General features: G+C 40.4%; 12 protein-coding genes and 2 non-coding genes across 31 annotated transcripts; 9 read left to right on the top strand and 5 right to left on the bottom strand.

Moving 5' to 3' along the window:
- Window positions 1-23577: 23577 nt before the first annotated feature.
- On the top strand, window positions 23578-26250 carry hs3st1 (heparan sulfate (glucosamine) 3-O-sulfotransferase 1). 2 transcript variants are annotated; one of them, XM_071458095.1, is made up of 2 exons: window positions 23578-23826; window positions 24522-26250. In XM_071458095.1, the coding sequence occupies exon 2, from the start codon at window positions 24660-24662 to the stop codon at window positions 25575-25577; it is 918 nt and encodes a 305-aa protein (XP_071314196.1). In that variant the 5' UTR covers window positions 23578-23826; window positions 24522-24659; the 3' UTR covers window positions 25578-26250. The 2 variants fall into 2 exon arrangements, with proteins under 2 accessions (XP_071314196.1, XP_071314197.1); XM_071458096.1 differs by having other exon boundaries at window positions 23820-23959.
- A 20175-nt stretch (window positions 26251-46425) lies between these two features.
- On the bottom strand, window positions 46426-46497 carry trnaw-cca (transfer RNA tryptophan (anticodon CCA)). Its single transcript has one exon. It is a non-coding gene; the product is annotated as a tRNA-Trp (tRNA).
- A 291-nt stretch (window positions 46498-46788) lies between these two features.
- On the bottom strand, window positions 46789-46860 carry trnaw-cca (transfer RNA tryptophan (anticodon CCA)). The gene has a single exon. It is a non-coding gene; the product is annotated as a tRNA-Trp (tRNA).
- A 9425-nt stretch (window positions 46861-56285) lies between these two features.
- Window positions 56286-68554, top strand: LOC139605542 (cytokine-dependent hematopoietic cell linker). 3 transcript variants are annotated; one of them, XM_071457102.1, is made up of 17 exons: window positions 56286-56614; window positions 60181-60221; window positions 62640-62793; window positions 63922-63974; window positions 64802-64856; window positions 65941-65991; window positions 66083-66117; window positions 66218-66228; window positions 66308-66391; window positions 66690-66714; window positions 66938-66962; window positions 67043-67124; window positions 67214-67230; window positions 67307-67401; window positions 67503-67580; window positions 67873-68028; window positions 68116-68554. In XM_071457102.1, exons 2-17 carry the CDS (start codon window positions 60219-60221, stop codon window positions 68266-68268), a joined length of 1077 nt encoding a protein of 358 aa, XP_071313203.1. In that variant the 5' UTR covers window positions 56286-56614; window positions 60181-60218; the 3' UTR covers window positions 68269-68554. The 3 variants fall into 3 exon arrangements, with proteins under 3 accessions (XP_071313203.1, XP_071313202.1, XP_071313204.1); XM_071457101.1 differs by lacking the exon at window positions 66218-66228 and having other exon boundaries at window positions 56290-56614; window positions 66083-66128; XM_071457103.1 differs by lacking the exons at window positions 56286-56614; window positions 60181-60221; window positions 63922-63974; window positions 66218-66228 and having other exon boundaries at window positions 62642-62793; window positions 66083-66128.
- A 1455-nt stretch (window positions 68555-70009) lies between these two features.
- On the bottom strand, window positions 70010-76069 carry LOC139605540 (uncharacterized). The gene is made up of 2 exons (XM_071457096.1): window positions 75684-76069; window positions 70010-75329 (listed from the first exon to the last, which is right to left on the bottom strand). The coding sequence occupies exon 2, from the start codon at window positions 75208-75210 to the stop codon at window positions 72721-72723; it is 2490 nt and encodes an 829-aa protein (XP_071313197.1). The 5' UTR covers window positions 75211-75329; window positions 75684-76069; the 3' UTR covers window positions 70010-72720.
- A 170-nt stretch (window positions 76070-76239) lies between these two features.
- On the top strand, window positions 76240-85820 carry gsr (glutathione reductase). Of its 3 annotated transcripts, XM_071457099.1 has the most exons (13): window positions 76240-76605; window positions 77077-77248; window positions 78344-78370; window positions 78487-78575; window positions 80980-81049; window positions 81247-81394; window positions 81528-81582; window positions 81670-81769; window positions 81862-82116; window positions 82911-83022; window positions 84019-84150; window positions 84374-84507; window positions 85201-85820. In XM_071457099.1, exons 1-13 carry the CDS (start codon window positions 76544-76546, stop codon window positions 85348-85350), a joined length of 1506 nt encoding a protein of 501 aa, XP_071313200.1. In that variant the 5' UTR covers window positions 76240-76543; the 3' UTR covers window positions 85351-85820. The 3 variants fall into 3 exon arrangements, with proteins under 3 accessions (XP_071313200.1, XP_071313198.1, XP_071313201.1); XM_071457097.1 differs by lacking the exon at window positions 76240-76605 and having other exon boundaries at window positions 76912-77248; XM_071457100.1 differs by lacking the exon at window positions 76240-76605 and having other exon boundaries at window positions 77113-77240.
- Window positions 85821-86554: 734 nt separating this feature from the next.
- Window positions 86555-97345, top strand: slc30a9 (solute carrier family 30 member 9). Its single transcript, XM_071457765.1, has 18 exons — window positions 86555-86679; window positions 87076-87225; window positions 87677-87868; window positions 88717-88764; window positions 88929-89028; window positions 89280-89372; window positions 89509-89591; window positions 90361-90419; window positions 90975-91042; window positions 92137-92295; window positions 92744-92879; window positions 92957-92996; window positions 93093-93164; window positions 93573-93680; window positions 93946-94111; window positions 94835-94964; window positions 95610-95723; window positions 95899-97345. Exons 2-18 carry the CDS (start codon window positions 87117-87119, stop codon window positions 95941-95943), a joined length of 1722 nt encoding a protein of 573 aa, XP_071313866.1. The 5' UTR covers window positions 86555-86679; window positions 87076-87116; the 3' UTR covers window positions 95944-97345.
- A 1601-nt stretch (window positions 97346-98946) lies between these two features.
- On the bottom strand, window positions 98947-107678 carry grxcr1a (glutaredoxin and cysteine rich domain containing 1 a). The gene is made up of 4 exons (XM_071458328.1): window positions 104134-107678; window positions 102428-102667; window positions 102257-102322; window positions 98947-100069 (listed from the first exon to the last, which is right to left on the bottom strand). The coding sequence occupies exons 1-4, from the start codon at window positions 104536-104538 to the stop codon at window positions 99890-99892; spliced, it is 891 nt and encodes a 296-aa protein (XP_071314429.1). The 5' UTR covers window positions 104539-107678; the 3' UTR covers window positions 98947-99889.
- Window positions 107679-113497: 5819 nt separating this feature from the next.
- Window positions 113498-216850, top strand: atp8a1 (ATPase phospholipid transporting 8A1). 10 transcript variants are annotated; one of them, XM_071458319.1, is made up of 37 exons: window positions 113498-113868; window positions 129952-130066; window positions 138151-138250; window positions 139953-140051; window positions 143328-143373; window positions 143595-143635; window positions 146362-146435; window positions 148059-148128; window positions 148251-148378; window positions 149130-149241; window positions 149669-149834; window positions 152849-152976; window positions 154114-154191; window positions 154318-154406; window positions 158764-158808; window positions 162016-162088; window positions 167047-167152; window positions 168875-168957; window positions 170412-170461; window positions 170844-170913; window positions 171770-171854; window positions 172963-173102; window positions 174712-174850; window positions 177822-177886; window positions 181862-182034; window positions 184755-184938; window positions 186531-186641; window positions 192311-192385; window positions 193773-193895; window positions 198288-198366; window positions 199612-199673; window positions 199956-200012; window positions 200388-200495; window positions 209455-209543; window positions 209930-210022; window positions 211931-212022; window positions 214268-216850. In XM_071458319.1, exons 1-37 carry the CDS (start codon window positions 113820-113822, stop codon window positions 214363-214365), a joined length of 3495 nt encoding a protein of 1164 aa, XP_071314420.1. In that variant the 5' UTR covers window positions 113498-113819; the 3' UTR covers window positions 214366-216850. The 10 variants fall into 10 exon arrangements, with proteins under 10 accessions (XP_071314420.1, XP_071314418.1, XP_071314421.1 ...); XM_071458317.1 differs by having other exon boundaries at window positions 149669-149840; XM_071458320.1 differs by lacking the exon at window positions 146362-146435 and adding an exon at window positions 145416-145489.
- A 2118-nt stretch (window positions 216851-218968) lies between these two features.
- On the bottom strand, window positions 218969-222481 carry shisa3 (shisa family member 3). Its single transcript, XM_071458329.1, has 2 exons — window positions 221799-222481; window positions 218969-220186 (listed from the first exon to the last, which is right to left on the bottom strand). The coding sequence occupies exons 1-2, from the start codon at window positions 222067-222069 to the stop codon at window positions 219591-219593; spliced, it is 867 nt and encodes a 288-aa protein (XP_071314430.1). The 5' UTR covers window positions 222070-222481; the 3' UTR covers window positions 218969-219590.
- Window positions 222482-223386: 905 nt separating this feature from the next.
- Window positions 223387-233659, top strand: LOC139605720 (BEN domain-containing protein 4). Its single transcript, XM_071457445.1, has 6 exons — window positions 223387-224441; window positions 227571-228143; window positions 229272-229363; window positions 229534-229560; window positions 229764-230004; window positions 231548-233659. The coding sequence occupies exons 1-6, from the start codon at window positions 223937-223939 to the stop codon at window positions 231778-231780; spliced, it is 1671 nt and encodes a 556-aa protein (XP_071313546.1). The 5' UTR covers window positions 223387-223936; the 3' UTR covers window positions 231781-233659.
- Window positions 233660-234199: 540 nt separating this feature from the next.
- On the top strand, window positions 234200-249476 carry rab11fip5b (RAB11 family interacting protein 5b (class I)). 4 transcript variants are annotated; one of them, XM_071457441.1, is made up of 7 exons: window positions 234202-234687; window positions 236949-237893; window positions 240447-240976; window positions 241456-242065; window positions 242760-245252; window positions 246510-246645; window positions 247951-249476. In XM_071457441.1, the coding sequence occupies exons 2-7, from the start codon at window positions 237514-237516 to the stop codon at window positions 248209-248211; spliced, it is 4410 nt and encodes a 1469-aa protein (XP_071313542.1). In that variant the 5' UTR covers window positions 234202-234687; window positions 236949-237513; the 3' UTR covers window positions 248212-249476. The 4 variants fall into 4 exon arrangements, with proteins under 4 accessions (XP_071313545.1, XP_071313542.1, XP_071313544.1 ...); XM_071457444.1 differs by lacking the exon at window positions 242760-245252 and having other exon boundaries at window positions 234200-234687; XM_071457443.1 differs by lacking the exon at window positions 236949-237893 and having other exon boundaries at window positions 234203-234628.
- A 797-nt stretch (window positions 249477-250273) lies between these two features.
- sfxn5b (sideroflexin 5b) lies at window positions 250274-260423 on the top strand. Its single transcript, XM_071457446.1, has 14 exons — window positions 250274-250579; window positions 254112-254180; window positions 254700-254777; window positions 255005-255031; window positions 255140-255194; window positions 255288-255313; window positions 255451-255504; window positions 255756-255812; window positions 256019-256084; window positions 256640-256730; window positions 257107-257222; window positions 257460-257545; window positions 258078-258195; window positions 258432-260423. Exons 1-14 carry the CDS (start codon window positions 250523-250525, stop codon window positions 258507-258509), a joined length of 978 nt encoding a protein of 325 aa, XP_071313547.1. The 5' UTR covers window positions 250274-250522; the 3' UTR covers window positions 258510-260423.
- A 1112-nt stretch (window positions 260424-261535) lies between these two features.
- On the top strand, window positions 261536-271149 carry smyd5 (SMYD family member 5). The gene is made up of 13 exons (XM_071457713.1): window positions 261536-261695; window positions 262702-262810; window positions 264226-264365; window positions 265432-265553; window positions 265934-266003; window positions 266739-266843; window positions 267015-267077; window positions 268050-268120; window positions 268236-268342; window positions 268511-268567; window positions 268703-268797; window positions 269226-269296; window positions 269746-271149. The coding sequence occupies exons 1-13, from the start codon at window positions 261603-261605 to the stop codon at window positions 269894-269896; spliced, it is 1254 nt and encodes a 417-aa protein (XP_071313814.1). The 5' UTR covers window positions 261536-261602; the 3' UTR covers window positions 269897-271149.
- Window positions 271150-288358: the final 17209 nt, after the last annotated feature.

Below are 288358 nucleotides of genomic sequence, written 5' to 3'. Positions count from 1 at the left end.
AATGAAAAAGACACAGATTTGCACTATTTCCTTCCAGTGGTTTCCTGCTTTCAGCCCCGTCCTGGCACTGATCATATTTAGGATATGATGTTTACAAAGGGAACAAAAACAAACGATTCTAACATTATTCAAGCCTCTGATCCTCTGTGTGGTCTCTCCAACTCCTAAACCTCCCATACAGCCACTGTGTTACCTCAGCAGCTGAGAATGAATGGATCCTGGCTGCCTGCACACTGCTGTGTTGACTGCTCTGCAAGACTTGGCTTCCACAGTACATCTGATCAATAGGAATGGACGACAGGAGCAATACTACAGTTTATCCTCAGCATTATTGTTGCCAGATTCACTTTCATTGCTAATCATTACATTGTTTGTCGTCCTACAACCATCTGCAATTGGAAAAACCAGTTTACATGTACAAGTATTTGTTCTTACTCGATGAAGCAAATACCTAAACTAACTAACTTACGTCTAATTGTAAATGACAAGAAAATAATCTGCAATTTTTTTAGATAATCTAGCACTCAAATTATTAATTTTGAAAGGAAAAATGCTAAACTTTCCCTGGTTTCATCTTCAAATTGTGAGAATCTGCTGCTTTTATTTGTCATTTTTGGGTTTTGACTGTTAGGTGGACTGAACAAGCAGTTTGCAGACATTTGTATGATTTTCTGACATTTTCTAGACCAAATGATTGATAATTAATAATAATGAATTAAGAAAATTATCTGCAGACTGATAGTTACAGACCTACTTATTTTATCCATTATCATTTAACTGGTACTGCATCATGTGACTGAGAATTATATATACTGTGATATAGAATTGCAGCCTAATCATCATCCCCTACCCAAAACCAAACAAATAAACCACTAACCAAACAGTGTTCACGTACTAAAGCTTTGTTTTCCATTTATACATGCTTATTCCAAACATATACAACATGAAAATACTTCAGCTTTGGAAATACTGAGAGCCTGACCTTACCCCCTCTTCTTCCAATCTTTGTGCTGAGCATGGCTATATATCCTCCCTGGTAAAAGTAATATGACCTTGTGCACATACATGACAACTTGTGTTTGCAACCAGCTATTTGTTCAGAGCTATCACATCTTGTCAGTAAAAACAATTTTCTTACAGAGCTCACTTCCACTTGAGATTATGCAGCACCCCACTATACATTTTCTTTGGAAATAGTTGTTGTCAGTTGCTGAGTTGTCAGCACTGGTCACACGATGCTACTCAGCCAATCATTGAGATAATAAGCGAAATAAGCAGGGAAAACCGTAGTGTACAGTGCCTTGAAAAAGTATTCATACCCCTTGAACTTTTTCACATTTTGCCACCTTACAACCACAAACTTAAATAATTTTTATTGAGATTTTATTTGATAAACCAACACAAAGTAGCACATAATTGTAAATTGGAACAGAAATGCTACATGGTTTTCAAAATTTTAAGCAAATAAAAATCTGAAAAATGTGGTGTGCATATGTATTCAGCCCCCCTGCGTCAATACTTTGTAGAGCCACCTTTCGCTGCAATTACAGCTGCGAGCCTTTTGGGGTATGTCTCTACCAGCTTTGCACATCTAGACACTGAAATCTTTGCCCATTCTTCTTTGCAAAATCGCTCAAGCTCAACCAGATTGGCTGGAGAGCGTCTGTGAACAGCCATTTTCAAGTCTTGCCACAGATGCTCAATGGGATTTAGGTCTGGACTTTGACTGGGCCATTCTAACACATGAATATTCTTTGATTTTAACCATTCCATTGTAGCTCTGGCTTTATGTTTAGGGTCATTGTCTTGCTGGAAGATGAATCTCCTTCCTAGTCTCAAGTCTTTTGCAGCCTCCAACAGGTTTTCTTCCAGGATTGCCCTGTATTTAGCTCCATCCATCTTCCCATCAACTCTGACCAGCTTCCCTGTCCCTGCTGAAGAAAAGCACCCCCACAGCATGATGTTGCCACCACCATGTTTCACAGTGGGGATGGTGTGTTCAGGGTGATGAGCAGTGTTAGTTTTCCGCCAAACATAGCGCTTTGCATTTAGGCCAAAAAGTTCAACTTTGGTCTCATCTGACCAAAGCACCTTCTTCCACATGTTTGTGGTGTCCCCTACATAGCTTGTGGCAAACTGCAAACGGGACTTCTTATGCCTTTCTTTCAATAATGGCTTTCTTCTTGCCACTCTTCCATGAAGGCCAGATTTGTGAAGTGCACGACTTATAGTTGTCCTGTGGACAGATTCTCCCACCTGAGCTGTGGATTTCTGCAGCTCCTCCAAAGTGACCATGGGCCTCTTGGCTGCTTCTCTGACCACTGCTCTCCTCGCTCGCTCTGTCAGTTTAGGTGGACGACCATGTCTTGGTAGGTTTGCAGTTGTGCCATACTTTTTCCATTTTTGGATGATGGATTGAACGGTGCTCCTTGAGATGTTCAAAGCTTGGGATATTTTTTTATAACCTAACCCCGCTTTAAACTTCTCCACAACTGACCTGTCTGGTGAGTTCCTTGGTCTTCATGATGCTGTTGTTCACTAGTGTTCTCTAACAAACCACTGAGGCCTTCACAGAACAGGTGTATTTACACTGAGAGTAAATTACACACAGGTGGACTCTATTTACTAATTAGGTGACTTCTGAAGGCAATTGATTGCACTGGATTGTATTTACATTGTATTTGTATTCATCAGAGTACAGGGGGGCTGAATACATATGCACACCACACTTTTCAGATTTATATTTGCTTAAAATTTTGAAAACCATATATCATTTTCATTCCAATTCAGTGTCTAGATGTGCAAAGCTGGTAGAGACATACCCCAAAAGGCTCGCAGCTGTAATTGCAGCGAAAGGTGGCTCTACAAAGTATTGACGCAGGGGGGCTGAATACATATGCACACCACATTTTTCAGATTTTTATTTGCTTAAAATTTTGAAAACCATGTAGCATTTCTGTTCCAATTTACAATTATGTGCTACTTTGTGTTGGTTTATCACATAAAATCTCAACAAAATACATTAAAGTTTATGACTGTAAGGTCACAAAATGTGAAAAAATTCAAGGGGTATGAATACTTTTTCAAGGCACTGTATAAAAGGGAAAGACAGAAAAAGCTGTTCAATTGTTATGTTGAGATTGTTCATTATAAAAATGATTGTTGAGTTGAGTTCACAAAAAAAGAAAAAACAGAACTCAAGCTACACTTTGTATTTGATTTTTGTAAAATTAAGCCCTACGTCTTAAGGAGCACATCTTTCTAAAATTCTCTGTTATGATTACAGTCCTTTTAATTAGAAGGTATTATTCATAATCCCTCCAATTTGCTCCCCCACATCCCCCTGGACCTCTTACTAGACCTGTATGAATTTTAACTGAATACCTCTGACCTAAGGTATCTCTATCAATTCATCACAGTCTTTTCAGCACAAGGTAAATTAAACCTCAAGGATTTTGAAAGAAGTATGGCGTGGAGACGTAAGCAAGCCGTTTCGAATTAACCTTGAGAGAATTCAATAAAGCAAACACGGCCATAAAACTGCAATAACCTGTGAAAAGTTTGCTCTGCGTGCGTTTTTCCCCTCGCCTGTACATCAACCTTTCACAGTAACCTTTTCATCACTTTCGTGCAAATATTTTCTTTTCGACTAAATCCTTGCGATAAACTGCTGGTGCCATGTTCTGAAGTGTAGCTGTTGGCAGTGGAGAGAGTTTGTTCTCTCTGCATCAGACTGAGGATAATTTAAGGAAACAACTGTTTCCTGGCATGTTCTGACCCCAACTGGGCAGAGGGGTCCACTGATTTATTGCCAGCGCCGAGTTGACACTAGGAACGTGGGCTGTCTGGCTCACCCCCCAAACCCCCAATAGGACTCAGTGTTTGTCGAAATGAAGCCCCTGTTGCTCTAGTCATCTTTACCTATGGTGCGATGAAAAAGCAAACAAGAGTCACTGATATCCTGAATATTTATCTAATATTGAGTATTAGATAAATAAGGTATTTTGTTTTCCAAGTTAAACTACATTTCAAATTCATGTCTTTCTAAGAATTCAGTATCTTCAGTGTGTGTTTTTGACTCTTGTACTGATTTGGTCAAAACTGTAATTACCATAAAAAAGATATTTACATTTTATCTGTTTCTGCAGTGACAGGGAACCCTTCATCAGTTTTCTCCAGGGGGTGAATTTTTGGCTCTGCAGTAGTGTAATTTCATTGGTGCTATATCTGTGTGGGCGGCTGTTTCTAAACTTTGACTTGTTCCATCAGTGATTTGAGCACTCCCTATGCTTCTTCTCATCATGATTGGAACCACAGGGTAACGTGTGGAGTTCTGCGGTTACAGGACCACCGGCGGATTTGACTTTTAACAGTCGGGTCACAATCACATCTGGACTCATCAAAAACATGACAAACCCCCTCTTTTCTATAGAGACCTGAGGCCCTGACGTCACGTCTGGGCCTAGTCTCTTCTTCACTAGCTTCTGTAACTCATTTAGCATTTAGCATCTTTCATCTATCATCTGGAAAATACAAATTTTGCTCCTAAAGTTTACTCTCCATGACAGTGCTCACGATTGGACATGAAACCTTGTGATTTTAATTCAATTCAATTTTATTTGTATAGCGCCAAATCATAATATACATTATCTCAAGGCACTTTACAGGGTAAGGTCAAGACCTTACTTTGTTACAGAGAAAAACCCAACAGTTCCCACAAAGAGCAAGCGCTTGGCGACAAGGTTTAACAACATCTGCCACTGTGGGTACTTGCCACTGTAACTTTGTTTCATCCAGAGATATAATATTCACAAAGTTTCTTCTAAATTAAAGCTACCAACGTTTTTGTCTCTGGTGATACTAACACCTCGTCTTCCCCATGGATTTGCCACTTTTGTCAATCCACATATGTCTTGGCTTACTGGAAAGTCATTGGAGGCCACTAAGGATAGAAATATATTAAATAAATATATATATGAAATGAACCGCACCACATACTGTTCAGTAAGGTTCTTTTCAAAGGCTGGATTTTTACTAATTACTGCTGTTACAAGTGTGAGTGGGATTTTGAATGAGGTTTTCTTACTTCTGTCACACACCTATGAAATAGTGGTTTCACTTCAGCCCTTTATAATGTTTGACGAACATGCCTCAGCATGTGTCGAAATAATATAAACATGAAGTGACATCTGGTGGGAGTCCCCACTAGCATGGGGGCTAGCCTCAGCTTTCTGAATAGAATAACTTAACAGTACGATGAACTGAAATTGTACAAGCAAATAAAGCACTAAATGGTATATGCAATGTATGAAATCTATACATAAGACTGCAAAGTATTTTTTGCTTGTTTTCTTTATGTAAAGTGGCCCTGAGTTACATAAAAGGTGCTTAAAACCAAATTCATTATTATAATTATTATTATTATTAAAAAGGAACATAAGGCCTAATCGCTGACAGCTGATAGCCAGTACAGTATGACAACACATTTCGAGCCAATATCAGCCCTCAAATATCACTGAAGATGATGCCCAGTGAGAGGCAAAAAAATAGCTGTTTTAAGTATGCATGCAAAAGTATAGGCATGAAATAAGAACTAGTTGGTGAAATGATGCCTGGGGCACTTTTCGTCGCTGCAATCCTGATAAGGATGTTATTCTCATGAAGTAAACACTCAAACGAAGCAGCTATTTCATTTACATTCGTCCTGTTGAGCGAGTCAGGCGTGAGCCCTGAGGTAGAAGAATGATATCACCAAGCCAGCATTCCTTAATTGAAACCATCGGATCTCCAGGCTATCCCATTACACCAGCTAGGTTAGAGCTGCCAGGTCAGAGTATAAGAAAGCTCCCATGCGTAATTTATGGCACTCTTACCTCAGATAATCCATACATATAAGCTGTGAGGTTATGAAGCTGCAGACCCCCTACCCATCTGCAGCCAATTTGGCCCTTGCACAATCCACCTTAAATCACACAAAGCTCCCAGACCTTGCTGACTGGACTATAGAGGAGGCAGAGGAGTCCGTTTTCATTTGAATTCCCTTCACAGACCCCTCCTGGAAGATTTAAGGGGGAAAAAAAAGAAACCATGGGCATTAACTACCTGAACTAGTGATCCTCCTTAAAAGCCCACACCCTCTGTTTTTTCCTCCCAAGCAGTAAATTGCAAAGGAATGTGGCCCCAGCACCAGATCAATAAAGCTTCTTTGCAATTTAACAAGAACAGATGTTCGCAATCCTACTAGGTATGCCCTGCTACATTTTAAGTAAGCTCACCATGAATGTTTACATGTGTGTGTATGTGCAGGTTTCTAGAATATAAAAACCGGGGGGCTTCTTCTGTACCCAAACCGTTATCTCATGCATCAAACATGCGGTCCCCCTCTATCTGTGAGATTATAGGAGCTTAATCACTGTGAAGATTAAGCTTATCAGAAATCACATTTCTTCACACTGTTTCAATTATAAGGACGAGCTCAGTGTTGAGGACAGGGACTGTGAGTAGGGTGGCACTGAAGACAGAAACAGATGATTGGTCTGAGTGAGCAGAGATGCCTGCTAGCTGTTTTCCAGCTGTGTTAACATCTTTATCTGGAAAACCATCTTTAAAGGAGAAACAGCTCAGTTTGAGGACAGGGGAACTTTCATCTAATATCTCTGTGTTGACTGTGTTGCGCTGCTGATCAAGGTCATTTTTACTTTAAGAAACATATTTTTGCAGTGTTATCCATGGTTACTCTTCATATGCAGTCGTTTCTAAAATACTTCTGCTACAAATCACCCTAAATACTAGCTATGTTTGTTTGCAAACCTATTTGCAGTTAGCAAATAGTCATATTTCTTCTCTGCTGCATTTTGCTCACTGGTGCCTGCAGTGTTACCATGATAATTTTTATATATGCACAAAACTTTGATCGAACACTAACTGTTCAGTTTCCGCACAAAAATGATTTTGTTAGATATAATGACAGGTTATAGTTTAGGTTAGGTTTGCTTTGTTTCTTTGACATATTTTAAGGTATAAATATACTGATAAAAAGATACAATAAAAGGCAGACTTTTAAAGTGCAACTACACATAAATATTTTATTTTGCAATGTACACATTATTACATACGGGTGAGTTTTCCAACAAAATTCATACATTACATAAAAATATAATTTCTGGTCAAATTCAGCTTGTCTGCTTGGATTTCAACATTCATTGAGCAGAATCTTCTGGACCAGATAACCATGAAAAGAGAAGTAAAACTCTGTATGTTGACCACCTCACCTGTGGTAGGACCAAGTATAAAAAGCAGAAGAGTGGCTGACCGACTCACATGTAAAGGCTGGTAATGTTAGCATTAGCAGGCAAGACAAGCACCAAAAAAACTCCCAAAAAACAAAACAAACTATATGAACAATTCCTCTGCAGTGGCAGTAAACAAAACACACAAACTTACCTATAACTGGTGTATTCAGAGCTTAACAAGATATTTAGGGCTGACAAACAAAGACAACAAACAACAAAGTAATATTAAATGCAATAAAGCAGGCTATGGCTATGTACTGACACTCCCGCAGAGACACACTCACAGCAGAGTGGGACCATTTCAAAGGGTCATAACTATGTCAAAGCTCCACCAGACTCCCAGTCTTTCCAGTCAAGAAACAAATTGTGAGTGCAGCTTCTCATGGCTGTTTAGCTCTGATTACCAGCTTTCCAGTTCCAGTCCAGTCACATCCATCCAACCCCAACGTCCGTCCTATGAGAAGCCATGGCTATACAACAACATCATGCTGCTTCTCCCTTTTGCTCCTGATAAACAAGAGTCGGACATTTGCTCAGATGCTAGAATGCTTTGTCAGGTGAATGTAAACACAGGTTGTTTTAGGCATTTTAAAGAATGACATTCTGTGATTGTTCTTGTGAAGACAGACTGCCATGATTTGACTGTGTTCCAGTGGTTTTCATTGTTTTACGGTTTTCTAACAAACTACATATGTTTCCGTAGTCGTGACTGTGCCACAGCAAGCTCATGAATGTTAGCTAAATACATTCATATGGTTACAATTAGTCTGCAGATGCTTGTTGCAGATGTTTATTTGTCTGCAGTTGTTCAAACTCATTCTATGCCGTGAGTGCACAGGTTGTTTTTTAACTTTAATCATCATAGTTTCATAATCACAATTTTCAATGTCTGGCATCAAATGAGTAATGAATTCAGTAACCACATACAACAATGTTCAAGCCTGAATGACAGCTTTGTTGCACCTTATCTTCCATAGAGGGAATTTCGTCATTAAGTGGTCTGCTTTGTTAAAGTTTATTTCAACCTCCTTATGTAAAAATTCCCAAGCTGAAACTGTGTATAAAACCTCCTGTGATGTTGACAACTGACACTCCAAATCTAAAATCACAGGGAGCTTATGTAAAACATGAGGGCAGTTCTGAGAGATCTGAGGTGGTTCCAAGAGGTAGACCAGTAATTCAATTAGAGCCAATGAAAACACACTGCATCCCTCGCAGGGGCTGTTGGATTCCCTTCAGCCATTCTTCTACACTTTATTAGATCCAGTTGCTGTAAATTAGATTTTGAAATTCTTTCTCAGTGGGTTTAAACCGTCAACACTGGGAATGTTGAAACTTTCTATAAAGGGTCAGCAGGCATCCTTCCACCAATGACCTCACTGAGGACAGGGTTCTGGTACAACTAGATCAAAATTGGCATGCAAGTACTGTAGAGCATATTTTAAACTTGGTGTGTAAACATTATCAAGTGAGGTGAGACAGAGGAATGGGCTCACTAAGCCTTGTCTGACAGCATTATCATGGTCATTGGTAACAGCGGAGGGCACTATGTAAACAGCTTTCTCCCAGATGGCGATAAATCCAGAGCCATTACAGGCAGGAGTGAGGTGTCAGTTTGCATTGGAACAGCAGGTTTCTATAGAGAAGAACACACACACACACACACACACACACACACACACACACACACACACACACACACACGCGCGCGTCATTATAGAAACACACAAACACTTTCTCGAACACCATATACGCAAATACACACACACACACACACACACACACACACACACATTGTGTGACAGAACAAACAAAGTACAGATATCTGCTTCTGTTGCTAGGATACCAGTTCCTCTGGCTCCTAAGTAAATCAGTGTGACTGGTGGCACAGACGGCTGTGAAAAATTAACACAAGCTGTGGTAACAAAGTAAAAGTAACTTTTAATGTAATGAAAAAGGAAAGCACATTCAGCCTGGTTCCAGTTTAAAGGATCAGTTCAGAGTTTTTCAAGTCTGTCTTAAAACAGTCAGGTGCCCCGTGAACATTTTAAACAGGTTTTGTGTTCTTTAATCAGTCCTCTTGTTCATACTGGCATTAACCGATCCCTTCCTAACGTGTTTTCAGGGTAAGAGATTGAGGACAAAATCCACAGTCCTGCTTTCATGTCAACTCTGGGCTGCAACTAAACTCAATTAGTCTGCCAATTATTTTCTCAATTCATTGTCCTGTCTGTAAAATGTCAGAAAATAGTGAAATGTGTGTATATGCAGCCCAAGGTCACGTCTTTAGACCATAAATCCATATAGACTCAGTTTACTAACATGTACGACCAAGAAAAGTATCAAATCCTCACATTTGGAAGCTGGAAACTGAGAATCTGTTGCATTCTTCACTTTTTTGGCCTGAAAAATGACAAACATTTAACTGACTATTAAATTTCTTGTCAATTATTCTTCTGTCAATCGACTAATGGTTGTGGCTATTGGAAGTGCATGGCCAGTAATGAACAGAAAAACTGATTATTGCAAGCAAAACCTGTTTCCACATCCATGTAGGCACATGTCTACTGTGTCAGACAGATTTGAAGAACTGTGAACCTATCTGTTAATGGAGTGACGGCGGCTGTCTGTGAGAAGACAAAAATGTATACTGTGCTGATACGCTGTGAACGAATGCACATTTTCTGTGACCCTTGTCCCTTCTCTCTACACCTCCATCATCGGACTGCTATTGAGCAATTATGGCCATTGATTTTCTCTCTTCTCAGCAAACCTCTGTATGACAGCTGGCCTTTGTAAGTGGCCTCACTGGACTTCTAACAGATGCCCTCTGTGGCCACACTATTTGCTCAAAGATTTGGCCAATTTAACACACTATTCTTGCCCCGTCGCCTCAAGGTGTATAGTAAGGCTCTTTGAGGCTCTCTGCTTGTCCTGTGTGAGATTTATGTCCTGTGTGAGTTTTAATGCATCATCCATATTTTATTCAATATTCCTCTATCTTTTCCTTCTTTTCTCTCAGAGCCACTTTTTTATTGCATGTTGGGCTGACTAATTTTGAAGATACTGGTGGTGCTGATATTATCACTTACCTAAAAAATGTCAACCCACCTACATCCCATCACATCAAATGACAACACATGTCAAGATATAAATTATTCAGAGGAGCATCACCTTCAGCCATTAACAGACTCCTTCAATCAAAATGCCACGCTGACAGATATGTTTGACAATCCGAGGCTAAAATTCATCTTTGTGGAATCTGCAGCACTGCTATTCTGCACCGAAACAGCTTTTTGTTGCATGCAAAGTATTTCTTTTGAAACTGACAGCAAGCTCCCAGGGAAGTGGAGTCTTCTCTCATCACTTCTGCCACTTCACGGTTTGCTGGAGGGTTCTCTTGGCATGTTACAAACTCTGTCCAACATCTTGGCATGCAGATGCATTACTTTTTAGAAGTTGCACAACTTTACACTGAACCTCCCACCGTGGCAGTTCCTACTAAGTGAGCTAGAGTGAGAAAATAAACAACAAGAAAATACCTTGCAATTAACAGACTGGGACGCAAGCCTTTAGTACAAAGCAACAAGAAACAGCTTGATGCCATTTACATAAAGTGGAGGAGTTACAACATAGCAAGCCCAAAATACTGCCTCTCATTGTGCGAATGCTTGAGTTGTCCTCCTGATCAGTACAGGGCAGCACTATGTTAATCTATTTCTTTGTAAGCATTACCTGTCATCACACTACCTGTTGACTGTAACAGCTAAGGCATGACATTGATATTTTATTATCATGAATTAGGTTTTTAAAAAAATTAAAGATAGGATGGAAATGACATATTAAAAATTAGAAAATTTAAACCCGACAATTCACCTAATATGCAGCGGCAGGCAAACAAATGTCAGCAATCCAGCAGCTCACTATTGAGTCACATAAATTTTTTTTCATTGACAAAGAAATTCAGAGGAAGGCAAGCTTTTCCTGAGAAATGTTATGTAGCTTTGATAAGCATCAGATGACCATCAGCACATGAATATAAACATAAGGTCTGCAGCGAGTGTGTCAAAATGCAATTTCAATCAACTCAATCTTCAGGTTAATTAGAATATAAAATAAAAATATAAAATTTTTAATATTTCCAATATCAATATTATGATATGGTATGTGAGCGTGTTACAGTGAGTGTTGCCAGATTAGGGAGTTTTAAGGCCAATTTTTCTTTAAATGAGCAGGTAAAAAGCTATTTTTAGTGGGCTGTTATATTTTGCACTACTTTTTGTATCATTAGTGGGTTTCCACCTTGGAAAGGTTAGACTGTTTTCCAGAGATTTTCAGACAGGAGGCGCAGAGGGAGAGACAAGAGGCAAATGTGCTGTGTTAGGTGAGAGGGAGGAAAGGTGTTCTAAAAACGATGAGAGGTTAGTTATTGGGGTTTGGTCTGTTCATCAGCATGATCTGCAGTCAAATAAGGAAAATAAGGTATAATACTTAAAAAGCCTTAGTGCCTGACTGTCATAACTTGCGTCAAAAAAAAATCAGTCACAACTAAGTTAAGTCTGAACGTATAGACATGGCAGAAGTATTTTTAGATTCATGTGACTTAAACTTTCTGAGGATATGAATATCTCTGATGTCCATCACAAACAAACATCTATAAATCCACGCATGTAATCCAGTCATACAAAAGTTATAAATTCCTCACAACTGCAGAACTTGGCTAAGAATCGTCACATTTTTAAGTTTTCTTCAATATCAGTAACTATACAACTAACTACTATAAGTAACAAATTGATACTTGTCAGTACATCCAATTGTACACCGCAAACAGGAAATGTTAATGGCTAATTCGGCATACTTAATTTTCCACAGTGTAAACAAATGTAGGCTTAATTCCTGTAGTAACATTTTCTTGAGAGCTGAGTTTGCAAAGAGCCAAAATTTACTTAAAACAATGCAACAACCAAGAGAAAATAGGCAACTAAAGCAATTCAGATTTCACCACTAAGCAAATCAAAATGTAAACAGCAAGAAAGCATCATATGCACCTATAAGAAAACAACAAAAATATGCTCGACCACGACAAGAAACGAAATAAAACCAAAGCAATGAGCAGCTGACATTAGCAGCTAGCAGCCACCAACCGGAAGCAGATTAGCGCCATAACAATTAACAGCTATTTAACAGCAACACAAGTATCAAAGTCTTCTTACCTTTGTGAAGTGAAGCTGTGGTCACCTGTTGGGTATCCTGTCGGTGTGGTTCCTACAACAGGCTAATTCCCTCCGTGGAGTCGTCGAGAAATGACATATTGGCAGGTAAGGTATGCAGATGCTAATTAGCTAATTAGCTAATTAACACACCGCCGTAATGATGGCGGCCATGGATTATAATTTTTATATACAGTCTATGATTATAAAACATCCGTGGTGTTAACTCGGTCAAACCTGAGGCCTGTAGTAGTATGAAGCAGGATTTGAGGTAACTTTAGGTTTAACCTTGAGTTTTCAGGGTCATTTCCGGTGTAGGTCACCATGGTAACTAAAGCTGAACTTCTAACCAACCCCGGAACAGGTTAATTAACGGCCCAACTTCTGACCAATCAGATCCCTGGAAAAAACAGCGTCATCGTTCCTACAGGATCCTGACAGGAACAAAAGAGTTTACAATAAAGTGAGCAATAAAAAAATAACAACAGGTATCTTTATTGATGATTTTGCTGTCTGAGGCTTTCCATGTGTCCGCTCCACTTTTAAAACACAGCTTCTAACAAATAGAGGGAGAGTTTATCACGCTAAATAACAACATAATCACTATTATAGCTTCATTTTAATTAAACAAAGATTCTTAAATCGTGACAGGAGTCCTGACAGTGTTGATGGTTTTACTCTCTCTTCCATTACTGCAGCGCAGAGTAACATGAAGAGACTTTACAGCAACAACTGGAAACAAAAACTAAACCTTTTGATGTATTTATTAAAATTATCCACACACTGTTAAATATTTACCATGACAACATTTCAGATTGACCTCATTAGATATTAACTACTTTTCTTCTCTTCTCTCCTCTTTGTTTTGACAGCCTCACATTACTTTAACTTTATCTGCGTCACAGATTCATGATAGTTTGTTCATCATCAGACTAAAGAGCAGATATGTATGTATGTGAAAACATACTTGGCAATAAAACTGATTCTGATTCTGATTCTGATTCTGATATACTCACTCAGTAAGAAATTTAATTATTCCTGTTCTTATTATACATCCTTATATCATTACACAGCCTTTGACTGACTTTAATAATTGGGAATCATTTTTTTCCTGTTCTAGTTAGTTTTCACCTTGGCTGTCGCTATAACCAAATTTAACTACAGGTATCAGCATGTCTGGTTCTAAGGATGTTGCTTACTTGTTTGTCAATAACCAGGTTCGTAGCACAGGTTATGCAGGACAGCCAGTATTAGGCTCAGTGAAAGCGTATAAAGAAGAGATATTCTGGATATGTTGAACTTGCTTTGTAGTACACAGGGAAAGAGTAAGGATGGGTTAAAACACAATTATATAAATAATAAATAAAACAAAGGTTTCATAAATCTGAAAGTGCATGGGTCTCAGACAGTATTAAGGCTTGAACTAGGATATGTTCAAAATTTTCATTTAAGTTTCCCTTAACTTTCCCCTTAACAGTTGAATTGAAGAATAGAAATCAGAAGCTGATTTCAGCAACGTACCTAAAATAATAAGACTCAAGATTTATTTATTTATTTAGGCAGAGGACTTTATTTTTGTCCCTTACCCAGATACAGTTCACAGAGACATCCCCTGTCACTTTCATGATAGATAAATATAGTAAGTGATAACAAATTTTATGTTCACGCTAAAAGTCTTTTTCGGCAGAGACGTTCGGAGATGACGCAGCAGGTTAAACACAGGTGTAAATAATAACATTGATTAATTCCATTCAGCTGCTGTGGTTTTCGTGTGCTGGTATTGTTCAGGCTGGCTCACTTCCATGCTATCATGCCCTACTGGGACACTTAAATGCTGTAGAAGGGAGCCACTGGTCAGGCTATTATCTGTGCTTTTCCTACTATCAAAATTCAAAAAGTCTGCTGTGAAAAACACCTCTTGTTATTTCATGTGTTCTTGGATGACCTTCATGTTTTTCCTCAGAGGTAAAGATGATTTGTTTGTTTGTGGAGGCTGATGGAGATCAGTGTGTTGTGTTGTGTTAAATTGAGAGAAAGTGTAAGATATCAGTAGCTGAGATGGTTGGTAGAGGGAAAACCCACAAAGGTAATTATTTTTTAAGAAGCCCCACACCACCATGAAACTGGAAGTCTATATCTTTGCAGCAGATGAGTCCTCCCTGTGTAATATCTGCGAAGCTAGGATGCTGTAATAGTATACAGTGATAACAGCAAGATAACATCTTGGTTGTGTTGCAGTGTGCAGTATATTTTATTTTATTAAAGCTTGTTAAATATCTAGTGGATTGTAATTATTTTTGCAAAGTTTTTGTGAGTCAGTGGATCTCCAGTGACTTCAGTCCACCTGATGACACCTGAGCCAGATCCACTCACTCCTCCTTTCCCGAGGTCGAGAATGAACCCTTGGGCTTGTTTATACTGTTTTATGACAGAATAAAACAAACTGTGTTTTTATCTCAGACTGGTGTTTGTTTGAGTTTTATAAAATATTTCCCTACAAGAAGTTGCAGTTCAGCAAATAGGGAAAAAAGAGACTGTGGACAGGTGCGTTAATGTTGATTATTAAAACTTCCTGCAGCCTGCTCAGTCTCAGTCTCAGCAGGAGCTGAACCGCGTGCCATGTTCCACCCCACTGAACAGAAGCTATTACAGCTACAGTATTACACACAGGGACTTTTCTCTCAAAATCAAATAAATCAAGTATAAATTAAACAAATATCAGTCAGTGTTCATTGTATTCTCCACGGTGCCATATTCAATTTTAAAGGGAGCCAGGTTGCAGTGTTAATCCTTATATCATGTTGTTTGTATAGACAGAGACTGTGTTGCGACCTGTGGTTCTCAATTATGTAAATAATAAAGCTTAAAAAGGAGAAATAATGAGCTAAAAAAATTCCATAATCATATGGTGTTGACATTTTTACACAGAGACAAGGTTTTATAGCCAACTATCTTTTACCTGAACATTCTACTTTTGTATCTGCTCTGGTCTCAACCAGGCAGGTCAGTTCATGTTTTCAGGTATTTACACTGAAACAGAAACATCTGTAACCACATTTTCAGATCTGTATCTATCCTTAACACTTCCATAAGAGTAACTGTGGTCCTTTTAAGTGCGCTATCATTTGTTTTCCATTTTGTTAGAGCCACTGTCAGTTTTCCAAAATGTAGATGATTCAGTTTTATAGTTATATAACACTTCATATATTGTCTTTACAAAAAAACCACAAGGTGCTGTTTCAAACTATTCCAGTGTTTTGGTGCAGCAGGTACAAAACTAAGCTTCATCCTGACACCTTTAATTGTGACAGCACATTTTTGCAGGTCAGAGATTTCTGTTTTTAATGAACACATAACAGGCTCAATAAAGATAATTGGATATGCAATAGAAACTTCTTTCGCTGCTTGCAGGATCACCAAATGCCCAGATGTGAGACCTGCTCCCTAATTTCCTTTTTTTGTGATTGGGGAGAGTTTTAATAAGCACTCAAGTGGAGTTTCCAAAACATTTTTTTACACCAAATAGTCACTAATCCCTCTTTTCATATGTTTGAAAACTTACTTCTAAATAGAAAAAGCTGTCTGATTCAAACCTCATAGTAAACCTTGGCCTGTCTTTGAGAGGAGGGTGGGAAAGCATATGCATCAGCGAAAAATGAGAGAAGATGAAAAACACTTTTTTTTTTTTCTTCAAAAAAGCCACAAACACAAGCACAACTCACATTCACACACATAAACACATCCAAGCATCCAGTTCCCTCTCTGAGCGGGAGATAAAGGTAACGGCTGGTTGCAGTGTAGTAAAATATTTCAACTGCAGCTGTGTCTGAAGTTTTTCCACTAATCTCCTGAGTTGAGGTTCTTTGAGCGGGAAACTAAATATCTGTGTCTGAGGCCTGTCACACAGCGCCGCATCACAGGATGATCAAAACCCCCTTCGGCAAGCTTTTGCATTGTCTGAGAGAAGGGCCTCTTTTGAGAAACGAGGGATGAGGAGAAAAGGGGTTGGCTGGTGGCGGCTGTGGAGGAAGAGGAGTAAAGAGAGTTGGAAGCGAGGTTAATCCCACACTGTCATTATCCTCACTTCTTAGCCACAGTCTGCGAGCTTCCCCCGTAATGAAGGCCATTTCCAAGGATTTGCACCTGGTACGCCAAATTCTGCAGTAATTACCGATACAGACAGATTCCTCTTACCTTTAGCCTTTACTCTGCACTATAAATAATAATCCCTCATCTGTCTGCACAACTGTAAACCTGCACAAACTGCAGCATATGCAGCACCTCAGCTTCTGACAGATAATCATACTGTAACTGGGCTTTGTGCATAAATGTCAACAAACAAAGAAGCTTATTTGTTTCAACACATTTCATGATCAATTTATTTAATTAGCAATGATTTGCCAGCAGAGATAAAACAATAATGCAGATACTGTATTATCCAGTGAATAAACCTGAGTGAAGACATTAAGGTGAACCTGCTCGACTAAGATCTTTGCATTCAAGCTTTTATGTCATCACCTACTTCATTTAAAAACAAGCACAATGACATTAAGAAAAGCTGTGCTTATACAAAATGCTTGTAAGAAAACAAACAAAATTTAGTTTTAAACTGCAGTAAGGCCACCATACCACAATCACTACCACAATCACTATAATAATAATAATAATAATAATAATAATAATAATAATAATAATGACAATAATGTCAGAATTAAAAGTTTTATTTTGATTTTGTTGAGCTGTGTATCAAAATTATTCCAAACATTTCCAGCAATTTCCAAACCTAGAGAAATCAGTCATTGTAATCAAGGTAACCGTCCGTTTCATTTGGTCGCCTGTCAGTGGCGTCATATCCCCTTTGCACATGCATCAGTGCTGTGGTTGTCTGCAGTGGTCAAAGTTGACTTTTTATCTAGTTTTAAGCCACATTTTTAGAATGGTTGTTCTAGAACTTTTTAACCAGATGGATGGAAAGGATAATTGTCATTGGACGTCTGGATCTTAAGATTTATTCACCGGTTCTGATTGTTTTTGAGAGGAGATGACCTCTGTGGATAATTCAGCTCCTGGTAAAAACCTCCTGAATGATTGACACTGAGAGAAACCAGGAATGACAGCAACAGTGGTGAAGACAATGACCACAACCAGTGTCATTGTTTTGATAGAGAGACATATCGTGCATTTAACCTTTTGACAAAACAAAATCATGATGAAATATTAATGTGAAGAACAACAACAGCAACACCAAATAAATAAATAAGACAAAACATAACCAGTTGAGGCAGATGGCCGCTGACCCTAGAGAAGATCTAGACCTGCTCTATCTGGAAAGTGCCTTGAGATAACTTCTGTTGTAATTTGGCACTATAGAAATAAAATTTACTTGACTTGATATAAATAAAATAAACCAGAAGTTAATGGAGATGAGATTTTGTTGTAGCTCCTCAACCCTGTCAGCCTGTTCAGGAGCTCCCAGGTGGTGCCTCTTCCCCACTTCTCTTTCAGGGCTGGTTTGATCATGTTTCTTCCTCTAACCCTCTAACATAAGCCTAATTGTAACCCTAACCCTTAAACCAAGTCTTTACCCTCAAACAGCCTTTTGAAGATGTGTTAGATAGTGAGCACTGGCCCCAAAATGTCCTCACTTTTCCAAAATGTCCTCACTCTGTAAGGAAAATACTTTCTTTGGTCCTCACTATGTGGTATTTAGAAGTACACACACACACACACAGCATGTCACCACAACACCCGACATCAAATTGTTTCCTGGTTAGACTCTTATTCGTTGTGCTGTCCTGTTTTCACTGTTTTGTCTTCCCAGCGTTGTCCTGTCAATATTTTGTCCTCTGCCTTGCAAATAAATAAAATAAAAAAAAACAAAACAGTAAAGAAAATATAGCAACATCTCTGTTTTCTGGAAAAAGCAAGAAAGAAACAGGCAGAGTCAACTGCATGTTAGCAACCCTGCGGTTGCCTGCATGTGTCTGTATGGGAACCAGTATGAGTCATTATGAAACACTCCTGTTTGCCATGCAGCATCACTGTTACTTTCCCATGACTTAACGTCACGAACATGCTTGGGCAAGACGTCCAAACCTCCTTCCTCTCTTCCTACTCTTGTTTCATCTAACAAAACCTGGGGTTTTACGTATCTTACGCATGATGCACAGGCTGATGCATAATGACAACAGTAAGAGAAATTCACCAGATGTCACACAGAACAATGAGAAAAAGTGCTAACTTTGTGTTGTTACTGTTGTCAGTTAGGATATTATCTGATTAAAACGGACATGAATTTGTCAGATAAATATCACAGAAAGTGCTTTTGTTCTTCAGTTTGCATGCAACTGGTTTGGCAGCCTTATGAAAACTGATAATGTGATCTTAATGACTTCATCCTGCTAACCCCTTCAACTAGTTCAGCTGTAAATCTTATTCCTATCAACTCATCCCAGGCAGCCAGATACTTGAACTGTTTTTCATTCAGAAATAGTTCTGGCTCTTTCTGTGCAGTCTCTGGAAAGCTGCATCAATCACAATCATGTCCCGAGGCAACTGTTCCTCATGAGAATTGTTTACAGAATATGCAACTAGGAAATGACATTTAACATTTACTGTTACATACATACTGAGCATATCTACAAAATATTATTGCCAACTAATTTGCAGATAATCATATTGGATATAATTCTAAAACGTTAATAGTGAACGTTAATGTCCTAAACATTACCAGTGAATGTAAACTGCTATTGTAAGTTGGTAGTACAGTATAAAACCCTAATCAAAGAACTCAGGGTTTCCTCTTTAGGGAAGCGGGGTTGTCCTTAAGCTAGAAAACATTACCTAAAATCTGCACTGCTGAAGTGTCCTTGAGCAAGACAGTGAGTCCTGCACAGCTACAGGGTGCTCTAATAAGGAAAGAAAGTGAACTTCTTGCATTTCAAGACTACATATTTCACAATATGTGAACAGTTACTTGAGAGTTGAATCATTCCAGTCAGTCATCAGGTCTCCAAACTCCTGCACCTCATTTACAGCTTCATATGCAGAACATCTGGTGTGGTTTCTTTTCCCATCCTGAATCAGAAGTGAAGACATATTAATGATTCCCGAACATGTCCAACAAACACTGCAGTCGTTCAGTCAGATGTAGGAAGGGTACGTGTTGATGTCTCTGTGAATCATCTGCAACAGCCTCCAGTGACGGTTTCCCGAAGCTCGTTCTTTGCCAGGTTAATTCACAGGTCAAGTCACATTACCAACTGGTGTATATATAGCTCCAGTGTTGACAATCAATTCAAGCAATAATTAACTTGACAAGACAATCCCACTTTCACAGGTGCTTTAGGTCTTATCATATGGTCTCATCAGCCTATGGACGCTTGTCATGGAGAAGCATCTGCAGACATGCAAGTTTGGTATTTGTTAGAATTTAATTCATCATAGTTTTAGGACTTGTCGTCCATGTTTGCTCCTAAGCTTGAAAGGTATAATCCTTTTGATACTATTACATGCCATAAGGACAAATCATGTAAACTTAATATTATCAGAAGTCATAAATATGTTTTGAAAGTGGAAATAATGCTAAAACCTGAATTCAGCTTTAATTAATCTATCAATCAAAGAGAAAATAGGACTGCAGTCTTGCAGATGTTCTCTTGTCACAAACTGTTTTGACAGAGTGTAGTTTTTAACTTCTTTTGCTGCTTTTCTAGAACATGGACACATCCACTGTGCATAACTGTGAGATGAGCCAAACTTAGCAGCTGCACCTGGAGGCTGAAATTGACTTCAACATGCCCGCTGCTCCTGTAAAATGGTTGGTAAAACTAATGAGAAGACCAATCTTAAGCATGTTTTGATCACAATAAAAAGCAAGTGAAATAAAGATGGCTGCGGTTATGTATCTCAGAAAGAGGGAATTGTTTAATTTCTGTATTTCTGTATACGATGTAGCGTTCATCCCTCTCCATGTGGACCACGCACTCTCAGGCAGCGACGTGTGATCAGCTTCACATTCGAGTTAATATTATTTTCATTCTTGTATTACCTCCGTAAATGTTTGCAGCAATGATCCACACAGTGAACCCACTTGAACAAAGTACTGTTTCATTAAATAGCTGAAGCTATAGAACAAGCTCAATGACCCTCAGTGTGCCATGGTGGGTGGTGTGGCAGGTGATGATTCACAGCGCATATAATTAAACTGTGGAATTAGGTGATAGAAAATAATAGGCTGTTGTTCCTCCTTGGGTGTTTAAAATGACAAAGAACCATAATGTATTTAATACATTTCCACTTCACAAATAAAAAAAAAAAAAAAAAAACACAACAAGAAATTCTCATTTTTTATTCAAAATGGGGAATATTCCTTTGGAGAATAAAAGCCAGACAACATTACCATTTGCCCGAGGGTTTAGCTTTGTGTATGGAAGCTAATAATAATAAGAAGAAAATGGTATAGTGGGCAATGTAGATGAAAAACAGTAATATCAAGTGTAAAACAGTCACACCAGTTACAGATCCTGCAGGAATGACAAACCTCTACCTGTGTCCATGAGAAAGATAGTCAGTTTTTTGCATGGCATGGCTTTGGTTTCACTTTTTGTAGGAGTGCACATAAGGTTAATAGACAACAGAGCTGTTTTGTTAGAGTATTCTCTGCAAAACATGTGACGGTAATGGCATTGTTTTCACAAGACAGATTGGTATCGGAGCAGTGACACACACAGAGCATGCATTTCATATGTTTACCCATAACAGTCTGTGTACCCATTTGGAGTCTGTTAAGCCTGCCAGAGCCAGATAAAAAGGCTGTTACACAGTTGGCACAAGTGCTAAAGAGAATGTTTTCAAGCTTGCTGATCCTGAAGCGACACTGTAAGATCTGTCTGACTTACATCAGAAGTGAAAGAGATTAATTTAATTTGTCTGTAACTTTCTTTAAACCTATTAGGGAGAAATATTTGATAGGAAAGATGAAACATGCAGCAGATGTGACATCACCAAAGCAGAGAGAAGTTACTGTTGTTTTTATTCAAACTAAGTACATTTAGTGCAGTCCTGTATAATTTTGAGGTACTCCCACTTTAGTCCTTTCATTTTAAGATAACTTCTACTTCTACTTCACCACATTTCAGAGGGAAATATTGTACTTTTTTCCACTACTCTACTTTTATATAACAGCTGGAGTTACTAGTTACTTTGAAGATTAAGATTTTATATGCAAAACATAAGACCGGTTCATAAAAATAATGTATTGTTATAAATGAAATGAAGACTCAAAAGAATATATAGTTGAAACTTTTTTTCACCTCAACCAGCTAAAACTTTACAGGAACATTAAAATGCTCCTTATTTAATAAGTAATATCAATAAATCAGTGATATAACAACATTAAAGGTGCCATTCTGTTGCCTTCTTTATTCACATTTGGCTGCTAATACCTCTGTACCAGTGTCTTACTGCTACTATTACTGAGGTAAAGGGACTCAGTACTTCTTCCCCTGCTGTTGTTATTTCATCCTGTTCCTCTGTTATGAGCTGAGGATGAAAGAAGTCACTGAGGTTGCACTGAGTGTATTTATGGTCTCTGAATACGTAACCATTGTCACGTTAATGTGGTCGAACGCTTCTGAGCATCCTCAAAGCTGGATTATACAGTATTGTACAAGCCAGCTCCACGACTTCGCTGAATTCACACTTCTCCAGGAGAGATGAGGGCAGAACCTGAGGATTACTAAACTGCATCTAAAAATCAATGTGGAGGGGAAAGTCTTTGCCTTATCAGCACTTATACTTTGTGAGCTAAATAAATAAAGCACATGCGTTTGCATTCTCTCAAGAGGAACGGATGTATTTAAGAAGTGGAGTTGACCTTTTTTCTGTGGCATCAAACCTCCTGCTCGTAGCCCCCAAGAATAGGTAGAGCATAGCTTTAATGTCCGTAATGGCCTTCACTTAAATAACCTACACAGCAGAATTTTTTGCAAACAAGGGTAAAATCAGATACATCCATATTCAATTGCAAAGCCCTCAAGCCTTCCATGCATTAGGTATAATATCAGCATGGGAAATAGGCCGTTCTCTGCTCTACCAATGACAGCTGACAAAGGCTTGATCAAAAACAAGCTGAAATCAAGAGTATTTACTTGAACGCATCATATGTAGACTTCGTTGCATTTTGTCACCATCTTATTTGCATGAAAACGAACCTGTGCTGCCTGTCGGAGCAGAAGCCTCGCTGTCTTCTCATCCCTGCAGTGACACAACCTGGGAAGACATCAGTGATGTGCCACTTACTCATCAATGCAAACTCTCTCACACTGAACATGCAAAGGTGACTCAGAGGAAATTGCGAAATACTACAGAGCTTCTATTCCAGATCCGTAAATCTTAACTTGGGATTGGAGAAATATTTTGCATGCACTGTTGCTGAACTGTTGGGGGAATAATATATAAAGAAAAACCACGCAGCTCAACAGGTGGTGAGATTGTGCAGCTTGGACTTGGCGACAACCCGCAGATGCACTCGCACAGTGGACAAAGGAGGAGAAGAATGCCAGGGATGAATAACTGGTCTGTCTCTTTCACAGATTTCCCCTGAAAGCAAAGAGTGCAGAGAGAACTCCTGGAGGCTCGGATGAATAGCCTTTTTAAATCCAAATCCTGAGAAGGCCCACGCTGTCTATGGGCAACAAATTTCTGTATAGAGCAGCTCAGACTGCTCGGTCTGAATATTTTGGGCTTTTTCGGTAAACACCCTTTAAACAGCCACAAAAGCTTCCTCTGCTAATTTAGAGCAATTTTCTATCACATAATTCCATCACGGTGTTGTCATTATTCTCCACTTTCTTCTTCCTCTTTGGTGTTATTTGTGCAGATTGCTATGCGTCGTCCCACACTTGGATCACCTGCCTCAACTCCTGCCGTCACACCGCACACACCGGCGGCCTTATCTCTGACAAATACCACAACACCAGCAACAGCGTGACTCACGGGGGGGGGGGGGGGGGGGGGGGGGGAGTGGTCCTGCAAGCGTGATGTAGGCGTGGGCTTCCACACAACAGCTGACAGTCAAAAGCCGGGAGGACGGGCTGGGCTGGGAGACACAGCTCGCAGGACGCGCTCCGGTGAAGTTGCGCACCGGTCGGAGGCGAGTTTTCCTGTGCGTCCGGGCAAAGACAGAGCCGAGCCGAGCCGAGCCGAGCCGGTTCAGGGCTGGATCGTACGCCTGCTGGTTTGGAAGTATCGGTGCTCTGAGCAGAGAGTCCGAAGCTGCGCGAAATGAAATCTTTGTCGAGTGGACGGTTGTAGTTAAAAAGGTAAGAGGTTCACGGCGCTTCGTGGATCCCTTCGTTGATGCGAACGCAAGGTAGCGAAGTGGGCATGTTGAGACTGCTGCATATTCAAGATAAATACTGTAAATGAACATGGCATTAAGAGAAAACCCTGCAGGTACCCTTTCATTTTTAGCTGTTGTCCAGCCCTTTACCCCACCTGTCTCACGATTTCCTGGTGCCACATCCCGAGCTTAGAGTCGGCGTTTCCTCTTTAACGTGTATTTACTGAGGCAAATGTTTACAGCGCTGCAAAGGCTTTATCTTTGTGGACCATAAACCAGATTCAAACCCAACAAACTCAGTTTCTCTCCATCTTATTGATAACAAAACAAACCCATATTTATGGCGTGAATGCATAATGTATAATTTGTGTTGTTAAAGTGGAAGAAATGACACTGAGATATTTTTGTTTTAAAGATATGATTAAATTATACCGATGAAACCTTTTTCCTGTTTAAAATGTGGTTTGTTTTCTCAGTTGCTGGGTCTGGATAAAAGTTTAAAGTGTGATCACCTCAGTATCCATAAATGATATGTAAATGCTGCTTCCTCAAACCTGTGGCCTTTAAGACATAAAACTGCGGTGCTGTTTAATGTCAGAAGGATTGTGTGTATTTTCCAGAGGCGTTTTGTTTCTTCAGGAATCCTCTAATCGCTGCTGTTTTCTTCCCTTGCAGTTACTGCTGCTGACAGAGAAGAGGCATTTCTTTTGCTTTTCAACCGGACCGTCGTCCTCAGGCAGTTGCTCTTTCAATGTGGGATACAGTTTTGGTGCTTTCGCCAGGCTGAAATCCCCCAGGGTCAGGACCTCCCTCATGGCAGCCTTGCTTCTTGGGCTGCTGCTTTTTGCAATGCAGTCTCCCCCCATCCCCTCAAGACCGATGGCTGATGAGGGGCCACCTACGCCTCCCACCTCATCGCCCACTGACAATGGGACCACCACCCACCCAAACGGGACCCTCCAGCAGCTTCCTCAGATTATCATTATTGGCGTGAGGAAGGGGGGGACGCGGGCGCTGATTGAGATGCTCAGTCTGCACAGCGCCGTGGCAGCAGCTCAGAACGAGGTGCACTTCTTTGACTGGGAGAGTCACTTTCAGAAGGGCTTGCCTTGGTATCTCAGCCAGATGCCCTACGCCTACCCGGACCAGCTGACGGTAGAGAAGACACCTGCCTACTTTACCTCTGGCAAAGTCCCCAAACGCATCCATCAGATGAACCCTGACATTAAGCTGCTACTCATCCTCAGAGACCCCACGGAGCGCGTGCTCTCGGACTACACCCAGGTCTTTTACAACCGCCTCCAGAAGCACAAGCGCTACCAGCCCATCGAGTCCATACTGGTGAAGGATGGTGAGATCAATCTGGGATACAAGGCTCTCAATCGCAGCCTGTATTATATGCACATGCAGAACTGGCTGCAGTACTTCCCACTGGAGAGCATTCATGTTGTGGACGGGGACGAGTTGATCAGGGACCCCTTCCCTGAGATGAAAAAGGTAGAACGATTCCTCAAGCTGGAACCCCAGATAAATGCTTCAAATTTTTACTTCAATAAAACTAAAGGATTCTACTGTTTGAGAGACCACGGGAGAGAGAGGTGTTTACACGACTCAAAAGGCAGGGCTCACCCTCATGTGGCGCCTGCCATCCTGCAAAAACTCTACCAGTTCTTTCACGAACCCAACAAGAAGTTCTTTGATCTGGTGGGTCGAACGTTCAACTGGAAGTGAACCTTTGAGTCTCAGTAGTTTGGTGAGGAGTTGCTTGAGGATAACCTCCGCGAGCTGCCCTGTTTTCCTTACTAACAGCGTAGATGAAGAGACAAAGCTAATGTAAATTTAAACTAAATCTATTTTTGTACTAGTGCATTTGTTACAGGGGTATGATCGAGCCAAATATCAGGGCAGACTGCAGTTCATGACATGCTCTGTTATTGCATGTCGTGTTTTTTCTTATGCATTTAACTGTGTTTTGTACTGTTAGAAACACTCGCTACTGCTCAGCTCGTCTGATCAAAGCAGGCGACTTAATATGGCATTGACATGACATTCAGACTTTAGACTGTGCCAGTTAATATGTTACATAAAGATAAATGCCAGGCAGTTTAACATTGTCATACCCTCTTGTTTCATTTCACAGAATATGACATTAATAACATCTAACTGCGTTTAGAGCTCTGAAGGACCTTTACCTGCTGCTATGATTTTCTCAGTCACTTTCAGGCACGTGTCATACTGAATTTGTATTTGTCCTTTTTGATTCTCAAAAGGTTTCTTTATGTAAGAGGCAGTTATATCAATGCTCTGTGCACATCATATATTTGCCGATCACGACGGTGTACTGTAAATAGATTTTTTGGAAAGTGAAGAATTAATACCATAATAAAGATGTATTTTATTTTTAGCATGTCTGATGTTGGGTTTTTTTTTAAATCTTGGTTTATCTATTTTTATTCATCCATTATGCATTTGTCTGCAATCTTAGATCCTAACACGTGAAGAGGATGAGTCAAGTCATGACTTCCACTCAGTTAATAAGCATGTATATGTGTCTGTGTATAGGCTGCATCTACCAGTGTGAACCCATTTACACATGTGGGGAAGGGGTATGAACATTTAGTACGTGCTGCCTGCCATATTCACATGACTCAAAGGTGCAATGTTACGTAGGATTTTACTTTGCTGAATTTCCTGTGTGGTCACCCTCATCATGCACAATCGCGTGAAGACAATAGCGGGTAGTGGTGATGTGTCTACCTAAAAAAAAAACACAGTTGTACTGTTGAGGAAGCTGTTGTCTGTTCATCAGATCAACTATGAACAGCTGCATTAATTATTAGGTTGTTTTTTTTTGTTTTTAACATTTAGAGAAAATTCTTCTATCATCAAATTAGGATTAGTGTAAGAGAATTGAGAGTGGGCAGATAAGTAAACTCAGCTTTGAGCACAATCCAAACCAAGAGAAATCAAAGTTGTTAAGTTGTTTATGCCCAAGGGTGTGATGTTCTTATTGAGTTTTTTTAGAGAGGCAAGGGATTATTTATTCAAAGCTTATTGCTACTTTGAAAACATCAGCAGCACCGTCTCAAAGACATTAAGCTCCAAAAACCTACAGTAGCGGCTTCATATTTGAATGTGGCCTAGATTTACTCAGGGGCTTAGTGGGACTCTGCAAACAGGATGTCAACCTCATTGCCCCTTAAATACAGACCAAAGCAATATTTTTTACTTTCCATCTCCATGATTCTTTTCGCCCTCGGAGAGCAGGAGTAGTATTCTCTCATCTACCTGCAGTGCATGTTTTTTTGATGCTGAGAGTTGAGTAAGACCATCAACAGCTATCAGCAGAACAGGCTTGGCTGCAGGCGTAGGGGAAAGCAGGAGACAGAGTAAACAGAAAAGAGTATGTGGAGGTGAGGTGCAAGGTGGAGGCTGATCTCCACTGTAAGATTATCAGACAGCTGTTTGCGTCATTTGGCATGTGCAGCACTAACACTGAACTGGCGTGTTCTGCTTTTAGCGTTGCTTTGAAGGTGTCAGGTCTCCAGATGGTCCTAGAGCAGCGGAATCTGGTGGAACTCACAGGAATGTGGTTTTCTTTACCGAAACCAAGAATACAACAGCAGCAGCAGCAATGTCAATGTCATCTCTCTCTGGGTCGAAAGAGGACTGATGCAATTTCCAGATAAATCTGTTTTTCCCCTCAACACCACGGACAGCAAAAACACAGAAGTGGGGAAAAAACAACACACCTGGAAATGTTGTAAAGCTTTATCTCTGGTGGTGGGAAGTTTAAGTACATTTAATCATGCACAGTTATTACAGTAAACACAGTTCTGAGGTGCTTGCTCTTTACTTGACTTTCTATTTTGTGCTACTTTATAATTCATCATATCATATTACCAACTTATAAAATGGATTACATGAGCATGTTTTTGGCTTGTGACCCCTGATAAAAAAAGCACATCTAGTTGGTGCCACTTGTAGAGTAGAAGTAGTAAAGTAGATGCTCAGTCAGCTCACCCCTGGTATTAAAACTTGTGATCTCTTTTCCCCGCTGTATACGCAAACACGTTCATCACTTCCCTTTCCCAATGCTGAAAATGAAAATAATACAGTACAATACCGACGGGGTCTATTCCAGGCAAACCAAATCACCCAAAATATTTGACACATGCTTCTCAAAACTGTCAGACAGTGTGGACAAAGCCAGTGTACTTTTGCTGACGCGGAGGACATCAGTTGAGGAGGCGGTCCTTCAGTGTGGCCCAGGACACGTTCACATTCACACTCCTGAAAAGAACGTGGCCACATGCGGCTCAGACCTCAATGCACCCTCAATGTGTCTTGGGTGCATTCACACTTGTGATAAGTTCACTCGACACACATGTTACTGCCTGGTATGAAGAGGGCCAGTGAGCTGTTAGCAGTCCAACCAAAGAGACATTTCCCTTTTAAACTTCTCATATGGTTTAAATCAAATAAGGATCAAAGAAGTAAAATTATCGTTTGGCTAAATACTGTTTGCACCCCAATGCACATACAGGCACAGACACAACCAGCTGAGTATGAATAAAAGTTCTTTAATGACAAACTGTATGAATTTGGAGATGGATTGAGTCCAGGGGGGAAATGATGAGGGGCGAAGGGTGCTGGTGTTTACAGGAGAAGCGAGGAGTAGGATGGCTGGCCCGGAGCAGGTGAGTGGCGTTTTAGGTTAATGGCGGCACAGCAGGCAGTCTCAGCAGGAGCAGGTAGCAGCACTGGAGCAGGTGAGAACTGAGGCACAGAGAAATGCAGGTAAGGTTTTGTCCAAGAGAGCCTGAAGCAATCAAACACAGAGTAGCTTTAGAGAGTTTAGTAGCCTGGAGCGTCACCACGAGGAACAATCAAAGAGGGAGTGAAGAGCCGGGGTTCTTGTGCTGCGTTGATTGCCTGATGAGAATCAGGTGAGCCAGGTAACCAGCGCTGTGCCACGCCCCTGCTGAGAAGCACCCACTCACACACAGACGAGGGGGAGGAGACACGAGGAAAGACAGACAGGGAAACAGACGGGGGAACAAACCCTAGACTGGGAACCACTGGACTAAACTACCAAAGTGTATATAAAGTAGAGAAAACCAGACATTTTTAATTTGTGAGAAGTAGTTTTGATTTTTAAAAGGATTTTGCTGATAATATGTCTGCACTTGAATGCAGGACATTTACTTGTAATGGAGTATTTACATTAATTACATTAACGTATTGGTACTTTCATTGACTCACGGACCTGAACACTGCCAGCTAGGCTCTAACTTTTTCTGTCTGCTGCAGAAGTAAAAGGTTGTGCACAGTCGTGTTTTTTTTAGCTTTTTTGTTTATTATGTTAAAGCTCCCTGCTGCAGCTGCAAACAACTCAAATGAACGTGAACCAAACAGTAAAGCTGCAGGCCATAAAACCAAAACAACGATCTGGAAAATATTATAAAGCTCCACAGAGCTATCACATTATACATACTCATATGATACATTATTAATATAAAAACAACAATGACAGCAGTTTTAAGAACCGGGGGGGAAAGATGTAGTTGGAAATAATCTAAAGCTTTAGCTGAAGTTGGTGCTGAATCCTCTCTGTTGAAATTACTTTGAGCAAGGACACATCTTCACTCTGCTTCCACTGTTATCTGCCTGTATTTTTCTGCATGTCTCTCCCTCTCTCTGCTCTGCTTACACACTACTCAACATCAGAGTAGCATCTATTAAGAGTTCATGAACGCCCCATTAGTCTAGTCAGCTGTGCAGCCCGCGAAAGTTTTACAGTCACAGATTTCCCTTAACATCACCTAATTAATCTCAGCCACATAATTAATTTGCCTCCTCACCCCACATGCAGTAAGAGCGGTAAACCGGGGCTGCAACAAGGATTAATGGCCTTGCCCTCCTCCTGGCGCCTCCCCCACCACCACCACCACCACCTCCGCTGTAACACTATTTGCTGTCGAATTTTCTGGACTAACTTGGAGCCAGACTGCCACCCACCCCCATCCCTTTCCCTGCTGCCAGCCCACACTAGTTGTTCCTAAAGGGGCCTATTTCCTCCAAATCACAATCAGCTATTCTTGGGTGTTTGAAAGGATGATGTGATCCGATGGAGCACAGCCCCTTCTGCAGTCACCAGGGCTGCTGCTCGCTTTAATTGGAATAGATTGTTTGTCCACTCAATGTGTGAAACCTGGCAGAAATAACGCATGCACCTACTCTTCCTCTCTTTCTTTTCATCCACTTGTTAGCCAAAGCCCAGTCTGTACCGCTCATATTTAACCTTTACATTTGAGGCACAGTGCTTCATCTGAATTATAATTATATTTATAAATGCTTTATTAATGGTACATAAATCATTTACTAATGAGTAATTATATGTCATTAATGAGAACAGCTTTTGGGTTGCCAGATTGTTGGATATGATTTATAAACTATTAATAAATTCATTAACTACATCTTATAAACCCCTTATATATGACGCCCTGTCGGTCAGTGACAATACAATACTTTATATACTACAATCATTACCTCTCTCATGAAGGTATTTCTAAAATCCTCAAGGATTCTGCTGGACTGGATTCTTGTCACTCAATTTGTAAGCAAACAAAAATTCTAATCTTTTATTAATACATTATTATATTGATGTTTCTTTCCCATGTTTTTTATTTTGATACAAAATACATTTTGCTTGTGTTTTATGGAAAAATATGACCATGTAATTTCAAGGCTACCTGGATACAGTCACAACTTGGCTCATGGTTTAAAAATCTATTTTTTCATGCAGAAGACAGTTTTTTTTTGGTTTTTTTTTGGGGGGGTTTTTTTGTTGTTGTTTTTTTTAACTCAGATGGTAAAAAGAGTCCTTGAGGATTTTGGAAATATCCTCAGAACAACAGTAAATGTTGTTAAATGACCTTCAGGGTTTTTCAAAGTGTGCTGGGTATTTATTTTTATGAAAAGCTTAGTTCAGGGACTCAAATGTTATGTTAATATGTGAGGTAGCACAAAGAGCCGATATTGGTAAGCAGGGTCAAAATGTACATTTATTTTACAAATTAGTTTGGATGCTTTCTTGGAGTTCATAATCTAAAAATGCCTTTGTCCTCATGTGTCTTACAGGTAAACATGTGACTGCTTCTTGCTGTATCTTGCTTGGTTTATTACAGGACTGCTCCCTGTGTACTGACTGCCAATCCAGGTGTCATCCACAGCTATAAAAGATGAATCACTGAAAATAATAGATCAAACTGTTGCACTGCATTTGGAGGAAGCTTTTATTCAGTGTTGACATGTACTCCAACCTGAGATAATACTGCTCCTTTATGATGCAGGTAACCTTGAAACCGCAACATCGCAGGCACATGAAAAGCTTCTCAGAAACCTGTAGAAATCTACATTTTATCAGCAGCCTTGACGAGCATCTTTGATTAAACCACGACACCGACAACAGTGAATCGAAGAATGTGTCATTTAATCAGAGTAATGGCATGCTGGGTTCTGTCAATTTAATTCCGCTTTAAATGAAAAAGTGACCATGTTTGAATTGAATGCAGCTTTGAGCAGCTTTGGTCATAGCTGCTGTTGCCCTTGGGAGGTGTATCCATGACATGATCTAAAGGCTTTAGACTCTGAATAAAGGTCTTTCAGATAAAGAACAGTCGTTCATTCATTAGCCTTTCAACCGTAATGACATTAAAGTGTAACCCAGGGTGGCACCATTTGACTCGTGGACTTATGCAAAAGGTACCTGTACCTTTATCTTAACACCTTATTAAAGCAAAGTGTTTGGATAATTGAAGGATTTCAGCCTCCCATTACACAAATTCAGCTTATAATAGAGGCAGATTCACCGCCTGAGATTCTTGCTTATTTCTGAAGCGATGGGTCCTTGATTTCATGCAGAGGTGGACAGAGGTTCAACGCAGTTAGCTCGGTTAGCTGATGAAGCTGTCATTAGCTCCATGAGTTGGTTGAAAAATGTTTCCATCAGGCTTGTTTCATAACGAAAACGCTGACATGGAAGGAAAACAAAGAACCCTGCCTCGCCATCCATCACTTGCACTCACTTTATCTGTGACATTTCGGTTCTCAGACATTCTTCAGGAAAGGTTTGCTGAAAAGAGAAGATCTGTCTTCAAAGGAAGTAAAAGAAAACAAACTGCAACGGCTAGTGTTGAGTATTATATAGACAGCTGACTGCTTAACATGAGGACTAAACAGTGTATTTGGCAAACGTAACACTGTCTTGAGTAATGTCAGCCGGTGTTGCTGGACCATTAATGTCCCCAAATACGATAAAGAGCTGGAGGGAGCTGCTAGCGTTTGATAGCATCCTGGACCAATTCTACACAGTGGATGTGCTCATCGTGAACTGGACCTTTTTTGTTACCTACTCTGAGCCTCACAAGCTAATGTTGTTTGTTTGGTATGTTTTGCTGCTCCATGCCCTTGGAAGTAACAGTTATGTTGGCCAGACATGCCAATGATTAGATTGATTAGATAGAGTTTAGATTAGATAAACATTCCTTGCATTTGTGGAGCTGGAAAGGTTAAGAAAAAGAAAAGGACACCACCCCCCGAACTCTGTTTTTTCTCTGTTGTTTTATGCTTCAGTGCTGTTTTTGAAGAGTTTTGTAATGTTTCACATTTTCCTCTCAGGGTTTTTTCACCAGTTTAATCCAAGATCTGCGTGTCCTCTAGTAGATGCAGGTTTTAAATTACTTGACAGAAATATCTGGAGTCCTTGTTCTGTGCTTTTGCTCCTCAGAAATTCTGATTTGCTTAATTTGCCTCTTGAGCATTTCCATTGAAAAGCGAAAACTCTTACTCTTATAAAAAAAATCCTGGTCCTTCAGCTGTCAGGAAATGTGAAGTATTTGGAGACGTTTCCCATTTCCCTCTGTATGAACAGAAAGTGATTTTGGCAGTAGATGACGACATTATAGTGAATAAATTGAATCACCTAAATTAAATACCGCAGCGTATGACTCAAAGTTATGACTCTTTCTCAAGCGATCGCACAAACCATCAATTCCCCTGCATGCTTATGAGCATTTTCATTTTGCAGCTTGACATTGCTACAAATAACATTTAAAATATTAGATCAGAAAAAAAGTGGTTTTACCTCTGAGCGAGCTGCTTCCTCAATCCTGTTTCTGAGCCAATGGAATATAAATAGACATGTTATTAGTAAAAAGACTGAAGGAGGGAGGGCTCATGCTGTACTGTATGATATATGCGTACATGTTCCCATCATTCCTTCGTCTTGGCCGGGGTCTACATGTGCTGCTGCTGTGCGAGCCAGTCGGTGCTGTGCTCTGTTATCAGTCATTTCCTGGCATGGTCTCCTCTGGTAGAAGAATAAGCCTCCATGGCCAATGATAACTCCTACTGCTAACAGATACCTCTTCATGGGTGTAGCATGGCTGGACCCACAGATAGCCCTCACTTCCTCTGTGTGTGTGTGTGTGTGTGTGTGCATGCAAGCACATGTGTGTGCAACTTGCACAGATGTTTTTCTATGTACTGCAGAGGAAATCTGCAAGTGTCCATGTGTGTGTAGGATATTGTACGTGTGTGTCCATCCATAGGGAGCAGTGAACTATATGGATTTTGACACTGAGCATGGATTTCACACTATGGACTCCAGACCCAGACACCCTTGAATAACTCGAAATGGGTTCTGTTACTGGGAATAGTTTTTTTTTTTTTTTTCAAAATAGTCTCATTTGCTCATGACGTCACCGCTGAGGTTAATTGGATGCTTCTGACACTGGAGTTATATTGCAGTGTTACTTTTCTTCTACAAAAACATTGTCTCTCTTGCCCAAAAGACGTAACAGCACTGTGATTTCTCAAGACATGCAACATGTTCTTTGTGTACATACTGCATATGGTTCCAATAAAAGCTAAGTGACATGCAAGATCACTCAAGTATCACATTATAACAACAGATTTTTTTTCTGGGTGTCCTGATTACAATGAGTAAAGCTGCTACATACTGAAACCATGTGTTGGCTTGTCCCCTGGTAGTGGTGTCATGCTGCTGAAAACACTCCTGTTCCAGGTCAGTGGAAAACAAAGCACATATTAATGATGTTCTAATTAAAACAAGGGTCCTTCTTAAGGGGTGATTACAATCAGAACAACTGTGTGAGATTACTGTAAACATTTGTAGTTGCAAAGACTAAAAGAGATGGAAAACAACTACAAAGTGACACAAAACAACTATAAAAAAGACACTAAAAGACCATAAAATCATGCACCTTTAAAGAGACATAATGAGACCACAAAATGATGCAAAATGACCACAAAGTCGCACTTGATGCTACAATGACAGAAAACCACAGACACAAAAGAGATGAGAAATGACCACAAAGAGGCAGCAAAACAAAAAACCGCAAACAACACTGACACAACTGTCAGTTGTTTATTTGACATTTATTCATCACACTAAATTAATACTGTAACAATTAATAATAAGTCCTGTTTATTACTGTTTATTAAACCACAGCTTCAAATGTGCCTCTCCCCACATTATTACTATTTCCCAAATATGCCCCAGAAGTACAGTGGATTGCATTAAATAAAAGTTGCTTTGCACACTAAGGTCACTTTGACCTGACATTTGGCATACTTTAAATATTTCTCCGTAAACCCCCCCCCCCCCCCCAACTCTCCAGGAAGACTTCTAGGAACTACAATCATCCAAGACAAACAACACTTTCTCCAATACTTTTTGCAGTTGTTGTTTGTTTTTTTTTTCTGAAGCATTTCATTAACGTAACTCATATCCCCAAATGTCAACCCAAGAAAATAAAAAACAGGTGGTTAATGTGCTCGCTGTGTAAAGACAAAATTACATTCAATCATCATGCCCAGGGAGGGAAATTTCCCTCTGCCTTGTGCCAAGTTCTACAAATAAAGAGAGGAAAATCAATTGGCTGTTTCATGATAGACCAAATCCCTTCACCCGCGAGTCTTGAAATCCAATGACCTGCACGACTGATATATTGCTTCTCATCTGGAGAATGGTGATGCCATCTTTTCACTAATTGAAACTTGACCATTTAGTCTTGTTTCTGTCTGTGTTGCACATTGTAAGTTTTTGTTGTCTTTTATTTGTGAATTGCAAAGAAGTCATAACCATGAATTAATCTCTATTATTTTCTCCTGTCATGAAGACATGTTGAATTGTTCAAATACTGACGATCTTCATTTATATTCAGGTTGATCCTGTTTAAAACATGAAACACATTCAAGGCAAAACTAAAGACATTTTTTTTGTTTTTTTTACAAACAAATGTTCTGGCACGGCAAAGCCTTTAAGTCATGCTGGCAGTGGTGCACTATGAATGACAAACGTGAAATATAACAACTACTGGACAGATGGCCTAGAGAATTTCTACACATTTTTTGTCCAGAGTGTAACTTTCTCAACAACTATTGAACAGATTGCCATGAAATTTGGTGCAGACCATTCAGTCTTTGTGAACTTTGGTGAACGACTTATAAAACTAATGAGATTTCCATTTTCTTTGTGCTTAGCGAGTTAATATGCGCAAATAAGATAGTAACATATGATTAAACTATACAAATAAAATACAACCACTGATATATACATTATAACTACTTTATATGAAAATGACCAGAAAAAAGGTATTTTTTCCTTTTATCTACCCAAGATTTCATTTCTTTGCTCATCCAACACCTGTTGTGTCTGCTGTACGTCTGGATCGTTGACCTGGCACTATTGTCCTTATGGAATTCAGAATTGTGGATAAACCAGAGGGATTTAATCAGATATTTTCAACCACTGACCTTGGTCACAGAACATAAAGGCAGCACGTCAACTGCATGAATACAAAATGTCTCTCAGAGCGAGAGAAGCATATGCAGCATTTGTGCGGGAGCTTCCCTTCTGTTTCTTACATTCCCTCTGAAGTCGAAGGAGGAACATAGAGCAGCAGTTGAAACCTTGGCTCGTCGTCCTTCAATCTCGCAGATCAAACGCACTTACCAACAATCCTCACAGAACACTTTCTCACACATCTGTCAACGTTTTCAGGTGCTTCGCCGCTTCTCCGTTCCCCAACAAAAAAACAAGTTTGAGCATTAAATGTCCCCCAGAGAGAAAGTGAAAGGAGAAAAGAGGGAGAGAGGACATTGATCTGGTTGTGTAACACAGAGCAGTTTGCCATAGGTCAATGAAATTCCATCAGCTTTCTCCCCTTTGGTCAATATCCATCTGAAGAGTCTCTACAGACATTGTCTTCCCTTAGCCTTCAGCCACTTGTATTCATCTTCAGCCGGCTGATTTCAGTGCAACAGGAAAGGTTAAGGAACGAAAACACACTTGATGAGCATGGCATGCTCCAGAGAAATAAAACAGCAGACACTATTTCTTTTTCTTTTTTCTGGTGTACTCCTCTGGTTTAGTGTAGAACCCCCTAATCTAATATCTGTCAGGGAGATTTCATTAGACATTTAAGATTTATTTCTGAAATAGCATCCAAATCAGTCTAATTACTGAGAGAATAAGTACAGCCTTTTCCCCTAGTTGAGCTGTAAACTGCAGACAGAGGATGATATAAATCCTGACGCCACATCTTCACTACTTTGCATTTTTTTATTGTTGCTCCCTCTAGTGGTTTTTTGAGTCCCCTTGAAATTGATTATTATGCAAGAGAACGCTCCTTATGAGTGTTTTATTACATGTCATGTTATTGGAGTATTATAATTGACCCACATGCTTGCAGTGTTTACACTTACGTATCTCTGCAGCATTGTACTTAAGTACAATACTGGAGTACATGTAGTTTGCAGTCAGTCTGTGAAACTGTGAGAAAAGTATCAACATGCAATAGTTTTCAATACAGCATGGTCTTTCTAACAATTGGATGATTAATATTATTAACTAAAGAGACGTAGCTGAGTTTATTTCCCGTCAGCAGGATCCAGTTCAACTCCCCAGCTTCCATTTTGAAGGCGGTTCTCATAGTTCAGCTCAGAGTCAATGAGACTGTTTTGCATATTACCTTGGCAACTGCCTTTTTTATCATTAGGCCACTGTTCAGAATTTCCTTAATAGTAGTTTCATTCAAACCAAACATTTCGTATGGAAATGTGACTCCTCCCTGCTTTGACAAAATGAGGCTCTCAGCAGAAAGGATTTTGTTTCTAACTCAAAAACAAGACCCACATTAACATATCAAGGAGCTGGAAGAAGAAAGATATTCTAAACATCTTCCCAGTGGACATCTGACAATAGATGTCTGGTTTTATTGGAGTTGTATGTCATTTCAATTGTAATATTGTATATTGTTTTGATGTTGTCCAGGTGTGAAATAAAAAAAGTCAGCTTTTTGTATTTGAATGGCACAAACTGTAACTGTTTGTCCTCACAATTTCCACATATAAAGAAAAACACGAACAGAACCTCATCTTGCAAAAAGCAGATTAGAGCGCTCTGCCATGTGAAGATGTTTACACGTCCATCTCTGAAGGTTGAATTAAACCTGTAACACACGTAAACAGATGTTCACATGACTCGCCTCAGTGTCGTACTTACATTAATGCTATCAAAGGAGGTCAGCGTGGCTTTTTTGTGTCTTGTGGCGTTTTTTTGGGAGCAGACGACAAGAAGTGGAGCTCTGGTGCTGCTGGTGTGTGATAGCAGTGTGTGGGGCCTCTTGGGGGGGTGCATTAGCCGCTGTCTGGTGTCTGAGAGGGTGACGGGAAGTGGGAGAGAGGCTTAATGTCTGTCTCCTTCTATTTCCCTCTTAATTTCACACACTGTTGAGTCAGCCTATTGACTGACTGCTTATGGTGATGCTGGCGGTCCACCAACACTGCAGAGGAGGCAGTGCATATAACTCTTCCTCGCTGCTCCATTTCACCATGTAGGACCTCCACTTATTTAATAAGCTGATGCAAGGCCCATTCTCACCCAGCCATGCGTATGTGCAACCGGCCTCCTACATGGGAGTGTGTGTGCGCATACGATGCACTTATCAGGTTGTAGCTGTGGGCATCCCTGCAAGACTCTATGCACGCTACATCTTTGTGTGAGAGACAAGAAGAGAAGTGAAGTAAGAGTCATTCTACATGCACTCTGAAGGCTCTTAGCACCTTTGTGTCCCATGTGTGCTCAGCCTTCAAATCAATACCCCTTTACTCTTTTTTCCTGAAGTTCCCCAAATTTTCAGATTTCACACAAAGTCGCCAATGGAGAGAAACATTTTTTTCCACCTGAACACAGAAGCTAGAAGAAACATTATTTCTACCCTCCAAAAGTCTCATAATCTAGAGATAATAAGCTTCAACGTAGCCGAGAATTAAGCCAGGTAGGTATATAATATATAATATTATATATATATATATTATATTATATTATTCAACCTCACTCTAATAATTGTGACCCTTCTAAATATGGGTCATGATAACTTTGCAAAGGGTGACTACATTTTCAAATCCCCAAACTGGGACCAACAAGTACACTGCATGTTCATGCCCGTGCACATGTATGCGCGTATGCATGCAACATACCTGTTTTGATCAGGATGGGGGACAATTATTTCACCACCTGGCACACCTACAAAGAACACCTTTCAACACCACGGACATCATGAATGCAGCATGAATTTTCATTGCCAGGTTCCTAATGAAAGAAGGTGTAAGGCTTCATGGACACCGTGGACGCTTAGTTCTTTCATTCATACTCAACTTGGAGGATTGTCGTCAATGAATTCTGTGCATACCCACCATAAATCAAATCACAATGGTGACATCCATGCAAGAGGAAGAAGAGCTGCTTTGTCTGCTGTACTTCTTCTTTTATAAATGAAATTTAGAGGTGAAGTGTCCATGTTTGATACCCAGCTCATGTGTAGTTGGTAGCCAGTGGAGCACAATTGGTAGCCTTGCATGGACATAACAACTTGGTGGATACGCAGACACACCAGAGCACCAGAGCCTTGTGTATACACACTGACCCAAGCGGTCCCTCATGGACCCTTGCGTACTCACGGATGCAGAAATTATAACTCGGGACACTCATCTTGAAACTGGGACAATCCTGGACAAACTGGGACATATGGTCACAGTAACTTCACACCACCTTCATTGTAAAGGGTTTGAGGGAAGTTTTCTTGTTTTTTTTGTTTCCGAATTGCCTTGAATTTCCTTAACAGACAATATCGTAGGCAAATTTTAACCAGTATACGCAAATAAACAGACAACAATTTTCATTGGCCAACCACAAACATTCCTGTGCAGTTAGTTACAATATCTAATCCAGTGAGTAATTTCTGTGTTTACTTTTTGTTGGACTTGTAGAAAAGGGTCTGAATGAAAGACTGAATGACCGAATGGTTCATGTAAAATTGAAAGCTTTGGTGGGCTTGAACTGCTTCTGCAGATTTTGTTTGGCCAAAGTTGCATTTCCTGGAAGAAAAAGTCAAAATTATTAGAATAATAAAAAATATAATATTAACACCAGGGTTGAAAAATACCACACTTTCCCTTCAAGTGAACATAGTTTCTCTGGATGTCAACAAAACCGGAACTAAATGCAATTCAGGTCACCCCAAACCAATAATGTTTCAAAAATTGTTTTCCACGAATCCTGTGAATCTTTCCTCCTTCAATCTGCAAGCCAATCTTTTCTCAAATCACAGCAAAGTTGCTTGAACAATTCTTGGGAGGAAGATTCAATAAAACACCACAGACAGTAAATCAAGTCTGTCTGTAGCGGAACAGCAAAGTATACTGAAATTGGCCTTCGTTTCTAGGTCACAGGAATGAATAAGGTAAATCACCAACTTGTAATCTGGTTGCTGTCACTTCGCTCCACGACTAAAGGCCCTTATCAGCCGCGACAGTGCCGGAACCATTTTGTTCGCAGGGTGTAAATAACGTTACATTGGTCATGAAGCAAGATAAGGTGTTTCATGAAATGTGAGCTGCCTTAATAGATTTTGACAGGTGGCTGATATTCCATGGGGCTGATTTGGTTCGAGGGGGAAATGAGGTACAGGAATATGTGCAGAAGCTGAGAGATATCAGTGCAAAATAGGGCTGTGCATCTTTCCCTGATGAGGCTGACGGCAGCGTCGATATCGTTGTGGATGTGTGCACAGCAGGGAGAGGCAAGAAGTGACTATTTATTTATATATAGGGTTTCATTACCTTTTTCATATACTAATATGTATAATTTACCAAGGTTATTATCAGCAAAGAAATGGAGAAAGAAGAGTGGAGAGAGTAGGTTTCACATGTTTGGAGGTACAGATCTCAATGGCAGCACATTCCTCGTTTGTCCACTCCCCTCTCTTCATAATAAACCCCTGGTGTTACAGGCCCTGTGGGGGAAGCTTCTAGCAATAGGCTTCTTTAACAGGAGAGAGAGCCACGTCTGCCCCCGTGATTTGTTATTCAGTGAACCGCATCTCTGGAGAAATGGATTTACTGGCATGCCCTCTGCAGAGGAATGAAGGTCGGCCCCTACCTTGGAGATGTCATTTGCAGCGCGATGCAATTGTTAATATGCAGCTTTGAGGGAAGCGTGCAGAAAAACATTCATACCCATTTGGAATTCTGGTGATGGAGAGAGATGAAAAGAGAAGGGTGGAGGGATTAGGAGGGCAGAGGCAGAGCCAGTCTTGTGGTTTCTTTCTCTCTGAGCGGTGCTCCACAGTCTCTAAGACTTGCTGCTCCAACCTTCTGCTGTTATGGAGAGAAATATTACAACTGTGGCTGCTGTCAGTCTGCACACATTGCTGTTTGCTCGTATAGCTTGGCGGAAAATTTCACCTTTGACCCTGAGAATGTGTGAGGCCTCACAGTGAGTGAAGGCGAGACATGTTTGGTTTTACACCTGGCAGTTCTCCACCTTTATTTGCATGTAAAGCACATACAGCCAGCTGTGTGCTGCTGTCACTGAGGCGTTACAGGAATGGTTTGGCGTTTTAGGAAACGCTTATTTGCTTTCTTACAGAGAGTTTGATAAGAAAATCGATACACACACCAAAGCACAGCTGCCGTTAGATTAGCATAAGAACTTGAAATAAGGGAAAACACAACCTGGCTCTGTCCAAAGTTGTAGAAGATCAGATCAGTCAGAAGCGATTCACAATGACACAATCCTCCCCAACATGACACGTTGTTAGCTTTGTTAGCTAGGGAGACCCCTTCATGTTATCAAGTCTGCAGTTATAAATATTGGTTAGATTTTTAATAAAAGTTAATGGGTTTCTCAATTTAAGCCATGAAGGAAAGTTAGTCAGTCACCTACAAATCATTAATAACAGTTTCTACAGTAACCCATCCAGTCTGCAGTTGTAAATATGGATCAGCTGTTTATAAATGGATGATGGTCCAGATGTCCTGCAGCTATTTCCCAGATGAAAATGGCTAGAAAGGCAAGCAAAGTAAAGGATCTTCCACAACCTGGCAACCCAAAAGTTTTCCTTATTAACGTTTTATAATTGACCTTTAAAGCATTATTAATAGTAATTACAGCTTATTAACCCTTAAAAATTGTTCCTTTTGTGGAAGTGGCAACAAAACAAGATCATTTAGTTAGTATATATAAGCACTGAAAGCCACACATTTGAAGACGAACAACAAAACAAAGCAAACTAATGTAACAGAGCTATTGTAGCATATCCCCCCTGTTTCTAGTCTTTATGCTAAGCTAACCTGGTCAGTTGCTTGCTGTAGCTTCATGTTTAGGCATTTGCTTTCTCATCCAACTACCTGCAAGAAAGCAAATAAGCATTTTCTAAAATGCTGAACTGTTCCTTTAACTAAAGTTCATTCCCATATATACAAGCAGAAATAAGAATAAAAACACACTGATGTCTCAGTTTGATGTAATAATTTCATCGCCTTGCTCAGAGCTGTTTCAAATATGTAGGACAGGGTTTTGCATGGAAAACTTCACTATGCAGACGGCTTCAAAAACCCCTCTTCTTCAGCTTGTCATGTGCAGATGAAGCCACTGTAGCACTGAAAATATTTTTTATATGATTGCTGCACTGTTGGTGCACTTTTCCTTCAGTCCCAAGAGAAGCAGTTAGGAAACTCATGAAGCATTAAAACAGGAGGGATGTACTGTAAGATGTAGGAACGTAAATGTTTCTCAAATTGTATGAATAAATTGCTATTTTCAGACATGTCAAAAAAAAGAGACATCAGTTCAATATTAGCATTTTTATGCACTATAAAGAAATACACAAAATACCCAGTTGTGGTTTTGTTATTAGATATAACATAGTTTACCAACTCCTCACCCTCAGTTTTCATCCATAAATTTCCCCTCCTCTTTCTGTCCTCTTTTCACTGAAGTATTTCCCTCCGGGAAGAGGCGGCTTAAAGCTATATCTTGATCGATTGTATTGTTTGCTACCCTCAAGGCAAAACCTATCCTCAGAGAACGAAAGTTGTGCTCTATCTGTGCTGTATGTGTCCAAAAACAGCTTTGAGACATATATTAATCAGGCTGGATAGCTGGTAAACTTTTGAGTCTCTACATGTCCTGCTACAGGCCACAGTGGCTTTGCTGGTCTAATATGTTTGCTATAACATAATTTGGAGTATGAATTTATTTTATTTTAAAGATGTTACATTTCGGGAATAACACTTTGTGAAATATCTTTATTAACTTTTTTGCTGAGAGTTAGATGACTCTACATACCACTCTGTATGGTAAATATGAAGCCACAGCCAGCAGATGGTTAGCTTAGCTTATAAATAAAATCCTCATTCCGACTAAGTGTAACCACAATTTGTCATTTTTACACTTTTTAAATAAATAATAAAAAAAAAAAACGAGAAACCATGTGTTAATTAGTGAGCTTTAGTGGCTGATTTTTCTATTACTTTAGTTTGGACAGTTTGCAATCCAGCTGCTGGTTATACCTTCAAATTTACCACACAGGAAAGACTGGTATTGGTTTTCTCGTTTAACTAAAATAAGTATATGAAAGCTGATGTATTCCTTTAAAAAATACAGATTTGTTTAATATTCTTTTTTATTTTCTCTTTTTCAAGGAGCTTTATCAAGATAAAACTGTAGCATTTCTTTTCTTTGCTCCACCACAGACTTCTTCTCAAAAGTGTCAACACAGTTGGAAGCTTTTTTTTTTTTTTTATAGATTCTGCTCCATGTTGACATGATTGGATCACGTCACTTCTGCAGATTTGTCAGCTGCACATTAATGCTGCCAATCTCCCGTTCTACCACATCCCATAGGTGTTCTGTTTGATTTATATCTGGTGACTGGGGAGGCCTCTGAAGTTCATTGAACTCATTCTCATACTCATGAAATTACTTTTGCTTTGTGACATGGTGCATTATCATGCTGGAAGTTGCCTTTAGAAAATGGTCAATTGTGGCCTGCAGCAGTACTCATAGAGACTGGGGCATTCAAACCACGACTGATTGGTATTAAGGGGCCAAAAATGTGCCAAGAAAACATTCCTCACACCATTACACCACCACCAGCAGCCTGGACTATACACACAAGACAGGTGGGGTCCATCGATTCACGCTGTTGGTGCCAAATTCTGATCCAACTATCTCTACGTGCCTCAGCAGAAATCCAGATTCAGACCAGGCTACATTTTTCCTCATCTGTCCAGTTGTGGTGAGCCTGTATCTGCATCATGTCATGCACTGCACTCTTGCCACATGATTGGCTGATTGGATAATTGCATGAATAAGCTGGAGTACAGGTGTTCTTGATAAAGTGCTTGATGAGTCTATAAGTGACTGAAGTCATTTAGTCTGCCCAGGAAAGGCGCATTTACTCATGTAGCCAAAATCTGCCATGGCTAACGTTAATACTGTCCTATAATATTCATCTCATCTCAGACAGACTTCTCTTTGATTCTCTGCACGTTTTGTCTCCAGGTTGACCTATTTGTAGAAACAGAAAATCCTGCACAGACTCTGTTCATAGTAAAATGCTCACAGAAACTCTTTGAATTAAGAGTTGTGGTCAGTGACCTGGTAATAAAATTAGACAGGTCGGGTCAGTCAGTTTTTCCATGCTCAGTTCAGAGTGGTTAAATTGTACCACGAGGGGCTTCGCTGAACAAAATAACTATAACACTGAGACCTTTCCAATTTAGAAGCACTAGACCTGAAATATAGTACCAACTTCAAAGTTGACAAATTCTCTCTGTGTCTTTGCAGCCAGCCGTTATTCTGTGTGTGTGTGTGTGTGTGTATGTGTGTGTGTGTGTGTGTGTGTGTGTGTGTGTGTGTGTGTGTGTGTATCTACTGGTTGGTGCAGCAACTGGTTCAAGTTCTGCTTGTTTCTGCTACCTGGAGTGTCAAAACCAATCCTGCGGCGTGCCCCCAACTCTCCAGTCAGATAGAAGCAGTGGGTTATGGGACAGCGAAGCACAAGCAGCCGAGGTTTTACTGCAACATGAAGTTAGACTTTTTTAAACCTTCATCTGGTCACGGCAGAAGAGTTCAAAGCTGGTCTCTATAGGTGAAGTCTCACAGCCGCTTTGTTTCGAAGACACTTTACACCAAGTTTGTGAAAATGTTTTATTGCTTCATACTGAATCAGCTTGGACCATCACTGTTTCCTATCACACTGAAACTACAATAAACACACAAAGTATTTATTTAACAACAGACATGTCTCATTGGATTCTGCAAGTATATGCACAACTGTCTGCAAATTTTACAGTTCTTTAAAGAGAGATCATCCATCTTACCGTTTTATTTCCTTATCTTGACAATAATATCTTCTTTATGTGAGTCCACCTTAAAATCTTGAAGTGTTGCTGAATATATTTACTGAGTAAACCAGGGGAATGAATGATGGGGGATTACTGGTGCCACCAAGTGGTGACTGCAAACAAAAGAAAACAACTCCATGAGGAGAGTCAGTGACTTTGACACATCTCCCTGTGCCATTACACTAATGTCCCTGTAACACACACTGTAAGTTAAACATACAGCGGATCCACAGGTTAAGTAGAAAATAACCTGGAGGGTCACATTCAAAGAGTCAAATATAATGATAAAGATACTGACTGTTAATTCATTCAGTTTTCAAGGCGGAGTTTGTGAGATATTATGAACAGCACCATGAAGAGGGATCTTCAGAGAGCATGGGTTCATATTTCCTCTGAGGCTTCCTCTGTAAACTATGACAACCCACAATCAATCTTACTGTATTGTGAAATGCACGAAGACAGATAAACAAGCAGGATGAGTACACAGCATTAACCTCCACCGTGTTTCATAAGAAAACCACAGCTCAGATAATTTAGTACAGCTCCTGCAGCTGCTTGTATTTCACTTGTGTATTTGAGCTAAATAAAGCTGAAGCTGAACTGAAAAGGAAGTTGCTCTCACTTTCTCAGAAACACAAATTCTGGACATGAATCATTTTCAACATCTTAGGTGGAGCTGGTTTTTGTTAATTGCTTACTTAATTCTTTATTCCACAGATATGGTGAGGTTCCTTATTTTTTTTAAATCAACAAATCCCACTGAAAGACCAAAACCGACAGCAAATTGATCTTGACTGTGTATCTGAAGCCTGACATAACACATTCTTCTCCATCACAGAACTGTTGCTCAAACTCATAATTGCTGCCCTGCTGCTGGAGATAGTCACTGGACCAACAAATGAGTTGATCCGCAGCTAAAAATAGTTCCCAACAACTGCACTATTTCTTCTTGCTTGAGCAACACTTGCTGAAAACCACAGTGCCCAGCTGTTTGAGGAAATCATTTAACATTTTTTTAATTAAAGCATGAATTTGTGACTCATTTTTAAGCAGGAACAAATGGCAATTATCGTTCACCTGTGCATGACGGCTCCCTGGCTGAACTGCTGCTGCTGCTGCTGTTCGCAGGCATGTGTGTCCACACCTCCAGTGTTGCTGCTGTGCCTTAGACAATGGCCATCAAAAATAATAATCATCCATCACTGATGAAGAGTTGTAACCAGAAAGCACATGATTTATGTTTACCCTCATTCAGAGAGAGAGAGAGAGAGAGAGAGAGAGAGAGAGTGTAGATATTTAATAGTTAATAGTCAGTGTTTTATTGTGAACTTACAATTGAATTGTCCATTCAAGAAAAGTTACAAAATGTTTGTGTAGCTGTCAATTATAGATCTTAGACAGGCTGTTGGAATCGGAAGGTCAGACTTTTAAAAAAATGTAGGGATTTAGATAAACAAATATTTATGAGAGAGAAGAGAAGATTAGTGGTTTTGGTCTTTTCATGATTTTTGAAAAACATTGATTAATGTTAGTATATTTTTAAAGCAAAGCAGAGAAGTCCATCATGTGTACCAGAGCCTTCTTCATCACGTGACCTTGATGTGATATGAACATGCAGCCATCTTATGTGGCGCATCTTCAGGGCTTTCCAAAGATCCACTGCAACATGACATGGTAGTGGGGGATTAAATTAACATCAGGCTAGTAGGAGAGCTAGAGTTTTACAACCTTTATTTGTAGAGAAGTCCATCATGTGTACTAGAGCCTTCTTCATCAATTCAGACAACAGAGGAGCTGACCCTGACGTGATTTGAACACGCAACCTTCTGATCTGGAGTCAGACGCGCTACCGTTGCGCCACAGAGTCTGCTGCACGTAGCACACTGCTCAACATATGATCAGCTGATGGACCAAGCACCAGTAGGAGTTACACAGAGGTTTCCTACACACTGAAAGGCAATGTAAGTGATCTTGATGTGATATGAACATGCAGCCCTCTGATGGGGAGTCAGACAAGCTACTGTGGCATATTCAGGGCTCTCCAAAAACGATGACAAACCAAACACTGCTGGTGGGGTAAGGGGGATTAAATTGATAATATTAGTCCTAATTATCAGACTTTGATGAACTTCCTTGTAAACTCAGACAACAGAACAGCTGACCCTGATGTGATTTGAACACACAACCTTCTGATCTGGAGTCAGACGCACTACCATTGCGCCACAGAGTCTGTGATAAGCACTTCACTGCTCAACAGATCAGCTGACATTAAATGAAGGAGTCCTACACATTGAAAAGCAATGTAATTGACTTTGATGTGATATGACCTTCAGGGCTTTCCAATGGTCCACTACATCAATGACAAATGAAACACTAGTGGAGTCGTAGAGTTAGACTGACCATCTGTAAAGGAGACACAAAGGTCTTTTTTCAAGGGCCATCATTCAGGAAAACAAGTACAAAAGCATCAGCTGACATCATTTAGGTTTTATATAAATCTCTCGCTCTCTCTTGAAACAATATTTAATCGCAGTGAAACTTTTACCTGGTTAAATAGAAGACAAAATAAATAAATGTATGTATTAGACAAATTAAGCTTCATTCAGAATTGTACAATACAGAAGGCAATTGCAATTTCATCCATATTCTTTATTTATGTTTTACACTTTATTCACCAAATATTATCCTTGTATTTCCCCTTAATGTTGAAGAAGAATCCCTCAGTTGCTCTTAGTGAGGTTCCCCCTTTTTAACTTTTTAAATGGTTTGTGTTGTAAAGCCCTTTAATATAAATTTGTAATTTTGGACCATATATGTAAAATTGACTTAATTTGGCCTGACTCAGTTTGTACATATGGGACATCTAAGGTTAATGTGATGGGACATCATCGAAAAGTAATGGATAGTATAAGGTTTGAAAAAAGCCTCAACGTGACCAAGAAATAACCCGTATGCAAAGGCTTTACCATATTTTACTGTTTATATCCTCAGATGCTCACCATTATTATAATACAAGCAATTATTATCGGTGCATCCTCAATGTATTATTGTAGAACATTAGCATGGGCGACATATTTCCTGTCAGCAGCAGTGCTAATTGCCTCTGTGGACTTCACAGTCTAGTGAGGATCTCATGATGGTTTTCACACTCTGGCCAGGATCAAATCATCACAGTCATCGCACAGCCAATTAACTCCCATTCTCTGCCCCGACGTGTCCTTTAAACCACTTGAACCCTTATGAGCGGGGGCGCAGTGCGTTGAGGTCCGTGGATTATATGAATGGAGTGGCTGTCGGACTCAGGCACCGATGGCAATGAGGATGAAATAGGCTCCTCCTGCTCAAAGTTAATGGGGATGGATTGTGTCCGAGGTGATGTAGAGCCACATTTACTGGAGGCCGCAGACAGGGCGAGGACCTGAACTGTGAACCGGCTGATCTGCAGCAGCACAGGGAGATGGATGCCTGCCCTCCCAACAGGCTGTTACACGTGACCAGACCAGAGGTGGCCGGAAAAGTAAGGACCGGGATTCAATGGTCGAGAGGTTGCATTAATTAGACTTGACCATGCTGCTGCTCATCCATTATTCCTGGTCCCACTGTTACTCATTTGTGTATGTGTGTGTGTGAGTGTGAGTGTGTGTGTGAGTGTGTGTACCTGCCTTCATACAATATTTGAGTAGCTCTTTTTAAAAGTCAGTCCATGGAGTTCTGGCCTTTTTTCTAACTAATGTAATTTGGGCAGAGGGTAAAAGTAACATGACTGCTCTACTTTCTGCAAAGTTTTCTGAAGCGTTAACTCATCTTGTACCTCAGTCTGACTCAGTAACAACGTTTTAATACAATTGTATTGTCAACTGTGTTGTTGTTGAATGCTCAACCTCCTAAGTTACTTCCCCTGACACCCGGAAACCAACCAAATGATTATCTGATTTATTGATTGGAGGATTGACAGAACAAGTTTAAGAGTGTGAGTGTGTTTGTTACTTTCTCAGTCGTCTCCGACAGTAAACTCAACATGTTTGTGTTTTTGACAGCTGCTCAGCTAAAACAAAAAAATAGAATATATTAACTTCAACTTCAGGGAATATCGATGGGCCTTTCTCATCTCATTTTCTGACATTTTATACAATGAACAAGCAAACAAGCAATCGATTCATAATAAAGGAAGTAACTGGCAGAAGTATTAATAATGAAAATAGCTGTTGGTCGTTAGCCTTACTGTCCTCCTGTGATGGATTAATATGACCTTTCCTGATATTTTATGTTTGATAATCACTTGACACAAAGAAAAACGCTGAAGCAATCTGATAAAACACAACTTATTAACAAAGGTGCAACAAATACAAACTAAATATATAATAAACAATATGAACTAAAACAATTACGGTTGTTTTAAATAAAAAACATCCAGTTGTCAGATGTTTGGTGTTGCCTTTTGAGTAAGCCAGTGTGTTCTGGTTAACGATTAATCAATGGTACAGTTGAATAAATTCTTAAGTATGACAAACCCATGGTCAAATCAAAATAAAGACATTTTTTTAATTTCCTTACTAGCCTAAAAAACTGAAGGATCAAGGCTGTAGGAAAAAAGTAAATTTTTCATGTTCTCATTTAATCAGGTTATGGGTGCAGTTTATTATTAGGATAAATGTGTATTTATATACTTTATGGACAGTAACTTATATTTTTCAGCCTGAAGGTCTAAAAGCAGCCTCCTCCACACTGCAAGGAATAATGCTCTGATGGGACATACTAACAACTTTATTTAATTTCTGTTCTGCCTAAAAGAAGTCAAATCTAAATATATTGGATTTCGGACAACTTGAATTAATCTATATAACACCTACGATGTCCTTATTTTTTTAGATGGTAGAATATAAGTCTATCTAAACTGCTAAAATATTGAGGACGTGAACTCAGTGCCCGACAGCCCTGGAAAGTATTAGGTTATCTAATATTCTCACATGTAATTGTGGATAACTTTTAGAATACATTAAGAACAGACTAATCTGTTGCTGTTAATTATAGAGAACAGAAAGGAATGGCAGCTGTCACCTTGCCATCACTGATGCAGCTATAAATGTAATCCAGATTTGAAAGAAAAATAGAGGAAGTGACAGAAATAAAACTGAACAAAGCAAAGTGAGAACCAGACAAACACCTCATTTAATGGCTCCTAAACACGAGTCAGAGTACTGCAGATCCTTTGTAATTTTGAAAAACATTGTGTTTACTTGTTTTAGTTGAACAGAAAACGCATGCTGATGGTATCAGTGTTTCTCACCACAGGCAGATGGAGCCCTGATGAGAACTGTGTGGCTGTTTGCCAGGTGCACCACATCAATAGGAAATGAACACATGAGCTACGATTCCTGGAAAAACAGCATTTTTTTTTGTAGAACAGATGTATGTTTAATACAAAATGTTCAGGAAATTATATCAAGATGTTCTGTTTTTGTGTCTTGATTTTATTTTTTATTTTTACAGATGGTAAATCTGAATAACAAAATCCAAAACTATATCCGCAACAAATGGTGTTGATTCTTAAACATAATATACAAATACATGTACACTATAATATCTTTGCAACATAACTTACAACCAACTATATGATTCATAAAGTATTATGGTAATACTTTATTTTTTGGGTCAGTAAATTACAATAGATTTTCGAATTTCCTGCAAAGAACAATATAATTTCCTATCAATCGTGGGTGTAACGAAGGTTTAAAGGAAGCCATTTCTTTCATTAAAATTCATCTGTAAGTCAATAATAAGCTCAATACAGCTAATAAAACAAAACAGAATAAAAATTGAATAAATAAAAATTGAAAAATAAACCATTTGATCAAATACACTTACTCCAGCATGTTGGATTTTGAAATTTAAGCAAAAAAAGACTGTGTTGATGTCCACCATGCTGGGAGTGTAGCCCCTTTTTTTATACACGGTTAATCATTGAGTAGACCGAGGTCATGCCTTTGAGGTTTTTAGAAAACTTGGGAAAGTTTATATTCTACAGAGACTTACATGTAGCGGGTTGGTTGTAGTAATTTTAAGAATCAGTATGTTGAAATTCAAGTCCATGTCTAAACGATAAAAGTAAAAGAATACAGTGTTTCTCCACCAGAACTTCATCGAGAAGGCCCAAGGTCAAAACAGTCACTTTGGTCCAGACTGAAATATCTCAACAACTTTTGGATGGATTGTCATGAAATGTTGTGCAGACATTCGTGATTCCCAGACGATCTTGAGGATCCCCTGAGTTTTAGAATTCACATCTCAAACAGGATGAATTACAGTCCCTTTGGTGATCTGCTGACTTTTTTTTATCCTGCACCACCATGAGGACACAACGTTTTGTCCAGTACTATGGTTTATGACCAGCTGCCTGCAAAACTAATAAAATTCCCATCAGCCTTAGCTGTACTTTGTGTTTCATGCTAATTCGCAAATGTTAGCATGCTAACCTTAAGATAGCGAGAACGATAAACCTCCTGAACAGCATGTTAGCAATGTCATGGTGAGTATGTAAGCATGTTGACATTAGCATTTAGCTACAGAACAACCTACCAGAGGCTCTAGCATGGCTGTAGACTCCTCTAAAAGTGGATGGCAGCCATTCAAATCATACGTGTTATGCTGCAAGCAAAATACAGGTGTGCTACTCATATCCTGAATCACATCTGCAGCATGTGAGTCTTATTGGATGCACAGTGGGTGTTTATGAAAACATAAACAAGGCAGTAAACACCTCCACATTAGCATTACTAACTTACATTACCACCTTGCATGGGCCCCAAGAAGACGCTGCGATGCTGATGATTTGAATGTGCCTTCTGTGTGGGGTGAAGCACAGCTCCTAGCCCGCTAACAATCAGCAGGCTAGCTCCCAGCTCATTAGCCCTAGCTCCTCTCACTCAGACACACATCTTCCGGAGACGCCACACCACAGTGGGGGGAATGACTGGGATAAATAAGGAATAATCAAGGAATCGTTCTGGCTGTGTGTTGACCTGAATACGGGGCTCCTTGCCGTCATGGAGGCTCTGCCGACACACTGCTACCATTATAATGAATGAAGTAGTGCATGGAGAGGACAGATTGAGACCTGCAGTAAAATCACACTAATGCTGGGGGAGGAGAAGGACGCTCTTTTGTGGTCGGTTTCATACGGAGGCTTGTTTCAGTACAACTTTTACATGACGTGATGCCTGCCCACGTTCTATATTTGGCACAACATCATTTGCAAGACAAACAGTATGAATTTTAATTTTTACCTATTAATAACAGTCAGTGAGTGGGAAGTTGTGGACGATTGCAGAGGAAGGGTTTTCAAAAATAACACATCGTCCTCCAAAGGTTCACACTCGCGGCTGAGTTTGCGTCTATGCAGCTAACATGAAAGACAACTGGTTCAGACAAACCAACCAGATCAGAAAAACAATGACGATGTAGGTGGGGAGAGAAAAACAGCCCGGCAGCATGCAAACACAGACCAGGCTACGCAAAAGAATACTTTGAACTCTTCAGGGTGTAACGAGAATGATTAAAAACAATAAGTCAAATGGCAAATGTTTCCTCTGCTAATAAAAAAAATATGTTTTCTCCTTCTTTCCACCTCTCCCTGTCACAAACTGCGTTTCAAACTGACGAACCATGGCTCTTCACAAAGTTCACAAAGCTATGACACGTTGCTGCAGTATCAGATCAGGTATCTTCCTCTATGAGGATAATATTTCATGTACAGGACATTCGTTTTCTAGTCAACTTCACCGGTGAGCCACTCCCCGTCTCTGTCCATCCATCATCTCCTGACCTTCAGCTCTGTGCCCTGACGGCTGCCTGGGGCACGGGGAGAGTGACTAATGTCGTCTCAACCGCCACCTCCCTGCACCAAAGGCCCCTTATATCCGTCCAGTATTATCCGAGCCTGGCGTCTACAGATTGCTATCACTGCTCCCAGCTTTAATTATTCACGCTGCTGAATCACACTCTCATTGTAGAGATAGGCAGACTGGCCACACTACCTGCCCTCTCGCTCTCTCAGATCTTATCTCTCTGGCTGTATGACACTATCTCACCCTCCTTTTATATACTGTAGATAAACTACTAGTGAACTACCGGGCTCGCCTTTACCTAAGAACACAATGAGTAAAACATGCAGTCTATAACTAAGCCAAGACAAAAGGGACTGTGGTGTAGTCAGGCCTCATCCAAGCTAAAAGCAAACAACCTGATATTATGATATTATATTATTAGCTGGTTATAGTCTGACAAAGGAATGAGAAAAGTCGAGTATGCGTCAGCCGCAGTGCTTCTCATGTGGTCAAACAGTCTGACACAGTTCACTTCCAACTTCTCTCTAAAACTCTCTTTTTTCATTCTTGTCACCGTTACTCAGGTCACTTTCCACATTTACTAAGGAACGCAACACCGTAAATACCTCTGATGAAAAATTGTTCGAAAAGTGTTGTACAGTCAGCCCAATATCTGAACAATTATCAAGTTCCTGTCAAGGTTTTTGCTACTTACATACCCCACCTGAAAATTGCCTGCAGTTTCCTGGACTGATAACGCTCTTCTTCACCAAGAAGGAAACAAAATGTCTCTTACCTTCAGTTGGAGTTTAATTCTGAGTATTATCCATTACACATTGTCAACTGTAAATCAAAAACATCATTTTAACAATTTTTTTTCTCATGCAGAAGAGCTCACTTTGCCTGGAAAGCATGTTAGCATGCAGATGTTAAGCTAAATGTCAATGCTAACAGGCTGATGTTTAGCAGATGTACTGTCGACCATGTTCACCATCTTAGTTTAATGTGTTAGCGTGCTAAGAGTTGCTAATTGGCCCTCAACACAAAGTGTGGCAGGGGTTGATGTGAATGTCATTAGTTTTGCAGGTATTTGGTCAAATGTGGTGAATCAAAGTACTGGACAGATACAGTTTGGCACTACATTAAATATATGCTGATGACCAAATCACTGCAAATCTTCCTCTGGGGGGGGGGGGGGGCATGAATGTCTGAACAAAATTTTGTGTCAGTCAACTCAATGTAGAACATATTTGTGAAAGTGAGGAAGGAAATGTCAGGCTTCTTTTACCGTAACTTTGTGGTTATTCTGTAGACAAAGGGGCTTTTTGATTCTATGACTGCAGCTGTTCATTAATACTTGATGTGGTTTGTGATTTCAATGACATGTAACCTTCCCGTGACGCTGACTTAAACTTTGGTGAAATCACCCACAAGTGCATGAAGAAGTTAGGTAATAAAAAAAAAATGTTTGTCACGCACACTCTCACATGTACACATCTCACCCATATTCACCCCCCCCAGGCTGGGACTCTGGATCTTATTTCTTAGTGACAGGTCCAGGACAGAGTAGGGGAGGATGGCTCAATTTTTTGGCTGCTGAGAGGAGGACAAGGGAGGGAGACGGGGGTGAGGACACAGGATGAGCTGCCAGATTGACAGGGTGATGGGGCTGTCGCTAGGGGCCAAGGTGTAGAGATATTCAGGGAGTTGGCGTTTGTGGCTCAAAAGATAAGCATCAGTGAGAATATGAGAGGCCAGATAGTAATCTTTCACAGGAAGTCAGGCTATACCATTGCAGAAGAAACCACAGGAGAGAGGCTGACCTTGTGGGCCTGTGCTCAGCTGCACAGCTTTTTGGAGAGGGTCTGGCTACCAATCGACTGCAGACAGGAAGCTACTCCGTCATAGTACTTCCCTATTTAAAAACAAAGGCAAGTCAACTCAAAGGTTTCTGTGCTCACCACCGACAAATTGTCTCTCACTTTATTATGCTCATCAGTTTTGCATCACAGCACTGGCAGCATGAACAATCAAAACTCGGAATCAATATATCATGCGAGAACTGCAACATTTAGCCCCAACACTGTTGTAGATGAGTGTCTGACTTTCAAGATGTGACCAACCAGAATGCAAAGCACGCTTTTGCTTTGCATTATTTGCGTAAATTTAACCGCTGGACTGTTGGTGTTTAAGCAAGCAACCAAGCAATCAATGCACTAACTGTAGCAAGTAACTGTGTGTGTTTGTTTGTGAGTGTGTTTGTGTACCAGCTCCGACCAATCTAAAAACTAATTTTCTTCCAGTTGCTCTCCTTTTACCTCTCCTCTCTGTACATTTATGAAGTAGATTCATTCAGCTTCAAAATAACCCGTTTTTTTCCCTATGCATCTTCACCTCAGTTTATGCCACCCAGAATGAACTCATATCTAATGACAACCACTGATTGTACATACTATCACTCCATGTCTAAAATTCAGTTTGCCAAAACATGGATATTATGTTATTTCATGTTCAACATGTCAAGAAACAGGAGCAGTCAGCTAATCATACAGGTTGAAAACTGGTTAGGCAAACTTATTTTGAGAGAAACAAAAGGAAATGTTCTGCTGCTCAAACACCCATCACAGTTTAGACCAACTTCCTGGTTCAGCAATGACCTACAGTACTTGCCATAATTGTGCACACTCAAGGTTTTTTTTGCAATGAGGGATTATTGCAGGTCCAATAAAGTGGAAGCTAATGTGGCTAATCTGTCAACTTTTTACAAAATGTATGAATGCATGATTGTCTGTGCATTGCACGACTGGACCTGTTTTTAGCAACGGCTGTGTCCTCCGTGATCTCAGTGATAACTGTGCTGATTGCAATGCTTTAAAAAAATGACCACAAAAAACTGTGGGGAGCAGAGGTGACAGTTTTTTTCTAAATTAGAGAAGGCGGCTTATACAATATCCTGGACTGGCTGCAAGGTTTTATATAAGAATGAGTAATGCTCACCTCTTCATCTCTAAGTACTGTCAGTGCGTCTTCTTCCTGCGCCAATAAAGCCCGTCTTCACGGCCGACTCTGCAAATATTCTCAGCATGATTCAGCAGATTTTCAGCCTCATTTGAGCTGTTATAGAAGTACTAATAAATTTAGCACAATGCCTCTCATTGTCTGAATTTTGGTTTATGTGAGTCTAAGCCAGCATAGCATATAACCATCATTCTGTTATTAACAAACCATGTTGTAACTTGGACATTTATTCACCTGAGGGCTGAAAATGCAAATTAAGATTTTTTTTGAGCAACTTAATTGGTAGTAGACTGTTTCAAGTGTCTATGCTATGAAATGAAAATATTACATAAAGGTGAAACATCACTTTGAAAGGTTAAGCTTGACTAAAAGTAGAATTTGGTTTCACTTTCTTGTTTGATATATAGATGAAGCCAGATGATGATGTAATTGAAAGAGAAAATGTCACCTTGCTTCCTTTTGCACCTGCCAGAGCAGATGTTGAAAGGTTACTATGTTCTGTGCTCAAATTCAGAGAAATAGCCTACCTGTAGCATCGGCAGATTCATTTCACCTTTGATTTCCTGGACAAACCATCTAGATCTGGTTTTCGGACTCAAAATAGATTTAGTTTTTGATTTGTACATTTTTGCACAGCCGTTGCATGAAAATAGACAGACGCCACATGACAGAAGCTAACACAGGAAACAATGAGGGTAAGGCTCTTGATCACAACCCTCAAGGACTTTTCATATGTCAAGAGTTTGATGTAGAAATTAGCTCTACAGAAATATCTACACAACAATAGGCCAGTGCCACAAACAATGCGTTGAGATATTTTGCTCACTGTCACTGACAGCTACAGAAGTACCTGGGAAATCACAGACACACAAGAGGAAGCCTTGCATAGACTAACCCGATACTTTCTAGAGCAAGAGAGAGGACCTCAGGTTATAGGCCAGTTATTCACCACACAGGAAGTCATTTTGGGTAACTGCAGTGGGCTGCTTGACGCCAACAGTCAGACTTAAAGCAGACCAGGAGTGCTTTTGAATGTGAACAAGAGTCAAAGAAAAACTGTAGTTTATTTCTGCAACCAACAGGCAGAATATTTCTGGACACCCACTGATGCAGACGTGCTTGTTGTACAAGTCTTCTGAAAAGGTAGGTAACTTTTAACTATTGTATTTGTGACTGTTCAAAAGCTGCGGCAGACCAGAGAAGCAAAGAAGCTGGTCTGTGGTAAAAAAAAAACCCAAAAAAAAAAACACTAAAATGTATAAAAAGCTTGGAAATACAAAGACGAGACAGGCTTTGAAGCACAGTGTTTTCTGCTAGCGATGAAAATCACACTTTGATACAAAATCAAGAACAAGTCTCCAGTTGCTCGACTTTAAATTTAATCTAACATATAAATATATGGAATTTGAGTGTGTGTTTCAAGGGGCACTTTTAGTCAAAAAAGTATAAATCAGCCAAATAATAGTTTAAACATCTTTGCAACAAAAACCTGAAAAGTAAAATACTGCATACTTTATAACAAAAGGAACTTGATAACGGGTCAAAGACAAGCACTTATTGTACTTCCTGTTCACACCATTTGATACAGATTTCAGAACTAAGAATGAAAAGAAAGCACATGAATAAAAGATCTGATACTGGATTTAAAAAGCAGGGTATAAATATATGTTTGCTGCCACAGAACAATCTAGCAGAGGACTAATTCAATACAAAAATATCTGCCTCGACACCAACAGGAATATTACTGACAATAATAAATGATGTTTTATGAAACTAATATCTAGAGCACTTCCTAATTTGAGCCCTGTTGATGTCGTTTTTCTCCTCAGACTGAGCTCACTCTCACTCTGCAGTTGATACTTTCTCGATGCCCGTAGCAAAGTCAGGTCACAAATCCTTAAGCAGTCTAGTGGTTTGAGTTGCCACAAATCCTCTGCACCCAATTTCCATGGGGCAGAAGTTTATTTTCCAGACTAACTGCTCAACCTCAGACGCTAGCTCCATGTATCTAATCTCCTTCCTTTTTATACGTCTCATCCAACACAACTTCCCATGGCCCAGTAAGCTCTGCAAAGTAGACAGACAGCTCCGCTGAGGGTTGGACCACATATCCAATCCAATACTGAGTTTGAGTCTCCATTTTGGGAGTGTCAGTTGGTAGCCTGTAATGTCTGCTGGCATTTTCACAGTCACTGGGCCTTTCTAAAATGTCCTAACTTCTATTTTGAGCAGGTTTCCTTCCTGCTTCCTGTATTGTTTTCCTTCACAGCCAAAGGGATTCAAAGATAAAAACATGTCAATCAAAAAGTGAATGATTGGCCCTGATGCTGTGTTTCTCTTCGTTTAGTGCCTCTTTTCCCGGGAACGTGATTCTTCTAAACTGATACCAGGTCTTAAAAAGCTCATGTTGCACAAATATTAAAGTTAACTTCTGTCAGTCGTCTCTTGTTCAGTTGATTCCTTAACAGATATGATGTCTGTTTCTTATGTTTGGAGCCTTTAACAAAGCAGGAGTTTGTGCGTTCCCAAATCTGACATAAATCTAAACAATGTCACACCTTACTCTGTGATTAATACCAATACTTTATCTGCATTGTCTAAAACTAAGATAACACAAATTATATAACACTTCTAATGAATATCAAGTGTTATATATTTAAAATTAATGTAACATTTGATACTGTTGCTCTGTATCATCTCACTAATACTTATTCGTTTATGCTAGTGGCATATTACTTCCTGGTCTACTCTGAATCGATTCATGGTCTGATGTAAAACTCCTTCAGCATTCTGATGTAGCTGTAACTGAATTTGCAACCCTGTCTCCTAGAAGCTGTGTTTATATATATTACTAACTTGTTTTCCCAATTACATTGCTGAGAAACATAATTGCTGGTTGGATTATGGTAAGAGGAAATGTTTTTTTCGCGTGAATGTAGCGTTACATTTATAGCAGCGCAGGACTCACCAGGGGGTGGTTAGAGTGGACGGCAGGCGAACAAAGCACACAGCTGTCACACCAGAGACCAGGCTTTGCATCCTGACTCCTGTCTGTGGTTATGTTTCAGCAACAAAAGCATTTCGGTTAAGGTTAAGGAAAGATCAGGGTTTTTGTTAAATGTAAATACATTTTTTCTTAAGTCACAGTGAACTTTTACATATTAGTGCTGTGAGTGCCTAAACATAACCAGAAGAAAGTGAATAATGCTGTATTAACTATAAATGGATATTGTACTGCAATATTAAATAGTTTGGCAGAAAAAAATACATTGTCAGTGAACAGCTTACTGATATCTTCAGTATCAACATATTTTGTACTATCTGAACACGTAAATTAACAACATATCCTCATTATATTAACAGAGCACGTAATTGCAGTTATGTTTCCTTCAAAATGTGTTTGCCATTGCAAATTAGTTGCATATAAATGTCATTTATAAAACAAGGTTGGAATATAATGTGTAATATCTCACATAATTTGCTGACACATCTTATTTTCAACTACACTATGCTGATGACACGCGACTGTACATCTCAGCAAAACAAAATTAATTATACTAATTGGCTGTTATTAATACATATTTGTATTCTGTGTAAAGCACAATATATAACAGCCACTGTGACTACAAGTGGTAATAATGGGACAGTGGTAGATGTTAAATAGAGTAAAGACAGTCTGTAGCTGCAGGATCATTGAGTGAAATGACTTGAACAAGGATGTGTTTTATTGCTCATGAAATTTAGATTTTTTTATAGGTCTGTAAATTCCAATTTATTTTCCAAAAAATCTCAGAAGATGTCTCCTGGAAAGAAACATATAATTTAGTATTAATTACAGGTAACGTAGAGAGTGATCAGTTGGTACACTTTCAGTTATTTCTAAATGCAAAACCCAACCATGAGACTTCTATACAAAGGATAGTGGGCGAGCTACACAAGCAAACTGTGAATTGTGTTTTCAGACAAATATATAATGCACTATAAATGAAGAATAAAGTTTCCAATAATGAATGAATTAGTGATAAGTATTCTTTGGGGTTTAAATGCAGCAGTTCATGGAAATTCATCTAAAAATAGATAATATACTCAACAACTACATGAAATGTGTCTCTACATTTCCAGGAAACTTTCAAGAAATGATAAGGAAACTGTATCCACAGTTCAAGAGAAAAAGCTTCATCTGAAGTTAAATTATTTACGCAAGGTAGACATAATGGTAGCAGTAGTGTTATCCTCACTCCTGATTTTACCGAGAAGCAATACTTAATATAAAGTTATAAATTTAATCACATCAGAATGACGGACTAATCCTGGAGGCTCAGAGGGATGTTGGAGATCAAGCAAAGATTAACCAAATATCTGATTATTTAAATAATGTTTAAGATGTTTAAGCAACATCTGTTGCTCTGTCTGCAGCAGCAGGATCTTTTCACCACCCAGGTGCTTATGTCACATAAAAAACAATAAATCTGTCAATATTTTAAAAATTTGTTTGACAGTAAATTCAGATATAGTTTCCTTCCACTGAACGTTAAAAATGTAAAAACAAACAGCTCAGCTGTGTCTTGTTGTGAACACAGACCTCACCCTTCTGCTTGTGTAACTGTTGGGGAAGAAAAGTCCAAGGACAAGCTGTGTTGGAAGGCCACAGTCTTTAGCGTAACACCAAACTAATGATGTTTTTCATTTTTGTTTCACCCCCTCGTTAGCTGCAGAGAGAGGGAACAGCCATGAGTCTGCTGTGATAATGGTGAGTTATGGCGGCCGTATCCACAGCGTTTCCCTGCTGGTTCCACATGAACGTTCCCGGGGGAAACTTTGGGAGTTTGCAGCCCGCTGATAATTACCTTTTTAGCACAGAAATAAGTAAAGAGGGAGTTTCTGCTCTGTCATTGTTAGTGCACAGCAAGAAGAACGCAGTGCGGACCAGGATTCTTCTCTGCATTTTTACTATAATTTACAACTGTTGTTTTGGATGCATTAATATTCCTTTTGAAGTTTAACTGTGAAATTACATTTTGATGTGCTTCATTCAATTTATCTTGTTCTTATGAATTTATGCAATTATCATCTCTCAAATTCACTCGCACTCATAAGATTAATATATTAATGCCATATGAGGGAGAGTTATAGTCACTGTTAGTTCATTTTATTTCTATGAGCTGCCACTACATCTGTTAGAGGTGAATTATCTCATTGTGGTTATGAATATCATGTGTATAGTTTACTTAGGAGCACTATCCACTCTGATAATGAAATATTTGACAGTTATGAACCAACTTTAATGTGCACAAAACTGTCTTTCTGAGAAAATAAGAGTTATGTTCATGATACTTCATGATTTTATGATATACGTTTGAAAATCATCACAGTGCTTGTCATATATGCTGTAATGACACTTGGTGTTAAGTGTTTTCTCTGGTATTATTTTTCCAGCTTTGGAGGCCACATAAAGCCCTTGTGCTGTGTCCTTGTAATCCTCAAGGACCAAAGTCACATGTACATTAGAAATAAACATTTAAAGTGATAAATGCAATAATGCTAGTAAGGTTCAATACCACTGTTAACTATATCTGCATGTAGGATGCATATGAAAACCTTGTCTTTTGTTTGAGCCGAGGAATCTAAAGAATGAGGGTGTGCGTGTTTCATCTGCAGTCTCCAAATTTAGAGTTGACATACGCATTTACAGGCACTTACAAGAATTTGATGCAGTGTGGTTATAAGGCCGAGTAATATTGTTGTCTGAATTGTTAACTGACACACTAATGTATCCATTGATGCACTTAAAATATGCACTTGCTGGCGAGTTATGACAGCCTTCTGATGGAACTAAAGAGGACTATAAATGAACTCAAATAAAGGCCTATTCAAAAGCTCCAGCATGTTCCGAGAAATTCTACAGATATTCAGTTTTATAGAATGAAAAAGACACAAAAAAAATCACATGTAACTGCAAAACTGAATGTTAAACATTTCTTTGAATTGTCAGAGACTGTTCACTCTTTCTCAGCCAATTAGAGTTGATTAAATTTCATGAAGTATGACTCTCAAACTGAAAGTGTTAACATTGCTCTGCTTTATAAAGTACGTTGACATAATCTTGTCCAGCCGTCTTTTGCAGAAATGTCTTCTTTTTCACCACATTTCTCTCTGAATAATTTAACAGTGCTTCTCTTACATAAACTGGATAAATATGGAAACTCGTCCACATACACAAGCAAGCATGTGGTTTATTGTACGAGTTATTGTCTTTTAAAATAAGCTCTCTGGGTGCATCATTACATGTGGACAACATTCAAACCGGGCATTGAAAAAAGGAAAATTTCCTGCCTGTGGCGAAATGTTCAGGTTGTCGCATACATGCCCGATGGAGATTGTGCACCTGTTGGAAAAAAACATTAATTTCTACCTAGCTTTTAAATTAAATGAGAGCGGCTGGTTGAATTGGCCATGATTGATGCACCCACTGTTAACACAGTCACCCTAAACCAACCCATTTTTTCAGACTCACTCACAGATGCATAAAAATACCAAACAAAGTCACATTAATTCACAGAAACAAAAACACTTTAACACTATGTCACAGACTTGCACATTTTTCTATAGCTCACTATAAATGTGTGCATCTGCGTGACTGTGAAGAGTGACGCTTTAAAAAGGAAATACCTAAGAGAGAGACAAGCAGCGGGTTATGTTGCAACACCTCATTGTAGCTTCCTGTGCTTATCAGAGATGTTTAAGCGTAGGGGATCTAACGCGAGCTGTCTACTCAGAATACATCAATGTTTATTGGGAGCAAGACTAAAAAATGATTCCATGCTTCACTGATTTCCTTGTTTTAAGGCAGATTAGTAATTTTCTTCCAATAAGTCAATGAATGCAGAATGAGATTATTATCAAAAGCAGCCTATTTTTCCTAAATCTTAGTGCTTTGCTATTATTAACAAAGAGCTCGGTGTTAAAACAGATGGAGATTTCTTTTGACATATTGTGGGATTGCATATTGCACTGTGTAATTGTGATGTAAAAGCTGGCAAAGGGTCTGAGTCTCATAAATCCAAGCACAAATAAGCAGTTTTTACAAAGTGACAGGTTTATAAAGGTTGTCCATTGTTGCCATTCTTTGTATTTACAGTATGAAGAAGCTGCAGTTTTCTCTCCACAGGATCGCGACAGAGCAGACAGACACAGAAATAAAAGATGTGGTAACTACAACAACGTTGCGGAGTCTGAGTACGATGTGGTGGATGACCAGGAGGAAATGTTCAATGTGCGCATACTTCCTGCGAGGCCCATAAATGAAGAAAGAGAGTATGCAGGTAGAGAAGAAAACAATGACCTGTTTTTCATAAACTCATCCAGTCTTTCACTCTTATCTCACAAGTTTTCATGAGTTCAATTTAATTTAAGTTTAGTTTCAATTTAGTTTCTCTGAGAATTGGTCTGATTTTATTGTTACTTTACCATAGATTACACTGACTTTTAAAAGAGCATTAAGAAAACATTTTTTTTTTTTTATATTTACCCTTCAATTAAAAACATGCAACTAAACATATTTATTGCATATGAGTGGAGGTTCAGTTTATTTTAGATTTGAGCAGTGTCTTTACCAGTGTTCAATGTTTTTATACACACATACTGTAGTACTATTGTACATAATGTAAGTAAGCTGAGTAAACAACAGTAAACCTTGGTTTCTCTGTGGACTGAGAAGTAATTCTCTCCATTTGTAGGAGTGAATCTGCCCTTTGATGTGTGTCACTCCCCCTGTCGAGCTCTCACTGTTTCTGTCTGCCTTCAATGTATAAAAATAGACCACATGAAAATTGTTTGTGAATAGACTACAATAACCCATAAGATTTAAATATGCCACAAACTTCAAGTTAAAGAAGTGTTTACACTCTGGGTGACACAAGCGAGTGTGTTTCACTTCTCTACTCAGAAAAGCTCTGGAGAGCATAATTAAAATGAAGCTGAATGAGGTGGTGAGGTGCAGACTGTGCTGAGAAAGAAAGCAGTGTGGATCTGAGGGAGAGAGCTCATGCTGAGTGAACTGATCTGCCAGTGGGTCTCTAGAGCCATCTGTTGGCTGAGTTAGACTGCGGGAGATTACAATTATCCAGGAGCCGAAGGGGGAGAGAGGGAGGCATGTAGCGTGAATAGACTCCCTTTGCTCTCCTGCATGGATGTGGCCCACAGCCAGGGGCCTCACAGCTGCACGTCTACAACTTTATACTGAATGTGGCTTTTAAATTTGTTCACACTTGGAGTGTTGTTGCTGTAATCAATACAGTCTGCTGCTGCAGTGCACCGCTGGGGCTGCCAACGACCGAGATGCACAGAAAGATACAAACTCTAAGGGTGTTGAGCTGTCAACTAACACTTAAACTACTATCATTACTGCTACTAACGGAAGCTTGGCAATCACAGTTTCTTTCTCTCTCAAGACAGGGATCTTCCAAGGTCACTATCAGCTCAGAGCCTTTCATCACTCGCCACTGTAAGATTTCTGTTTTGTTTTCTTTAAATCAATGTACCAGCGTTTCCCCTACTTTTGCCACCCTCCTAATGGTACCCCCACCCCCCCGAGAAACCAAAGGAAAAAAATGTAATTCAAAAGTTATTGTTATTTACCTAACCACGTGCTCTTGTTTCATTTCAGCCTAGCGTGAGAGACTGTGTTTTGCTGTCCTTTATGGTGGCGTGTCTCTCCTCTCCTCTGCTCTCTGTTTCACAGTGTGTTTCTCAGCCCCTCCCACACACATGAAGTGGAGCCGAGCAGAGCAGAGACAGGCTGACCACTTGTTAAATTAAATGTGATAAGAGTTTTACAACAAGCGTCATAAATCCATCTAAAGCCAAAGATGGACGGACGTCAACCACAAATGTCCGAAAGTCAGGCCAAAATAGCAGCATTTTTAAAAAATGCATCCAATCTGGCAACAGCCCACCTGCCCCCCAAAAGCAGTCAGCCCAGGGAGGGGAAACACTGTGTGCCATTACAAACCAACCACTACCATTATAAATGTCTGCTTATACTTTATATGCTGTGCCACTTTACTTTCAACAAAATCAGTAACTTCTTTTAAATCATAACCTCTTTTAAATTGCTTTTTTCTCTTTTATACTAATACTGATTATGTATTTTTTCACTGTAAGTCTTTTATATAAGCTTATTCAAGTATTTAGAGTATTTATATGTGCATGCAAATAGATTTGTGTCTAAAATTATATGTAACATAAGATTTTTAAGTGCTTTGTAATCTCTGGTTTGTTAAGTGATATATAAAGAAACTTTATTATTATTATTTATTTATTTTTTATCAGGGTAACTCCAACGTCTTGCCTAGATGTCCACCCAGAGAAATCCCACATATAATAGGTAAAGTTACAAACTTTTCCATTATTTTTGTGGCAAAGAAATGCTGTGGAAGTAAATGTGAAAGATCTGCTCAAATTTACTAAGTAACTTAAAAAAAAAAAAAAAGAAAGAACACATTCCTCCTTGTGAATTTGAAGAGTTAAATACATGATCGATACGGCACACAGCTGCTTAATTCAATACACTCAGGGGTTTTGCTGTTACAGGCATGCTTAGCTACAGTGGCTGATATTAGCTAACATTAGCAAACCTCAGATAGAGATTACTGTGTAACAGAGATTATTGTGTCGTTTCACTGCCGTCTCTTCTCAGGCTGCTGCTCAGCAAAAGTTACATAGGCTCCCTATAAACCTGCATAATTCAAGGTTTAACTCTGTGAAATGTGGAATAATTATACAGTTCTTTATACAGAGCTTTTAAACCTCCTTTAGCTCATTGTATTGGTTCTACAGCACATTTACTGCATGGTTCAGTCTTTTTAACCTTGGGAGCTGAAGGCTGTTTTCAGCAGAAAAGCTCCTCTGTCTGTTAAGTTAGCAACTAGCTAATGAACATAGTCAAGCCCTTCTCAATAGCAGCTAAAGACCAAGATATTAATCTCACTTGCTGCTGGAGATGAAAACGAGAGCTATAGGGCAAGTGAATAATGAACCACTACAGTATGTGTGTCCTGATGTGAAAGTTGTTTGCTAGCACCAGCCAGAAAGCTTCATAAGCCGTGGTAAAAATGACCACATAACAAGTTAAAACATTAATATAAATGAGTGTCTATACTGAAAATCACCAATTGTACTAAGAGTCTGACCTCGATAGAAGCATATAATACTTCAACTGATGGTTTCAGGTCAGTTTTAAAAATCTCTGAACTAATTTCTGTTTCTATTTCTCTGTGAAAGCAATAAATAGATAAATAAATACATACTGTGTTCAGCCAAGTAACCTGTAATTAAAGCCTTGCAGTTCACTATATAGCATTTTCCTCTGAGACTGAGTACTAGGTCCTTAAAATGGTACTTCAGTATCATACTTCAGTAAATGTCCACAATACATAGTTACTAGTCTGCGTTCTGTTTTTAAATCACAGGGCCTGCTGTGAATAGAGATCTGAAGCCTGGCAGAAGAAAGACCAGATTAGGTAACACTAATGAACAGAATCAACTGAAAACACCTGATCTGTCTGGGCCTCTGTGTGTAGCATCCCAGATATTAACATGTTGCTTTTACAGGTCAGAGGTCCACACCTTTGCATCCAGGAGACCAGGTAAAACACCTGTGCCATATACAACATGGAGTACTGTTATCTGGTTTTGTGGGTATAAATTGTGTTGATTGGTGATCACTTCTCTCTCTTTTTTCCCCAGTGCTTGCGCAGGTAATTCACTCGGCTACTATTGACCTTATTTATCGGAGGGTTGTGAAAGGACTTACGGCTGAAGTCTGTGTTCTTCCAGGCCCTCCCCACCTCCTCCACCGTCTGCCCAGGAGTTGGTGAATCACATGCTTGGACTGACTCTAGACAAGCCCTGCAGGACAGAGTGAGTGCTTGTTTCATTCCCCCATTCAGGCTCATTTGCGGCAGGAGATGTAGCAGGTAGACAGACCATCACTTCTACCATTGAGCATCTACACTTTTTATTTTTTGCTGTCACTTACCACAACCATGTGGCCCTTTCCCCTGCATGAATGACAGACAGTGAGGGTCCTCTTAGTTCACATTTTGTAGAGTGTAGCAGCAACACCATCTGCTGGTAAGACAAATAATCACAGGAAAACCTTGAGTTGAGATAAAGCATGTTCTGATTTTATGATTGTATCTATATTTTTTAATTTCAGTGGACAACAGAAGGCAACTAGAAAAGTAAGTAGTCAAACATGCAGCATTGTTTGGATCATTTATCATATCATACGCTGTCTATTTCATTGATATTTTTTTACTCCTGAGAGGTCATATCTTGTAATAGTGTCTTCCAGTAGCTCTGAAATGATGTCGCGCTAATTTGATTTTTTTTTATTCTACACTTGTGCCTTAACTCTCTCAGCATATTGTTTTATTGTTATCATCTTTTCAATACTTTTAACAGGCTGAACTCAGTTCACGTGGCAGAGGTAAGAGCTACACAACTGTGAGTGTAACATTTTGATGAAACACATAGCCACAGATGTAATAAGACAGGCTGTGATTTTAGGTCTACAGAGAGCAGAGAGTGTTTCAGCCCCTCATACCAACCACAGACATTCTCTGGACCTAGAAACTCAAATAGAAATCAGGTGAGGCTTCGACTTGTCAGGCTTTTCGGGACAGCTTTGTTATGTTAGGCCACGTTTGATTTACATGTGCTCTTTCTTCCCTTGTTTAGGTCGCATCAAAATCTAGGTAAGTAATGTTACAGCTCATCAGTGTCGTTATACGGCGATTGATTAAATAAGTCAACATTAACATCTGCTTAAAGAAAGGGTGCCATCAAAGCGTCATCACCATGAGTGGCCTCAAACTAAAGAAGACTTTGACCAACATGACTTTGTTCCAAAGGAAAAGCCTACACAGGTAAACCTCCTCCTACTTAATAAAAAATATTCTGTCAAATAATAGAGAATGTAAGTTTGATTTTTGCTGTGAAATCATTGATCACTGAACTCTCCTGGCAGACCTACTGTGAAGAGGACTGGTATGTTGGGGCGTGTAATCGAGCAGATGCTGAGCACGCCTTACACCTGGTGAACAAGGTCTGTGTGAAATGCATTAAAAATGAATCTCAATGTCTAAAGCTTAAAGAACTAGTTTGATATTTTGAGAAGTGCACTTATTCACTTTCTTTTCATTTTCATCTGCATCTGAAATCTGCCACCTGTAAAACCAACATGCATCCTGTTTGTTAAACCCGTACAAAAACCAAACAGCAGGTTGTGGCTTTATTAAGGTTTATGTGAAGAAGAGTTTCTTAGTGAGGCGCAGAGAAAATGAATAAGTGAAACGAAGCCATTAAATGAGCCTTCTTTTTGTGAATCCTGACATCAGGATGGAGCTTTTTTGGTACGTGACTGCTCCAACAACACCAACAGTGAACCCTTGGTACTGGCGGTTTATCACGAGAAAAAGGTTTACAATGTAAAAATTCGGTTCATGGAGGGCACCAGAAAGTACGCCCTGGGAACAGGACAACGATCAAAGGACGTGAGTGGATGACTTCATAAAGCTAATTCAACAAGCTTTCTCTCCAGCAAGGATATTACTGCAGCTAACATTTTTATTTCTCCTCAGATGTTTGACTCTGTGGCAGACATCATCAAGTTTCACACCATATTCCCAATAATATTCATCAGTGGGAGAAATATACCAGGAAGCAAATACCCAGAAAACTGTGTGTTGACATATGCAGTAACGAGGAGGGATGTTGACCAGCTCCTACAGTAACAAATGCACTATTCCAGCAACGACAAGTTCTCATGAGCATGTTAGGAAAAAGCTGACTGAGTGTGAAAGCGTTTGCTTATGTCAATAAAAATGCATTTCATCTTGGCCTGCAACTAACTTTTATTTTTTTTATTGTCAATTAATCTATTGGTTATTTTTAGATCAAAGGTACTATGTGTATTAATTATTATTTTACGTATTAATTTACATGTATTAATCGCTTTTTATTGCCAATGTGTAAACGAATTGTTATGTAATTTTAAAAAATGAGAGCTTCTGTCTACTACTGTATGTGGACTGATTCTGTTGACTGCTCAGTTTGCTCAAGTCAGGTATGGGTTTTTTTTGGTGGGGAAATAAAACCCCTCTGTGCCTCCAGCTCTCATGATAGCTCCCCTCCCCAGGGGAGAGGCTATTTCCCCCTCTAACACCACTCTTTTTACACAGTCTGAATGTTGGTGATTGAGTTAACTTACCTGTTGTGTGAGGTATCTGGGAGGAAAATAGGCCACAGGCCACATTTCTGTCTCACCTGTCTCATTTATGTCGGAGTCTTAAACTGACCTGTAGCCATTAGATGTCGATCAGAGCTCTGGTGTTTGTCTGCTGCCTTGGTTAAGGTGCTCAGACTGCCAAAACCAGAAGTTTTCCATTAGCTTCCATATTAGCCAAACATGGCGGTGCAACTGTCAGTAAAGTGCCTCACAAAGCATGAAGAAGACCTATGCTCACTGGCTGAATCTTGATTTGTTAATTTTGTTGTCACCCTATATTTATGCTGAGTAAACTTTCTATGAGCAGAGCCTGCAATCCCCATGCTTAATGTCATACTGTTAACTTTGGGTAAATCCCTCAGACAGCAGAATTGCAGACTTATGGATAATGTGCATAAAGGGCTCAAAATGTCTGCTAGAGAGTTATGAGAGTTATGAGAGTTAAGCCTTATGCACTTGATGGTTTCACAGTGGGACAGAGTCTGTGTCCCTGAGACCCCCGTGGTACGTTGCAGGGGGTCCGTGGGTTCTTAATTTTGACTGATTAATGTAGCAATAATTTACATTCAAAAACATTTTTTTAAAGGACCATTATGCATGGTGAGTACTTTTTTGTTTTGGTACTTTAAGTACAGTGTATTTGAAGCTTGTAACAGAGTACTGCTACAGTGTGGTATTACGATGATTTCCACCGCTGCTTGTGATTAAGTTCTGACAATCACCTGCCAGATTTTTCCCTGACCAAGACAAAATCTATGTAAAAATTTATTTTTTTTCTGTTAATTCTAACAATATGTTGATTAACGGGGGTGATTGTCTTTCCAATCTTCTTACAAAGTTAATAGGCCCTTTTTCCCCTGAAGACATTTGAACATGTCACAGAAAGGAAAACACGGGTGTAAATAATATGATTAATTAACGATGGCTGCATTCCTGTCAGTTGTTTTGGTTTCAGGGGCCTGGATTTGTACATGCTGGCCCACTCTCACAGTTTAGTGGGACACTTGTACAACAGATCCATAGTTAATATTATTATCAACCTGTGCCTTTCCTTTAATTATAATTCAGTGTTGTGAAAAAGGCCCATTGTACCCAGGTGCAGACTTGCTCCGGTGTCTCATTTTTTTCCAGTACACCTTGAGCTTCTTTCGGTGTGATAAGAAACCTGTTGACCTACCATAAGAAACAAATTATGACCATGAACACTTTATGTGATGTAGTTATGTTGAACAAAATAGATAAAGCCATACAAATCGTGATCATATTTACTTTGTTTTAAATGAAAAAGGAGGTGTTACACAATAGTTTTTATAAAAGCATGGGAACACAATTATGATAAACACTGCGACTGTAGCAAAACCAAAAAACATTTAAACTGCAACATGAATAATTCTCACACAAATGAGGAGTGAATCAAAGGCAAAGTAAAGTAAGTAAATAAAAAAAAAAGAAAGAAAGAACCAAACACCTTTAAAATGATCATATATAACAAGGACTGCGCAGCAGCTTCAAACACTGCAATGTAAGAAAAGAAAAGCACAACATAATTGTTGTTGCAGAAGAGGCAGTGAAATGTTAACCATTTCTTACTGATAAGGAACACCAGTCATCACGTTTTGTATTCATAGTTATATACACAATAAAATCTGAAGGTGACCAAAAAGTATATACACAATAAAAACTGTAGGCAACCAAGACCTATTAATTTAATCATAGGTCTAGCACCTCATACATCATTATTACATTATAAACAAGAACACACAGGTGTCATAATGCTGCCATTAAGAAGAGAAACAGATCTGCAAAGTATCAAGACAGAAGGTCGTTTATGTCCTTTTGATGGTTTTTGAAAAATATACAACAGTTTTTAACAGGTTTTTTGAACACAGTCACTTATCTATCTCTAAAAACCTTTTTTGGGTTTTGTTTATGGGTCCTCGTTTTTTTCTGAATGATGGCAACAATGCGAACTGTACGACACAAAGACAGACAATGATGACACAAAGATCTAAGAGGATTTCATGGAATTAACACTTGTTGCTAGGACTGTAGCTCAAATAATCACAAACATCTGTGATTACTCATTCAGATCCATGAAAACACACATTTAATGTGGTAAAAGTAATAAAAAGTATACAGTATTTATCAAGTTAACATGAAATTGAACAATATAAAAATTCACAATGTTTCTTTAAGACTACTTTTGTCCTTTACGCCCTCTGGCAGAGTTTTAAACAGATAACTAGCCATTAATAAGCTCACCTTTCTCATTCATCTGTATTAGGGACTAATGGTGCATTCAGGCACTCCGGGTCTCATGGTAATGTCAAAAACATTCAAGTTTAACAATGACTAACAAAATACTTATGGAAAAGTGAGGCCCATTCCATAATACCCAAGTTTACAGTGCAACTTTGATATTTCACTTCTTACGACATAGGGTGGACAATTGGCAAACTTCCATTTCTCATATTCGATGTCATAACAAATGCTGGTGTTTATATCTAGCTTCCATTATTTACACCTCCATTCGTACATCCATTGATTAGCTGTGCTATTTATCCTTTTTTTTGGAGGGGGGGCTAATCCCTGCTGACACTGAGCAAAAGGTGGTACACTCTGGACCAGTGACCAGTCTAACACAGGGCTGACTTATAGGGACAAACAATTAACCTGACCTGCGTGTCTTTAGACTATGGAAGGAAGCCAAGAGTACCTGGAGGAAACCCATGCAGGCACAGGGCGAACGTCCAAACTCCACATACAAGTGTGAAGTATTTACAACTTGGAGTGCCTTTTTAAATGGTCCAGTTAATTTGATGGACTTAGCAGTGACTGATGACCATCTGAAAAATACGAGATGGTCGTGTAATACTTCCCAAATATAAGAGGTTGCAAAGAGTGCCTGAACGCATCGCCAAACAAGTGACCAACTCGTCATCATCTATACAAGGATACCAAGTGGTGTATGTAAAACACTGACTGTGAACTCCAAGAAAGCCACATTTCTCAGGCCAAATTTGGAGAAACCTTTGAAATTGAACATGTCCAAGTTGTTGACCAGTGACAAGGTTATCAGCGTCGAAATGTTTACTGTTAAGATGCAACTCTCGCATTGGTGCATAAGTGCCTACACAACTAGCTATCAACACAACATACGAAGAAACTGGGGCACTGACTGAGAGGCAAAACATTTTACAGGCTTGTAAGTTCTCTATGCCTGTTTGTCATCTTATGCTGATATACGATGACTGTAAAGGGGCTTTTTGTTTTTCTTGCCTTGGACTATTCTGTTAATATGAAAGCTCTTGACCAGAGCAGTGATTAATACTTGAATAAGTATTAACTCAACTGTATATTTTTGTGTGTTGCATTACATAAATATCACCACAAATATTTTTTAACATTACTTAATGCCACCCACTGATTTTTGCATCATCAAAATTTGCTAAATCGATGGCTTTGTTTAAATTAAAAATTGCACTGGTCACTCCACTCGGATGTGCTGCACATATTGGAGCTACTTGAGGTTGCATCTTAAAAAGGGGCCAGATAAACCATGACATTACTGATGCAAACAACAAATAAATAAAAAATATATAATTTTAAATAAACAGCATGCATTAATGCTTTAACTCTGTCAGATCTACTGGTTTCTCAAATGTCTTTAACAGTTTTAACATCTGTGTATTACTGACTGCAATCCACTACAGTAGATGGTCCATATTCAATGCCCAAACGCAGTCAAAATGGCACTGCACTTCAATTATCCATAATCCATGCCTGTATAGACAAACATATAACATAATGTTCAGTGATAAATCTTATGCTCACAAAAGAAAATAACCGCCTCAATATTATGTCAGTTTTTTTTTTTTAAATCAGCATCTTCCTATTGTAATACTAGTCATTTCCATGTAAATGTACACTTTCTTCCATTGATCAATGTCCAAGAAACTCATGGAAAGACTCTAACAGTGCATCCCATCACTTCATATTTCTGTCCCATCACTTTGCTCAGTCTCATTTTTAAGATTTGGCACTTTGGAACCACGTCAGAGGCTCCTGTGTCAGCAACAGTGTCTGCTCTCGCTCCCTGTACGGGGGCTCGGGGCTTTGGGTGATTGAGTACCACTACAGGCTGGTTGGGGCCTGGTCGTTTCACCAGCTGGTCCAACTTCAGCGGCATCGGGTAAATGACTGCACAATCAGTTACACTGCCCATAGGTATGTGTGTCTTGCATTTGCATTTCAGCCCTTTCTTGCTTTTTTTCCACACACCTACTTGTACCCTTTTCAGAGAGACAGTGAGGAACTTTGAGGAGATTTCATGCTCACTTTTTGCCATTTGCTGTGGAGGACCTACGGATGCATCTACGTGCGCAGCAACTTTAGAAACAGATTCCTGATCATTTAAAGATTTAGAAGCAGGGGCGTGACTGCATTCATTATTATCTTTTGGCTTAGTGCTATTTTTTTCCATCTTGACATGGATATGTTTGTCAGTCAGTGCAGGAAGTTGCTGAATCCCCTTGTCATGCTCCTCTTCTTTTACAGAGTCAGTGGTCTGCTCTGTCAATAAAGGGTCGCAGATGAAGGACCCCTCTTTTGTGGCCACCGGAGCACATGTTGGTGTCTCCCTCACCTCCTCTGTGTTGTTTGTAATCTTGATGTGATCTTGAGGTGTACTGCCAGATTCGTTACCTTTATCCATCACTATGCCACGGAGAGCCATTACAAGTGGCTGAATGGAGCCTTGGGTCTCCTCTGGTTGTTGACTTAATGAAAACACAGAGGAAATTACAGGAAACCCCTCAGGTTCTGGCACGTCCACTTCTCCTACTCTCTCACTGGTTCTAACGTTTTGGGTCCAAGCTGAGATCTTTGAATTTGTGTGATTATGATTAGAAAGCACAGGGGCTTTGACGGGTGAGGGCTCATTTAGAGTTCTGTGTGGTGGAAAAGACTGATTTGCGACATTATCCTTACATGCTAAAATCGCTGACGGTCTCGCTCGAGCAGCTGAAGCTAAGGGAACACTCAAGGAGAGAGAAGCTGATTTCAGACTTTGCTGGTTCGAGCCCACTGCCTCTTTCACTATTTTTGCAGCAGTGTTGGTCCTGAGGTGGATCTCCCCGGGTTCCAGCTTCACAGCCATCAACACGTCTCGAGGAATGTTTTTCGTGTCACTTGCTCTCCGGGCTAGGATACTCTGGGAATGCTCTGGAATTAAATTCTTCCTCTCCTCCACTGCTCTCTGAGAAACACCTGTTCCCATGTTGTCTGGATGCAGGGTGCTTGACAACCTGTTGGCAACCCTGGTGGTGATAACAGTGGGAGGAGCTGCATTAAGATTTACAGCTTCTCTTGGTGCAACTCTGATCCCACTTTTTCCGTCTCTTACTGGATTGAGGATGCTTTTGGGAAGCTTGTTTGGAATGACTGTGTTGCACTCCAAGTTGATTATTTCTTGTGATGGTCTTTTGAATCCACTCTTTTCTTTGCTTACTTGATTCGAGAGGTTTTTGGAAATACTGACTGGGACAGCAACAGCAGGGCGCTCCACATTCGCTGTCTTTGTTTCACACTGTTTCCTGTTTACTGTGCACGTCCCCATACTCAAAGACTTCACTGTGTTTGGATGGTTTAATGCAGATGATAATGGCTTTCCCAGTGCAGTGTTTTGAGAGACTGTGGTCCTTGTGTCTTTTATCACAGACTCGTTTTCTTGTTGAGTGACGAACCTTAGTTTTAGCTCCTTTGTCCCATTAACAGTTTTCACCTCGACAAGTTCCACCAAGCAGCCAGCAGGGATCGTTACTTCCTCTGGAAGAGAAACTGTCAGAGCCCTGTTGTGCTGAATGAGTCCATTCAAAGGGGACAGAAGCTCTGTATTTCCATTAGTGCCATTTGATACATTTGAGTCCAGTGTTTTCCCCCTCTGTTCATCTTTACCCAGTCTGACTACAGGTGCACTTGGAGTGGGTATTGTCACCCTCACAGCTGGTCGAACCGATGATGGATCAGCAGTGGGCACGCTCGGTAAGGCACTGGAGACAGGCACATGAGAAACTTTAGTCATGCCAGGTTTAGCAGTTCCTTGACTGATGTTTTTATTATGAAGACGCTCGATGTGCTTCACAAGGCACAGCCTCCTCATATAGCCCTGTCCACAGTGAGGACATTTGAATGGGTATTTTGCAGTGTGTTGCTTCAGGTGTGCATTTAACTCTGCCTCACTGAATGAGACATTGTTGCAATAAAAACAATAAAACCTTGTTCCCATATGCTCGATCATATGCTTCTTAAACACTGCAGCATCTGTAGAAGCAAATCCACATTTCTCACAATACATCACATTTGAAGTGCTTAATACACGGTCCAAAGGAAAGTTCTGATGTCCACCATTCAGAGATGATGGCATGCTTTGATAACCAACAGGTTTCATGTTGAGCTGTGAGGTCTACTGGTCATTTGGCAGCAGGGTCCCACAAATTCAGAGGCTGCAGTTACACGGTTAAACAAACATCCATCTTCACCTGAACTGACAAAGCAGTCATCTGGCCCCTGCGAAAAGCAAATGAGAAAAAGAGTCAAAGCCTGTGAATGAACCTTACAGGGCACAGTGCTGACATGAAGACAAGGCCCATAAAGCCCCTCCCCCCTCACACACGGTTCATGCAGCATTTTCTGCGTCTGCAGCAGTTTCTTCTCCATCTAACGGACTGCAAGCGTACCGAGATAAACAAAGCGGTTCACTAGACTGTGTGTGGTCCTATCTGTGTTTTCCTGCTGCTGTCCTCCTTTGAACACAAGCAAAAGGCCCTACCTGACCACAACTGGGGGGGGGGGGTTTGCAAAGACGACGCCCCGCATTTCAACTGTTTATGTTTGCAACAGAGTCAAATTCCACCCACGTACCTGTTCGGAGTGTCGTTTAATAGTGTTTTTTGATCCGTTATATGTCTTTCAAGTAAGAAAATGGTTTGAAATCCCTTCTTTGTACGTGATTCTGACGCTTGTCAACACGGCCAACCGAGCCGATTTCACGTTAGCCTGGAATTAGCCGTTTGTAGCTAGCGAAAACAGTTCCGGAAGAAAGCTGCTGCTGCCTTCAAAATAAGAGTATGAGACAAAAATAACACTACTCCAATAGGTTTTTCTCTCTAAATTTGCCGATAATATGAGCTCAATTATGTTTGTAATTATTAAAGTTTCTTCTGATGCTGTTGTATGTTACAAACCAATGTTGTGATGCACGTTGTTAAGGGAGTGAAGTATACATTTGGAAAGTTGTGACCGGAAGTTCAAGTTTTTATTTTGATTTTGACGAACAACGCGGAGCGTAAGCGCCTATTCTCGAACAAACACAACGCAAAACTCTTGTATTATATTGGATTGTTTACGACAGATTCTAAATCCGCTATAAAAATCACGTAAAGCTATGATTGGGCATCGACGTTATCCCCCGCCTTCAAAAACATGACAACTTCCGTCATCACGGTGTTAATTTCAAACTCCTCGGTGCAGTTTTTGTCATTAAATCACCAAAGGCGATATTTCCACTCATTTTCGAGACAGACAGGACAACAGGGCATCGCACCAGGTGGCACAAATGTGTCTGTATTACTTTAAGTTCACCCAGTGACACAGGAAGTGGTTCAAAGCTTTTGTGTTTGTGACAAAGTGAAGCTGCAGGCAGGGAGAGAGGGACCAGAGAGAGATAAACACCGGCACGTCGTGGATGCGTCTGATTAAAATGCGCTCATACAAATAAAACCATGCTGTTTATGAGAGTCTGCAGACTGCGTCCACCTGTGTCCGTGTCCCTGCTGTTACCAAGGTGAGTGTGTTCACGTCAGATACGAGGCTAGACAGAAAGAATAATAATTATGATAATAATTACCATTGCTATTTATGCATGTTTTTTTATTTATTTATCTAGAAGCCTCTGTGCTCACGTTTTTTTTTTTTTTTTTAATTTGGTTTGATATTTTATCAAATTCCTGTCGCAGATTTTGCTGTTATTGTAGCCCCCCCCCTCCCCACACACACACACACACACACCCCCACACCCACAGTCGCTCATGTGAGGATCATCATGACTATTGTGAAAACTGTTTCTGGGATTTACACACCATTGTTGCAGTTCATAATGACACAGCAGTGGCTTTCACTTGGCCCTCCCATTCCCCATTCGTCCGACACATACGCCTGCGAGCTTCCTGGTTATGGCAATTTTAACCCAACTAACCCGGGCGCAACCTCGGTGCTGGTTTATCATCAGAAAGCAACTTTCCTGGTGTTTTCGCAGACGCGGAATCATACGCCGCAGCATGGCCTCGGACCCGACCACAGCGGAGACGACCCGCTTCGACTTTCTGGTGATCGGCGGCGGATCTGGAGGTTTGGCCGGAGCTCGGAGGGCGTCGGAGCTCGGAGCGGCCACCGCGGTGATCGAGAGTCACAAACTCGGAGGTACCTGCGTGAGTAAAAATAAAAAAAACAAAACACTGCTGTCGCTTTACTGACGCCTCTGCACCTTTCACACCCACGTTAGTTGCCAGGTTCACTGCGAAGCCTCCGGACTCCTTTTGTGGAAGTTTTTTTTTTTTTTTTTTTTTTTGTTTTTTTTGTACAGCAAGTTTGAAGCGCCCCAGCTGATAAGCAACCCCCTCCTCCCCAAGCCCTGACCTACTGAAGCCAACGTCTGTAAAACAACTGAGACTGTAAATAAAAATAGACAAACCAGAAAAGGTTGCTTTAGAATGGAATATATTAAAGGAGATTTGTCATAGCTTTAATTTTTTTACTATTGGATGCGTCTTTCCTCCCCCCCATCTACTACATTCACCTTTCAGTCGATCTAACAAGTGGGGAGTTGATGAGAGGAGATACTGCTGCAGATTTGTGTTAAACAACATGCTTATTGCACAAAGCTGAGGCAGATTATCAGCATAATTTCCCTATTTTGGCAGGATTTAAGGAAACAAGATGACTTAACATGATTTTGTGGGCACAGATCACATAAAAATGGATTCAGCAATGATTAAATCCAATGTCTGCACCTTTTTATTTGCAGAATAGGTTGTCTGCCCTTTTGGCTGAGAGTGTTAGTATCATGATAACATGGTCATATTGTGTTATTCAACATGTTATGTTTACTTTCAGTTAATAATTCTTAGTAATAAGAAGCTAGCAAAAGGAGTTACTGTATTGAAGGTTTTGTTTCCGAATGTGAAAACTTTCATCAGACATAAACACAATGGAACACAGTTCATTATTGAAATCAACTAGATTATTTCATATCCAATTGTGCATACATGTACAATATTGTGATTATAGATTGATTTGCAAGGCAGACCCAGCTCCAGTCTATATTTTCTGATAAGATGAAATTCTAAGTGAGGGTTGTGCTTGACCTTTTAGCTTTTCATTTAACGCTGCAACACATATTTATGAAGTAATGTGCTGTGCAAAAAAAGTTCAGACCTCTCCTTCCTTTACAACTTAACATGTGCTTGGACACTGTTTGATTGAAATGACTCTGAACTAATTTGCTCTGTTTCAATGTTTTTCAGGTCAATGTTGGCTGTGTCCCCAAGAAGGTAAAGTCTTTCTGTCCTCGTTTTAAACAACAGAGTTTAACTCTAATAATAATTTGTTAATATATGCATCAAAATGAACTAGATGTCAAATCCAGCACATTTACCTCTCCTCACAGGTTATGTGGAATGCAGCAGTTCATGCTGAGTATCTCCATGATCACAATGATTACGGCTTTGACGTTGGAAATGTTCGTTTCAGTTGGGAGTAAGTTACAGTATCTGTTGGTGTTTTTTTGTTTTTTTTTTTTTTTGCAACCACAATGAGCTCTTTTGAAAACTGTTGGTTGGTAGTTCCTGAAAGAAAGCGGTATCCATTTCACAGCACAGCCTCTCAGTCTGTCGTGTCCTTTGTTGCTTCATTTTAGCCTAGTTCTCTTCCTCCTGAACAACATAGTTTAGTCAAGATGATTGCTTAAGATAAGCCTCTGGAAGGAGTGGCTGCCTGCACTGCACTGAGAAACACTGGTCAGGGATTGAAAAAACAAACGTACGACAAGGCTGGGCAGTCATTTAAGGTGTGCCTGTATGAATTGGACAAGATTAAGTGTTTATAATACAAAAAAATTCAAATATACAGGACGCGGAAACAGTGTCACTGAAATTTCACAGCAAAACTGTAACAAATACCACCTGTTTCAATTTTCCACTGTTAGTAATGCTGTTACTTCACGTTGTCATTTCTGATACTGTAGTTTGTGTTATGGTGTTGGATTGTATCATGTAGTCAGGTGATCCTGCTATTTTGTCCATCTGCTGTGTATTGTAGCAGGAACTACAATGTGAATGGGATTTTGTAGTTTCTATAAAGTGAAAAATACAATTCTATTAAAAATAAACTAATGAGATACTATTAAAATGTTGTTCTGTTCAAACAAAAACTCAACAGTGATATACCGTCTCATCCAGCTCTAATATACGAAAGGAAATGTGCTGTTATTGAAATATTAAACATCAACATGAAGAAAAGCTCTCGCTGTCTATACTAAGAAGTCTGTTGATTCAGTTATCAGACGTCTTCACAGCAGAAGTATCATGACACAGGTGTTTATGATGGTGCTGGATGTTGCCGAAAATGCTTTGGCTGCCTGTATAATAACAGATGGCTGCAGACTTGTGAACGGACGGTTGCAAGTATTAAACAGGCAGGAAATTCTGGTTGCGAAAGCTCAAAGCGTAAAACTCTCCAGGCCCTTCTTAACATACAGACAGGTGACAAATTAAAGGAAAAACCTGAAGAAATAAGTGGAGAAACAAATGCAGATGCTTCTACACCTGAGCACTGCATGGTATAGTTAAGCAATTAACATCCCATCATGCTCTGTGGCATGTATAAATATGCTGAGCAGGCCCAGTTGATTCTGATGAAAAGAGGAAAAGCTCTAAGTGACATTGGAGGAGGGTTCATCGTTGGGGCACAGAAAGACTGTTTAACTGGCTGGTGTGTCAGTAGGAACAGTGACTACAGTGACGTCTGCATTTAGGTCTATGTGAAAGACATCAGAAAACAGGGTCGGACATTGTGGTCCACAGAGCACATTTTGCACATTTGATGAGCGTGATGCTCGTGCATTAGTGTGATATGTAAGCAAAAACAGAAGAGCAGCTCTTCCTCAGGTGAGAACGTCGGATCAGAACGTGATCAGACTGTTTCAGCCAGAACAGTCTGTCAACAATTACACAGAGAGGGACATTATTGTAGGGTTGCAGCGTATTAACCCCTCATTACAAAGATGAACGCACATTTGAGAGTTCAGTGGTGCAAAAACAATCAGCGCTGGTCTGCAGAGATGTGGAAAAGGTGATACAGTCAGATGAGTCATCCTTCATCATATTCTCCTTAAGTGGGCGAGAATATGGTACAGTGAGGGGATCGGGTTATTCTGTGGGGGACGTTTTGCTGCCATGGTTTGTGTCCACTTGTCCCCTTCGAGGGAAGGGTCACTGCAAATCAATACAAAGTTGTTCTGAGTGATCACCTTTATCCTGTGATGGAACATTTCATGATGGGAGTGGTCTCTTCCCGATGACGGTGTCCCCATCCATAGAGCACAACGGGTCACTGAATGCTTTGATGAATATGAAATTGATGTGAATCATCACAGTCATTAGATCTCAACTCTGTTGGGAGATTTTAGAGCAACATATTCGACTACGCCCTCCAAACACTAAATGAGGGAATATGTTTTGGAGGAATGGTGTTCATCCCTCCAGTAGAGTTCAGTGACTTGCTGAGGAGCGTTCTGGCAGCACATGGGGGCCCGTCACCTTACTAAGACTGTTTAAGTTGTGTTTTCCTTTAATTAGTTACCTATCTGTATGTGAACTGTGCCCAGGCTGAATCTGGCCAGTGAATTATGCACCACTATGATCAGATGTCGACTTTTTTGCTGAAAAAAACAAAAGTACTGCTGGGATGAATCTGTGTTTTAGAGCATTTATTTAAGTGTATGGTCTAATTTTACATTTCTGATTGATTTATTTTCTCTTCACGTCTTTCCACCTTTAGAAATGTTTTCAAGTGCATGCAACTTTTGGACGCAGTCGAGCGTCAAGCCTCGAGTAAATACAGGTGGAAAAAAAATTTATCACTTCTGTGTTTCTGTTTGCAGAACTCTTAAGGTCAAAAGGGATGCTTATGTTAGTCACCTAAATCGCATTTATCGCAACAATCTTGACAAGGTAATTTCAAATTCATATTATCTTTATTATTTCAGTGTTTGCTTTTTTCCCTGAACATATTTTCTCATACTTCAGGTAAACCTCATGTCTGTAAAATGGTTTATCTGCATCCTTATTGCACAGAGAAATATTTGACTTTGCTTGGTGTATTTTTGAACGGAGACTGAAGGAAAATGACGACATCTGCTCCTTAACAGGCTAAAATCCAAACTATTCAAGGTCACGCCAGGTTCACAAATGATCCTGAGCCGACTGTGGAGGTCGGTGGAAAAAAGTACACAGCGCCTCACATCCTCATTGCCACTGGAGGGCAGCCTTCTGTTTTGAGTGATTCTGAAGTTCCAGGTAAGACAAACTGTACTTAGGTCACATTTAGAAACGGTAATCATCTTTGTGGTTAGCACTAACCTTTTCAAATGAGACTGCTTTTATGAAATCACAAAACTATATGAAATTCTGTGTGTCTGAATCATTACAGGGGCAAGTCTGGGCATTACCAGTGATGGCTTTTTTGAACTTGAAACTCTGCCAAAGTAAGCTGATCATATAATCCATGTAGTGTTTACTGGATACCATCAGGGACATTTTTGTCTGTAGTTAAAGTTCTGTTTTCCCAACAGGCGCAGTGTGATTGTGGGTGCAGGTTATATTGCAGTGGAAATGGCAGGCATCCTTTCCACCCTGGGGTCCAAAACATCCCTTGTTATTCGACAGACAGGAGTAAGAAACATTTACATACCAAACACTGAACTGAATGATTTTCAGTAGTGTGAAGCCATGCACTTGAGCTTGTATTCTCTCTCTCTCTGTAGGTTTTGAGAAACTTTGACAGCTTCATAAGCACAAACTGCACCAAAGAACTGCAAAACTCTGGTGTAGATTTGTGGAAGAACTCTCAGGTGAAGTCTGTGTGTAAAACGGAGAAGGGTCTGGAGGTGACGCTCGTCACCAAAGACCCAGAGAAGAAGAACGATGAGGAGAAGATCAGCACCATCCAGGAGGTGGACTGCCTTCTCTGGGCCATCGGCAGGCAGCCAAACACCTCTGGACTGAACATCGGCGAGATGGTAACAATCTGCTTATGAAACTGTTTACTTTAAACTGGATGATGACAACATGGACCAGCAAAGCTCAGTGGAAGAGCAGACAGACGTTCCTACACAGACAAAATGATTTCAACAACACATGTATAATGAATAATATGAATAATATATAATAATATGAATAATATAATTAAAGACGGATAACTTCAGCTCATCACCTCTTACTGTCTGCAGAGGGAATTAATTAGTTCTGGCTCTTTACAGTTTTCCCTGTGTCTCCCTCATCCTGGCTGCTTAATTGTCCTCAAAGATTATAATGACACTGCAGATCATTTTGAAACAGGTCTTTATTTCTGTCTTTTAATCTTTTACACAAGTCAGTGTAAAGGTTTCATCATTGAACACCTTTTATATAAAAAGAGTTCAAAATAAACCAGGCATGGGATCATGTTAGATCAATGCTTAGTGATAATCTGGAGACAAGATTAGGCTACAGTCACATAACAGTGTTTGTTATGTTATAGCTCAGGGTCAACAGGCAAATTAATAATGGATTAAAGGGGTGGTTAAGTCTGGGTCGGGTCAAACTCCTCTCTACTCTATTTATAGTACTTCAGCAAGTAGAGATTGTCAACTGAAAGGAAGTGAAATTAATAGACCTTTCTCTTCTTCTTATTCTGACTTCTCTTTTTATGGTCTAACCTGTATTATGAAGGAGTGTAAGATAAAGGAGTGTGAGGAGAAGTTGACCAACACCTCTTTGTCATCTGTGTGGTATTCAGGCCCAGTTTGAGAACAGCTTTTCTTTCTGTTTGCAGGGTGTGGATACAGATGAAAGAGGCCATATCATTGTGGATGAGTTTCAGAACACCAGTCGACCAGGGATCTACGCTGTTGGAGATGTTTGTGGCAAAGCACTTCTCACACCAGGTTGGGAGTCGCAGTAATAACCCAAATCATTTTACAAATGTAAAAACTGCAGTGATGTTGAGAGTATGGTCACTATGGCTGTTAAAGCTGATTCTTAAATTTGTTAAGACTGAAATCTTGACAAGTATCTTCTGTCTTTGTTGAATATCTCTACATTTGGCCATTTTAAGGCCATTTTTATTTTTTTTACTGGAGGGGTGAAAAAACATTGTTATGTTTGTGTTTGTAGGAAGCTGCATCAGCTAAATTTTAGGTTAATTTATTTGAACAGGTAGGGACACTTAACTCTTTATTTAGTGTGTATTAGAGGCAAAACCTGCATGAAGTAACATTTACACATTTAAACACCGTTGGCTCCAAATAACTGAGCTGAAATTGACAGAAATACAGGTCTGTGTCCTCTCCCAATCAAATTCTGGTATGGTTTTAGTGAACATAAGGTGCGGCAATTACAAGAAACACACTTTGTCAGATTGCTGTTGTCACCAGAACTCTGTCCCCTAAACAAGCTGTTCTGCTCACGGGCTCTGGGTTTTTGTATTTAGGTGATTTGAACCTGAACAGACCAAATACACTAAAACCAACAAAGACAACTTTTCAAGTGTGGATCAGATCCATCAAAATAAACAGATCACTTGTGCAATCCACCAAGATTAAATCTTTATAGGTTTAAAAAAAATGTAGTTATCACAATAAAAATATTAATAAAAATAAGTAATTTTTCTATGCAAGTCTGGTGCAGGTGCAGCTCCCATGTAGTGACAACCATCTATTTTACATAATGTCTGTAGTTACAATTTACAACAGCCAGATAAGATGGTATGAGAGCAGACATCCATCACTGTCTTATAGCTTAGATATAATCTTTCACATTATAATACTACAACAATAACATTACTTTGAGTTTGAGATTAATGTCTTCTCCTTTTCAGGGAATGAAAATGAAATGTTTACCTAGGGAGTTGGACTCTGATGTTTTGTTGTATGTTGTGGCAGTTGCCATTGCTGCAGGCAGAAAGCTGGCACACAGACTGTTTGAAGGGAAGAAGGACTCCAAACTGGACTACTCCAGTATTCCCACAGTGGTGTTCAGCCACCCACCCATCGGCACAGTGGGCCTCACAGAAGGTGAGTACACCAAAGATGTCTTTCATTCAGTAGCAACTTAACTTCTCCAAATTTTGACATTTTCCAATATCTGTGTAAAGCCCTGTGATGTTGGCAATTCACATTTACGCTGCGCTACATTCACACTCTGGGTGAAAGTTTTAATGGAAATACTGTTTTACTCCTATATTTACTCAGGAAGACTAAAATTCATACTCGTATTTTGATCATTTTCATGTCACAGAGGAGGCCATTAAATCTAGAGGAAAGGAGAATGTGAAGATTTACAAGACTTCTTTCACTCCAATGTATCACGCCATCACGAGCAGGAAGACTCAGTGCATCATGAAGCTGGTGTGTGTGGGCAAGGAGGAGAAGGTAGGAGTCGTCCGACCTCCAGATGTCAGCTTTACACATTAGAAACAATACATTTTTTTTCTCAGAAATGTCTCAAATTTCCTACAACTAGCAGTTTAAAATTATATTGACTGAAATAATTATGTACCTATCAAAACTACTGCATTGTGTTACTGTTGTTGATTCTTAAGGCACTCATCAGTTAGATTTGATAATTCAGATCTGAAAAGCCTCTTGTATATGTGGTGCTTAAATTTTCTCTGGACCACATCAAATGAATATATAAATAAAACCAGATGTTACTAGGTTTGATTTGACTTTTTCCTATTCCTAAACAGCTTGAAGTAGACCAGATAAGTCTGACACTATTGTTTTCTCCACCTTCAAATGCGATATAAGTCACAGCTGAAGTCAACATGTTCAGACTCCATCCCTGCAAGCCATTGAAAGTCTTTCTGGGAAATGTAGGCTAAAGTACCTTGCTGAACTACAAGTAGATGAGGCAGATTTATGAAAAGTGTTTAAATCAAAGATTAACTTTAATTCAAACACAGAAAACAGCACTGAGAGCACTTAGAGTCTCTTCTAGTCTGTTAGTACCTAAACTAAATGGAACTAAGCCTTTATGAATTTGACAGTTTCCTTGTTTTTTGAGTCTTGTATACACTGGCAACTGCAGTGACTTTCAGATACTGAGCTGTGTCTTTTCTCCAGGTGGTGGGCCTGCACATGCAGGGCCTGGGCTGTGATGAGATGCTGCAGGGCTTTTCTGTGGCCATCAAAATGGGCGCTACCAAAGCAGACTTTGACAAGACTGTTGCCATTCACCCCACCTCATCTGAGGAGTTTGTCACGATGCGTTAATCCAACCACTAACGCGCCACCTTGCTTCCCTGAACAACCAGCAGCCCAGACAAGCATACCAGGACAGAGTCACCACTCCATACCACTCTTGCATCATTGCTCTCTAAAACTACCTACAAACTTCCATTTTCTCAGATATAAGTGGCCTTATTTGTGCGCAGTGTTTCATTTTCTAATTTTTACCTAAAAAGGACCAAGACAAAGTTATGACCTTCTTAAACTGTACTGGATTCCATTTTAATGATTGTGAAATGGAAGTGATGGTTCTGCAGGTATTGTTGTCAAGTGATTGCATGGGAAGTCAAAAGACCTCTCTCCTAGTGTATGTGTTTGATTTGTCAGTCATTTGTCAGATTAATTTTACAAACACTGCTGCTTCTTAAGGCACCTATTTACTACCAATGCAAGGTCAAAACATATCTACCGTACTGTTTTAAAGATTCAATAAACCTGCAGGTGTTTTTTCTTAAGTGTTGTGATTCTTTTCTTTTCATTCTGTGACTCAGCCCTTTGTTGTTTAAATGTAGTGGTATGTTGTTACGCCTCTCCACTAGTGCCTTTCCCTGTCTTTATAATTGACACGGGTTGGGCAATGAACAAAGTACTGTACTTCTCATGTTTTGGCAACTATGATGTAGTTAACAAACAACGCTATTAAAGGCTAAATTATATATAGTCACTAAATATACTAAATAAAGTAAAACAAATAGGATGAAAAATAAATAATAAAGACTGAAGATAGACCCATAGCTATAATATACTCTGAATATAAAGTATGTGATAACAAGATATTATCCAGATGTACTAATGTGACGTATCTATTTGCATATGAGACTGATGAATAAATGTTTTTATTGTTTTTTTTCTGCTAAATAATACTTGTACTGCAATACAGTTCAGAAGGTGACACTACTATTTACTCAATTTGACAGCCATAGATAGCCTATATAAAGATAGACCCTATATTTATATATCTTTAAATGCACGCTGTAAAGATATTTCATATATCTTTAGATACAAGAGATACCTTTATATACGGTCATACAGTCTGTAATACATACAACATATATATTTTTATATAGGCCCATATATCTATATCATCAGTCTATGGTGACCTTTCCACAGCGGTTTACATAATATCGCGATAGTAGCGGACAACGCTGAAACCAATTATGTTCTCACGAGAATAACGTCAACGTCGACGTCAGCTAGGCGTCACAGGTCACGTGTGTGTGTTTGTAGCAGTTACATTATGTCCGTTGACATCAGCTTGGTCATAGATTCTTAAAATGGACACAGATTATGCAGAACAAACATCACCATAGAAAGGTATTAGCTTTTTCTGAATAATTTTATCATCTTAATCTACCCACGAGTCTGTTGCAGTCATTTTTTGAGTGAATTAAAATGCTAAGTAGCACTTGTTACTTGCGGCGGCTAACGATGTTAGCCTACGGGGCTAGTTAGCTGTAGCAGCGTCAGCGTTAGCCGGCAGAGGCATTAGTTGACCAGCCGGGTGATGATCAATGACAGCCATTTCAGTTCGAGGCAGGTGTCGGCTGTGGTCAACATTTGAGTTTGTTTGTAGCCATGTTAGATTTTCTGCTTGTTGACACTGTCAGTTGTGGTGAAGCGATGCCCCGGCGTTAATCTGTCTGAACTGGGTTAAAGTGACGAGCGGACTGCTAACACCTCAGCTGACCGACTGTCTGTGACTCTGCATAGCGAGTTCCTGCTCTCCAGTGCCGAGCTCCGCTACAGCGAGGATGTTCCCCAGCCTGGCCCACAGACCATGGCATGTCTTCTGCAGGGTCTCCTTGCAGCACAGGGCGTTCCTGTGTCAGCGGACCCCGAGGTTCCCCCAGCTGTGCTACGGTGAGGAGGCTCATATCCAGGGGCTGCTAGATGTTAGCTATGGTTACATCTCTTCCACATGATGATGCTTTCTGCTCTGCTTAAGCGATTAGTTGATTCATAGATGAGTCGATCAATAGAAAAGAAGTATTATATTTTTATACTGTTTAGATGATCGATGAACCGCTTAGGCCATTTATTCTGGTTTTCTCTGTTTTATATTATTGTAAACTGAATATCTGTGTGTTTGGGCTGTTGGTCAAACAAATCAAGCAAGTAGATTTCACATTGGGCCTTTTTTCACTGTTTTATAGATTAAGCGATTCATCAAAAGATTAACTGATCATGGATTTAATAGTTAGTTGAAGCTCTGTTTTGCTTTCTCTTGAACCCCAGTGTTGGTTCACTGTACAGTGGAGCTGATGAAAATTTAAAAAAAAGGCTTAAAATCATCACACATTGTGTTGTGCAGGTTGGCAGAGTGGAGGCATACATACCCTGTGGTTCAGCCTTCCAGACTGCCGAGTTGCTACTTTAGGACTGGGCAAGGTGCAGTACTACTCTACCTCTGGCAACAGTAAAGATGATCCTCCAAAATCACCATCAGGTGATGCTCCACCAGGAGAAAAGGCCGGTGCTGCAAAAGCCACCTCATCGTCATTAGGTGACAAACTAATTTTCGATGTCTGTCTGTTCTTAGCATTTTGTGTGGCGTTGTATTTACTAATTGCTCTTGTAAAATTGTTGTCTTTTCACATTCTCTGTCATCACAAACCCCAGAAAACAATTCTGGGAAGTTGTGTTTAGAAATATATAACAATTGATCACAGTTTGGCTTTAGTGTACCCCTGATCAAATTAGACAGAGTATTTTATTAATCGCAAAGTGAAATCACAAAACAATGAAGTAGGTAACATACAACGCTATTAAAGGCTAAATTACATATAGTAACTAAATGGACTAAATAAAGTAAAAATACATATAAATAAATAGTATAAAAATAAAATAAACAATAAAGACTAAAGATCGACCCATAGATATATTATGTCCTGAATATACAATGTAGTAATATATTATACTGTAATATACTGTACATTAGTGAAAGTCTAGTGGATATAGAACTGAACATACCTTAAAGATCAGATTAATCTGACATATAACAGATGTGACATATGATGTGATAAATAGAAGTCCCAACAGTGAGGACAGCAGCTGGCAGGAAGACTTCCTGTAGCTTTCTTTGTCAGAGCGGAGCTGTTTGAGCAGCAGGTCATGGAGGGGCTGCGAGATGCTCTCTGTGATGTTCAACAGTTTGTGGGCATCCTCCTCTCCGCGGCCAACTCCAATGGCTCTGAAGAAGCCCCCAGCACAGAGCCAGCGATCCTGATCATTTTGTTCAGTTTGTTGGTGTCGCTGGCTCTGATGCTTCTGCCCCAGCAGACTGCAGCATAGAATACTGCACTTACAATATTCTTAGCTTGTTTGTTGATTCGCTTATTTCTGTCTGTTTAGGTTTCACACCTCAGGGTCTGACTAAGGCTGAAACAATTCAAGTGAAAGGTAACAACACTTGCAGATTTAAGATAATACTCACAGCCTTTACCTTGTATTTTTAGTATATTCATCAGAATGTGGGTGTGATTTGGTGGCTTGCAGAAGATCAAGGACTATGGAGAGCAGATAAAAATCCTGTATTATTCATTTCCCTCTGTTGTCCTATGCAGTTCGGGCAGTCCTGAAAAAAAGGGAATATGGAGCCAAGTACACTCAGAACAACTTTATCACTGCAGTCAGAGCCATGAATGAGTTCTGCCTCAAACCAAGGTAACCCCTGTTACCCAAAGTAACTGAGCTACCTGTTATTTAATGTATACAGGAACACTGAACTGTCTGCCAGTGCCTAGCTGAATGAATGGTATTAAATGCTTCTCTGTCAGACCACAACCACAGCACAAATTCCTCTGAGTTAATCAGTAAACATGCTGTTGTGATTAACTGATGTGAGGCTGCCTAACATGGTTTAACACAGGTCTTCCTACATCTTTTTCTTACACCCTCGCCTCATGTGTTCACAGTGATCTGGAGCAACTTCGGAAGATCAGAAGACGCAGCCCCCACGACGACACAGAGGCTTTCACTGTGTTCTTGCGGTCAGATGTCGAGGCCAAGTTAGTTCTACACCCTTCAGCTCTGCAACTTCAGCACACAATATGTCTCCCAACACATTATTGCTCAAAACTCCAGGTTTCATTGCTGCATTCGCTAACTTTTGTCGTTTCATTTGTTTCTATCTGTGACTGATAGAGCACTAGACGTGTGGGGAAGCCATGAAGCTCTAGCCCGAGAGAGGAAACTTAGGAAGGAGGTGGAGAGAGAGTACCAAGAGAGTAGGTTTTTATTTTCCCTGGCTGCATGTGGATCTTTGTCAACATTCATTAATGCCAAAGATTTTATCTCAAAGCAAAAGTTCAGAGTCAGATGAGGAGCTAGTTACCTTTGCAGGAAGCCACGCCAGCTGTTTCTCCCTGTTTCCAGTCTGTTATCCTAAGCTAAGCTAAACAGATGCTGGAGAACTGAGCGCGCCATCAGTCGTCTGCTCTGACTCTCTGCCAGACAGCAACAAGTGTACGGCTTCAACTAATGATCATTTTTATCAGTGATTAATCTGACAGTTATTTTCTTCACTAATTGATTAATTGTTTGGTCTGAAAACTGTGAAAAATTCTCACCACAATTTCTTACACGACAAGTTGACATCATTAAATGTCCTGTTTTGTCAGACCACCAATCAAAAATCCCAAAATATTTGATGTATTGCCATGTATGATGAGGAAAAGCAGCAAATTCTAACGTCTGAGAACATGGAATTATCAAATTCTGAAAAAATACTTTATTCATTAATCAATTTGCCAATTCATTTTCTTTTGATTAGGAAATCAGTACATTGACGAATCATTGCAGCTTTAAATAACTGTTTCCCAAAGTGTGGCCCTCCTTGTTTAATGTTCGATTGAGTTGCAAAAATGTTATGAATATTTATTCTCATTTATATAACCTTATCTTATTGTTTCTCAGCTGTTAATGATGTTTTTTTGGTCTGTGAACTTTTTTGTTGCCACATTGGTGAATTTGTGTCTTTTATTCACTGACCTCCAGATATTTTTCGGAATCAGCAGCTGTTGAAAGAATACAAAGACTTCTGGGGAAACACCAAGGTGAGCACTTTAGCTGCCGTTTTGTTGGATAATATGATCAAGTCTCCAAGTTCTGTTTTATCTGTGAAAGAGAAAGTAATATGGAAAGTCCTGTCACCATGTCCAAGTTGCCCTGACAACAGCAGGTGGTGTTTGCATGACCTTTGTCCCCGTTACAGAGGTCACTGCATTTATATGACTGTGTCATTATCGGCCCCTCTTTACTGTGCGATGCTGATGTTATTTCAATGACCACACTGTACTGTTGTGCACTCCCCTGGTATGTCATGGTATATTCTATACTCTGCTGGCTAGTGTTTGCAGAGCATCCCCTCAGTAACTGTGATCAGATAAAGTCAACTGCATGAACTGCATAGTGACCACAGGACAGGACATTCCCAACATGATTATGTTTTGTCCGAATTATTTATTTATTTATTTATTTTTTACCAGGAACACAACCAGTATGTGGTTGATTAATATTAGAGCACCCTCATCCCTGCACTGATTGACAAGCTTGCAACTTAATAATAATCTGATTTCACTTTGCTTTTTGTGTTTCTTTGTTTCACAAAGCCTCGATCAGGCAAGAGGGCAACATTTCTACAAGGGCCAGGGAAGGTGGTGATGGTCGCTATTTGCATGTAAGTTTTCATACTCTCAGCAGTTTCCCTGAGTGCTGTCTGGTTCTGCTGTGAGATCTGTCTGCACTCATTGACTTCACTGAGCTGCAGCACACAGTGGGAGGTACTGGATTAGAGAGAGAAACTACGAGTCTGTTCTCAGCAGGGTCACTACATACGGTGCGTCGGATAAGTATCAGAGTGTAGTGTCTTGAGAACAAAAAAATCTTTGTTGCAAAAGCTTAAATAAGATACTGCTAGATGCGGAAAGTAGGTGTACTGACAGTTGTGATTTCTTTTTTTAGTTTTTAAAGAAATACAGAGTTTTGACATCACTAGTAAAGATCTGTAAGATGTGGAAATGAGTTTTGAGACCTTGTCTCACATGAGGTCTTGCAGCCTATTGGATTAGGATGATTGTGTTAGAGGACATGTGCAGTCACATGAACAGCAGACCGTTTCTTTCATTGAGTGGCACAAAGACGCACGGGACCCCGTTAGTTGGCTGGTCATTACGGGAGAAGTCCAGGCACGATGTAAAAGCTGTGAATTCGATTCTGCAAATTTTGCACTAAAAAGAGAATAGTTACATCATAAATAAGAGTAACTGTGTGTTGTAAATTAGGCTGCGTTCACATTACAACCTCCAAGTGACTCAAATTTGATACTTTTTTCACTGGAGTGGGAACAAATCAAATTAGATTTTAAAATTTGTTTTTCATATCAGATCTGGTCCACTTGCAAATGTGGTCCTAGATCTGATTCACGTCTGATCTTTGACGATGCAGCTGCTGTCAGAGCAGTAGACATGGAGGAGAGCAGCAACAGAGGAGAGGCAGACAGACTCCTTCTCATCCTCATCCTCATCGTCTGTATTGTCTGCCGACCTCCACAACAAATAATCCTGGACATGCTAGCGCAGCTGTGTCATTTGTTTATGATTTCACTGACGCTGCTAAGTTTGTCTACAATGTTTTCATGTCCTGTACAAGCCAATCGATAAATCCATAAACCACCTCAGTCACATTTACTGTCAACCATTAAATTATTTTTCAGATAGGAATCTGTGTCATCACCGTGTGACTGCTTCATCCACTTGTTTGCTTTATCCTCAGCAATGGACTCAATTTCTTCTTCAAACTCCTGGCATGGGTCTACACTGGATCAGCTAGCATGTTCTCCGAGGCCATCCACTCTCTGGCCGACACCTGCAACCAGGGTCTGCTCGCCCTCGGAATCAGCCAGTCCGTCCGCAACCCGGACGCCGTGCACCCGTAAGCACCACACTTTACTATGCTACTGGAAAGAAGATGAGCAGTGCCCGAAGGATATTGAATCATCACAGCACCAAAGAGTAGAAGCAATACAGAGAAATGAATGGAGCTACAATACCAGTATTTGTACTGGCTTATTAATTTATTCATTTGGCAGACACTTTTATCCAAAGCCACTTACTAGTGACTGGCTTGTCAATATTCAACTCGGTGACTCCTGATTGATTCCTGATAGCTTCCAGTAAATTAATTTAGTAGAGCAGCATTTTTGCACAATGAATGCATATTTTTGCAAGTTTTTCTTTTTTTTTTTTTTATAAGATAAAAACTTGCAGATGTAACTTTTAATCCTTTGCAAAGAGCATTGAATGTGAAACTGTGCATAATTAAGAAATTAATGGTGTCCCAAAGTGTCAGCTGTGATGGAGCCCTGTTGGTGTTTTTTCAGGTATGGATTCTCCAACATGCGCTACATCGCCTCCCTCATCAGTGGAGTGGGCATTTTTATGATGGGGGCGGGCCTGTCTTGGTACCATGGTATCATGGGATTGCTGCACCCGGAGCCCATTGAATCATTGCTATGGGTGAGTGTCCGGGTCAGCTCCTGTCTGTCATGCTGTATGATATAGAAAGAGTAATGATAATCGTTTCTGTGTTCCAGGCTTACTGTATTTTGGCCGGCTCTCTGGTGTCTGAAGGAGGTGCGTTATACTAACGAACTAACAGACCTTCAATGATGTTTTGACTGGGACTGTGCAATTTGTACTTAAACATCTCTTTCTATTGTTCTTTCTCAGCCACGTTACTAGTAGCCATCAATGAGATAAGGAAGAGTGCCCTCCATCATGGACTGTCTTTTTATGAATATGGTATGTACGTATGCTAAATACACCTATTATTATCTGTAGTGAGCAAATATTAGTTTATTTACTGCTTATCTGCATAAAACTGGTGCTCAAATACCCTGAAGATGTAGTGGAGAGGAAGTAAAATAGCTAAAATCACTGAATACAAGATGTGTAAATAGGAATGTTTATTCAAGGCAAACATATCGTGATCTCTCTACTGTAGCCAGAAATGTCTCATGGTTTGGTTTCACTCAGGTATTTTCTGTCACAGTGTCATGCAGGTGAAGTTGATTTGATTTAAGAAATCAGACACATTTCTGACATCAAATGGAAATGTTATGAGCATAAATCCCAAACTGGTGTCATGTGGGTGCGAGCTGCTTGTTAATTCAAGTGTAACTGTGGTCTTGCATTGTTTTGTGCGTACAGTAATGCAGAGTCGAGACCCCAGCACCAACGTGGTGCTGCTGGAGGACGCTGCTGCTGTATTAGGAGTCATCCTGGCTGCTGGCTGCATGGGGCTCACCTCACTCACAGGTAAACAAAAAGACACAGAGGCATTGTTCACGGTGTTCAATCTACTCTATTGTCCTAAGTCATGCAGTTAATAAGGTCACGTTCTTTATATTATCTCCTTTACCTCTGCTTTATTGCTCTTCAGTTGGTTTGATAAATTACCCTCAGGATAATCTTTCTCTCTTGTGTTTTTGGACTTTGGTCTCCACACTTACACTCACTGACATTTCCACTCTTTTTTTCCACATTTGTTTTCCCGCCTCTGTCTCTGCCTGTGTTGTTGCAGGTAACCCGTACTACGACAGTTTGGGCTCTCTTGGCGTGGGAACACTGCTGGGCACCGTCTCAGCGTTCCTCATCTACACTAACACAGAGGCCCTGCTGGGACGCTCCATACAGGCTGAACGTGTACAGAAGCTTACAGAGTTCCTGGAGAACGACCCCGCTGTGAGGTCAGTAAACGTACAGACACACTGTGGTGTGTACACACACACACACACACACACACACACACACACACACACACACACACACACACACGTGCCTCCACAGCTGTAACACATCAACCAGCTGTTGTTGATATCAGGTCTAAATCATTCATGTGAATACAAATTAATCCACCAACCATTAAGTCAATCAGTCCACATGGTCCGACAGGGATTTTATAGGTGTACTACAGTTAATGGACAACTGTTGGGCTTAAAATAGACCACGTGGTATTTATTGGTCTTCATGTGTGACCGTCTTCAGAGCCAGCTGTCACAGAGCAATGCAAAGTGCTTCAGTTTGAAAGTGTGGACACAAACTTTGCTTAAAGAAATTAAAAACTGGCATCTTGTACAGGTTTGTTACAGGGTTCACTACGTTAATTTTAAGAGATTTAAAGATCTTTTTAAGACCACAGAGAATGGAAATGCAGTCCCTTTTTTAAAAATGAGCAAACAAAAACTAACCGAGAAAAAAGATTTAAGGCTTTTGTAAATTAAATTTAAGACAAATTCATTTTTAACTTTTCAAGATCTGCAGATATCCTGTTTGTCACCAGTTTCATTGCACATCGTACATAGATTTTCACATTACATCAGGAACACTTTGTGTTTCAGCTGAAATCCCCTGTGATGTCCAGTAGATGTTTGTTCTTCTACCTTCCTCATGTTTTATGTTATTGTGAGCAGAGCCATCCACGATGTGAAGGCCACTGATATGGGACTGAGCAAAGTGCGCTTCAAGGCTGAGGTTGACTTCGATGGCCGAGTAGTGACACGGTCGTATCTGGAAAAACAAGACATTGACCAAATCCTTAATGTAAGTTTTTGTTTTGTTTCGTTTTTTTTTTTTCATTTTTGTTTCCTTCAGTCCAAATATTTCCACACATGCTGCTGACACAGCATCGTTCTTCATTTTTTTCAATAATATTTCTACTTGATTGAAACCTTAGTTCTCCCCTTTTTTATTGTGATGTGGGTGAGAAACCTTTTTTAGTTTAAAGAGCAGTTGCACTTTTTGTTTGCCTTGTTTATGCCATTGTGACAGTTGTAAACTGTGCAGGAGTGAAGAAACTGTCATAATTTACCTGCAAATTATTACTGTTACAATAAACTTTTCATTAGGAGAAACTTTGTTTTAGGTTGAAATCTCCCATGTTTCATTAAGAAAAAATTCTACACTGGTCTACACAGATGTTATTCTGTCATATACAGAGGTTTAGGATTTCAATCTTTCAATCAAGCTTCAGACCATTTGGGGTAGTTAAAATGAATTTTTTAACGACAGGAATTTGGACAAACTGACATGATTTCTGTTGTTTAAGATGGTTAATTTCTTTCTTGTGACTTTCAACTTCAAAAGTTATTTTGTTAGGATTTATTTATTTTGTGTGTTTCTGGCTTCTGCTGTGTCCAACATGCATCCAGGTGGTTTACCTGTATCTTTACTTTTTTCTCTCTGCAGGACATTCAGCAGGTGAAGACCCCAGAGGAGCTGGAGAACTTTATGCTGAAACACGGGGAGAACATCATTGACACCCTGGGAGCTGAGGTGGACCGCTTGGAGAAAGAACTCAAGGTACTGAAACATTAAACTTGTCCAAATTATCGTCTTGCTGATGCTAAATGTACCTAGAAACTCAGTTTTTAACCATCTGAGGGTGGATTTTTATTGGAACTGACCTGCATATTAAAGATATTTATTAAGCATTGCCAGACAGATTCGTATCTAACTCTGTTTCGTTCCTCCTTAGCAACGTAACCCAGAGGTTCGTCACGTAGACTTGGAGATACTATAATACTTCCTGGTCTCTGCTGAGGGAACATCCTTCTGTGTCAGGAAGAAGAAGTGAGAGGAGGACCGAGTCCACCTCCACGGTCTCCCTCCCATCCTGACCTCTTCAAAACAAGCATCCGTCTCCGCACAAGTCATCAAGTCTTACCATAGAATAGTCCAGAATCGCACATAAGGACAATGTCTTTGTGTTGCTTAAACTTCATTCCTCCATCAATGTGTTTGGATTTGGTTGAAAACATGTCTGCTTCAAAAAACAAGATCACAAAAAAGGACCAGTATCACCCAATATACTTGTACTTTACTTTAATGTTGTGCTTGAACCACAGTGATAGTGTTGCCTTCATTAGTACAAAGGAAACTTGAGAGCTACATATTCAAACTAGACTTATTTAATTGCTAGACGATATTAGACTTTTTTTTTCTTTTTAATGTAAAAAGTGAGGAGCTGAAGGTGGCGCGATGCTGCTGCAGGTTCTCTAATAAAGACAGAATTTGTGATGAATAGATTTTATTGCAATTACAGAAAGATATGCAAAGTAAAGGCGTTGTAAAGACTTTTCATTTGATTTGTATGATAGAGCTGAGGAGTGAACTGATGTTTAATACAGTAGCAGTTAATGAGCATCAGCTTATGCAAAAAAAAAAAAACCCTATTAGAAAGCAGGCTGTCATATTCCTGTGATATTATGAAGATGAAAGTCTAACAAATTATTAAATAACCATTTATTGGACATCTTTATCTTTGCAGAAGGTCAAATGATTGAGTGCAAACATCCTTGAGCGCCATGAAATGATGTCATAAGCAGTGGCATCTCTTCTCTTTCGCCTGCCTTCTCTCTTCGCTGGCTCCACACTCCAAACAATTTGGTGTTTTTTCAAATTTGAGGTGTAGTTACATTGTCGTGAGGTTGGCAGCTGATCAGCAGATGATTGTCCCAGAGCACTGAAGGACACGGTCAGATCCACTTAGTGTAAAGAAGCAGATTCTGATGACAAAAAAGGTACCAAGCAAACGGACCCGTATCAAACAGGTTTAAATCACGGTTCAACAATTAAGTCACTTTGTTGTAATTCTTCAGGATGTCGCCCTGTACAGTACCAAAAAACCAAAGTAAATAATCTCCTGCTCTGTAGTGTTTCTGCTGAATAATCTGTTTTAAAACATACGCTCGTTGTGCTTTTGCTCTCATTCTGAATCAGCACAGTCCCAGCATGAGACACACCTGCCTGCCAACAGGCGGTGGGCCGGAGTCATTTCATCATTATTGGGAGGGTGGATATATATTTTTGAAGGTGTTAATAATGTAATATTTACCTTTGGTTATAACGATGTTGCCACTGCTGAAGGAGTTGGAATAAATTTGAAATAATTTATTAAAATATTTTGCTTTCCTTTTCTGTCATGTATGTGGATTTCTTTCTCTACTTCTTTTTTTTTTTTTTTCATAACATCATGGCCTCCTGTATATTATGTGATTATTTTATTATGGAAAGCTCATCTACTTCTCCAGATGTTTGGGATCTAGTAGGAGCTCCCAGCTTCCTGCCTGGGCTGCTACACTAAAGGAGGAATTGTAGGTTTTTGAGGAAATCTTTATGTGTTTGATCACATGTGGAGCAAAAGCGGGACGTTGTCGAGCCTCCGTGTTTGGATGGGAGGCCTGTGTCCTGTTTCAAGCTCAGCTGGTTGACTGGAATGTAAACCCAAGTCCATTAGATGGTGCAGTTGTAGGGATGAGAGAGAGGAAGAGGAGGAGGAGGATGAGGATGAGGGGGGGGGGGGCACTAGCCTGTGCGCTGACGTCAATAAAAACAGTCATTTCCAACCAGTCTGCGCATTGACCGACCATTCAAAACATTACGCACAGCATCGCGGCCGGACCACGCTACACTGCTCCACTGAAATCATTTTCTGGCCGAGCCCGGAGAGCGGGGACAATGCGGACACGCTCCACTGCAGGTTTTTGACCATTGAATGTTGTCTTCACGTTGTGGGTGTTGCGCGCATATCGGTGTCATGTCTCTCGTCATTACCATTCCCAAGTCAGCCGTGCCAGTGCCACTGCCCATCTCGTCTCCTTTCGTGTGTCCTTAGAGCAGGAGAGGGTCGCTTGTGCACGATGATTAAAAAAAAAGAGAAACACCAGCAGGTCCTTCGGCTCATTTGGCTCATTCTTGTGAAAGAAACATGCGTCGAGACGCGCTGTCACGTCTGGAGATCACAAACATCTCCATCACCTCCCATCGCTGCTCTCACTCATTCACTGCTAAATATTCTGAGCTACTTTTAAAAAATGTTTTTAAATGTAGCTGTTTTTTTTTTTTTTTTTGTTATATTTTTTCGATGCATACTGTTTTTCCCTCCCCACTGTTTTCATCTCCAGCAGCCTACAGATGGGGGCGCAGTAAACCTGCACAGTTGGGGTCTCAGATTTTTCTTGCAACCCCCCCCCCCCCCCCCCCCCCCTCCCTCCATCACCACAAGCCTGTGGTTACAGCTCCCCCCGAGCCCTCATTATTCTTCGGTGCAGGATTGAATTAAAGAAACGAGATTTCCAGCAGCAGCAGTGTAATCACCTCCCATCTGCCCGCGCAGGAAGCCCTCATTAACCTGTATCATGTGTGTGTTTCTCACTTTTACTAAATGATCGATGTGATTGCTGTTTCAGACTCAGGTGCAGGAGCATCCAGAGCAATCCGGGTACTGTGTGATGGCAGGATGAGCCCCCCCCCCCCCACCTTGCTCTGCGCTTTTAGCCTCTTTACAGTGCTGCCTTGTCTTGTCATGTTCAAGCAGCATTGTACAGGGCTATGACAGCGCAGAGAGCTGAGCCGCTGCGCCCCCCCACCCCCTGCATGGCTGCCAACAAGTGACGTCATCCTTTAAGGACACAGAGGTGCGGGGACTGTGCGTGACCTGCGGGAACAGTTGGCGATGGAGCTGACTTTCTTTTAATCCTCACAGTGATGGAGCCAGACACTGACATCTTCTGCTTTTTTATAAAAAAAAAAAAAAAAAAGAAACTGGAACATGATGAGTTCTTCCTGGGCTGAATTATTCAATATGAACCCACATCCTGTAGCAGCCAGTACATTATTGAACCAGTTAGTTGCACTGCTCTGTGCTTCCTCTGGACCAGCCTTGATTCACAGTTACGCATCCCAAAAAGTGACTACTGGAGCTGCTGTTCCTCTTCAGTCATTATTTCTCAGGTGATCAGTGTGTAGCTCTGTGACTTCAGTGTGATCCATAATACATGAGCAGCACAAGGGGCTGAATAGGTTATCAAATATGATTATATGTGCTCGACTACAGAGACTGGAAATTAATAAAGTCTCTTAAAACACTTGAAATGAATTTGCTTCCCTTGATTTATATGAATTTACCCGTGTGTGTATCATACTTCCCTGTGAATGGCCTGTGAGGCTTGAATGGGGTTTGGTGCTGCTCTGTGGACAACGGTCCAGTTTCAGGCCTTCTACTGGCTGCAAACTGAGCCCTTGACTTTCCCTCTCTGTCCTGAGTGTCTGTTATCCTTGACTCTGTCTGATATGGGATTAGTAATGAGAGCATTGTCAATGAAGGAGCCTCCTCACTAATTAACTAACAAGCTTAAGTTTACCACAGGTGAAACCAGTTCATGACTCCTCAGTGTACAGACAGAAACTTTTGCACTAATCTAACGGGAGCCACCTGATTTGCTTTAGATCATAAATAACTAACATATTCAAATCATGAAATACACTGAAATCCATCATATCCATAGCATCAGTACCGAATCCAGAAATTCACGGATTTTATTTATTACAAATTTTTTTTTTTTTTTTAAACTAACAATGGCCATGGAAGAAGAGTCCTGCTGCGTTTCTTTTCGCTGCCTGTGGTGCAGTCCAGCTCAGGGCCCTAGAGGAGGGAATAAGGATGTTGGGTCAGGCACATTACATCCTCACTGGCTGCAGCTCACACAGGCCTGCAGGCCGTTCTCGTTGCAGGAAGTGCACTTGAGGGCTTTGAAGGAATCCGTGAAGCAGTTGCGAAACACGGACATCTTGCTGCCATGGCACGTTGGGCATGGGATGAAGGCAAAGCCCCCACAGGTCTGGCACGTCTGGGGATGCTGTACCCTCTGCAGAAAAGAATAGATGGCATTTTCTTTAACACTTCGTATAAGATTTTCAACGTTAAAGACCTAAAATATCTTCACATTCAGGACAAATTAGGGTTAAAATGCATAGTTTCTCTCACTTTGCCAAGAGTAAGATGAGAAGATCAATTCCACTCTCATGTCTGTACAATAAATATGAAACTACAGCAAGCAGCCAGTTAGCGTAGCTTAGCATAATGACGGGAAACATGGGGACACAGCCAGCCTACCTCTAAGAAAATTGGTGCACCAGCATCTCGACAACTCACTAACTAACATGATATCTAATTGATTTAATCTGCACAAAAACCAAAGTGTAAAAGCAACAAGTTGTGGTTTTGAGGGGAGATAATGTTCAGGACTATTTGTTGTTATTCAGTTATAATTACTGGAGTCTTGCATCCACTTTGAGGTTGTGAGGACACTGGGAGAGACATCAGAGAGTCACTATAGGACGTATGTTGTGTCCAGTTATATTGTTTAGGTCATAATAACGAGTAATTAGGTTGAAAGAACTGTTCATGTTCACCACTGAAGTTATAATTCTCAATCAGAGATGCCGGGAATTTCTGACAGCACCTAAATCTCCAATTTGGTGAAAACCACAGAAATGGTAAACGATAAATGGACACCACTTACATAGCTCCTTTCTAGTTGACCAATCAGGGCACTCTACACGTCCAGCTGTTCGCTCACACATTCAAACAATGCTTTTTTGATACATTCAGCACTTTTCTATCACACACACAATCTTACATATCGATGATAAACTGGAAGCAAATTCGGGTTCAGTACCTTGCCCAAGGACACTTCAGTGGATGAGCTGCTTTACCTCCTGAGCCGTAGCAGAAATGTCAACAATTGTGGCAAAATGGCTGCGAAACCACTACTGTTGTCAGGTATAACCATATAGAAAATAGTATAAACACTTTCACAATGGATTCAGCTATTTTAGAAGGAGCCACACACAGGATTTTGTATCTTGTTTCTCTTGTTAATCAGTTAATTTCGGATACTCACACCATGTGAGTTCAATCAGCCAGCAGCGGGGCTGAACAATAACGGGAGGTTTTCTTGTTCTTCTTATTTTATCAACATTACGTGATTGCAGCATTAACTCCCACTAAAACCACAACTTGTCTTCTTCACACTTTGGTTTTTGCTTGGATTAAACAAACAGGTTATTAGATATGACATGTTTATCAGAGAGTTTCAGAGATGCTGGTAGATTTATTCTATTATTTTTAGACAGAGCCATGCTAGCTGTTTCCCTCTGTTTCCAGTCTTTGTGCTAAGCTAAGCTAAGCTATCCACCTCCTGGACGTATCTTCATATTTTGCAAACGTGAGAGTGATGTCAATATTCTCATCTGACTCCTGGCAAGAAAGCAAATAATTGTGTTTTCCAAAATGTCAAACCGTGATTTTAAACAAAGCTTCCTTTCCAAATTGTTTTTTTTTTTTTTTTTTGGTGTAAAACTGCAGATATTCTGTAAGAATTAAATTAAAGTCATGTTGCCAGTCGAGGACTGATTAGTGAATGCATGACCTTTCAGAGCTGCATACTTTTTAAACAGCCTGCAGTGAGTGGGATGCATGATGTAAATGTCATCACACTGCTTTCTGTCATGAAGACTTTTGTTCGGTCTCAACTCCAAATTATAGCCAAGGCCTGAGACAAGGCCGGTGTCTGTGTGAGCGACGCTGCTGCAGCTCAATCTCGGTCTGTACCACAGAGTGCTGTGCGCTGTGTTGGTGTGTTTGAACAAATGTGTTGGAGGCAGAATCAATAACAAGCCCTCCATTATTGATGGTCACTTATTGATGTCCATGCATCTTTAACGTTGCAGCTTGCTCATTTTTTATTGATGACATCAGTAGTGAGGGGAAATGACTGCTCCTGTTTGCACTGTATTCATCTCTTTTCAAACACAAAGCATTAATTTATTATGACTTTATAATCACTGCTGAATATCATGGCTTTAATATTACATGTGCTACAAAGCATATATGACATTTAGTAAATCTAATAGGAATTGTATGAACAATTAAACATTAATATGTGCAAAATCAAGTAGTTGACTCAACCTGATTCACAGGAAAATCATATATTTATCCACCATTAATTATTCATAGTGTGATTTCCAAGGCAAACACTGTGAAAACAAACCTCAATTTTTGTCAGAAGATCTTGAAGCTCTCCTGATTCGTTCATGCTGAGTATTTTCTCAGCGCCCTGTAAAACAAGGTAAATGCCCAAAGTCAATATTCGGTGAACTCAGTGTGGGATGTACAAGATATTGACATTAGATACCATGAGAACAGAGCGATAATAACTGACCCCAAGGTAGTGTCCATCAATGAACACGACCGGTAATGAAGGAGGTTCTCCCACACGTTTGCACCGCTCCTCCAGCTCCTTCCCATATTCGCCGTTCAGGGCGATGTTCTTCTCCACAAACTTCACCCTGTGGTTCTGGAAAATCTTTCTGACCAGCTCGCAGCGTTCAAAGGTGGTTCTCACCACACGGAAACTCGTTGTGTAGATCACAATCTGCCCAAACTCAAGCGATAGCTCAATCTACACAAGCGAGAAAGCACAAGATTCCCTTTTTTCAGATGAACTATGTGGAAAATTAAATCATGCCTCCCAGCAGGAGTATGATGCAGATTATGATATAAAATTTCAGTGTGTTCTGGACATATCATTGAGAAATGCCAGAACAAATAGTATCAATACTGATAGCACAACTTTTTTTTATAATTTTTGTTTGGCAAACCCAAAACCAAATGGTTCCTGTTCCTGAATCAGTTTGAACCATGATCCTGGTCTTTTCTAAGTTTACAGAATTAGTCAAACTGATACAGAACCAAGATGTTAAGCACAAAAAAGTAAACATTTTCATGGTAAAAATCGTAGCCCTGTTACAAATCAAGTACAGTATAACAATGGTACTGGGACCTTAAAAGGCTTTACACTGATAGGTTTGTGAGGCCAACACTGACGTACAGTTTGTTGAGATAAAGTCAGCATTCAACCGAATGACATCCCCAATTCGGTAACTAAACCCCTCCTAGGCCTATGTTTGGGTGGCTGTGTGTTATTATTAGGTTATAAACCCTGATAAACCCTTTATAAAAGGTGCCTTTTGAGAAAGTGGTACCACATGTTTTAACCCTTTTACAACACGTTATGTATTATCTGCATAGTTCTCCAGAATTTAAAAAAGTACAGCTGTTGATTGCAACAGTTTTGAAATCAATTCACTCTGCAAAGACTTGAAAATTACTTGAGATACTTATCATATTTGTCAAAGTTATGTTTTTATTGAAAGGCATTGCTGGTGGGAGTATGGATTGAGATTGCAAAAAAAAAATAAACATGCAATGATATATTTTATATATGCATTATCTAAAAAACTACGTGTTCATGGTGTTAGAATAGATGTTCGGCATGCTTAGCAAAAACATGGTGATCAAGTAAAGTGATTTATAAATTGATAGAACATCTAGAAACACCCAAAATTTCCTTTGGGACCAGACCGCACCCTTTCACCTTGATACGCATTTAAACCTCACACTAAAGGAAAGATAATCTCACTTAATCACGATGAGAAGCTTTATCTCGTCTGCAGTGACGCCGTCTCCACCTAATACCACTCAGCAGAGAAATAGTTTCTTCACTACGACCCTTTACATCACCTTCGCATCGGCACACAGGCCAAGACTTACATCAGAATAAGAAACAGTTCTCTGTGCACCGATACTAGAAAGCAAAGTGCCGAGAATTCATTAACCTGATTAGTTTCTCTTGAAACACCTAACGAAATGCATCATTAATCTTTAATTGCTCTGTGACCTTGTCCTCCATTGTGAGCTTTTATCCCATTCATACACCTGTATGTAGCTGCTACCTGTAACTAGACTTGAGGACAGTGACTCACACTGACGGGAACTGCAGCTGAAAGCCTTCAGGAACAAATGTGATTTCATGAACAGGTTATATTAAACAATCAGACAAGACCAGGCCAAGTCAGATGTACTTACACTGTTGGAACTGGGAAGGTTTTCAAACAGCGTCTGGCCTGCGCTGACTTTGTGTTTGACCCCCCTCACAGTCCCATTTTTGCTGAGTATGTTGACCCTCTTGGTGGTGAACATCCAGTCCTTGGTGGCCCCCGCGTACACGAGCAGGTCATCAGGCTCACCCTCACTGTCGTCCAGCTCCGAGCCCAGGTATCCATACAGGTTTCCGTGTGCGTCTCCACTTGTAGAGGGGGTACTGGCCCGCTCAGCGTCAGAGCTGCTGGTGCAGTCTGAATCCAGGGAGTCTGAAGGCCCCTCATCCTTGAACATCTCCTTCAGCACCCGTCCGCTGTTCCCTGAAGCCACGCGGAACCTCACCCGCTTCTGGGGCTTCTCCTGCTCTGCCGTCAGCATTGTCCCCTCCATTGCAAGCTCTCTGCTACATTACATGGTCCACAGCACTGCAGTGTATCTCCTTGCCGCTCATTCGGGGGTAAGCATGCAGCTCAGACACACTGTTTTCCTTCCCATGGATTACTACCACGTTTAATCCTTGCCGTTTGTACAGATCTAAAAATGACTGAGAGCCTGTGAACTGCCTCACAGCCAGACTCACACTGCCAGTAAATAATACATGCTTTCCTGCCATGGCAACCTAGCAGGCTAATCTCAAGTAAAATGATAGTTGTCTTTGAATTATTCATCAGTTTACACAGTTTTCACCAAAGCTTTGACAGAAGACTTTTAATGGCCTGACTTCATATGCTTTAATCAAACAAACAAACATTTCTCTCTCTCGGGACAAGATGACAGCTGATACTGTGAGGCCAAAACAACTTCAGCATCAGCCACGTTTTAAGATGTATTACAGTCATTTGAAAAAAAAAAAGAATGAATGAATGATTTAAATGTCAGACTGCTGAACACCCCACAGCTACTCAGCTCTCAACACACACCACAAACAGGCACAAACTACATCATTATCTTACATCATGTTCAGATACAGCAGCAGCAATGTCAGTCCATCTGCCCACCACTCTGATGAAGTACAGAGTCAGATATCTCGACAACTAACTAGTCATGGATTGTCATGAAGTTTTATAAAATCATTCATGGTTTCTACAGGATGAAGCCTACTGAAGCCCTCTAGCACCTCTAGCGCCACCAGCAGGTCAAAGTCTTCACTTATCCGATGCGATAACTTGTATTAACATTAAATTTATTTTTTCAATTTAAACACGTAATGCAGTACTGTCTCAAAGGGCACGGCTGTAAAACTTTGTACAAATGTGTATTAATGTTAATATTCTGTATCATGGTGTCTTCTGTTTTAACCATATTTGAAATACTCAGATGTTTTATGGCAGTTACATTTTCATACCAGTACCCTTTCAGTATTTTATGTTTTTTTTTCCTTGATGCTTTAAATGTTTACACATTTCAGGGCTGAACGGAGTTAAAAAAAATCAGGCGGCAATTATTTTGGCAGATATTGTGTTTGCAATATGAGTCACAATTTCAGTTGGAAAGGTCATTTTTGTATTTAATTTTCACTGAAAAAGAAAATGAAAATGATGATGATGTGATTTTTCCTGGGTACTAAACAAGCATGTTTACCTTAGATCTGCAGGAATTGATTTGTAGGTCAGGGACATCTCTGTAACACCTTCATATGGTGTGTTGTTTATGGTGTGATTAATTGTTCAGCCCTGATTTTACCTGGATTTCTTACAACTAAAATGACAAACATGAACTTGAAACTTTAGGTTAAACTGAGTTCAATTTTGAAATGAATTTGAATTTAAATTAACTTTATTGTCCCTCCACACATTACCAGATTGTACATTTCAGCATCTACCCAAATAGGTCAGAGAAGCAAAACTGTGCGTAGATACACAGTATATACCCTGTAGATAAAGATGAGCAAATATACAAAGAATGAACAACAAACCAACAAAAGACAGGATGTAACTAATGTCACAAATTTCTGCAAGCACTCAAATTAAATACGGCAGACTATACATTTATTCTCGAGTCATTATGGCTCCAATTTCTGGAACATACTACATGTTTTTTTCAAATGCAATGACTCTCTCTGAAATGCACTCCGACATCTTCCACGTGCACGAATGCCTGATGTTAAGTGTGTCGTGTTACACCTGAAGTGGGAGTGCAGGTGTTCACTGGGCATCATATAATGTGTCACAGTGACACAGTACAGCAGCGTGTCCTCAGAGACGCCTCGGCCAGTTCTCTTTGTGTCACAGGTGATGAAGCAGCTCCCTGGAGATGTGGCACGTCAGCTTGTAGCAGTGACAGCGCCGCTCTGTTTGAGTGCTGCCGTTTGGCTCCTGAGGTAAGAGCTACACACACACACACACACACACACACACACACACACACACACAACATGCCCTAACCTGTTCCATCCTGCTGATCATTAGAGAAAATCCATCTGGGAAAGTCTAATGTGTCAAGCTAAGATTTAGTGACATCCTGAGGTTGTAGTGGTATTATGAGTCTGGCTGGGGATCCAGGTCTTATTGATCCAAAGTGACCCTAAGTCTCCTTTAAACTGTCTTTCATTATAAGGACATTACAGCAGCTATTTCTATATGGCCTACAAAGGCTTATTGTATATTATTGCTGATAAAAGCCAATATCAGAGGCTATTCGGGCGTCCAGACTGCGAAATTACAGACTGAGGGGCTGAGGACGGCAAAATCAGTTTCATTTTTTAAATGTAGTCCAAGATCTTGATTTTATTGATTTGTGTTTTTTATTTATTTAGCTTTCACTGTCCTGGAGTTATGTCTTTAAAGGCTCTAGCTTCTTACTATAAGGTAAGTTAGAACAGTTTTGGTTGTTTCACATGAGAGATTTCTGTTCTGAGATTTTCTAAGGTCATGTAACCACTGTTCAAGTTACATACATTAGTGAACTATGACCGACGACACTATCAGCTGTTTGACAGACTTTATGAATAGTTCATAAAGTCGTCATGTTGTGACTCATTTATTCACAAAAAGAACAGGTTACAGTAATACTGCCATAGATCATTATGTCCATATTGTCTCAATATCTTGTTGTCAGTCAAATGATTGTTTTGTGGCAAGCAACCAATTTATGCCATTTTTGTAAATACATGAGTTGCAACGTGCCTTTGTTAGACTCCAACGCTGATAGACTCTAGCATTAATAGTAATGAATGAGAAATAAATAAAGGCTTTAAATAAGTTTGAAGTTATTTTATTCGTTGTTTCTGAGTTTTTTTGACCTTGTCATGTGGGAAAATAATAAAATATCAATGATTGCAGAATATATTTATATAGTTTAAAACGTGTCTTGAGAAGAACTTAAAAAAAAAAAAGAAAATCACTGAACAAGATTGAGCAAATGGTTCACAAATTCTGCCATTGTGCCTCAGCTCAAAGGCTACCAGCAGGATTTGTTTGTATTTGCTCTTCTTCGTAAAATCTGCAATAAATAAATAAATAAATAAATATTCTGAGCTCAAAAAGTCATTTCTTGACCTTGGAAACGCCAAACCTGGACGCGGAAGTGGACCTTGAATTATGAGTCTGAATATATTTCTTCTGTCATCTTTACAATATTTTCTTGTTTTGTGAATAAATATTATATTATATTATATTATATTATATTATATTATATTATATTATATTATATTATATTATATTATATTATATTATATTATATTATATTATATTATATTATATTATATTGCAGTCCTTGTCTTGGCTGGCTGGATTAGAAGATCTACATTTTGGCAGTCAGTGTCTGGATAAAGCTGCTTATGTTATGCTTCCTGCCAGTTGAACATTCTGTTCTTATAATTGGAATAAATCAGTCACGGTCTTTACATATCATTTTCATTTTAATTAGTTTTTGATAACATAGAGGAGCGTTTTCTCAACCATCCCCCACACACCCTATAACTTTCAATCAGGATGAAGAGCAAATCTCCTCAGTTATCTCACTACAACAAACTACATTACTACAGTAGATGGGTTAAAATAGGATACACGTGAAAACAAGCTCCCCATGTTGTTTAGCCGACCGTCATGACAGGACGGGGACATGCTTATCTAGAGTTTAGTGAAACACACCCACGTCATGTGTCAAGAAGCCATTTTATCTCACTTCAGCACAGTTTGACAAGAGACCACTGAGATGGTTTCTATTCGAGTCTGTTAAACATATTAAACATGGTCTAATCAACCTGAAGAGCTTATCGCTTAGCCCCCCTCCATCAGTAGTGCTAATGTAGCCTTGCCAACCACCTCAACTGCTAATAAAAAAGCCATGTGAAAAGATTAATGCTCTCTCTTTAATTTCACTGCTGTTTGTTGGCTCGGCTGTGACTGAGTGGAAAACGTGGCTGATGAATGGCTTCAATTTTGTGCAGCTCGAATGAAGATGTGTATTCAGAGATTGCCAGTATGATCTTTATGTTTACTTCATCATATGACTGATTTGCTGTACATATTTGAGTTGTTGTAGTAAGACAGAATCAGACTGATCTCTCCACATCTAGAAATTTACCTCTTAAAGACAGAGTGTCTGAAATGTGAAATGTGTCTTTGTGCAAGTTTGACAAGAGGAGCTGCACACGTAAATCAATAATTGCAAACAAGGTATAGGAAACTGACTCCACGATGACTCACCATTTGTGATTAGTTGGCCATCAGACCACCTCACGCTTCCCGGACTGCAGATCAACATCCACAAGGGGGCAGAATGCAATTCAATTACAGCTAAATGTCACGCCGCCCAATCACTCCCTGAAGAGCTGTAGGCAAGGCATGAAGGATGCAACAGCTGGCCTGACGGCTGCAGCCACTGGCTTGGTCTGATCAGTCTGTAGAGTTGGAGGATTTATTAATGATAAAATCAATGACAAGATGATTTAAGTCAAGTGAGCAGGAGCAGGATTAATGTATCCGGAAAAGACAGAGATTCAATTTTCACTCTAAAGATTTACAAACAGAACGCTGGAGGGACTGCAGCCTCAGCTGTGGTCAGCACTTTTTTCTCAGAGTGTCAAAACACTGAAAATGAGAAATGGTCTTAATTTTTACAACTGAAATGCTGCCTCAGTTCTGTGGTGAGCATAAAGGCCAAATTAAAGTGCCCGTAAATTACAATTGATGTATTTTGCAAGCTTTTATTATAACAATTGCCTCTTAAAGCGAATGATTCTAAACTACTGTTGAGCACTAAAGAAACGAGGTTACTCGTAGGAGATGTTTCACAGTTTTACAGTGACACGGGAAAGATACCTGTGAGGGAAATAGCCAGTAATTCATCCTCTATAGTTAACTGGAAGCATCTAGGATGTGATCCAGATCCATTCAGTATTTCTCTCTCAACAGCAGCTGAGTAGCTCAGTATTTTTGCTCAGACAAAGATCATTCATAGGCTGATTCTTCTATCTCTATAACTATCTCTGCAAACTTAGTGCAGTTTGAAGTGGAGAAGCTGACAGGGAAACTTTTACAGCTTGGATAATAAGGCTGTTTGCACTGTAGTTTGTAGGATACTGTTTGTACTCTGGTACCTGATTGATTAGTCAAAAGTTATAGGCCATGTTCATCTGAGGCTGTATTGAGAAATTTTGAGCAATGTGGCGATATGTCTGACTTCCTGTTTCTGCAGCTCTGCTCCCAAAGTCATTGCTGTGTCTAAACTTCTAATAATTAGATAATTCCTTAGACTCTTCCTGCTCAAAGTGTTGGGTGAGGGAAAATAAATTTAACTGACGGCTAAAAAAGCTCGAGAATTGCAGGACAAAAGCTGTCGATGGGGTTTTTGTACAAACCAAAAAATGTACATATTTTCTGAAACTATTTATGATCTGAATCCTAAGGTTTTATCTTATTTTAACATTTTTGCCTATATTGGACAGTGAAGATCACAAGGATGCTCCATAGACTCATTTTTTGTAACTGGAATAATAAATGCAATTGTTATTTTTATGAATGGCTAATTGTGGACAAATATACAATAAAAAGGACCTGGATCTAAACGGTATCAGCTCTGTTTGTCTAACGTCTGGCTGGATAATCTGCAGTCACAGCCAGCCAAAACACATATTTACAATGAAATAGCACATCAAAGGACAAAGGTGTTTGGAGGGAGTATCATCCACATCTTTTTAGGTCAAGCTGATAAAGAAAAAAACAAACCGATGAAAACACTGGTGCCGTGTGTAACTGACACAGATTTTGATAGTGGCAGAAATGTCGACGGCCGGTTGAATGAGTCATTGTTTGGACTGGATATGCTATAGAACACAACACCAGCGCGTACACACATAATCGAAGAGGCAGGCTTCTTGTCACTGTTGCTTAGCAACCGCAGGAGCCACAGAGCCAAATCCCCATGGTGGCGAGCTGATGTTGAATTAGGTGGAGTGGGGGAAAGAAAGGAAATCTTTGGGAAAGATGTGTCTCTAGCAGGCACAGGAGGAGGTGGAGATGTTCAGGTGTTCATTTCTTATTTTTGGATGTGCTGAATCCTGAGCTCCTATGTAACACAATCTTTCTGTGTTTGTGTTTTTGCTTTGTAGGGCTGCTGAGAATAGGACTTACAGTTGCATTCAAGATTGAAAGAAACAGAAAAAAAAACATGTTTTTATTTCATTTAATATTTTTTTTCAAAGAGGTATGAATGTAGATATGCCTTCTGTGATTAAATGAGCCAGCATGTACCGCATAGCTCAAACACAAAGTCTAAAGACTGTTTTTTGTTTTCAGCAGCCACAGCATAATCTCATCTCCCCGTAATCCTCCCCAACAGTAAATATATTTAAATTTTTATAAGAAATTTGGGTCAAAACATTACAAATATTTTTGAAATTAGATATAATAAAAGAATGTTTAGCATTAGAAATGTGCAAGGAATCTGGCAGCAAATACAAAAGCACATAAGCAGGACACTCAGCATTATGAAAATACTGCCAGTGTAATATATATACACATCAGACAACTGTAGTGAGTCTATAACACTGCAGTTCTCTCAGGCAACTGCAGTGGTGCTGCTGCTGTACAAATGCCATCTCCAGTGTCATTTGCATTTCAACTGCAGTGGGAATGAGAACACACTTTGACTTACCCGTGCAGCGGCCAAGCAGGCGCAGCAGAGAGGGCATTGTTGCTACCTTCTTCTTTCTATTTGCATGCATATTGCTTTTCTTTACGTGGGGCTATTTTTGGCAGTCGAGGGTCTGTGTTATTGAGCAGATTCATGACAGCAGAGTGACACACTGATGAGGGATATAAAGCAAGCTAGAGTAAGTCACCCTGGATTAGATCTTCTGCTGAGCTTGTCTCTGGACAATAATCGCATAATGACACAGTGACTGATACTGGTGTCTATTTACAACTGCTTGATTCCAGTGTTGTGGGCAGTAGCTGTCCAGGTCTGTCATTACAAAACCATTTTATTTCTCATATGTTTATCAGTTTAGTTCTCTCCAGACTTACACTGCTTGTTTCATGGACAGGACTGAGGATTTGATTTATTAGACTATATGTTGATGAGCAAAAAAAGGGAATTCTTAAAAGATTCGTGACATTATTTCTGCTACATTAGCCATGAAAAGCATCCTGAATGTTGTCAGACAATGTGGAGCAGAGCAGGCAATGACAGAAAGTGCTGTGTAATGTCAGACTTCTTTTTTCTGCAACAGATGACGTGGGAGTCTACAGCCACAACCCCTGTCAAAATGTCCATGTAGATGAAACTGAGCTGTTTTGTGCTTGCGCATCACATTTTGCTCTGTTGAGGGCTAAACCCTAAATGTGAAGGTTTTTTGACCAACAATCCCAGCGCAGCATCCTAAAAGCCCTGTGCTCATCCTGAGGTTTTGAAACTCATTTCAATTTTCTATCTGTTTTTGAGTTACTATAGGATGCATTTTTTCCACAGGCCTCCAGTATTTTTGTGTGACAGTATGTTAAACATGTCCATCTCTATACCTCACACACACAGATACAGTATGACCATAGCTATCAACCTTCGTATCTGGCCCTGTGTAAGATAATAAACAAGAGCAAATGTATCCCTAAAATGTGTTCCTTTAGGAAGTCAGAGGTTAAATAGCAGGTTTCCTTCCTGCTTAATGAAGAATTAAAAGGCAAAACAAATGAAGAAATTAGAGGATTTACACCAACCTAATGGTGTACCCTCTCCTACATGTGAGCGCAATGTAACAACACTGTTTAATTAGGTTTATGCATTAGCCTGCATGTTACAATTTTGTAAAGCATTAATAATCATACGAACCATTAATGACATCTTTGGTAAAAATGTATAAACCTTTATGGTCAGGGGTTAAATGAGTGTATAGTCCTCTTATTTCTGCACTGTAGATGTCTTTTGTGTCACTGGTGAGTTACATACAGCAACAATTTAAAACAACATGTTAGCAAAAAATCCCTTATACAGCAGAATATAATTTCCATGTGTGGAGACATTATATATTCACATTCTAGGTTTTTCAGAGTGACTCAAAACGAAAGCTTTAAAATAAATGTAGTGGAGTAAAAACTGCAAAATTTCTCTCTGAAATGTAGAGCAATAGAAGTACATTGTAGTATATAACCTTATTACTCAAGTAAAGTACAAAATATAATTCGTAATTTCCACCTCTACTAATAATACAACATACACAATTATAAAATACGATTAAAAAAAAAAAATGTATATATATGTATTTTTTAAAATATAAAATTTAAGAAAAATAAAATAAATAAATATATATATATATTTATATATTTTCACCCTATATTTTTAATTACTTGTAAAAATAACAATAATTATAAAAAGTATATATGAAAAATAGGGAAGTGGGCGATGCATAAATGTTATGCATTAATAATAATAATAGAAAGAAATGCAAAATAGAATTATGTGGAGACCTTTCCTGCATGCAAAATATTTATAAGTGTAATATATGGTGGAGGTTGTCATGTGATTACATTGCAGAAAGTAGTAATACATTAATAACCACATTTTATACATAAACAAGGCTCAATCGTGAGAAGCTAACTCCCACCCAGTGTACTATTGTTGTGTCTTCAACCTGCCAACAACATCCACTGCAGAGGGGGGAGGACACACACCGACCAATGAATTGTTGGACAATTTTAAAAACATCTCCGCGTATGAATCACTATTGACCATGCTGATTAAAAAACAGTACTTTGCAATTTTTGTATGTTCAAACAAAAACTTATTTTATCGAGCAGCTGTGTAAACACCATTGTTGTGTTCACCCACCCCCTCCCGCTGCGGTTACATGTGGTACGGTCCATAATGTGAAGCGGCACCGTCCCCCTCACTTCAGTTTACGGTGAGACCGTGTCCGCTCCTCCCAACCGACGGCGGCTGTTGGCTCCTTAACCCGCCGTGTGAACCGGGATGCTGGGGGAACCGTGAAGCCGTGGGCTCCTGGGCATGGTTCTCTCACCGCCGGGAAATGAATGTTGGCTTTATCTCAGAAACAGCTCTCATCATTAGCACTGAACACGCAGCGGTATAGCCCGCATGAGAGAGGTTCCTCTGTTGAATTTTAGCCGTTTTTCCCGAATTTCTGTTGACGGTTGAGAAGAAGCGGCAGCAGCCACAGGGAGCAGAACTAACGGCCGTTTGACAGGTGCCGTCGCCCGGCTCTGCCTGGAGAGATGCCGCCCGTCCAGAGAACGATGTCTGATCTTCGTACCCGGGCGGACGGTATGTAGAAACAATTTTTACTTCGGTGTATGTGTTAGAGAAATCTTTGAAAACCATGTTCTCCATACTACGGGTATTTCCTTGTCACTGCAAGAGGGCCGGCAGCTCCCTGGAAGTACAGTAACTTGCTAGCTAAAGCCGTGATTAACGATGCCGAAGCCGGGTTCAAGGAAACCCCGTGGGCGGGGGGCTTCAGAGTTTTCTAAACGAACATCCAGAGAAAACACTGTAGTTTTAATTCACCTTGTTTCGATGAAAGTTAACCCGCAAAAAGTGGAGAAGTCTGCTGATGTTATTTCTACGTCTGCAGATAAAGCAGGGGTTTCCCAGACAAAGGCAGTTTCTGATGGGTGTCTGTGGCCTGCATGAAGCTTCTTGAAATGACACCAGTGTGGGGTAGGGTGCACCTGACCCACCAACCTACCACCCACCCAGACTGGGACATGCCCACAGCTACGTCCTGCCCACCACCAAGGGTATAATCAACCCAGAGAGCAGGAGAAGTGCCCAGGAATACTGCAACTTGATCTTTAAAGACAGCATCCACAAATCTGTCAGCACAAAAATCAGTGGTGGAAGAAGCATTCAGATATTTTACTTGAGTAAAAGTATTAATATTACAGTGCAGAAATATGGTCTTCAAGTACAAAATACTCATTTCAGAATGATACTGTATATATTATAATACTACATGATACTTACGTTAAATGCGTTAATCTATGTGTCACTTTGCTGTTGCCAACTTCATGTAGAGGAGTAAAAAAGTAGAATATTTGCCTGAATAAGTGGAGCAGAAGTAGAAATAGCAGACAGGGGAAGTAATCATGTAAAGTACAAGTATCTCAAAAGTGTACTTTAGTACAGTACTGGAGTAAATGTATTTAAGCAATTTCCAGCACTGACAATAACAAGTGTCCACCAAATGGCATCCACAGTGGTGTGGGTCTAATAATACAGCCATTGTAATTCGACTGGGACCCTCACTCCTTCACTGCACCAGTAACTTTCCACTGCATCTCAGTTGTGTTTGCCAGGAGAAGAGAATGCAGATACAAACACATTACTTATGTCATTTGAATGCTCATGAGGATATTTGTTTATTTTAGGGCTCCAAGGGCTGCTTGGTAGCTTTGGGTGTTAAGGTGTGTTTGTTTATCCAGGAGAGCACCTATGGCTTGACACGCACAGCACGGGCATGTTACTGGCTGCAGGTGCACTCTGGGGTTTCTTTGTGAAGTCTTTAAATTCCACCTATCACTGTTTTGTGGCTGTCCCTGACCTCTGACCTCTCTGGATAGGAGCTAGAATTTATCTATTGCTATCAATAACATCATAATATTTATGACGCTCTCTGCAGTTTCTGTCTCTCTTCACAGTGAATGTAGTGGTGCTTTCGTGGTTTGACTTTGGATGGCTTAGATTTGATTAACAACTGTACGCTCAGGCTAATATCTCAATCTGACTTATTGCTGTTGAGTATATTTTTTGCCTGCTAAAGCAAGCAACCTGACCTCTTAAAGTGAATTAGAATGAACTAACTCTCATTTGTATTTTATATACTGTTCCATAAGTCAAAATGTAAGGGTGCTAAGGGTACATTAAACCTGCATGGCTAATATATGATTTTCATCAAGTCTATTAATAAAACAGAAATGCACTGTGTGCCTTCTGATTTACCTCGAGTAATGCAGTAACTTCACTGTATGAGACAGTTTAATTGTTGAGTGTGTGATCATACAGGAAGTATTCCTGAGTTGGGTCCTTTATCCAAGTAGCTAGGACTGCAATACATTTTTAAAGAGACATGCGACTTGATTTAAAAATTCAGTATTTGTGAACATGCAGAACTGCCTGGAAACTTCTGCAAATGACTAAAACACCAGGACCAATCTGTAAGACTCAGGCTGTGGTGCACAACATTTTCTACAATTGACTATTGGATCATTTCCTCATTACAAATGCATAAGCATACATTTTAATTTATTTCAGCCATAATTCACTACTTGTCTTTGAATGTGACAATTCGTAGCCTGTTTGTCTTCATCGATAAAAACCTGCGAGATAATTGAAGGGAGCAGTTTTAATGTTTTCATATTTACCAAAAAAGACAGCGTGATGTGAAACAATATGTATAATTATGTTTTAATATATGAGATTTAATGTATGAGATGTATATTATTCTAGTCTGTTTATAGCTTGATAAAACAACAAAAAAAAATGTTATTTAAGGCGATAGTGTCCTCAGTTTTTTACAGAATAGCTTAGGGGATTTACCTGTGTTAGAAATAAAATTGAGAAAGGTGTTAAGTCAGATGCTGCTGTAATACTGAAACACCAAATGTGGAAGGTAGACAGACAATGATATTGCAGCAGAACTTGGAGCAATATTGACCCAAATGACCATTATTACTGATCAGAGTTAAATATTCAGCGTCCAGACATTGATCCACACACACAATCAGTAGGAATCTGTGTTTGTTGGGTCACATGAAGTCATACGAACCAAAAGAGTGCTGGAGTATTGGTCATACCTGCTCATGTCCATATTCCCAGCAGGTGGCCTTGATGTCATCATTCCTATTTCTTCTCATAATTCAAAATACAGCGGTGCATTTTATGACAGAACAAGTTTTGTTGTGGTGAAATCCTCTTTCTGATTTCTAGCTGTACCCCAGGTGGTTTATCAGGTGTATGATCAGTAATAATAAATTGATATCTGCTTAGAATGTGGAAAAGAAAAACTGGCTGCTGGATTTCAGTGGTTTTAGCCATATTTAAACAATGAAAAAAGATGCAAAAACACCAGTAAAACCATCTTCTGTGCTGTTAAATTGAGTTTCTCCTGAAATGAATTCTGCGTTTACAAGAGTGGTGTGAGCAGGGTGCACCTCATACTAGAGATCTCACATCATCTTCATCATCTTGTCTTAAGTGGTAGTTTTGAGAGTTGCTTTTAAAATGCCCAGTAATTATAAGTCAGTTTCATAGGTCAATTTATACGTTTTCCTGTACAAGAGCCAAACATCTTACTGGTAGAAATCTAAATAATTAAACACTAATATAGATTCCATAGAAAACTGTTGATCCATGCAGCCGCTGCAGTCACAAGAGTGAATGCATGAATTATGCACTAGCTAATGCTGTCACCCCCAACCCCCAACTACCGCACACTACCTTTTTAGGTTTCAAAGAGCAAATGGTTTCGCTGTTTTTCACTTGGCTCTATAGCTCTAAGCACACATCCCCCTGCTTCAGCAGTGGTTGGTTTCAGTCACCTCCTGTAATGCGCCAGGATGATGACCTATTCTGCTGCTCCAGCATCAACATTTACAGCCTCATGGCTCTATATCTGGTTAACTATTTTGCTCAGTCACGCGTCTGTTCTGCAACATCTCTTTTGCTTGTTTTCATGAACGCCTAAACAACCTCCCCACCCTTCAGTATTATTTTTTTAATCACCACAGTGCACCAGGCTGGCTTTCGTCTAGAAAGGGCAGCCCTCTGCCAGGCTTACCACCTAATCCATCAGCGGCCTGTCCGTCAGCTCTCCATGCTGCACACTCCCCGGTCCTGCCCACCACATGCTGCTCCACTCCTTGTCGCTCTTCTCCTCTGTGCTGTGGAAACATCCAACATCACTGCCAGCCTGTGCCTGCATGTGTTGCCAAAATAACCTTATCTGGGACACTTGGGGAACAGGTGACGTCAGCAGCTATCAGCATGTTTAATGTGTGATCCTGCAGTGACAGACAGGCGCCTTTAGACGTCGATCTGTCCGATACAAATTTACACGATAGGCAGGAAGGTGCTTAATACCTGCTTCCACTGTCTAGATGGGAAAGCTGATCGACAGGGGCCACGCAAGTTAAGGCTAGACAGATGGCAACAAGCATCCTGTTTGCAGTCTTAGCTTGCGTGCTTATCTGCAGACACACCAAATCCCCTCTCACAATTGACACTGAAGGTAAAGATAGGCAGGTAAGCCTGTCCTGTGAGGATGAATCTATCCAAAGACCAATTGCTTGTCTTTGTCAGCTGATTCACATGATGGAAGGTGCTCTTGAGCCCACATACACAAACTAGTCTGCTTCTTCTTTAAGCATTATACCTGTCTTTCATTCTCAAGATTTTTTTTATTTGATTTTTTTAATGTGTAAGTGAAGCGGGATGTTCCCCTGTAGCATTTCAATAACACCAGCTAAGCCTCAGTCTGTCTGAATAGTGGTAACAGCATGGGGAGGGAGACTGGAGGGGGATAGACTGCTCCCTTCTGAAGGGATCGAGGGCTGCCCATGTGCCTGGCGGATCACTGGCTGATAATAATGTGGCACAAAAGCCCAACACGCCACTAAATCCCCTGTCTGGGGCCGCTGGTGTGTCATATCAAGTCCCCTTGGGCCTCTGTACTCTGTCTATGTGCTGGCATGGGACATCTCCTCTGCTCTATTTCCCACTTCATGTTCTGCCTCCATCACTAACCTGCAGCCAGTCTTATATGTGTTTCTTCAGACACTCAATTTCCCTCACCTAAATGATTCTCCTCTGTCTGCGAGGCACAGTGGATGTGGCAGGCCACTCTGAGGAGGGGGAGATGTGAAAATGCTCATGTGTCCACACAGACACTGATTTACGGTTCCTCTGATGCCCAGACACTGAACCTATTCTCATATTTGCTCAAGCACGTTGTAATATTGACCTGAGACAAGGAAAACCCATGAGCTGATGAGTGAGTACTTTGCAGAGAGGATTGCCCGTCAACAAGAAATCACATTGCCCTTCTAGGGCTGTAACAAACAGTTATCTTCATTTTCAATTACTCTGTGGATTATTTTTTCGAGGAAACGAATAATATTGAGGCGTCTGGCCAGGGACACTTGTTGCATGCCATTCTCCGTCTCTTCCCCATCTACTGTTGGCTAAACAATAAAGATATGAAAACACCCTTGAAACCCTTGAAAACAGTAATAATGAAAATAAAAAAAATAATAATTGATTTGTCAGTAAAATGTGAAGGCATGATCATTACAAGTTCTGAAAGCCAGGGTTGGCATTTTCAGATGTCTTGTTTTGTCTGACCAACAGTCCAAAAATGACTACAAAATAAAACACGCAAATCTTCACATTTGAGAAGCAGAGAATAATTGACTGTTTGCTTGATTAAACAATTGTAAAGATTAAATGGTGAATATTTTCTAATCAACTAATTGATTAACTTAACTTATCAATTTAAAGTTTCTGCTCTTACAAGCTTTATTGCTGCATTTATGGGCAGAGAAAGTATCTGCCTAGCTTCTGCATAGATTCTAGCTAGTTCCTTTGCTGTCAGTAATATCAATATTTTGGCTCTATGCAATACAGTGATGATCTGTCCTCTTATTACATGTTAAAAACATTAGTTATAGGAATGCAAATACTGTAATCACTTAATGTCCTGAATGGTTCAAAACATCATGATTGAGTCCTTGAACTATCCATTCTCTGGAACTGATTAGATCCTCTTATCTGCAGGCCGAGTGGACATCCTCCATTGCTTTCCTCAGATTGAACCTTATTTATAAGACACTGAAAAGCTGCATTACAAATATATGCTCGTAAGGAGATTAATGCTCCATATTTCCCAACTTAACCATCAGCCCCTAAAATGTACAGTAACTCAATTCTCACTTCCTGTTCCTAAACAACAAACAATTCTTGAATACAGTATTATACACTGAGAAAGAAGCCTTGAACTGTATCTGTAATCATATATATATATTTAATTTTTTTTTTGCTGCAGAGCAGAAATAGTGTCTCTGGCCTGGTTGTAGTTGTCTATGTGATGCACACATGCATGAACAGCAGGAAAATGCAGCAAGTCTGCACATGCGAGGAGATAGTCAATGTCATTGTGTCACAGCGGGATGACAAGGTCAGATGGAGAGGTGTCGGCAGGCACTCTTCGGGAAAGCAACACCATCAGTGGCTGAGAGGATGAAACTCTTGCTGCCCTTGACCTCTAAGATCTCATTTTATGACCCTGTTCTTGTCTCAACTTTGTGTCCAACTAGGTCACAGTGCTGCTTCCACAGATAGATGGTTGGGTCTAAAACATACATCTGAGACTTCCATATTTGGCACCAGTGTTTACTGTATTATAATGCTGTTAACATCAAGATTAGTCCGTTAACATTTGATTTGATTTCTGGTCTGATTTTGAATCCAATGCAGGCAACTAAGCAGATAATTGACGTCATCAAGGAGAGTCAGGCAGGTACAACATTTCTTTGCTGTACTATTTCTTTACAAAACCTGCCTAACCGCTCTATAATATTTGGGATATACAGTATGGGTTATATTCTTTAGATGGTTATGCTAATGAAACAATAATGCTTCCACGGTTTTCATCGGTGCCTGTACTCCTGCAATACAAGCAGGTAACAATGTAATTGATCTTGCTATTAATAGATGGTCTGAGCACATTAATGGTGTTCAAGACTGAGGCCTGAATCAATAACAGACAAGGATGGCAACCACATTATTTCCTCTGTAGAGCTAAAAGGATGTACGCATGCTGATTGTGCACGTGTTACTTTGCAGTTGGGGATGATGGAGGTGCTAGTTTTGCCTGTGACGCTAACACGTCAAACATGTCAGATCAGGTCAGTGAGCATCACTGAAACACTGGGATGGATTAATTGTCATTGCTCAGCCATCTGGATATTACAGCTATTTTTAGAGAACATATGACAGAAATTAGTGTGTTTGGTTTGCATCCTGAACTTTTATATTGATTATTTGTCCTTATTAGGAAGTATCATAATACTGAGTTTTATCAGATGTTTAGATTTTTGCTTTACACACTCATGCAACAGGAGAGCTACATTAAAATTTGATATTTTTGACAGCCAGGAGGATAGATCTCCCTTCATCACAACAAGTGGCAGAAAGGCTTGGACAGGATTTTGTCAGCCTTCTCTTCTTCATCTACATCTTAAAGAGAATACTGAGCCACCCCTGTAGTTAAGGTACAGTCAGGTTTAGGTAACTAAAACCTACCTAACCTCCTTGGTTAAGGCTAAATACTGCAGCCATGACTGTTAAAGAAAATCAGAGGCGATGCCCTCATCTCCAGTGAGACAGTTAAATGCTTGATATGCCTCTCTTCCCCAATCTACACATACTTTTCACTTCACAATAAGGGTGTCAGCTGATCTTCTTTCAGAGGAGAGTCACAGTAAACCTGTCAGCCAGGAAACGGCGTCCCAGTTGTTCCAACCAATCCATCTGGTCTTGCAGCAGTAACACAAACATAAACTTGTGTGCTCAAGACCAGGATGAGAGCCTGTGCAACATGAAGCACCTGTCAACAGTCAGAAATGTTGACTGAAACAGTGTTTGGTAACTCAACATCTTAGTTTAGAGAAGACTTTGAAAAAGGTCTAAAAAAAAAATTTTGTCCATAAAGTTTGTTTGTGTTGCTTGTTTTGTCCAACAGACAGTCCAACACTTAGAGTCAAAAAGGGGCAAATCCTCACATTTGAGAGACTGGAAACCGCTAATGTTTGGCATTTTTAGCCATGTTAGCAGCATGACTCTAGGGACGGTAATGTTGCTGTATGTTGGTCAGTCTGTTCACCACTTTGGTCCAGACTGAAATATCACAACAACTATTGAATTGACTGCCATGAAATTTTGTACAGACATCCATCATCCTCTACAGATGAATCCCGCTGACTTTGGTGATAATGTAACTTTTCATCAAATATCTGAACAACTACTGGGTTGATTGCTATTACAACATGGTAACAGTAATAATTTCTATTAGTTGTTTATTAGATTAATTTTCTTTTTTTTTTCAGCACTACTGAGGTTATTTCCCCAACAGCTTTGGGGGCTCCAGCAAAATAAGTTGGTGATACCCTATGTTTCATTCTGCCTCTAACAGTGGAACCTGGTGTGTTACTTTATAGTTTTGAGGAAGACAAAGGAAACTAGTCTGAGGTCAGGCCCAACACTGATGCAACACTATCAACGAATAACTGGTGGTCACAAGATCTATTTCCCGTTGCACACCATACGGCCTTCCCTTTTACCATTCATGAAATTGCACACAGTGGAAAGGTTTCTGTCTCTGCAGAGCCCTTGCTAAGCTAAGTCAGGCCAGGCCCTGTGATGTCACAGCTGCCTGTGTTGTCCCTGGACTGTCCGTCCCACCGTAGCCCGCCTGAGCCTATGGGGAGCCAGACGGAGCCAAGCAGAGAGGGGGATTAATTCTGCAGCTGCCCTGTTGTTGTTGTGAGTGCTGGTTACAGCACTGTGATCTGATAAGCGACTTATGGATGTTACTGTTGCTTAGATTGAGGCTGTATCTATATCCCCCTCCAGCTCTTCCCCCTCATTCACAAATGGTAGGAGATAGGGGGAGCTTTCATCTCTGGGACTTTGATTCCCATGAATAGGCTGTGGCTGCTCTGTCTACTTAAATATTTATCTGGTATAAATGAATCATGTACAGATCTTTCTTTGGTGGTGATGAGCAGATATAAATGGCACATTAGGCTCAGTGGGTTGTGAGATTGAGAGATCCCAAAGCCCAGGGATTTGGAACTAATTTGACCCTAATAACTATGGTAGATAGCCTCGGCTTAAGGTGAACAATGTGCAGACTGATGATGGACTGGACTGGACTCCACGTTGCACCTCACCTTTCTGTCTGACTTGTTTCATGGTACTTAAAGTCTGCAGGAGTCAAGTCACACATCATTTCTCTGCAAGTATTTGATAGTTTTTCTTCACAGTCCTCTTGTCTATGGTTTGGCTGCCATTCATTTGTTCGTGTTAGATCAATGTCAGTAGCCTCAAGCTGTCTGCCCCCACCCACACTGGTATTATTGAATGAATTGCGTGGCTTTTGCCAAGTCACGTGCCTTCTCATCTACACTTTATTGCCTAGCCTACAACTCTCACAGGCTCATTAGTGCTTGTTCGGTATCTCAGCAGTTAGAGATGACTCTGCCTGGACCTATTTCTGGAAGAAACATTTTCTACATTTTGATTTGCCTCTAGATGGATTTTATACCCCCAGGGACAGACTGATGGGCCTCTCTGAAGGATCCTAAGGCTTAGTCATGGAGCCAAGTGAATCATCACTGTGTAATCATAGACATAGTAAGTGCTGACCAAAAGGAGTTGTAAAATGCAGCCAACATGTGACATGATATCTTTTATGATTTGTTATAAAAGCTTTATTTGAGGTCACATTAGTAGCCGGAATAAGATTCTGTCGCTAAAAATATCTCGACTACAATAACTTTTTCCAGTTGATCCTCTCATTCTAAACCAAGGATTAGTGCTGTTTCTGTGAAGGAGGGAGCCAGTCTACCAACCATGCTTTGGTGATGTATTTTATTATTATGTCTTTATTTAAACTGAAAAATCATTAAAGGGAAAGCCCTCGTTTACACCGATGACTAGCAGATGCAAAATGATAAAAACGAAAAAGAAGAACAACAAATATAAATACAACTGATGAATAACGTAACAACAAAATCAGTTACAACAAGTACAAACAGAAGTTAAAGGGTTTGAGATTATGAGAGTATTGCTCAGTTGTACATGGCCAGTTGTTTTTTTGTGTTTGACATTTATCCCTGGGTGTCATGTGAAGGGTAATATGCTTGAATATCAGATCATCATTGTTCCTGTCATTGCTGCCATTAGATGTGCTTAATCTTGCTGGTGTTGACAGTCATGGCAGCAATAATTTTCCACCCCCACCACTCCTGCCTGACCTAAGCTAATACATTAATACCCAGAATAACATAAATCTGCACAGGGTGGGTTGTCTTTATATCATGTGAGTACTGAGGAACTATAAGTTATTGCTTCAAATTGTGGTTGTTTGTGTTTCAAGTGAACTTTATTGCAACCATGATCTTTCAGCTGTTTATTCAGAGACTATGCTGATCCATGTAGACATACAACAATTAACAATGATGATAGGAAAAATACAAGTTTGAATCTTGAGATGGGATTTTCCATGTCCGATAGTTTCAGGTTGCCTCAGAACCTACAACATTCAGCGGCGGATTAAAAGACAGGCCGGGGAAGACCGACATGCCTTGGCCAATGCCAAGCCATGCTGGGCCCAGTTTTTTCCCATTGGGCACCCTCTCCAAAATACGTGCCCCCCTTGTGACTATTGTTCCACTCGTCTCTCTGTTGGCTGACACAAGCAATAATCCTGACATATGGCCTGCATCCAAACTCATTACGACACTTTGTGGCATTGATCCTACCCCTAGAGGCTTCCCCTCCAGAGCTGTGTGCTTCTGCTCTCTATCCTACTGAGCTTTATTTTGCTCCTTGTTATTCTTTCCTCTCTTCTCCTTCCATGCCTCTTATACTATTATTATTAGTATCTTACAGTAGCCAGTTAGTATGGGTAATATGGTGGGTCCGTTAATAGATGAAAGGTGTTGTTATGAAGCCTAATATAACAGATTAAGAATTATATTCACAGCGAGTATCCACCCAGTTTCCCATTCTTGTTTGATGTCAGGGTAGTTGAGCCGTGACACGCCTCCAGTTAATGAAATTAGTGCTGAGAAAATGCACAGTGTCCACCAGGGAATATTAAGAGCAGTTCCCACTGAGACATCAGTGGCAGTGGCTGAGTACATCATCCACATAGTGAGTTAGAAACTAAGGAAATGAAGTGGATACATGGGGGAGGGAGGGAGGGAGATCCCTGAAATGCTTCTGAAGGGGGGAAGCAGGGAAAGGCTGTTTTGATGATGGAACTTCCTCCATTTCCAACCACCAGCCTCTTGTGTTGGCCCATTAGGGTTAGCCTTGTGTGCTACTTTGAAATGTGGTTACAGTTACACGAGGTTGCACATGACAACAGTTGTCCATTGTTGCGTTTGTTTTGAACCTCAACTGTACTGATATGCATTGTTATTAATACAGTCCTTGCTTTTTCCTTCCTTACTGTCCAAGCCCAGCTGACCGCTTTCTGACTCTATCTCTGCTCTGGCTTTTCTAATCCAATTAAGTGTTCAATAGGTAGCCTTTAATTGGATCAGGTGTGTGAGAATAGTAGCTGTGCTAAAAAGCTGGAGATCAGGTAGAAGACTTAAAAAGCATAAACCTTTTCTAACTGGTCGTTAGACTGTGAAGTATTTCTGGTACCGACTAGCTGTAGTCAGGCTACCAAAGAGAGCACACTGGCATACACTGTATATTTCTGCAAATTGTTAAGTAGGTCCAAATCTACCAGGTGGAATAGTTCACTTTGCTAAAGAAATTAACAAAAAAAATTATTTCTTTTCATTTATTTTGAAAACATAAGCACAAACACAGTGGCTCGTTGCCTTTAAACTTTGCTGAGTAAATATTAGGGCAACACATTTTGTTTTTATATGGTTATGACGTAATCTCATGAAAAGGCAATATGTCATTATTACCATCCGTACTGTCATGTCATTATAAAATTCACAGACACATTGAAGCGGAGCTCATGCAGGTTTTTTGGCAGCTGTTTCTCAAATAGGTTTTTAATGTAGCTGGGACTAACCTTACTGGCATGTTCCAGCTTGAGCTGTGAGTGAAATTAGTTTTATGAATCATCAATATTTTGTGCCGTCACTGCCAGGTCCACTCAAATAACTATTATACACATCTGTCAAGGGGCAGTTTCAAATTAAGTGTTCACTATGTGCCAAGATGCAAAGTCCTATCAGACTGTACAGTATTAGAGCGATAAGACTGTATTTATTTTGTTCATGGGTAATACTAAACAGGAACAAGTGGCTAAAACCAGTTTAGTACCCAACAGTTTGGGATTACACTCTTGGTCTGCCCCCGTTCTCTGTCTCTGTCTAACCCATTTCAGTATCAAACTGAAGATAAAATATAGTTAGTATTGCTGCAGTATCAGCACCGTTGTTCAGAACCACACCAGCATATTGTATGTTGAAATACAGAGCATGTGCATGCTCCACATAATCCAACACTTTTTGTTGTCCCCAGCCTTTACTTAAACTTTGAATGTATTCAAAGGAGGGAGAGCCAGGACTAAGTTAAGCAGCAGCAGTAGCAGCTGCAACTGGTGCATTGCAGCACCTGGCGTACCCCAGCACACAGGCTCTCGCTGCGAGGGCTCATTCAGAACTCAGAGACACAACATCAATCACAGCTGCTCAGCCTGCTCCTCTGGCCTGCTATTTTACACAGGCCTTATGCTGCAGTCACCAGCCATGCCAGGCCCCTGTTTTCATTTCTCATTGTAGACACTAATTCCTTGATTACCCAAGCTTCATAAGGATTTAGGTTTTTCTGACTAACTTTGTTTGCTGGTCTTGTCCCTTGCTGTGCAAGCTGAGATCTTTGTTTGGCATGTAATCGATTACTCCTGACATTTAACTGAACAATGGCAACACAGTACTGCAAAACGGAAATTACTGTATGATTTCCTCTCATGGTTCTTGGAGAAATTTGGTGATGCACTGGAAATTCCCCATGTATGGTTGAGGGGGAGGGATTTTCCTGTAGTTTCTGACATTGATGCTTTAATTTGTGGTGAAATTACAGGTGGTGGTCTAAACTTCTTGCAGCTATGGTGCAATACCTCTTGCAGAATGAATGCTGTAGTTAAATGTCCAAATTAATAAAATGTCAGAGGGAAATATTTTAGTTCCTTGTATAGACTAATACATAACAAAATGTGATTACAGTTGTGTCCACAGTCATGAAACCCTGTCCTCATATAGCCCAGACTCAGTGAAGCAGCATGTCTTTAAGTCAGTGCCCTTTGCCTCACCTTTACTCTGTGCTGTTACTCATTCCCAAACACCTGTCTCCCCCCTGTGACCAGGTGAGCTCTTGGCTGAAAATTCAGTTTTAGCTCTGGATGGAAGAGGCTAGGCCTCCTGACATACAAAGAGGAGGGAAGGTACCTCCTCTGGTAGAGCGACTTCCTGTCAGCAAGGTGCTGCAGGATCAGTGGGTCAGCTCGTCAGGAATATTATATAATGCTGTGGGGACACTGTTAGTACAGAGCTTTCAGTGATTTTGGTCATATCTTAGATTTTATGAGGTCATGTTTCTGTAAATCACCACCTGGCCTGAAAGCACCTTTCATACTTTTCTGAATTTAGATCCCATGAGGAGACTGCTATTTAAAAAAAATCCGTTTCAGTCTTTGTCCTATGTGTGGAATATTAAAAATCTGAACTTAAATAGTTTTTTTTAAAATTGATTATAGTGAATTCTAGACAAATAATCCCTTTCTTTACATCTCACTCATTGTGTCTTGTTGGATCTGCAAATTCAAAAACAAACTGACCTGTTGTTGACTTTCTAAACAACCCTGTTTCACACTGTACAGAAAACAGAACTGTACTTAAAGGAATCACTAGTTGACTATCATATTATGGACACCGAGCATCTATATTGGTCCTTTACCTAAACGGTACATGTGATAATCACAGGCGTCACGATAGGTTTCCCTACTTAAGCACTAGTCATCACTCTTTAATCTCCTGTATCTTCTTGGATCCACACACCCTTTCACACTAATCCAATAAACCACCTATGCTGATGCGACGTCTTGTATAACAGGCCTGGGATAGCCGGCCCATGTTTTCCCTGCTGACCAAATGACTACAGGGGGCGATTTAATTTTAGCCCTGGAGCACATGCTAAAGAGAGAAACTATCAGGAGCTGATGGTTGGAAGAAAAGAATGTTTGGCAGTCACTTGTGGTAATTCTGTATGTATGTATGCCAAGTGGATCATTAAAATAACAAGAGGTGTAATTTAAGATTCAAGCTTTGTGTAACATGAGTGAGAAAGTGCTAAGAGTAAGGTGAGAGTAAGCGGCGGAACAAAGAACAGAGAAAGTGTGACTTTGACTTGACTGAGCCAGCCTTTTACTTTGTTTCCTCTTGACTTGACACGACAGGAAAGAACCACTGTAAGCAGGGGGATGCCGCACAGGTTGCAACTGGGGCAAATCCAGTAGTGGCTCTGGTTACAGTGCCCTATGATACAGCGATTTGTTGTTGTTGATGTTTCAAGCAGGCAGCTTCCCTCAAACACCCCCCCACCCCACCTCTGAGCCTCAGAAAGGCCCTGCTTTCCATTTTTAAACTCCAGGGTCTTTCTGTAGTCGTGGAAGCTATGTTACGCCTGCCCTTACCTCTTAACCCCTAACACCGTGACTACTGCCTACCAGGAAACGCCATCCAGCCTTTGCAGGATCGCATGCATGCAACTTGAGAGTCTAGGGACACTGTTGACTTAAGAGTTTTACAGTAGTGCTCTCTTGGCAGTGCAGAGTGCACTAATCTAGATATATCAATTAAAACACGAGGACAGGGAGGTATGAACCTCAGGAACCTTGATTTTATTGTTTCTCATCTCACAAACTACGTGATCTGATTAAAATCTGCATCTGTATGTGCGTCAGATATTTCAGCTTAAAATAGTTCTGTAGTTTGGAAGAACATTTGTTTTCCGGTGTGCAAGGAGAAGTCAGTTTCAAACATGAACTGCTGTAACTACAAACTGCCAGGACTGAACCTGGCTTCAGTTAGAGACTAATGATTATTTTCATCATTGATTTAATTGTTCGGTCTACAAAATGTCTAAAAATACAGAAAAGAATCAACTTCACAACAATCACAACTTTCCAGAATCCTAGGTGTCATCTTTAAATATCATTTTGGCGTTGACTCTATTATTATATATGTGCCATCCTGCACTGCACTGAGCATCTTCAAGCCACAGTGAGACATTCTCACAATATCTCAAGACATCCTTTTTACATGATGCAGCACCTGTCTCCCACATGAACATCATGCGTGTTAACTGGAGTAACAGAGGTAGAATGGCATCCGTCTGATGATGTAGGCTTTTGCATAAAGAGGCAAAGTAAGAGGCAGAAACGCCTCCTGCCAGCCGGTAAATAAGAGCGTGCGTGCGTGGTCGTTAAAGAAGATGGGAAAAATGTGTTACATGCATGCAACCCACATACAAACCTGATTCGATGTGTTGATTTAGCCAACACAGCTCCATCCCACTGTGCTGAACTTGGTGGGAGCAGAGCAGTGCCTCGATTTTCCAGAGGTTTTCACTCCAGAAGCACTGAGTGATGGCTTCTGCCAGTTAAACGCCTTTTCATCTGGAAGTCAGAGTAAGGTGGAATGATGAATTGAGGAATGAATGAGGACTATATTCCTTTATGCATCAAAACAAAATAGGTTTTAGGATTAGTTTTTAATCTGTTTTATGGCAAGTTAGTGACATGGTGCTTCATTTTGAGAAAATTTACAAAGAATAATTAAAAAATGCTGCTAGATCAGGCTCTTGCATGTACAGTATCGCTTTAATTTGTTATCTGACACCACACTGCTGCAGCTGACCCACACAGATAAGTTCTATCTACTGTTGCCAGCAGGATGTCACTCATGACAGGAAATTCCCAGCTTTAATCATGAGACATTTTCCAAGAAAATAGTCCCGGAAAGTTCTCAGGGGCGTTGAAGTGTGAGCTTTTAAATGTTTGTAGTAATCAGATTAGATATATTTACTGTACTCTTTGGGTTTGTGTGTGATTTTGTTATTTTTTCATTTTGTGTTTAGAATAGACAACATGTTCAGCTATATCCACAGACAGCTTTCCTCCTCAGATGTATCTCTGTTACTCTGTATGAGTCACTCTGTTGACATAGAGCAGGTGATTCCCTGCTTTATTATATAGCAGCGTTTTTCTCCAAGTTGTAATTTAACTGTGGAGGCAATAATGAAGAGCTGTATTGTCAGTGACATATCATTTGGCAAGCGCACCACCTTCTCACTCCATTAAGGCAAAACTCTGAGCATTACACTGAGTCAGATTATGGCTCCTGAGCTGTGGCAAGTTAGCGTACATACAATTACAAGTGTCTCTTCAGTGTGTTGTGTAGTCTGCTCTTATCAGTTTGACAAAGACATTGTGCAGTCCCTCATATATGCAGTAAAATAAAGGGGTTGTTTTCAAAACACTTTTCATCTTAATTTTGTTTGTGCTTATAGAACGTCTTTTCTCCCGTCCTGCAGGATATGAAAAAACAGAAGACACATCAGAAAAGACATCCTTAGCTGACCAAGAAGATGCCCGACTGATACACCTCAACCAGCCGCAGTTCACCAAGTTTTGCAGCAATCGAGTCAGGTAAGGACTCAATGAAATATTTACTGTATGAACTGAAAATGTTTAATTTAAAATGCCTAAGAGCTATCGTATGTGGTCGTAATGAGTGTATTGTTTGTTGACAGCTAGTTGCATTAAGTTACTATCAGAGACTTTCCTGCATATCATGAAGCACTGGATGGCACAGTGTGCTTGGCAGTGGTGGTGGAAGCTCTAGTGTTGGTAAGAGCCCTGCATAAGGGAACTATTACCCCTTTGTGGGACTAACATTATCACTGCCTGGGTGGTATCTATTGGAGCTACTCAGTGTGAACAATGTGAAGTTAGTGCAGTACACCACAGAAATGTAAGATCATGAAGCACAAATGACTCTTGTGATGCTTTAAGCTGGGCGAGGTCTCTTGAGCAACATTTAGGTTGATACAGAACTTTTCTCTTTTCTGTTTCTGCATATACAGATAGATGTAGATGTAGATTTTCTCAATTAACTCTCACGTGTTGACATGTTCTGCATTTGATTTGCAGCCCGTGTAGTAAAGCTTGTGTGGTCCATGTATAGGTTCACTAGATCAACCTTGGAGTACCACCCAGGCAGTGGTAAAAAAAGAAGTCACAGGTCTGTGTTGGTCTGTGTGGTTGTGGGTTAGTGCATTTCACATGCATACCCCCTGTGATCAAAGTAAAATACACAGCTGCTTGTTGTCTTCTATGCCTTTAACTTATCGGCTCAAATTAGGGTCAAAAAGATCTGGTGTAGTAAATTTTCAAGCTTGCGTTGTTGTTCATCTTGAAAGTCTATCTCACTTTTCAGGATCTGTGGCAGAGTGAAGATAACAGAACCACCTTCCCTCTGATTGGACTTTGCTTTGTGACTGGACTGTCATTGTCCAATGAGATTCAAGTGTAAAAACAGGGTCAAAATTCATATTTGTAACTTCAGCGTTTTTAAGTTTTAGATGCAGTTTATTCTACAAATGAACACTGATTGAATTTTGTCTCATGCAAATTTTTTTACAGGTTTTATTTACAACTACAAACTGTAGTTGTAAATTATTTATGAATATCACTTTACAAGCTCCAAATCTTTTTGACCTTAATTGAACTGACACTTAGTGATGGAAACAAAATTCCATTGACTCCCAGTGGTTATAATTACAACTAGGACTAGAATTAGATGATGGACTGTTACACAACTTCCATATACCTCTAGATTTTGAGTCTGCAGGGACAAACATGCAACAAGCTGAGGAAGCAACAAGCTTAAAACAACATATACTGCAGAGGTTTAATGTACAGCTGATGTGTACTAGCTTTGTATGAAGCTTCATTCCGGTCACACAGGGTTGACCTCTATCACTTACCAGCCCACATTTCCAGTATAACTACGTAGGGCGAAGATGCTTTTCCCATGCCACTTTAAATTAAAGTTTTATCTCAGCTGCTTTAAAAATTCACACACAAAGTTGTATTCTCTTAAGGATTTTGCTGCTGGTGTGAACTGCTGCTATTTCTGACTTGGTAATGGCAACCCAGAGGCTATCAGTGCTTTTCATGGTGACCTGCAGCATAACTCGCCACTTTGCCTTTAACCCCACATTAACCTTCAGAGTCACAAGCAAAACAGTTGCATTAAAGTATGCTATGACTGTGAAGCTGCTACTTACAGTGAATGTCAGCCTGGGGACAGCGAGTCCATTTTAGGTGCTTTTTTTTTTAAACATATGTTGAGGAGCCAACAGTTTTACAACAAATGTCTTTTTGAACTTTGCCCTTCTCTAGTGTGACTGGAAATATATATATGACTAACAGGCTGATGTATAATACATATTTTATCTTTTAAAAACAATCTTGAATTCAGTATTCTTAAAGTGGAAACAGACAGTTACTCCATAGTTACTCCAGCTGTTCCTCTATCTGCTATTTACTAACTGGGGAAAGCTACCAGTAGCTACTGGAGGAAACAAAAGCACTATCCTCTTCCTTTTTTGGTTGCACAAAGGCAGACACACTTCTTTTTTGCAATTTTCCCGGGAGATTTTTAGTACCTGCTGGCAAACAGAATTATACAGTGAAACTGAGGCTTATAGGGAACCAGTCATTATTCTGTAGCACTCAACGTTTACTTCATAATGATAAGGTAAAAAAACTTGCCTATTGCCGCTTTAAGTTGACTATCGAACACATGACCTATAGTTTCACCCTGTGCGGTGCAGTTTGTTTTGATGTGAGGAGCCACTACTGTTACTCAGTAGAGAAGACTGATCCACAGTTACAGCCATGACAGCACCTTTAGCCATGTGATATTTGATAAGTACCTGCAAGATTTGTATCACCAGCGGTGCATTAGTCCGTATCTTCCAGCCTGGCCTCTTTATCCTTTTCTTCCCCTTGGAGGAGTTCAGTGCTTTTAGCATTAAAGGTCAGGATTTTTAGGTCAGGCCATCCTCTGTCATGGAGTATTACTGTTAGCATTCCAACTGCATGAGCAGCTAGAGATGTGTATGTGTACACACAGGCACAGCTATAAACTGAACAGGAATAGTAAATGAAAAAAAGCCTATAAATGCAAGTGTGCTTATATTTATGGTATTGACATGACAAATAACAGATGCAGACAGCTCATAAAAATCTTCTATACTGCAGTTTGTTTCCTGAAATTATCTAACTGTAAGAAAACTGGTGCTTATTCTTCATTATTTCAGGTCTCCTTTAACTCAGGTGGTGCTAATGTGATATCTACATATCATTACCTGAGTTTTACTTTCAGTCTGGTTATTAGTTATTAACACAGCCTGGTCAATGAGCAATCAAGACACAGCATAATTAGCCTGTTTGGATGAGCACCAGATGGTTGGTGGTTTTTAATTACGTTGCATCAGAGAAGTTTAAGTAATATGGCATTGGCTGTAAAAGGACACCTCTACCTATTTAAAGAAAAAAAAAAACATTTTGTGACCTTACCAGAGGCAGTCATGAATTCAGAGGGTGATCTGCCCTCGCTGAAAAATAAAGCAAAATATCATCATCATATATTTTTCCCATGCAGCTGAAGCTCACGTTGTTATCATGGAAAACACATAAAGTAAGACTCATAAAATGATCGAGAAGAAATATTTTCGTGAACTGATCTGAATATTGCCACTTGAGTGACAACAGCTGTCCAATGAATACCTGCTGTAGGGGTGTGTGTTAGCAATAATGTCCCATGTTAATCAAATTTGACTAACATGCAATCGGATACCGATATTATACATAGCATACTGGTTTTAATAATGTATGAATCTGCAGTAACGGCGACTTCAGGAAATAAACGTTTGAATGCTGGCAGCACAGTTTTTACAGATAAAAATTACAGCCAGCTTGCATGTTAATGCCGTTTCAAGCAGCATTTGTTTCAGTCCCTCCAGTTTTGGGTCTGACTATGATGCTTCCAAGTTGCATCTATTAAATGATTTCAGAAGTTTTGACGTGTTACTGCAGTATTTGAGCAGTGAAGTGCACAGCTGTAGACGACTTGTAGAAGACAAAGCATTCTCTTTGTCCTTTTAGTTTTTCTGAATGTGACCAAACATTTGCCTCAGGCCTTGAAGGCACCGGCTTCAGGCTGCTTTAAAGATCTAATTTGTTCAAGAGGATTGGTTGCTGTCTCAAAGTGACCTGTGGAGACACTAACAGGAGCAAGGTCTGTGAATGGTGAATCTAATCTTATAAGCAGGCAAATATCCCTCACAGGGTTCTGGCTTCCAGTTGCTTTCCTTCTCCCTCTGCAGCATCACGACCTGCAGAACATGTCACTGCTCACATAACGTAGATGCACACACATGACTCGTGCATCATAACACACAGGCACGCTGGGTGTACTATTGTATGTTAGGATTGCTGTGGGTTGTTTATTCAGCTGTACTGGTTGCTGGCAGATCTGGTTGTAATTTAAAGGTGATTAATCCTGCGGTAAACAGGAGCGGCTGTACAAACCATTTTACTGGTGTGCATGTCTTGTGTGGAAAACAGGGGACAATTGAGATACGCACAGACGCAGATAGACATGGACACAAACACATGACCCACAAGCACATTCACCACACAAAAATGTGTCTGGGTAGAGCATCTGAATTTGTCTTATTCACCCAACTGCATCGACTGATAATTTTACCAACTGGTATGTAAATTGTCCTCAACTTACTGGGTGACATTTTAAATCAGATTTGAGCTTCTCATCACAAAAGCATAGCACATGACACACACCACAACTACACGTACAGACACATCTTGAAAGGATATTAAACAGGAGGTCATTCAGCCGTAAAGGTTACTGGTCTAACCAGCTTTATGCAAACTATGTGAGCAGTTCTGTTTCGATATAACTCACAAAAAAATCATAAACATCATTTTTATTCATACAAAGCTTCTGCAAATGGCTGGAATCCATCGCAGTCGACTGTGTGCTGTGTAGTGTGTGTGACTTGTGTAAGCTTCTTGGCTATAGATGAATGGCCTTGGTTGGTTTGGCACCTGCTGGCCTTCTGATTGAAGTATAATACAACTCATTCGTCGTGTCGCTTTTTTATATGTTAGCTGTATTTGATCAGTTTTTATTGATGTGAAATATCAGTATGAACAACTTCTGATGATCTGACATCTGTAATTTATAAGTGTCAGGAAATAGTATTTTCTTCACTGCTGTGCTCTACTGATGCTGAACAACAGTTAAAGTCGTGTTCTCAGTTGCTGTTAAAAGTTTGTCTACATCGAGCACACATTTACGAGCAAAACAGATTTACTTTTTGTTTGGCCAAAAACACTGATTAGCTGCTTAAATAAATGAATACCCTGTATATCACATCTTTTTTATTCCCAAACCCTCAAAAAGTCAAACCAAATTTTGATAATATGATAAAACTGCAGCAATGAAATAACTTTTACAAATCACATGACATTGTTTTTAACCCTACAGTTATGCTTAAAGAATGAATTTTTAATTAAAAGTACCACAGAGACTTTTAATTACAGACGTATTGTCTGATGGCTCCCCTCAATTCTCCTTGTGTGGGTTAAAATGTGATGAGATCGCTTCTCACTTTGGAAATGATAAAAAAAGAAACTTCAAATCAGAGTTGTATGATTTTAATTGGTAATACTTATACGTTTTAAAATGTTAAAGAGGAAGGCTGGTGGTTCATGTGGTTTTTGGGTGTTTAGAGAAGATATGAGGTGTCAATAGGTGCGGCTGAAAGATGACGACCGTTCAACCAAACACTCAAAATGTTTGATTGACAGCTGTTTAACTTGCACAAATCTAGTTCCAATTTACAAGCCAAACCAAAATAAATATTTATAATGACAAAGTTGGGATGTCGAACTTTTCTATTGTGGTGGAAATGTTGTGTTAAAAGTTCCTCTGATCACTGCGGCATGGCTAATACTCTGGTGAGTAAGGATGCCTCTCATGTCATCTTGATTCTCAGGGCGCTGCAAGGAAATAAAATGTAAGATCCATAATCATCCATTAAGGAGCATGTTAAACAAGCTCTTTATCTCACCTTGCCTCTGTGGAAGAAGTGATTCAGTGAACAAGAGTAAAGGGGGTAGGACACACCACACGTCCACTACATTTCTACCCCCATGAGGTAAAAAAGAAGAGTGAAGAAAATAAAGTGGAAAGCAGAAACAGAAGGATGATCTCAAAGACAAGATGACAAATGTACTGAATGTGAGGAATGATAAAACCAAGGCTTTTACCTTAACCTGCCTGAGAGCTTCTCAGCTGCTGTTTCTTTGTATCTCAAGGGATAGATGAGGCGGTGACTATCCTTTAGCACTGCCAGGGTTTAATACCCAGTGGGATCACCCTTTACAAATGAGACTGTACTCATGGTATTGTTATGGGCTTTGGATGATATATGGCAAAGGGTTTCACAATAAGTAGAAGGTTATTGCACATGAACAATGACCACACTGAACATGAAATGATCTAGAATGAAAAGAAAAAGAAAAACCTCCTGGTTTTCCTAAAATGTTCTTTTGGAAATTGCAGAAATATCTCGAGTGAAAATAATAACCTGAGGTTACTGTACATCCTCTCTCACTGACACACATATTATATTCTCTGTTCCACTTCCTGGTCATTACATATCTCATTCAACAGGTTTATTGGCCTTTCACTTTATGATGGCAGACTCTGAGCTGCCTCATGTGATGATGATGTTCTACAACGATAAACAACATACAGATATCAAATGTCTAATTACAACACTCCTCTCATGTAATGTTGTTGCTGCCTGTGTGAGGAGTTGTTAGTTATTAGCTCACCCTGTAAAGCTCTTCTTTGGCTTGTGGGTTGATTTGGGTTTTTTTTTTGTTTAGTAATGAGGAACTGGTCTTTCTCTTCATGCTGTTTATCTTTCAGCTCAAACATTTGCTAAATGCATGTTAGGCCTGTAAAAATGCTGATACTGATCGAAATCTCTTTGCCTGTCCTGGGTTTGTCTTTGAAATAACATCATTAGGTAAAGATCCCTGTGAAATCCCCTCTTCCCCCTCGAGACACAACTTCAGTCAGCTTTAAAACTATTATTGTTCTATGAAGGCAAGAAGAGGCCGTAAGGATTGTAGTTTTATAAGCAACTCAACACCTGAAATGTATATACTGCTGAACTTATCAAGTTCATATATTTTGGTTTGAAAACATTCCACCTTCATTTATTTGGTTTTAAATTCTCTTTTTAAAGCCATTTTAAAGTTGTGCAGGCTCAGGTTGGATTTGGGAAATTCAGACTGCCTCAAAGAATTCAAGATGAAAAATTCAAACTTCCCCATTTGGACTGCGAAAAAAAAAAGGAGAAAAAAAAGCTTCAATAGAATTGACCTGACCTCTGTCCTCTCAGTTAATGTCATAACACCCAGGAAAGAAAAGTTCAGAAGAGTGATTGGAAACCCTGCGGACTTGACTTTTCACATATTCGCCATATTTTAATGCTATAAATCCAGTGATTGAATTTCATATTTCAAATTGTTACCTCCCCCTCCTTTAGGTGACCCACAGTTTGTGATTTTTTTTTCTTGTCATTGAAATAACTACACCAGACTGAAGACTAGACTTTGTTGAATAAAACAAAGCTGGTCCATTCTTGACCCTTGTTGTGACAGAGCTCTTCGTCGGGCTCCTCTGTGAGGCTGCTTGTACATTGTACTGCTGTCAGAACAATGCCTCGCTCTTACTCGCTTGCTTTCACTCTGTCCCAGACGGCTCCACTGTACCAGGCAGCCATGATGACCATGAATGTTAAACCCTTTTTTTAATTAACTCAATTCAGTGCCAGTCCACTTTCCCGTCACTTTACATTGTGCTTGTGGACGTGCTGTAAGTGAAAAAATGCTGAAAATGTGTCCGTCAAATAAGATTTAGTCTAAGGGGAGTAAAACAGTGGTATCAGTAATGTTAACCTCCATATGCTTTGTCCCTTCAGACGAGTTAGAGGCTATAGCTTGTGTATGTGTGACGGCTTTTGTGTGCGCGTGAGTAAGCAAAGCACTGCCAGCAGCTTGGCATACATCATGGCATATATCTTCTCCCAAAGTGGCTGTTCTGACTGGCCCTTTAATGCAGCTGTAAATCAGACTGCTGGAGGTCTGATTGTGGGGCTGTTGAGGGCTCCACCAGCCTCAGGGTACCACTAACTATACCCCCCCCCCCCCCCCCCCCCCCCCGCTACCCATCACCACACCACTGCAGCACAGGCAATATAGCTCACTCTTTACATCCCCCTCTGTCACCTCCCTCCTTCCTCCTAATTATTCTTTATGATCATTGCATCCACTGCTCTGTGCTGTTCATCAGTCTCACACATGAACGCAGACACACCTGTCTCTCCAACAAAAAGGACCTTGTAGAGTAGATGGGCTGAGGGGCAGGGAGGGGGTTATTTTAAATATATTTAAATGGCTCAGTTAGATAACACAGGGAGTGAACCAGATTAAATTTTGTGTGCATTTTGTAATGTCAGTGTGATAAAATGTACTCCACAGATTTTGATAGCTAACCATTTTATTTCTCTCTTGTGTCTTCCTCCATCAACCCTGCTTTTCCTGCTGGATCCGGTCTTCAGCACAGCCAAATACAATGTCCTCACCTTCCTCCCCCGGTTCCTCTACTCACAGTTCAGGAGGGCAGCCAACGCCTTCTTTCTCTTCATTGCACTCCTGCAGGTAAGATGTGGTGTGCTGCTGCTGTTTCTGTGCTTCTGTGAGGCAGATTCAAATACAAAGAGAAGCAGCAATCTACCTGTCAATAATCACTGATCTTCTCAGCCTCAGTCTTTGCTTTGTTCCCACTGCTGTGCAGGCGGTCTGTTTTATTTTTTTACTGTCGGCCATAACCTAGACACCATCTCCAAAGGTCATATCTGTAATTTCATATGCACACAGACGAGTTCGCTCACACACACACACACACACACACACAGTACTTTATATATCCTGATGATGAATAATACATGTAATACTACGTGTCCCTCCTTTAAAAGCAAACTAGATATTACATGCTTTGGAAATGTATGGGGTTCTGTGGATGGCTGTAATTTGGTTTATTATTGCACACATACCGCTACAGTGCAGTAGAGAAACTGCACTGGACTCAAGCAACACACACAAATAGTCCAAGTGATTTAGAGCTACATGTAGAATAGCAGGGGTGATGTGAACATCTTTAGTATTAAATTAAAAATAAGCTTCTCCTGGGCAGAGATTATCAGGGTCCAGCTGATTATCAGTCACGGTTCTAAGAAAAGTCACGACTCAGGAGGCAGATGTGCAAGTAAAGAGTCCTCACTTAGAAAAAAGACAAGGATACAAACATTTAATCAGGAAAACAAAGTACAGAAAACAGGCAAGGTCAAAAACACGATCAGGATGAAACAGGCAGGCAAAGATCAGAGCGCTGGAAAGCTGAGGCACATGGCACCAAGACAACCTGGCAGAGAGCAAGTGGAAACAGACCAGTTATATATACCAGGGAGCCGATGAGGGGACGGGCAACAGGGGAACAGGTGAGCAGGGAGGAGGAGCAGGTCAGGTGATTCTGCTGACAGGAAGACAGGCAGGTGGGAGGGGCAGCAGAATCAGATCGTGTATGCACAAACAACTGAATGAAAGGATGAATGATCAGACTGAAACTCAAAACCATGGCAGGAAAGGGCTCTATCCCGTGGCCTTGAAAAGCAGCAAGCAGCGTTACCTGCCCTGTCGATTCTCTGACCTTGAATAAAACATCTATGCAGATGAGGAAGAGAGCAGATCTATTTCGTTCAAGTTTCCTTCGAGCAAGAGGGTAACCGTGACTGTCTCCTGTGGCCCTGGCCTGGCTTTAATTACACTTTTATTTGACTTTTAATTTAAATAGATGAAGAAAGAATAATTCAGTGGTAAGAAGAGCTCTGTGATAGTATTAAGAAAGTTGTTGGTGCTGGATTTTTCAAGTTTGGAGTTTATTCTTGAGTTAAGTCCATCGAATGATGTTTACTGTACAGAATTTGAGATGGTGGTAGTGATTCAAAGGTCTGGAACCAGGCTAATAAAGTATTGCTCTTTGATACTAGCGACTGTGTGTCTGCTTATTCAACTATATATCCACGGTTCTCAATATAAAACCCTTTCAAACTTGAAAATGAGCAGATGAGACCATACTTTCAATTCAGGTCAAAAACAATGTGTAGTGGGGTCACTGTCACTGTCGTCCTTTTAATGGGTCCAGATGTGTTATGCTAGCATGAGTGGGTTTGGGACATGAGCTGGTTCAGTTGCTGTCTTTACCTCGAAGTCATGAAAGAATCTGGAAATTGCAAAGTCGGCTTTTGTGATACTTTTTATTTCCTTAAGAAAAGAAATACAAAGAGTTGTCTTAATTTTTCAGCAAATACCAGATGTGTCTCCCACTGGTCGCTGGACCACACTGGTGCCGCTGCTCTTCATCCTGGTGGTGGCTGCTGTGAAGGAGATCATTGAGGATCTGGTAAGATAGACACTCTTGTCTTGGTGTAAGATTTCCCTCTGTAATAAGATCTTTCTTCTTTTAAAAACAGACTTTTGACTTGTTTATTTGTCACACTACGTTCTCTTAAAAGAGACATTACCTGAGAGCCCTCATCTGGCTGCTGTTTTGTCTTACTGTACAGCCTGTCCTCTGAGTGCTGAACTGTTCCCTGTGGAGCAGAGAGGAGGCAGTGACGGTTATATGACCACAGCAGGATACTCCCTGACATATAGACACGCCAGCACACACAGACACACACACACACACACACACACACACACACACACACACAGACTGATTTCAGAGGTCACAGCTGTGCCTGCTGCACCCAGAGTACTCACTCAGTCATTTAACCTAGATGCTGATTGCTCATGCACAAAGACGGTTAGTACAAACAAAACAAAACAACTGTTTGCCCTGGAGCAAGTCTGAGCTGTAATACAGATGCTTCAAAAAGACAATGTAATTTATTCAGTATGACTTCATTATTATTTTTGCTTTGGTTAAATCTTTTCATTGTGTGAATTCTTATTTGCTGGGAAGTTAAAGGCTTCAAAATGTGTTTACTCTTGGCCCTCATGTAATCCACACAAGCCCTTCTGAACTAAGTGAGGGGATGTTGAATTCTACTGTATTGCAGTGACCCTGCAATGCGATCTTCTGTGCAGGTCCCAGTGGACAGTTACTCTATACTATTAGCTTCTATCTTGTGCTGAAGGTACCAGCGCAGCACTTTTTCCCCCAGCCTGTTGTGAAAAACATGGGAACGGAGTGGTGATGACTCTGTCTTTACTGCTGAAGGTCACCTGCAGACACGTCTGTTCCCTGTACTGCGCTGTCCCTCACAGGTTGACCTGCCAGGGCAGTATCGACCCCTAACTTCATGAATCATGCACTATGGACACACACACTGTACAGCATGTGTCTTACCTCATTGCTGGCTGTCTCTGCTGCAGCACGCTCTGGCCCTTTGTTCTGGGCAGCTCAGCTAACTTTCACCTGAAAATGTTACAATCTGAAATGCAATGCTACGAATTACAAGCAGTGCATTTCAAAATACTGCATCCTCCCCTTTCACACAGTGCCACTGTTTCCCAACACTCAAACTGAAATTGAAACAGCAGTTGAAAGACCAGAGAACAGTTTGTGATATTAGCAGGTTAATCAGGATAACATTGCAGATGTTCTACTCTTTTATCTCTCACTGCTTTCATTTTTTCCTCTGCTATGGCTGAAGTCTCCAGAGACCTGATACTGCAGTCTTTACGCATACCCTCTGTGTGCCACTCGCTCTCCACTGCACTGTGATTACACACATCATCTAAATACAGTACACCTCCTTCCCTTCATGTCCACTGGCACAGGAGGAGCATGATGGGCAGAAACAGAGAGAGAGAGGAAAAAAGGCAGGAAAAGTTGTTGATGTATATACAGTTGGTCTGTTACTGCACATTTATGAATAGAGGAGGGTGTGTGGAGCGAGAATAGGTCGTAGAGTTGAGTGAAATCAGCTGAAAGCTCTTGCACAGGGGATGATGAATGAGCTTTGTAAAGGTCTCTACTCGCAAACTTTTTTTCCTGGTTGTAGTGCATGTGGTGAAAGGCTGAAGTCACGTGACAGAGGCGACCTATTCATTACACACTACAGCATGTTGCAGGGATATTAAATCAAATATGGAGCCTGGAGCCTGAAAAAAGAAGCAGGGGGGTGGTAGTGGGGAGGGGGTGTGGAAGGCAGAGAGATAGACTCACTCACTGGAATATAAAATCAGAGAGAGATGGACCTGAAAGAGCAGATGGAACAAAAGTGCAAGAGGTCTGTGAAGATTCTCAGTCGTCCAGGTCATGATATTTCTCAGAGCTGCACGAAGGCAGCTGGACTCGCTGAGGTTCCCGAAGACGTTTCACCTCTTCTCCAAAAGGCTCCTTCAGCTCTGACAACAGAAAAACAAAGCCTTTAGAGCAGATTCTGTGTGTCTGATGCTGTAAAATGGTTGTTGTTGTTCTGAGGGACTATACATTTATAGGCTTTGAAATGACTGGGTTATTACAGCTGTAGCATTTTTTTAATGTGACTGTATGGATGCTACAGAGCACTGGAGAAATCTGTCCAATGAGACCAAATACCTCTCACCTCTATTTGCGTGTATTGACGCAAGCTCCTTCACCTTCAGCTGCTCTGGCAAGAAGCCTTTATATTTTCTCCTGAAATGTAAAGTAAATTACCCAAATTAGTTTTAAATTGATTTAGAATTAGGCTGAATTTGAGGAGATCTTCAAAGTAAATAGATTATTAGCAGGGATGTGAGTGGATTTGTCCTCTCCGCGCTAATCAAGTACTGCACACGTTGGTTTTTCGGAGCTGGATTTTAAAATACAGTGAGTGATTATTTATGTGTGACGGACTCAGCAACACATTATTACTCAGCGTGATGCTTGTTGACAGGCTGTCCCTTGGAATCAGCTGTTGAAGTCACAGTTGATTGCATGACTGTTCGGGAGACAAGCGGGACATGAGGGGATTTAATTCTGCTGATCTGGATTTTGATGTGGTCTCACAGAGCCCTCATTGCATAGTTTGCTTAGCCTCGAAGTACAACATTTATACAGACCAGTGTAACATTTTTGGTAATTAATTAATTTGATAAATCTCATACTTGTTTCATGTTTTGTAACATCTATCTAATTAAAATCTGATCTGTAATCTGTGATCATCTGCAGCAGTTGTCACCCATGTTGTCTTAAAAGCTGAGCTACAAATATATCTGAAGCTTTACTAGGATTTGGGATTCTCATTGTGGACACTGACTCAAAATGTCTCTGCTGTCATGTAACTGTAGGCATTACTTAAATGCCATCATGCATGGCATGAGTCCGTGTGAAGATTGTGTGGTCATAGTGAGAATATTCACAGCCACGGTGCAGTCAGTGCAAAGGTGTTATCTTTCTGCAGCTTGTAACTGCAGACTCGCTCCATCTCCCTCTCACTGTCTCACTGTAGTAAGTAGTGCTATACAGTGTCAGTATACTTCTTCAGGCCCTTTCCTCCTATAGAATCAGAGGTGGAGGATGTTGTAATAAAGGACAGTTAGTCTTTGTTTTGTCCCTTGTTTGTTTATGAGAATTCACGTACTCAGGGATAGAGCTGAGGAATTTTCTCTTATTTGGTCTTAATTGTTCCTGTACTTTTTAATGAAGGTGTATCAGATGTTAATGTGTGTGTAATGTGAGTATTGTTCTTTTTTTTCTTCACAGAAACGTCACAATGCTGACAGTGTTGTCAACAAAAAGGAATGTCAAGGTATTGAAAACCAGACGGGAAAACCAATGTGTTGTGTTGGTTTTACCACTGAACAGGCGACTGGTTTTAGATTTAAACAGCTAATTGTCTGCATTGTAACATGGCTACAAACCATAATGCCAGTTTGTCATGTTTTCTAACTACTATTCTCTGTCTGTCGCCTTCACTTCCTCTTTCTCTCTCACCGTAACTTCCCCCATCTCCTTCGTCACTGACAACAGTATTGAGGAATGGTGCCTGGGAAATTGTGCACTGGGAGAAGGTATGTATGCACTGTGTCACTAATGGTCATTTATATCGGTTCACATTTTTTATGCATCTGGAGCAGAAAACACATCACTCATTCTACCATTTCCACCCTCAATTGTGCTGTTGTCAACCAGAGAAATCTCACACATACTTTATACACATGCACAAACACCCTCTGACCTCTCTAGAATCCAGCTACTAATTAATCCAGTGTTTCCGTGTGGACGATCATTACGTGGCAATGCTGGAGGACAAAGAGCAGCTTCCTCTCTTCCCTCATAATGAAACAATTCTATTACTGTGGCTGGAATGATTTCGCTAAAAGCAGAGAGTGTGGAGAAAAAAACAAAACAAAACACCAGGCAGTGCAGAAATGAGGTAGATTTTTTACTGTTTCATAATTGGTAATACTGCCAATACCTCATCCATTTGAAGCTACATCCAGCATGTAGCAGTGCAATATAAGCTGAATCTTTCTTCCTGCTCTCTGGGATATGAGACAGACAAGAAAAAAAAAAGGTTTTATTACATGAAGTTCTTGTTGATTTGTTCTTGTGAAGTAAATTAACAGCAGATGTGTCTGTGCAAACACGTCGCCATGGACTGATAACTGAACACTCTTATTATTAATGTGATAGAAGTACAAAACAGACAAATAGACCGATAGATAGATGGGAGGATGCTCCAGTTGTTTAAGAGAAAACTCAGTGACATCAGACTTGAGACACAAGTATCATAAAAACATGCTAAAATAAGACTAAAAATATATGTCAGAGTGTTACAGATGTTTAGAGGCGGGGTTAAGCCTGTATGTATGATTAGACTGACTGACGATCAAAATGCTTTCTCTGAAGCAGTGACATGGAAGCACAGCATGTCTGTAACTAAGATATTCACTAACAAAATATTTGATTCATGCAGTGACTTGTTTCCTGCAGAAGAAAATCAGTGTGTTACTAGCTGCTCTGTGAATGTCCCTCCTCTTTATACACATAGAAATCTTCTTTAAAAAGCCGAGGTTTAAATAATTAATGCTTCTTACATCTTCATCATACATATTGTAAAAGTGGCTTCTCCCCCAGATTTCTATCTGTTCCTTAAAGTTCCTTTAAGAAGTAACTCTTCCAGAACAGCTTGAATAAGGCCCAAATGGTTAACTTGTTGTTTTATTTACATTTTGCCAAATATCGAGATCGTAGTTATTAATAATGAGGCCGGTCTTCGTGGTTTTTGGAAGCAAAATTGTTTTGCTATGGTTCATGCATTTATATATTCCTGTTTTTTTCATGCTGTTTTATACTTAATGTTACCTAAAGTCTTTATGTTCTCATGTGGTGATTGTGATGTGAGTGACATAATAAACCTGACAGGTTTTAATACAGGTCCTACCTAAAACTAAACTAAAACCTACTCAGCTTGCCCATCGTCAACACTGGTGGCTAAAACAGGTGTTGAATGAAGGAGGCAGTGTGTGCAGCCACAAGGAGCACGTTGTTTTATAAACTGGCTCATTTCTTTTAGGACTTTTAGGATTGAAAATGTTAACAAACATGTTTCTTGTTGAAGTTGGTGAATGATGGTATCTGCTGAGTATCTGCGCTTGTTATGCAAAGTTCAGCAGTAATGGGGAAAAAACTCCTTGTCTTCTCGTCAGTATTGTACAATGTGCACCACTTAAATGTACTTACCTTTTCTCTTTCCAGCTGTGAATTTTTACCGCTGATATTGAACTCATGTTTCCTTTGATGCTGTTTTATAGGCAGTGCACAGCAGTAAACAGTTTATTTTCACAGGTTGAAGTGGGCGATGTTATTAGAGTAAATGGCAGTGATTTCGTTCCTGCGGATGCTGTCATTTTATCGTCCAGGTATAGGAGTCCACCCCGCTGCCAGACTGTGGGGAACTTCTCTCTCCCTTGTCTCCTTCTTGCTCTCTCTCAGCTCTCCCTAAAGAAGCGATGGGTCGATGATAAACAGAGTCACTATTGTCAAAGTGGCTGAAAAAACCTGCATTTGAAAATCTGAATTTCAGATTTGGTTTCAGTGATACAAAACTTTAAGAGTCTGACGGAAGGACTTGATGCTATGACTCCTCATGTAACACCCATCATTTCTTTAGGTGGGACAGTGGTAATGTGATTTTTGGATTAGAATTGACCAGTCATGTCAACATAAACCTACCTACGTCTTCACCTTTTCAAAAACCATTTGGACCTGCTGTGGATGGGGACTTGCAACTTAGAATGGTTCTCTGCCCCCCTTTTAAACAAATTTTAAATCAAATTTAGTGCAAAATTTCATTCATATTTCTCTAAAAATGCTGAAAAAAAATGCTGGAAGTCTTAATTGTGTTAAAAAATCTTTTCTATTGGCTCATCATTCAATCATAACGTCTCATGTCCTGCATTTATTATTATTATGATTTTTGTTTAGCAGAAATTTCACAGCAGTGTGTTTATGTTCTAAATGGTTTTGTGAAAAGGAGAACAGATGACCAACCATTCCCTCTGATCATATAGGTCTGATCATTGTGCTCTTCTCATCTCCCTTAAACTGAAACAATTGTCTCTCTCCCCTTATGTGTTTGCTGTTTTTTTGTCTGTCTGTGTTTTATTTCTTTTATCCTCACCATCCCTCCTCCTTTTTTTTCTTTCTCACCCTCTCCTCCTTTGCCCCTGTGCAAACAACTGCCACACTCTCTCTCTCTCGCCCCCTGCTGGTGCGTGGTTGGTACTATCAGGTGGCTGTTGGGGAAGTAGTCAGAGCTGCAAATGGGGATCACCTCCCGGCTGACCTCGTCATTCTGTCGTCCAGGTCAGGAAACCAGCAACATTACCAACAAAACAGCGGTGGGAGAGACAGGGGCTGTGTGTACCAACTGGGACGAGACATTGTAGCTCCTCTGACACAAATGAGAAATATTTTATTTTCCACACTTGAGTAAGGAAGGGGCCCATGATTATTCTGGCAACAATCAGATATGGAAGCGCCACAGTCAATAAACACCATGTTCCTTTCCCTTTTTTTTCGACTTCTCCTCTACATTGTCGTTTGGCAGTCATAATATTGGCCGTTTACACAGTCATCTTATCATGTTGTATTGTGTTTAACAACATAACATGCAAGAGCAGAAGACCCTTTTTCAATGTTGTTGAGGCTGACACCTCTAACACTGCTAAGGCTGAATGGAGACATAAAGAATTACAGCACAGAAACACATGCTCCTTCTTTGATATATTTTTTGTTGGGGTGTGAATATATTTTCCATATCCCTGCCCTTGCATGGCTTGTATAGCACCCTGAATGCCATTTTTTTTTTATGTGACAGTTTGCATGCAGTCACATACCAAGATGAGAAGATCAAAACCCATCTTGGAATTAAAGTTTGGCTAACTTTCCACAACAGGTTACTGACATATGAGCAAAACTAAATGTAGTTTAGTAACTGAAGCGGTATTTCTCTGTTTTCAGAATTCCCTTCCTGATAATCGCTGCAGACTTCTGCTCATTTCCATTGAACATAAGTCTCATTCAGTGTTTGATAGAAGCAGAGTCCAAATCTCTCATTGATTGTGGTTGGGCCTCAGTGTCCAAATCTCTTTTTGAGTTTCCCTTCCACCCTGTGTGTGTTTGGACCAGCTTTCTTTATGAATAAATCACTCTATTAAGAGAGTAGCTAATCAGTGATCCAGCTCACCTTAAGCACCGGCATGCTCTTACTCTCTGTCCCTGTGCCCAGAGTCTGTCAGAGGCCCATTTGTCTGCTCTGTTTGTTGTGCTCGGCATGCCTGCTTGCTCATATCACCCCACTTTGGTGTTTTCTCTCTCTCCACTCTCTGTCCCTTCACAGTACATTTTAGCTTTTCTTGAAAGTTAAACTCTGGGGTAGCAGCAAACAAAGATGGTATGTCTGACCAAAGGACATGTACTGTACATTAAATGGGCGACTTGCACTCAGCAACACTTTGATGTAGCTTTGTGCTCCTGAGTGACCTAAAGGCCGACATGCATCGTCTTTGTTTGCAGCGCTCTAGTCTTGCACATGTTGTTGTTCTGTTGTAGACCCTTTTCCTATCAGATTTAGTTCATGAATAATTGAAATTAATTTGAAATTAATTTCAAATTAATTTGAAATTAATTTTCAAATTAATTTTGAAAATACTAAGACTAATGGCCCAATTTTGAAAATTAGTCAATGTAGCCAATGTAGTCAAATTGTATTATTTGACTACATTGGCAAATAATAAATTATTTGCCAATGTTATTATTGGCAAATAATCTTAAACCTCTACTTTAGTGCTTCACTATATTTTATAAAATTATAAACATATAAAATAATGAACAACTCAGGTTAGATGAACTGCAATTTACAAGCATTTTACTTGTGTCATATTATAATGCAATTCCAAGTGTCTGTATCCTTTTCCTCCACAACAGTGAACCACAGGGTATGTGCTACATTGAAACATCTAACTTGGATGGAGAAACAAACCTTAAAATCAGACAGGTTAGTTTCTTTTTTTTATTATTCTTTACTGTACAAACAATGAGAACTAAGAGTGAAGTTAGAAACACAAATTAATGAAAAATAAAAGCAAGACTATAATGCTGCTGAAACTACATCAACAGGGTCTCCAGCTGACTGCAGAAATAAAAGACATCGACAGCCTGATGCGTCTGTCTGGGCGGATGGAGTGCGAGAGCCCAAACCGCCATCTGTATGAGTTTGTTGGAAACATCCGCCTGGATGGACACAGGTGGGCTCTGCTGCAGAAATGCATCCCTGGCTCTCTGTCCCTCTTAGCAGCTCAGCAGTAGTCCATTAGCCAGGCGCAGAGCCAGTATCAGTGCATTATGAGGTTTTAGGGATTATTTAAGCTTTCTGCTGAAGAAATGAAAGCACCTGCTGCGGTGATACTTAATTATGGATTTGTTTGTGGGCTTTGCCATTGTAAGTAAAATGCATTACATGCTGTATGTCTGCTTTTAGTTTAATTCAAGGAGTTTGGGATGATAAATCTCTCCTGGAAAAACACTGTTACCATGAGCTATACTTGACCTTTGGTTGGTTATAGACTGATGGGCACTTACTTGCTTTATTTCCAAATGTTAATCTGAACAAGTATTTTGCAGCATCATGAAATGCTAATTACTTAGTTTATGTTGTGCAGTAAAAGATCTGTGAGGATAAGATTACTTACTGTTGTAACATTGATTATTGGTTATTGTTAGTATTGAGAAATTCATTAATAAGGAAGGTTTATGTTTAACCAGTGATTGTATGGAAGTTCAACGCTCACTGATTTAGGGTGATATTTGAAGGCTTGCAGGAAACTGATGTTACATATTTTGGTGTCAAAATTGATTGTGTAGGTGTGTCAGCCATCACTGTCAACCAAAGCTTTAACAAACAATCGTCATCTTTCAATAGACATATTCAGCCTTTGTTATCATTCTGTTGTGAGACATGTTCAGATATACTCATGCCGGTGATGTTCCTCTCCACAGCACAGTGCCACTGGGCCCAGACCAGATCTTACTGAGAGGAGCCCAGCTGAGGAACACCCAGTGGGTCCATGGTGTGGTGGTCTACACTGGACATGACACAAAGCTCATGCAGGTAAAGCATGCTTACATAGTATTTGGAGGATATTATATACAGTATGTAGTGTGTGTGTGTGTGTGTGGTTAGCATGCTAACCTCAATAGAAGAAAATAAGTTATAGAAACAGAAGCAAGTTAAGAACTGTGTCTCCACCGCTGAGGACAGCTCTTAGTGAGTAAAGGAATTAATTTTTCACAGCTTTTCTTCTAGACCGGACAGTAAACAGCTGTTAATGCAAACATTGCAGCAACAGCAAACCTTACAAACAGCTTCTTTAAGCACAGTGTAACAAGGGTTAGGTAAATGAGGATGTTTTTGGCAGTCACTCTGAACATGCTTTTGTTGTGTGACTGTTTTGAGGTGACAGAAAGAGAACACCACCATTGGCCATACTTCTTCCTTTTTTTTTTAACCACAACTGTCATGTCATGTGTTTACCCAGAATTCCACTCGGCCTCCTCTGAAGCTCTCCAACGTGGAGCGTATCACCAACTTTCAGATCCTTGTGCTGTTTGGCTGCCTGCTGGCCATCTCTCTGGTCTGCTCCATTGGCCAAACCATCTGGAAGTACCAGTACGGCAATGATGCCTGGTACATGGATCTCAACTGTAAGAGTCCCACCAGCCCAGGCTGCACCTCTTATTCCACATATTCTGTCTCACTTTGTCCATATCAGCTTATTTCTTTGTCATTTTAAGTTTGTAAATGCTGGTATGTGTTGTGCCATTTTTATGTTGCCTCAGTTAAACTATGTTTCGCATTACAAGTGAAATATGTGGCAATGTGGGAATAAGTGAATTCCCTGTTAACTGAGAAAAGACAGCTGTGACATGCATAGATGTGTTGTGAATGAGTGAAAAAGAAATGGTTGAATATCAGTGCGCTGCTGTACTTTTTTGTTCCTTTCTAATGTTCTGTTTGATTTTGTTGTTTTCTTTGTTGTCGTTTTTTTAACAGCTCCAGGTAACAACCATTTAAAAGCCTTGGCCATCCGTGAATGACCCTCCCTTACTAACCCCTTACTGAAGCTCTGCCTTTGCTAAGCAAATGAAGCCCCCTACCCTCGCCCCCTATATGGTTGCCCTACTTTGTATGGGCCCATGCCATGGACAAGCACATACCAGGGATCCAACAATAGGTTTTTCCCCTCCAGCTCTCTTATACCTTCGTCTAGTTATTTTCAGTGCCTGATGCAAACAGTGTCTCACTTTTCCTCCATTTTTTTGTGCCACGTTAACCGCTTTGCAGTTCCCAAGCTTCAGACCCTCATTTTATTTTTTTTTTCCCCTCATTCTTTGTGAGAAAAGAATAGCAGCATTTACTTTGACTGCAAGGGAGATGAGGTGGTACTCAGGAAGCTTTTCATAGCAGGAGGCTTATACGTGTTTATTGCTTGAACACAACATGTGGTGCAACCCAAGGGGCAAGAGCTGACATTTTCTAAATGCCTCTGCCGCCTTCTTTTCTTGTGTGGATTTTTCAAAGGACAGACAGAGAGGGAAGGGAGGGGGAGAGGTGAAAACCTGTTTAGTTTATACATGTATTCTCAAACCATTATGGAAAGTGACTCTATTTTAAGCTACTATCACAGACAGTAATGCACTACAAAAACAATATGGGCTGCTCAGTTTCTGTGACAGTTTGTCTGATAAGATGAAGCTCTGAACCTGGTATGCAAAGTGATTATCGTGACACTCTGGCCATTACTCTGTACCCTGATAGGCCTGCGTAGGAGAGGTTGTGCCCTGGTCAATTCAAGCTTGCATTATGACTTACACTGGCCCTCTCATATTAGATGTTGCATTGGCTTCTATTAGTTTTGTAAGGGTTTTGAGATTGTCCTCAGTGGCATAAAACCCACGACTAAAAGACCATATATTACGCTGATGAGGGGAGTGTAAGTCATAAAGCAGGCGTCCATCTTGAGACTGACTGTACTTCCATAAGGAGCTGTTGAGACTCTGTCCAGTGCATATTATCCAACCTGTGACAAAAGAGAGAGGTGGGGAGACTGTAAAATCTTAAACATCCCATTTACTGACACCACTTTATTTTCCTAAATTATCTTAACTTCACTCACTCACCAACATTTGGACGGTACACGCTGACAGGAACAGAGGACTTGATGTTAGCCCACCACACATCACACGGGCTCATATGTCTCAGAAGCCTGCGATTATGCATGCATGCTGAATAATTAATTTGACCTTGACCCGTTGCAGAATGCTGACTCTGTTGATTGCTGGCATTAAGCCTTTACATTGTGACAACTTAAATTTATGCAGCAAAAATTCATGCTGCATGCTACAGTTGATTCAGTTACTACAGTTACCTTTTGTAAGTAGTTGTGCAATTATCTCCATATCACTGAATTTGTGCTGACTGAGCTGCTGATGTTTCACAGACAGTATGGCAAAGTTTATTTGTCCCACTTCCGCTTTTAGCTGAATGTGAAGGAGGTGTGGTCCTGTTACCCTATTGTAAACTTGCCATACAAAACCCATGTGAAGTTCACTTAGAATAATAAAAGCCAAACAATTTGCAGTAAAACTCTTAATAGAAATATGTTTCTGCTCATTTGCTTGATTAAACACGGTTAGAACATCCTGTATTTATCTTGCTGTTACATTACAGTGACATACACTGACATAAAAGGGTGTCCATTTGCACTTGTGTGACTTGTGCATGTCCAGGTTTGCTTTGGTTTGAGTTTTATTTTTCGACTGACCCTCGACTGATCAAACACGGTGTCGCCCTCCCATCTGATAGCAGAATTCTTAGGTAACGTCACGTAACAAGCTGGCCACTAGAAATGAGTGAAATGAGGTGATGTAGTGATCATCATTAACACCCAAACTTGTCTGCTGGCATAATCCACCCACTCTTTTCCACTCCTTGTTGGTTGAGAATGTGCTATGGACTGAATCTCCCTCCTTTGTCTTGAGAGCATCCAATACGTTTGTCTTCCTCCCCACTTCTGAAAAAAGTGTTCCCCTCTATATGTGTTGTTGTAGCAGTAGCTTCCATTCTGCCACTTTCTTTGTGCCATCCAGTTTTTTGTTTTTGCTATCGTTCTGTCATTGGGAAGGGCTCTCCCTCTCAACTGCAATGCTAAGATCAAGGCTTGGGTTGAGGAAGGTAACATTTGCACCTCCTGCAAGCTGAGGAAAGGTAAATCACATCCCTCCTGTTTTCATGTTTGGTGTCAGTGGGGGGTAAATGTTGATCATTGCCAATAGTTTGGGGCTTTCGGGGGACCAGCATCATTTTGCATAGTGCTTTGTGGAATTCATTGCCTGGATCATGCTGGATGCCAAGGCTGCTGCTGTGACATTAATGACATTTGAGATACTTCAGTCCCAGTTCGCTACTTTGAATCTTTGGGACATTAAATTGGACTGCTAATCGGTTGAGTCCTAAGAGGATGAGGTTGGGTGGAAGAAATGGTTAATTCCAGCTAATGCTCGACGTTAGCCCAAAACATTCCCTGGATTGGGATAATGTTGATCATTTGCTGGAAGTAGCTTTGGGCATTTTCATTTAACTAACTGATATTTACGAACCATCACTGATGAGTCTCCTGTGTATCACTCCCCTCTGTCCAAAACTCGTCCCCTGATAGATGGCGGGGCGGCTAACTTTGGCCTCAACTTTCTCACCTTCATCATCCTGTTCAACAACCTGATCCCCATCAGTCTCCTGGTCACACTGGAGGTTATCAAGTTCATCCAAGCCTTTTTCATCAACTGGGTGAGCTGAAGCTACCACAGAGATAAACACATTACAAAAGCAGCAACACAGTGCACTTAACTTGTTATATTATTGTATGTGCAAAATGACAGTGAAGAATATGTTTGCAATACAGTTAATCACTACAGAAACAAAGCAAGGTGGGTGGTTTGTTTGAACATAATGCACTATTCTGCAGTTAAAGCTGTTAATATAGCAACATGGACTGAATGATGTAGTGATAAACACAAAGAAAGTTATAAAGACTGGTTTTATTACGTCAATGTTGTTTCCAAACCCAGCTTCTCTAAAAACCTGCCCAGCACTAAATGGAAGTTAGCAGCTTACTCATGAAAACAGTGGAGCGTTTAGCAGCTAAAGAGACAGATATTTCCCACAGGAAGAGACCAAAACAGAGCTAAGAGGAGAGTTAGTATCGAACTTAACTTTGTGAGCATGCTGATGTTGCTGTGCCTCTGCTCTCTGTCTAAAGTAGCCACTGAGATCCTCCATATCAACTATGTAAGGTGATGATATGCCAACATTATGTAATGTTATGATACAGCTTGTTGCATTGCCCCCAGGTGGCCAAAAAATCATTACTGCAGGTTGAAGAGCTGGATATCAAAATGAAAGGTTGCTGTACAAATAACATGGTCAGCATCATCCACAGAATATTTTTCAGAAAACACAAAAGACCGCTGCATAGCTAAAACACATGTGAAACCTGACTGACATGAAGCATTTCAGTCAGCGGCCAGAATATTTTGCTCTTTTATCCTTTGCAACTAGGTCAACCCCACCGATTATCTCAGCTGAGGAATCGTACTGTTTTTTTTGCCTGAAGTTATTCTGAGCCCCTTTATTCATTAAATTTTAAATGAAAATCCTCGCAAGGAATTTTTAACAACATTTAGGGCATTTCTCAGTTGGTCTTTCTTCCCGCAGCTGGTTCAGTGTTTTCTTGAGGGAAAATTGACCGATGTAACTGAGAAGGGCCTGACTGAAGTGAAGCAACTGTTTTCTTTACTTATTCTTTCATTTTATCCTTTCTTTCACTGCTAATATGAAGTTTACTTGGATGAAAATGTGTTTTGTTACCAGAAATGTTGTTTCTTTAGTGAAGTTACACTTGACATTCTTTGTGATTGGTTGTAGGACACTGATATGCTCTATGAGCCCACAAACACACCTGCCATGGCTCGCACCTCCAATCTGAATGAAGAATTAGGCCAGGTAAATAATGCAGATCAAATTATACTTTATTTATATTTTGCTCACTCTTGAAAGATCTTTCTCTCTTTTAGAGTAGAATGTGTACCCATGAAGTCAGTGTTATTCTGTCTTTCACTACATGTGCAGGTGAAATACATTTTCTCGGACAAGACAGGGACTCTGACCTGCAACGTCATGCAGTTCAAGAAGTGCACCATCGCGGGTGTGGCCTATGGGTACGTTCTGTTTTCCTCACCCTTTTTTTTTATATTTCCTATCTCCCCGGTTTCTTCCTCTACTGTTGCCTCCCCATCACCTTCATTAAATGCCGAGTGTGCATCACAGTACATCTGGCGTTTCTCTCTCCTCCCTCGCCTTCTCATTAGCAGCTGCATCAGTGCTCCTCTCAACATAAACTATAAATAAAAGGCGGACAGGCATTTGCAAGCAAAGGCACTTTACTCTCTCCTTCGCAGGCTTTGGTCCATCGTTTGTCATACTGAAGGTGTTGGTGAAAACTGGCTATACGTCTCAGTATTTCCTCTGCAAGGTCCAGAGCCTGACAATGATGTGACACAAGTTAGAAACAAGAATACTGGTCACGTACAGTATTCTTTTGGGAAACATTGAGAGTGCACATGAATTCACGTTTTCCCTCAGCTCCACTGACATAAAAGCTAATTCTGTTGCATTTTAACATTCCATTAAATCAGCCTTTAATGTTTTTTCCCCTGAATATACTCTCATTTCATTTTAGTGCACAGATAATTAACCTCACTGGATGCAAAACAAGTGGGAGAGCCGAGTATCTTTACAGAACCAAAGCAAGTGCAGGCGTGACAGTACATGATTAATCCCATTAGGATTCAATTAAAAGCATGATTGATGAAGTGCAGGCTGAAGGACAAAAGAGAGTATTTTATCTGGGGTTCTCTGTACCAAAGCTCTCATTATTCTGTGATTGTTAGCTCAGTGAGGACACTGATGACTACTCCTTGTTGTTCCTGGGTCACTTAAACGTACTTTAAGTAGTGACATATATATGTTGATGATGTGATACCTCTAATATCATCAGGATATTTCTGCTTATGAAAGGCAGATGTGTCCTTCTTGTTATTCAGATGTTTTGTGCTGTCTTTTCCTCTTTTTTGGCCTTTTTTTTTGAAACAGTTATTTAATTGGGTCAAGCCTGCTGGTCATCAGGGACACACACTCCTCCCTGCAAAGACTGAAGTTAGGTAGCAGTCTTTCTCTCCTTCATCCCAAGTAGAGATGTTTTTCTTTGATTCTCTGAAACGAGGACTCCCTCTTATGCAACTGATAAATATGGATGAGTGTTTCATAGCACGAGGGAAAAAAAGACAGGTTCTAATGAGGCGAAGATGTTTTGGTGATGCTGTTATTTGGCCTGATCTTCTCTCTCTGGGTTCCCAAAGTAAGAGGGATTCTGTGTTCATAATTCATCACACAATAGCAATGTTAACTGTTACAGTAATGTAATCCATGTAATTTTACTTAGATTTCTATTTTAAGGCCAAAATTATATCTCTGTGTTTTTCCAAATAAACAGTCTGTACTCTCAATTCTAAGTACAGTAACAGTGGTGGGGGGTGGTGCAAGCATAACAGTTGTTGTTTCTCTGCAAGTTCTTTATTAAAAGGTCATTTTCTCAGTGTTAACAGACCAAAACCAAAAAGAAATTTAACCTTAACAGTTTTCTTCTTCGTTTTTTTTTTCGTTCTTTTTTTCAAAAGAACAGTGGTACAGAACAGCAAAATGATTGCAACAATAAAATAAATATTATTAGCATATTAACATGTTAATATCCATATTACAAATGTTATAGAAGTGTGGGTCATAGGGAACAGGGATAATCAGTCTTTAGATGACATGGGTACTTCTAATATTGACTTGATCCCACATACTCTGTCCTGGTGTCCTAAATACTCACAGGCATACTGAGCATGCTCCCCAGCAAATGCACGGTTTAGCCCTGTTAGAGTTACATTTTTTGAGAACTAAGTCATGCAGCTGTTTCAGGAAATTATTCAGCACATTTAAAACTGAAAATATTTATCCTTGGCCTATATTTAAAGATTTACGTAACATGTTTGTTGGGACCAATGGTCTTGGGGCTGAGTGGCAAGTACAGAGTAGGGAAGTGCTGAGAGACAGACCAACACATGGTTGGTTTTGTTTTTGGATTTGTTGACAATGATAAACATATAGAATATCTCCAGCCTTATCATTTCATCTTAGGTAAACATTTTCATAGAAAGATATGCTATATATTTAATAGTATAAACACATAATGAATTATTTATCGTTGTATCTACCCAACAGTGATACAGCATGAATCTGTTTGCTATATGCAGTAGAAGTTTGAACAACTGCCTCTTCCTGTCTACTCCTATTACAGATGTCTGGTTTTACTCTATTGTCTATTATGTAATCACATTTTGAATTCTGTCAGAAGCATGACTCTGCTTCAGGAAGCTTTTTCAGCACTTGTACAGTGACAGATTTTAAAGTACCTGACTGTACTTCAGGATATTCTTTAGTAAAAAAGTTGATTGTTTGAGTAAAAACAAAGATAAAACATTCTGTTCTTTAACACAAATGAATGAACACACATGTGCTCAGAGCTTTCTCTCTGGAGTGACTTTTTTCCAGCAGACACACACACACAGAGCCCCCCTGACAATGCCATCTGCATGTGTTCCTCACCACAAATTAAGTGCTGCTGTAATTAATAAAGCCAACCCCAAGGGTGCAGACATTAATTAATTCCACTGGATTGGAGTCCAAATCTCAAGGAGAGATACTGTTTAGGTCAGAAAGGCTCCCAGAATCCTCCTGGGTGTTATTTGTTAAGAGTAGAGTGGAAGCATATTTTTCAGATGTACTCAAGTGACAAAACTTGCAAAAACATGTTGTGATTTTTTTTTAATTAGCCAAATTTGCGTCAGTGATTTGTTCTAGTGTAGCATAACTACGCTTAACTTAATATAGCAGCCTGTATGTAGGCAGATTGGTTTGTTGTTAATCCAGATAACCACAATGCCGTTTTACTGAAGACTGAACTCACAATATGAATCAAACTGACTCTGAATCAAATGGAGAGCAGTAATGTTCAGTGGAGCACATCGTCTGATGGGCTCCTCTCCTCACAGTTAACAAAACCCTGCACTGCAGTTAGTCTGCCAGAGCAGAGATGTCAAAATAATTTGGTGCCTCATTTTGGAGCTGTGTGCTCACTGATCACATTTAGACTTTCAAACACTGTTGTTTTCAATGCTGCATTCATCGGTGTCAGTACTCACATATTCATTGCAGCTGTTCATGCAAACTTCCTGCTGTTGCCTGATGAGGAACAAGAGAGGAAGAAATGTTACGATAATGAAATTATTCCCATTTGTATTTTCCCCTCAGTTTGCATCTGGCTGTCTTGGATTTGATTTTTTTCTGTCTCTCATCTAATTTGTCAGATTTTCTCCTGAAACACAGAACAAGGGTGCTCAGTGAAATACTGTATCTCTGATGTATTATAGCCTAACCCTTTATTATTTTAGTATATAATGGTCCAAACATTTGTGTTGCATATTTTTTTCTATCTGCCTCTGCTGAGTGGTCTGGATAAATTCAGCTTGTCATGCACTTAAATTAAAAAAAAAAAAAAAACAAAAAACAAAAAACTTGAGTTTTACTAGTCACATTTCATGTTTTACCACCAAGTTTAATTAAAATATTTTTTTTATTATTTCGGTCATTAATTTTATTCGTTTAATGAATCTTATTTGTAATTGTTATTCCAAAATTAGTTGATATTGTTGACTGACTGGACTGATATTTGACAAAACACGCAAAACACAGTATGTTCTACACACACACTGTGTATAGAACAACATATATTGAGATCACAATTGTGTGCATACAGTATCCAGTACAGTACTAATTGATAAATTACTAACTTGTACCATTTAATTCTTAAATAATTTAATTTACCTTTTTTTTTTATTGGTGCAGTAGTGATAAGAAAGAAAATATCACTTTTAGCAACCATAGCCTCCCACATTACCAAATCTAATCTGAACAAAGACCATTGTGTAAGAACAAAAGGTTTTAACAATTAGATATAATATGAAGATATAAGATACAAGTTGTTATTTAGTAACCTGTAGAGGTGCTGGTAGGAAGATTTTGTTTGCTTTGCACAGCTGTTTTCCCATGTTTACAGTCTTTATGCTAAGCTAAGCTAACTGGCTGTGGGAAGTATCCTCATATTAAGCGTACAGACATGAGAGTGGTATTAATCTTGTCATGTCACTCTTTTCAAAGAGCATATAAGTGTGTCTCTCAAAATATCCTCTAAAGATTAAATAATCAGAGGGCCTGTTGTAATCACTGCTGTCAACCTAACCCTAACCAAACCTAACACCTCGGCTACAGTCCCTCCTGGCATTTGACCTGTCATACTCTCCTCATAAACAACCCCATCTTTACTCCGATCCTGGCTCCTGCACACTCCCACAACATGTTAATGGTAGACTCTGTCAACAAGATGATTTTTGTTCTCCCCCCTCGCTCCAACAGCCACGTCCCTGAGGCTGAGGAGGGTAGTTTTGCAGAGGACGACTGGTAAGATGACTGGGTGTGAAATGGTGGCTGTTTTTTTTGTTTTTTTGCTCTCCGCTTCTGTGATGTATAAGTGCTGCCTTGTGGAAACCGTCACTTTGAATACAATGCATAAGTATATGTTGTTGTTTTTTTTTCTTTGTACATTCAGTACCCTTGGGATGTGTTGTATGTGACTGTGGCTCGTGATTCAGTGAATATACCCGTTGTCTGAAACCAGTGATCTCATGTTTGTTGCCAGTATTGTATTAGAATTAGAAAAGGTATATTTACCTTCCCCACAGGCACTTGTACATTTAACAGGGTTGATAGAATAAGCCTTCTAGCATTTACTGTACGTTGTGTCGAGGCTGAAGCTGTGCAGCACATTCTCCTTTTCCCCAGTTAACATCAAACTAACTTTGGAGATGGTAGCTACACACCCACTTATTCTCTCTCTGCCTCCCTCTCTCTCACACACACAAATACACACACTCACACAGTCCTACTTCTGAGATCCATCTGCTACAGTGTTGAGATCTGCAGTAACAGCATGGGCGTGTCTCTTCCATTTTGCATGGGGGATTGGGGCCTGTTTGTTAATGCCTATTATGCCAAAATGTTGAATGTTGCTGCTTTAAAGGAAGTTGCCAGCCTCCATGAAAGCATGTCTCTTTCCACAGCTATTTTCTCTCACTGAAACAACCATGTTTAAGGCTTAGATACAGGAGCAAATGAAACCAAATCAATCTTAATCCCATGATTTTCTTTTAAATGAGGGTTCATTTAAATCAAAGCTCATCTTGGTCCAGGGTCGAACTCTGTGAAAATGCACTCCCATCTTGACACAGGTCAGTTGTAAATATGTTATATCCTCCTCCTAACCGGAGAGCATGGTGTGTCATAGGTTTGATCTGGAACCAGTCCCCTGCTATTGACTGTGAACAGCCAACACCCTTGTTCCCATGGTGACAGGACCTCTGTGTGTTGGCAGATAATCAATAACTGACCGTCCTCCACACCCGGCCTCGTGCCTCAGAAATTTCATCCAGTCAATCGACATGCCGAGCTACACTACCACTGCAGCAGAGAAACGCTCAGGGCTTCCCTCCCTGCACAAGGGTTAGAAACTAATAATGACTCCATAGATCAGTAAAAATTTCAATTTCAATTTCTGTATTTGACATATGAATGTATAATGGTACTGAACAACAGCTTAGATACATATATGTAGAAACAATGTTTGGTCATACAAGGTGCACTCCTGCAATCAGAGCAAGATATATATTTATTCTTCACTATATGATGAAGCTGAAGCTATTTTGTTGAAACATCTGCCCTCCTTAGTGTTTACGTGGATGGAGCATTTCGAAACGCAGGCTATATTTTCCAATTTCACCCTGACATATTTTAATAAAGACTGCGAGTGTGATAAATTTCTCTAACCTCCAGTGCATCTACGTAGGTGTAACACAATATCGACTCCAGCCCTGCTTTTTAATCCCACCGCTGTCTTTTTCTCATATTTCTTTCTCCTCAAACCTCTATTTGCTGTGCAGTAGATGGAAGTATTACTGGCCTGTTGGCTGCTTGGCTCTCAGGGCTCTGAACAGTGTATCCTCTGGGACTAGAAAGACTTATGCTTGCTAATGGCAGCCTCTGTAACATTTCTATCAAGCCCCCGTGCCACGGACAAAGCTGCTGTCTACCTGATCTATAGGACTCTATTTATCACAGAATCATGAATCGATCCTCACTGGACAGCCAGTGAGCACTGGTGGCTGCTTACAAAATCACTGCCCTAAGCTACTGCTACAGAGATCCCATCTTTTGTATCAAGGTCTTCTCTGCAATCCAAAATGTTTTCCCAGTTCAGCATGAATTTCTGTTGTCGAGGAAAGATTGCATCATGTTTTTCTTTTGCCATGTTCCTAATGGACCCCAAGATATTTCATTATTTTGCATCTTGCCAGTTACAAAAAGTATCTCTGGTGCAAGTATGAAGACTAATTGTATTTCCTGTAATTTATTAGGGTTTGGCTTTGATTACTGTGAGTAATGAGGTCTTTTTTAGCTGCCAGAAATCCAACCTGCCTGCTGTGACACTGTATGCAGTTCCTCTTGCATTGTTTAATTTAAAGCAAAGGGGAACACATTTATTATTTATGGAAATGACTGAAGTGAATATGATGTATAAAGGAGAAAATGAATAAATGAATGAGTGTGGATTCTTCTGTGCAGTGTGAAATAATAATGTCCTGTTTCAGGACATTGCTCTCTCTGAGGATGATCCGCCTCTGCCAGCATGGACAGAATCCCAAACAGTCACACTGTACATCACATTACTAAAGCCCGGCAGGGGCCTGCATTTGCATTCTCTCTGCATTGCGGTTGATACTTTTCTCGACAAATGTCAATACTGTTGGCACACACCATTTCTCTGTTAATACCGGTTTGAGGCCTGTGTTGTGGTGCTGGTCCCAGTGCAAAGTAGATTTATCTTGAGCTGAAAGACAGTTAATTCATTAGTTGGTCAAATGAAAATTACTTTGTAACTATTTTGATAATTCATTGCCAAACGTTCACTGCTTCCAGCTTCTTATATGTGATGATTTGCTGCTTTTTTTGTCATATATGATGGTAAACTAACTACCTTTGAGTTTTGATGTACTGGTTGGATAAAACAAGTAATCTGAATACATCACACTGGGCTCTGAAAAATTAGATAAAAAAATTAGGGCATTTTTCAGAATGTTCTGCCACTTGTTTTGTGTATTTGACTAATCAAGACAAATCCATTGTTATTTGCAGGCCTGGTTTTATCTGCAGGTTGTTGGAAGAATGCTGTGTGTTATGGCTTCATTTTAAAACCACATTAAATCAGCCTGCCAGGCTGCAGAGCGGTGGACAATTCTTTGAATGTACAACATATTCTGTGTAGGCTCCAAGAGGCTTTGTTTTTACTGCTGGTGCCTAAGAGACACTTTTATTGTCCTTAATATTGTTTTTTGTTTTTGTCAGAAGCTGCTATAAAGATGCACTTTTATGTAAATTCCTGTTGTTGTCATGAGTGTTGTTGTCAGAATATGCTCTGATTATGATGCAAATGATTTGTTCTGTACTAGTCTCCAGTCACGACAACACAGTGTAGTTGGCTGTCAGTGTTTCAGTGGTGCTATCAAGTATTCCAGTGTGTCCTGTTGTTTTGACTTCTCCGTCTCTTCTTTCCAGGCACAGCACACAGTCATCAGAGGAGGCCGGATTTAATGACCCGAGCTTACTGGAAAACCTCCAAAGTAATCACGTAAGTAATGTCAGGGTTCCCCGCTGCTTGCCTGCAGTGACGGCTGCTGTTTAGGACAAAATTAAGAAGGATTTTGAATCTAATTGTGTGTGGTTGCATAATGTCTTCCTGCCATTTTAAGTGGATCATTGTAATGTGGGAGGGTTGTGTGTTGGCTTGTATGTTGTGTCTCTTAAAATGGTGGAAAGGCTGTGATTTTTCATGGCATATGCATCATGTTTTATGGTCATTTTGTTTGGATCAAAATGACATGTTTTGACAGACAAGTGGACTTTAATATCAGTTTGATTAAAATCATGCTGAAGGGTGGATATTGTCATCACAGGCAGGCAACCAAACAACCTAATTAGCATATTCTGACAAGAGCTTATCCACTGTGGGGAACTATGTAGCTGTACAGTAATTACATTTGTGTGAATGTATGAATATGTCTGGCCAAGAATTAGATGAAAGATGTCATATGTATAAAAATTTTGCATCTGTATGAAAACATGAAGTCAGACATGCATTTGGTGTCTGTCACAGGACTTTAGCTGGAGCATTACAGGTCACCTGCAGTAATGAAATGGGTGAAAACTGTGATTGATTGGCTGGTTGAGTCACTCAGCTGCAGCACAGTGTGGGGGAGGCAGAATGTCACATTTGATTATGTACAATAGCACCGCCCAGGGAAAGTAGTAATCCCACTGTGATGTTTGCTTTGTTATGACAGCAGAATCTCTCCACACATTGAGTTTGTCTAGGATCTGCTTTAGTTTCATATTGATAGTCCCACACCCACTGCTAATTATGGTGCATAACCAACCGCTGTTTAGAAACCACAGTCTCTCTACATCTCCGGTAATGATTCTGTTTGTGATTTATCTGCTGGGTTGTAGTTGTACTAATGCTTTGTTGATGGTGGATGTCTTAATATTGTAGCACTTGTGTGAATCACAGATAGTCACTTTCTATTCCTGCATGATGCTGTGATGTATTTTGAAATTTAATGAACTGCCATTAAAGAAATTCTTTAACATATATATATATATATATATATATATATATATATATATATGTTAAAGAATTATATATATATATATATATATATATATATATATATATATATATGTTGATTTGCTTTCTTGCCTAGAATTATGTGGCAAGATTGACACCACTCTTATGTCTGTTTGGTCACACCCACTTGGTCAGGAGCCAGCAGCCGGTTAGCTTAGCTTAGCACAAAGACTAGAAACATGTGGAAACAGTTAGCTGGGCTCTGTTCCAAAGGTAACAAAGTTCACCCACCAGCACCTCTAAAGGTCACTGATTAGTACATTATATGCAATTTATTAAATCTGGGCAAGAATCAAAGTATTAAACAAGACGTCATGGTTTTATGAGTGGTGATGTGCTCAACTATTTCGCTGCCATCTTCTTGTTGTCACTCTGACATGATTCTGGTAGGTGGATACTTAGCACAAAAGTGAATAAGCATATTTTCCAAACTGAATTATTCCTTTCAGTCTACAAGAGTAACAGTAAGCTATACTACTACTAAAATGCTAAATGAAGCGATACATTTCATTTAACACCTCACAGTTCAAACACTTGAGGATGCCTCTTACTTAAACATTACTAATCCTTATCATTAACAACAGTTTTGCGTGGCTGCAGGCTTTTTGGAGGAGTACTGTTGATACAGTGTTGAGGGGGATGGCAGACTAGAGGAGAGGGGAATTAACAGTGCTGACAAAAATAAACATCCCCTCTGGTGCTTTTCATGTTCTCTTGAGTCACTGGACATGTTCTCTGCCTGCAGAGTTTCAGCAGCCTTTGTGGGTGTTTGTTTGCTCGCTCGCTCGCTCACCCGGGCTCTCTGCTTCATCCTTTCTTGACCCTTCAACTTTTTCCACACTGGCCATGTCTGAAGTGATGAGTGTCCATCACTGTTGCCGTGACACTGATTACCCAGGAGTCAGTGGGGGTGATAGCTGGCAGCACAATATTAGCTGTCACATTTAATTGTGCCATCAGTACAAAGCTCAACATGCCCTGTGCGCTCAGCTTAGGTTACCACCTCCCTGGATAGCACACACATATGTTTGTCCTCCTTAAAGGAAAAACCAACAAAAGTGTCTTAGTAAGGGCTGGGCCACCAAAACAGCTTCAGCGCTGCTTGGCATTGATTCTACACATGTCCCCCCCCCCCCCCCCCTTTTTTTTTTTTTTTGCTACAGTCATCCTGTTATGTTATGTGTTGACGGGGTGATTGTTGTAATTTCGCTGCAATTGTACTTGTACTGTTACAGTGACAATAAAGCCATATCCTAGCCTATCCTATCCTATCCTAAATCTGTGGATTCTACTGTCTACCATGTTGGTCCAAAGTCTCCATAAACCGCCTTAAACCTGCATTCTAGCTAATGACCATCAGGAGGCGAATCCACTGCTTGCAAAAAGAAATCCGAAAATATTGAAATCTATGAGAAAATGCCCCTACTCCTCACTTAATTTATTACCTCAATAAATGTTTTCCTAACGAGTTTATGGTCTCAATTGCTAGTTTCAAGTCTTCTTCAATACTACATGATGTTCTGTAAAATGATTTCCCATTTCCCATTTAGAGGTAGCGTGGCTACCGTGTGATTGACAGACTGTATCACAAACAGTGACCTTCAGAGCAGATCAGATCTCCTCGTCCAAATATGGTTTCTTCTAGCTTCAGAAAACCAAGATGGCGACAGCCAAATTACTAAAGGCCAATCCCAAAGTCCCCTAAAGCCTGAGCCCGGATTGGTTGGTATAAAGAGGTATGGGACAGCACTTTGTGACACAATCACCTTGTTACCTCAACAACACCAGAACATGTTGCGTACAGTTGAGGGTTTGGGACTTTTACTTTGATATTTTTGATTTCCTCCCTTTGCTTCCTGTTTGTAAACAAAACAGTAATGATGAAAGCAGATGCGGACTCCATCATGATGCCATCATAGGACAGATAGCTACACACAGTTCTGGCTCTGAATCACTCCTGACCTCTGTGTTTATACTGATTTTTTATATTTTTTCTTGTGACGTTAATGTTTGGGTTCATTCTTTGTTTTTATGCTTCCGGGCTTCATCTGGTAACCACGGTAACCCCTGGTTTAACGCCAAAATGTAGTAACGTTTACACCGTGGTACAAAAAAACCTTCTTTATATCCAGTTTTTCCCTTAATGACAACTGAACAAGTTTTTTTTTTAATATATAACTCTACTGGCCGCTTGTGTGTGTAGCCGCTAGCTTCCTGCCAGGCTTCACCTCAGCCATGTTCGTGGTGTTGGTGCCTTTCGGGTGATTTTTCATGCAAACATCAACAAATAATCTGTCTTGTTGTCGCGTTAATTGACTAACAGAAGGTGAAGCAGTCTGTGCTCATGTTTTTTTTTTTTTTGTTTTTTTTTGAGGTGAGTGATTAAGTAATTTCATTTATATGTATGACCCTCATTAGCTAAGTATGCCATACGTGGCTTAATAGCTATCTAGCTAATCAGCGAATAATGAATTGGCCTTGAAGCCTCCTAGCAAGACCCTCAGTTGTGCTAATGATGCTAACTGGAGCGCATGCTTGCCATTGTTATTAAACCGGCATGTACCAAAGTCTTGGTTCTACACTAGCCCGCCTCTTTCCCAATTTTTAGATCAGCTAGGAGTTTGGTCGCCATCTTGTCTGTACCTGAGCTTCAAACCCGCTTTTCAGAGACTTGTGGGAGACGTTGTGGAGGCTGGTCCATATTTATGTACAGTCTATGATCATAACCCCAACACCAAGTTTAATAAACAGCGCCTTGAAGAGAAGAAGAGCGGAGAAATTGTTGGCATCTTCTGACTATGTCCTGACTTTCCAGTCTGAAACTCAACTGAGAATAAAACACACACACACACACACACAGATACATGTCCTTCAGAGGATACCTGTCAACCCAGGCCAGATTAGCATGCTGCTTGGAGGCAGAGGGAGCTTGCTCAGCCACCTGGACTGTAATAGACTCTGTGTACTTTCATTTACAAGAGGCTCTTTGATATGCCCTCCCCGCTTCATTCGTTTACTCCTTTGTTCCCTGTTAGAGATCTTTCATCAGGGTGTCCATGGCCAACAGAAGGAGCAAATTTAATAATACTGTCTGTGTGTGCACAGCTTTTTGTTAAGGGAGGGGAGTAAAATGTTTTTTAGTACTTAGCAGTCAACAATTCATGGCATATTCTCCATGTTGCTTAACTTTCTTTCTCACAGTTGTATTTATTATTGGTTGCTTTTGTTGTTGGTAAACTAGAAAGCTTAGTCTACTGTTGACCTTATTGTTAACAACCATTAGTGTCTGGATTACAGTCCATACTGTCGCTGTATGATTCAGCCTGTCGTAGCCCTGCAGGCTGCTGATATGTCGGTCTCAGCTGCAGATGCTGACTAGGAGCTGCTGGTCCTGCAGCCCTAGACAGGAGCCTCAGCAGATGCCTGTCCGAGTGTACCCCATGGCTAGTTAGTCATACGTTCCCCCTCATTAATGTTAAATGCCCTCAGTATATAGGTTAGGCTTTCTTCATTAACTGGATCAGGTTTATATTGCATGAACATGCTTGAGTAAATGTCTGTCAGCAGCTGGCAAGTCAGGGGGTCCTGCTGGCTTGTCACCAGCAATCACAAGTCTGGCTGAACCAGACTGGTTGATACTTAAGCCACATGTGATCCAGAAACTGACAAACCTGAAGTTGTTCATCTGAAGATTTAGTGGCTTTTCAGATAGATATATAGTTTTGTAGAAAATGTGTCCAGTTTTAAACTTTAATCATGTTAAGTCTGTCAAACAGTGGTGTTTCTGTCCTTCTCTTTCTACAGTATCATCAAGGCCTTCCTTGTTGTTGTGTTTGTGTTTTGTTGTGACATGTTTTGTTAAAGAACATTAAAAGTCAAAGTGCCCTTTCCACTTGCTGTAGCCTACAGCTGCTGTCATCCTGGAGTTCATGACCATGATGGCCATCTGTCACACTGCAGTCCCTGAGCGCACGGATGGAAAAATCACCTACCAGGCTGCATCTCCAGGTAAATCACACCTCCATGAACACAGTTGCCTCACAATAAGTGCCATATAGCTTCTGGATATAACATGGTGCCCATCTCCAATGTATGTATGTATGTATGTATGTATGTATGTATGTATGTATGTATGTATGTATGTATGTATGTATGTATGTATGTATGTATGTATGTATGTGTGTCCATAGGTCATTAAACAGCCTGGTAACAAACTTACATGATGAACTTAAACACACATGTGGCATGCTAAACCTCACACAAACACATGCACACACACACACACACACACACACACACACCAACTACAGCTAAAATTGCCTTCATGTGGCACAAGTGTCAAAATTACAGGAACTGTCTTTGCAAAAACTCAACACAAAGTTTACCTGCAGACCAAACTGCTGCAGCTGTTAAGTTGGACTAGAGCTGCAGGTCTGAAACTGCACGTCTTAAATTGCTGGTGTTACATCTCTGCAGCTGCGGTTAGACCTTTGTCCAGGTGCTTTCCATCCATGATACTGTGTGTCCTTGATTTTTCCCTTTGTTGAGATATTTAATTTTCCATCTAGTGACCTCTGTGCCTGAGTGAATGGAACACACCACCACAGCCTCCAGGCACCAGTATTTCATTTATATAAGACATTTATGTAATCATCAGTGCATGAGAGAGCCAGGATTCATATTATAAAATGAAATATCCAGTTTACAAAATGCATGGTGTTTGTCACTTTGATTCTGTGAACCTCACTGGGATCCTTCAGTCTGTCATATTCACAGCTGAATGTGATAGACTGAAACACTTGTCAGTCAGGAAAACATGCCCTAAAACGTATTAGAGGAGGTAAAATTAACTACTAACACTTGAAAAATGTTTTCTTGTTTTCCAAGAGTGACTGCAGCTTCTGGCATGTCCACATTGGTTTTACCATTCAGACACTGTGGTCGCCCCTTGTAGCAATATGTAAATTTCCTAAATAATAAAGGACCATCCTAATGAAGGCTGAAAATGTCACTGTGCTTAAAGGCACAATGATCCGAAGGTAAACAAAGAAGTAGCTCTCATGGGAAAAATTAAACACCCCAGAATGTGTTATTGTTATCGTAATTGACAGGTCTCTCAGTAAATGGACAAATACTAGACTGCAGCTAAATCAGAGTTGTTAATGTTTCCTGATGTTTTTGATGATATCAGTTGTGTTAGTAAGCACAGATTTTCTTTCTCCTGATTTTGAAAAAGTACTGATGAAGCTTTTAATGAACACATATTGACTGACTAAACAGGTTATACAGTTCTACAAAGAAAGGCTGCTGCTTTTCATCTTACATTTTGCTTTTGTTAAGAGAAATGACTTTTTTTGCCTGATTGCGCAGAACAATCGTGGTCTCGTGGAGCTTTGGGGTTTGAAGCTGAGCGAGCAGTGGCTGCAAAGAGAAAGCTAGTCAAGTGAACTGTAAAAAACAAGCAGAGAGCTTTTCCTCGCCCTGCAGCATCCTCATGCAAGCTGTAGCATAAGTTACCTGGTCCACAGCTTTCAGTTTGCTGCCCTCATTGTGAAAATGTGTCGACATGAACTAGTTTCATGTACCAACATGATTGTGGTGTTTATCATAACTGTTGGGTTCAAATTTTGGGTTATCTTGAGACGGCACTGTGTCTGCCAACAGTATGTGTGCTTGTACTGGTGTCTGTGTGTTTATCTGTAACGTTGTGGATTTCTTTTTGCTTTCTAGATGAAGGTGCTCTGGTGAGAGCAGCACGAAACCTTGGCTTTGTGTTTTCCGGGAGAACACCTGACAGCGTCATTGTGGATATGGTGAGCTGGATGAGACAAGTTTAATGAAAGGCATGCAAGTTATTGTACTGATGTATGGGTCCCCTTAATCATAATGCTGGCATCATGACCTCAAACTGAGAAAAGGGAAACCTGTAAGACTGTGATACTAATGACAAGTTTTTTTTCTGTCCTTACTGAATGAAACAAATATAGCTGCAGACATGAAAGATTAATATGATTTAAGAGTCAAGAGTCTCACAATAAAGCCTCTTGACTCTTAAGGAGAGACAAAATGCCCATATATGGCATGCTTAAAAATAAACCAGTAATTTTACCCTACAGTAGTTTTGATAATTTTTTATGGTTATTTATTAAAGAAACAGTTACAACATTTGTAAAATACGATAAGATTGATGCTGCTCTTATGTCTTTACTGTAAGAAAGAAGCTACAGTGGAAATTAGGAAATGTTGAGTCTGGCAGTGTACAAAGGCACGAAAATCTAAAAACTGCAAATTTCTTAATGGGGAGCAATTTCCAGACAACAAGCGGAGTTATTGACCCTGGGCAAGAAATACTCTACTGCAGAAGCCCCCATGAAACAGTAAATTGTTGTTTTTACACTTACGTTTTTGTGTTGATGAAACACTTTTCAGTTGCTTGCAGATTTTGTAACCTTTTGACAGAGCCAGGCTAGCTGTTCCCCCCTGTTTCCAGTCTTTTTGCTAAGCTAAGCTAACCGACTGGTGGTTCTTTCTACTTATTTACTATACAGACATGAGAGTGCCGTTTATTTGAACTAATTATTTAACCTCCCAGTTATTTTTTCCCTGAAGTTTTAGCGTCTCTATGATCTGCAGAATATCTGTAGGCTGTAACTTTGGTGACTAATTCACTATTTTTGTTATTTTGCTCAGATGTTCCAAAACAGACCTTGAACTAAAACTAACATGCACAATACCAAAGAGAACTCAGCCTTTTGTATTCACATGGGCCACAGCAATGGAAAATACCACATTTGCTTCGATTATATCCGGAGCTGCTGCAGTGTGTGTCCTTTCCAAAGCTTGGGTCGCTCATTCTGTTCTTCTCTTAATTGGCTAACCTGATGATTGCACTCAAAGAGGCACAGGCAGAAAGGCCAGAACCATTAAATTTTTTTTTATTCTGCTGAGAACATTTTGTCTCCAAGACGTTTGTCCAATTTTTTAACCTTTATTAGGCCTTCTAAAGCTCTCAGCATCTATTTAATCACTCTGTCTTGTACCTAGCGCTCTCTACAATTAAAGAAGTTAATTGAATTGTACCTTGTTATTCTCCCTCCATCAGCTCAGTGCAGGCAACTGATAAACACATTTAAAGTGCAATCGAGGCTGATTGGAGAAGGGTGGCAGGGCTGGCTTGTGCTACTTAAGATAAGTTGTCTCAGAAGAAGGGTGAGGTTGAGATTTCACGTTCTGGAGTATATTAACTTGTCTGTCTCTTTGGATTTAGCTCGGAACAGAGGAGAAGTACGAACTGCTTCATGTGCTGGAGTTTACAAGGTGTGACTTTGATAAAAGCATTTTTTATAGTAATTATTATGTGTATAACTGCAGTATATCTGTTGTCCATACAGGCTGTAGGTGTAGGTGGATATTTATTCTTTGCTATAAAATCCTCAGAATAATAATGTGTGATCAGAGTTCATCAGCTGCCTTTAGCCCTTGTGATTTGCACTAATTAATTGTGTGACAGAGGTGTGATATCTTGTTACCCACCTCTTTGATTTCTAATTTCATCAGACATATGCTAGCTCAAACTGTACGTGATAATTTGCTGTGGTGGCTGTAACGCCTTGTGATGTGATTTCTCTCACTTGCTTTCTCTCCTCATCCCGCCCTCTTCTCTCTCTCTGACTCTCTCTTTTGCCTTTTTCTCTCTCAGTGCGAGGAAGAGGATGTCAGTCATCATGCGCACTCCATCTGGGAAGATCCGCCTCTACTGCAAAGGAGCTGTGAGTGTCTGTCTCTCTCCATGGCAACGCATGACAGCCCATCACCATCATCACCACACACACACACAAGTGTCGAACGCTCTCCTCCCCTTATTGCCTCTCAATCTCTTGTCAGGAAATCTTTTCAGCGAGCAGCAGCATAAAGCAAGAAGACCACATTTCACACATGGGTATCTCTACAAAATAATGGATACACAAACATTATGTTTCACAGGAAGGCACTCTCTGCTATTACAAAGTACAACTACCCTCAATCCACAGTTGCAGAAGTATCTAGAACTCTGCTGGGTGTACACAGCATTGCACATTTAAAAAAAATTTTTTTGGTGCGTTCTTATGATTTGGAACATGTTGCTCTATATTGTGTTTTGAGGATCTAATAAAATTGAGTAGTTTGAATGAATATGTGCATAGTCAGCCTTGCATTAGCATGTTACACGATTCAGTATGCTTTATTTATTTACTCGTGTTATTGTGTAAGTAGGTTATAAAGACAAGCATACCAAACAAATTCAAATTTTCTGTTTTCACTTTGTGGGGTTAAAGCTTGTGTTTTATTTAAGCTGTTAGTGTTTTATTATAGTTGAACACAATATTAATTTTGTGATAATGTCAACAAGAGATTTGCTAAATGCCCAAAAAGTAAAAGTATTTTTTTCTGTGTTATGAAAGCACATTAGTCACAGAAAGGAGGTGCAAATAGGATGCAGATACATTTGTCGAAAGTGTAGAGAGTGCAACTCACAGGGGCTGTATCCAACCTAAGACACCTGTTTGCAGAGGTAGTCCAATTCCAGGAGGTTCATTTCTCTGCTCTCTGGTTGTCTGTAGCCAATGAGTGTTTGTTTCCCTTCAGGACACAGTGATCTATGACCGTCTGGCAGACAGCTCGAGGTACAAAGAGATCACGTTGAAGCACCTGGAACAGTTTGCAACTGAGGGTAAGTGGACTAACATTGCCCCCTGTCTGCCAAAAGTAAAACATTTTCTAGGATGCTTCTGATGTCTTTGCTTCCATCATTTCCTACTGGTCATTATCACCACTTGATCGTCAGTTGCAGCAGAAGTAGTAGTGTTGTTTTTCTAAGAACCTATCCTCTTATTCCAGTATTTAAGCCATATATATAAGTAAACTGAAGGAATATCAATCTAAAGCAGTGGTGCAGAAAGAAACTGCATCAGAGACTCTTTTTGCTCTGTGTTCATACTGCCCCCTTGTGAGACACAAGCAAAATGATGTAATTGGGAATATTTGATGTATGCTAAATATAGCATTAAGGACAGATTGAGAAGATCTTCAGTTGCAGCAATTTGGAGAGGCCTGAATGATATACTGTAACTTTCTGACAAGAGGAATGACAGTGAATAAGTGTTTATTTAATCTTTTTTAAATGGTTTTGATCTACCTTAAATATTATTTCCATTGAGCAGAGAATTCACAAGTTTAATTCTGCTTAGATATTTGGACCAGATCAACAGTGTCAAAATTTGTATTTAACCTTCTAGACATATGTTAAATAGGTGCCTTCATATATTGGATTCGCTGTATTAGCTTCGTAACAGGCAATATATTATTATAAATTATCCAGAGTTGATGTATCTGGTTAATTGCCAAGTCTTACCCCCAGTCAAATGTGAGAAAGGTATCCCAAAAATAGAATAAAATGTCATAAGCTTTAAAATAAATACATGTACAACATAATAAATAAAGACAGTGCAGTACACATTCACTGACAAATAACACGTGGTAGTTAGCCAACAGTGCTGTGTTGAGTTTTACATGGCAACCAGCCACCCAGTTCTTTCAAAAGGCCTGGGTTTGTGTATGTATGGACACGCTTAAGAAATAATATAATTTAAATTTTTATGTGGTATTATTCATCAGCTATACAGTGAGGAGGTCAGCGGTTACACTGCACAGATCTGTCTGACTGACATGCTTAACATCAGAGAGCTCAGTCCAGTCAAAAATCAAGGTTTTGATATGGAAAATAGTAAGAAGCCATAACGTCTGACCCAAGTCTTGTGATGCTGTTTTCCCTCATCCAGGGCTGCGCACTCTGTGCTTTGCGGTGGCAGACATCAGTGAGTCGTCCTATCAGCAGTGGCAGGAGCTCCACCACAGAGCCTGCACCTCCCTGCAGAACAGAGCCCTCAAACTTGAAGAGAGCTATGAATTGATAGAGAAGGTTTGTTCATTGAAATACTGTGAGATAAGTTTTGCAGGCCTGTAACATGAGCTGGGTACATACAGTAGATAAACATTTCACTGTGGAATGTATGTATGTGGCCACATGCTGCTTTTTTGTATCTGCAGCAAAATAAGATTTAACTGAAGGCTTTACAACTAATACTGTACTGTAATGACACCTGGAAACCTGTAAAAGTGTGCACAATTATATGTGTGTATTTGTGTGAGAGATTCAAGGTCCGTCCAGCAGGTAGGTTTGCTTTTCTGTGAGGTGGGTCTATGTGGAAGCACTAGTCAAACACAGGAAGCCACAGTCGTAAATCAACCACTTGGCATGTTCTTCATGGCTGCTCCTGGCTGCCCAAAACAAATGGAGGCAATCAATCATGAAATCAACATAAAAGCTCTCAGAGAGGAAAATGCTTAATGGGCAGAGTTTCAGACTGGTGTTGCCAGGGTTCGGGGCTCATTGCTTATCAGGGCAACTCATTTTTAAGAAATGCGCACAGTAACGCCACATGAGGGCACAATGGAGTTACAGTGAAATTTGAAAGACTGAGACATTCATCTTAAGTTACCCCTTCACATCATCTCTAAAATAAAATACTCAGGTATGATTACTTATTGTAAAAGAAAATATAAAAATGTGATTGATTCCAGATTATGCAGTCTTAATAGATATTAGTTAACGATATAAATTTTAACTTTATTCCTTTGTTATTGTCTTCTCTGTTGAGAAGCTGTTTTGTTTGATTGTTCTTCACCTGATTATTATTCTCAATAATTATTGATGATTTCCATTACTTTTCCTTTATTGTGCTTGAACAGTCAGTTGGTGTAATCCTATTCTCTAAATCATCAACAAAATGACTGTGAGTAAGAAGATCTCTTCTTACACATTAGAAACAGAGTAGAGTTGATCTCAGAGTTGTGGCAGTGACTCTCTTAGTGCTACATGGACACAGAGCTGATGAGTTATTATCGTTCCATCCTGGCTTGGGGGTTGAAATCCTTATCCGAGTGGTTTTTGTATCATAATCCACAAAAAGTGCCTTTAACAACAACAGGAACAATAGAACAATGCACATCCAAAACAGCAAATGAGGACTCATCAGATTTAGTCATGTTCTTCCCTATGTGCAGTTTTTTGTGATGTGGTTCTGACAGAGCTACAGAGGCACAGGCAGCAGGGCTCAGGTCACAACTTAAAGAACTTCCCCTGCTTTTCCTCTGCTCCTGGCTCCCGTCTCCCCTCTACCCCTGGGTCTTGTCAAATCTTTGGCCCCAGATGGGCCAGTATGAGCCCGCAACCAACCCCAATGAACCACGAAGTTTCCTGGGGAAAACACCAGCAGTATTTTGTGAGTGTACTTGTGTGGGGGAGATGGTGTCCACAGATTCACACACACATATAGGGGCACAGTGACTGATCCAAAACCCCTAAAGTCTGTGGTGGTTTTTCTGGGTGATAAACAAGAGCAGCTGATGAGGAGAAAAACATGACTGAGTGAGTGACACAATCCTGGTTCACATGTTTCTCTGACACATGGGGTTTTAAAGACCTTCCTCTGTTATGATCACCACTCACTGACTTTTTTCTGATGTAGAACCTGCAGCTCCTCGGGGCCACAGCGATCGAGGATAAGCTCCAGGATAAGGTGCCTGAGACCATAGAGACTCTGATGAAGGCTGACATCAAGATCTGGATCCTGACTGGGGACAAACAGGAAACAGCCATCAATATTGGTGAGCAGGAACAGTAAGACGACTGCACGGTATTTGAACTTCATGCTCTACTTGGATTCTGCTCTGATGTGTATCATGCAAACTGTCATGCTGTTTTATCACAGCAGTAGTACCAACAATGGTATAATTCTTGAACAGCTTTCACAGGGAAATTTGCCTTTAAATGCTTCCCTCTGCATACAGTAGAGGTCAAGAGTCACCACACTCTGGTAGTTGGTTTTCAGTTTGTTGCTGACTTGGAGGCTTGAATCTACATCCTCCGCTTAAAGTGCAGTCTCTTAAAATAAATTTCCTCTTTGTTTCACATTATGTTTAAACCAAACATACAGAATTTTAAAGCTCAATACAAGCCCACTTCTGCTACCAGCTGTCAAATAACAGGCTGATACTATACTAGAAATACAGATGAACTTGTGTTGCTGGGACTGACAGATTGGCCTCCATAAGATCACACTGTGATCTTGGATTCATAAAATCTGCAGGATTTAAAGGGGTAGTTCAGTGATTTAGTATTATATTCCCATAAAGTTGGGAAACTCACAAGACACAAGAACCATCAATAGGTATTTGCACCACAATTTCCCATAAAATTCTTTGCATCATGAGATACTTTAGTCCTGTGTGTGCACTTGGTCTCAAACCAAATGAAAAGTCACTGGTGAACCTGATCTGTGCTGTGAGAACACAGCCTTGCAGATGTTATCAGAAAAGTGAATGACTAACTCTGGTCTGCCAGTTCTGCTTATATTCCTCTTCCATAAATGACCCTGGTATTACTGCTCTTAGATGTGGCTAATTATCAAAAATGGATCAACCTTGAATACAGCCAACTTACGTAACACAGAGTTCAGAAAAATAGATATGAAAAGTACCTCCGTTTGTGGCTAAACCTACCACTGTGGCCTGACTGAATCAGCCCTTTGTGCCCACTGTGCCCAGATGTGAGGAGGCTCCACAGAAGCACAGGCTCACTGGAAGTATTTTTACAGGTCCACCATTTGACTGACTTGCTCTGTAAAATCTGTGTTCAATATTGACTTTGTTTTTTACTATTTTCCTCACTGAAAGATGATCTCCGTTGCGAGGCTTAATGGTTCACCTTTTGACATGTTGGACTGGTGAATTTAGCCCTTCATATTTAGATTTTTCTACATTTCGAGGTGGCCTGAACCACCCAAATACCACAATTGGCACAGAATGTGAGGTATGAATAAAGCTGAGTTGACTTATTTTCACATATTTATGATATTGAGGCCGGGAAGCTCAGTTTGATCTGAAACTGTAAAGACGGTCATTGTTTCAGTGTGTCTCTAATCCTGGACTATCATGACATAATGTACAGTGCCTACTCTGACGCTGCATGTCTGGCTGCCTGAGGAAAGAGCAATGTTTGCTCTGGGACTCGCTCCCAGAGCTGTGAGCTGTTTGTTGAGGGGAGCTGTACGTACGTTGTGCTTACAACAGGTACAAGCCAGAATTCAATGAAAGGACAGTGCCTGCCTGGTCAACTTGTTAGGAAACACTGCTCAATTTACTGGAGGTATCACAGAAGAGAAGCACACAAATAACGCTGTGTTAATTTTGGCCAGAGGTTGCATCAACCTCACAAGCAGAGACAAATGAAAGAGGAAACGCAACCCTTCATCTGCCTACACAAATATGAGCCCCCATAAAACCTGCCTTCCCACCTTACATGTAATTTCAGGTCCCCGTTCTTCCTGCCTCCCAAAATACTAGTCACAGTGTTTTCTGTTTTTTTTTCCATTTGTGGCTGAAATGTGTATCTTTGATTGTTGCTCCCGAGGCAACATCCCAGATAACTATGACATGAGTGTCGCTGCTACACATTCTTCAATTCCTGTGGGAGCAGTGTTTAGTTCCGCCTGAGACGGAGAAAGGCCAGGAATTCAACTTTCTCTGGTGAAATACAAAAAAGGGCAGTTTGGCCGCAGTCAAATGAGCTTAAGGTAAACACATTAAGCGGAAGGGCTGTGGCAGGAATTGACAAGAGGGCAAGGGGTAGAGACAGTGTTGAGATGGGGAGACATTTTCCACACATTGGCAAATTTCTGGACGTTTGCACCTTTGCGCTTAAGAAAACAATCTGCCAGACCCCAGACCCCAACCCTGTTTGGTTTTGACTCTGGGGGTGAAACCTACTCATTTCCGCATGCAAGGCCCCCTGTATGTTTGTGTACTGTGTATGCACAGTTGTGTTTGAGTGTGACTGTGTGTTTTATACATAATCTTATCTCAGTTTCACTCACAGAAAATGCCACCCATGTATTAACAAAACATGGGATTTGTGGTAACCGCCTTAAAGAAATGAAAATCTCCTTCCAGACAGAAGCAAAGTGTTGAAGCCCACAAATATTCATGTGGTTATGCCACAGATGTCAGCCTTTTCATATAGCCACAGCTCGAAACTGAAGGCTTCAGTCTTGATTCTAGAAACATTTTTGTTTTCCCCAATGGGAGGCGTGCTCTACCACCTTGCTGGTGACCCTGAGCATCTGTCCCGGCCAAGAGCTGAGGGGAATACTCCCCAGAGAGCCATGTTGGGTAACTCAGAGTTGTAACCGCCTATTAAAACAGGAAACTGACAAACCCTTGTAAACCAAACTCATTAGTCATGTCCCGAGACACCAGCTCTGGGCTGTAACATTTTAATTGGTATCCCTCAAAATGTATTTCTGCATCCTGTATTATCCCTTATTTATTTGATTGTGTTTTCTTCTTTCTTCTTTTGTGTTTTATCTGTTTAAAGTGTGTGTGCATGTTTGGGCCACACACAGATAAGTTGTTAAGATAAAAAAAGTTATTGAAACTACATTTTGATGCAGTAACTGAGTATTGATTTAGTTTATTTAAAATATTTTCTGCTTTTCAAAACTAATAAATTTGCTCTTCAAAACATGGTGTTTCATCTTTTGTTTTTTTTTTTTTACTTCTTCTTCTTTTTTTACTGTAGGACATTCCTGCAAGCTGCTGACCAAGAACATGGGAATGCTTGTGATCAATGAGGACACTCTTGATGTGAGTATTTAGTTTTTTACTTTTTAAAGGATCTGACTTCCTTACATAAAGAACTAATGAACGAACCAAGGCACATAAAGCTCACCATTGTTTCACAAATATATTTACTAAGACTGTCATTTCCTCTAATCCACTCATAAATCTAATCTAAATCTCATAATTTCATTTCTCCTTTAAAATACCAGAAATAGAAACCTAAATGTGTGTGCAGCTTCTTCAAAAGCTAAGCTAACTAGAGTCAGAATCAGAAAGCTTTTATTGTCATTGAAGGCAAAATTTAAGTGCAACTCCACTCAGTGGTACAAGTTCTTTGTTTATGCTAATGTCAGGGCAGATTTTAATTAGACTACAGAACTGATTAACACAATACTGGCAGCCATTACATACAGTTCTAGATGTGTACATAGAAATTTCTGTCCACCTTAAACTGTGAAAAAAGGTGAAACGCTTACTAAGAAATATTTGCAGATGTTACAGATGTTAAGGTTAAAAATATGACGTGAGGACATCCATGTCCATAATCCCCTCATCTCCACACCCAGCCCCTGTCTTGAAACTCCACGGGGAGCCTTCCACACACACAGCCACCACACATCCCAAATCTGCCTTCAACATTTTTAAGACACCCAGCAGAGAAGTCTGTTGATCCCCCGGCAGGAGAGCCTTGTCTGTTGTTTCTGAGATTGAAAAGGGCAAGTCCCTGCACTTCCATCAGGAGAAAGCTAAGCAGAGGAGCCGCAGATGGAGCAGAAACTTGACTGAGTTTAGTTTGTCGGGCAAGGGGAGGGGGATAGTGAAAAGAAGTGGATAAAGGAGGGGAAAGCAACAGGGGGGTGTTTTGGGGTGATGACGGACGGCCTTCATTCTGTCAGCCAGTCGTTAAGCGTGATAAATAGAGTAGAGGTTGAAATTTAGGGTCGGTGTATTCGTAAAGCGCACAGACCGGCACTTTGAAATGTCAGCTCCTATTCTCCTGTGGTTGAGCAGATGCTTACATAAGGCAGTTTGTTAAAACTCTCCACCAAGACGAAGGAGGCACAGTCAACAGAGGACCAGGCAGCAGAACTGGTAATTCTGAGCGCTGTCGTGCTGTGAAAGAGAGTAATTGGAGCATGGCGTCCCTCTTTGCTGTGTTTAGAAATGGTTATCAAAGGGAGGACAGAGTTTTAGACATCCTCTGCACTAAATCTTACTTAAACTGAAATTCCCAAAGTGAAACTTGGTCTCCAAGGTAGGATTAGGTCATTTTGAAAAGCTTTGTCTTCTACTCAGTGTGTTTAATCATTTAGAGAACTAACAGAACGTATTGAGCATTAGTATATTAATCATTACAAAGTACAGTTGCAGATAAATTGAGCTCATTACTTTTTAACAAAAAAAGGTTATTTGTCTTTTTTGGGTTATTAATGAAATCAGGATCAAAAAATAATAATACAATATCCAGGGGAAGATCAGATTGGAAAAATATCATTTGTAGCACAAACACACAGCTTAGCTGTTCACACTTAGGTGTGTTTTTCAGTGAGATGCAGGGCAGCGAAGTAAAGGCAAAGTACATGTCCACACACTTGAAACTAAGGTGGAGCATCCCCTTGTTGTGTGCCTCCAAGTCTTCAACAGATGATGACACTACACCCATACAACTGTCCAGATTCCACATCATGAGTGTCATGTCCTGTTGCCTATATCACTCAAAACCTATATCAACAATGGAGCTCAGTCTTTATGGGAAGCTCTTGTGGATTTCTGAATGGAGGCCACATACCCATTCCAAAACTAAACACTAGCTAGTCACATAGGCTAAACTGGTCATTATAGTCATAACAAAGAGGTTTTAGGAGGCGACATATAGCATTAGTGCTAAAATTCCTCAGTGGAAATTAGGGGGGAAATGGCCGCTCTACTTGAGGAAATGATAAACTTAGCTTATCACAGTATGTAATTAATAGGTTGTGCCCCAAACAGAGTGAATTCTTTCTCATACATGTGGTATATCAGCTTATACAAAGCACACACGGAGACGCACTCACACTGAGATGTCATCTGAAATCACAATGTTAACTGAGATGGAGAGACTTTCGTTTTCGGCTTGTGGTTGAATATAGAGCTCACAACCTGTATCTACTCTGACTTGCACTCTCTCTCTCACACACACACACACACACACACACACACACACACACATACACATCCATACCCGCCTGTCCTCTGCTCACCATCTCATGCTGTTTTACACACCCCATCGGGGATGGCTAAGTCCTCACAGCTGCTTTCTGCTTGTATCCTCTTGCTCAGTTTCTCTCCTCTGTTAATCCATCATCTCTTTCTGTGCGTGTCTCTCACTCTCCTTCTCTCGCTTTGTGAAACGTAAAGCCCCTTTCTCCAAATATTTCCTTTAAGCTGGGGTTTCAAAATTTTGTTATGCCAAGCGAACGTTGCGTGGTTCCCCTGGTACAGTCTGACTGCTGTGACATATTTGACCTCAACACCAGGCCATACCCCTCCCTCCCCGAGTCCTGTTAATGACCACCATTTTTAATGATTACAGCTGTTTGAGCATCTGCTTGGCACATTATGTTTGATACCGTGCATTGTATCTGCTCATTTAAGTCTGTCTTTCTCCCCTCTATAGTCCTATAACCCCTTTACACCCTCTTTCTCCTCTATTATATTCCTTTAAATAGTTTAAGGTTGGGAAGCCATCTTTTACAACCTTGTACCACACTATCAAACACACAGTCAGCTTGGATAAACTATTCATGAACAGTCTTAACCATTTGTACCTGTGCATTTGCTGAATACTACCACACCACCATTAGAGATATTATTGCAAGAAGTGCCTCTCTTATATTTTTGTACCTTTGAGGCCAGGTGACTTTCTGAAATATTTTTTACTTTTTTAATGAAAACATACATGTGGTACATCTACTGGTCCCTCAGAAAATGGTTCCATAGAGATTTTTTTAAATCTCCTAATGGCTTCACCATCTGTGGGGAAGATGACTGAATGATGAATACAATGATGATCTCACCTCTCCATCCATCCTGTCCATATGACTGTATACCAGAACACCATATCCTCATATTTGTAGATTTTCATCATCAATCATCGTCATAGCTGTATATACTGAATGAGCAAACATGATCCATTTGCAGAGCTTGTCTATGTTATCACCTCGTGGCCAAGGTCTGACTGTAATAAGCATGAGAAACATAATAAATATATAAAATATCAAGAGCAGCTGGTCTGCAGCATTTGGGGATTAGCAGTCAGACTGAACAGATCTGTCGCAACTATTTAAAACAAATGTTATTTGGAGACAAGATGAACATTGAGGAGCTAAAACACTTAGTTACTGAGTAGAGATTAATAGACTTGAGTATTATGAGGTAATATCCCCTTTATATCAATGTATTTGTGGAGTACTTTGTGTTGCACAAAATGTAGTGACACAAGCAATGAAGCAAGTTTATGTTACATTTGCACAAATGTTTTATTCTTAGACTTGAACTTCTAAACACTGAAACTTCTTTGGGCTAAGACAAAAGTTGTAAAATGCCAGAAAAAAACTGATGTAACATTTGCAATTATTTTGTAATGAACCATTGAAATATTGCTAATGAAGCACAGAATATATTTTCATGGTTTTTTAATGGAATTTAGGTGCACGTAATTAATTTGCTGAGAAAATAGATGGCATGATTTTAATAATTGTATAATATTTGTATTTATTCTTTTTTATTCATTAACAAATTGACAAATGCCTTTAAAGTAAAATTATTACAAGCTGACTTATACGTGAATTAATAATAATTAACCCTCTACACTTGATTCTTGAAAACCAATGCACTGGGGCTAAGTCAGTAAACAGTAGTGCATATTGCCTCTGGCACATACAACACCAGAGACTTGAAACTATAATGACTAATTACATTAATAAAACTAAAATTCATTAAATGTTTTCCATCACACAGGGAACAAGGGAACTACTCAGCCACCACTGTGGAATGCTGGGAGATGCCCTCTACAAGGAAAACGACTTTGCTCTCATTATTGACGGGAAGACTCTCAAATACGCCCTTACATTCGGAGTGCGACAGTACTTCCTGGACCTCGCCCTCTCCTGTAAAGCTGTCATATGCTGCAGGTAAGATTTACCCCCAAACAATAAAATAAACGTCAGACAATTATTCCACTTTCCAACATGAAAGAATGAAAACACTGTTCTTGTTGCAAAGACTTAACTTTTGGTCTTTTGATATGTTTGGAAAACATACAATACTTGCATACAGTGCTATATACAGACACACTCACACACACTGAAGCCATTCCCAAATATATAATTAATGCAGTAGATCATTAAAAGAACCCATGTAGGTATAAAGAGATGGATCATTTCTGAGAACAGAGTTACTTTGTGATAATTTTTTTTCCCCAGACAATATACACATGGACCCTCAAACTTTGACAACTTGACAAAACTGATCATGTCAAATGTTCAAATATTATAAGTGAGCGAGACATTCAAGTAGGGTTGCAACTAATGACCGATCAATTCATTGTTTTACCCATGAAATCTCAGCAAATTGTAAATAATTGTCCATCACACAACCCCAGAACTGAAGCTGATGTCATCAGTTTGCTTGTTTTGTTAGAGCAATAGCCTGAAACCCATTTTACAGTGATGTAAAACAGAATAGCAGCAAATCCTCACAATTTAGAAGCTAGAAGTGACTAATGTTCAGCATGTTTGCTTAAAAAAATGACTGCAATTAAATTAAAAGCTCTATGGTTGAACTATAAAGTATAATGTCTTTGCCACAAAGGTCAGCAAGGATTTTTATGACAAAAGTTTAAAAAGTGCTATAGTTATGAAATTAAATAGAAACTTTCAACATTATGAAGGTACACTGTTGACTTGCCCAGGCCACATAAGTAACAGGAAGTACTTAAATACTCAAGCAACCGTGACGGGGTCTGGGGCCAGAAGTCAGCACCATATTTTCAGAATAACAGCAAAGCTTCAGGTACCACACTATGACTCAGTGCATTACATCAATTTTTTATTTATTTTTTCCCCCACCTCTACCTGCCTTTGCGTTGTGCACACTCAGTGGGCACTAAGAGACACCACAAGATGAATGAGGCCTCTTAAACCACAGAGAAGATAAACATTAACAGTTTCACAGCTAAAGACAGACATGCAGTTTACAACATCATCTCTGGAGACTGTTTTTGCTGTGCACTACCCCCATTTTAGTGGACGAAGAGTAAGCTCCTGTGTGGGAGGCTTCAGGCTTTACAGAGGCTATAGAGTCAAGTTTGAAGTCCTGTAAAAGAAAAGTTATTAAGATGCGTCACAGCCATCAACCTAACATTGGCTCTGCTTAATGGACCCAATAAGAGAGGTCTTAGAGGGTCTCTAAGAGGAGGGAGAAACAGCAGTAGACACAGGAAAGTCATCTCCCAGAATATGACAAGTAGTCTTTGTGGTGGTATTTCCTAGTTCATCCAGTTCAGTCCTTGTCACTGTCAACTCTACACAAAATGCGTGTGCGCATAAACATTCATCCCCTTTAATAGGACACTCCTAAATCATCACAAGTGCAGCCCATCGGGTTCAGGACTCACATAAATGGAAACCACCTGTGCCTAAAGGGTTTTTGTAGTACTGATTGTAGTAAAAATGTATAAACCTCGGCTGAGTCAGTATCATGGGTAAGGACAAAGGAACACTCCACACAACTCTGCAAAGGGTGATTGACAAGCACAAGTTAAAGGTATAATATGCAGCATTTGTTAGTTGCTGTTTGTATAAACACAATTCGAAGTTGGCCCCTTCCTCCCAGCTCAATGAGAGAGAGAGAGAGAGAGAGCAGTGGTATTTGAGCGTGCTAGAGAGTGAATGAAGAGAGGGAGTGACGTTAGGGTGAACAAAGCATTGAAGGGAAATAAAACACTGATTGTTTCACAGCGGTTACATTCTAAAGTAAAAATAAACACACCCAAACTTCCACACAACCCTGCAGGAGGGTGCTGCACTGCCAGATCATCCATGACAGAATGAGAGCAGCGATACAAACTTGTCACTATGTATTCATAGAGTCCTGTTCTCACACCACCCTAATGGATGGGAGCTACACAACCACTGCCCGAAGGTTGCAGCCCACAAGCATCCCAAACAGAGCAAGATAAGGAGAAAATCAGAAAATACAGGCAGAGGACAGGGTCTCTGCAGATACATATGTCACCAGATACTTCTAATGCTTCATAAGTGAAGATTGAGAGGGATTCATTTTATATGAGTTTATACATTGTTTTTAAGGAGAACCCTATATATTATACTTGTTGTAGGACTGTAAATTTAAAAGCTTTCCAGGGGTGGTCGATGCTTTCTGTAGGCACTGAAGACAAAAATGTTCTTCCTCCTGTACACATGATGTCACCAGCTGCCTCACCTGACAGTGAGGAGTTTGATCATGAAGGCAAAACACAAGCAGAGGTCCACCCTGTCACCCAGAGCTCACCTGCCTTCACACCTAGGGTGTTCACACAGATTGGCACAACTGCCACTTACTATTTTAAGTACTGATCTCAAGACTCTTTTAGAATGAATATTATTTTATTAACACCTCAGTTATAGTGTCAATAATGGGAAAGTAGGAAATAAAATTTCCAAATTATATCAATGTGTATATATAATCTCACATCCACACCTTTGCTCTGTGTGCTGTATGACTCATTGTACCAATTTTACCAAGACAGATTTCTCCTCATTAATTGCACTTGCTGGTCAACACATACCTATCAATAGTTTCATTAGATTCTCACTGTGTACCATCTCCTGTGCTACTGCTCCCTTTTTAGAGTATCTCCTCTTCAGAAGTCAGAGGTGGTGGAGATGGTCAAGAAACAGGTAAAGGTGATCACGCTGGCCATTGGTGACGGTGCTAACGACGTGGGCATGATCCAGACGGCTCATGTCGGAGTGGGAATCTCAGGCAACGAGGGTCTGCAGGCAGCGAACTCCTCTGACTACTCTATTGCCCAGGTGAGCTACAAGTGGGAAAACATAAATAATCAGATTTTAACTTGATCAGAATATGTTTGCTTTGAAGCTGCAGATGCATCCTGCAATAAACTGATAGCCTTCTACTAAAAGTCAGATTCCACCAACTGTCTCAAGTGTAATATGTGTTAGTGATAGCTTGGCACATTGTACTGAGCAACAAAAGATCTTATGTCTGCCAGGGCATTAGCTTATACGGTAACGAAGTAACACCTGTAGAACAGGCATCTGCTGACACCCAACTCCCAACGTAACTATACAGAAACAGATCCCGGCAAAATGCTACTTAAATACATACTAATGTCCTAGTAACCAGTTTGTCTGAAACTCTGTATTGTCATGTGATACCGAAAAGCAACAAAAAAATCTGTAGTTCGTGTATCATGGTTCTGTTTCTACACAGCATGCCACTTAGTGCATCATGTTTCTTTTACAGCCACAGGGTCTGAGAGTATGGGAAACCAGTAGCTGACTACAACACAGTGCACTCTCTGTACTGCAGTATGCAATTAACATTCAAGAGACTTGGGTTTGTCTTAAGTGCCCCCTTCAATCCGCATGGCATGTAGAACATGTATGTCTTTCAGAGACAGGTGGCCTCTTTTAATCAATTTAGTTTGCGTCCCAGCATCAAATTAAATTACATCTCCAGACTTCCAGTGGTGTTTTCCGTATATTGGCGTAACGGTACATTAACTGTAATTTGCAGACTGCAAACTGAAATCAATCCTCAGAAGTTGTGTAACTTATTTTCTGTTCCTGTACATGATTTATATTAATGCTGTGGAGAACCAGATGGGCTCCTTGCTGTTGTAGATGATTAGGGAGCCAGTTTCTAAGATTTTGCTCTGGAAAGCTCAGAATTATCTGTTAAAGCAAGAGAACATTGAAGAGGCTTTGGGCCGAGTCACCTCTGCTGGCCGTCTGTCATCAGCTCAGATCAGTGTTAACTGATGTTTGAGCCGACCATTTGAAGGGTCAGACTAACTGGGGGCCGCCACTGTGAAGGAATATTGTACTGCCACTGAAAGACAGACCTTCAAGTAAACAATATTATATTTCACTCAAAATTGTACGTTTAGTTTTACTCCTCTTATCTCCTGCTTCAGTTTCAGAGACAAGAGGATGTGGTGTAGATTGTGTCCTTTGTTTTAGTTATTTCCTGACAACTAAGATGAAGCACATGCCACAGAGATCTGCTGCAATGTAATCACACTTACCATCCAGAAATTGCAGTAAAATTTTGAAGTTCACCACAGACAGTAAATGGCGGTGTAATTATAAAGGCATTAAACTATTATTCTCAAGTACTCCCATTTGAACTCCTCCATTCTCAGGAACTCAAAGCTTGGTCTTACAATCTTTGACTAGAAATTTGTGGAATGTGTTAGTGAGAGCTCTGGCCACAATGCCTCATCAGTCCTTTAACCCCCTACTGACTTTAATCTTGAAGTTCCTGTAACTGCCTTAGTGTTCCAGCACTGATCTCTGATTACGAGGAGCCATTAGACAGTGTACTGTACACAGACTTTGACTATTCATTCATCTTGTCCTTTTACTTCCCTCCCACACAGTTCAAATACTTGAAGAATCTACTGCTCGTCCACGGAGCCTGGAATTACAACCGCGTAGCCAAGTGTATCCTGTACTGCTTCTACAAGAATATTGTCCTCTACATCATTGAGGTAACTCTCGCACAGTAGTTTTCAAGATTGAGCATCATGTAATGAATCAGATCTGAATGCAGAGCTTTGAGATTTTTTCACATGACATGATTATAAAAAGGTAAGATTGCTTGTTAGAGTTTCCATGTTTGTATTTCTCTTGACTGGTCCCTCACATTACCTGCCAGTTTGTCCAGCTCCTGGGTGAATGGTTTGAGTTTTGACAAGCCTGGACAGAAAATGCACAAACAAACACAGACACTCAGTCAGTAATGAAGGGAAAACTATACCTGTCTAACTGGAAGTCTGCCTTTGGGAAATCCTCGCCAGTTATTGAATCCTAAGAATATTAATTCACACAATTCATCTGAATGATCCATCATTCATATGTGAAAACTGGGAACCTACATTAATCTACATTAATATAATTTTGTCAAGTTTGGGTTAAATGGAGAGGAAATTTTAACTGATTTGCTTGGTATGGAAAATGAATATCGGGTAATGAATACTGTTCCTATCTACCATCAAGCCCCACTCTCCCTGTATATCAGTGGTCTGTTGGTGTGCGGTGGGTTCGAAGGCATTTGACAGATACCAGACCCATTACTGATTGCAGGTTCAGAGCTATAACCAAGAAAGACCAGACAGGTTAAGTGCTTCCTATCAGCAGCAGCTTTATCATTGGGAGTGCTCAGATGTTTTGATCTACTGGCCGGGGACTTGTTTGACAGAGGTTAGAAACTTTGGCATTGCATCCTCTGAAAATCCGCACATCAGAGTGTTGAATCACATTTTGTCCCTTGCTACATATTAGAAAGTTTAATGGACGTACGGTGCTTTTCTGTGTGTAATAAACCTACCTTGAAGATGTGGAGCCATATGATCATAAGAACCAGTCATGCTCTTAATTGCAAGTTAATGCCTGTCCATTACTCCCATTATTGCCCAGTGTGGAAAAAATGTCTTTGGTTATACTTACTAGCATAAAATAAAAACAAACTAAGAAGTAAGGACAGACATGATGAACCTATAGTAACACAAAAGAACAAATATTTAGGGATTTGAGCACTGTCTTCACTTGTGTTGCCTGAGGGGGTCCAATACCCACAGAGAGAAAATGATTTACACTCTTCCTTTATCTTTCCTCTGTGAAAAGGGGACAATTTGGAGAGCACTCCCTGGCCATGCTGGAGTGGCAGGAAAGAATTGGCCACATGTTTTTAAAATATCATCACCACATAACCTGTCATGGAAATATGAGCACTTTAAAATTGTCTTTTGTTCATCCTCTTTCTGTGACACTTAACCTCTGATCCCCCTTTTCATCCTCATTCTACTTTATATGCCATGAAAAATCAGTAGACTACCTTTTACATTCCAGCATGTCTGCTTCTGGCTTCTTGTGACCTCAAGTGAAAGAGGGTCAGTTGGTCTCTTTCCAGGCTATAACTGCAGTTGTAGGCACCGCAACTGTTTGATCATGCTGCCCTTTTCCAGATAAGGTAAAACACTAGTTACATATTCAAGTTCAAAATGAAATTCAATTTGCAGCAAATTAAATTTTCTGTGGGCAAAAACATTACATATGACATTTTATCTGTGCCTAAATGTTACATTTCTTTCATTTTCCAATCCAGAAGAGGTGGCACAACTTCTAATGCACTGTATATATGACACACAGTCAAAACTATGCAAACCTCTGCCTTTTATTCTCATTTTTACTCTGACCTGACCTGTATGCTACAATCACATCAAAACCTGCTCAAAATTCCTCTCAACATTGTTTATCCGCTCCTTCTGTGTCCAACTGCAATATACCTTTGAAATACACCAGGTCCCTTTTCAAAGCAGGTCTTTTCGTACAAGTGGAACATAACATCTATAGTTCTGTCTGCAGGGCGAGCTTCTTTATAGCACACCTTTTGTTACTCCCTGAAAACATAACCCCCCCCCCCCCACGCTACGCTCCTTCGGGGGATTCAAGGGATTCAATAGGACATTTCTTCACTGTTTGGCTGCCTCGAAATTTCAAATGTTCCCTGTTTTGCAAGAGCCTGACATCTAACACAGCAGCAACCCCAGGGTGTGGGTAAAAGCTGCATTTGTTGCACTAATGGGTTTACTTTTGTGCTCATGTGTTTTTCCCGTCGACTCCCAGGGTACCTTGCTCAGGAGGTTGACGGGAATTTTAACTTTTTGTTCACAGCACCATTGTCCTGTACAGTGTGTGTCACAATTTGAATTCCACGACTGGGACACTGTGTTTAAGCCTCTTTTCATCTCCCTCTCTTTCCACTGGGTCTTTGGTTCATTTTAAGAGACACGGAGTAGGAGGGTAAAGAGTTCTGCAGCTATTATGAAGACATGAATGTGAGCACAACTCCGCCTGGAACAGTTGTGTGATAATTCAGGATTTCCTGTGACTCAATAAGGGTCACTTTTGATTCACAGACACTAAGGTTGTCGCTCGAGTCGATGAAAGACTGGCAGCTGGAGATGCTTGTCTCTTGTGTTTCTTGTGGTTTTCCAAATGCTGTTTACAATGGTTGCCGTTCTTACAGCCAATCAGAACAGTTACGTGTGATCATGCATTCTGTGTGATTGGAAAAAAGTTATAATCATCATTTTTTAACAGTGTGTTCTTAGCAAACTTTCAGTAGAATCCATAATTTCGACTTTGTTGCAAATTAGGCTGTTAACAAAAGAAGAGGAGTGAAAAGGATTGAATTCAACTACATTCAAGCTAAGAGACCTTCCCAGAAGAAGCCATAGCAACTCAATTCAAATGAACGATCCAGCTGGCCACTCACGTTTGATTGACACATTGCAGGGTGCTAAAGAGGAGGCTGATGGACAAGTGGCATTTATGAGGCAATTACATGAAAGCTCATTCAGGGCGGCTCGGTGTAGTCAGAGAAGCCTCTGAGTTGCTGAGCAAAGCTTGCCGACCAGTAGCGCTCTGAATGAAAGCACAGAGGCCGTTCCTGGCATTGTAAGACAGCTTGTGTTTGTAGCTCCACATATTTCCAGCATATCAGCTCCTTCTTTATGTCTCCTCTTTATTCTTTGCCTTCTTTGTGTATGAATTCCATTAGCAATTCTGCAATACTAAGCTTAAGAGTAGCATTGTTGGGGACAAATGTCATGCTCCCGCCACCCCCTCCACCCCATAGCCACTCGTAGTGGAGGCCTGCAGAGCTGTGGCACAGCCATGGAATCAATGATTTTTGATTCGCTGATGAATATGCAAGAAGTCTTCTGATCGGCTAGCCGCTGCCCAATCCCCCTTTTCTCAGCTCCGGCTTCCCCCCATTACTGTTTTTCATGATGTGCAGTCGGGGAGAGAGGCCAGCCACACCCCTCTGCTGAGTGCCACTCAATGAGGAGAAGAAAAGGGGAAGAAAAATCCTGCCTGGTACTTCCCCTAATGAGCAAATCAATGCATCTGTCCCTCAAGAGATGGGAGAGGGAGAAAAAGAGGGACGCTATTGGGACCCCAAGGACCAGGCCAAAACACTCACACAGAAGCAGTTACCACATGCTATGAATAGGAGCCTTTTTTAACTTAGCACAACAATATATCAGCCCAGAGCCTCTTATTGAGCAGAGCTGTAATTAATTCAGCAGTTTGACCTACCCGCTAGCCTCTCGTTACCATTGCTTAAGCCACGCTAATGGTTGAACCTGCCTCATGGCTTGGGCTTCTTCTACACATAACCCATAGCAACGGCATCTGAATGTATTTCTCCACAAGCCAAGACCCCAAATACCTAAAACTATTATCACACTGCCAGCAGATGTACTGTCCACCACCTTCTGATTCTCATGGTTACAGAGCCACATGGTCCATCCCACGTGAATTAGAAAACAGGCCCCCCTCATATAAAGAAACAACATCATGGTAGAGTGCACCTGATGGAGTGGAGGGTGCAATTTGTGATGGGTGGGTGTGGCAGGGAGGGGAGGGTCTGGGGGCACATTCAGAAACGCAGGTCTCATCTATAGGCACCCGGCCTCTCCTCTTCAACTGAGGGAATGAAGGGAGAATTGGACATTTGTTTTCATGCATATGCTTACACGATTAAATGGGAAAGGCCAGTGGCAGATTGGTATTGGTCGTGTAGACAGTGGCAGTGGCGGGTGGGGCCCTCAGACAGGCTTTGTCCCAATCTGAGAATTTGTAGCAGTTCATGCCTTCATAATGAAGTTAAATGAAGCGAGGAAATGCTTGGTTGGCCATGGCCAAAACACAGCACCCCTGATGTTCCCTTGACAGATTTGGCGTGAGCAAGAGCCAATTCTGGACCACGAAGTGTCAAATGGAAACAATATGAGGAGCAATTTCTGACTCACTGTCAGAATACAAGCAATTCTCATCTTGCACATACAATTTTTCTCCAGGGTGTGTTAAACATATCTACTTTTCAACAATCAACAAGTGAACAAAGATTCACTCGTGTCATTTTTCCTACTAGATATTATATCTGTTGCTGTACTTGCATGTTAAATTAGCTATTTAAGAATACCTGGCTTCTGTCCTGCCCACAGATGCATTGTTTTGTTCAGCTAAGTATGACTAATCAAGATATGGTGATAAGCCTCATCTCCACCCAGCATATGGTCGACATTACCCCTGTCTCGCTTTCCTGACGTGATATATCAAAGTTTCCATTATTCAGAGTCCCACAGGGCCGACTCTGCCCCTATAACTAACCTCGTCTGTCACCCACATGTCTTCAGGTAGACCATGAAGGGAAACAGTGGGCTTGATAAATGTTTGTAGGTAATCCTGTAATGAATCTAGGGGACAATTTACATTGTGGAGGTAGCATCTGGAGGTCTTGGCTTTCCCACTGTCACTCATTGTTTCTCATTTCTAATGCTTTGGCGCCTCAGTCTTTCCTGAGTTTAAAACTTATCTAAGTGATCCTAATGTTGATCACAGGTCAGCACTTTAAACAAACATATTAGTTTCAGGATCATTTAATTTTGATTTTCACATTGACAAGAAACCTTAATTTTTTTCCCTCTTTGACTGAAACAACCATTATCGCAAGATGCATCACCCTTTCATTAATTTTAAGTACATATTAGCAGGAGCTGTTCTCTCTATGATCTACTCATGTGATAAGACTGATAGATCCTGCGGTCTCTATCTGAGGTGTCCCTTGTCGTAAGACAGTGAAGAATGTAGTGTGACTGAAAAATGGATCGTCAGTCTGTACACAGTGAGGCTGTCTCGAATCAGATAACGGTAACCACTCACCCTCTCTGTCACTAATGGAAAGCATACAGACATACACATAAAGGGCAGTGAGAAAGACTACAGAAATTTAGTAGTGTTTTCATCATCTACTTTGAGTGAAGCCTTCAGTATGAAATTCACGATTCAGATTCATTTCTTCCCCCCTGTCGCTGAGAGCTTGCTCTTTGTGGGAACTGTTGGGTCTGGACTTTACCCTGTAAAGTGCCTTGAGATAATGTATATTAGGATTTGGAGATATACAAATAAAATTGAATTGAATGACTAAGCAGCTTACTGATTAAAATGTGTGTTGGACAAGATACCATCCTTGCCATCTTTGTCTGTCATTGAGATTGATTAATACATGTATAGAAAATGTATTTAACATCTGTGATAATGTTTTCCTCGGCTGATACTTGTATGTATGTATTTTTGTCTCCCACAGATCTGGTTTGCGTTTGTCAATGGCTTCTCAGGTCAGATCCTTTTTGAACGCTGGTGTATCGGCTTGTACAACGTGGTGAGTGTTAATAAAATTTTCTTTCTAAACAGCCCACTTTACCCCTGTCACTCTCTGACACAGCACTGGTTTGCCATGGTGCCCTAAAACTGATCCTTTCATTGCACGACTTTGTCATCAACATCCTGAAAAATTTCTCTTTTATTTATGACCTGTTGTCAAGTCTATATTCCCTCTGTGACCTAAACTATGTACTGAATGTGAAAGAACAACAGCTTCACTTGCCCCAAAGAGTGTAGTTAGCAAGAGCAGCTACGTTTGAATGATAAAAAGAATAGGAAGACTGGAGCAGCAACTGAGCTGGCTGCTGATACAGGGAGTCCCACAGGGCTCTATAATGGGACCACCGCTAATGAACTCATATTTCAAATCTGTCATGAATTTAATAGAAGAGAAAAATGTGCATCTGTAAGGCTGATCTTTAATACCCTGCTGCTGAGCTGATATGTAACTTTAAACTGTTTATTAAAATCAACTCAATTCAATAAACAAAAACGAATGAGAGAAGTGTGGAGTGAAATTTCCCCACATTCCTGATCGGCCTCAAGTGGAAATAATTAATGGGAGGGACAAACTGTTAAGTGACAAGGACATTTCCACAGCTCTGCATCTTGCATTCAATTCATAATAAACCACCACCTCAGAGAATCAGTACTGTATTGGGGGTGGAAAGAGGGTTCAGTCTTTCACTTTATCCAAAAACTGGGGGAATTCCTGTGGCTCAGTGGGAGTCTGTTGAAGTCAATGAGCTGAATCCACCCCTTAGTGGAGATCTTCCTTGGCCTGGCTCTGATGAGGAAGGAGCCCAGTGGAGCATGTCCTGTGGCCCACTGGTCCGACAGACTCCCACTCCAGATGGGCTTGCAAGGAACTCACACCAACTGACCCACTGAGCCCCCCAGCCACACAATACCCTCACCGCTCTCTCAGCAGCTGCTATACCAAAGAACATTACAACACCACTTAGAAATTACACTTTAGGCTTAAATACCTGCTTCTTAGTCAAGAGTATCGCAGATGTTCACTAGACATGGATTTTGCATATGAACAGACTTGAAGCATGACAAATCAAAATAAGAATCCCCGAAGGGTGTTAAGGTCAGTGGTTTTCAACGATGTAAAATAAAAAAGGCGCAAGTGGAAAACAGAATGAAACAAATTGTGCTCCAAATGTTGATATATGGAAATAGTTACAATGGTGAAGACATACATGTACCATAAGTTTGGAATAATTAGACATTAGATTGAACTTTTTACACTGCATATAAAATACTTTTATTTGGTGACGTTTGTGAATAGTAATTTGAATGTTATTTTTAATTGATTTGAAATGGAAATATTTGCATCAAACCACTGATGTTTCTCTGTTTGTATTTTTCTTATGTAGATCTTCACTGCTCTGCCTCCTCTCACTCTGGGAATATTCGAGCGTTCCTGCAGGAAAGAGAACATGCTGAAATACCCAGAACTCTACAAAACCTCCCAGAATGCCATGGGTTTTAATACCAAGGTAACACCAGTCTCCATCACAGGTTTTTTATGTGCATGTTTACTGTTTGATTTGCACGTGACTAGATTTAAATACTATTAGGTAACTGTTCTTTGCTTATTCCTACTTTGGTCTTTTGTTATGTTAAAAGACTTCTTTTTTCAGATCTTTTCCAGTGTCTGTCTCGGTCTTTGCAGCAATAATAACATGATTTCTTGATTGCGGGCTCTCAAGTTTCTCCCTATCTGGTGCAATATTGCAAGCAAATGTCCCTTGGGTTCCTGGGAACGAGTATTCTAGATGGTAGTTTTACAAACCTGCTTTTGTAGCTGTTGGTTTGTAGCCATGGCCTAATGAACTACTTACTGTATCTCATTTCAACACCGCTGGCAGATGATGTTATGTTCAACTTCTAAAAGGGAAGTGTCGTTACCCGGTAATTTTTGGTAATTTATAAAGCTCAACTTGTATAAGTATTACTAAACACTCATAAATTTGTTAATTTTCCATTGTATCATCTAAAATTGAGAGATATTTTTGTGCTTCATCACAGAAATGAAAAGGTCAAATGTTCCAGCTATTACAACCAATTACCATCACGTTAATGACACATCATGTTGTTGCGAGCGACTGATGCTTCTCCCGTCACAGTGACCTGGCAGCTGTAGTCAGGAGGTCTCCAGTTGTAGCCTGGTTTGGCCTGGTGTGACCTATTCTGTCTGGTGGCGGGGGCTGTCCATTGGCTTTCCCCTGCTGGTAATAAAGATGTCTCCTCCTTTCTCAATGCTGAGCCAGAGACTCCTGCACCCTCCTCACAGGCGTGGTGACCTGGTTAGCACGGCATGGAGGTGGATTAAAGACGGATTGGCCATGACGGTCAGGGGCAGAGAAGGTCAGATGTGTTGGGGGATGCAGCAGAAAGAATTGGAGAGAGGCTGGAAAAGAGAGAGTGTGTTGTCATTGTGTGAAGACGTTTGTTGCAGGAAATTATGCAATTTGTTTAAGTGGGAGAGTTGTTTGTTCAAAGAGCAAGGCTGTCAGATCAAGTTTAACCCACACAGCACCAGACTGCATGTATAAGATGACATTGGATTTCCTCTAGTTTTACTGAGTTGGGACTACTACACTACACTTCTGTTACAAGTTAGTTTTCAGATTCTTGAAAGAAATGTTGACCATTTATAAGTCACCAGGAGACTTCCAGCCCATTTACATCCAGCCTATTTAAGTTAAATCCTCCAAATTCCTCCTAAACAAAATTTGTTTATCGCTTTGTCTGACACTAATGTCTAGGGCTGCAATTAAGTTCTGATTATTTGACCAACAGATAATTAGTTGGCAACTATTTGAATAATCAATTAATCTCTTTAGTCATTCTCAGTCACCAACATTCTCCGGCTCTAGCTTCTCAAATATAAGGATTTGATGCTTTTCTTTGTCATGTAAACTGAATTTCGAAAAAAGTAATTGAAAAAAGTAATTTGAACACATCACCTGGGCTGTGGGAAATTATAAGAGGCATTTTGTAGAGATTTTAATACACAAAGCAAATTGGCAGATTAATCCGTAAAAAATTAAGTTAAAATAAAAATAAAAATAAATAAATAAATTTAAAAATTTAAATAATCACAGCCCTACTAATATCACACCTGTTTTATTAACTGTAAAAAGAATTTACATGAGAAAATTTCTACCAGAGCCAATAATGAAAAAAAACTGTTGATTAATAAGTTAGTGGCTGTATGTAAATCTATGAAAAAAGAAAAACAGACATGTTCCACAAGTGTTTTTTGTTATCTCTGGATAAATGTAATTTTTACAAGCGTTGATAGTATTAGACATTCTCTTTATTCCATTAATTACACAATGAATTAGAGATATTTTTCCTCACAACTGCTGATTTAATCCAACATGTTGCCAAAATTCAGTCGTGGGGTGCATTTTCCCTTCATTAAGTTTTTTCAAGACTTCATTAAGGTTTTCGTGCCAAAAAAGGTTCACAAAAGTATGCTTCTGATAGTTAGAAGCAAATGAACCTCAATTTTGTTTGACCACATTTTCCAAGACCCATAAATGATGACTCGGCCAGGTCAGCAGGTTGTTTTTGCTGGCTTGTCCACTCTTTTCCCGAGATATTTTCCTTGCAGCTGGCCCGAGGCGAGGCGAGAAAATCCAGCAGGAATTTGGCCCCTCGAAGCCTGTCTTTCTGCACGCCTGGCTCTTTTGTACACAACAGATACTGTCTTTGTGAATTAAAGCTGTTTGTGTTGAGGTCAGAGAAGGGAATGACCGAGGGTGTTAGAAACTCGAGGTGTGGCTTCAACTCTGTCACCGGTTCACTTTTAATTACATATCCCCGACACTTAAGTCACTGTAATAAACCACACTCCTCTTTATGTGGTCGTAGTAATTACAGCTGTTTACCAGTAATCGCCTCTTCAACTACTTCTATTTCTCCGTCTTTCTCTTCATACCCACTCGTTCAGAAAGAAACAGGAGGGGGTGGGAAGCTCTGGAAATATTTGGCTCGATATTAATTACTGGCCTTCATGCTTTTTTTTTTTTTTTTTTGGCAATTAGGAGTTCCACAAAGGGCTGAATCTTACAGGACAGACTGGCCATTCATTTGGAGGGGATCCTTAGCAACTTCCCGGGATACAAGGGAAAGAAAGAGAGCAGGGTGGCTGCAGGGGTGAAAGGGAGGATCCCACTGTGACAAATGATTATGAACATTTATTGATTTCATTAGCATTCATTCTTGTGGAGGGGAAGTGGGGCTTGTTTGCACCCCCACGATGTTTGGGGTGGGGTAGCTGAGGAGGAGGCTGGTGGAAAGCTGAGCCTGTCAGTGGGAGGCTAATTGGGATAAACATGTGACTGTAACATTAGTGATAATTTAGTACACATTTGAGTTAGAGGAGCGGGGGCGGCTTTCGGCCACCCCTCGCTCAGTGTATTGGGTTTTGTGTACACAGTGGGAGGGTGAGGTAATCCTGGGTGGGGGTGGCTGCTACGGGACTTTGTTTGGTCGATAGGAAAGGTGAGGAGGTCATGCCACTGAGGCCAAGATATATTGTGAAGGCTCATAGTCTAGAACAAGACCTTTTCTTTTCACTGTACTTCATCCTGCTTTACTCTCTCCCCCTTTCCCTTCTTTTTCATGTCTTTTTCTGGCAGAATACTTGTAACAACCCCAGGATGTAAAGCAGTGCTAGTATTTATTCTAATATGACTCTAACCTGCATAAGTCCCAAGACGTTTAACTTTTCAGGGTTTCCAGTTTGTCTCAAATAAGTCGTGTTTTATTTTTTACTGACAGATTTGCTGAAGTTGTTGAAAGGGGTGTTTTTAAGAAAACAAGCCTCTGACTGGTCATCTGCCAACATTCAATGATTAAAAAGGGGCCAAAGATTAAAATGTGATGTTTTCTCTGTTTTTATTTTTCCTTCGTCAGCCATTTACTCTCTGGGTTTGACAAATTTTCAGCTCTCAGCATTAACACCGATGTCTGGGTCAGCACAGAGGAGGAAAAGGGGGCACAAATGTGGAGCGGCTTTTGGCAGAATAGATTTCACGGCTGTTTCATGCTACATCGGCCATTAGTGTTTTGTTTGGCTCTGCTGTTGCATAATGTAAATTTGAAACAAGGTGGTTTTGGAGTGGGAGTATTGATTTAAAGGGCTCATCCAAAGTCTGCGTGCTTGCATACACAGACACACACTCAGACTGCGGTCCACACTGCGATTTTCCAGCCCCTTAATAATTACCATGAAAACAGTTTAATCTCTGTCAGACCTGTCAGTCTCCCTGTGTGTGTTTCGAGACCGATTTCTGCTTGTTTAAACTCTCCTGTCATTTATTTCTACACCAGTTAAAATTCTCACATGAAAGGGCCGAAGCCTAATGAAATGTAATGAGAGGAAACCCTCACACCGGCAGTACATATATTAATATTGTATAATGTTCTTATAGTCAAGGTAAGGACATTTATTTTGCAGTTTCTTATGCTCGCCGTTTTTGTTTTTGTTATCTTTGAAAAAAACTAGAAGTTAAAACCTGCACACTGACATTGTCCACTTGCCTTTCACTACTCGTATACACACTCAGCAGCTTCTCTCTCCTCCATAACACACACAGAGGATATACAACGTGTCTGTCAGCGGGGTGGCCATTCAGCGAGGAGGCCCCGACAAAACCGCCACTTAGCCTAGCACTGGGCTGGCACAAAGGGCCCAGGTCAGGGGTCACTTGGAAGGCTGGAGCTCCCCACACCCTTTTCTCATGCTTTTATTTTTTCTCTCCGTCTCTCCCTCTCTCTCCTCTTGGAATCTTCTGCCGCCACCAACCCCCTCCCTTCCCTCTCCTCCTCCTCATGCCTCCGTACCCTCCATCCTTCTCCCCTCCTTTTTGCAGGTCTTCTGGGCCCATTGTCTGAACGGCCTCTTCCACTCCGTCATCCTCTTCTGGTTCCCTCTTAAAGCCTTCCAGCATGGTAAGTAGCTCCCAGAGACCCCGCCACAGCTCTCGGTGGACTCAGTGGATGAAGAGGGAGGACAGTCAAACACACATACTTTGTCTTAATTAGTTTTCTCTTCAACCATCCAGTCATGAATTGCAAACATGTGTGTGCTCCGGCAACAGTGACACACACTAACAAGCGTATATTCATGTTTGCACCAGTGCATGTGTGTACACAGTGATCTGCTGAAATGCTATTAAATGCTGTTATTCTCACTTACTTCATTTTTCATAAACACACCACCCAGATACAAACTTTCCAGTAGATTAACCAGTTTACAGAGTGATGATTTTTAACTTAAGAGACAAATCTCTGTATTTTTGTGTGTGCAGTTGTATTTAGATTAAATTCACAATAACTTTATTTTTCCAAATAAGGTCAATTGTGCATGTTTGTGCACATTAAGATGCAAGTTCTCTGTGTGTGCGAGACGAGAGAATAAGGATCTTTGAGCCTGTAAGTCTTGGCTGGCCAGAGCTGAGGACCACACAAGCTTGGGCCTGCTCTCCAAACAAAGGCGCCAAGCCCCTTCGCTCTGACTGACAGGCTGTCAGCGAAGCCTCAGCACACACAAGACATGTGACCAGCCGGAAGTAAAGGGGAAGGGAGCCTCTCTTTCTTTCTCTACTGGCAGTCACACACTGTGGATAGTTTAGCCTGAAACCCAGCCCAAAACCACATTGGCAGTTAGGAGCCATAAGACTGTGTGATTTGCACGCAATTTCAATTTTATTAATTTAGGATGTTCTTCTAACCTCTGTTGTAGGAAAAGTGTGCTCAAGAGGTTGGATTATAGTTTAATGCCAGGATAAATAACCATTGTGTCAGAGAAACAATCCTGTTCTATTAAAATAGTGAATTGGACAGAACATTTAATTTCTGACTATGATTAATGAACACCAATTAAAGCTTTTCAGTCTCACAGATTAATTTTCATAGAAACACACTTTTCCTTATAGTTGCGAAAAACAGAATTAACATCCCAGCCTCTCTCAAAGGGAAGTAATGGAAACAGCATTCAACTGTGGCTTTCAATTTATGTTCCCAAGTCTCAAACAGAGTTTTACACCATCACACTCAGATATACTTAAAGTAATATCCTATATGCTGTCTGGTTGTTTACTCTTTGGATCACCTAATGGAAGTCTGTGTGAAACCCAAGAGCTGAGAAGAGGCAGCTTTCGCCCTAAAAGCTCCTGTTGTTGATTCCCTTCACAGATACTGTTTTTGGCAACGGAAGAACTCCAGACTATCTCCTCTTAGGCAACATGGTTTACACAGTAAGTGCACCAATCTTCTTGACAGGCAGTGTTTCTGCTGTGTTCAACAGTTCAGGTGTCTGAGCCAAGTGTTATTGAATTTCTGTGAATAAACATCAGTTACATTTCCTTTTCTTGTACCTTTCATTTTGTCTGCAGAGCTTTTTCCAATTTTAAACTGTGTGTGAAACAAAAACATGACCTTAAGGAAAATTCAGTTGTGCGTCCCCCTTCAACACTAAAATTGGTCATGGGAAGTGCATCAGTCTTAGTTTAACGTCAGTGTGATTTGTGTCTCTACAGTTTGTGGTCATCACAGTTTGTCTTAAAGCCGGTCTTGAGACCTCATCCTGGACCATGGTAAGTTGATGGTTCTCTCCTCTCTTGCTGTGGTTCTGCTATCTCAATCCAGTTCCTCAATTTTATGCGACCACTGATACCTGTGACATATTTTACATCCTCTTCTTATCTCCAGATCCCTTTATGGTTTGTCTCACTGGGCTTGTAACTGTAAACCAAGCGAAATTACATGTATGGTAACTCCTTCAAGTAGTCACACAAAGTGAACTTTTAAGCCCAAATTATAAAAGTGGTATCGAACAAGACACCAAAAACTGTATGAATGCTGCTCTATATACAGTTTCAGTAGGTAAACTAGTCAAGCTGAAATGTACAGTAAATGAAAAGCCTACAGACTTTCTGTTACCTTACTGTCGTCTGATTCTTCACTAACAGTTCAGTCACATCGCCATCTGGGGAAGCATCGGCCTGTGGGTGGTGTTTTTCATCATCTATTCCTCCCTGTGGCCCCTCATCCCTCTGGCTCCTGACATGTCAGGCGAGGTAAACACACGCACGCAAGCATGTCCTCATACACATACTTACACACACATACACACAGGCACCGTCTCTCAAAGCAACTACTTCCTCCAGTACTAAAAGAAACTGCTGCTATAATTGTCTATTGACAGACCTGCAGTGCCTCATAATTTATTTTCTACAAAGAGATGCTGGTGGGAAAATGCAGAGTTAAACTTGACACCGGTCTGTGTAAGGAGAGTCAGAGGAGTGTAAACTGTCAGACCTCTGGCTTGTGTTGCATAATGACTTAATTGGGCCAATTAGCCCAATGTTTGTGTTACATTGCCTTCCCTTGGCTCTGAGTATCCACAGGTGACATGGGAATAGTGAAGCAGTCAGGAAGTTAAACAAAGAGAGGTGAGAATAAATCTGATGTCCAGAAAATCTACCCAACAATCATCAGGATTAGAAATTGACTTCTTTGCATAAAAATACTCTTTAAAGTTAATTAAATGTTAGCAATATAGGCTCCTGATTTTACAGTGTTTCTCTTTCTGAGTTATTTACACATGAATGCGACAGCTGGTTCTATGGGTCACCACAGGTGGTCAATGGGAGCCTGTTAACCACAGGTGATATTTCCCAGTGCATTCTGGGAATGAAAATGAGGCAGCTTTTCATTAGAAAACAAAAACACAGCAGGACACTATTAAAAAAAAAAAAAAAAAAAAAAAAAAAAGACTATATAACCAGCAGTAGAGGAAAAGATCCTCCCCTCACAGTTAGTACTGTGTTTCTTTGCTACAATTCTTTGTATACAGATGACTTTATTTACTTTATAATTAAACATTAGTCCCTAAAAAGTGAGTGAAATACATAAAGATTACATCAAGGTTGTCTTGCAAGTCACAAGTTGCATTTGGTCAAAGGGAGAATCTGGGATACTTCAACACAGCTGTACAAGACTTGTTTGTGTCCTGTTTCAAATTATGCCTCAGGCTTTTGCAGACTCAGTAAACATGTAAATTATAACACAGCTCATTACCAAGCTTTTCAGTTGTTTGTGGTAGTTAAGTTTACACCAGTGTTGGCCATCAGAGATGATATTGGATGGGAAACTTTAAACGACATAATTGTGATATGATTCCACTTTAGAGCAGACTGGATGATTATGATTAGGTCTAAATCATCTTTAATTGAGACATTTCGGAGGGAAAACCCACAAAAACAACTGTTCCTTATGTAAAAGGAAAGATGTTCTGTTGATGTTTGGCACAAATCTAAATTAAAAACACGTTGTCTCATGATATACAACTGCAGGACAATGTAGAGCTCCATGCAAAGCAGACTTTAACCAAAAGTCAAAGACACTCTACATGTACATTTCATGTTTGTTACCATTAGCTGTTGACATGGGCAGATTTACTGCTCTCCCTGAGAAGAAAAGGCATTTGCTGTGATTTAGGTGAGAGTGAGTACATTCTGTTTTATTGCTCATTATATGATGATTGAAAACAAAAGTTTGGAAGGTATGTTCTTGTCTGACAAATATCTCACCACTGCAACAGTATTTTTTGGCATCTTATAAGTGGGCTGGATGCTTGTATGTGCATGGCACAAAAAGTAACATTAACTAACTACAGAAATGCTATTACACACACACACACACACACACACACACACACACACACACACACACACACAGGCAACGGGTATATTAGCTTCATCCTATCCCTTGTCTGTAAAGCCTGGTGCTTTCATCCACGCCCTGCAGCACTTGACTGAAGACAGTAATGGTGTCCTGTGGGTAGTTGGTAACCCTATGCCCCTACCCCAACTAAGGGATGCCAGTACATCATCAAACAGGGACACATCTCTCTGAAACCTGATAAGGCATCAGAGACACAATCTCCACTTCCAAGACCTCGTAGCCTCTGAAGAGCGGGATTATTCTCAACCCTGATGCAGCCCCACATATTCCACCAAAGCCACCGCAAAGTGTACTTGAATCCTTAAATATTTTTGTGCTCTCTGTCCTTCTATCTATTTTTGTTTAGTCTTTCTCTTTTACTTGTTGCATCAGCTTTTTTTCCTCTTTGTTCTCTTTTTGTTCACCCCTACCGCCCCCACATCCCCCCACCCCAGCCCCCTCACTCTGCCAGTAGAGAAACTGCCCGAGGGCCAACAACATAACAGACACCAGAACTCTCTTCTCCTCCTGTTTCTGCTCTCACTCATTACGCAGCCTTTAACAAGAGACATCAAGCAGTGCTCGGCTTCATGTGAACACATTCATCAATGTCAGGCAAAATGTTCTTTGGACGATTGACAAGACAGGTGCAGGTGCAAGATCCATCTATAAAACACACTGAGCTAGCTAGCATGCTCTTCTCAGGTACTCCCAAACTGGCTTGGTCCCAAAACAAATAGCTCATCCCGTTTTTCACCTCACACACGTCTGACAAAGATATCAAAAGAAAATGTCAGATTATTCTGTTCAAGCAGTGTAATCTGCCACAGTAAGCGGCTTAGCTTCACCTCAGGAGGTGTCTCATGTAGACTCTGTCACACTGACCTGCTGTCTGCTGACTCACCTCTGCTATCAACACGGCTGTCTCCAGTACAGTTTATCCCCTCTCTCTCCTTGCTTTTCACAAACACCTTTGCTGTTTTGCCCTTTCTGCTGCGAGCTGCAGTCGAGCACCTCTCACTCTCACTCGGGCTCAAGTGCTTGACATCAGCACATGGATTTTTACACGCGGCAAGTGTGCATGAGATTCTTCCACAGTTTCTGCTCAGTGATAAGAAACATTTTTTCAGAAAGGAATCATTTCACCAAGAAGATTGTTGATGTGTAGCGTGCCAGGAATACACTCAGGGTTATCTATGCTTGTCCGTGAGATATTGATGAGATTACGAGCAGGAATGAAAACAATTTCTCAGAAAAACACATGAAATTAATTGTAAGTCTTTATTTATATACATTTTGAAAGAATGATTTATATTCAGGGGTAGATTTATTTAGTTTAGCATAAGTTGAGTCATACAATAGGTTGTCATGAGAAACATTGAAAAACAGGAATGCTCGTCATATTGAGCCTCCTTGCCTGTCTTCAGTCATACCCAGTTTATTGAATTCTTCTAACTGATTGTGTTCAGTGCAACAGGTTTCATCTGCATCTATTACTTACTCACACTGCACTCACCTAACCGTGGGACCTTATGTGTTTTGTAACAGTGGCACAAGTTGTGAGTCCGTCATCTTGTTATAAAAAAGGTTTAAAAAACATTAAATGTATTTTTTTTAAATTACCTTCTAATCCTGAAGGTCACAGAAATCATATTTTATGATAATCTTATAATAATTGATACCATTTTGTAGGAAAATACAGGAGCTTCTCAACATGGAGACTTATATAATTGACCAGTTTGGTCAGTAAATCTGAGTGAAACCCAGAAATCGCTTATCCAAACAATGCAATGCAAAAAAACCACAAACATATATGGTAAGTTTCAAAAACATATCTGGACTCAGGCTCTGTAATTATAGTCATTACCGCAAATATCTTTATCATTTTCTACTTTGCTCTTCATGAAGGATCACACCAGTGACTTTGTTTTACTCCATTACTGTTTTACAGAGTACACCATTGTTATTTTTTGTGTGGTTTTACAAGTTTGTTTTTTTTTTTTTGCCCTCAAGGTAGTTACTAGATTCCACTCATTTCAGAAGGATTTTTGAAACCAACTTAAAGAGAAACTTAAAACTTGCTGAAGACAAGTAATCAATCAAAGTGAACAATCTTTAGTTTTCACTCAGGTTTGATTGACTACTGTCGACTTTGTCCTTTTAATGAAATTTGAATCTTTTCTGTCCTTCTTCATAACTAATGAGTGTGTCTTATGTGAGTTTTTTATCCTCTTGTATTCACATCCCTTGGTCCTCTCTGGGCTGATGACTGATAAACACCCCATCACATTAATGTAATAACTGATCCTGGTGTACAGTACGGGCGAGGAGATCAGTTCTAATCTGCTGTAAACACAATGTAAATCACATGTGTGCAGTCAGGGCTGCGAGACTGCAGCGTTATAAGTGTTTATGTAAAGCAAGTTTTTTTCTTTGTTTTCATAGCCCTTGCTGTCTTTGTTAGGAAACACACAGAGAGCACAAAGTTGAAGAAGGACCTAGCTGAGAAAGTAATGATTTGTTTTCCATGGGAATTTGTAGATTTGCCTTGTCCAAGATTTCTGTCTCATTGTTCTTTTTAGTTGCTTTCTTGGTCATTTCTCTCTGACCTCTCTGGTCTCTGACTGGTTACCCTCCTTTCTTTCAGCCTTAGTTTTCTGGTTCTTCTATACTGTACTATGTTTGCACCTATTTATCCATAACAAGCTTTAACTTTGTATCCAGGAAGAAAGGCTGGGGAGGGCTGCAGCCCCATTTGGCCAAATCTGTAGTTTCACCTTCAATTTCCCTTTTCTGTTTGAAGCTAACATGTATAGTGTTGTCTGGTTAAGCCAGCTGAATTCAGGCAATTGGAGAATTGACATGGATAGATGCAGACCAAAGTAAAGTCTGAGACCGGATTTGACTTAGTCTAACTTCTCCTCTCAGTCTGTGTAATAAAACAGTTTTATACAAAGGAGCTCTGTGCATTCAGGAAGCGAGTCTCTGAATATTAACATCTCTGGGATGTTGTACAGTTGCTCGAGTGTTATGAAGTTGGCTTTTTTTAGTCTTGTTTGCTGCAGAGCATACTGTAGGCCTGTGGGGTGAATTGTGATGTAGTGGATTGCCTCAACTTACATTTACCATTACAATGATGGTCATTAACATTAATGAAATTGCTGAGACTGTGGGCTTTCTTAGCCACGATCAGCCAGGTGCCAGATTCCTCCTGATCAAGTTTTCCTGGAAAAGGAAGCATAAAACACTTAGGTTTGAAGGCCTGGTGACAGTATTCTGAAGTTTTCTTCCAATATTGAGGGATTTATGTGTTTTAATAAAGCTGTATCTTTGATGTTCTGTATTTTTAAACCTTTATTCAAACAGAGTAAATTGGCTGAACGTGAATTATTTTTTCCAGGAACTCCTGGAGCTGGCCGATCTTAGGTTATCTGCCGATTTGCGCAACGTACCATCCCATTCAGATGTGCAAAACTCTCACTCAGTCAGCTCCCACTTGTTGTTGATGTAATGCAAAGTGACAAGATGATAACCGATTTTGCGTAATCGTATATTGTGGTCCAGAAGTCTGAGACAACTTTCCCATTAACTTGAATTCGGAAAGAGGCCTCAGACTGCCCGGCTGCTCTCTCTCAGCTGCGTTCTGGAATAGAGATGTACCTTTATTTTTATTTAATTTTTGAGTTTTTTATTTTGGTTTGTTTTGTTTTTTTTCATTGTCATGTTTATTTCTCCCACTGACCACCTGCATTTAGTTCATTCACCCATGAATCTAATCTTTTACCTGCCACACAGAATTTTTGCAAGTAGCCCAACCCAGTGCAGGACTCTCCCTTGAAGCTACAACCACAGTCTGGTCTACTGGCCACAGAGCAGCTTCAGTGGCGCAGTTGGGGGCGGGGGTTGTCAATGCCTTGCACATGGGTTGTTTTATCCAGGAATTTAACAGGTGAACTTCGAGTCAGAAACCCACCTTTCTCCTCTTCTTTCAAAGATCATTTTTGCCATTTGGTAGCTTTATTTGTGATTTCACAGTATAGAAATAGACAGAAAAGGTGGGAAGAAAGACGGATATAACATTGCAACAAAGGCCCTCTGCTACAATTGAACTAGGTACATTCAGGTTGTATGGTGCGTAACCATTTGGCTGCAGTACACTCTAGAAACACACGTCTCTAACCTCACGATCACCACACACTCAACCTAAATTCTTAATAATCAATATTTAGAAATGAGCACAAATATTAGGAAGCATTAGCTGCCGTTTTTTGTGTGTGTACATGTGCACTAATGCCTCTGTCTGTCTAGTCTTGTGTCTTGTGTGTGTGTATATGTGTGTGTGTGTGGCCATGAGGGGGGTCAGTGGTCTGTCAAAACACACGACTCCATGCCAGCGGACACTACTGTCTGTCCAGCCAGACAAGTTTATTAGTTTGTCCTAAAAATACAGCCGAGCCTCCCTGGACCTCTCTCACCCTGTCCAGCTCCCAGGGGCCCCCTGGTATGAGACGCTGCAAGCATCCACCAACACTGCTGGCCCCCACTTGTAGTCACGGAGCCTGTCCAGATGCCTGAAGACAAACATTTGTTGATTGTAGCGGGTCAGATTTGTTTGGATTTTGAAACTCTGACGTCAAATTGAAGAACTAGCAGTGAATTAATGGGGTTTATTTAGGTTTAGATTTACTTTATTACTGTCTCACAATTTCTTTAGACCTTTCACCGATGTGCTTTATGTTATTATGAGTACCTAATGTTATTACCATCATTACTGAATTTTATGATAAACTTGAGCCTGTATGTATATCATTTGTGGCTCACAGTTATGTATAGCGATATATAAATATTGTTCATAGACTGAACTTGTGAAAGACTAAGATGGTTTATTTTTTGAGCTTTTTTGACTTTGATTTAATATGCTGAGTATACATCCCTGGTTTATTTTCAAAAGACTCTCGAGACAGCTTAAATGCCCCCATTAAAATGCATGATACACTGGATGAAAACGAAAATAATTAAACTGACTTGGACAAAAAAAACAGTAAATGTTTCCACCAGGGCTGCATAATTTCAGAAATTGACATGAAAATATCCCGTGCTTCGACGCAATTTTCCCTCATCTCATACATTTTCCTCCTCCAGACGACACAGAAAAGCTCTATTCATCTGCGTCCCATCTCAAACTGTAGGAAAAAGCCATTTTTGATTTCCTGTCATTTGGGATTTCCTCTTCTCCCAGTGTTTTGTCAGACATCAAAGTCAATTTGCAGGTAATGGTGAACAGATTAGCTAATTTGAGCAAACCTGAGCGCTTTGATAGTTTTGACACTGATCTGTGTGTGTGTGTGTGCGTGCATCCTAAGGGCCCTGCCTGTGTCACGTTACAGGAAGGACACTGTCTAGGGGCCCCAGCAGTTTAAACAAGGGGCACATTACAATGCAAGGAGCGTGAGTTTTGCACTTTGACATGTAATGACAGATAGTTTCAGTGCACCAAGCCAAAGCAAACACTGCGCTCACACAGAGAGCTGAAAGGTTTCACCCCCAGCAGGACGATCCACTGTCTCCCTGCTTCTCTGGACCCAAAAACAGCATCCTGACATGACCGCCGCTTCGTGATTTTTAATTTAAATCATCACAGTGTCTCCTCTTAATGGGTTTTATTTTTTCAGCCAAGAAGAAGCATTTTCTTGAGATGCTTGATGTGATTTAAATCTGCATTGGATCACATCCAAATGTGTTTTTCCTCCAGCATGATGAACGAGTCTCATTGAGGTTCACATCTGTCTGATTTTTAGATTTATTTTACTCATGAACTCAATGTGAACATTTGTTACAGACTGTTAAAAATAAAACATTAGCTCATTGTCCCTTTGTCTCTGAACTTTGAATCAGATTGGCTGACATTAATATGTTGCAGACAACAATGAGAATTTCACTTTGAACATGTTTATCAGACGTATATTAAAGGAATTGTTTGGCATTATGGGAAATGCACTTATTGCTGTCTGGAGTGTAGATGAAGATTTATAGCACTCGTATCGGTCCGTGCAGCCACCAGGTAGCTTAGCTTAGCATAAAGACTTTACTTAACACTTTATTCCTTGTTCATTTAATCCTTACGAAAACTGAAGTGTAAAAAAGGATTTTTGTTGTACAGCAGATTGAGGTGTCCATGAGTCTCTGGTGGTGAATTGTTAGTTTTGCTTTAATATTTTTGTATTTTAGGGCTGAAGTGCCTCTTTGACAATCAAACTCCAACCTATCATAATGATCAGAGATGGTGAAGTTGGAGTTTTTTACTATTTTGATCAATCCTTTGGTCTCTGAAATGTCAGAAAATAGTGAAAAAAGTCCATCATTTGGTTCCCAACCAAAACAAAAAATAAAGACTTTCCGTTTATTTCCACATAAAACAAAGAAAAGCAACAAATCCTCACAATCTGAGCTGACCTTTGTTCTAAAAAAAAATTAATAATAATAAAAAACAAAATTGACTAATTATCAAAACAGTTTTTTTTAAATGTAATTATTTAATTTAACAACTCTTGTCCAAAGGGTCATATTTTGGCTCATGGTTTAAAAATGTTTCAAGTTTTTTTTTTCCTTTTTTTCGTTTTGGAAAAGCTACACTGTTCAAAATTATTTTCACTGTAGTCACAAATAAAACACAGACTTATAGTTGCATAATTAAGTCAAAAATGACCGTAAATTGAAATATGTGAACCTCTCCAGTGAGCTCTTTTTTTTCCTCTCTCTCTCTAAACCATCTAAAGACTTTAAGAGAAGTTTCTGGTGCTCCAACTCTGATAATTATAGCTCTGATGCTTCATTGACACCCTCTTACATCAAGTGGCTGTTGTATTGAACGTATCATTAAAAGCACCTCAGATCACGGTCCTGCGTCTCCTGTGATGTATTGACAGGAGCTCTCAACACAGCACACAGCTGAGCTGTTTTCCTTTCAGAGAGATATCACTGTCTAAGTACTTCACAGGCACTTCCTCTGCCTTGAGGGGCAGAGAGGTGGAGGGGATCCAAACAAAAACATGGTGTCATTTAGTCATGGAGGATTAACCCACTTTGAGGAAGTTATTTGGATCCATCTCCTCTATTTTCACAATATAACTGTTTGTGTTGGGCTGCTTTTGTCATGTATGTTTTTATGCTGTGGATAATAACGGCTGTTCTTTATCAGGTGTTTTCTTTTCAGGAGCTCCTCTATTTATCTGGTCTGTTGTTGAGCTCTGAATTGTCCATAGTGATCTGAGATTAAGCTTGTGTGTGTGTGTGTGTGTGTGTGTGAGACAGGCGAGCATGATGTTCAGTTCGGGGGTTTTCTGGATGGGCCTGGTCTTCATCCCAGTCACCTCGCTGGTCTTTGACGTGGCCTACAAAGTGTGAGTCTTCTCTCCGCTCTCCTCGCTCATCATCACTCCAATACACATGCGATACAGGAAATCCCTCCAGAATCTCTCCTATCTCATGAAGAAATTCCTGCTCTGAGTTTCTGTTCAGACTTCCAAACAAGTGTAGCATTTCCACTCTGTGAATAGTCCATTGGAAATGTTTCTTTCTGCTCTGGGTCTGGTCCAGATCAGCTCACAGCAGATTCAAGGTGTCAGGAGCAATTTGCAAAGCTAGAAGTTAAATTTTCTGATATATTCAAAGTTATTTGAATATGTTGATCTGGTATTTCAGTGTCAATCTGTGGTGGTTCCATCATGTTAAAGCATCTGTCCCACAATTCTGTTATTTATTTATTTATTTATTGTTTAATTTACAGAGTGAAGAAGGTTTGTTTCAAGACTCTGGTGGATGAGGTGCAGGAGCTTGAGGCTTTATCCAAAGACCCTGGAGCAGTGGTGCATGGAAAGAGGTATAGTTACACACCACTTCACCACTCCTGTCTTTGCTCCATGACTTTTCATTTATATAATTTTATTGACCTGATGTTTTGCCTCTAAATGGTCCAAAAAATATATTGTGTTTGATAAAAGTAAATGTTCCCTGTTAAAATGAATCTATAAGAGGAGAGGCTAGTGTAATAGCAATATAACAAATTCAAATCATATTTTTCTATAAATTATCTAGTCTTTTCATTTATTGTTTGTTATAATGTAAAGTGTGGCGTTAATTAAGGTTTATGGTGAATAAAGCAACAACAAGAAGCTTCCTCAATAGTAAGCATCGAGTAAAAAAGAAAACTACTCCTCTCTCCCACAAGTTACATAACTTTGTGCCAAGCAGTACTTTATTTTTCTTTGGAGGCAAGGGTCATTAAAAGAGTAGAGACATTATGCTTCATACATGTCATATTAAAGTATTGCAATGAGTTTTTGATGTGTAAATAGTTTTCACGACAACGTCCAAGCCATCCAGACATTCAGCATGGCCCTTAATAACATGGAAAAATTGAACATGGATGTTTTACATCAGCCAAAGTCTGTTGTTCGTGATTAAACACAGATTTAATGGATATGACTAACTGGTTAAACTTCCTTTCCCACCACTGTATCAGTTCAATCTGTGTTTGGTTAATAGAGCAAAATAAGTAAATTACACATAAATATATTTAATACAATAATAAATAATAAACTTTATTATACAACACTTTCCAAAATGTTACAAACAGTTACAAAGTGCTTTACAATTAAAAATAAAAATGCATAAAACAAAAAAAAGTCTTTACATTGATGCACTGCCATAAACAGTCTCATCAATTTGCAACATTGCCTATAATGGCCTGGGACCAGAGGTATTAAAGGGAGAGCTGCCATTGTATTAAACAATCTGACAAAATGACGTATTAGTATTATCTCATGGTGAATATCACATTTCCTCTATCTGGGCCACATAGTTAATGCTTTGGATATTGTTCTTTCTTACACCAATTATGAAGGATTTTTCTTATACTCACAAGATCAGCTTGGAGGACGAATCATCTAAAACCTCCTAAAGCTTTCAAAATGTCAGAAATACTCGGTTTCTTTGCCAACAATATTCCTCTGTGGAAGAGAGAAATCTTTAAATTGTTGCTAAATTGCAGGAGTTTCACTGTAATCATGTCACAAGAGTAGATGTCCTCTTTTTTTTTCTCTCCAGAAATACTGAAAGTCTCATTTTAGAGCAACAGACCTCCTGTATTGAAGCCATATATTAGAAAAAGGTATTAGCTGAAGCAGGTCTGCTCTGCTCTCTGGGGCCTGAGGCCTGCAGCAGGCAACATGGAGCAGATCAGTGTGAGATCTCCTGCTGGCTGAAAGTGATCCTGCTGCCTGGCCACTGTCCCAGACCCAGCAGGCTGTGGGCACACACACACACACACACACACACACACACATACACACACACACACACACACACACACATACCCCTACACACACCTCAGAAACAAACATGTACAGATAAAAAACACTCAGATACTTTGGGTGATTTTGCTTATACACACCTAGAGACATGTAGGTGTGCATAGAGGATTCTTGTACACATGTTACATGAATGTCTTCTGGCCAACTTGCCAAATATTTCTCTCTCTCTCACACACACACACACACACACACACACATATTTTGTTCTTCCCCTTGCGTCTCCAGAGTTTTGTCTCCCTACATGGTTCGTACCAGCAGGTAAAGCAGTTGGCAGGTCCTTCGACTCGGGAGGTGCTTGGACAGAGTCTTGATGTATGGGTCATTAAATCTGCCTGTGGTGCTCAGCAAGCTGCTAACACACTGCCTGTTTCTGTGTGTGTGTTTCTGTTTCTGTGTGTGTGTGTGTGTGTGTGTAGTTTGACGGAGAGGGCCCAGCTCCTGAAGAACGTGTTCAAGAAGAGCACAGTCAGTTTGTACCGCTCTGACTCCATGCAGCAGAACCTGCTCCGTAAGTTCCACTAAATGTCTTTCTCTTTTCTCTCTCGCTTCCTTTCTTTCTAAACTTGCCTCACGGTGGGGGCAGTTAGTTTATCCACATTACACTCATTCCCTCGTCAGGGAAGCGGATGATGTGTCACTATTCCACCTCTGGTACATACTGTATCTCCAGAGTAGCTCACTCTACGTCCTGGGGAAACACTAGCAGATGTGGGAAACACACATCAGTAGTCATGTCTGCGAACAGCCCCACAGTTCCATGTGTCCTAACCTACACAATATCTACCTGACAAACTGCTAATATGATAATGTTAGATGAGATGAGACGTGAGAGAGCTTAAATATGGCTATTTATCAAATCTCAGTACTTTATTGACAATCTGAAAAGCATCAAAAGATGGCTCACGGACAGACTTACTATTTATATACTATTTATATGTGTATTATTATTATATAGTTTAAATTTTGTTAATATTAATAACCTGTAGATATTTAGCTGCAAACGACTGAATGTCTCTTTGTGGAGGCTGCTTTTACTGTAAGAACGAGACATGTATCTACAACATGTGGCTATACACTACACAGAAAAAATGTGTTGGCTACTTGATAAAAACTTCCTGACATTAATGAGTGATCTGTCAGGTCAGCAAAATCCTTTTCTACTTCCTCTGGTGTCACACTGTGCACTGGGATGGTCACACTCAGAACAAGTGAAAGCAGCTGTACAGTGTGAATGCAAAGTTTCTCTCCGGACTTAAACTACAGGAGAAGTCTGTAGTAAAACATTGAAAAAGTACAGCTTTCATATCGGCATCAAAACTCTGGTTAGAACTTAGCAGCGATAATCACAGCATGGGTTTGTTTTTCTGTTTATTTTTCTCTGTTCTGTCTTCTGTCTGATCAGTTTGTTTTTTTGTTTGTCTCATAGGTGGGGATGAGACCGTTGTTGTGTGATACATTTTTTATTTCATTATTCAAACCTCCCCCCTTTTAAAATCTCCGTCCCCCAGTAGCTCCCTTATAGACGCCTCTGTCCCTGTCTCTTTTCGTGGTCGACTTCCCGTCCTTCCACTCGTGTGCCTCGTGTGTCCTGAGTTGAGTTCAGTAGAGCAAGATAACGATGAAATGATGAAATGTTGCGCTGTTATTCCCCCACAATGCACTCGTCTCAGCGGGGTCCTTTGAACTTGCCCGCTGGCCTCCAGGTACTGACCAAGTCATTTGACACCTGAAGGTGAGTCAGGGGTCAAAGGTCAGAGAGAAACCCTGTGGGAAAGTTTAGGTGGTAGCTCATAGGGCTGCTTTTGTACTACAGATAAACCTTTGGCCAAGATGTGGCTGTGTTTTGTTTAACTTATCGTTATTTTATTTAATTTAGTTTATTTAAAGGAACAAATTGACATTTTGGGAAATATGCTTATTCACTTTCCTGCATTAGTTACATTAGAAGATTAGAAGATTGATACCACTCTCATGTCTGTGTGTGAAATATGAAAGTAGAGTCTAGCCCCTGGACCCCCCATGATGAGCACTGTGACTGGCTCTCTGACGAGTCTGTGGTCTGTGCTGTATCACTGTCATGTATCAGCATTAGTGTTTACAGTCAAGTCACAGAGCAAAGCATCTGTTCCTCTGAAAAAAACAACTGATGTCTTTAAACAGGTGTTAGCTGGTGGCTACCTGGACACAAAACAGTGTCTGAACTTGGGAATTTTTTTTAATTTTCTTGTGCTGCAGAATGATTTTTTTTTTTTTTTGAGGGTTCTGTGTTTTTAAACGACCGTCTGGGTTTTTCAACCATGTCTGGGTAGTTATCTTTAAGAGAAACAATTGCTTAGCTCTATGACTCGAATGTAATGCTTTCATTAGTGTGGGCTGGGGCTAGCCACAGCTAGCTGCCAGTTAGCTTAGCTTAGCATAAAGAATGGGAACAAGGGTAAACACTAGCCTGGCTCTGTCCACAGGAAACAAAATCCTGCCCAATAGCACGTCTGAATCTCTGTAATTACCAAACAATGTTTTGTTCTATTCATACAAAAACCCAATAGTAAATGCAGCAGTTTTGGTTTTAGAAAGCAAATAAGCACATTTTCCAAAATGTTAAACTATTACTTTGAGTCATCTGTTTTTGTTAATTGTTTATTCTGTTAATTCAGTTGTTTTAAGTTGTGTTGTTACACATTTTCTATACTTTTTATTAAGTTAATCACTGATCTGTATGACCTTAGTTTTAACTCCTTCTGACCTTTTTTCAGATGGCTATGCCTTCTCTCAAGACGAGAACGGAGTGGTGTCTCAGTCTGAGGTCATCAGAGCGTACGACACCACCAAACAGAGGACCAACGAGTGGTGAGCCGCCGGCCTTCTTGTTCCTGGCTGGCCAATCCGGAGCCACAACGGCCGTTTCTAATGGCGATATTTGAAGCTTAACAGGGAGAGGCCGAGGTGTGAGCATGTGCCTCCAGCAATGAAGGAGATTTTGGACATGAACATGAAAGGAACAGAGGAAAGTGACGTTGTGTAATCTTTGAAAAGGGAAAAAAAAAACAAGGAACAAAACAAACCGTGTTCATTTCAGCTGTAGTTGTGTGTCCAGCAGACATGATGAGCACTGTGCTTTCTTAGCAGTCTGTGGTCTGAAGTTCTTCACTGTTCTCGCTCAGTTTGTCGGAGTGAACGTCTCTATTGATTTAAGGACAGACAGTTTTAGCACTGAGCCAAAAATTCATTTTTATTGAATTGAAATCAAACTCCTAAACACTATTATTATAAAAGTTAAAACACTGGATGGCGATTAGTTTTAGAGGATTTGAACTCGTGAAAGATTGCCAAAGAGCAGTCGTGTATACAATCTTCAAAATACTAGTGAATTCGGAAAACTTTAAACCAAATGTAATGACACTCCTGAGTGTATTCCAGCACTAAATGGACCACTTCAGAGCAGATTTGTAATATTTAAATTTTCTTTTTGCACTCAAGGAAGCATCTCTTGTGTAAAGCCTTACATTTGCTCATGCCTTCGTCCTTGTTTCTTTTAAAATACATTTATTTTATTTTTTAGGTTCATTTTTAACATATGTAGATATTGTGCCTGGTTTCGTTTACTTTCACCTTTTTATTTTTCTTTTTAAGAAGTTGCCTCCTGCAACATACAGTAGTCCTGTTTCCACCGTTTTTACAGCAGAAGCATTGCTCTTGACTAATAATTGCATTCCACACATCACTCCTGTCTCAACAATCACGACGGTGCCTACGTAGAACTTTTCCCTCTTAGAAGAAAACGATAGCCAAGAATAGTTTAACCAGCTAGCTTAGACCAGTGCTCCACACACACCTACTGAAGACAAAACCTCTGTCTCCCCCACCACAGCCCTGCAGTCATACAATGTGAAAACTGCAGAGTGCCTTGTGGCACATGTGAAAGTGAAGATTTGTTCCTGCAGAGGTGAACGGGAGGCTGTCTGATGGTCTTGTTGAAGCTTAAGGTGGTGATAGTGTTTCCCTTCAAACGGAGATTTTATCCTTCTAACATAAGTGCCATTAGCTTAAGGGAGAGAGAAATATTAGCCAGGAAACTCCACAACATTATCAAAACTACTTTGTCTCTATAGTTATTTTGTGGATTTGTATTTTTATATTGGAGATGTATGAATTTTGCATCGACTGGCTTTGTAATGACTCGTCTGTAACTTTTTGTTTTTCTTCCTCTGATAAACTGGCAGGATAGAATAGATCGGATGAGGAAACTGAGCTTTCTTAAATGTCTTGTTATTATTAATATTAATATTGTTATAGCTTGATTTATTTATGATTGACTACTCAGTGTCTGTGTGATTGCTTTCTTCTCCCTATGGGAGATCAGATTTCTGACGGTGTGTGTGTGCGTCGGTTTATTGCCTGCATGTGCATGTGCTGTGTGTGTGCGTGTGTGTGTGTGTGTGTGTCACCTCTACAGAGGATAACTTCTGTGTATGCATTGCATGTCTTTGTCCTCTGTGTGACTGGGAGTTGTCCTGGGTGTTTCTTTTATCGCGTGTGTGTGTGTGTGTGTGTGAGACGCTTGCTCCAGTTGTCCGTCTGCACGACTCCAGGTATAGCTATGGTGTAATACTGTGTGCTGATGCATGGCCCGTATGGGAAAGTGAGAGTGTCAGTGTATGACTGTGTGCGTGTGTGTGTGTGTGTGTATTTGTGGTCAAACTCTCAGCCTCAACTGTGGGAGTTCTTGATGCTCAGCTCGCTTCGACAGGAGATGTTGCACAATGCACTCAATGTACCTTTCCAGTAGTGGATATCTGGTATTATCTGGTTTCGGTCAATGACTTCTCTCGAGTGTACATGGTTGTAACTTGTTTTCTTCATGCAGTGTACCTCTGCTTTACAGGAAAGCTTTTTTGTGTTTCTCAGTTTAGTGAGGGTTAATGATTTTTTTTTTCTTTGCTGGTCTTTAGTGTTTAAACTTAATTGGTTGTCATCTTGTCGAAGATTTCCAAACTGCTGAATGTGGATGTCGTCGTTGTGGAAGGCTTGGACTGTTGCTTTCTTTTTCCAGAAAACATAAAACATGTTGTCGTCTGTGAAAGTCGTGGGCTGCATGAATGGAAAACACAAACTGTTCTCTGAAGTGTTAACTGTACTACTTTGATTCTCCCTCGAGTGTTGATCACTTTACAAAAGAGAAAAAAATGCACCTTTAACTTTTGTTTTCAGTATTCATTTCTTTTTTTTGTTGTTTTGTTCAATGATTGTTCTGCATGTTGGGACTGCAAACTTATAAGTGTTGTCTTTTACTGCCATGAAGGACTACTGAAATAAACTTTACAATGATGGAGGAACAATGTGAAGATCCTTTCTAATTCTTGTGTGTATTTGTAATCACTGAGTCCTCTTGTGCCTGTGTGTGGCGACAAACAGGACAGAGAGCCTAAACAGGAAAAGGCAGGGAGAAACATCATGCTGCTTTCAGGACAAACAAATGGTATAATAGAGTCCTTATTTGTTATTGTGATGCTGTTTAGTCGACCTATTTGTGTCTCTGATCCCAAACAGACAGTAATCTGTTCCTGTAACAGATGTGTGTCCAGATTAATGAAGAGTGACCCAAGTAGACTTTGACTTCAGGGCTTTGTTTTCTTGTTTAGCATTTTATATCGTTTTTGGGGGGGATACAGCTTCCAGATGAAGTCAAAATTTTAAGCCAGAACAATGAAATGCTTCACTCAATCACAAGAAAATCTACTGGTAACTACTGTGATCATTCATAAAATTTCAGTTGTAATCATTGCAAATTAAATATCTTTGGGTTTTGGACTGTTGGCCTTGCAAAACAAAACTTTAAAGACAGTAGCATGAGGTTTAGGAAACTGTGATTGACTGCATTACTATTTTCAGACAGTTTATAGACCAAACAATAAATCGATAAAAGAATCATCTGATAAATCACTAACGAAAGGATTTTTGTCCTGGTTGACTTGCCAGTGCCTGTGGTTACAGAGAGTGCGGTGTTACACTCCAACAAACACGCGTTTACAGTGCAGCCAAACAAACTCTCGTTGGTTTAATTAAGAAGTCGGTCAAAAATAATTGCAAGCAAATAGCAGCTGGTATATCTGAGTTGACGGCTCCCTGTAAAATGGCTCTTTATTTGTTTTGTAGATGTATTTTTGATTAACATTGCATTCAGCGCTAAACCTCTGTGCCAAATATGTTGTTTCCTGTGACTGCTTCACAATAAAAGCCATGCTTGTGTTTGGCTTTTACTGTATGAAATATTTGATTTTCAGTAGCAGTGATTCCAGCTCTGATCTAGTGTAAAGAGCGTGAGCAAACAATGAGGCTGTAGATCGTAATAATATAAAACCACAAACTGTAATACTGGACTACATACTGCATCGTTTCCTGTAAATCGCTCATGTTTGAAAGCAACTTGAACACAGGATACAAGAATGTAGGGCCCACCACTGACAATGAAAACTATTACAATTGTATTTATACTGTGTAATTACCACGGATGGCTATAATGGGAATAAGCTCACTATAATAGATTTCAAAAACATGGTTTGATTTTGTGAAGAAATTAAGGATTCTCAAATGTTCTCTAACTTTAATGTGTTCTTGATCTTAATACCACAATGATTAAATAATGACAGATTTTGCTCTGAGAAGAATGAGAGTTTTCAAAAGTTTAGGACTCAGACAAAAGGAGAAAGAAAAACAGATTGAATTTCATGAGACAGAATAAATTAACAGCCTTCAGTGTGAGGAATAATAAACACAATTTTCTACCTGGGTGGACAACTTGGAAAAGACACTGGAAACTTTTCTAAGGTCTGGCAAAGACATAAAAGATTATACCAATCCAAAAGATTTTAGGAACTGTCATGAAAACGTGTTCACGAGTTGCATTTTTCTTTTATAAGCAGAGTGTGTAAAGTGATGCTGAAGTCTGAACTGACGGCCGCAAGTATAAACAAGACCTGAGACAGTTAACACTGGAATCTGATAAATGCTAATCATGGAAGTTGTGTTTTGATGATAGTAGAAAAAATCTTGCAAACATCCTCAGACTGAGCAGTTTGCAGGTTTCACGAGACAGCGATTGCCAAGTCTCTTTGACAGTCAGATAACCGGAAAACAGAAGAGTCTTTGTGGAGATTTTGCCATACCTGTTGGTGCAACCTAAACCTCTATTTCTGGGGCGAGTTGTTTTTAACACTGTGACCATGCCATGCTCATTGAACACTGACAATGACTGATCTCAGCGCTGCATTCCTGCTGTGAAGTCTGGCGCAAGAATGAGCGACAGGTAGGGAGCTGCTGTGCAGACCCGACTGCTCCGGTGGCCTTTCTGTCTGAGCCACGACCAGGCTGCTTTCTGGACATGTGCTTTTTGTTTAAATGTTTAAAATGTAATACAGCAGGCTTTATCTTCAAATTTACCAGTGCACAGACGGTACTGAGAGACAATATTTTATTTGCTGCATAACCACATCATATAAAAGTCTACATTTCCTCCAAAAGGAGAGGACCCCTGGGTATCCGGTCCACCTCTCTTTCAGAGGCCCTTGCGATTGTCAAAAAAAAAACAAAAACATAATTCCCTGGTTTCCAACCTTTACTATATCTCGGGTAATGTAACAACGCTCAGCAGAGTCTCAGTGACAGTGTTTCTGTTCTTCAAGGAAGGTGTGTGATAAATTGACAAGATTTCAGTCTCTTAAAAACTTCCACCTTGAAAAACAGTATGTATAAAAAATAAAGTGTAGACCACAGAACTGTGTTTACAATATGATATAAAAGTGCATGAGATTCAGAATTGTTGCTGTCTGGGACAGGTCTGTTGAACTCTGATGTGCCCTGTGTAGCAGAGCAGGAAACGCCTCAGGCCACGATGTTCAACCACAGCAGCTTTGTTGTACTTGGTCGCTCGTCCTGCTGTTTCTCTCTCTGGGTCCGTTGAGCCGGCTCTGGCTCTCCACCCAAACACCACCAGCTGCGTTGCAGTGTGTTTGTCCCCACTGGGCCAACCCAACAACTAGAAATCTTGTAATCCCTCCACTTCCCCTGCTGGGAGCTCTGTCAGCTCTGTCCGAAGTCAGCAAAGCCTTTGGGCGCTGTGAAGGCGTCAGGCTGCAGGGGGAAGAAGTACTGCTGGGGCAGCAGGAACCCGGTGCTCTGAGAGGGGTGAGAGGGAATGGAGGGCTGGTGGAGCTGCAGCTGGGTGTGGGTGGAGGGCAGCGGGTGCTGCATGCCTCCTGACATGGGTGCAGGTGGGGATGTATAGGGGGGAGGTGGGGGTGGAGGCAGAGTCTGAGGGGTCTGGGTGGGGGTGGAGGCTGACGAGGAGATGGTTGCAGACACCAGGCAGCTATGCTGCTGCTGCTGCCCCTGACCTCCCAGAGAAAATCTCCGCATGGAGCTGCCCCCTCCAGCTGAACTGGAGCTGGTGGTGGCCGTGCTGGACTGTCGCGATGGGGCGCGGAGGCTCGGGGGAGCCGTGGTGAGGATCATGGGGATGGTCTCGCCCTGGCAGCTGCGCAGGGAGAAGCGAATGGGCTGCTGGGTCGGCTGCTTGGGCCGCAGGCAGGTGCAACAGTAGACGGCCACCAGAGAGCCGACCACGACGAAGGCGACGAAGATGCTTCCCACCATCAGGAAGGGCACGTAGATGGGCTCTGAGGGCAGAGGACGCACAGGCAGGTTAGGATCAGCAGTGAGGACACATCATGTGACGCAGCTCAGGAAGGTTATTAAAGTGAAAACATTCAGAGAAACTGATCAAAGCAGTTCATTCAACTATAACACTTTAAAATCCTATTTAGCGTTTATAATCAACATTCAATAAATGCTTCTTAACACACGAGAATGTAGATACATGCAGCTGTAAGGACAATTTTAAGTGTTTATTAATGGACAGTATTTCTCAACAATTACAGCTTCTTCTATGAAGACATATTTATTTTATTACAACTGTGTTTTGTCATTAAGTATCTGTTTATACAGCAGCCTCCACATATTGGTGTCAGTCATTAATCCTAAACAGGGGTTAAAGTAAAGTGTTCACTTGACCTACACTGCTATTAATAGTGGCTGAAATGTATCATACTAATTTAATCATATTTTTAAAAAAAAATCCTTCATACTTGTTTTAAAAAAAACCTAAAAGCAACACATTCCTGCTGAAAACGCAAACATCTCAAGTTACCCTTCATGAAGCCCCTTTCCACTCTGGGAGGGTATCAATGAATGTTTATTTGTTTTGGAAGGAAAAAATTAGGAAATTGTGCACACCCTCCATTCAGTGACAGACCTTCACACTGATCCGTTCGGGAAATTTAAAGAAAACTGATAAAACCCTAAGGGGTAAAGTGACCTATTGTAAAAAAAAAAAACCAAGACCAACAGTGAGTGAATGAAACACTTTGAGCCTGTTAAAAATATAAAGAAGCCACAGAGAATGAGCTGCTGTCTCATAATGTTGTGATTACTTCAGCTGGCACAGTAATGAGACCAGCTTGTGTGAGACGGCGTCCCTGCGTCGTGATGCATCTCGATGAGGTTCTGTCCTAACCTCTGCTGAGAGATTTGTAAAGAACTCATGTTATTTGCTGAGTGACTGACGCTGAAAACAATCCCCGGTTGAGTCGAGGTCAGATGAAGCCACAGGAGCTGAGATAAAAGCAGGTGCTGGAAACTGAAGACTTCAGCTGATTCATGCTGAATCTTGAACACACATTTCAGAGGGCGCTGAACAGAAAAGACCACATCTGAAATATTCAGTTTTCAAAACATTAAGGTCTGTTTATGGAGCTCAGGTTCCTGCTATTTATTTCACCAATGAACACAGGTTCATTTGAAGTCATCCACATGTTGTGTTGGAGGGAGGGTCTGACACAAAGGCAGGTGTGTTGTTGTCCCACAGAGCAGACAGTTGTCGCACCAAATACTTGGCATTGTGTTTATAATGTTCTACACTTCAGAGGTAATTAAAGTGGGCTGCTGGATGAAGACACCGGCCTCAGAGTGCTGGAGTGTCACTGAGCAAGGCAATAAAACCCTGGGCCACTTGCTCTTTCAGATGACCTCTGACCTCTCTGTAGAGGACAACTTTCCTAAAGTTCAAGCAGATTACACAGGTCATAAATATGTCTGATTTTAGGATTAAATGATAGACCTTACCTTACAGCCTGAGTCAACTCATTGGCCCTTTTATGAGAGGTTTATTTACAGAGGAAATCTTGAAATAAGACTCTGACCCGGGGCAGAGTTTACAAATACTGAACTTACGGGCTGCAAACTCGGTGTTGTCCACCTCCCTGTCGTTGGTGCAGCTGCCCTGGTCCAGCCGTGCGTCCGCGGCCGCGCAGCAGTAGCGCAGCGAGCAGGAGCCGCAGCACACGGTGGCGTCCATGGTGTCAAAGTCCTCCGGGCACTGGAAGCCCTCATGATAATTCCCATTAGCGTCCAGCCAGCCGTGGCAGTACTCCCCCTGTGCGTCCGATATCCGCAGATTCCAGGTCAGATATCCCAGCAGCAGGCAGCTCAGCAGGCGCACCATCCCGGCAAACCGCTGGGGTTCACGGTTCCCCGCGTCCTGTGGGCTTCCGGACCCGGACACCGGCGCAGTCAGGCCGGGCTACAGACTCATGGAGATGCGTTTGCTGGAAGGGAACCTCAAGACGCAAAGTTATGTCACCTTCATTCTTCCAGCATCCAGGCCGCTTCCAAACAAAAGTTTCCAGGTTGCAGTGTGAGAAAATCCTCTATTGAATCCTCCTCGGTTCACCACTTCAAGTCACTTTCTTTTTTTTTTTTTTTTTTAATACCACGACCGGACTCTCCTCTGCTCACGAAGCCGAGCCACGGGCCCGGGGCTGGTCTGCGGCTGCGGCGTCTGTGCGCGTCCCTGCAGGAGCTGTGCGCCCACCGCGCTGGAGATTTGCTGCTTTTGTGAGTCTGGGTGTGGACGCGCACGTAACCCCCCATTAACCGGGCGTGCGCGTTCACGAGAGACGGGCAGTGATGCCAATTATTCCAAAAAAAAAAAAAAAAAAAAACCCGTGAAGGTGCAGAGAAGCAGCCGATCCTGCATGAGAGAGGGTTTATGTTGTGTTTCGGTTTCATTGCCACAGAGACACAAACACCAATAACTGAAAGATAAAATACTGTTATTTCAATCATTAATTCTGTGTCAGCATAGTTCCCTTTGTAGGTGTTAAAAATCAGCACACACGCAGCTTTTAAAACCCACTGTCTCCTTTATCAGCCACTGATGTGAATTAAAAAACAACCCAAACAGTTTCATTAACTCTAAGATCAGGGCTACTGGTGACACATCTGCCTGAGCTCTGTCATTTATTTGTTACTGTTGAGACTTTAGTGCAAATATCTCATAAAAATCATTCTTCTAAGTTAATTCTGCTGATTGAGTTTTGCTCTTTCACGGTAAAAACAGGTTAACACAGTCTATGATAAATGAAACTGATGTAAAGCAAAAGCTCCACAGGCTCTTTAACGCATGGAAACAGGTTATAGCCAACCTGCCCCCCCCCCCCCCCCGTTTTCTAAAAACAGTAGTTTATAGTTGAGGGTTTATTATAATCACCACGTCAGTGTTTTTGTATGGACAGTATTTTTATTTGGGATACAGGTTCAGCTTGTATGACTGGCTTGCAGCCATGTACAGTTTGGAGCAGCTCCGGACCCCCCCCCCCCCCCCGGCCTATCCGACCCCCGGCCTGTGGCGCCCCCATGTGGCGCTGCAAACTTTCAGGCCTGCGGGCCACTGGACAGCTGGGACCCGGCTCCTCCGCGGGTTTCAGACAGGAGCTCGGGTCGTGGCTGAAATCACGGACTTTTTTTTTTTGGACTAATTTCATGAAGATTAAATATTATTTAACGTTTTGATCTGATTAATAAAAGATTTATCCTCAGGGTCTGTTGGACACAGTTAGAGGCTAAAATATTTTATAAGGCCACTGTCAGTGATTCACTCTGTTAAACACTTAAAGCAGAGGGAAATAAATAAGACCACACATATTATAGCCTGTGTCTGTTGGATGTGGATTGATGCTTTGAGCTCGGCAGCAAAATGGCCCCTGCCTTTTCATTTGTTGTTTTTCTTTTTTTCTTCATTCAGTCAGATTGTTGAACCGCTGTAGCGCCTCGTTGTTCTCTGCTGTGGGCTACAAAGGAGGCAGGCAGCGGCGCACAGGTCCCGCCTGCGCTCCCCTCTGGAGGAGGCGCAGTAGCGGCGCTCCCGACTGGGGATTGGAGCGACGGCTTGTCAGTAAATTAGCCCCCCCCTTCACACTGTGTGCAGGGAAACCGAGCCAGACACTGACGGATCTGATCCCCCCCCCCCTCCCTCCCTTCACTCTTCAGCTGCCTGTCACACCGGCACGCCACGATACCGACCCGCCGGGATGGAGGGAGAGATGCAGCCCGCAGATGAAGGGCCCTGCGCCCCGAAGATGTGCCGACAACAACGGGGTCCGTACAGCACCCTGAAAACCTTCCAGAGCAAGCGCTCGGCGGGCAAGACGCGCTTTGACAGGTCCACTGTGGTCGAGGTGCCTCTGTTTGGCGACGGACATCACTTCACTTTCCATCCCGAGCAGCCTCATCCCTTCCAGCCGCACCAACACCAACACCACCAGCAGCAGCAGCAGCAGCAGCAGCAGCGTCTCCACCAAACCAGCGTCGCCATCAGCAGCAGCCAGCAGCATCACCCGTCCCCTCAGCAGCAGCAGCCGCAGCCACAGCATCGTTTCCCATGTGAGAGCAGGCCCAGCAGCAGGGTCCCGACTTCCACCTCGGCGGCGGCGGCGGCGGCGGCGGCGGCATCTCTCGGTCCCCAGCAGCGACGCGCCGGCAGCGGCGGAGCGGAGCCCAGGTTCTCCCCAGACTGCACCTACGGTATCAGCTCAGGTGGGTGTCAAACTTGTTCAGAGTGAGTGATGAGAGTGGCTCCTGCTCACACCTGGAGGTCTGCTCCATCTCTCACAGCAGGCCAGTCTTTTTTATTAAAGATTTGCGAGCAAGACTTTTCTGATCCACATGTCATCTCGTTTCCCAGATTCTGCTATAGTTTGTGTTTTGCTGCCCAGACAGGAGCATAAAACCACCACAGAGCCAATAAACTTGAAAGCAAAAACACAACAGTATCTAATTAAGAGCCAGCATCTCTTTTGTTTGCTCCACTTCACCTGAGCTTCATGTTTTTGTTCCCATTTCTTCCTCTTTTCCTTCCTGTCAGCAGTGATTGATTTTCTGCTGTAATGAGAGCAGTCATGATTGAATCTCCAGTGTGCATGTGCTAAAAATTACACTGGGTAATTGTCTGTCCATGACTGTGTGTGTGTGTGTGTGTGTTTACTTGTGTGTATTCATGTATGTGTGTGTGTGTCTGTGCAAGGAGGGCCCTCACGCTCTCCTGTTGAAACACATTGTTCCCTGCTCGTTTTTCTCCTCAGCTGCTGTTCATTAGGGGGCTGTGCAGGCTCAGGAAGAAATGTGTTCCCCGTGTGGAGGGCGGGTCCATGGGAACCAACATTAAGATGAAAGCAATGAACCCAATCCTGGCAGTTATGAAATTAAACATTAGACATCTCATCCTCTAATCAGATATGAATCTCTTTATCACCGCTGGCAGCAGAAGCTCAATTTGCTGCTGGTTATTGTTGCTTCACAGACAATCAAATCTTCAGTGTGAGCTCAGGTTGCACTGTAGCGCTTTATTAAGTCCCCTACATGTGAATTGGAAAACCTGTGTATTAGTGCGTTGGTATCATATAGGTACCCCACTTCAGTTTGTGCAAGTCAACCTGATTCCTCGTAAGCATGGACCCCAGGATGGAGTGATGATGTTTGCACGTGGTCCCGATTCCCCTCATGAAATAATCAAACACAAAAACATGTTTTCCCTGCTCTAATGAATCTGCTCACATTACACAAGATGCACCACGTACCATGTAGTCTTACTGATACTGATGACACATCAAAGTGCTTTTATCTGCACGATGGGAGCAACTTAATGTCATATGTGAAAAGGGGGGGAAAAAAAAAAGGGGAACTTGATGTCCTTCTCATGAGGAGAAGCAGCGGAGACCCAGGGACCCAGCAATCAGTTCGGCACACAATAACACAAATTGCATTGAAAAGCCCTTCCCAAAGAGTTGTGATTAAAATAAATGGGGCTCATAAATTTGCCTCTGCAGAGCGTGTTGTTTTTAATGAAATTTTATGAGGCTCTCAGCTCACGGTGCCACAACTGGTGAGGGAAGAGAGGAGGGTGGAGGGGGGAGTGCAGGGTGAAGGCGAATGATATCAGATACATCTCGACGGGTAAACAGAGACAGCACGCATATTAATAAATGCGACACATCTGCGCCAGGCTGATAGACACGTCTGAGCGCGTGGCAGCGCAGCAGTGGCCGCCTAGAACTCATTTTGTCTCTGTGTGTGTGTGTGTGTGTGTGTGAGGCCAGTGGAGTCATAATCATTACATGGAGGTATGTGTGAGATCATCTCATTGAGACGTGCCTGGACTACCAGGGGAACTATACACTGAGGCCTGCTTCTGGACAATAGCTCTGTGCTGATTTTCTCTGCTGGGCTGGGTTTGGTCACAGCAGATACTGTGACTTTACAGTTTATTGACATCTGAATAAATCAGCATAATGGAGCTGACATTTGTGTCAACAGAGGGGCCTACTGTATGCTACTGTAATGGAAAGCTTTGCCTCAACTAGACATGGTTGAAAAGGAAGGAAAAAGGAAGTGGAAAGAAACAAAACCAGTGAAGCGTAAAACACAAAATCGCTCATATTGTTTCCATCACTGTGCATCAGTGCGCTGCTTTCTTCTTTAGGAGACTTCATTATGTCTCAGCAGTGGTGGAGAGTAACTGAGTAAATCTACTCTAGTACAGTAGTCTGCAGTATTTTCATTTTCTGCTGCTTTCTACTTCATACACTTCACAGGCAAATATAAAACTTTTGAATCCTCTACATTTTTTATCAGCTCAGTTCTTTTTAGTTTGAGGTTTTGCAGTAAAAAACATACGAAAGGCTTATAAAATACGACTCATCACTAAAGATTAAACCAGTGGCTCCTAACTTTTTTCAATGTCTCGTTGTCCTTGACATGTTTCAGATGTCTATGAGTTGTTGAGTTCACCCCTTTCTAAACTTAATTAACTCAACTTAAATAAGTTGTTGAGACCCAACGAGGTCAGACTATACAATAAATCACAATAAGAGCAAAGATTAGAAAACAGCCCAAAACATGAGTAGCACAGATTTGTTGTAGTGCGACTTTGCTTTTTTATGACCCCTCAGATTTACCTTATGACCCTTTGGAGGGGCTTGACCTTTAGGTTGTGAACCACTGAACTTAATAACTGAGTAGCAGATACTCCATTAAAAGTAAAAGTACAGAAGTATTATCAGCAAAATGTACTTTATATGATTATTTTTAAAAGTATTAGATTGTTAATTGTTAACTCAGAAGTGTAAGTTGTATTTAAATGAAGGATCTGAGTAAGTCTTCCACCACTGCTCAGATTAAATAAACAAAGAAAAAGAAAAGATTATCACTTGATAAACTAATTTCCCCTTAAGGTCCATTTAGTGGCTGTTCTGGAGCTTTCATTTGCATCACAGTCTGCATCAGCACACAGAGTTTGCTTCATTGCTGGGAAGCTGTAGATGTTTAATCGCGGGAAACAATATGAGTGATTCAGTGTTTTGTGCCTCACTGGTTTTGTGTCTTTTTACTTCCCTCTCACGGCAATTGAGCAAACTCAATCTGCCGATGAGGACCTCGTGGTACAGTTAAAAGTTCCAGAACGGCTACTAAATGGACCATGAGGTGAGTGTTTTCTATTTCTATTTCTTGCTATTTCCAAGGTCAAATTTGAACCTTTGAATTTGAACCTCAAGTATGTTTTGATCCTAGGAACACGTGATGATATAAGGATGACTGACCTTTCCATGAAATGCTACTCTAGCTCACTCTCACCTTCACTGACGTCTTGATTTCTCCTCTTGGCTGCAGAAAACCGTCTCATCTTGGATGCCTTTGCTCAGCAGTGCAGCCGAGTCCTCAGCCTCCTCAACAACGGCCGTCTCCTGGAGCCTTCCTCCTCCTCCTCCCCCTCCTCCTTCGCCTCTAACATCAAGGTGGAAGACACTCAGGGGCTTCACTGCTCCTCACTGGGGAAGTCCAAACCAGAGGAGAGCTCTTCCACCACAGACCCAGAAGAGGAGGCTCAACAAAGCCATTTGAACCAGCAACAGACCTCTGCCGTTCTCCGCATCTTCACAGACTCCCTACAGAACTATCTCCTCTCAGGGCCTCAACAGCAGCCGCAACATCTGGCTGCAGGTCTGGAGGACGAGCAGTGTCCGTCGGCAGAGCCCGGCTCAGGGGTGTCTCCTCCGAGTCACAACCTGGGAGGCTGGGGCTCGCCGACTCCGTCCGAGTCATACGGCCACCCGTCGTCCACGCTGCCTGAGGAGGAAGAGGAGGAGGAGAGCTGTTGTCCACGCTGCCTGGAGTTGGAGCAGGAGGTTTTGTCACTGCAGCAGGAGAACGAGGAGCTGCGCAACAAGCTGGAGAACATCCCAGGTGGAGTAATAAAAGCAAAAGACCTCACAGGGTTTTGATTCTTAGGTTTGGAGCGGGAGCTGCAGCTGAGTTTAGACGTAAAGATAAAATCAAAAATCAAATTAAAGCTACCATGACATCTTCAGTGCTCCTTCCCAGAGTCTTAAAGTCTCTGAACTCTACTTGAGGGATGTGCACCGTCCCTCCACACGTTATTCCCTCATTTGGTGTTTTGATGACGGTGATGGAAAAACACTTCCCAGCATGTTGCTGCCATATCTCCTCTTATTAATCGATACTATAAAGGCCCCAGCACCTGATTCAATCTGTTTTCACACTAATTAAAGCATTCAGTGAGTGTATGGAGACGTCTAAATGCACTGTGTATCTACACTCCAGGGCTGCAAGTAATGAGTATTTTCATTATCGATTAATCTGCCAGTTAGTTCCTCGTTTAACTGATGATTTGTTATGTCAGACAATAGTGAAAACTGCTTGTTATAATTAACTCACAGCCCCAGCTGGTGATGTTTAAAATTATTATTATTATTATTGTTATTATTATAAATGAACAAGAAAACAGCAAATCCTTATGTTTAAGAAGCTGGAACAAACAAATATGTAGAATTTCTATTTGAAAAGTGGCTAAAGCTGTTACTAGATTATCAAAATAGTTTATCAACTAATCCATTAATTGAGTAATTGTTTGCTGTTCTCCTCTCATTTATTCAGGTTTTTCTATTTATTTGTCAACTCAGGTTAGAGAATAAGGTTTGTGTTATTCTACATTCATAAATCCCATGACAAGATCAAAACCAACGACGCATTAATCAGTCAGTACTTTTGATTTCCCGCGCCTGTCGGTGGCTCTCGGTACAAAGGTTAAACATGCTACTGAAATGCATCACACAGCCTGTTATTCACTCTCATCTAATTTTCTAACTGCGCATTAAATACACAGTGCAAATTGATCAAACTGATTTCAAAATGACAAGACATCACAGTCAAAAGGATCTGTTAAGGGGAGGAGGGAAGAAAATAATGCAGGATTATTATTGTTTAATTATGCACCAGATGTTCCATCACAGTGTTTGTATTAGTGGTGACATCAGCTTGTGTCTATATTTTGGGTTGTTTTTTTTTGTACAGTTCCCTGTCAAAATGTTCTTGACTACTTCAAGACTGTTCTTGAGTTTCACAACCAGCTGGTCCAGCCGATACCGGAGGAGCAGCTCACAGAGGTGAGGAAACAGGTTCCTTTATCAGTCGCACCTCTTTGTAACATGTGTTATCAATATGTTAAAGTGTGAAAATATAAGAAGAGATCCATCCTGCAGTAGGAATTTCTGCATGGTGCTAATTGTGCAAGTAAATGGTGTGAAAATATGAACTTAAAGAACTGTCTTTACAGGAGGAAGAACGGCAAACAGTCTTTGAGGTTGGTGTTTTCATCCAGTCTATCATAATTTATGCTGTTTTTTGTTGTATATTTGTGTAATCAGAGACAAATCTTTAGACAATCTAGTCAGATTTTGAATAAAAGAAAATATCTCTGTGAAGCTGCCTCAGCTTTTCAAATAAGTAGGTAAACCATGGTGCAGTAAGACCATTACTCCCTGTACATCTTCGTCCTCCCTGCAGGGCAGTAAACAGCTCCTGGAGAATTATCCTCTTTTCATCACTAATAAGCAGTGGGACGAAGCCGTCAACTCCTCCAAGAAAGATGGCAGACGGCTGCTGCGCTACCTAATACGCTACGTCTTCACCACAGACGAGCTGAAGTTCTCCTGTGGTTTGGGCAAAAGGAAGCGTTCAGTCCACTCAGGGGAGCCGGGCCTGGAGAGACGGCCGCTCAACCCCGTCAAAGTCAGCTGCCTCAGAGGTACAGAGTCTGTTGATGTAGAAGACTACTCGCATTATGCTCCAGTCTGCAAGCAATTGAAATGTGCTTGCAGTGTTTGAATAATTATTTGAACTTACTTGAGCTTGAATGCTCGTCTTCCACAGCCTGTGATTCAGATTTGAAAAGCAGCACTTGCTGTCAAGTCAGTATTTATGAGCTCGTAACTGTGAAATGGAGACAATGTTCACATGGCAAACACATTTGACAGATTTTTTTTTTAAGTCTGAAAACAAAAATATTCAAATTTCATAATGGATATGAATTATCTTCATCTTCTGTGGTCTAATCTGATACATATCCAGTTGGTATTTACATGACTTCAGTTATAACCAATGAGATTTAACAGATGCCAAAGAAAGGAAGGGCATATTTTACTTGCACAGCACATTTCAATAACTCAAAGTAGTTTTACATGAAAAGTGAAAAGGGCATTTTAACAAGATATAAAAGAAATACAAGTTAATATTACAAGACACAAGTGAAAAAAGGTCACAAAAGGAATAAAAAGAATAAAAAGCACTAACAGTACCTGATAATAAGATATAGCTCGGATTCTTGCCATTGTCTTCTCATCATCTCACTATTATCCAAACCCTGTCCTTCAGCTTAACACTTTTTCACTATTTCATCCATTTACACTATAACTGTCTCAGATATTTGGTGTTGTTTATGTGATCTGTCACTTTAAACCTGCTGCACCTGATTTTTTTGCCCACTTGGGGGCAGCAGAAACAAGTAGTGAGCATTGACATATTGTCATCTTGTAAGTTGATCTGGTGAATTTATTGCTTATTTACACATCCAGTGTTTATGGAGCAACACTTTCATTCATTTGGAGTCGTGTTTCTGAAAACCATGTGGTTGTAAGTCCAATATTCAGTAGTTTTTTTAGCTCTGTTTTTGGTCTCTACCAACTCCTGAGGGAAATATCAGGCTCTTTAGCTGCTAAATGCTCTACTGTGTTCACCAGTTCATCCACAGCGGAAGTAAACACTGAGCTTTTAGAGTTTTTTTGTTGAAAACAGCTGCCTGATGTGGCAGGAAACAACACTATGAGAGCAGAGAATGGACCAAAACAGTAAACTAAACAGATTAACAATGATCTGAAACTCCGGTGACGATTCTCTGTAGATTCATGATTGTGAGTGAAGCCCTTTCACTTTGTTTTCACATTAAGTCACACTTTAAGACACTGTTAAAATATCTATTATAGCTGCTTTAAGGGCAGAGACTGATCTCACATATTGCTCATTTCTAAATATATAGTTGTGACAGAAAGATCAGGTCACTGCAAAATAAAAGATTGAACATTAATGTGATTTAAGTCCCACTACCATGGTTTGTGTGACACGTACAGTGAAGTTGAAAAAAGTATAAGTAATGTGTTTTTCTTTACATTACAAATACAACACAAAGCACAGTATCATCCTCAAAACCCTGCTATAAAATCCACACTTTCTTTGATTTCCTATAATTAAAATATAATTTTTTAATCTCTTATGATTCAAACTCTCCCTGTCAGAGTTCATCCGGATGCACTGTGCCTCAAACCCAGACTGGTGGATGCCGTCAGAGGAGCAGATCAACAAAGTGTTCAGCGATGCCGTGGGTCACGCTCGTCAGGGCCGGGCGGTCGGTACGTTCCTCGGCAGCAGCGGCAGCAGCACCAGCAGCCTCTACATGGACAGCTTTGACGGACATCTGTCGCAGGACGAACTGTATTTGAAAGGCTGCCAGAACGGCCAGTCCGACTGAAGTCGCAGGAGAAATTAAAGACAAATGCCTGAAATGTAGCTGTACAACAACATATCCCAAAACGCTGACCTTATCCTGTCACTTCACACGGTGAAGACAACATTCCAGAAGAAGTTTATCACAGAATATAACTACAGTCCTCTTCTCAAGTAGTTTTGTAGCTTTTTGCCATTTTTATATATGAAATTTTGTTCAGTAAAACCTGACTCTTAAGGTACGTTTTAAATTTAACTAAATTTTAGTCTTCCATTTGCTGCTTTTTCTATGGTTTGATGTATTGAGCAGTTCTGCCACTATCAATGGAATATTTCTGTTGATTTTCTTTCCAGGGAGGTTGTTTTGTACACACAGGTTGTTTGATTTTCTCACAATGTACATTCACATTTAAAGGTCATCAGGAAGCTATTTGTGTTAATGCTGCCCAAGTTAGAGACTTGTTACATCCATCTCTGACATTGCACCCTCAATCACCTACATCACGGTAAGTAGCGTTTAATATTTTTACGTGAAATTCTGCATCTTTGGCGAAGCACCTTTACTTGCAGCCCTTCTACAGGAGTGCCTCTGAGAAAGTCATGTTTTGTTACCTGTAGACTTGCACTTAACGTCCCCATTTTTGTCTTCATTTGAGCCAGTTCTCCTGGTTTATTTCTTAAACAGAAAAATGCATTGAAAAAGAAAGTCTTCTTAATGTGTTCAGATGCAGCTTCCCCATGGGTTGGTCTGTTTGAACTCCCTGCAGCTTTTTTCAGGATATGCAAATAAAATAAAACGTGTCATAATGCAGAGCACCTATAAAACACACAGACATATTTATTGTCATATAAAACCTCATAAAATTTATTAATTCATTGGCAGCCCAGATCTCCCAAGGCAACACGATGTTTCCTTAATTTCTTTTTGATATTTCTTCCATAAAATGAAAATCTTCTAATTAATAACATGCAGATTTGAAGAAAAAAAAAACTTGAGAATTTAAAATAGACTTTTTTTATTCAAATTTATATTTATTGCATAGATCGTTTTTACACATCCCGATACTAAAATATTTTGTAGAAATACAACTGTAATATCTGTTTATTCAAGCAGAATTTATTGTATTTTACAAACACCCCCCCTTACATTGCTGCAGCACTCTAAGAAGACTTTTTCTGTCAGGATGGACAGACGTTAAGTCTTTTGGTTTAGGCAGCTGCCATATAATATTGCCTTAAACCTGTTAGAAAACCTCCACAGTGTAAACTGTTAAAGCTGTGTGTGTCAGAAATTATGAAATGTGGGTTACTTCTGTCTCAACTTTGAGTTATGGAGCTAAAGTTTTGGGATAATGACAGAAAATATCCACTTTAAACAATTATCTGTTGGCCCAAGTGGAAAACATTGAGCACTTCTTTTCTTCTGAAGCTCTTATTTGCACTTTTAAGTGTCTCATGGTGGCTAAAGCTGCTCAACAGTGAGAAGTCCTTGAGCAGAATTCTAGCATTTTTATTCTTTGTAATCATTTTATTCGGCACTCAGCAACTTCACTCCATGACATTGTTTTCTACGTTTGAATGTACCAGATTTATTAGGTCAGTTTGCCACGTTGACAGTGCTGTGTAAATGTGTATTATAAAGTACAGTTATTGTGTGAGGTGTTCTTGAAATACCACGTCTCTTTAAGAAGCCAAGTAGAAAAGTGCCACAGAAACCTTAAAACAGTTGGATTCTGTCGTTGTGTTGCTGTTCTGAATGTGAGCGTTGATTTGTATTTACTCCTTTACCCTCAAAGTGGCTGTTATCAACACTGTGAAACATCAGTCGGATTTTTACAGATTCAATAGTTTGTTGTTTTTTTTAATTTATAATAAATAAAACAAACACTGAAGCTGAAAACTTACATTGATTGTTCGTCTGTGTATCTATCTATCTATCTATCTATCTACTGTTATAATCAAATTTGTCAAAGTGGCATTTTTTTTACTTAAAGAAGTAAATCAGATTAGTTTAAACAGAGAGTAGAGTTTATTTACAGTAGAATTATTCTATTTATAGAGTATTTATGATACTATGATAATGACGAATCTATGATAATAATGCATTTTCTGCTTAAATTGTGTTTTGACTCACCCAAAGTTAAGGTCTATAGCTAATTATTGTTACTGCACCTTTTTTTAAATCAGTTTTTTAATTGCATTCTGATGTGAAGTAAACTAATCGTGATTGGATGATTGGCGGTTTGTGATCTGATCCATGAGCAATTATCTGTTTTCTCATGTGGTTATTTGACAGAAGTGGTGGAAGAAGTAATTGTGTCTTTTAAAAGTAGCAATAACACTATGTAGAACAAGGAAAAGTCAAAATTTAAAAGTGCTGTAGCAGCCCTGTACGGTTCAACTTCGTTTCTGGCTGCCAATCATCAGAGTGCTTGGTTGTGATTGGTGGAGAGGGAGAGGGGGGGCGGACCTATCGTATGTTTTATCCAAGTTTGGTTTCATCTGCGGAAGTAATTGTGTCTTCCTAGGATTTACTTTGTTAAACTGGCCGTGTTGTACATTTGTGTTGCTTAAATAATCCCAAGTGCCTCTAGAAGTAAACTCCGGCCTCTTTTCTTTCCTGTTGTCGCTTCATTGGTGTCAGAAGTCACTTCGAAAATAAGTCGACGGTCCGTTCAAAAGCGAGCTTAGCTTCGTCGGTGAGTTAGCCACTTAGCTAGCTGGATATCTGTGATTACTACCGCGGCAGGAGAGTGAAGAAGGAGGAGAGGAGAGGACAGACGGAGAGGAAGGAGCCAGAGACTTCGGAAGAGCTTTAAGTTAGGGGAAGGAAAGCCTGAGAGAGGCTGCGGCAAACATGGCTGTGGACGCAGGTATGACTCCCTCAGCCGCGGTTCGCGCCAAAAAGGAGCCGCAGATGGAGACGCGGGAGGTAAATAAAAATGGCGGCGCACAGGCAAATCGAAAACTTTATTTATACAGGGGGTGCATTATTTAGCAGGGCAGATTTTGGAGCCACCGGTATTTGCATCCCCTGGTTTTTATTAAGCCAAGATGAAATGTTATGTTTATGTAATTCACACTGATAAGACAAGGCAGCCTAAATTATAATGTGGATGACACTACTTGATGCTGCATCCCCTGGTTTTTAAAACAAGATGAAATGCTATGTGTATGTACTTCACATTAGTAAGCTAAAGCAGAAAAATAAGCAACATTGAGAATTGTTATCTGCCACCACAGAGGGAAATGTACTGTACCTCTCACTTAAATCAGGTGGGATGATACAGTAACCAGTCAGAAATATAGTTTGATCCAACTGCAGGTTATTAAAATGTATTAGGATTATGAACAAACTGAAATTTATTAAATATATTTCTCTCTCAGAATAAAAGTCTAGTGCATAGCGCACAAAGGTACTTCTCATCCAGTGCTGGACTCCTCACACAGCCATGGTGGTACCAACTATTACAGTTGTCACAGGCAATCTGAAAATGTATATAAATAATAATATAAATAAAGTTTCATTTTAAAGTGTCATTTTTCACAGTGCTTACATCTCTTCTGTTTAACTGTGAGTGTTACTACTGCCATACTAGTAGAATGGATTTTAAATCCTGGTAAGTATTGTCAGATTTAGCCATGAGATTAATATATAGTAATGATGACAGTTCTGTAAGCTGCAAAGTGTACGTCATACTCCTGATATATTCGATTTGATGTCATTACCCACTGTGTGTCATCTGTCCCCTCAAATCCACGGTGATGGCAAAGGTTCTCAAAGGTTTCTATAAAAACACAAAAAGGAGTTTGATATTTACACTTACAGTGCCTTACATATCTGCTTAATATAAAGTTGGTGGCGCTGCTGAGTACAGAGTAAAGTGTAGTGTTAACTTTTTTGTTGTTGAACGAAAAACACCGTCATGTACTTCAAGCCACTTAAATAAGAAGTAAATGATGAGCCAACAGGGAAACACACAAGGTTCATGGGGGAGAGTGGTGTCAGTTTCCTCTCTCAGGGTGTTTACAGCTTTTGACCTTGTCTTGAAGGTAATGACCTTTCCCTCAATACACTCAGCAAACTGATGAGAACAGATTATTTCATAAGCATCTAATAGCTAATTAGCATTTGATTACACAGCCAAACATGTAGACTGATTAAAAACACTCAAAAGAAAAAAAATAAAGAAAATCAAAGACTAATCACTTGATATAACCTTTCAAACCAGTTATGTATAATATATATAATGTGTAGTGCTCCTTTAGGCTGGCTTGATTAGTTACACTCACCTTCAAGGCAAAGACACCACATGATGTGCCATCTCTTCCATGTCCTACATGACCACCTTGACACATTACATCCTCTTTTCCTCATGAATGCTACTGATATATATATATATATAACTTTATATAAGTTTTCATCATTTGCAATAGTTTTCTTTAGTTTTTGTCACCGTGTATCTCCCAGACACTTTCATTTTTTCCTGGGATTCTCTCATTGGATCTAGAAAAAGGCACTACTTTTCATGAGGATAAATTACCTTTATATTTTGAAAAGAAAATATGTTTCAGCAGTTCTAATCTGAATCCGGTGGTCCATTGTGTCATCTAGTGGCAGTGAAGATTGTCTACAGAATCATTTATGATGTCGTTGGTGGAGTTTGAGGCCATTTCAACTATTTTATACTCTGTTATGTAGAAGCTGCATCATATTTCTATCTATCTATCTATCTATCTATCTATCTGTGCTATCTTTTTGTTACAGGGGCCTGTAGTAGTAGTGAACTGTCACTGATCTCCACCAGGTGTCATTGTAGTTGCAGAAATAACAGTAGCCTGATGTAGTGAGTCAGTGAAAACTGTTCTCAGCTGTCAGTAATAGACTTACTGTAATTTACTTTAATGTCCAGAAAAAGGAGAAGCGTAGCTATAGGCTACACTGAACTGCCTATAATAAAACTCTGAATTGCAAATGACTAATCATCTTTAAGAGTCAATCATTCAAATAAAAAAAACGATGTTGAGTAATCAAATTATTCAATGTATCCAAAAGTCATTTATTAACCTCTGTTTTTTCTAGTGAGTTTTACTTCAATATATGTTGCAGGAAATTGTTAAAAAAAAAAAGCTGTAGTTAACGAAATATATTTTATATATTAATTTTTCATATATAATAATTTTTCATGCAAGGTTCAGCCCTGAAACTTCAGACACAGCGTGGTTTTCCTGATGTGTAAACATGGAGAAGCTGCTGGACCAGTGCCCCCCCCCCCCCCCCCCCCCCGGGTCACTCACTGCCGCCTCAGCAGACCGGGTGACGGAGCATCTGCTGGAGGTCCGGTTGGGTGTTTCTCTTTAATTCTGCGGCACCTCTCTCACCGTATGCGGGCCCTGCTGCTGTGGTGGTGTGGTGGAGGAGGAGGAGGAGGAGGGCGGGCCGTGAACACAATGAGCAGATTTCGGACAGTAAAACGAACTGGTGCGACACGGAGGATTTCTGCAAACCCTTAACTCGGTTTGCATTGATTGAATTTGGGAAACGGCATTCATAAGCCCCGTCTGCCGTCTGAAAACTGACCTCGGGTAAACCCTCAGAGGCTCCGGCGGACTTTGGAGATATTCTGCAGAGGTATTTTCTTGCGCAGAACGGACACTGGCGCAACGTGAAGGGGGAATGATCTCCCACTCGAGTGGCAGGACGCCTGAGTGAAGACACCGGTATTTAGGGACACATCCAGGCTGCAGCGCTGCAAACATGATGTCGCTGATAGATCTGGACGATGATCAGCGGTGGGTGCCGACTCATGTGAATGTCACCGTGCTCCGCGCAAGAGGACTGCGAACCAAGGGCAAGCACGGCAGCCGCTACCTCTACACCATCATCCAGGTGGGGAAGGAGAAGTACACCACCGGGCTGGTGGAGAAGGCGGAGGTGCCCGAGTGGAACGAAGAATGCTGCTTCGAGCTGCTCCCCGGGATCCTGGAGGACGGCGGCCGGAGCGCCTACCCCCCGGGGAGCGGGGACCTGGTCCTCACGGTCATGCACCGGGTGCTGATCGGGCTGGACGTGTTTCTCGGTCAAACCATCATTCCTCTTGATAAGATATTTCAGGACGGAATGTGTCCAAGAGATGAGTAGGTTGTGTTTGAATTTTAATGCATCCTGCATGACGTGACGAACCATGCAGTTTCCTGCTCACACATGGGATAGAAATGATGTGTCATGCTTTTATGTCAGACCCAGATAAGACTATATTATATAGTAAACTTAACAGGAGAATGGCATGCAGATTTCCACGTAGAGCTGTAGAAACCTGTCCCCAAATTACTAAATGAATTCGGTATTTTGAGAATAGCTTCCACATGCAGCTGATCCTGCTTTGACAATCTCCTCATAGTGCACTGTAATTATCAACCATGTGCTTCATGTAAGACCCAAAATACAGCAGCTGAGTTGACTGATTAGTCTCAGTGATAACTTCCCACAAGGAAGCATGCACAGATGTGGCAGTGTTTTGGATCAGCAATGCTTTTAACTGAAAATGGATAAAAGGCTCATTAGTTCTAGACTGATATCTTTAAAATTCACACTGATATCCTTTAGGCTATTCCAGGAGCAGACCCATAATGCACTGCAAATCAACAAGATGAGATGCAGTTTCCACAGAGGAAACTGCACAAAGCCTCCATCTTTATGCACAATGTCCCACTATTCAACTCATTCTTGGTAGCTAATATGTCTGGACCTGAGCAATATGTGTTTTTTAACATGTATAGCACAGTTTTAACAGCTTACAGGACATTTTGTCTTTTCCTCACATATGCTTCTTGTACCCATATTATCCAAAAAACATCTGAACTAGTGAATATCATCCCACACTATGCTCCTGTATGTATTCTGTGGCTTTCAAAAGTGAGATTGAAACCCATACATGGTGTTCTAGCTCAGATATAAATAGTTAAGGGATGTGGTCTTTGTCACCAGCGGCCCATTAGATTCAGCTTTGAAAACTGTAGGGAGGTAGAAAATCGTAGCAAAAATGTTGGTCATGCAAGGTGAGAATTCCTGAAACAAGTAAAAGCACTTATTAAGATGAATGGAGAGCCAGTGCACTCTAACTGGGTGTTTGCATGTCTGTCACAATTAATTAGTGCTGAAAATGTGTAGTTTAGTCTTTATGGTGTGGTTTAGGTTCCCCACAGTAAGTGCAAATGTGAGTTGCATACACACAGGTATATACAGTCAGACATACAGAGTCATTCAGAGGCAAGAGACACATTTGAACAGGTTTAACGTGACTGAAGCTGTTAACCTCATACAGTTTAATAAACAGTGATGTACAACAAATAAGTTCACATAGTCATTCATTGCAGATTTGGATTTGAATTTGGGAATGTGAGTCCTACATTGAGTTTGGCATGATACTGTGCAGACAACTTTCAGAACCTTTCCTATAGATTTGAGTTTTAGTTTTCTATATAATCTTTATCAGATGTGGAGCTGCTGTGTGGACAAAACAAAAACCCAGTGGCTCAGATGAAGCTCAGCTGGCTGAGCTGAAGAACCACAGCGTTTCTCTGGGGAAGAGATGATGGACTCAATCCAAGTGAAAGATAAAGAGAGCTAATACTAATTCAGTCAAAACCAATCTAATCCCATTCATCTCTGCTTCTGTGTCTTCAAAAAAATACATTGGAATATAAATACAGTATATGTATATCAGTGTATGTCATGGCAGATGTGCCCACATTTATTTTATCCTGTGTGTTGTTCAGAATAATCTTTATATATGATTTAGTTGTCACAGCAATAACTTCTCGTTCAGATAAGTTATATCCTCCTGACAATCAGCAGGATTCAGGTTTAACTTCAAATTAAACTGCATGAAAGTGTGAATTCACTACAACTTAACCCTGTGACTTATTTCACTTGTTGAATGTTATGAATTCTTCTTAGAACTCAGCAAACTGATTATCTCGATATGTGACTGAGCTCCACACTGAAGCTTTTTTGTTTACTGTCGTAGTGCATCTTGAAAACGTGGCTCTTATCTGACTCTTATCTAATTTGCCTTATTTTTGGGCTGTAGCTGACGTAACAGAACTCACCAGTAAAATGTGAAATATTTCCACCTAAAACAGTGAAGAGCAGAGTAGAGTAGAGCAATACATCACATCTGGATTTAATTGTGGCTTCTCCGCCCTCTCTCTCTCTCTCTCTCTCTCTGTGCGCTCGGTGAATCTCACACTGGATTCCTGCTGTTAGTTTTGGCTCTCTAACACTTTCTCTGGTCCACTCAGAGGACGTAGGAGGCAGAATTTCATTGGTCGACACTTCATATTGTTCGTGTCTATATACAGCACACACACACACCAGGTGTAGGTGGGTGGACTTTCAGGAATTTGGTTTGAGATTTCCTGCTCTGAGGCTTGTGAAACAGTTTGTTTTCAAAGACTTTTCAAAGTACAATCACCCAAACAGCACTTCCAGATTATGTAATATATGAAAAGCATTGCCAGAGGGAAATCAATGTTTTTTGTTTTTGATCGTTCGGTTTCAGTGTATGGTCACACACACACATGCAACCTCTGATTTGAGCTTTAAACAGAAAGCAGTACACTTCATACACAACTGCTACAGTAATGTATTCATTTAAAGCAGTAATATAAGGTTGTGTCTTTCTGCAGATGGTTCAAGCTCAACTCGAAGGCAGGAAGGAAAGAAAAGGAACGTGGTCAACTTCAGGTGACAGTCCAATTCACCCGCAACAACATGACAGCCAGTATGTTCGACCTCACCATGAAGGACAAGCCTCGCTCTGCTTTTGGCAAGCTCAAGGATCGCGTCACAGGGAGGAAGAGGGGGGATATGGAGTCTTCCTCAGCCATTGTGCCAGGCCGCTATGCCGCCCTGTCAGGATCTCTGGGGCAGCCGTTTGGAGAGGAGGGCGGACCGGTGGTGGAGTCACGAGATGTGGAGATAGCAGAGGAGAAGAGGAGCAAGATGAAAGATTTCTTCAAAGGAAAGCTGCGCAAGTCGTCTGACACCAGGTCATGCTCATCGCTGGCCTCAGAGAGTAGTGTGTCTTCCATGGCCAGTGATAACCCTGGCCCTCCACCCAGTCTGGATCTGCTGTCAGACCCTCCCAGCTCCCCCATCTACACTAGCAAAGTGAGAGTGGACACACACTATGGAGAAACAGATTTAGCAAAAAAAGGTAAGCTTTGGAATTACTTCCACATGTATGAAATACCAGCTGGGGACTGTAGGAATTGCCCACTAATAGGTCAGGGTTTCCCACAGTGTTGTGTAGCAGAGGTGGGTCACCTCACTGCAGTTGAAGACCACTTTTAATTTTATGAAATTAAAGAAAGAACAGGGGTGTTTTTTCACACAGAAAATATCTAGTAACTTAACTGATGACAGGACACTGCATTAAGATTTCTGTAGTACCTCCATTAAAAAGTTACACTGACTTATACACCGATGTCAATGTTTTCTCTAATAAGCTGAAATCATCTGTTGATATTAGCAAAAGCAGTGATGCTCTACTGTGAAATAAAAAGCTTTTTTCAAAGTTACACTAACTGATATTTTTATATTAACAGTTGATCAAATAACCACATGTAAAGTGACAGAACCTTGGAACATTTGATTTTTTATTTTTCTAACCCAGTTCTTGCTTCTTTTCAACAGTGCTCACCAGCCAGCACACCACAAAGGTTCTCACACACAAGCGAGCCTTCAGCGATGAAGCTAGCAAGATCACAACAGCCTTCCCTCGAACAAATCTCGCAATGGAGTCTCTCAAGGGTCAGACCATGACTCAGTCCAAGTCTTCCCTGTGTATAAATGGAAGCCATGTCTACGACTCTGAGCCGTCGACTCCAAAGAGCTCAGGAGCCATCCCGTCCAAGCTGGTCCTGCTGGAGAAATGTTCCCCGCTCTCCCGTTCCCTGCAGAACCTCACCAAGAGAAGTGAGGACAAAAGTTCCTTTGCTGAGGGTCGCCGCTGGTCCTTTGATAAGCTGAAGAAAGAGGAAAAGGAGGAAGAAAAGGATGGTCAGGTATCGTCGCCTCCAATTCAGCAAGCTGAGATAGGGGGTCGCCCCGTGCAGGCGGCAATGCCCATCGTCTCCTCTGCTGCTGATTCACCTGAAAAAGGGAGGAAGCTACGAAAGACGTTATTCTCTGGAGGGAGGAGTGATTCTCTCCCAGCTAAGTCAGACCTGAACCAGGCTGCATCAGCGTCTGAGGGGAGGCTCAGAGGCTGGTTTGGCTCCGGTGACTCCCAGAACAAGCCAAGGTGAGTCAGGGTCATTTACAGGCTCGCCTCTGGGCTCCACCATGTTTGATCAATGTATCTTGTATCCCAGGCACAACCACCGGCACATGGGACGCCTTGTGTTCAGTTGGGTGTCCTGAGTTCTGTGTTTGCTCTCCTCCCTGCTCATTTGAAAATTGAATTGATTTAGCTCATGGTTTTCTCCATTTTACAACCACGCTGTATCATCATCTCATACTATATTTTCCACAAGTAGCACTCCAGCATTTCCATTTTCTTCACCAGTGTGTGTCTACATTTCTCAATGAAAGATGCAATGTCACTGTGGTTTAGAAAAATGCTCTCGCACAAGGATGTGAAGAAAATCATTCCATGTTTTTATGAGCTCACCCAACAGAATGACTGCCAGCGCAGATGGTCTTGAATGGCTACAATGCATTATTTATTTTTTGCTTGATTATTTTGCAGATGTGCTTTGCTTTTTCTTTTTTTTTCTTTTTTTTTTTAATTTGTGTTACTGTTTCCATAATTCTGTCATTTGGCCAATTTTATATCTGCTGTTGTTTAGAGTGAAGTTAGTTGAGCCAAACGCTTTGTTGTGGAACCAACTAGTGTTTTAGTTGTCTGTTGTGTTTGTGTAAGAAAGATGTTCGCCATTTGGTAACCTGGCACATCATTAACTAAGAGGACTATTGTGCCCTATTTTCCTCCACAGGCTGGAAGTTTCTCCTAAGGTAGAAAGCAGCTCAGATGTACCCCATCCCCTCCCTCCTCTCACCCCTATCCCCCATCAGCGCTCCTCTCCCTCTGCCTCCCCCTCCGCTCATGTCTCACCTGATGACTGCAATCAGTCCAATCCCTTCACTCCCTCGTCCTCTCCCTCCTCGACTCCCATCTCTCCCTCCAACCCTTTCCTACCACGTATGCAGCGCAATCCCTTCTTTGAGGAGCTCATAGCTGAAGAGTCGCAGAGGTCCCCTCCTTTTGCGCCTTGCTCCTCTTCTGGCTCATCCCCTTTTCACTACACCACTCTGCCCTCCCAGCCCTACACACCCAGCCCTGCTCGTGATGTTAATGCTACAAATATGGCTTCCATAAAGCGGGAGCGCCCCAGGCCAGTAGCCAGACAGATATCTCTCCCTGCGTTATTACCCAAAGCAGCTGCACCTAACTCCCATAACCACGCAGCGCCTCGCTCCATGTCAGAGAGTGCGGGAGAATGGGATGACTTTTTTGATGCTTTTGCCTCCAGCAGGCTCAACTCACCTAAAGGGAGTCTTCCTCAGAAACAGCCTTCATCTCATAGACGTAGTTATCCAGTTAATAACGGTGGCAAAAATAACGCACAAGAGCTGCAAACGTGTGAGGAGCAGCCTCCACCTTTGCCCCCAAGGAGACTTTTACGGACTTCAGTGAATGAGATTTACTCTGATGGCTGGCTGCACAGAGGTCAGGAGCTAGCGGTCCATAAAGAAGCCTACCTCCTCTCACAGACCGGTGTGGCCTCACTACAGCGTGGAAGAGAAGGTGAATGCAAAAGAAACGGTGTATCTCCAGACCCTCACACGAGCAGCGAGGCCTCTGACTCTCTCAGTGTCCCTTCCCAACCGTACACAAACGTCACGTCTCCAGGACTCATCTCTGAAGAGAAGCTCAGAAAGTTCAAATATGAACCTTTGGAAGATGAAACCGACTGCTGGGGAGGGATGTTGTTCGAGCAAGACTTGTATGGACGCATGTGTCGAGGAAACCTTGGACAACCCAAAGTAAACAGTCATCGTTTGTCACTGAACACTGAGGAAACTGCTGGAAATAACGTCACATTTAACAACTCGGGACCTAAAATGCTTCTTGATAGCGAGATATCTGTTACAGACCTTTTGAACATGTCAACTACTCCTTCCCCAAACCCAGACATAAAGGTACTAGATACAATTTCTGGTCCAATAGAGGAGGCAATAGAGTCTAATCCAACTGAAACCATATGCATCAACAATAACGTGTCTTTCTCACTCACTTTAGGAGACCTGAACATGAATGTGAATAATTTAGACTTTAGTTTTATTGATTCTGATGGTTCCTCACAGTCCGAGGTAGTTGACACTCTCAAAGGCATCAACAGTTTAGGTGGGATATTCCCTCAACCAACAGAAAATTCCCTCACGGCTGTTTACCACGAGGAGACCACACCTGAGGACATGTTCACTTTAAAGGATACCTACATATCTGACATGGACTCTTCATTTGCAGTAACTGCTTCTTCGGGTAAACTGTGCAAACTGTCTGCAGCTTGCCAAGACAATTGCCAAGACTGTCAATGCGAGCTGAATAACGTGGCACCACACGGTCACTCCAGGGTAAACAGCGGAGAGGACGCTGAGTTGTCATCACAAAATCAAACATCTAATTCATCCGATCTTGAAACTGATTCCAGAGGAGATCAGACAACAGGTGATAATGGTTTTAAAAAGACACAGAAGGACGTTGATGATAATGGAAATCCACAAGCTAAGCTAGCCACACTTAAGCAGACAGAGTTGTTTTCCGGGGTGGTTAGTGCACGTTTTAGACCTAAAGGAGTTTCCCGACAGAACAGCAGTAGCAGCCCAAACAGCCAAAGCAGAAGTGAAGACAGAGAGTTTGAACAGTTGTTGTCCCTCGTTCAAAACATTTCACAGGTCCGTGAAGGACCATTGTCGTATCAGCCCACTAAATCAGCTCTTTCTTCCTTACTGGCGTTAGATAAACAGACAAATTTGCAAATGGATAGCACCACTTCAACATCACAAATATCTTCAAAAGACGACACGACGTCTCTCCCTCCAGAAAACTGTGTAACAGGAAAACCATCACAGATCAGTTTTGAAGACCTCCATGCAAAAGTAGCACCAAACCTCAGAACCCCTTCAAAATCAAAGATTGGGCAATCTTTGCAAGAGCCTGAACCCTCTTCTGCCTCCACCCCCTCTGCACTCTCCCTGTCCGCTGATGCACAGGCCAAGCTCCACCCTACCCCTGTCTGTTGCCCCTCCATACATCCCTCAAGCATGGGGCCCAGTGCTGGAGACAGCACTACTCTGACTGTGGCCCCCTACACCTCCTCCTACTCTACCACCTCCACCACTGACCAGCCCCTGGTCGATGCACGGCACTCACTTTTGCCTGAGGAGACACAGCCAGCTAGCAACCTGCCCCATCAGGAGAGCAGGTGAGAATCCTCACACTAGGTGTTGACTCATGTAGGTATTTACAAGCTGTGGTAACTTGGAATAACAGACGAGATTTCCACATACACTACAGAACACCTACAGTAAATGGTATTTCTTTTTGTTTCGTTGCTCTGGTTGCTTTGTTCACTGCTGGCCTGGCTTGTTTGCTGTTGAATGCATTTGTGTGTTTATTTATAAGTTCTGCCTTTTCATCCAAAGTGTTTGGATGATAACTGCTGTGCACTGTTCTTGGTTTTGCTTCACATTTATGTTCTTCATCTCATGCTTCAGTCTCTTGTTGGCGACTGTAATTTGTTGTTTTCTTACACATGGTTCCACCTAAACTTTTACTGCTAGTTTGGCCACCTGCTAATGAAAGCTTCAGTTAAATGCAGATAGTAGAATATCTAGACTTACTAAGCAAATAAATCAGTGTCATGACTCCCATGGGGATAAATTATTGTGCTAGAATATAGAGCATGAGAGAGTCATCACGGTTAGAGTTTGTGTCATTTTTCGACTTAGATTTAGATGAATGGCTTCCAGTAGTAAAAAGTGAAGCCTGTACCTATGATATATACAAAAGAATGAGTAGAGGACAGTCAGGTCCCAGGAAAGAAATGTTTAAATGTACTTACTATTTAGATACAGGAGAGAAAACTTCACATTTAGGGTAGAAATGTGCTTTTGTATTTTACAAACAAACAAAGACCCATAAAATTGCTGTTGCTCAGCCCTTCAATCATCTACTTTTAGAACGTATCAATTATAAAAGCAATACAAAAAAAAGTAAAGTTATCTCAGGAACCCAGCTTTTCTTTCTGCTGCAATCACAATGTAGGTTTAATTTGTATTCTAGTTGTATTCTAGTTTTCTCTTTCTCAACATTCCCTTGCTGTTTTTCTAACATAAATCCTGTGCCCCCCCCAATATGATTTCAACCTCCAGTGGCAAGCGAGTCACTGCACTTACATTTGAGCAAATTTCTTGTTGAAATTTGACCGATAGAGCTGCTGTTTCTGAGGCTCAAAGAACAGAGGATGGCGTTTAAGTGTTTCCTGCTGTGCTTATTATTCCTTCCCAGAGTCAGATTGTCTGGTTTGTCTTGATGCAATGAGCTATTTCAAGAAATATATGTGCAGTTCAGACATAAGTTCTGGATGAGCTGAAATAATACAGTAACAAAGTTGTGCATTTGCAGCAAACATTCAATATATCCATGTTGGAATGTGAGTGCTGACCTCTTTACTTTGCAGACCTCATCCAGTGAAGCCATTAACCTCCAGCCAATCAGAGAAGAAGGAGGGTCGTTCGGTTCTGGAGAAGCTCAAGTACACAATCCACCCTGGACGCATGGCCCACCAGGTGGTAGCTGAAGCTGAGAGGAGTCAGGTACCATAAAACAAAAAACAAAAAGTCCTTCTCAGCCCCTGCTTGTTTGCCCTTCACAGAAATGTTGCAAGGAATATTATTCAGGCAAAAACTGGGATAGTGATATGAACTGACTTGAACAGTCCACCATAGGAAAGATTAAAAAAACATGAAAGTGTGCAGCTGCTACCTACCAGCTCCCCGTTAGCCTGAGGTCATTTTCAACACTGGGGAGAGAAATGCTGATCCCATTATTCCTCTCTGGTGTGACATAATTTTTTGGCCCAGATAAGAGTTTTCAGCTCCTAAAATTATGTTTCTAGTCTTCTTCTGTAACACTTTGGACTGTTTCTGTAACAGTGATATGGCTGGATTCTGATGCTGTTAAAGGAGGATGAAAGGAGAAAGTTTCCAAGTCGTGCCACCATCAGTCCAACCTGAAAACGAACAACAGTGAAGAATTGTTTATTACCTTTAATACTAACATGAACTGGTTTTGCTTTTAGGATCTCTATATTGCACATTTCTGTAATTATTGAGGTGGGTTTGAATAAGACATTCACGTCTGTTAGTAACTTTATACATAAAATATGCCATATTTAATAACTACCATATATAATATTTGGTTACATTATATTTTGACATGATTAACGTTGAGTGTTAAAAATGTGTAGATTAGAGCTGGTGTGCAGGCTACCATTACCATTCATTATGTCACCCCTGTGGCAAGTAGGATTTGAAAAAAAAAAATCACAGTCAATTCTCAAGTGTTACCCACAATGCTGTGTGAGTCTCAGTGTGTGCAAACAGAAGAAGAATGAAGTTATTAATATGTCACAGTGAATCACAAAAGGCCATTAAGTCCACAGCCTATTTAATGCCTCCATGAGCAATTATCAACACCAGCACTGCAAATGGTGTTAATAAAAACACTGCAGGAGCATAGCTGGTGTGATGACTTCATTGTTTTCCTTCAATTTCTCCACCTGCAACTGAAAAATGTGCCTGTTCTACTTTCCAACAGAGTGAGGTATTTGATATCGTGTACACAGTCGTTCCAGTCACATTTTTCACGTGAAGGAATAGCTTCATAGAGTTACACAAGAAGATTGATACCACTTTCATAGATTGTGTGTTAAGTATGAAGCTACAGCGAGGAGACAGTTAGCCTAGCTTAGCATAAAGACCAGAAACAGCAAGCCTGGCTGTCTCTGAAGGTGCCTACCAGCACCTCTAAAGCTCTAATAAGACTGACGAGTACCTGAGGAAAAAGCGTTGACAAGCCTTTGAATGACCTCCTACATCTGTTCTGTTCCTCTCTCGTAGGAGGCGACCGTAGACACCTCGGCTCAGTACCAGCACCTGACCAACATGGAGCTGATCTCCCTGCTGCTGCAGCAGGAGATGGACATGCAGAAGCAGCAGGCGGCCTCGGAGCACCAGGAGGCGCAGCTGGAGAAATGTGAGGCCGAGCTGAAAAAGGTCAAGGCACAGGTTCGAGACCTGGAGGACTACATCGACAATCTTTTACTGCGGATCATGGAGCAGACACCCACGCTGCTTCAAGTGCGAACCAGACACAAGTGAACACAGCACTAGACTGCATGGTTCATCCCACAGGAATATGTGATCGTCTAGAATTGTCGAGTGTTTTCAAAACAGGGTTATTATTGAAGATTGGGAGTAACTGTTCAAGAGTCAATTACAGTCAGACAAATACTCCACAAATCATCCAGGTCTTCTCACTGCTAATACTGCCCTGTTGATGTTACCCAACGTGCATGCTCGTTTCTATCTCAATTTGACACAGACAAAAAAATTACTATGCGAAAAGCTTCAATCAAAGCAGATGCAAATGATTATTTTACCCACGCTTACTAGAATGATTGAAGGTAGTCAGCTTGCTGTCTGTTTAAACTTCAATCTCACTGCTTTCACAAATGTATAAGAGAAAATACAGGCTAAGGAAAAACCCTTTTTTGGAAGTGCATTAAATGTGCTCTTCAGGGATTAAAGTATTTCCACTGGCAGAATATGACGTTAGCTCAAGTAACCTTGAAATTGCAGCTGCAGAGCTGCAAGAGCAGCATTTTGACACACGATTTTCAATTCTCAAATAGTTTTATGAAATACCAAGTGCACAAAGGTTAACTTGTGTTAATTACATATTTTCAAGTAGAATTTAAAGAATGCTACAAATAAAACAGCAACCCATCATAAAATGCTGCTCTGTAATGTGAATACTCCAAAAAGAGATGTTTCTGCATCAACATTGCTGTATGATAAGCGAAAAACAACATTCATGTCTGTGCCAGAAAAGACTAAAGAGGATGAAGACTTGTTTTTGTTTTGTTTCTCAATTCCTCAAATTCTTATTTCTCCTTGTTATACTAAAGCAACAAGAATGTTTTAATATATTTTTACGTTTTGTTGTCCATCCTGCAATTTTTGTTTTGTTGAAGAAGCAGCATTTAACTGTAGAAATAACAAAGCATCGACGCAGTAAATAAGAGTGTTATAAGTTATTTCTATCAAATACTTTTGTCATGATAATATATTCTCTAATACCACTCTAGTACCAGTGTAGCTACTTGCAATGCTTTACATGACCGCAGTACTGTACTGTAATAAAAATAAAGTGCACATGAATCAAAGTTTCTGGCGTGTGATTGCTCAGACCTGTGTGTGTGGTGTGTTTGGAGCAAAGCTCACTTCTCTCCACTAGAGGATGCTCCTCACTGCGTGTGAGTGGAAACCTGCGGGTTCAGCTTGAGCAGTCGCACTGGTCATTGGAGATTTTGTTGTAAATGGAGTCTGTTGGGTTTCCAATAAATGTCGACGGCTTTCCTTTACACTGTTAGACTCTGGCTTGTCTCTGCTCTGAGGTGAAATATAACAGAACACGCTGTGTTTTGTTCAGACCCAGGAGGTTTGGCATCTTTCCTGTTTAGACTCAGCATCAGTACGGTCTCAGGTTTTTCTTTTTTTGTCTTTTATTTTTCACATTTGTTGCAGCTGTTTAAGGTGAAGCAAATTCTACCAACTTAAATACTGTTAGATGTTGTTTTGTGTGTAAAATCTTAAACCTTATCAATAACTTCACCTGTCAAATAAATGCAGTGGAGTAAAAAGTATAAAGTGACATAAAATGTATGTACTGAAATTAAGCAGTGGTAATTTAAAAATGTGATTAATATAAAGTACAGTACTGTAAATGTTGAGTGTATAAATAACTTTAAAAGAAGTTGTGAACACACTGCTGTGTGTTTTATACAGTGTTATTTTATAGGCATTTTTTTTTCTGCACCTTTCTTTTTCTGTATTGTTGTTGTTGTTGTGCATGTTTTTCACAGTACTTTAAGGTGCACATCATGGATAAGAGGTACTATATGATGGTTATTATATGCACATTTTACTGTTAGACTTTGGTCAATTTATAAGCAGCAGTTTGTTGCTGTTGGCCACTGTAGGACAGGAGCATAATGGAAGTGTCCAGTGAGATGACAGACATCAGGTGTGTTTGCTCCAGGTTCTTTAATTTTAATTAAGTCACACATGCTCCTGAAAGAGGTCCCGGGCTGACACCTCCTCTGCCTGCAGGCCACACCCCTGCACATGGTCCAATGATTAATCTGGTCAACCTGACACCTATGGGTGCATCAACTGATTTCTCTGCTCAGATCAACCCGAACGGTTATGCAACAGCTTTCACCCTATCGATTAATCGGGATGTGTAGTCATGCGGTTCAACTTTGCCAGTGTTACCGCTGACGAGAAGACTACAGATCCCGACAGACGTCGCGGCTCATCGCTTCACTAGTTACACACTGAGTGTAGTTCGCTCCACTTGAAGATCCGTTCATGAGTCAGTTCATTAATAAATAAGTTGTTCGGTGTCATGGCGGAATCTGCAGCATGTCCTGCTTTCCAGCTCGGAAGACCCCGATACGACCAGGTAAGTCTCCGCTCATGCCTGTTTGTTTCTGGGGGGTTTCGGGTGAAAAACAGCCCCATCCTCCGCCCTGCTCCGGCTCCGGCTCCGCTCCGGCCCCGGCTCCGGCTCCGGCTCCTGACACTTTGTAGCGAAAGTTGCCTTTGATCAACGACCCGATTCTTTGTTGTGTTTTATAAGAGCGCAGCAACTTTCGACTTGATGGTGAGACTAGTTCCGAGTTGATCACAGTTTGACCAGCAGAGATCATCGCCTGTCGGCAGTGTGCAGCATCTTTCCTCGGCGCTGCTCCGTGACAGATCCTGTCAGTGTGCAGATCTGCAGCCGAGATGCGATCTGAGGGGCGAGAAACGTGAAACTGCATTTGTTTTCCTTCTCTCTCTCTCTCTTTTTACTTTAGGCTTTAAAATCACTGCTGTTGGATAGTTCTGATTCCAAATCTACAGCATCACTTCCTCCATTATCCTCCATCCAGTCCAGATCACACTTCTACACCCCAAATGTTTTTTATTTTTTTCCTCAGGATGCTTTATGGACTGACTGTCTGGAGCCCATTACTCAAGCTGTCGTCCTCAGAAATGAATCTGCACTGGACAAAGATGATGTGACCTTCACGTTAGCTCGGATAGCGCATTAACAGAGGGAGCTGCTTCTTTGTTCAGACAGCAGCTTCCAGGAAATGATTCACCTGGTGGTGCTGCACAGAGTGAAGTCCACACTCACACTGTAAATAAGTCACTGATGAGAGATATTACTGCAAGATGCAAGCTTGACTACATGGAAACTCCAAAAAGCCCCAAAAATCCTAAATCTCTGTCACATATTGTGCCAAAACGCATCCACGGATCAATTACTGAATGTGTCAACTGGGTCAGGGAGCCTCTGTGTGAAGTGACATTTATTGCTGGAAAGTCAATCGAACAAAAAACTGCAAAACAACAAAGGAACAAAAAGCGGCCGTGAGACTACAAATGGCATGGCTGCAAAACAAGTACCAGGAGATGAAGAATGACCCCAGAGATGCAAAACTACAGCAAGAACAACCACAGAGAGACACAAAACAGACAGAAAGAGATACAACACGCCCATAAAGAGATGCAAAATCACTACAAAGAAATGCAAAACAAACACAAAGATGCAAAAAAACAATCTCAGAGATGCAAAATAACCTCAGAGAAACACAGAAAAGATAATCTGGGTGTCTTGCTTCTATGTAGGAGGGGTGGGGGGGCTTCTACATGTCTGTGCCCAGGGATCTATTGTTTCATAATCCATTCATGAACACACCAATTAACACAGGATACTGCAAAGCTCACAGTCTGTATGACAGTTTATTAACACCCCTCGTCTTTATCTTAGAGATCATCATCACAAATCACTCTCGGATCATTCTGAGGCAGACAGTAATTCATCCTTGGTTGTCAGCTCCTATCGCTGATGCACTGCTTATACAGTATATATATATAGTTCCTCTAGTGGGAAATCTTTTAAATATGGCCCCTGCAATCTTTTAGATTTTTCCATCAGCACCCAGAGGTTGGCGTTGAGTTGATAAAGGTGCTGTAATACTTTCAATTCCTTGCGTCAAAGCGGTTAAAATTAGGCCAGTCCTTGAATCAGCATGAATCTTGCTTGGTTTGTATGTGCTTTCTGCCGGCACTCCATCTCTCGCTAGCCTTGTTGTGTACTCTCCAGGGAGCTGAAACTCATGCATAATTAAAGCGGGCTCCTCACATGGATCCTCTCTCTACCCCACTCTTACAAAACAGCACTGCAGCACGTAAGGCCTGTCAGAGGAGGAGACGTGGCTGTGATGGAGGCGCGGCGCTGGCAGAAAACAGTGAGACGTACAGTGCAGAGACGTGGTGTTACGGACAGTCTGTAGGAGGACCAAAGGTTGTTTCCAGTCATTTCAGTGAGGACCCGGAGCTGGAGAGATAATTCAAACAGAGATTTGTCGGTTCCACTGTCTTTCCACTGTGTCTCCTGCCCTTCATAGCTGCTAAATGTCTCAGAGGGAATCTGATAGAAGCTGCCATGCTTTCGTCCATCTGGTTTGCCAAAGAGACTCTTGGCATAGACTGCTATTGGGCCTTTTCAGACTGCTGGCACACATACATAGCAATTGGCATGCTGATGTAGACGGGGAAGGGAACAGAAAACAGAGCGCTTGACCAGCAGCTCCAAGCCTCACTTGGAAAAATGTGTTCGCTAAATGTAAACTTGCTCAGAGTCATTTTCTTAGGAGTTTTCCTCAAAAGGCACATTTTGCTTTTACATTTCAGCTGTATTGGGTTTCATTGGGCCATATAACAGTTCAGTATTGCTTTTATTGGCATTTCGAAGTGTGAATTTATTCATTTTCTTCATTAAAACTTGTGAAAGGATGTTTCACTGCTGACCTGTGATAAGATACTGTGAGGAGAGGCTTAACTCAAATGGCCTTTTTGGAGCTTTCAGCTGCATCTCACTGTCTTCGTTTAGCAAATAGATCAAGTAAGGATTGGTTGTCTTAGGAACTTTAACTTAAAGCAATAGTTTGACATTTTGGGAAATGCACTTATTTGCCTTCTCTGTGGAAAACGACAATGAGGCTGAGCTTTAAAGGTGCTGTTTCCCCCTGTCTCCTGTCTTTACGCTAAACTAACCAGCTGCTTTCTGTAGCTGAATTTAACGAACAGACATTAGAGCGGCATCGATTTTCTCATCTAATGTAACTCTTGGCAAAAAAGCAAAAAGCAAGGATGTTTGCATGACGTTCATTTCTTGACCTTTGGGAACAATACTGTATACTGTGTACGAGAATCTCAGATCTATTTACTAATGAGCCAGTGCTTTCAGCTGCATCTCATGGTCTTCATTTAGTGAACTGAGACGGCACTGATTCATTGTCCAGCATGGGAATTTAAACTGACTGAATCACAGTTATCACAGATGGTGTCCGGGGCTGTGCGGCAGCTACCACTGCAGGCACAGAGGTCATGTCCTCAGAATTGTTTCTGGGAAGTTAATGATCTGGGAAGGAGTTGAAGTTGCTTACTAATTTTTTTTAAAGGCTGACTGATGTATTTTAGAGTCAGTGTCTCTAAATGTGACAGTTTGGGGGAAAAAAGTAAAAATAAAATGTATTTCTCCAGCAGAATTCTTTAAATCAACATTTACACAGTTTATCAGGAGCTAAAATATAATGGAACCATTAAATTTATTAATGTGATGTGATGAAATTTAGTAGCAGTTGAGCAGTTTTCCTGACATCCTGACTATGGTGCTGTGGATAAAAGCCTTTCACATCTACACGTACAGCTATATTCTACACATATGAAACAATAAACTGTTCTGGCCTGTGATATTGTAAACACATAAATTACCTTTATATTTCTACTATTTCAAAGCAGCTGTGAGAAACAGATAAAACAATGAGCAGCAATAAATCAGCTCAGAGGGGAAATTATTCATTAACAGAGACGAGGCTGGTTGTTATTATTGTGTCCTCTGACACTAAGAATGAACTTTGTGTTAACTTTGTCTTTTCCAGGGTTCCTTCCTCGGTCGTCTGAGGCACTTCATAGACGTCATTGACCCCAGCACCCTGTTTGTGTCTGAGGTAAAATCTTCTGTAAGGATGGAGATAGTAACATTTGAGAGGCTGGAACCAGCTGACAAAAAAAAAAAACAACTAAAATGATTAATCAGTTATGAGCATTGTTGATTTTTTGTGAAATGCACATTGTGTATGCATCTATTAGTGAGGTACTGACAGCTGTAGGTCGTCTTACAGACTAAACAAAAATTAAACTGGGCTCTGGGAACTTTTCACTATTTTGTGACATTTTAAAGACCAAACAAATTATAAACTTACAAAATATTTGGTAGATTAATAGATAAAGTAAATCACTGATTGTTGCAGCCCTAAACATGTGAGAACTGTGGCTCCTTTTGTTAATGACAAAAAAATGGGTTTGTAGATAAAGATGTATATATTTCTCAACAAAAGAATAAAAGAAAATTAGCATCAAAATGCAGTTATTGGTATCAGAAAATGTCAAAACATGCCAAACTGCCAAATCATTCATACATTCTTAGTCTAAGTGCGTTCTGTTTTTCCCTTTTCCTTTGCTTGTAGAAACGGTTAAAAGAATGCATCAAACTCCTGGATGATTATAAACATGGCACGCTTCCACCTGGAGTGTCGGATCTTCAGGTGAGTGCAGTATGCTGCAGTTTGATGTGGGAACATCTGTTCCTGAAGGAAATCCAGATTCAGTATCAACAAAAGGAAGCAAAGTTTGTAGGAACACACAATGATCATAATAAAAAGACCTGACTTAATGAACTTCTCTTACCCATTTTTCAAAAACAAAGAAAGCTGGAAACCTTATGATTACTAATAGGTTTTCTTTTTACCCTCGCCGCATGGTACCTGTGCAGCTGTGGGAGGCCCAGAAGATCAAGCAGGTAAGTGAGTGACCAGTCGTAAGTGAGCCGAGGTTAACTGCACTTCCATACATTCAAGCCTGTGGGCTCCTGGCAGCATGAGGATGATGCCATGCTCTCTGCACGCAGGCCATCATTCATCCAGACACAGGAGAGAAGATCTTCATGCCATTTCGAATGTCAGGTACGACCTCAGATGAAGATCTTTGCTGAAGTTGTTCAAGTCGGTCCATTTAGTCATCGTTTTTACTCTGAAAATCATGTTCCCACTGTGCAGGTTATGTACCATTTGGAACACCAATTGTAAGTCCCACATGAAAATCACATCGCACATGTTAATCACGCATTTCATAGCACGTGGTCATGTCTGGGGAAAGATGAAATGAGACTTTGGACTTATTTTGTTCAGAAATAAGCTCTTATTCCCTGGTTTCATCTAGGTCATTGGCCTTCTGCTCCCAAATCAGACTGTGGTGTCTACCATTATATGGCAGGTACTGTAAATAACATGCATACTGTAAAACCATTGCATTTACATTTTGAACACTTGGTAAGCACATATCGATCTATCTATCTATCTATCTATCTATCTATCTATCTATCTATCTATCTATCTATCTATCTATCTATCTATCTATCTATCTATCTATCTTCCTCCTTCCTCTTCTTTCCTTCCTCCGTCTGTCATACCTATGTTAATTTTTTAACCCACATCCCTCCTCATTTCCTTCATTCTTTCCTACAGTGGCTGAACCAGAGTCACAATGCTTGTGTGAACTATGCCAACCGCAACGCCACAAAGGTAGGAACCGCTCCTTGTGGATATTTAGATTTTTAGTTTCCCCAAAACATCTAAAAAAAAGATAATTATTCATTTTTGCTTAAGATTTTGACTTGTGTTTTTGGCATCTAGACCCCTAGACCCCAGTAGAGAGTTTACAGTATAGCAGTCTGACAGTAAACAATGTATAAAAGCTGTAACACTACATTTCTTTCATCACTCTTCAGCCTACACCAACATCCAAGTTTCTTCAAGGCTATGTAGGAGCTGTGACTAGTGCTGTCTCCATTGCAGTGAGTTTGATTCCTATTTAGTGATATCAGTATTGTCTTTCAGGATGGAGAAATAAGATTTTAGATTTCTGAATGTTACCTGCCTGTGTCTGAGAGCTGCAAATTTAGTCATAAGCAGCTTTGCATCTGCACTGTACAGAAGTTGTAGTTGTAGTAATATTTTTGGAGATTTTTGGTTCTTAAATAGATCTTTATTAATTGATTGTGGGATTGTAAATTAGCCAATGCAGGTGCCATTACAAAATTGACAAATAACAAATAAATACATGTTCATATACTTAGTAGTGCTGGTAATTCTGTTCTGCTTTGGGATACATTTAGCAGTACAATTCTCCTACCTAAACCTTTAGTAATAACAAAACTAAAGTTACTGATAGGAATAATTTTACTGTTCAGAAAAAAAGACAAGGCAAAAAAAGTTTTATGTCATATTAATTGTTAAAAACAAAAATTAATGGAACTGGTTTTGAAATTAATTTGATAATCTTTCTTTAAGACTGACCTGATGTGTATATATATTTATTTGTCACACTGAAGTTGATTTGTGTCTTCCAGGTGGGGCTAAATGTGCTGATTCAGAAGGCTAACAAGTTGAGCCCTGCCACCAGAATGATAATACAGAGACTTGTCCCCTTCCCAGCTGTAGGTGAGGCCCCTGTGTGTCAGTTACTTTACATTATGTGGCCCTCTGGTGGATGGAGTCGCAACATCATCATTTTTTTCCCCACCAGAAATTTCATATGTTACAAACTCATTTTTCAGAACTTGCCAAATTTTTTAAGTGTTTCACTGCAATGAGCTGCACAGCAACAGAACTTTATGATGCTATTTTTTCTAACACCACTACATTTGTGCAGTGTATTTAAAGATTTGTGCGTAGCTTTGTTCTTAATTAGACTATTTCTTAAAGGAATTTCTTCTTTTGATCTGTAGCTGGGTTTCTTGGCTTCAGCATTTGTTCTTGTCTTGTGGAAATGTATTTTTTTAAAAATGGTAAAAGCTGCTTTTCTCTCCCTGCTCAGCTAGTGCAAACATCTGTAACGTGGGTCTGATGAGACACAATGAGCTGTCTGAAGGTATTGATGTGCTGGACAACAATGGAAATGTGGTGGGATCCTCCAAAATCGCTGCAAGACATGTGAGTGCCTTTTCAGCACACTCAGTGTACTCGGTGACTTGGCTGCATTGAATTTGTTTGCACAGTTTTGCAGTGTATTGAGAATATGATGGCTGCTAATGGAGAAAAAGCATAATTTCCTGCTCGACTCCTGTAATTCAGCTCCCATCTGATCCCATGAAAGAGAGAAAATTAAATCCAACTCATTGCATTGTTTGAAATGAAGCGTGTGCACAATGTGCTCCTCTTTTTCCCCAGGCAATCACAGAGACTGCTTTCACACGTGTGGTCCTTCCGATGCCGATCTTCGTCCTGCCCCCCATCATCATGTCCTACCTAGAGAGGTTGGTACAGAAATATATTGTTGTTGTGTTTTGTTTCTTTTTTTTTGACTAACTTGGATTGAAACAACAATTATTTTCTCAATATCTGTGTTATCCCTGGATCCATAAATGTCAGTAAATAGTGAAAAATTCCCATCATAGGGTCCCGGAGCCCAGTATGATGCCTTTTAATGTATTCTTTTGAATCCTCAGAAAACATGTACAGTATTTTTTCAGACGTACTTGTAGGTCACTACAACCAAATGCAAAAAATATATATAAAAATATATAATGAAATCTAATAATACAGCGTTGAACAAAAATAGAGTTTCCATTTCCATTGTCAAATTAAATAAAAGAAGATATCTGCAGTCTGACTCATTAAACTCATAATTGAAACTCTCACACCCACTAATTGTGCGAAATAGCTCCCTCAAATCTGCACACCATGTTTTTCTCCAGATCTAAAAATAACGCCTGGCTTCGCAGTAGTCATCCGGGATCGATCCGCACAGGCTCACATTTCCTTTTATCACTGTCTTGACTCGTGTAGGCTGCGATTCCTGCAGAGCAACCGCAGATTGTTGCTGCCCATCCACAGCGTTGTGTGCCTGGTTACCTTCGGCCTCTCCCTGCCTGTGGCCATCAGCCTGTTCCCACAGATGTCTCAGGTACAGTATACACTCCTCTGCTGCTGATCCAAGGCCAGATGGCTGAGGGAGCAGCTGGAAAAAAAAATTCAAATTACATATACACCACTTGACATGCACAGCCCCGACCCCACGACCTTGTATTTACTTCTCACTCCAGATGTCTCTTCCCTCGTCTAATTAAAAGTCAAAATGATTTTTCAAGGCTCAAAGACAGAGACGTGGAGCTAAATTCAGTTTCTCGTGTGCTTTTGCAGATAGAGGTGTCTCGCCTGGAGCCGGAGATCGCCATGGCAACAGATTGCAAAGTGGTGACCTACAACAAGGGTTTATGATGGATGGCATGGTGTGGGAGAGCAGAGGACAGGGAACGAGGATGGAAATGAGGTGGCATTGTGAATATCTGTCAGGGAGAACCTACAGTAAGGTTCCTCCTGTCCACAATCTGCTGCAGTATCATAGCAGAGCCTGTAGATCGTCGTGTACTAATCCAGGGTTTCTAAACCTTTTTTTTTTTTTTTGATCCTAGCAATTACTGAGTCATGGTTTCTTCCACACTTGAAAAAGGGACACATTTTTCTGTCCTTGCTGTTTTCAAGAACAAGGAAGCTGCTCTGTATATAGAAATGATTATATATTTACTGTAAAATCAGTTTTTTAGAATTGATAAAATTATTTTAATATATACAACTCAGTGTTTCCCTCCCTCATATAGTTATGGCTGCTCAAGTATATTCTGAGGAACCAATGACAAAGGTTCATAAATGCAGTTTAAACCTGCAATCACTGGCTTTCTGTCCACGTGGGGGCAGTAGAACCAAGCTGTAAACACAACACTGACACAAGATCAGCTTTTTCATGTGGCGGACCTCATGATATTGCAAACGTGTAAGCAAACAGTTGCCTATTTACACATCCAGCAGATATGGAGCAACGTTATTTATTTGGAGTTTCTGCCCAGCGAATGAACTGAAGTCCATAAGTCACTTTTTGTTTGTTTGCACTCCACTGTGTTCAGCAGCTGGTTGATAACTTTGTGATTTACTGCTCAGCAGGCAGAGAACATTTATCTGAGCCTTTGTCCAAAACAAAAAAACTGCTGAAGACTGAACCAAAACAGTAGAGTTGTGGGCTGGAAAATAAAAAACAATGAGGCAATAAGACGAACCTTGTTCTCCATTGTTAATATAAGAATATTAATTTCAGCTGGTTTAATACAATCCATAAGTCCTCACATCACCAGACCTGCACAATCAGCTAATAACAGATTTATCTATATTTCTAAATCAGTGTTTTCCAGCCTTTTATATCATGATCCATGCAAATAAAACTATGTCCACTTTCAGTCCTTTGTCACAGGTTAGACATGTCACAGAAACACACAGATCCTTCTCTCTGTTTTACTTGATTCATTTTTTAAAAAGTACAACAGAGGTAAAATATTATAAAATTGTGAAATAAATTGTGCATTCCCTTGCAGGGGTCCTGACCCATATACTGGGAACCGTTTTCCTAAATCTCCAGCTCTGAAGCTCTTTCAGAGTTTGGCACAGGGGCCTGTTTTAGAGCCTGATCAATATTGCATGTTTTAGAACAATAGTGATAATAATATAATTTTTACCTACATTAAGTTTTTCACTCGGGTGCTTTAAAACATGATGCTACTGATTTATCTGCAATAAGCTAATACACCTGAAGGTGGAGAAACTCTGCACTAACCAGGCTGTGGTGCTGATATGTTCAGTATAATGATAAACTTCCTGATGAGGGACTAACAGAATAATAATAATGATGAATTAATCACCATGGAATAATATTGCCAATGTGAAGCCCCTCTGTCAGAGACTGTACTGTATGCTTTTTACTGTAAACTATTACATTACAGTTGATTACTTGCCAGGTATTTCAACCCAAATAATGTGAAACACTCAGCACTCCACTGTCTTGTCGTTTTTTTCCTACAGTATCCAAATACTGTATATTAACTTTCCTTAAAGGGCATTGTACTCTACTACTGACTTTGTTAAACCACTGTTGTATTCCTAATGAATTACTTCTTTTGCACAATACTTTACACATAAAAGTGTAACCTATATATTATACTTCTGATGATGAACTAGTATTTTTAATTCCTTGTGTAATAGGCTACTTTTACTGCTACAAGTTTATTAAATGTTTGCTAGTCGAACAATGTGAAACATTTATCTATATTATTTGAAAATATATAATAAATACTCTTTCTCCATTTACTTTCTCTTGTGAAGACTTTATTTCTGTGTTTGTGAGCAGGACACTTTGCTTCTGTGTTGGTTTTCCTCTGCTCTGTGACCGTCGTGGTTTGAAAGTTTGCACCATAGCTGTCATATCACTAATTTCAATGTGTTAGAAAATGTTTATTTGCATCTTCTTTATTGATATTCCATCTAAATAATAATGTACTGTATTGCACCTTATTGTAGAGGGATAATGTTTTTCAGAGCTGGAGTTAATAGTCAATTAAACCATTAGATACGTGACAGAAGAAAAAAAAAATCTGTAACTACTTTGATGAGTGAAATATCATTTACAGATTTTTTCAGGTTTTTTTTCCCCCCAAATGATCAAGAAAACAACCAGCAAATGACTCAATAATAAAGATAATTGTTACTTTTTTTTAGCTTCCAGTTGTGACCTGTTGAGGTAAAAGTAACACATTTGGTTGTGATTATGAGGTTTTTTCTCCTGAGCTGACACAGTTCTGGAGCTTAGCGATTATAAATATAGTCTGTTTTTATTATTATTTATTTCATATTCACCTCAGTGTTGTGTCAGCCCAGAAATGAACTATTATTATATATAACTATTATTGTTATTATTATTATTATTATTTTTCATTATTATTATTGTTGTTATTATTATTATCATTATTATTATATATATAACTATTATTATTATTGTTATTATTATTATTGCAATTATTGTTATTATTATTCATTATTATTGTTATTATTATTATTATTGTTATTATTATTGCAATTATTGTTATTATTATTATTATCATTATTATTATTATTATATATAACTATTATTGTTATTATTATTATTATTATATAACTATTATTATTGTTATTATTATATAACTATTATTGTTATTATTATTATTATTATTATATATATAACTTATTATTATTATTGCAATTATTGTTATTATTATTCATTATTGTTATTATTATTCATTATTATTGTTATTATCATTATTATTATCATTATTATTATTATTATATATATAACTATGATTCTGGTTCTGATGATTATCTTGCAGTGCAGCTGCTGAGCAGTGAGCAGTGTCCGCCCTGCAGCTGCACCAGCAGAGGTCGCTGCTGGCGGCGCCTGCTCCCGGAGATAAAACATCAGCGTCGGGGTTGAAAGGGGAAAGGTCGTCTGGAAACATGGCTGCTCCCCTGGATGACATGTTTTCCTTCTGCGTGGACCCCGGCAAAGTGGCCAGCTGCGTTGAAGTCAGATTTATAGACAACGTTAAGGTAAGACCGAGTCCGCCGGGTCGGACTGAGCGGGCCGAGCCGGAGCGGTGTGGACTGCGGCTCTGCAGCGGGGCAGCCGCAGCCGCATGTCGGTGTCAGTGCAGCAGAGCAGAGGCTGCTGTGCTGGATAAACTTCACAGTACATCAGTTTGATGATTATTCTGACACAATCCGACAATCTGCTAATAACCACCAGAAACCCCTTGGATTTGTTGGTGTGGTTTGGCTGCTGTAATGAAAAGCCTGCAGGGAGGAGCAGGGATCACAGAATCAGAATCTGTATTATTGCCAAGTAGATTTTCACAAACGAGGGATTTGTTTCAGTGTATTGGTATAAAAAAAAAAAAAAAAAAAAAAGAGTAAACATAGTGAGAAGGAAAAAGAAACAAAGATGGAAACAAGCGAGTGCTGCAGGTCAGATCACCTGAATATGAATAGAAGAATTTAACAATTTAAAATAGAATATTTACAATAAAGATGTGAAAATATATTGTAGAAAATATAAATATATATAGTAGAAAATACAGAAATACAGCAGGAAACCTATTAGGGTAAGAAGTAACTAAACCTGAGAGCCCTGTGTTTCTTATTCTCCTAAAACCAGGATGTTTCTGCTGAAGGGACTGAACTCGTGTGGACTTGGCTTTTATATTAAAGTAAAGACCGAAGAGATCAGGCTGCTTACAGGTTATTTGTTCATATAAGAAATGTTCAGTCCTGGGGGGGATAAGAGGCCCTGATGTAGAGCCTCATCTCAGCTCACTCACAGCCAAAAACTATACTGAGCCACTCAGAGCTGATTCATGTTTTCTGTCTACACCTCCAAGCAAATAGTTCTGGGAAAAAAAGGTCATGATGTGACAGTATGAGTTAGACACCTGGATCTAACTCAAACCTTTATGAGGAGAGACCCTCAAGGGTTTGATTAAAGGCCAGAAGCTGCTGGGTTTGAAAGACTGATGGACCGTGTCCAGCAATAAGGACTTTCTCATTCTTCTTGTTTTAGGGTAAGGGCCTCTTCGCTAAAAGGAGCATCAAGAAGGGAGACAGCATTTTCATTGAGCGGCCTCTCGTCTCCGCCCAGTTCTTGTGGAATGCTTTGTATAAATATAAAGGTGAGATGTCCCCATGGTGTCTACTTGTTGTCTGTGTTTGAATATGCAGGAAAATGTGTGCACATTTTATACATATACACAGAGCTATATATAAAGCTACTGCGTTTACTGCTTTTGAATGAATCTTGCACCAATTAACAAGGAATGAGGCTGATCTTGTGTTAATAATGCTCAGTTTATTAGGAACACTCCCTCATGAAGGCTGTAACGTTGTTATACAGAGACGTGTTTCTGTTATTGAGCCTTCCCTCATTGATTTAAAAGAGGGTGGACAAAATAGTACGAACACTTTTCAGCATAATGCAGTACAATTTAATAGATTTTGCATTTTAGAATAAAGGGGCTAAGTTTTACTGTTGATGTGGTAAAAGGAAGAAGAATCCTGTCAGACTCTGGCTGCTCTAAATAAGGTGAAGTTTGCTGCAGGGATGTGAGGTTGTTACAGACACATAAAAAGTACAAAATTAAGGTTTGTTTCCTGATTGTGCATAAATGGCCCCAAAACAACATGTGGTGATGAGATAGGAGCCATATGAAGTTAGGAAAAAGGGTGACATGCTGTGATTGTGGAGTTGGTTAATTAACATGACTAACAATAGACTTATCACATTTTTTAAAATGGGATTGCTCACATATTTATCTGTGAATAATAATTCACAGGCCAGGGAACCTGCAGAGTTATCGTCTAAGTTTAGTTTACACAGGTTTCTGTTCTGAGAACACGCCGTCATTATGCAGACGATACTCACCATCCTGAACAACCCTGGACCTGAGCAGAGGTCAGAGGTCTGTCTGTGCCCAGTTAAGATCTGGTGTCTTGTCTCTGGCTGTGGGAACGAGAGGCTTTCATTCAGTCCCACAGGACAGAAGGTGTCTCCTCTGTGATTTGTCCATGTTGTCATCATTTTTCTAGAAAACCTCTGCAGGGCATCATAGTTGGTTTGATATGACACATGCATGTAGAATACAGTACATGTTTACATATATATTGCATATATTTGAAATTTGAGTGTTAAGTTTAATTTGTAGAGTTAATATCTGATATCATGTGTTTGAACGTGTTTTGGCTTCCTTCCTTCCTTTCTTTTTTTTGGCCTCTGATAGTAATATTAATGGTGTCTTGTAAGCTCATGTGGACTGTTTGACATCAGCACCATAAACTGCAGCTCCAGAACGATCACACAGCAGCTCTGTAAAAGTGAACATTATAACCTTCATGAAGGAGGATTTGTGGCAGGACTGTTACATCAGACTGCATTAGATTAAGCTCAGGACCAGTCAACAGTCTGGACACACTTTCCCACTCTCTGTATATAGTTTGAGAGTGAGGCTTAAATATCTTGAATGAACAAGGTTTGCAGTGATGTTTTTACCTCTGCTCATCTGCTGCACTGTCGTACTGCGTCCCCTCGCAGCCTGTGAGTACTGCCTGCGTGCTCTGGAGACTGCAGAGGAGAATGCGAGGAGACTCAGCGGCATCCCTGGACTCAGCCTTCCTCACCCTGAGCTCTGCCGCGTTCGACCGGAGCTGCACCAAGCCTGCCCCCAGTGTCAGGTCGGTCTGATCATCAACTGAGGAGCTGGTGGTTTTTTTTAAAGGCTGGAACTTTTTAAACTGAGAGAAAACTGAGATGAAACCTATTGATTCAAATGAGCTGTGGTGAGGATGGAACCACCACTGTATCAGTGGTAGACGACATAACAGGCTGATCAATCTTTAGAGGCCAGTATTGGTTCTATGGATCAATAAGCCAATCTGTCTGTCTGCTTTATTCACTTAAGTGAAAAAAAAGACAGCTGTTTATCCTTGGTGGTTTCTTTGTATTTGCACTATTGCATAAATGTATAGGACACATGCAAACGCTGTGTATCCAACAAAAAAGCGACTTACATTTCATTTTCCGATTTGGGTTCCTGAAGCTCATAATAACTTATTTATGTTCCGTATTTTTTTCAAACAAAAGACATGAAATAAAAGGATGTGAATTGCAATGAAATACAAATAGTTAAGATTAAAATAAGGAGCAATTTAACCTTTCCTCCTGAACTGCATTGAGCTCTTTCGATTAAATTTTAAAAAATGAATAAAGGTTTGTCACATTTAGCCAAAACTGTTTAATATCTCTAAAAAAAAAAGCAAAATATTGCTTCTTTGTTGTGTCAGATTCTCAGGAAAATTGATATTTTCTTATAATTTCCTGATGAAAAAAAGTTGTTTAAATGTGATAAATGTTTTGCTCTGTGGGAGGCCTTGATATTTTCAGGAATAACGATGCTGCATCATAACACAGTGATCTCTACTGAGGTGTTTGCCGTTGAAAACCTGGAAAAGTATTTATTGGAAAATGCCCTCAATGCACAGAGTCTGTGCAGAATAATATTCAGAATGTGTGTAAATCTCTCTCTCTGATGTGCTTTATTCAGTCTGGCAGATGTGAAACAGTCGGATTACCATTTGGAAGCAATAAGAAGCCATACAAATAATTTCCTCACACAATAGATGTTTATTAAGCGATGAAGACCTGTGGTTTTCCAAGGGTGAAGCAGCCTTTTTTTTTTTTTTTTTTTTTTTTTTTGTGTGTGTGTCTGTACCAGTCTCACTTTTTTTGTGGTCCCTGCAGGTGATGTATTGTAGCAGCGAGTGTCGACAAGCTGCAGCAGATCAGTACCATCGGGTTCTGTGTCTGGGTCCCTCCCAGGAAGATCCGGACCACCCCATCAACAAGCTCAAAGATGCATGGAGGTGAGGGGGGGGGGGCATTTCATACACAGACACTCAGTGGCCACTTTATTAGGTACATCTGTAGAACCTATTACCGTCCAATATAACAGCTCTGCCTTAATTATACCTTTTTATGAAGTTTATAAGGTTCGGTTTTTGTTGACATTGTAGAAAATGTGGGAATCTCATTACATGTTTATTACTGAGGATGACTGATCAAAGGTGGATTACATTATATTCAGGGGTGTTTCTCATTTTTTCTCCTCCCTATTTACAAGCATGAGGGATTGTACAGGTGGACCTAATAAAGTGGCCAGTCCTTGTAAACCTACATGAGTGCACTGGATTATTAAAAAAAAATTCTCATATGCCTCAAAGAAGATAATTTGTCTCGTCATCAGGAGTATGCATTATCCTCCAGAGACCTCCAGCATCGTGCTCATGGCCAGAATGGTAGCTGTGGTCAAACAGGTGAGTTACTTTTTAGCTCCTAAATTATTGGACAGAAATGACTTCATTTCAATTTATTCTGGTGTGTGTACTAATCGTGCAGGAATCTATGCAAACAAAAAAAAAAACAAAACACAACAAACACCTTTGCTATAAAAGGACGGAACATGGTGCATGTAATTAGATTTTTTTTTTATTGCCCACTCCCCATTGTTCCATCGTGTTTTAATTCAAAGCTTATGCTGTTAAACCTAGCTTGAAATTAACTTTCTATTACAAATAAGAAAGCTGGTTCTGAAAATTATTTTTGTAAGGTGACAAGTGGGAGGAGGAATTTCTTTTTTTTTTTTTTTTTTTTTTTAAAGGAGACTTTGTGCTCAGTAAACAAATTCCACTGTGATGCACATAATGATGTGGAAACATTTAATGTGGCACTGTGAGTTTAAAATAAGAGAAACCAAATATGTATCAGGGAAATTAAGATGCGGAGATTCTTACTGTACAAAAATGACTGGCAACACACAGCTTCCTGTTCAAGGATAAAAAGAAGCTCTGATTCTACAGTTACTCTTGTCGATACCAGTAAATTAGTTTGCACCAGTTCTCAATTGGCCCCAACTTTTAAACAACACTTATTATCCTTAATAATAACCAGCGAAACATTGGGCAGGTGTAGCAAAAAAATATAGGATACTAACAATAAAATACACCATGATAACCAAGTGACACAGTGTTGATACTGGTTATGTTGTCCAGGCTAAAGACAAAGCGCACTGGCAGAAGCTGTTTTCTCACTTCTGCAGCCGGACGGCGAACGAGGAAGACGAGATTGCCCATAAGCTCCTGGGAGAGAAGTTCAGGGTAAGTTGCCATCATGTCATCTCTGACCGTCGCAGCGGTTTGCAGGTCAATGAGCAAAGCGCGGCGGTGTTACTCTCCCCCGGCACACGTTCAATTCCCACTGAGGCCACCAATGCTTATGTTGTGTGTTATGTAACTGTTTTGTTTATCTGTTTCACGTTGTGTCTGTAGGGGCAGTTGGCCTTGTTACACAGCCTTTTTACAGCAGCACTTTATGATGATCATCTCAGCCGGGTAAGTACGTCTCAGTTCATTTTCACCAAATGCTGCACAGCTGCCAGTCATATCAGTTTGTCGCTAATTGCTGCGTTTTAGAGCCGACTGTTGTCTGATTTTATGTCGACTGCTTTGTCTTCTAAATGTTGTCCTACCCATAAAGTCATTCTTAGTATAAATGTCATGATGTTCATTTTTTCTGCCAGGCTTTTTTAATTGAGTGAACAATATTGATAGCAGAGTTATTGTTTAAGTATTTCTTTTTTTTTTTTTTTAAGTGGACACCAGAAATACTTTAGATTCAGCCTCTCAAATCTGAGGCTTCGCTGAGTTTTGCACCATATCAGTATAAACGGATCCTTTTTGGACAGTTGAAGGACTCATCTTAGGCTCTGGAAAATTGTGACGATCATTCTTCATTATTTTCTGACATTTTATAAACTACACACTTAATGGCAGATTACATGATCATAATTAAAAAAATCTCGCACAATGTCTAACTTGCAATAAATAATTTATTTGCAACATTTCAGTGATAGACTGAATAAACCAATTGTTTATTGCAGGTTAGAGAGTGAAGGATTTTTTAAAATTGCTACTTAGGATTCATTCATCCTGTTGTCTCGAACGAACCCGTCTCACTGAATAGATGTGCAAAATGTTCTTTTTAGATTACATGATAATGAAGAATTCTAGTTGAGAGCCCAAGGTGAGGTCTTCACAGGTGTTGTTATGTCTAACCAACAGTTCAAACCCCCAAGATATTCAATTTATAATGAAAGTCCTCCCATTTCAGAAGCTTGTACCAGTAAATGTTTGGCATTTTTTCTTATAATGTGACTCATAAATTAGAAATAAAACTTAAAAATCATAAATTAAACAGATTAACAATCAGATAGTTGCTTATCATTTTCATTTTCTAAGCTGACATAACTGTAAAGTGATGCCTGTTCCCCACATGGATCAGTACAGGTGTGGTTTGTATTGCAGTGGTTCGTCCCAGAGGGTTTCCGCTCTCTGTTCGCTCTGGTGGGAACCAATGGACAAGGCATTGGCACCAGGTAAACTCTCTCATCCTTCACTTCAACTCACCACTTACCAGCTGTACTCTGGATGTGGAGCTGCTGTCTCTTTTGTGCTTTATTTTCTTTTTTTTTTTTTTCTGTTCAATTCCAGCTCTCTGAGTCAGTGGGTTCATGCCTGTGATGCACTGGAGCTTCCTGCCCAGCAGAGGGAGCAGTTGGACTCCTTTATCGACCAGCTGTACAAAGACATTGAGAAAGGTCACAGTTTTATCTCAGTCTTGCAGTTTTTTTTAAAAGTAATTTTTTTGTCTAAACTGGGCAGATTTGCAATGGTCCTATCATGAGTGAGTGTTTTGACCCAATGACATTGCTGTGATCTCAACAAGAAGTCGGGAATGTGCGTAATCTGTCTTCTCCCCTCTGCAGAAACGGGAGACTTTCTAAACTGTGAGGGCTCTGGACTATTTCTGCTTCAAAGCTCCTGTAAGTGCAGATGATGTCTGTGTTATGAGAGCTGTCACTTCAGTTCAAAAATGCCGTTACTCTGGTCAGGAGGCTGTCTGATGACCCACCACCCCCCCTTTTCACCCCTCCCTGTCGCCTCCTTGACCCGTGCAGGTAACCACAGCTGCATTCCCAACGCAGAAGCTTCCTTCCCTGACAACAATTTCCTGCTTCACCTCAGTGCCCTCAGTGACATCAACCCCGGAGAGGTCAGCTGACACGTCTGGGTTTGGAGTGATAAATTCTGGCCTGGGATAGACGGGACAGAACATCCCTCTCTAGCTTTGTGTGCTCCCTTGTCAGACGGTATTAGAAGGCTGAGACTCTGAGGATTGGAGTGGGTTTGTCAAGCTGTCAGAAAGATTGAGAAGCCTTGCATCTGCGCGGCACAGTAATGTCACAGCAGCCGCTCTACTTTCACAGCAAAGCTCCCTTTTGAATGCCGGCTAAGACAGGAGCACTTTGTATAACATTTCACCAGTAGAGGGATGGAGCAACTTCCTGCATGACGGGGGGGAAAAAAACCATTATCGTGTTTGTGGGACTCAAGTGTTAAGACTTTAAGGCTCAGTAACTTCATCTTATTGACGTTGTGCTTCTTCAGCCAGTTCAGCTGTTTGTTTTCTTCCATTTTCAGGAGATCTGCATCAGTTATTTGGACTGCTGTCAGCGGGACCGAAGCCGTCATAGCAGACACAAAATTCTGAGGTAAACATCTGTAATCTGTCGGGTGAATCACTTGAATGGGGATCACACTGTTGCAAATTCCATCTAGATCAATAAAAAGTCCTCCAAGCAATAATGGGCAGTCCTGAGGCAGGAGTGTTAGGGGTCTGGTGGCTCCTCCTGTAGCTCGTGCTCCATCACTCACCACTTTTCTCTGAGATGCATAAAGTTTTTACTGCATCCTTTGATACTTCTGAGCCTTGAAAAGGTGCAGTTACACTCCAGATTGGTGGTGTGAACTTCCTCTCCCTCTGCATATCGCACCAGCTGAAAGTATTAATTGCACCACAGTTATTAATTGCAGTATTAAACACTGACTTCCTCTAGTGAGCTTGAACGCCACCTGATTTATCTGAGTGTAAAATACCTGTGATTAATTCAGCTCTTGTTAGAGGTGCAACATTGTGACTGGCGGAACATTTTCTTCCCAGGGAGAACTACCTGTTTGTCTGCTCGTGTCCAAAGTGCGTCTCCCAGACGGATGAGCTGGATGTGACATCAGAGGAGGAAGAGGAGGAAGAGGGCGAGGCAGAAGGTGAAACAGAGGGGGATGAGATGGAAGATGAGATGACAGATGTCTGATGAAAGACTTGCCCGTATTGTTGTCAGCCATTCCCATTCCTGCCACCACACCAAGCAACCACGAAGCCCAGAAGAATAAAGACCAATCCAAACCACAATCTGCGTTTCACCAGAGCTGTCCAAATATCTTACTGTCAACACATTTCACTGATTCTTCGTCCAGAGATCAGCCGCAGAAAGCTTTTCCTTTAAAAAAGGCACATGTAAGCAGTGTTAAGTATTTATTGTTCTGGCTCTACTTAAGCACACAGGGTTTTTAAGTACAGCAAAGTCTATTAGTTCAAAGTGCTGACTTTCAAGTTTGAAGGATTCACATCCATACTGGGCGAACGATATGGGATTAAAGCTGCTTTTCCCCTCGGGGATCTACGCATTAAAGAACAGCAGAGCTACATGCTAATTCTCTGTGGGGTCGTCACTATGAAATGACCCCTTACATTACATCATATGTCATCTTATTCATTGTCAATATATAATATATTAATTAGAGCAACTTTAAATGAATGGTGAAAGTCAGCACTTTTATCCCCTTAAGTAAATGTCATTTGAAATCCAAATGTGCAGGAGTGCAGAGTCAAAACAAAACTATCACAACACCCTCTGACTGCACTGTGCCACACCTCCAGGTCCATTAAACACAATTCCGAGGAACGCTTATCATTTCTTCTTCTCCTAAAGTGATTCAGCAAAGAGCAATTGGTTCTCAGGTGTTTTTTTTTTTTTTTTTGTTTTGTTTTGTTTTTTTTGCTCTACTTATAATAAGACTATGCATACTGAATTGAAGAGGCTTTTAATTTATATTCCATTGTAATTACAGTCCTGTCATATGGGAGGCATCCAGCCAGTGAAATATAGTTTGATTTTCATATCATGATCTATGGGGTTAAGTTAAACCTTACTTAATGTGTTACAGAGACCTTGAGTGGAAAATTGCTTTGTCAGTAACTGTTGCCCTTTGTTGAGAACTGTATTTCAAACCGCAGTTCCACATGAGTGAAATAGCTGCCGCTGCCCACACATGAATCAATATTACAACAATGACTGTAATCACAAATCCCAATATTCTCAGTTACTCAAAAAAGATTGGAACTATTGAAAGAGCAATCCCAATTTTCTCAGTTGGCATTCAGCGCAGTGGCACATGAGAACATGGCTTTGTAAGTCACAAGTATAATTTAAATATTAGAACGGCAGCAAACAGGAGCCTAGCAGTTGTCGTTTTTACTACTCTGGCATAAACCATGGAAATTGGATGTCTGTTGAGTCGTTTATCTGGTTTACACACCTCCCGCCTTTGCTACAGAAGAATGTTCTGGTAAAATATTTGTTCAGTCATTGCATATTAACCACAGATCCTGAGTCAAATTGACTTTCTCAACAGGGTATGAGTCCTCGCTAATCATTGTTTTTTTTTTTTGTTTTTTTTTTATGGCTGCTACACTCCATCCAGCCTTTTTGCTGTAGCATTTTTAACATGGTGCACTCAGAGCTGATATTATACTTCATCTCATCAATCAGTAAGTGGATTAAATGAGGTATTCTACTGCTGATACCTGTCAGTCAGTCTCTGTTCACACTAAGAGTAAGTACAGTCTAATTAGTGCAGGCAGATAGTGAATAAGAATGAGCCCACAGTAATAGTGTCCAAGTATAATCCCCTGCTTTGCCCATGCACCTCCAGTCATCTATGGTTGACATTTCCCCATTAGCCTTTCACTCTACTACAGTCCCCTGTCATTGCTGCACTTACATCAAATGCTAATTCACCCATAATGCAGCAAAGAGACATGGGATGAAAAAAACAAAAAAGAACACATTATGTCCATGAAAGGATGCACACCTGGGACCCAACACGGCAGGAGGCTGGACCTCTGGACACGTCCTCCAGTTGAAGCTCCCCCCACCATCGGTCGTCATCCTCTGAAGCTGTGCCAGAGTCACTGCAGGAGCTCTGTAACTTTTGGTGCGGCAGCCCACTGCAGGGGTCAGGCTCGGGCAGGCGAACATATAGTGTAGATCTCCACATCACACAGCACGGCTGTTTCAAGTAGAGAAAGCACAGAGGTCAAAGAGTCCATCCTGAGAGAAGTGGGCCAGATAGAGGATCATTTGAGGACTGAGGGGGCAGGCAGTGAGGCAAGTGTTTGAGGAAAGGAAAAAAGGAAGTGGGGAGAGCTTTATGACGGGCAGTTATTACTATGCAGAGAAAGAATCTTTTATTCTGACAAACCAAGTATAGAACGCTTGATATACATTTCAAAGACTACAGTGATCTAAAAGCAGAATGTTACTGTCATTGCCATATTATGCAGACGTAGGAGGGACAGTTCTTGACTTCATTTACGGAGATAAAAGATGGCATATTTTCTCCAATATCTTAATGTTATGTGCAGAATGTGCTGTTTTACCTTTTAATTATAAGACTTGACTACACATTGCTATATCAAAGGTTTTTAAATCTCAGACTGAGATGCTCGTGCAGTTTTACTCCAAAATCTATAAACGGTTGAATAAAATACGACTGAGATTTTTCAGTCTGGGGCTGTAAGAATAATTTGAACACAACTTTACTCTTCTTACAATTAACTTCATGGGTACGGATATACGCTTCTAAGGCTGCGACTAACATGAACTTTAATTACAGACTAATCTTGTCAACTTTTCCAATAATTTGTTGAATAGTTGAGTCAGAAATAGCGGCCACAGTCTCCTACAGCCCAAGGTGATGTTTTCAAATGTTTTGTCTGAATTATAAAAAGTATTCAGTTTACAGTGAAAACAGAGCAGAACAGGAAACCTTCACACTGGAGACACTGGAACCAGAGGATGTTTTTTAAATTAATACTTAACTTAATTGATGAACTGAAATGGTTGTTGTTTCATTTGACTACTTAATAATTGGCTAATCATTTCAGCTCTATAAATCTATAAATCTTAATAGAATTTTTATCTTCCTCATCTATTAGATGTTCTTTCATTTCAAATTATTTTTTACAATTTAATTTTTCGTGTTTTCTTGATTTTTGTCTGTTGTTTTCTGTAAAGTAATTTTGTTTTTCAAAAGCTGCCTTCAAATTAACAGGCTTTGTATTTTTATATCATTTATTTTAAATTATGTACAAACCAGTGAGGAAAAAATAACTGGTCTGGTAGTTCAGCTCTAAAATACTGAGCTTCGTCTCTGAGAACTTGCAGCAACCTGCTGTTGATTTACTCACTAAGGTTAAAGGTGGACTATGTTGTTTATGGCTGCTAGTGTGAAAGTTGTCTAACTGTTTCACATTGCGTACTTGAAGTGGGAAAACTATGAAATGGAAGCTGGTTTTTAGACCCGAGCAAAGCGACGCTGCTTGCAAACAGGCTCCATATGGAAACAATCTCCAACCTACGTTAGCGCTGTCCAGGTTGGTTACCACAACGGATCCCACTGCTGCCTCGGAGGGCGACTCCAGAGCTGACGTGATGAACGACTGCCTCATGTGAAATCAGGCAACCTGAAGTGAGGTTACTGCACTTTAGCTCACCCTGCAAGAAAATAAACACGAGAGGGAAATACAGTTTAAGAACACAAACATCGCTGCTGAGTGAGCTGCTGGTTTTGATCACTTTGAGATTTCTGTGGTTGTATTCTGCTCAAATTTTTCTTTGGTTAAAATCAAAATGGTACAAATTGTCAATTGTACCTCTGCCATGTAGTCATCAGGGATACTTTTGAAACGCTGAAGGCTGCTCAATAACCTCATATTCGTCTTCAGGGAGGGACATTTAAGACCTCGGTGGCGTCAAATAAATCTTGCAGCGGGGCCTGAACCAGTGGAACAGAACGTGAAGAATTGAGCTGTAAATCATCCAAAGAAGACTTGTGCATCACAAATGTTACAAAAGGATCTACAGTTAAATACACACTGTGTTTGTAACTATCTGACAGCGAGGGCTCAAAGAGTAAATGTTCTCTTCTGACACCTGAAGTGGGTTTGTGAAAAGATTCTACCTTGACGAGAGGTAAAAGATTTGAAAAGAATATTCTCTATGGTGACTTTGTTAGTTGCTTCAATTTTTGACTTTGAGACAAAAACATGAGCCAATAATATTGTTTGCTCTGGAAATTCTGAGCTCTGGCGATGGGATTAAAGGTCTATCGATCCACCACTTTGGTCCAGACTGAAACATGTCACCAACTGTGAAATCCCATGAAACTTTGTGCAGGTATTCATTGTCCCTGGAGGATGAATCCTACTGACTCTGGAGATCCTCTGGCTCTTCCTTCGATGCCACCACGAGTCCCGTGTGGTTTCGGGTAAGCATCTCAACAAGTATTGGCTGAACTGATATGAAAGTTTGTCTAAACATTCAGGATCAATGTTGATAACCTGTGATCCCCTGAACTTTCCTTTAGCGCCATCATCAGATCCAGCCTCAGTTGTACTTGCACGCAGTGCTAATTCGTAAACCTTAGTGTGCTAACATGCTAAAGTGAGATGGTGGGCATGCTAAACATCAGTCCAGCCCCACAGGGCTTCAGAACACGAGTCTCTTTGGCGGAAATTAAAGTGTACAAAGATTGACAGATGAGCAAATGTCATTGCTAACTCTGGAAATACTGAGCTCACTAGTTTAAGTATTTTGTGTCTGGATTCTTGTTTTTTTCCAAACACAACAAAGAAACTTATTATTCTTACATTGCAGTGGTTTGAGACCTCCAGCACATGTGTACATTTTACTTTCTCGAACCTTTGAGTTTGAGACTTGGGCAATTAAAATAAGACCATTGTGCTATATGTTAAAGAGGTCAACTGTGATCTACTGTGAATGCATAGATGAATTCTTTCTCTAAGGTCAAGCCAGACATTCCCATTGAGACCAAACATGGTCTGACTCATGTAGTGCAAATGAGGCATTTGAAACACTTTGGCTATTCAGCTTTATCTCTTGCTATCTCCTTCTCACATCTCGTGCAGGACATTCAACACATCCTTGCTGGATGAGGCTAATGCTTTCTTTAGGCTCTGGCATTTCAAAGTCCGGGATGCAAAAGGGGGGTAACAGTATCCAATTATATGCAGCTTATTCTTGCTGGTCAGAATCATAGGCATGCTAGCAAGACAGCTTGGCTTGATAAGACACTTTTCAATATCAAGAGAGTGTCTCGCATCCTGTGGGCAGCTGGTGGATGGACTGCTTGTCATGCAAAAGGTCACACACATGAACCAGCTGCAGGAAAATAAAAAGGCAAGACTCAGTGAAAATTGGCTGGAGACAGAAAGTTCGGACAACCTGAATAAAGTGTCTTTTCAAACTGCAAATCAGTGACGTCAATTTGAAACCTTATAATAGATCCTGAAAGTTTTAGAGATGAATGTGTCACTGCATTTTTTATAATTCAAGGAGCCACTTTTCATAAGAAATCACAGTCTTTAATTAGCATGTCTTGGTGTGGAATGAATGGAGCTTTGAATAGTTTAGAGCCTTGATGGGAAAAAAAAAAATCTGGATAAGATGTTTTTTTTTTGTTTTTTTACCTTCAAATGGTGGCAAACAATGAAGCCTGCTTTTACTGATGTCACTGACACAAGCAGAGTCAAAATTGTACCTGCAAATGGATACTGTTGGTTACCAAATAGCAAACAGATGTCATGTACAGTCGGAATTAGGGCTGCAATGAATAGTTCATTATTTCCATTATAGACTGATCTACCGGTTATTTTATACATTTAGATATATAGCTGAGATTAGATCAATGTTAAAGTGATGGTTCCCAGTAATTTAATGAACAGCAGTGCAAGTAGAATAGATGTTGCTAATGGCTGCACGATAAGGTGCATGATTGTCCGATGAAAGTCTATAAGCTGCCAGAAGTTAGTGAAAAATACACATTTTAAAGTCCAGGAGCAGCTGACTTCTATTGTATTCAGATTGTTTGTTTTGTCCAATCAACAGTCCAAAACCAAAATATATTCATTTTACGATAAAGCAGTTAATCATCTAATTCTCACACTTGAGAAGGAATTTATAGACGTCAAAAAATAAATAGAAATGATGAATGGACTAAAATGTTTCCACCACAGATGGAAGGTTAGGAACAATAAATGTAGAGTTTGTAAATAAGATTGGAAATTGTATCCCTTTGGCTTTTACATATTGATCACTACCCTGTGCCACTGTTTTGTGGGCCCCAAGAGAATTCTGTCTTCCCATCAATCTCTGGTGGAAATGCCTGCGAGAGGCAGGAGCCTCTGTGAAGTGACCCTTTCAAGATGTATGGTCTCCATGTTTGAATTCTAAAGAAAATGATCCTTCATCTGTAAATTTCACTGCTCTGTCCCAAATGAAATGGCCTGCGTGTGAAAGTGAGCCCACCCCCCTCACCATATACCCTCAGGACATGCTTTGACTAGCGGGGGGGGGAGCAGGCCTAATGCTTTGTGCAGTTATTTGAGGTCCTCACAACTTCTACTGATTACACATGAAAAGACCACATAGCCTTGGTTTCACAAGGCTCCTTCATTATGCTTTCATGGTGAGACAGTCCAGTGACCACATGCCTCATACATGCAGCTTATATTGTATGCAAAAGCCTGAGCACCACTGGGTGAATCACATTAGTTTTCTGTTCTTGATTCATGAATTTCCACCCACTCTTCCTGCAGATCAACTCAACTTCTGAGATATTTTAGGCTGCCTAGAACTCCGCATGTTTAAGACTTAAACACAGATATTCGCTCATGTTCAGGTCATGGGACTGTGGGGGACTGGTGGATTTTGAGGTATGCTTTAAATCATTGTGCCGTTGTAGTTTATTGACTAATCTGCATGACATTTGCATCCAGAATTTGCTAATATTTAGTGGAATCCAACCTTCCCTCGGTCAGTTCATTATTTCCTGTCAGCTTAAGTGGGTTAAGCAGAGTCCCTATAGATTTGGGATAATATGACACTGCCAAGAAAGGTCCCCAAAGTCTTCCAAATCTACCCTGTGTATTGGGTTTGTGCAGATGCAGTTTTTCCACCATCTCCTTGAGCCAATGCACAAATCAGGGTGGAGGGGTAGATGTCCAGGTCAAGAGAGGACGTGTTGACATGCACATGATGGCCTTTTAATTAGTTTTTCAGTGTAGTTAGTCTTAAAAAATTATGCATAAATAAATAAATATCTGACTTTATTGCGCCCCATAAGCCTTGTGCTACAGGCAGAGCCCATTTTATTGGAGAAAATATTGTTAGTCATCAATATCACCTCAGGACATTATCTAATTAATAAGCAATGTCGTAGCTGGAACAAACAACAAGCATATATTTAGTGCTGCTTCCTGTTACATCCAATGGCTGTGAAAACAACACAGCATTTACATGGGACCATTTTCAAAGCATAAAACTGTGCAGAATTTCCCAGGTGACTCGGTACTTAGTTACATACACAATCCTCTACAGACCAGTCCAGCCCAGATGAATCACCGCACCAGGCGTTTCTGTCTATGAATGTCTTGTCCTCCAGATGGAAATGCCTCTGAAGACCCCTGTTTTATGAAACTGAACTGTTCCAGAAAGTTTCATGATTGAGCTTAGAGGTGCAAAATCCACCAGGACAGAAAGTTGGATCCGAGCACAAGCTGGAAATGTGATTAAGGCCTGAACCTCTGTGGTAGAGGATCCACACAACAAATCCCATACCCAACACCGTAATTCTGCTGTGGTTCCTCAGGAGACATTTAGCATTTTGTTAACATAAACCTGTTTAGTGTGACATGGGATGTAGGCCCCTGAAGTGACAGATGTTTCTCTCTAATGTGATGGGAAGTAAATTTTTTTTTTGTAGGGGGAGGGGATATTTTGTGGAGTTGGGTGAGAGATGCTCAGGGTGCTTCGGGCTGTTTGAAATCCTGGGCTGATCCAGTCTTTTTCTCATGAAAGGTATGCACGTTGATATGGAATAGGACTCCTCTGTTTCAGAGAGAAAATAAATCGCTCCATCGTCTTCTTCTTTCCTCTCATCTGTCAGTGCACAAGTTAAGAAAAAAGTGGCTTGAAGTTATTTCAAATACTTGGGAGTTATACTTGGGTTTCATTGTAGCCTCAAGCAACGTACTCCCAAAAATGAAATCGTTTTACATACTAAGTAAAAGAGGGACCACTTATAAAAAAGAACTGGAATATTCACTCTGAAATGGGTTTTATGTTTAAATTAGAAATCTTTGCTTAAAATCAATTCTTTCTGGGATTAAAGGAAAAAGTTTTTAGCCATTAAGCTGTCTTGAACGGAAATCGTGTTTCAGATGGTCCATCTTCATCTGCTAACTTTATCACAGACTTTGCAACACTGTTCAGTTGTAATGGGACAGCTCGAGCATTGCAGAGGAAGAGGACAAAAACAAAGGCTTCTCTCATGAAGCTGTCGGCCTGTTTGTGTGGCTGGTTGAAGAGGCTTGAGACACCAGAGGGAAATCCACCAGACCTTCAAAGGGACAGCGCAGCGGGGAGTGTTGGCAGACTGCTGGGTTGGACAGCTTGCATACCTTATAACACAACCCCAGCTAACAGATGAGCGCACGTAAACACAGCATCACCGACCATAATGGATGAGCAAGCAATACACAGGCTAACATTTTTACATTTAACACAATGACTCACAAACAAGGGGGGACCTGTGCATTTGCTACAGGTACATGGGAAGATTAGAGGCCATCTCAGCTAGTTTGGGAAAAAAAAAAAAAAAAAAAAAAAAGAAATTATAATTGGATTAAAAAAAATATCCATGAATCAGCTGCAAAACGTGAACATTATGTTGTCACAGAGTGTGAAAACTAGTTATCAGACAAGCAGAGAAGTCTAAACTGTAAAACAATGAATGAATGGTTAGAACAACTAGCTAAAAAGAAATGTAACAGTTCAAATAGCTAGCTAAGTACTGGGTAAATATATTGAATAATGGTGGACATCGTTAGCCAAAAGTAAAAGCTCAAATAGTTCAGTAGAAGAGATGGATAAATAGTCAAAAGTTGTTAGCCAAAAGTCATGGACAAATGGTTAGCATAGTTAGCTAGAAGCAGGCTATTAATGCTTAAAAAGGCTAAATTAGTGGAAAAAATGGTTGAAATAAATAGCTAAAAGTAACCAAACTATTAAAATACTTTTGATAGATGAACAGTCAAAATAATTAAAAGTAATAGAAAATAACAGATAATAGTAATAGCTAAAAGTAGGCTAAAAACAGGCTACTGGGATATTAATGCTAAAAGTAGTGGATATATGGTTGAAATAGTATTGAATGGTTAAAAATATATATATATATATATATATTAAAAAAAAACAAAAAAAAGTTGAGCAAGTCATTGTTGTCATATGAATAAAAACTTGGCCACACCAACATCCAATAACATCCAGCTTCAAGTCTATTAAAACTAGAGACTATCTTGCAATGGGATCACGATGGCTGTCATCACCACGTTCTGACCCTCGCGTTACTACATGACTACTCCTCAGAATCGAACTTGACCTCCATCTTGATCTCAACAACACACCTGCCACATGAACAACTGCAAAGTTACTCAAAACTCCCTCAGGTACTTCCTGCTGCTGTAGGTGTCTATAGGACCACATTTTGTCATAACACTCACACTTTCACTCTCACTATCACTCACAAAAGGTGAAAACAATAACAACCCTGCTGTTGCAGCTGGTAATGAACACATCTGGTTCATGACGGTGAAAGGAGCCACTGATTTACAACACAGGTAATGATTCATGTTTGATAGTTCTTACTGCATGTATGTATTTGGAGTATAAGGGAGATGTTTCTATGAAGCCTTTTTCCATACACACATATACAAGTACGCACTCTCTCACACACAGGAAGCCACTGAATTATAGATGGAGAAACAGGAAATTCCTCCCGTTACCCTCTGTCACTCAGGCCCCGACCTTGCAACAAATCAATTAGTAGTGCTGCAGGCAATCAGCAGACCTCCCCTGAGACTCTATGAATGCACCCTTAATTCACGAGGGCCTCTTGGACCTCACTCCACAGTCCCTACCTGATGGGTGGCCGCTGCTCCTGTTCACTCAAACACAACAGCCATTTCATGCCGTGCAAATCCAAAAGCAGCAGGGGTGAGATCGCTTTGTTTTCTCCGCAAAGGGCCATCTTGTCTTGTCCATAAAGGGTCCTCTCCAGTGTGGTCAGGTGACTTGGTGACAGCTGTGATAGTCCCTTGCTGTGTCCTTTATCATTTGTTCTCTCTCCCTTTAGGTGGATTTTGTTTTTTCATAGTGCTGCTTCAAGGCAAGTGCTGATGTAAAAAAAAACTAAAAACTATAATGTGATTATTCTGGGCTGAAATTTCCTGAATATATAATGTTGAACATTATTAAAGCCTGAACAGAATTTAAGATTAAATCCCCATTTTTTTAAATTGAGACTGTCCTGTAAAAAACGAGCCCGTAGGTCGTTTGTGCAGCAGGTTATTATGACCCGCAGTTACGCGACATCTAGTGGTCACAGGAAAAGTGCGGAGACGTAGTTTATAGAGCGATCGAGGAGGCTGTGGTTGATGGACGGGTCAACAAGACACAGGAATATGACACAGGAGAGAGGTGTTTGATTCCCGTGTGAAAGCAGCAGTTTATGTTGTTTACTGTTCAACAAAGTTAGCCACGTTGTTATTATTGTAACCATGACAACAAAGATCTTCTAACGTTGAGGAAGTACTTGTTTTTACCCAAATTACCCTCTTTTCCTGAACCTAACCAAGTCGTTCTTGTGCCTAAACCTAACCAAGCAATGATCGTATTATAGTAACCATGGCGTCACAGGCCGCCAGATATGTGATTGACTTTTCACACAAATCATGATATATGTACTGGGCATCTTTAATTTTTTTCTGACATGTTATAGGCTAATTGAATAAAGAAAAACACTGCAAATCAATAATAAGGCTGGATTACAAATTTCTACCTCATGATTTCCTAGACTACTACATAAACCTTCATATATTTTACCTCCACTGTCACAATGTGGTTGTGTGACAATCCCATAAATGCATCACTGAAACATATTTAAGGTTTTTGATATTAAGCAGAGGAAAGGAACAAAAAGGAGCCGAAACCAGAGAATGATTCACATGATCAAATTTGATCCCAATGAATTTTCAGTTGATTAAATAATCAATGAATGGACCAATCACTTAAGCCCTGGTGGTGTCAATCAAATGAATATTTGCCAATATTGTGCATGAAAAACAGATGTCCACCTCTCGTTATTGAACGAGACATTCATGAGACGGGACCACACACTGCAGAGGAAAAGACACATTATTCTGGTCTGTCTCTTATTAAGCTTATGTTTCCATCCATCAGCATTGCAATGGGAAATGTATTTAAATTATTGGCAAATAGCTCACATTAGTTCTGCTAATTGTACATATTGCAGGCTTATCTGCAAATCTTCCTTGCCCTGCTCCAAATTTCATCCTGGGCTGTCTTGGCGTTTCCGTTTAGGGAACCTGACACTCACTCCAGGTTCCAGCCATTCAGTGTTTATCGGCAGGATCAATGCAGCATCTGTGTCTTTCTCCCCACGAGACTCTGTGGGATGTAATCCTTCTCCAGCCGAGCGGATCCTGAATCTTCCCATTCACTCTCGCTCCCAAGAGGACACGGGGGGCACATTTCCCATGGACCTGAATAACTGTGCATGTTATTTGTGCAATGTATTACAGGACAGTTGTACCATAAAATGCCTAAATGCATATGGTTCACATTACCTTGTAGTGTAACTATAAACATGGTGAAAAAACTAATCTAGACTTGGAAGCTTGCCCTTACATTACCTTGTAGCTTATGAGGATATTTGTCTCTCACAGTGGGAAAATAGATCTAAGCTCTGATCAAACAAAATACTGTGGTTTTCTACATTTAACTGTGGCTTTCTACTGATTTCCCTGGGTCATATTTCCCTGACTGACATCAATGTGAATTGGAGATGAGCATGTCCTCCGGGAATTACACGGTTTACAGGGAAATAAACAGAGTGGTGCTCGGGGAAATTAACCTAATTACAACATGAGATTTAATAAAGCAAATGATTCAATTTCAATCAATCAGTTCAATCCTTCAAACAAACTAATGCCCACACAGAATACACATAGAATAACAACGCACTGTGGTAAGAAGGAAAATTAGGTGGTATGTGATTTACGTGTTTAATTTGCTTATGAAACTTGGCTGCAGTTTCAGGTAACCTTTATTTTGAGCAAGTACAGTCACCAACCTTCCTTCAATTCTCAACAGGATAATGAGACCAATTATCACCTAAGTTAATGGATATTACATAATGATCTTAATCAGCTTTGATTGTGCTACTTTATCAACACTTTTGCTGTGCGTTTTTGAGGTAAAGGTGACAAGAAACCCTAGAAGTGTCATGAATTTGCTTCTTTTCGTGGCTTACAAAAATCTTAAAAAGGTGTAGTTGTGCATGGACACAATGCATTTTACTATTCAACTCACTTTGCAACAGTCTTGGGTTTCAAAATACTATTATTAAGCCTGCATTACTTTGAGCCAATTAGGACGAACAGAGGCAGTTCACAAGGTGACGCAGAATGATGTCCTTATTATCAGTGGTCAACACCTAATCAGTCAGACATCTCAAATGAAGTGAAACGTGAGAATGGAAACAGGCTTGGTTTACAATTACAACCCTTGATTTGACATTGTATCTGATCCTTTATTCATTTTAAATGGACATTACCCCACAGTGTGATTGCACCTGAGCACCCAGACACAGTGGCACAGCCATAAATAACATTTGCAGCTATCAGAACTGGTAGCCATCTAATTAATGGAAGTGATGTTCTGATTCTGATTGTTTACTATTAATAAGAAGGACTTTCATCTGACTCCATTGTAGCCGAGACTGCCAGGACTGCCAGGACCAAGTTTGATCTGCTCAGGCTCCAGCTGGTATTGACAGTTGGCAGATGAATGCATATAGTGTGTGATATGTAAAACTTATAATCTTAGACTTGGCCTGGCTGAAACCTACAGAGACTGAACAAACCACCAATTTGCACAAGTTTTTTAGTCTCTGACAGTTGGGATGGAGAATAAACCTCATGACTGAGTACAATCACTGAACGACAGATAAGTGACGAGTGGGACTCTGCAGCAAAACAAACATGATGGCAACAAGCAGCTTGCACTGTTCATATGCACTGAAAAAGGAGGGAAAAAAGGGAAGAGTTTGGGTGGGATCCTGGGTAACACGGACTGTGTCGCGTACGGATAGAAATGGAGTTGAGTGAACTTAAAAATGAACTTGTAAAAATAATCTTACACGTGTTTATTATCAAATATCAAACATGTAAAAGAAATATGTTTGAGAACAATAGAAAGAACCAAGTTCCCAACAATAACGATTCAAACTCCACCAAGAGAAAAACTCAGAAAGATTCAGCCAGAAAAGAAAAACACCAACTGGTACCAGCTCATCATCAATCACGCTGCCACAGTCAAAAACCTGAGGAACTCGGCAGTTCACCAGATCAAACTCTGTCAAGCATTTAGTGGAACATGACATTTTTGATGCAGTGGATGGGGCTGCACCAAACATCTAAACTCTTTGCTGTTTCAACGAGGGAACGCTCATGACTTCCTCATCCATATCTGAGTGAAGCTTAAAAAAAAAAAAAGGCATAAATAAGCTGCTCTTTATGCTGTAACAGTAAATTATGCTGAGGTAACAAGCCACAAGAGAAACGAGTCTGTGGGGACACTGGGAGACAAAAAACAAATAAATTGTTCTACATTTCTTGTCTCTGAGAAGACAAAGAGTAAAGTGTGTTATACTGCAGTGATTTCCAGCTTAACTATGAAGTAAAAGCACGATGATGTCTGGGGACCTGAAGTTGGAGCTGTTATTTATTAAAGCAGGAGGGGATGACACCTACAGCAGATTGCCTTATTATTTATAATGCTTGCTGCACGTTATGTGAGAGGTTTTACAATGACGCCTTATGAGAGAACTGCTGTGAAGAGACTGAAGTTAAAATCATGACACATCTTTTCTTGTGCTGTTCATTGACAGGTCGTTTATTTCGAGGCTGTATTAGTTTTTAGAGTTTTAAGGGGATGTTATACTGTAAGTGCAGTAAATGTGCCCGTGGTGAAAATTTACACACTGAATCGTACAATTACGATTAAAGACTTTTCATTCATATATAGATATATATATGTAGATATATAGAACTGTATCAACTATAAACTATATTATTATTATTATTATTATTATTAAACTATATTTTGATTTAGAAAGTGATGCAAGGGACCAAACCCGTACTAGTTAATGATAATTCAATAAATAGCTAAGAGAAAAAGTATTTTTAAACAAGGTGCTGTAATAAAACAGAATCTGTGCCGATGTGCAGAGCTGGTACTGATCCAACAGACTCGTAAACACTGTTTATTTACTGATGAATAAAACTGTAGTGAAATTTAAAAAATCCTCTCTAATTGATTGCACGACCCTCCACCCAAAACTGACTGTCCAATCATAGCATTATTATAGAAAGGACTAACAGTTTTATTATGCACTATAACACTAGTATTAACCGGCATTACATGTATAATCAACAATTGAGATTGCTAATGTTTTACGTGTCAACTGCAAGTTGTAGCCTTTACTGTTGTTCACATCATTGTGAAACACTGAATAAGCATGACATCATATCTTTATCCATCAAATATACAAAACCTGGATGCATTTTTCTCATTTGGCCAGAGACATTAAAAACAGAGAGTTTTTACCCAGCACAGACTTCAATTTAGCGAACAAGAAAAATGATCAGCCTGCAAAGTCGACGGTTACCGACTTGAAATAAGAAGATGCTTTTGTTTTCTTCTCTCTGAAATGAAAGATCTACAAGTGCAAAAATAAAGGTGAATCCTGAGCTGTAAATCTGCCTAAAACAGAACATATATGGTGGTTGAGTGGAAAGACTAACAGTAACCAACAGTGGAGGTTAGTGAAGGGTCGATTATAATAATTACAACTCTCCAACTTGAACCAAACTTTACAGCCCGTGGCTTCTTGCAAACTGGCTGAAATCTGGTACTTGTTGGGCAAACAGCCAACTACATTCTTCTTCTTTGTTTCTGGAAAAAAGTTTAAAGTTAAAGTTAGTCAATAAAGTTTGAAGTTTAACTTTATTTTTGCTTCATTGAGACTTTTTCCGTCTGACTTCTTGTGGTGACGTTTGTCTCCTATATCGTTCAACACATTCTAATCTTCAACCCGTCAGTGTTTTGTGCGTTTGCAAGCAATTTCCACTGCATTATCTACACATACAGCAGGAGAGTGATTCCAATCGCTTTCACACAGTGAGTTTTACACATTTTAAACTGCTAAATTAGAGAAAAGCAATAATATCGGATGCTTGGCATGTGGAAATACCCAGTTTACCCAGAATCAGTACTGGGGAGAAATGTGACCATTGAATCCCTAATCTGATCTACATTGAACATGAAGTATCCCTCTGCCATAACCTTCATCTATAATTCATGAAGTAATGGGATACACTGCACACAACATGGACTTTACCATAGGGCACAGTACAGTGCAATATTCATGGAAACCTCAGGCCGGTATAAGCAATGCAAGGCACGGTGAAAAACATATACAGCTGAATACTGCATGAGTTGAAGGATCACATCACTTTGCCTTGAGGCAAAAAAGAATGAACCACCACCTGATGCACAGGCAACCATATGGCTAACATACACCATACATATGAATGAAAGTATGGAAAATTAATTATCACATATGGAGACCATGAAACAATCAGCCGTTCAGTACTTTAACGCTCAATAAATCTCCTCACAACTCCTCCCCAACTCTCAATGAGCAGACGCTAAATTCCCTGTTAACCAGAATCAACGAGCAGCATTATCATACTAACAAGGAATAAAGACAAAGACAGCTTGTAAACCTCTGTGTGAATTTTCACAGTCACATCCAGTCGCACTGCCAAACAGCTCATTTCATGAATAACTACTTGGATGGAAGCGGAGCTCATTACAAATTGCAAATTCATTTTCCTGCTGCAGACAGACAGCCTGACTTCAACCACTCACTCATTCTGCAGCCTATTAAATAAAGACACAAGGTAAATTGCTACTTCAGCTTGTTTGAACAGAAATGGAAGTGATGATGACTTCAAAGAGTTTGAGATGGAATATATTACGGGAATTATGAGAAATGTCCTATGAAAACAATAATAAATTGTGTGTTTATGGGAAAAAGAAATGTGTGCACTGTAGAATTCTGGTAAGTACGTTCATATATGAAGTAACTGAGGGATAAACAGCCAAACTAATGGGGTTCCACTTTAGACTGATAGAAATAACACTGCTACCGAGCTGCTTGGTTTACAGCCAGTATGGAAAACAGCAGCGGTTCCCCCTTTGACCTTTGGCCTCACCACATTTTCCCTTCTAATTTGGCTAATTGTGTTTTTCCCAGGGGACCCACATACATGACCAGCATGGACAACATCAATGAAGTGGTGTCCAGGCCAGGTCAGTGTTAAAACACAGCTCATGACAAAGACATGTGTGCCTGAAATGAACCCCATCTCTCACCGTCACACCAAAGCTGCATATTGACCGGAAAGTCCTTTTCATAAATATGACAGAGGTCTGAAGGAAGTGGGGACTGTCCACACGTCAGTCAGGTTTTCAAGCTGTCCGTCTCAGGCAGCAGGAGCCTGTTTATGCTTTAAATCCACATTTTCAGTTTGATGTGCTGCTTCACAGTTTTGGACCCCTCTCTGTTTGACAGCCCTAGCTCTGTGATCACATGCACAGCTCTTTAATAGGTTCTGAAGGCTGGAGCACTCTCCTTCTGTGGACTGAAAGTTATATAATGTACCTCACAGCCTCTCAGAACTGACCAAGGCTGCATAAGGCTGTTAAAACTCACTCTGGTCTGCTATTATCTCAGAGCCCGCACCGGAGTGAGGCTATACTCAGTCTAACCAGGCAGGGTCCTGTTGTATTGCTGAAAATGTCGGGTCTGTGCTTTAAAATATATCATATATATAAGTGAGTGGTTCTGAATGGACCTGCTGCCAGCTCTGATCCTGTGGTGAGTGATAATAATCAGAGGAGAAAATGTGACAGATATTGCTCTCTTGTTGACCAAGGCTGCTGCCCCTGCTGCTGCTGTTGTTGTCTTGTTGGGTCGACAATGTTTTGGACTGGGTCTAAGTATCTGCGAGTCAGTTCGGATCAGGTATAACTGACCTCAGGTCCACTTCGGATCAGGTCCGTAATTTTGGACCAATGAAAACTTCCAGTCATAAATGATCTTCAGCAGCTGTGTTGAAAGACAAGAGGTTCGAGAGCTGTATTACTGTACTGATGCAACGTTACCTAAAGCAACATGCTGATGCCAAGAGCCAAGGCTACAAGGTCAGACTGACCACAGTAAGCACAGTTGGCTGTTAGTTGAGCCACACAGTTTCAGTTAACAACATGCCACCAACCATGCACTGCATAAAGGTTAACGTGGACAGCAGACGCCTAGCTCGGACAAATCAACCTCTCCCTCCACAGTGGAAGAATGTGGACATCATGACCCCTGGTCCTTAAACACCCATGACAAAGATCTAAGGCGACAACCAGAACCACGGTAGGGGCGTCTTAAGGGAAGTCAGTGACAGCTAACGCTAAAAGACAGATATCAGCCGACATAACAATTCAGATATGCAGTGCCAAAACACCGAGCACAGACCTGGAGAGGGACTGTGTAATTCACTTATTCTATAAGCTTAAGTCAAAACTTTGACATGACAAACAGGAGGTCAAATCCACACTGTGACCAAATGGACAAATTTATTGTTGGGGAACATGATCTTCATATCATTTGTATTGATGAAATTGCGCTGTTGGGGTGACCACATGAGGGCAAATGCTCTTTCCTGCATGTCATTCCCCCTCTCTATGCCCCTTTCCTGTCAGTCTCCACTGTCCTATCAAATAAAGGCACAAAAGCCCAAAAAATATCTTTAAAAAAAAAAGAAAGAAATTGCACTGTTGCACAGACTTTGTGCTCATTTCAGAGTTTTATAGGGTCATTTTATAAGCAGTGAAAGAATGAGTATAACTTAAGCATTGAGATCATCAAGTTGTAAAAGTTGAAAATATTTCAGCTTTGAGCAGAATGTGCTTCAAACTAGTTTTCAGTCGCAGCATCGCTTCCCACGAACATCTGCTCAGTGCTTCCAGCTTAAAAAGACGTGTGGTGAACAGCAGAAATTCTCATCGAAATGTCAGAGGGAAAGAGCAAATAGCCTTTTATAAACATAAAAATCTGCAGACACACACTTGCACTCACCCACACACATTTTGGAGCGTGCACTCACATTCACAAAATCCCAGGAGATGAGTTATGGATCTTAAAACACAGAA

Source organism: Trachinotus anak, unplaced genomic scaffold (genome assembly GCF_046630095.1).
Source record: "Trachinotus anak isolate AG129_WGS33_773 ecotype Australia unplaced genomic scaffold, CSIRO_AGI_Tana_v1 ptg000021l, whole genome shotgun sequence".
NCBI lineage: Eukaryota > Metazoa > Chordata > Actinopteri > Carangiformes > Carangidae > Trachinotus > Trachinotus anak.
This window is presented reverse-complemented; position numbering and strand designations above follow the sequence as displayed.

Coding starts and splice junctions, on each gene's coding strand:
- LOC139605540 (XM_071457096.1), bottom strand. CDS start 75,210: ATGAAACCTGTTGGTTATCAAAGCATGCCATCATCTCTGAATGGTGGA.
- LOC139605720 (XM_071457445.1), top strand. CDS start 223,937: ATGGAGGGAGAGATGCAGCCCGCAGATGAAGGGCCCTGCGCCCCGAAG. Junction 228,144..229,271: donor CAAGCTGGAGAACATCCCAG/GTGGAGTAATAA, acceptor TTTTTTGTACAG/TTCCCTGTCAAAATGTTCTT. Junction 229,364..229,533: donor CGGAGGAGCAGCTCACAGAG/GTGAGGAAACAG, acceptor CTGTCTTTACAG/GAGGAAGAACGGCAAACAGT.
- sfxn5b (XM_071457446.1), top strand. CDS start 250,523: ATGGCGGAATCTGCAGCATGTCCTGCTTTCCAGCTCGGAAGACCCCGA. Junction 254,181..254,699: donor GCACCCTGTTTGTGTCTGAG/GTAAAATCTTCT, acceptor CTTTGCTTGTAG/AAACGGTTAAAAGAATGCAT. Junction 255,032..255,139: donor AGGCCCAGAAGATCAAGCAG/GTAAGTGAGTGA, acceptor CTCTGCACGCAG/GCCATCATTCATCCAGACAC.
- gsr (XM_071457097.1), top strand. CDS start 76,994: ATGGCAATTTTAACCCAACTAACCCGGGCGCAACCTCGGTGCTGGTTT. Junction 81,050..81,246: donor ATCGCAACAATCTTGACAAG/GTAATTTCAAAT, acceptor GCTCCTTAACAG/GCTAAAATCCAAACTATTCA. Junction 81,395..81,527: donor GAGTGATTCTGAAGTTCCAG/GTAAGACAAACT, acceptor GAATCATTACAG/GGGCAAGTCTGGGCATTACC.
- LOC139605542 (XM_071457102.1), top strand. Junction 64,857..65,940: donor AGAAATCCCACATATAATAG/GTAAAGTTACAA, acceptor TTTAAATCACAG/GGCCTGCTGTGAATAGAGAT. Junction 67,402..67,502: donor CAAAGGAAAAGCCTACACAG/GTAAACCTCCTC, acceptor CTCTCCTGGCAG/ACCTACTGTGAAGAGGACTG.
- grxcr1a (XM_071458328.1), bottom strand. CDS start 104,538: ATGGAGGGGACAATGCTGACGGCAGAGCAGGAGAAGCCCCAGAAGCGG. Junction 102,323..102,427: donor TTGATGGACACTACCTTGGG/GTCAGTTATTAT, acceptor CTTGTTTTACAG/GGCGCTGAGAAAATACTCAG. Junction 100,070..102,256: donor ATCTTCTGACAAAAATTGAG/GTTTGTTTTCAC, acceptor TCTTTTCTGCAG/AGGGTACAGCATCCCCAGAC.
- shisa3 (XM_071458329.1), bottom strand. CDS start 222,069: ATGGTGCGCCTGCTGAGCTGCCTGCTGCTGGGATATCTGACCTGGAAT. Junction 220,187..221,798: donor CAACACCGAGTTTGCAGCCC/GTAAGTTCAGTA, acceptor CTCTGCCCTCAG/AGCCCATCTACGTGCCCTTC.
- atp8a1 (XM_071458317.1), top strand. CDS start 113,820: ATGCCGCCCGTCCAGAGAACGATGTCTGATCTTCGTACCCGGGCGGAC. Junction 143,374..143,594: donor CAACAAAAAGGAATGTCAAG/GTATTGAAAACC, acceptor CACTGACAACAG/TATTGAGGAATGGTGCCTGG. Junction 192,386..193,772: donor GTATCGGCTTGTACAACGTG/GTGAGTGTTAAT, acceptor TTTCTTATGTAG/ATCTTCACTGCTCTGCCTCC.
- slc30a9 (XM_071457765.1), top strand. CDS start 87,117: ATGTTCCCCAGCCTGGCCCACAGACCATGGCATGTCTTCTGCAGGGTC. Junction 87,226..87,676: donor GTTCCCCCAGCTGTGCTACG/GTGAGGAGGCTC, acceptor TGTGTTGTGCAG/GTTGGCAGAGTGGAGGCATA. Junction 91,043..92,136: donor GTGATGGTCGCTATTTGCAT/GTAAGTTTTCAT, acceptor CTTTATCCTCAG/CAATGGACTCAATTTCTTCT.
- smyd5 (XM_071457713.1), top strand. CDS start 261,603: ATGGCTGCTCCCCTGGATGACATGTTTTCCTTCTGCGTGGACCCCGGC. Junction 261,696..262,701: donor GATTTATAGACAACGTTAAG/GTAAGACCGAGT, acceptor TTCTTGTTTTAG/GGTAAGGGCCTCTTCGCTAA. Junction 266,004..266,738: donor TGGTAGCTGTGGTCAAACAG/GTGAGTTACTTT, acceptor TATGTTGTCCAG/GCTAAAGACAAAGCGCACTG.
- rab11fip5b (XM_071457441.1), top strand. CDS start 237,514: ATGATGTCGCTGATAGATCTGGACGATGATCAGCGGTGGGTGCCGACT. Junction 245,253..246,509: donor CTGCCCCATCAGGAGAGCAG/GTGAGAATCCTC, acceptor TTTACTTTGCAG/ACCTCATCCAGTGAAGCCAT. Junction 246,646..247,950: donor CTGAAGCTGAGAGGAGTCAG/GTACCATAAAAC, acceptor CCTCTCTCGTAG/GAGGCGACCGTAGACACCTC.
- hs3st1 (XM_071458095.1), top strand. CDS start 24,660: ATGGCAGCCTTGCTTCTTGGGCTGCTGCTTTTTGCAATGCAGTCTCCC.